The sequence below is a fragment of the Engystomops pustulosus genome, chromosome 8, assembly GCF_040894005.1.
Source record: "Engystomops pustulosus chromosome 8, aEngPut4.maternal, whole genome shotgun sequence".
Classification (NCBI taxonomy): Eukaryota; Metazoa; Chordata; class Amphibia; order Anura; family Leptodactylidae; genus Engystomops; species Engystomops pustulosus.
Window position 1 is genome coordinate 9367160 of NC_092418.1, and position 217455 is coordinate 9584614.

Consider the following 217455-nt stretch of genomic DNA (forward strand, 5'->3'; position numbering starts at 1 on the left):
CTTTACAGGGGCCTGTTTGTATGTAACACTCACTGGACTCAGTGGAACCCTGGCAAAGGCACAACAGGGGCGCCAGCTCGATTTATTGGCTACATCTGCTATACCAGCTTGGGTACACTAGCCCTCACTCGGCCCTCTCATAAATATGTCACGGTCCGGAGCGTGTAGAAAGGAGGGGAAGGAGGGAGGCCCTAACACCCCTGCTAAGCAGCCTAAGGACACCTCTACGGCTCGGTTTCAGGATGTCGCAGCAAGGCTGGAGCGGTTTGCGCGGGAGGGGGCAGGACCCTCTACAGTTAAGTCGGTTAGGGCAACCGGGACTGTGAGACAGGAGGAGGCTAACTCCGATACTGAAATGGAGGATATTGGGGAGGCTTCTTTATCCCAGCACCAAAAGAAGGGCTCTAAGGGTCCATTACCACCGGCCCTGCAGCAGAACTTGAGGCCTCCCTTCAGGTACCTGAAGAACCTACTCTTAAAGATGTATTTCTTGTAGTTGCACACTGCGGTCCAGCACTACTGACCATGAATAATCATAATAACAATTTGCGAGTCATTGGCATTCCCGAAATGCAGAAGGCAAAGATCCAGTGGAATTTATAGAAACCTGGATAAAGGAGAAAATGTGTCCAGAGGTGTTATCCCCTTTATTTGCGGTGGAAAGAGCCCACAGGGTTCCATCCCGACCCTTGCCACCAGGGGCGGCGCTGAGATCGTTTATTTTGCGGGTTTTACACTACAAAGATCCAGATTCGATCTTGAGAGCTGCAAGGGACCATCCAGATTTAACCATTAATGGAAATAAAATATCATTCTACCCGGACTTCTCCGCTGAAGTTCAGAAGAGGCCCCTGTCTTCCACAATTGGGAGAATGTCTTTGGTTGGGGTTTTGTTATCTGGGGAGGGTGGATGGTTGGGAAGGGTTTGGGGGGAGGGAAGAGTCAGCTCCTGGGGGACATTAGCGAGGGGGGCTTTATAAGTACCCTTACTCTTATTGGGGGACATGTGATGTGATGGCTAGGCAATTTAATATTTCATGGAATACAAGAGGATTGGGGGATGCTACCAAACGTATGGCTGCATTTTCCACACTGCAGCAGCATTCTCCAGCAATATTGTGTCTGTGTGAAACACACTAGACAAAAGAAAATACACATTACCTACAGAAAAGGTGGTCATCCCACAGTTCTGTATTCTCAACGCATGCAAGGGGAGTTAGTGTGCTGGTCCCTGCTACAATCCCGTTTGAATGTTTTTCCTCTTTGATAGATGCGGAGGGAAGGTTTGTATGCTTGCACTGTTCTATATTTAAGATCCCCCAAATTCTAATAGCATTATACATCCCCCCACTGTTTACTTGTGAGGTCCTAAGGAAAATATTGACATTTGTGAATGGATTAATACAGCTACCGGTGTTAATGGTGGGAGACTGTAACATGGTCCTTTCACCTTATAAGGATAGGTTTTGTGGGGGGGGGGGGGGGGGGCCTTGTTCAGAATCTTGGATGAGCTTGGTTGGTATGATTACTGGAGGGTGACCCATACTGATGCCCGACAGTACTCCTGCTACTCGAGCTCTCATAATACATTATCAAGAATAGATCTTGCTATTATTTCACCACAAATGCATAACTATATTTTGGATGTAGATTACATGCCACGTAGTGTGTCAGATCATTCACCAGTGCTGGTTAAGATGGTTATACCGGCTGAGGTTCCTCGACAAGTTGGTAGTTGGTCGATAAACCCCTTCTGGATACAGATCGTGAATAAAGGGGATTTGTTCCGACATGAAATAGAGTCATTTTTTCAAAGAAACGAAAACTCCACCACAACCAGTTTAGTATGGGATGCCATGAAAATGTACATTAGGGGAATATATAGGTAACATATCAATAGGCATAAAACTAGGTCCAGGGAGTTGACTGATCACTTACAGCATAGAGTCCTTTCTACAGAACAGGACTTTGTACAGAATCCCTCGGTCGGGACTGAGACCAATTGGAAGGAGGCTCAAACTCTCTTAAAGGAGCACACTTTAAAAGTGGCGGAGGATAAGAAATTTTTTTCTAAAGCAAAAATATTTTGTTCAGGGAGAAGCGGTAGGCCATTTATTAGCTTGCATAATTAATAACCAGAAAGGGCACACACAGATTAGAGAGATATGGTCCGCAGACGGCTCGATGGTCACGGGGGATAAAGAAATATTGGGGACTTTCCACACCTTTTATAAAGAGTTTTATAGCTTAGGTGTGACACAAATGACATATTAGGATACTTGGAGAACATAGAAATGCCCAGACTGACTCGGGAACAAGCAGAGAGTTTGGACTCCCCTTTGACAATAGAGGAGTTGGAGGTAGCATTGACATCCCTCTCTAATGAAAAGGCCCCGGGGTTGGATTGTCTACCAGGGGAATTTTTCAAAAAACATCAGGAAACTCTTCTGCCCAAGCTACTAGAGGTGTTAGAGGAGTCCAAATTACATACTATTCTCCCACCGTTGATGCGGGAGGCGATAGTTGCTATGGTGCCAAAACCAGGAAAAGACCCTCGTAACCTGGACTCATACCGCCCAATTTCAATGCTGCCACTAGATATTAAGATATTGGCTAAAGCCTTAGCCAATCGCTGTCACGAACCCGAGTCGCCGGGTTCTAAACACGGGGTTCACGTACGCCAGGAGACCACGCAAATTAGCCCTAAGCTCCGCCCACTCACACAAAATGGCGTCCTTACGCTAATTCCTACTCTCCTAGCACACGGCAAACCCACTCAGCTTAATTCTCATGTCAGGGAAACCAAACGCATTCGGATCCCAGACACTACACACGCACAGCCCAGGGGGCGCACAACCACACTATGTACCCCCCTACCACTTACGTGCCTATGGAACGCTACTGCACAGGGCCACGCTGCACCCCGAAAGTCACCCGTTCCATACAACGGCTGCCACCACTCGTAATTATGGCTTACGAGAAGCCCACACCAGGTCCGCACACATACACCCAGATACACACTCTTCTAGATGCAGTACAGAGTACCTGGACCCACACGGTCTATAGCTACTACTCGTCTACAGACACGCTCTGCCTTTAGCTACTGCTAGTACAGACATTCACACGGTAACACGGCTTAGCGGTAATTCCCCTCTCCAGAGGTATGGGAACGTATAGAGCACAAGGAAAAACTTATTAAAGGACTATTTAATATGCAAAATAGGCACAATGCTTAATGGTTACAAAAAGGTTAAAATAACAGACATACATAACAGCAAACAGTAAAATAAAAAGGGATAAAATAAAAGAAAAGACAGACCTCTTACTAATTGGATTGGCATAAAGATCCGCGGTGGGGAAAACCGATGAAAATTTTGGAAGCCCTGCCAGCTTGAAGGCATTCCCCATGGACAACAAGGATTCAATGCTGGCATGTTACTTTTAACTACATAATCGATCCGCCCCCTCGGTCATGTGAGAGGGGTGTGGCTACACCTTAATCAAGATGGAAAATCAGGGACATTTTTCCAAAATATGTCATATCTTTTCCCAAGAGTCCCCTGATAAGAAGACATGCCCACCACGTTTACCAGCATGAATTAACAAATCTAACAATACCAAACACCATTATTAAATGTTGGCCCAATTGTCTAATAGGCGTTTTCTTGGCTCCCTTCCTCTCAAATCCTTTGGGCTTGACACCCCAGGACTATAAGGGGATACTGATCCAGATCCGTTGACCAGAAATTAAAATATTTGCTTTATGACTAAGTTTTCTTTGAAGTATAATTTTTCATGTTCTTAAGGTTTCATTTTAAGACACATGAAAAACCATGAGGCCCTTGGAGACACAAAGTCTACCATTTCACAGGAAACCAATTAACACCTCTAATGGACAGAGGAAACCAGTTACCAATTCTTTTGATAAGGGGGGGAAGAGAACAAAGGGGATCACAGAGGGGGGTGGGATCTGTTGCCCTATGGTATATGTCCTTAATTACGTTATCTTATAGGGCAAAGGTGACTCTCCTATCATAAGAAGGGAACTCATAACCCATAATTTATGACACCTCCCCTTTTTAGAGATGGCATGGGAGATCGATCCACAGATCATCTCACAAGCCCATCTCCATGGCTCCCCACTGGTGAGACAATACAAATATACAGCCGTTTCCACGACACCTATTCCCATTTTAAACAAATAGAGGTTCAAAGTTAGTTGGACTTTAGTCTCAGGAATACCCAAAAATCCAGCTAGTGGAATATCCTGTGAGACCTGCAGTAACGGTTTCCGTGGCTCTGCCAAGCTGCTATCCACATGTGAAGCAGCCTCACACCTCTGGTCCTTTGTGGCCCATACACATGTTACAGAGACCGTCTCACTGGACTTTCCTGTAACAATCTCTGGGCTGTAAGATAGCCCCATCCCCTCTGCAGGGGTTACTAAATGTTCAGAACTCAGACTGATGTCTGAATCATGGACACTCGGACTGTTAGTGACCTCAGATACAACAGGTGTCAGCAGGTCAGCAAAGAGTCCTGGCTCACCCTCACTGCACACTACCTCATCCTTGTTAGGACATAACACATTATTGTCATCACACATTGTTTGGTCAATGCAAGGTACAGTACAATCAATATGAGCACATATCACGTTGACATTATAGGACAGTTCAACTGTACTTGGGGAAACATTTGCAGAATCCTTGGACGCAATTGGCCCCAGGTCAGGCATCACCTCAGGCTCATTTGAACCTATCACATTATCACTGTCCATTCCTGAATGGGTGGAAGAAACATTATAATTCAGAGTACATGGGGCAGGGTTTGATATCTCCTCTGCACTTAGGGAAATATCTGCAGAATCCTTGGATGCTAATTGCCCCAGGTCAGGCTTCACCTCAAGCTCGTTTGAACCTATCGCATAATCACTGTCCAGTCCTGTGTTAGAAACAGTATAATCCATAGAACCCAAGACTTGGACGTGATAAAACATTTCTGCTGCACTTGGGGGAATATCTGCAACATCCTTGGATACTATTCGCCCCAGATCCGGTTCCACATCAAGACTCTTTGGACATAGCACAATGTCCTCATCATCACACAGACTAGGCTCCGTACCACCCAGTGTAGTACATGTGACATTCACATTATTAGGCATTTCAACTGTGGTGGGAAAAACATCCACCACAGACTGGGAGACTAACTGCCCTGGATTAGTCCCCAGTAAAACATTAGTAGGAATCATCTCAGACTCCTGGACTTTCTTCAATCGACATCCAGATGCCATATCTCCATCAGGGTTGGCTCTCCCAAAGACAGAAGAAACAGGGAGCTTAGCTGTGGGGGTGTCCCTCAATCCCACAAAACAAGTAGGGCTGTGGTGTCCCATTTGGTTACATACACCACACCTACCAATATTAAACACAGACTGGGTGGGAGTAGAGGGGGCACAGGTGGTAGGCTTACCCTCCGTCCAGTCATCCTTAGTAGGCCTCCTCAGGGCTGCTACTGGCTTGGAAACAAAAGAATCCGCTATCCTTGCGGCCTTGTTGTCATCCTTAGGCTCTCGGGCCATTAAAACTTGCTGCCCATTGCTCTGGGCTGAAGAATTGCGCACCCGGAGACGGGCTAACTCCACTTGGAACTCCCTCTCAGCCTGACGCTCTGCAAACTCTTTCTCCCTCTGGGCTTGAAGCTCTGCAAACTCTCGTTCCATCTGGGCTTGACGCTTTGCAATCTCCTGCTCACTCTGGCCTTGAAGCCTTGCTTGCTCTTGCTCCCTTCGTATTTGAAGCTCAGCCGACTTTTGATCCATCTGGGCTTTCCACTCCTCAAACTTTTGCTCAGCTTGACATTCTTGTAAAATACACCGTAAATGTGTTTGTGGGTCACACTCTCCCAGCAGTTGGAGAAACAGTGCCCAGCTGGCGTCTCTTCCATTCGCCTTCTTATAAGTAGCCGCCATCTTAGCAGTTACTTGCCAAATAAAAGATAGAAAAGAAAAACAAGAGGGGAGGGGACTGTTTTGCAAGTATGTCTTACTACAATAAGCACTGAGTTTTTCCTTGTAGACTGGGGTACTCCTCGCAAGGATGCCACCAGTCCTTAAGTGCAAGGGTTAATTACTTAAACCAAGCACTTAACGCTCTATTACAAAAAAAATGTATCCCACCGCTGCTAACCAATTTGTCACGAACCCGAGTCGCCGGGTTCTAAACACGGGGTTCACGTACGCCAGGAGACCACGCAAATTAGCCCTAAGCTCCGCCCACTCACACAAAATGGCGTCCTTACGCTAATTCCTACTCTCCTAGCACACGGCAAACCCACTCAGCTTAATTCTCATGTCAGGGAAACCAAACGCATTCGGATCCCAGACACTACACACGCACAGCCCAGGGGGCGCACAACCACACTATGTACCCCCCTACCACTTACGTGCCTATGGAACGCTACTGCACAGGGCCACGCTGCACCCCGAAAGTCACCCGTTCCATACAACGGCTGCCACCACTCGTAATTATGGCTTACGAGAAGCCCACACCAGGTCCGCACACATACACCCAGATACACACTCTTCTAGATGCAGTACAGAGTACCTGGACCCACACGGTCTATAGCTACTACTCGTCTACAGACACGCTCTGCCTTTAGCTACTGCTAGTACAGACATTCACACGGTAACACGGCTTAGCGGTAATTCCCCTCTCCAGAGGTATGGGAACGTATAGAGCACAAGGAAAAACTTATTAAAGGACTATTTAATATGCAAAATAGGCACAATGCTTAATGGTTACAAAAAGGTTAAAATAACAGACATACATAACAGCAAACAGTAAAATAAAAAGGGATAAAATAAAAGAAAAGACAGACCTCTTACTAATTGGATTGGCATAAAGATCCGCGGTGGGGAAAACCGATGAAAATTTTGGAAGCCCTGCCAGCTTGAAGGCATTCCCCATGGACAACAAGGATTCAATGCTGGCATGTTACTTTTAACTACATAATCGATCCGCCCCCTCGGTCATGTGAGAGGGGTGTGGCTACACCTTAATCAAGATGGAAAATCAGGGACATTTTTCCAAAATATGTCATATCTTTTCCCAAGAGTCCCCTGATAAGAAGACATGCCCACCACGTTTACCAGCATGAATTAACAAATCTAACAATACCAAACACCATTATTAAATGTTGGCCCAATTGTCTAATAGGCGTTTTCTTGGCTCCCTTCCTCTCAAATCCTTTGGGCTTGACACCCCAGGACTATAAGGGGATACTGATCCAGATCCGTTGACCAGAAATTAAAATATTTGCTTTATGACTAAGTTTTCTTTGAAGTATAATTTTTCATGTTCTTAAGGTTTCATTTTAAGACACATGAAAAACCATGAGGCCCTTGGAGACACAAAGTCTACCATTTCACAGGAAACCAATTAACACCTCTAATGGACAGAGGAAACCAGTTACCAATTCTTTTGATAAGGGGGGGAAGAGAACAAAGGGGATCACAGAGGGGGGTGGGATCTGTTGCCCTATGGTATATGTCCTTAATTACGTTATCTTATAGGGCAAAGGTGACTCTCCTATCATAAGAAGGGAACTCATAACCCATAATTTATGACAATCGCCTTTTAGGGGTTATAACCTCACTCATTCATACGGACCAAAACGGGTTCATGCCGGATAGATCCACGGCAATCAATATCAGACGTTTGTACTTGAATATCCAGGCGGAGGGGGGAGACAGGATTGGCAGGGCGGTTATCTCACTTGACGCTGCCAAAGCCTTCGACAGCGTCGAATGGGAATTTTTATGGGCCGTACTGCAAAAACTGGGGTTTGGGCCACAATATATAGAATGGGTCAAACTGCTTTACACCTCTCCAAGAGCAAGAATAAAGGTGAATGGACTGGTTTCGGATGCATTCCAATTAGAGAGGGGGACACGGCAGGGTTGTCCCCTCTCCCCCTTCTTATTTGCAATAGCAATAGAGCCGCTGGTGGCTTTGCTTAGATCTACTCCAGACTTACAGGGATTCAAGGGGGGAGAAAGGGAGGAGAGGTTCTCTCTTTACGCCGACGACCTTTTAATATATTTGGGCGACACAGACAGTTCTCTAACTGGGGTAATGAGTATTCTTGGGAATTTTGGACAATACTCAGGTTCCACATTAATTGGGACAAGTCAGTGTTACTACCCCTGGATCCTATTCTGGGTGACCCCCAAACCATAGGCCCTATACAGGTAAGTATCTGGGAGTAGTCGTAACAAGCCAACCGAAGGACTACATAAAAGATAATTTAGAGCCCTTACTCTCTCGCTCACTGACCAAAATTAACACATGGTGTAAGCTCCCTCTGTCACCAGTAGGAAGAGGGAACCTGATTAAGATGGTTCTGATGCCACAGCTCTTGTATATCCTGCATAACACTCCAGTATGGATAGCACAGACCTACTTTCAGAGGATACAAGGGATGTTCCGTAAGCTGATATTGAAGAGTCAACAGGCATGTATCAGTTTGGAAACGCTACAAAGAGGTAAAATGGATGGGGGCCTAGCGATCCCTAATCCCTGGTTATACTTTTTGGCTTCTCAGATACAACATTTTGTAGGGTGGGGTAAAAAAGAGGAGGTTAACGCTGCGGGCAGTCTAATTAAAGGATGGACAGGGTTTCCAACCCCGGTACATGCCCTGGAAGCTGAATTTGGAGGGGGACTACTTGCTTATGTGGAAGGTATGGTGTAAGGTGACGGACATGTTGGGTGCAGCCAAATTCACTCCTTATAGTCCTTTATGGAGAAACCCGGCTTTGCCAGAAATTTTTAGACTAGAAGGCTTCTCGCCCTGGGAGGAGAAGGGGATCCTTACTTTGGAGGATTTGTGTACCGAGGGGTTGTGCAAAACATTTGAAGATCTTAGTACCACCTATGAGCTCCCCCGCTCCTGGTTCTTTTTAATATTTGCAACTGAGACATGCCTATGACACTCAACACAGATTGACGCCAATTACGGTTGGACCCTGTGGCGCTCTGAAGAGGGCTTTGTTGTCTACTTCTACTAAAGGGTTAATTTCCTTCTATAACACAGTATTATTAAACAAAAAAAATTGGAAAATATACCAGTGAAATGCCGGGCTAAGTGGGAGAGACATATTGGACCAATTCTAGATGAACAGTGGTCTGACTGCCTGGAGATTGTACCAACTCTGTCTCCAAGTGAGCCCTACAGAACGTCACACTTACTCATGCTGCACAGAGCTTATAGGTCGCCACAACTTATGTAAAATAGGGATCCGTGGGGACTCATCCTGCCCCAGGTGTGGGATAGAAGAGGCGGGTATTCTACACATGATCTGGGAGTGCGGGGAATTAGAAGAACTCTGGAAGGAGGTGCTAGAACTCCTGGGTAAGGCTATATTCACACGAACGTATGGGGGACGTATATACGGCCGACATACGTCCCCCATACACTTCTATGGGTGCACGGCACCCTACGGGAGCGGTACGGGTAGGGTTCCTATGGAGAGGGGCGGGGATGAGCTGCGCTCACCTCCTCCTCTCCCCGTACCGTACCGTAGCGGGCAACGGCAGTGTGAATATAGCCTAAGGTCTATTCAGTAGTCATACCAGCAACCCCCCTCGCTTGTTTATTAGGAATCCTTGATATGTCTTGTCCTCTAATATTATAGGGATCCAACGGGCTTTATACCAGGTCAGGAAGCTAATTGCCGCTCACTGGACAAAACCAAGGCCTCCGGCAATAAGAGAATATATAGATAGGGTCAACAACATTATTAGGCTGGAATATGGAACATATCTGAAGAGAAATTCTATAGCCAAATTTGAAAAAATATGGGGGAAATGGATGGACCAGGACTGCCATCACGGTCCTTGCTCCAACTCAGAGCGAGTCTGCAATACCAACTGTCTTTAGCCACATAAAGGGGAACTTGGAATGAAGTGCTTCTGGGCATATTAGCTCAGTCCTCAGGAGCCGACTCTGGGGTGGGAAGGGGGGGGGGGGTCGGGTTTGGTCAGTGTGACTCCTTGTAAAACATTGATTCAAATACTGTCAGATCTTTTTTGATACTGTCTTTATTGAAAAATGGCTTAAGGTTGTTTGTAAAACAGTGTAATACGGTAACTATTTCTTACATGTAACATACCTTGGCCATAGAGCTGTAATGCACGACCATTTGTTTGTTTGTGTTTATAAAATCAAATAAAAATTTATCTGATTTAAAAAAAAAAAAAAAAAGATTTTGTAGGTAACAAGGGTTTGAGCATTTTTATTATTACTCACATGACTTGTATTATATGTATTTACATAGCGGTAGAATTTTTATGACTAAATTTCAAAAATAGAAAAAAAACTTTACAAGGTAATCAGAATGTGCTTCTGTCAGGACCTCCGCAGCAGCTAATCATTCACGGCATTACAAAAACATCCGCAACAGCCAAAAAGTCACCATATTACAAAAACATCCGCAGCAGCCCAACATTCACGGCATTACAAAAACATCCGCAACAGCCAAAAAGTCACCATATTACAAAAACATCCGCAGCAGCCCAACATTCACGGCATTACAAAAACATCCGCAGCAGCCAAAAAGTCACCATATTACAAAAACATCCGCAGCAGCCCAACATTCACGGCATTACAAAAACATCCGCAACAGCCAAAAAGTCACCATATTACAAAAACATCCGCAGCAGCCCAACATTCACGGCATTACAAAAACATCCGCAGCAGCCCAACATTCACGGCATTACAGAAACATCCGCAGCAGCCCAACATTCACGGCATTACAAAAACATCCGCAGCAGCCCAACATTCACGGCATTACAAAAACATCCGCAGCAGCGGGTGTAAGGCAGGATTGGGGATCTCTGCTGTGTACAAGCCGATGCTTCACATACTGACGGGAATGACGGAGGAGCCGCACCGAGAAATAGGGCCACAACAACTTCAAGAATTCATTTGGATGGATAAAAATGTCAGAACATGGAAGAAAAGATGAGTGAGGAGGGGGCGGGGCACTTATATCCGATGTCACACAGACTTCCGGGGCGCCTTCCTTTTTTTAGCTTCTACTGTGGGTTTTGAGGGGCTTTTCTGGCTGATTAAGGATTTTCTTGTTATTTTTAAGGAGCCTTTCCGCTTCTGTACCCCCGCCTCTTCCTTTTCCTCCAGCTCCGCCTCTTCCTGCTTTTCCTCCGCTCCCGCCTCTTCCTGCTCTTCCTTTTTTCGTTTTGGGTTCCTGCTCGGAGAAGACTCCATCTCTTCTTCACCTTCATTCACCTTGAACCTCTCCGTTTTCAGCGTTACCATACCGTTACTAACCTGAACTGTAGATATCTGTAGGAAAGTTTTATAACATGTTAGTAAATCCATTCAGCAAATCTGGAAAAACTAAAACTGTACATTGTTTGACAAAAGTATTTAAAAGAAAAAAAAAAAACTTTTCTTAAAGAATCAATTATCTACTAGATTGTCCAGGAATTATTGTGCATTCACAATCCGGTTTTAGCATTTTTTACGCCTTTCTGCTGTGATCACATCTACACAGACTATTTGGGTACCACATCTGACTGTGGTGATCAAAGAGTTAAAAATAGGAGGCTCCTCCTTCACTTAACATGAGACCCACCCCTGAGGAGCTTATTCTATAGCATTACAAGGACATCTGTTATAAAGCAAAAAAAAAAAAAAAAAACAGTAGTTTGAGCCACTGGATAGAACTGAGCACTTGCCGTTTTAAAGCCGTTCTTTATACTGCAGGTCACCCGCAAAGAATCCTGCGCCTCTGCCTTCTTGAGAGGAGTGGCAGCAGCCTCCTCCGCCTTCTTGAGAGGAGTGGCAGCAGCCTCCTCCGCCTTCTTGAGAGGAGTGGCAGTATCCTTCTTCTTCTTCTTGAGAGGAGTGGCAGCAGCCTCCGCCTCCTTGAGAGGAGTGGCAGCATCCTTCTTCTTCTTCTTGAGAGGAGTGGCAGCAGCCTCCGCCTCCTTGAGAGGAGTGGCAGGATCCTTCTTCTTCTTCTTGAGAGGAGTGGCAGCAGCCTCCGCCTCCTTGAGAGGAGTAGCAGGATCCTTCTTCTTCTTCTTGAGAGGAGTGGCAGCAGCCTCCGCCTCCTTGAGAGGAGTGGCAGTATCCTCCTTCTTCTTGAGAGGAGTGGCAGCAGCCTCCGCCTCCTTGAGAGGAGTGGCAGGATCCTTCTTCTTCTTCTTGAGAGGAGTGGCAGCAGCCTCCGCCTCCTTGAGAGGAGTGGCAGTATCCTTCTTCTTCTTCTTGAGAGGAGTGGCAGCAGCCTCCGCCTTCTTGAGAGGAGTGGCAGCAGCCTCCGCCTCCTTGAGAGGAGTGGCAGTATCCTTCTTCTTCTTCTTGAGAGGAGTGGCAGTATCCTCCTTCTTCTTGAGAGGAGTGGCAGTATCCTCCTTCTTCTTGAGAGGAGTGGCAGCAGCCTCCGCCTCCTTGAGAGGAGTGGCAATATCCTTCTTCTTCTTGAGAGGAGTGGCAGTATCCTCCTTCTTCTTGAGAGGAGTGGCCGCAGCCTCCGCCTCCTTGAGAGGAGAGGCAGTATCCTTCTTCTTCTTCTTGAGAGGAGTGGCAGTATCCTTCTTCTTCTTGAGAGGAGTGCAGGTTTCCTCTGCCTTCGCGGGAGGAGACGTGGTTTCCTCTGCCTTCTCGGGAGGAGCTGCGGTTTCTTCTGTCTTCTTGGGAGGAGCTGCGGTTTCCTTCTTCTTCTGAGGAGTGGCAGTACCCTTCTTCTTGGGAGGAGCCGAGATTTCTTCTGCTATCTCAGGAGGAGTGGCGGTATCCTCCTCCTTCTTGGAAGGAGTGGCAGTATTCTTCTTCTTCTTGGGAGGAACAGCAGTATCCTTCTTCTTGGGAGCAGCAGTGGTTTCCTCCTCCTTGTTTAGAGGAGCCTCGGTTTCCTCTGCCTTCTTGGCAGCATTCTTCTTCCTCTTCCTGCGACGAACCTTCTTCTTCTTGGGTGGAGCAGCAGTTTCCTTCTTCTTCTTCTTCTTCTTTAGAGGGGGGGCAGTATCCTTCTCACTCATTCGTTGAAGCACATTTTTCTTGTCCGAGGTGATGGACTCGCTCTCGTAGACAGACACCGTCTTCCTCTTCAACGCATGTTCCTGTAATGGAGACATGTTATATTTGGAACACAAAATCTCTTCTAACCTCCATTAACCCTTTAAGGACCAAGATTAATTTAGCCTAAAGAACTATGAGAGCCTTGACTACATTTTTTTTTTCTGTGGAATCTTGTATTTCTCAACGGTACCACAACGGATGAACAGAACATATTAACTAGTATCTCTTTCTTGGTGGAAAGAGCCAAACAGCAATCCTGGCATTTGTGAACATCCCAACCATATAGGTTCCTCTCCGCCGATTCCAGCACGGTCGGAGTCTCTCTAGCCACCCAAGGATCCAGAGCTATTACTTCCTCTCGTCCACTCACTTGTTGAGGCCCATGTGCCTCAGATCTGGTGGTGCTCCCGTGGTCAGTCTCCATCTTCTTCTGATTCTTGTGATTGGTGGTCGTCTCCACCTCACTCACTTGCTGAGGCTCATTTTCGATAGTGACCGATTCTCTCTCTTGGTCCACTTCTGTCTTCATCCCCTGCTTCACCTTGGAAGAAGCCGAAAAATAATACAAGAGAAACTCTTTATAATCTTCTGCACATTATAGAAAATCTACTTTCTGAAGTCCTTCCCGATGGGGATTGCCCCTTAGTGAAGCATCTGGACACTGATTTTATTGTAATCCTTTATTCAGCCTTTCGTGAAATAAGGTATATTTGTTAGAGGCTCCTGGGGGAGTGGAGTTCGCTCCTACATAGACATCAATGTAGAGGGGGGGGGGGGGGGGGGGGGGGGGAGTGAGTCAGTGCAGCTAGGTACATAGACATCAATGTAGAGGGGGGGGAGTGAGTCAGTGCAGCTAGGTACATAGACATCAATGTAGAGGGGGGGGAGTGAGTCAGTGCAGCTAGGTACATAGACATCAATGTAGAGGGGGGGGGGAGTGAGTCAGTGCAGCTAGGTACATAGACATCAATGTAGAGGGGGGGGGAGTGAGTCAGTGCAGCTAGGTACATAGACATCAATGTAGAGGGGGGGGGGAGTGAGTCAGTGCAGCTAGGTACATAGACATCAATGTAGAGGGGGGGGGGAGTGAGTCAGTGCAGCTAGGTACATAGACATCAATGTAGAGGGGGGGGGAGTGAGTCAGTGCAGCTAGGTACATAGACATCAATGTAGAGGGGGGGGAGTGAGTCAGTGCAGCTAGGTACATAGACATCAATGTAGAGGGGGGGGGAGTGAGTCAGTGCAGCTAGGTACATAGACATCAATGTAGAGGGGGGGGAGTGAGTCAGTGCAGCTAGGTACATAGACATCAATGTAGAGGGGGGGAGTGAGTCAGTGCAGCTAGGTACATAGACATCAATGTGGAGGGGGGGGAGTGAGTCAGTGCAGCTAGGTACATAGACATCAATGTAGAGGGGGGGGAGTCAGTGCAGCTAGGTACATAGACATCAATGTAGAGGGGGGGGAGTGAGTCAGTGCAGCTAGGTACATAGACATCAATGTAGAGGGGGGGGAGTGAGTCAGTGCAGCTAGGTACATAGACATCAATGTGGAGGGGGTAGTGAGTCAGTGTAGCTAGGTACATAGACATCAATGTAGAGGGGGGGAGGGGGGGGGGAGTCAGTGCAGCTAGATACATAGACATCAATGTAGAGGGGGGGAGTGAGTCAGTGCAGCTAGGTACATAGACATCAATGTGGAGGGGGGAGTGAGTCAGTGCAGCTAGGTACATAGACATCAATGTGGAGGGGGTAGTGAGTCAGTGCAGCTAGGTACATAGACATCAATGTAGAGGGGGGGGGAGTGAGTCAGTGCAGCTAGGTACATAGACATCAATGTAGAGGGGGGGGGTGAGTCAGTGCAGCTAGGTACATAGACATCAATGTAGAGGGGGGGAGTGAGTCAGTGCAGCTAGGTACATAGACATCAATGTAGAGGGGGGGAGTGAGTCAGTGCAGCTAGGTACATAGACATCAATGTAGAGGGAGGAGTGAGCCAGTGCAGCTAGGTACATAGACATCAATGAAGAGGGGAGGAGGAGAAGAGAGCCCCATCAGCTAGACACTTGGGAGGACATTTATTAGTTCTCTGGTGTACAAGCCCTAAAATATATCCCTTCTGAAAAGGGGAGGTGAGGTAGTGAGTCACAGCAGCTGGGTCTGGGTCCGCTCATTATACAAAGAGGGAAATGGAGAATATAATTTACAAAATGCTAAGAAATGTTATTCCACATGTACACACCTCCTGATTTACACGAAGCTTCTTCCAAGGAGAGTTACGTTTTTTCTTATCGCCTGTCCCCACAGTATAATAAACTTTATAGTAATAATCGGTTGTGTCCCCTCCCCCCCCACTGTGACTGGCACTTTCATCCTTATTGGTCCCTCCGCCCATAACCGATACTGACCGTTAAATATTCCGGATCAGAGACACCGTTGATCCCAGATGTTATTCCGGCTTCTACCACCTTGCGCGGCGTTGCACTTTTTTGGCGGTGCGTGTAGATCGGCAAAACGATGGAACTCAGGGTTTTCAAGCAAAGACAATCGATGGTTTCAAAAATCTAAAAATAAAGGCAAATTCAAGACGAATCAGAAGCCTCCAGGGACGACAGATTATAGGTTCCGGCATGTGCAACTGGAGAGGGGAGCTCTGTCTGAGCACGCAGGACGCACCTACCTCTGGTAACTTCTCTGCGAGGGTCTCAACAGCCTCCAGAATGTTCTCCATAAGCTCCTCCTCCTTCATATCCATGTCCCCCACGTGTACGGAGCTGCCGGAGACCAAAACAATCAATGGAGTCACTCGCCACCATCTCCACCAGTGACTGATCCCGGCCACTTACCTCACGCATCCATCCGTCCCGATCGCTATCTGTCTCTGTGGAATATGGCGGTTCACTTCCTCCACCAGGTCACTGCTCTTCAGATCGACAGCCAGGAGCTCACTGTGGACAGCGGGGGAAGGGTATATCAGGTGCGCTGGAAGAGGTAACAACATAAAGACGCACAAAACAGCGGGGGAAGGGAATTTCAGGTGCGCAGGAAGAGGTAACAACAAAGACACACAAAACAGCAGGGGGAAGGGAATATCAGGTGAGCAGGAAGTGGTAACAAGATAAAGACGCACAAAACAGTGGGGAAGGGAATTTCAGGTGCGCAGGAAGAGGTAACAAGATAAAGACGCACAAAACAGCGGGGGAAGGGAATATCAGGTGCGCAGGAAGCGGTAACAACATAAAGACGCACAAAACATCATCATCGAGGGGAGCCTAAGGCTAAAAACATCTTAGTCTTGGAGTTTGGTCTATTACACAGCGGGGGCTTCCATCTGGATCTGTACCTAACAGAGTAGAAGCCCCGATAGTAGCAGGAACATCCGGAGAAGGGCCGAGTGACCCCACAGATGCCTTGGATTACACGCATACATGACCCCTCCCAGTAACGTGGACCTTCCCTCCATACGCGACTCACCGCCTCCAGTAGCCGCCCAGTTGGGTGAGAAGGTCGGAGTGGATTCTTTTATCCACCAGGAAGGTGCCGTTCTTCTTCAGCCATGGCATGGACGTATGCACCTTACTTAAAGGGATGATCTATCAAAACATACATCAGGGGTCAGATGGGGTAGAGCGGCGACATCTCAGCACAACATTCAATAAACTTTATTGTTCCCTGCGGAGATAGCAGAGCACATCACTCCGGTATAATCCGATACTGACAACGCGGCTGCACCATCCACCGTTCTCTGTCCTAGGGGTCACTGCCGCTCCCAGCATCCTTTGCTGTGACCCCTTCACGTACCCCCTCTGTCCCGTACACAATTCACTTCTATGGGACTTCCCAGCAGTCCCCTTAGGTCGGGCACTTCAGGGGACCCCCATTTTACTGATCACCAGGGGCGCAGGGATCAGATTCCAAACAACTTTATAAAGGGGTTTTATATAGAATATGCTAATTCACACAGCGACCAATCACAGAACAGATTTAATTCCATTTGCTACTTATGAAAATAAACGCTGTGCTGTGATTGACAAAAAAGTTTTACTTTTAGCCTTAGATAATATTGACCACAGACAAGCCCCCATCACTCCCTTGATTCTGAATCTATGGACCCTCAGCCATGGGACCCCCACTAATGTTACTCGCCTGTTCTGAGAGCCACTTTAAAGGATTTGTTTCTTTCATTATCCCATCCCAAGACTCACAATCCTCTGACTACTGGGGTCAGGGGGCTTTCCAGGATTAATTGTAGTTTTCATTCATATTTCATCCATTAATTACCCCAATACTCTACATCCATTTACCTCAATCTTCTGACGGACGTCATTCTGGTGAAGAAAAGTTTCGTAAAAATTTTCCGTCTCTTTGATGGACATGTTCGGTTCATTTTTAGTGAAGAGGTAAATTTTGTGCGTTTTAAAGTCATGAGGAAAAGTCCTGCAGGAGAAGAATATAGCGGAGGAGGTTGGTGGAGATGTGGTGTGGACAGAGATCCTTGCCTACAGACCGTCATGAGGAGCACTAACCTCCAGACCCCCTGATGGACCAGACGGAACAGGTACTTGTGCAGAACGGTATATACAGGGGTCTATACACATTGTCCTGGTCCCCATTCTCTTCTATAGGAGCAGCAGGGCTATTCCCATAGAAGAGACTGGTCCCGGTTCTACAATCTTTACATTCGGGTGGGATGCCAATTTCCCTTTAATATTACAGCTGGAGATCCCTTTAACACTATCTGGATAACTAGGATGGAGCAGCCACAGAAGCTATACTTACACGTCCAGGGTTCGCGCCTCGCCCGTGTTCTTCCGGAGATAAACCATCAGCTGCAGCCATTTTGGATCCTCCGAGGGGATGAAGTTCGGGATCTTCTCGGTTTCATAAAAGGTTTTCAGATAGTGTAAGGCGGCTTTAACCTGGAAGACATGGCGGCTACACATCACTCATCAAGCAGAATATAGTAGTAACAATACCAAGACGGCGCCGCCGCCAGGAACAGAGCAGAAGTGCAGCTACAGGGGTCATAGTTCCAGAGCTGGAGGTCTCATAGACCCTCAACCAATAACCCGGGGTAGGTATCACAACTTTAGGATTTAGGATATTCCAACTGTAGACATATTCCCATCCAGCTGTATCTAATCTGCCACTATGGAGGTATCTACTATACATAGAGCTGACGTGCTGTATCTAAGCAGCCACTATTGAGGTATCTAATATACCGTATATACTCGAGTATAAGCCAAAGCACCTAATTTTAACACAAAAACCTGGGAAAACCTATGGACTCGAGTATAAGCCGAGGGTGGGAATTTCATTGGTCACAGCCTTCCAGTATATAGCCTGCCATCCCCCAGGAGTATATAGCCTGCCATCCCCCAGGAGTATATAGCCTGCCATCCCCCAGGAGTATATAGCCTGCCATCCCCCAGGAGTATATAGCCTGCCATCCCCCAGGAGTATATAGCCTGCCATCCCCCAGGAGTATATAGCCTGCCATCCCCCAGGAGTATATAGCCTGCCATCCCCCAGGAGTATATAGCCTGCCATCCCCCAGGAGTATATAGCCTGCCATCCCCCAGGAGTATATAGCCTGCCATCCCCCAGGAGTATATAGCCTGCCATCCCCCAGGAGTATATAGCCTGCCATCCCCCAGGAGTATATAGCCTGCCATGCAGTATATAGCCTGCCATGCAGTATATAGCCTGCCATGCAGTATATAGCCTGCCATGCAGTATATAGCCAGCCAGCCCCCTTTAGTATATAGCCTTCCAGCCCCTAGTCCAGTGATGGCGAACCTTCTAGATACACTTTTATGTTGCAGAGTGCCAACATGACAATTTGAGCAGTAACCTATTTATCTCTGCTGTGTCACAAGTTTCAAATGTATTCGGGTCCTGAGGACACCAATACAATAGAAAGCAGTAGACATTTGGATTGTAGCTTCCCCCCAGGATCCCCTGAAGAGGAAGAATCAGGGGACCCAAAGCAGGAGCTCCAATGATAACACTGTGCGTGGCTTCTCCTGGGCTGTTGTTTTGGACAGCAGGAGGAAGCCTTGAGTCCTATATGGTAAATTCTGCGCTGGGTGCCCACAGAAAGGGCTCCGAGTGCCACCTCTGTTACCCGTGCCATAGGTTCACCACCACTGCCCTAGTCATATACAGCCAGCAAGCCCCCAGTAGTATATAGCCTGCCCCCCTGTAGTAAAAAAAAAACAAAAAACAACAACACTGTACTCACCTTTCTGACATCCCCCGTAGGGCCTCTTCTGCTTCCGATGCTCCAGTGCCTCTTCGGGTCGGCACACACAATGATCTCAGCCACTTGCCAACTTTATTGTTTGTGAGCCACTGGCATCGCGAGTGGAGCCAAAGAAGAGTGGAACGACCCGAGGAGGCACCGGAGCATCGGAAGCAGAAGACGACCTACGGGAGAAGTCGGAAAGGTGAGTACAGTGTTAATTTTTTTAATAGACTTGAGTATAAGCCGAGTTCGGTATCTAAGCTGCAGTACAGATGTATTGTCCGTACACAGAGCCTCTGTATGTAAGCTGTCACTATAGAGGTATCTAACATACAGAGCTGAGCTGCTGTACCTAAGCTGCAGTATAGATGTATTGTCCGTACACAGAGCCTCTGTATTTAAGCTGTCACTATAGAAGTATCTAACATACACAGAGCTGAGCTGCTGTATCTAAGCTGCCATTAGAGCGATCTCCTCAGGACGCTGCAGGTGCTACACGGCTGTCTGGGGGGGTATAGGTGGGCATGTGGCCGGGCAGGTGATGCGCTGTGTGGGGTCTTCTCTAAGCCCCTGGGACTCATCATGAGATGATATAGAGCAGGCAGCGCCATACTGTGATCTCTTAAAGGGGCAGGAGCTGTAAATGACATAGAGCAGTGGCTGCTGCCCCCCTGTGCACTAGATTTGGGGGGAGCCGCTGTACTGGGAGAGATCTGGTATAATAGTCACTGCTGATGGATAGCGCACACATCCCAGTATAGCGCCGCCATCAGCCTAGCGGTGACCGCATTCCCGATCACTACCTGCTCCGACTACACACACAGAGGCTCAGCTGGGGTACGCAGCACCCATGCGAAGCACAGTCTCACCAGATCTCCGCTCACTGCGTGCTGCACCGCGTTAACCATCTTCCCCTCCACGTGTGGCTTTCAGGAGCTGTACGCATGCGCAGGCGCCCATGCAACACGCGCGGCGGAAAAACCCACTGCGCAAGCGCGCGGCCACGACGGGTTCACGGAGCATGCGCACAACGCACATTGCAATACCTCGCCTATTCAACAAGTCAAAACTTTATTAGCTGCTACCACCAATATTATCCCATAGGGGGCGCAAGTGTGACAGCTCACCCCCCCCCCCTCTGTCAGTGCTCTGCCCCTTTGGAGCAATCTCATTGTGTAATTAAATGGGTGCAGACCCCTCATATCAGACCCCCAGCCCCTGTGACAACTGTAGGGACCGCATAAATGTGTTACTTGGTGCTTCTGGGGTGTCAGTACTTCTGTAGCCATAGCCCCCCCCCCCCCCTCTTCTGTACATGGATCCATAAAAAGCGGGAAAACGCCTGTAGTTTTATTTTAGGGTCAATGGGGAAAAACTGCAGTCTCACCATAATAAGAATGTAAATAATTGTATAAATATCTGAATTATTTTAACTTAAATTTCCCTGTTTGTCACATTAACACAGTAAAACGATAAGTGAACGGCGACGGTGTGAGCCCCCCCCCCTCCCCCAACTACTAATAATAAGGAGAGGTCCGAGCCGTGAGACCCCCGTGACCTGGCTATAATCCCTGATCAGTTCTATAGAGGTTTAATGTCTTTTATGGGAAAACCCCTTTAAGGATTTTCATGATATGAAAGAGAAAACAGCGCCCCGACCCTATAGGGATATATACACACCCTATCTACATCCAGCGCTGTATGTACAGGTCACAGTGCCCTAGGCACTAAGTCTGATCATGACCCTAATCTAGGCTCAATTATTCTCGATAGCATAAAACTAGTGATATTTTCATTTGTGACCCCATAAATAACTCCTCACTGCTAAATAATATAGATAATGACCCCCCCTGTGCCGCATACCAATAACGCCCTATTCTTACAACGTTTGCCCCCACTCATATACATTGACACCCCCTGTGCCACTTTCTCTCCTCAACAATATGAAATCCCTCATCCCCTACTGACAATCCTTCCCAATTACATTCTGTGTTCCCCCCCTATGTACTGTAAACCCCTCGTAGCCCCTCCTATAACTACAGTAGTGTATATAGCGTACAGCGTCTATAACTTACATCATCCCGCCCCCCCCCCCTTCTGTTAAAGTAACATCCGCCCGGGCTGAAATCAGCACAGCAGCCGCCACCAGATAGCCCTGAGGTGCCTCTCAGCGCTCAAGCCCCGCCTCCACCTCCAGAAGCAGCCCGGGAATCCGGCTCACAGGGGGACAAGCAGGCCGCAGCCACAAGAAATGAGGGGCTGCAGGAGCGCAGCACCCTGGAGGTAGGGCCACTCAGCCAGAGCCCCTTATCCCCACATGAGGGAAAACAGGGCAGCAATCTGCCCTTGCTAATAGACCTGGCCATACCAACAGGGGCCTTATGCTTGCAACCGAGCCCTAGCCATCAGGCCACATTATCGGCAGCCCCATCTCCACTTCCGCAGAGGCCACGATCCAGCAATTCACAGGGACACCATAACAGAGGGCTGGAAGATATGGATTATGCTAATACGCCTCCCACTCTGAGGCCTCAGTCAGGCCCGGGAACTTGGTCCCCAGAATCGCATCAATCATCATTATCTGATCAGTTGCGGCCTCCACCAGCGGACTGGTGGTCTCATGTCCATCAGTTACCTACGAAGCAAGATTTTCAGGCGCTGATACTTGAAGTTAAAGACACTTGTCGCTCGGCTATAGCCGAAATGCGCCAGGACTTAACAGCAGTAGCTAATAGAGTGGATCAGCTAGAAGACGATCATGCGTCCTCTAGAAAGGTGGTTAATGCTCTCCACTCCCGTCTTCTGGCGCAGTCTGAAAAAATACAAGATCTGCAGTCACACGTGGAGGACCTCGATAATCGAGGCCGTAGGCACAACATCAGGGTTAGAGGAATCCCGGAGGCGCAGAATGTTGAAAATGTTCCAGAGGTCCTCAACCTGCTGTTTTCTTCCCTGCTGGGAAGGAATCCAGATGATCCAATTAAGATGGATAGAGCCCACCCCGCACTTAGACCGAAGCCAATATCTGGGCGTCCTAGGGACATTATCTGCTCCATTACAGACTTTCTCCTGAAAGAAGAGATTATGGCTAAAGCACGTAATAAACATCATATTGAATTCAAAGGTGCGCAGGTGCAACTCTTTCAGGATCTTTCCTGGGTCACTTTACAACGCCGGAGAACATTGCGCCCTTTGTTGGAGGTCCTACGAAAAGCTGACATACCCTACATATGGGGATTTCCTTTCAGCCTGACTGCCCGCAAGGAGGGCCGAACAGCGACGCTGCGATCTCCAGCAGATTTAAACAACTTCTGCACTTCCTTAGATCTACTGACTCCAGTCATCCCAGAATGGAGTCTACCTACATCAGACCCTCCGCTCTCGCCGACCTGGCAACGCAATGCCCCCAGGAAACAGCGGAGGAGGTCCCCAGAATCAAGCAGATCCTCTCCCCCCTCAGCCCACGCGAGTTCTACATCGAAAGGACTAAGGCGCTGAGAGATGAAGATTCACAGGGTCCTTAGAGGCCCTCAGGCTGCTCACAGTATCCTTTTTATGCAAAATACAAGCCCGAGGCGGATGGCTTGGGACGGCTGGTTCAGTGCGATCCGCAAGTTGGACATCTGACATGTCACCCATAATTGGGTTGGTGTGCCTCCTTTTGTGTTGGTCCTGGCGTCAGGATCGTAACATAACTGGACGTACCGCCCGTACCTTGGACTCAGTGTGGGGTTTCGTGGACTTCACATGGGGTCTTGGGCATGTAACCAAATATGTTTTTGTTCTAATTTTTCTTTTAAATATGTTGTTGATTGTTTATACAGTTGATGTCACTACAAGGATATATAGGAATTGTATGATGCCATCTGAGAGTAGGAAACAACCTGGCACTCTTTGCGGTGTACTTTGCCCATATATGGGGATCTCGCATGATCTAAATTAACACAGTAAGAATGGTAAGGATTGTTACCCTAAATGTTAAGGGGTTGAATTCAAACTCTAAACGTCAGTTGTTGCTGCAGGAGTTGAAACGGCTTAAACCAGACATAGCTTTCCTACAGGAAACTCATTTGACGGCATCTGGATCGTTCAGGTTCGCTAGAAGGAGTTTCCCTCAGAGCTTTCAGGCTACTGCAGCAACAAAGACGGCAGGGGTGGCGATTTTGATTGCTCGCTCTTGCCCTTTTCAAGTATTAGATACTTATTCAGACCCAGAGGGACGATTTATTATTTTGAGGGGGACCCTTGGAGGGCGCCAGCTGGTCTTATGTAATGTGTATTCCCCAAACTCCGGACAATTGGGTTTTTTATCTGGAGTCTTGTCCCGTTTAGCCCAATACCGGTTGGCACCGCTTCTGGTAGGAGGGGATTTTAATATTACATTCTCTGAAATCAGAGACCGAATGTCCATACAGAATACCTCCCCATCGCAACAACAATGTAGGCTGTCACTAGGTTTTAGAAAGTTGGTGCGTAGACACAACCTCTATGACTTATGGCGGGTGGACAATCCTACAGCACGGGGATACTCTTTTTATTCCCCCCCACATAAGACACATACACGCATAGACTTTTTCCTCGGGGATATCTCTATACTTCGTACCCTACACTCTGCGGATATTGGATTAATCACCTGGTCGGATCACGCTCCGGTTACAGTTGAACTATCATTTGTGAATCCTCCGCCACGTCCCCTACACTGGAGACTTAATGAGACACTCCTATCTCACAACATCACAAAAGAGGCGTTACGCACTTCTCTACTCCAATATTTTGCAGATAACTCCCTATCAGCACCCTCCCTACCCATACTATGGGAAGCGCATAAAGTAGTATACTGCGGATATGCCATATCCCAAGCAGCCTACAAAAAGAAAGCAGTAGAGGCGGTGAGACAGCAATGTGTAAGGGAACTTAGAACCTTAGAGAATAGACTAGCTACCCATCCGTCACTTACGATCCTACAAAAAGTTTTAGCCGCTCGAGCACAACTACGGGAAATAGATTTGGTAGGGGCGGAAAAACTACTAAGATATTCTCGCCAACGCTTCTATGAATTTGGTAATAAGACACATACATTATTAGCACGCCAACTTCAAGATAGGGCGATGGCATCTAACCCTTATAGCCTTAGGGATAGTATGGGAACTATCCATTATAACCCTGAGAAAATTGCCCGAATATTTGAAACATATTATCATGATTTATACAATCTCCCTGCTCGCCCTCCGTTGGGTTCTCAAGCCCAAGGACTGACTTTGGAGCAATATCTTAGCGAGTGTAGCCTACCTAAACTGCCTTCCACTGCTATAGAAGCCTTGAACCAGGACATCTCAGAGGAGGAGTTGAGGGAGGTGATAATGGACCTACCCAATGGAAAGTCCCCCGGTCCTGATGGGCCTCCATATATATACTTTAAAATGTATTTAGATATTCTATCCCCCTATATGATTAAGCTGTTTAATTCCTTTATGTCTGGTACCCCAATCCCTGAGGCTATGCTGAGATCCTTTATAACAGTAATTCCAAAACCAGGAAAGGACCCCTTAGACTGTAATAACTATCGCCCTATCTCCCTTTTGAACTCAGATTTGAAGATCTTCACTAAGATTTTGGCAAATAGGCTGGGGGACTGGCTCCCACAGATGGTTCACAAAGACCAGGTAGGCTTTGTACGGTTTAGACAGGCAGGAGACAATACCCGACGGATAGCGGATTTATTGGAGGTAATAAGAAAAAACAGATGGGAGTGCTATTTTGCTCAGTTTGGACGCCGAAAAGGCATTTGATCTCCTAGATTGGGGATTTATGATGGCGACTTTACGACACTTTGGACTAAGTGTATTCTATCCCTAGCGCAGCGATTCGTCTTCCTCATGCTAACTCCCTGTTCTTTGCTATCCGTAATGGAACTAGACAGGGATGCCCCCTCTCCCCCCTACTATATGCGCTTTGTATAGAGCCCTTAGCAGCGCTTATTCGAACATCAGAAGATGTGACAGGAATACGGGTGAGAGATAAACAATTTAAAATCTCGCTATTCGCGGATGACGTGCTTCTTACGCTCTCGAACCCTTTGGTAAGTCTACCAAACCTTCATAAAATACTAGATATATATAGTCACTTCTCTGGGTATAAGATTAATAGACATAAGACCGAGGCCCTCTCCATAAATATCCCCCCAAATGAGCTGGCAGCTCTTCAGGGTTCTTTTAAATATACATGGCAGGAAGAATCGCTGAAGTATCTGGGAGTACAGATTACTCGAACTTATAAGACTCTTTACACTGCTAACTTCCCACCAATGATCAAGGAAATTCAGGATCTCTTAACCAAATGGCAACCTCTACATATATCGTTGCTGGGTCGTATAGCAGCTGTCAAGATGTCTATTCTACCAAAGATACTGTATCTGTTCGAGACTCTACCAGTGGCAGTCCCAATGGGGGTGCTGGTTAAATTGCAGTCTATGTGTTTGAAATTCGTATGGGGGGGCAGGAGCCATAGGATTTCTAAAACAGTGTTAACAGCGGGGGCTGCTAGCGGAGGACTAGCCCTTCCCGACTTTAAACTTTATTATTTAGCGACCCACCTCCGTCACATTGCCTCCTGGTCCACAATGCTTGCCTATAATAGATGGACGGAGCTTGAAAAGCTATGGATGGCCCCACTACACCCAGCCACTTTAATATGGGGTCCCCCACCGGTAGGTTCTACTCTGACATTACTAGGTCCCATGCAATTTACCCGAGACATCTGGTATAGGTGCAGGATACGCTTTCAGTTGGCCTCCATGCAATCGCTCCTTACTCCGATACTATACACATCACATCTCCCAGATAGTCTCACTAGCAGTTACAGGCCCTGGGTGCAAGCCGGTACTTTCCAAATCCGGACCCTGCTGGATCCCCATACCAGGAGGGTGCTCCCACTGAGGGACCTCGTGGATAAACATCCGTGTCTGGTGGGGGCAGAATTCACTTATCACCAGATTACACATTTTATTTCCTCCCTCTTAGGTCCTGAAGTCCCTCCTAGACCTACACCATTTGAATTGATTTGTTCGGAGGGTCCTTCTGCTAGGGGCCTGATTTCCAGCCTATATTCTATACTTAACGAGCGGTCGAATATCTCCCATCCCTACATGACTAGGTGGGAAAAATGGTTAGGCAAATGCTTTACTCCTGAACAATGGCAGATTATTTGGGCAAGAGCTCGCCAATCATCTATTTGTACGCTATATAAAGAAAACCAACTTAAAATTTTGCTAAACTGGTATCGCACTCCTGAGCTTTTACATAAATTCTACCCATTAGTTCCTAATCTCTGTTGGAGGTGTGGAGGGTCGGATGCTACACTGTTTCATATTTTTTGGAGTTGCCCTGCCCTTCTACATTTTTGGCTGGAGGTTAGGTCCCTTGTTGGGGGGGTCCTCAATGTACAAGTCCCACTGGACCCTGAAATTTATGTGCTTAATTTGTATCCTAGATCTCTCAAGGGTCCGAGTGCCAGGTTGTTCCTTCATATAGTAACAGCGGCGAAATGTTTGATCTCTTTGCATTGGAGACGCTCTGCGCCTCCATCATTACTGGAGCTATATGCACGTCTGAGAGATCTCCGATCGATGGAATATATTACTGCTGTACTTCGCCACACTAGTGAAAAATTTGAAAAAACCTGGACTTTATGGGACGAATATAATGCTAGATTGATTTCCTGATTACTAATGTTTGATTATGCTAATAGAGATGTTATCATAACTTTGTTATTGTATTGGAAATACTTGTTATATGTGACGAAAGTTAATGTGGTTCTATTTAGTTTTCTTTTTCTTTGCTCCACTGCCATAGAACCCTATATTGATTGAGGTTCTTATGTTTGCATTACATGAAAAGCACCGATTGTATTTGTATTATAAAAATTATGAAAAAATTAAAATAAAGAGTTGAAGAAAAAAAAAGTAACAGGGACCAATCCCCCCTTACAATCATATTACAAAATAATGCAGGGGTCCCCTTTATTTCAGGGGTACCCCAAGTCAGCTCAGGAATCCCCCTTCATTTCTCTGCCTTTATCCTAAGATTATAAGTGGAGTCGATTTTTACTATCCTGTGCCCCTTTTTTTCAGGGGTGCATGTGTGCACTCCCCCCTATACTCCTCCCCTTATTAAACAAACTAATAAATGTCATAATACACGAGGGTCCATTATATTATTCCTTTCTTTTTCCTTCTTTATATATTCTGTATTCTGACCTCCTGTGGTGACCCCGGACCTGACCCTGACTTTGTACTTTTGCTGCCAGCCCTGACCTCCTGCTCCGGCCCTGACCTCCTGCTCCAGCCCTGACCTCCTGCTCCAGCCCTGACCTCCTGCTCCAGCCCTGACCTCCTGCTCCAGCCCTGACCTCCTGCTCCAGCCCTGACCTCCTGCTCCAGCCCTGACCTCCTGCTCCAGCCCTGATCTCCTGCTCCAGCCCTGACCTCCTGCTCCAGCCCTGACCTCCTGCTCCAGCCCTGACCTCCTGCTCCAGCCCTGACCTCCTGCTCCAGCCCTGACCTCCTGCTCCAGCCCTGACCTCCTGCTCCATCACTGACCTTGAATCATTGCCGCCTGCGTTGACCGTTTTTTAACGCATGTGTTTTTTAATGGACTGCTTAAAAATGGATCAAAAACGGGTTCAAAACACCACGTGTGGCATCACCCTAACTTGTTTTGTGGGAAAACCCCTTTACTCTATAAATTTACTACGTCCTGAAGGGGTTAAAGACAATTGTTACATAAAAGAATGTAAATGGATTTGGATTGAAAGAACATGAAGAAGTTTCTTGTCCCCCGCAGCCAATAGCGACGCTCGGTTAATATTATTATTTCACACATATTGGGGCTCATTTACTAAGGGTCCGAATCGCGCATTTTTGTCGGGTTTCCCGAATATTGCCGAATTGCCCCGGGTTTTTGGAGGACTCAATCGGATTGTAGAGCATCGGCAATGGCTTTCACGCAACAAAAATCGGAAAAAACGCAGAATTTTTTAAAAATTTGTGTCTCAAGAATAGCGCTCACATGCACCGAAACGAAGAAGGTGAACTCCGGTGGACTTCAGCGCAGCAGCGACACCTGGTGGATATTGGGCGCACGACCTTAGTGAGGCAAGTTCCAAATCAACGCCGGAGAACGCGCCGCGGGATCGCGAATGGACCGGGTAAGTAAATGAGCCCCATTGTTCCAATTTTTTGTGAAAGGGACATTTTCTGATGTTATTTCATCTTCGTCAGAGGTAAGAAAAAGCAGGACCAAAATTTGCATATTTTGGTGCATTTGGATTATTGGGCGTCGTAACTTGTTGGGAATGAGACGTCCTTTGTTATTTTGGACCCTGAGGCACTGATACATTTTTTCTATTGTAACATACGAGTTGTTAATATACGATTTCCTCATCACAGGTCACATTGTGCGCGTGGATAGTTTCCTGTGTATATGAATGGGCGGGATTATTCATTTTATTTGTATTTTGTATCTATTCACATATTTCGCAGTGAAGCTGCTATCAATATACATCTATTTTTAGATATTTCCCATTCATTCTCAGTCATTTCGGTACCAGAATTGTCATATTCAATGTTATGTTACAGAACTGCAGTCACTTCCCTTTTACAAGATGAAATCCAGACCCGATCCGGGAGAAATCACATTTATAAAATGATTCTGTTTGGGATGTGTTCAGCATTGAGGCCAAAAAGGGAAGTAAATTCCTCTGCCGGAGAGCAATGAGCTCCTCATCCCCTTCCCGTAGGATTTCTCAGAAATGTTCTGCATTTCCAGAACCAAAGCTACAGCTTTCACTTTCACTTTCCTGCAGTGGTGGATGAAATCTGCAGGAGACACGATGGTTTCTGGAGACCTGAGACGTTGGCAGATACATGAAGGACCCGGCATGGGGCGAGCGAGGACCCTGCTGCTGCTGCTCCTCTTCCTCTGTCACACATGTGAGTGTTATTCTCTCCATATATACAGTATATACCGTCTCTAACACGCTGCCGGCCACCGCCCTATTGTGTATATCCCAATACAGATCAGAACCTAATGTATGTGTATAGATGTAGCAGGACTCACTATAGGGCTGCATATAGGTGTCACTACTATAGGTGACGCTTCAGCTCTGCTACATCTACATATGATATAATCTCCATGTAAGATCCAAAGAATAAGTAGGCTGTGCCCGGCAATCCAATCTGCTAAAATTTGTATTTTTATTCCATATCCATTAAAAAGAGAACATGACATTGTGTAATCCACGGTCTATGGTCCCCAATTCATGTGGGAGTCATTAGATAATGTCATAGAGAATATACTGTAAATCCATCAATAGATGGGCTGATGCTGATATTCGGGGGATTTCCCCAGTGATAAAACTGTTCTTATATTTACAGTCACATCACTGGGGACCACCCAGAGCAAAGGCTCAGCGGAGGCCGGGGATGGATACAATACAGTGGCATCCGTCGCCCTTATGCTTCTATGGCCTCCGCTGAGTATACCCGTTGCTCAGCCGCAGGATATTATAGAGCAGTCTGCTGCTTTTGTGCATTCAGTTTTTCCTGCTGGACTGGACTGGTTTATAAAATAAGATTTTATGGCAACAGGTGACGGATAATATGTAAATAATAATAATGTAGATTGATAGCAGGGCAGAATATTTTGTATAAAGCCCATGTCTTCACTATCCCGGACCCCCCCAGATATACTGAACCAACACAAGTACAAGACATGAAATCCACCCGAGAGTGAGCACGGTGGGAAGAAGCACAGACTATAGACCCGGCTTGTATTAGGCAGCGCTGCAGTCAGGAGAATGGTGCAGGTGATAGAGGGGTTATGGCAGGCGAGGAGGAGATAAGTCACGATGTAGGGGTCTCAGGCCGTGTTCCCACTTTGCTTTTTTGATGCATTTTATAGAAATCCAAGGCTCCAGCCGTGATCACATATTAAAGGGATGTTCCCATTTCAGCAAATTAATGTTATTGTTTGTATTATAAAAAGTTATACAAATTTCCAATCTACTTTCTGTATCAATTCCTCACCATTTTCTAGATCTCTGCTTGCTGTCATTCTATAGGAAGCTTCATTGTTCACTTTGAGTGGACAGAAATCTGACCATGGTCACACAGGTGCACAGCTCGTTATATCACAGAGAGCAATCAGAGCTGTGTGATATATATCGAGCCGTGCACCTGTGTGATATAACCAGTCATGCACCTGTGTGATATAACGAGTCGTGCACCTGTGTGATATAACAAGCTGCGCAACTGTGTGATATAACGAGCTGTGCACCTGTGTGATATAAGGAGCCACGCACCTGTGTGATATAACGAGCTGTGCACCTGTGTGATATAAGGAGCCACGCACCTGTGTGATATAAGGAGTCGCGCACCTGTGTGATATAACGAGTCGTGCACCTGTGTGATATAACGAATCGTGCACCTGTGTGATATAACGAGTCGTGCACCTGTGTGATATAACGAGCTGTGCACCTGTGTGATATAAGGAGCCACGCACCTGTGTGATATAAGGAGCCGCGCACCTGTGTGATATAACGAGTCATGCACCTGTGTGATATAACGAGTCGTGCACCCGTGTGATATATAACAAGCCGTGCACCTGTGTGATATAACGAGCTGCGCACCTGTGTGATATAACAAGCCGCGCACCTGTGTGATATAACGAGGCGTGCACCTGTGTGATATATAACGAGTCGTGCACCTGTGTGATATAACGAGTCATGCACCTGTGTGATATAACGAGCCGTGCACCTGTGTGATATATAACGAGCCGTGCACCTGTTTGATATATAACGAGCTGTGCACCTGTGTGATATAATGAGCCGTGCAACTGTCTTATATAATGAGCCGTGCACCTGTGTGATATAATGAGCCATGCACCTGTGTGATATAATGAATCGTGCACCTGTGTGATATAATGAGTTGTGCACCTGTGTGATATAATGAGTTGTGCACCTGTGTGATATAACGAGCTGTGCACCTGTGTGATATAACGAGCCGTGCACCTGTGTGATATAACGAGTCATGCACTTGTGAGATATTTTGAGCCGTGCACCTGTGCGATATAACTAGCCCTGCACCTGTGTGATATAACTAGCTGCGCACCTGTTTGATATATAATGAGACGCGCACCGGTGTGATATAACGAGTCGTGCACCTGTGTGATATAACCAGTCATGCACCTGTGTGATATAACGAGTCGTGGACCTGTGTTATATAACAAGCTGCGCACCTGTGTGATATAACGAGCTGTGCACCTGTGTGATATAAGGAGCCACGCACCTGTGTGATATAAGGAGCCACGCACCTGTGTGATATAAGGAGCCACGCACCTGTGTGATATAACGAGCTGTGCACCTGTGTGATATAAGGAGCCACGCACCTGTGTGATATAAGGAGTCGCGCACCTGTGTGATATAACGAATCGTGCACCTGTGTGATATAACGAGTCGTGCACCTGTGTGATATATAACAAGCCGTGCACCTGTGTGATATAAGGAGCCACGCACCTGTGTGATATAAGGAGCCGCGCACCTGTGTGATATAACGAGTCATGCACCTGTGTGATATAACGAGTCGTGCACCCGTGTGATATATAACAAGCCGTGCACCTGTGTGATATAACGAGCTGCGCACCTGTGTGATATAACAAGCCGCGCACCTGTGTGATATATAACGAGTCGTGCACCTGTGTGATATAACGAGTCATGCACCTGTGTGATATAACGAGCCGTGCACCTGTGTGATATATAACGAGCCGTGCACCTGTGTGATATATAACGAGCTGTGCACCTGTGTGATATAATGAGCCGTGCAACTGTCTTATATAATGAGCCGTGCACCTGTGTGATATAACGAGCCATGCACCTGTGTGATATAATGAGTTGTGCACCTGTGTGATATAATGAGTTGTGCACCTGTGTGATATAACGAGCTGTGCACCTGTGTGATATAACGAGCCGTGCACCTGTGTGATATAACGAGTCGTGCACTTGTGAGATATTTTGAGCCGTGCACCTGTGCGATATAACTAGCCCTGCACCTGTGTGATATAACTAGCTGCGCACCTGTTTGATATATAATGAGACGCGCACCGGTGTGATATAACGAGTCGTGCACCTGTGTGATATAACGAGCCGTGCACCTGTGTGATATAATGAGCCCTGCACCTGTGTGATATAACGAGCTGTGCACCTGTGTGATATAACGAGCACTGCACCTGTGTGATATAATGAGCCGTGCACCTGTGTGATATAACGAGCCGTGCACCTGTGTGATATAACGAGCCGTGCACCTGTGTGATATAGCGAGCCGTGCACCTGTGTGATATAACGAGCCGTGCACCTGTGTGATATAACGAGCCATGCACCTGTGTGATATAGCGAGCCGTGCACCTGTGTGATATAGCGAGCTGTGCACCTGTGTGATATAACGAGCCATGCACCTGTGTGATATAGCGAGCCGTGCACCTGTGTGATATAACTGTCAGGGTCGTAATCGACAATTAACCGGTCCAGTCAGTCACCTCCAAATTAGATAGAGCAAGTGTGCACGATTTCAAGATAAAATCTGAGATAAGATTATTCAGGTTTTAATCTTAAGCAAGCTCTTCACTCTAGCTTTCATGACAGCAAGATTGCCTTTATTTCCGTGTTTGTAGCTTTTATACAAAAGAGAGAAAGGTGTGGTTATGTGTCATGCAGCATCATAATGGGGAAGGGTTAAGCAAATTTGTCTAGCATCCGATGTGCCCTGGTTGGTCAGTTCCAGTATCTGGACAGATAATGTCCTGGGCGTTGAGTTTCGATATGAGGGATGAAGCCTTCTTGGAATCAGGAATGTTGTTCTTTTCCTGGATATAGGGTGTTGGCTGTGTGGATGCCGGCGCCATCTTAAGTAACATATCTGAGCATATTGCTGAGGAGGAAAAACTTTAGTATTTGCCAGCTATATAAAAGTATAAAAATATAAAACTATAAGCTCATGTACAGATATTCCCCTTCACAATCCCCCCTAAATACTAAATTTTTCCTCTAACGTACCTTCGAGGTTGTCCATGAGTGGGGATAGGTCGGGGTGGGGCTGCTTCACAAACTTCGGGCAAGGCCTGCCCTTTCAGCAAGACCTCACCTCCCGCTTGCACTACGCTAACTTACACTCATGGAGCCCTCCCATCTTTCCCTAAATTAGCTCCATGGATGGGGGATTGGGCAATCGTGGTTTATTTTGGGGCATATTAACCCATAATGTGGTTAATCCTGAACCAATGTGGCACGAGCTAAAGAACATCATGTATACAGAAAGGATATGTTTCCTCATGGTGAGGCCGGGTCTCTTCTGCAGTGGGAGGCGTGCGTCCAGGTGGTTTTCACTTCAAGTTTAACCGCAGTGGGGGTGACAAGAATCACAGTGTATGGACCGTCAAACCTCGGGTCTAGACAGTTCTTCCGGATATGTTTCTTTACGTACACCTTGTCACCCGGTTGGAAGTCGTGGACCGTGTCACCTGTGGATTCAGGAATAGAAGCAGAGACTGCAGAATGTGTGTTAGACAGTTCTTTAGACAGACGGACAACAAACTTAACATCTTTATCCATCCCCTCAGCTAACTGCTGCTCCCTAACTTCTGACAACTTAGGGGGTGACCCAAACAGAATCTCATAGGGAGTGAGACCGTGTTTGGCTTGAGGGGTATGTCTGACATGGTACAGGGCAATGGGCAAGAGTTCTGGCCATTCCTTAGGGTTTTCTTGTGTCATCTTGAGCAGTTTGTTCTTCAAAGTCCCATTCATCCTTTCAACTTTCCTGGAGCTTTGAGGATGATATGGCGTGTGGAGTCCGATGTTAGCTCCTAGCATCTGCCATAGTTCAGTGTAGATTTGTCCGGTGAAGGCTGGTCCTTGGTCACTTTCTATCACCTGAGGTACTCCAAATCTACAGGCAGTAGATTTCAGTTTCTTGGCTGTGAGCTTGGCAATCATGTTGACAACTGGGTAGGCTTCTGGCCATCCTGAGAACATGTCCACAGCTACTAAGGCATAATCATATCTTCCTGACTTGGGAAGCTGAATGTGGTCAACTTGGATCCTTTGGAAAGGGTAGTCTGACTTGGCCAGGTGCTGGTAGGGCACTTTGGTTGTGGGAGCTGGGTTGCAGGTAGCACAAATGGAACAGGCCTTCATGTAGGCATTCACAGCTGTAGATAATCCTGGAGCAAAATACATCTTCTTGGCATAGCCTAGTGCTTGGTTCTTTCCTCTGTGCATTACCCCATGAGCCCAGGCAGCAATGGCGGGGTACAACTTTCTAGGGAGACAGGCAAGTCCTTGCATTGTCCAGAGTCCATTCTTATAAGCAGCACCCCATGTTTTCCATGCTTTATGTTCTTCTTCTGGGGCCATCTTTTGTTCCTCTTGTAACTGAGCAAGGGTAGGAGAAATAATCTTCTTTTCTTCTTCTTTCTTCTTCTGGGCTCTAGTGGCCACCATACAGGGGTAGGTCATCTCTTGTTTTTCCTTCGGAATCCTTTCCAGCCACTCGGATGACACATTCCCCATGGCAGCTTCTTTGGCCGCACAATCAGCTACATAGTTTCCTCTAGCTGCTTTGGAGTTTACTTTTCCGTGAGCTTTTACCTTGATCACTGCCACCTTGGTAGGCAGTTGTAGAGCTTCCATCAGGCTCTTGATGAGGTCTGCATGCTTCACTGGGGTACCTGCGGCTGTGATGAAGCCTCTGTTCTTCCAGATTATTCCAAAATCATGGGCAATGCCATGGGCATACCTTGAGTCAGTCCTGATGTTCACAGTCTTCCCTTTGGCCAAAGTACAGGCTTCCTTGAGGGCTATCAGTTCGGCTTCTTGAGCTGACATGGAGGCTGGTATGGCTTCCGCTTTCACCACCTGTGTTTCAGTGGTTACCGCATAACCTGTATGGTACCTTCCAGACTGGTCTGCAAACCTGGAGCCGTCTGTCCAAAGTTCAAGGTCAGGATGGGGTAATTCCTGGGTAGTTACCCCTGGAGGCGTTGAGGTGTCATCAAGAAGAACTTGTAAGCAGTCATGAGGATCTTCAACTTCTGGAGCAACTTCTGAGTCACCTTCTTCCCCCCTGGAATGTGGAAGGAGAGTGGCTGGATTGATGACTGAACAACGTTTGAAGGTGATATGGGAAGGCAGAAGTAAAGAACACTGAAGTCTGAGGTATCTCTGGTGGGTCAGATGTCTGGGTTGGGTCTGAGAAAGGACTGCCGCCAGATCATGAGAAGCTTGAATGATGAGGTCATGTCCCAGGACGATGTCAGCAGTCTTGTCTAGAAGTGCATGGGCAGCATTAACTGCTTTCAAACAAGTAGGAGATGTTCTGGCCACAGGGTCCAGACGGCAAGAGTAGTATCCAATAGGACGTTGTCTCCCGGCATGTTGTTGCGCCAGGACGCCAGTTGCATGTCCTTCACTTTCAGAAACAAACAGGTTGAAGGGCTGGGTATAGTCTGGAAGTCCCAAAGCAGGCGCTCTGGAAATGGCCATCTTCAGTTGGTGGTGACAGTCTTGTAGATATGGGAGGACCAGAGGTGAAGCACCTTGTGGTCCTCCTGACTTTAAACAGTCATACAAGGGTTGCATAAGCCTGGATGCATCCGGAATCCATTGTCTGCAGTAGGTGATGAGTCCCAAAAAAGACTGGAGTTGGTTAATGGTGGAAGGAAATGGTAACTTGGCAATGGCCGATTTCCTGTCTTCTGTGAGGTGTCTGGCCCCTTGAGAGACACAATGTCCAAGGAAAATGACCTTTGCATGACACCATTGAACTTTATCCTTGGAAACTTTGCAGTTGGCTGTAGAGAGGTACAGTAGGAGAGACAATGACTCTTGTTCCAGCAGTTGTTTGGAGTCAGCACAAAGGAAAAGATCATCCACATACTGTAGGAGAGTAACTTGAGAATGCTCAGCAATCCAGGGAGACAAGACAGTCTTCATAGCCTGAGTAAATTGGTTAGGGCTGTTCTGGGCACCCCGTGGGCACCTTGTCCAAGTGAGTTGGCTTCCACAGGAGGTAAAGGCAAACAGATAGCGGCACTTCAGGTGTAAGGGTACACTGAAGAAGGCATTAGCAAGATCGATGACCGTGAAAACCTTCGCAGAGGGTGGAATGCTGGCCAGCAAAGTGTTGGGGTTGGGTACCACCGGAGTTTCCAATACAGTAGCTGCATTGATTGCTCTGAGGTCCTGGACTAACCTGTACTTGGGTGGTGATCCCTTGGGGGTCTTCTTATGGACAGGAAATAATGGGGTGTTGCAGGAAGAGGTACAGTAGATCAAAACACCTTGCTTGACAAGGGCCTGAATTTGGATGGAGAGGCCTTGTTCTTGAGCCATCTTCAGAGGATACTGAGGTATCCTCGGGGGCTGTGCCCCTTCTTTTAGATATACCATCACTGGAGGGACTGGTAGAAGTCCTACATCATCAGGTCCAGTAGACCAGAGTGAGGAGGGGAGTTGGGCTGAGACCCGGTCCGGGACTCCATAGAAGAGATCAGGTTGATGAATTTGCTGAAGCATCAGAGGGAGAGCTCTAAGTACACATCTGTCCATAGTTCCCTCTTCTGTCTTGGGATTACGTAATTCAAGCTGAAGACCTTGGGGGGTAGAACTGATAGAAGCTCTGAGATGTTGGAGAAGGTCTGCCCACAAGAGGTTGACGGGGCAGGTATCTGACACCAGGAAGCGAGCCATGACATCAGGGAAAGGTCCAACGGGGACAGGAATAGTGAGGGGAGACTCAGCAGTGGTGCCGGTAATGCCAATACAATCCTGTGGTCTTGGTTCTTGATATCTTTGGTCCTGGTACCTGGGTTCATCATGTGATCCTTTATAGTCATCAGGTCTGGGTCTATTCTGGGACCCTCTATAGTCATCAGATCTAGGTCCACTTTGGCGCAGTCTGTAGTCATCTCGGGGGCGTTGACTGGGTCTGGACCTGCAGTCTCTTTTGGCATGGCCTTGTCTTCCACAAATCCAGCAGGTAGGGCGAGGTCTCTGGTTGTTGAATCCAAAGGGTCCTTGCTGTTGTGGTGTCTGCCACGGATGAGATGCATGGGGTACTGGTGGCTGAGGGTAGTAGTTGACAGGCATAGGTGGTCCTGTAGGGGCTTGCTGTACCATGACAGGAGCAGGCACCGGTTCTTCATCTGAATCACTGTCCATTGAAGTGGTGGTCATCAGCATCACTTCCTTTTATCTTCTTGTCTCTCTCCTTATGTTGAGCTTTCTGGAATCCTTTGATTATGGTTACAGCATCCTTGAATCCTGCGGATAGGATTTCTGGACTAGTGGCAAGAACTTTGTCTTTAAGTTCATCTTGGAGGCCCTCCACTAGGGTCTTTACAAGCATGTGGGCTTGGATCTTATTATGGAGGGTGAATCCGAGATCCTCAAATTGTTGAGACAGTCTGGAGGAGTACCTGTCCACAGGTTCATCCTTTTCCTGCTGGACGTCCTGGATAGAACCTGCCTGTTTGGTGAGGGATTCCTGTGCTCAAGTCTTCATCTGGGAACAGAAGTCCAACCCTGACTGGTAACTGTCCTGGTCCGGTACTGCTGAGGCGTCCAGATACTTCAGGATGACCTGCAGATAAGTGTCAGGAGTTTTAACAGTAACCATATTGTAAAGATCCCTCCAGGTGGCACCATAGATCTGGCGGTTCTGCTCCAACTTACGTAGAAACTGCATAGGGTGTTTATCCGGGTCTGGGAGTTTACTGATGATAGTGTCTAGTTGCGTGGGTGTGAAAGCCACGTACCTAGTAGGTTCACTGGTGAGGGTCTTGCTCTTCAGGGGAGCTTCTGCTGTGACAGTAGTCATGTTTAGGTCAGGGAGTGTAGGAACACTGGGTGTGACTGTGGTTTTCTTCATCTGGGACTGCAGGGTCTCCACTGTTCGGTAGTTTGCTGTCCACACTGTTCCTCTTTCCCCCTCTGGGGTGCCTGTGGGGTAAGCAGTGGAGGCTACGGTGGCTTGGTGTGTGAAAGTCTGGTAGAGAGCCGGGCCCCGGACTTGGGAGGGTCAGTTTCCCACTCATCTCCGCTGTCTGCTATAGCGGCACGTCTATCTTGCAAGCGACTGTAGAGTGGGGACCCTTGCAAAATTTCAGGGGTTATTTGGACTTGAGGGGCCGGCTGATCCTGATCACGCTTTTTGTGAGCACGGGTGTCATACTGGATTGGAAACAGGCCTAGCGCCTGTGAGGGGTGAGATGAACTTTCTTCCGAAACGCTTGGGCCTTGGTAGTAGGCCCCGGAAGAAGTGAGGATACAGTGGCTGCACTCGGGTCTCTGCAGGAGTACCAAGATGGCCACTGCCGGAAGAGGGGCATATTCTGGATTGCCAGCTTTCTTTCCTCTGCCAGGTATCTGCCTGTGGCTGAGAAGCAGAGGCCTAGGAAGACCACCTTCTCCTGGCAGTACTGGAGTTTGTCTTTGGAAACTTTGCAACCCTTCTGGAACAGAAAACACATAAGGTCAATAAATGCATCCTGGCAAACAAAAACAGTAGGTCCTCCGCATACTGAAAAGGAGAACATCCAGTAAGGGGCTAGTCTGCCAGTCTACTCCCTGTAGGGCCGTGGGGTACTGGCTGGGTGAGTTTTACCCCCCTTGTGGGAGTCTACCAGTTCAGTATTCCAGTATACCTGATGTAAAGGCAAATAGGTACTGGCAATCTTCATGTAGGGGCCCAGAGAGAACATTTGCCAAATCAATAACAGTGAATAATATGTCACTCTCAGGGACTGCTGCCAGTTTGGGCTAGGGACCACTGGGCTTCAGTACACTCATTGGCAGCTTGGAGATCATGGACCATGCTACATATATCCGGCTGTTCTTTCCGGGCCTTTTCCTTGACCGGGAATGGGTTAAAATCATCATCGGGCTAGCAGGGGAGAGTTTTACAATGAAAAGCACTAACTCTATTTGGAAGAGGGGGACTGTTCTTGCTGACATCCTTGCCCGTAATCACCCCCCTTGTCCTGCCCTGTTGGGGCCGTCTCCGCCACTCACTATAGTAATGTCTCCTCCCCACAGTCGAAACACGCCCACTTGGGTCGGTCGGTTGAGACTTCCGGAAACGTTGTCAATCTGACTTTGCCGTGGTCTGTGAAACTGGTCTCTGTTTCCCTCTGGCTTTCAGTCCCTGTATACATAAGTCTGGTAGAGATGTCTCCAGCCGTTAACACCTTTGGTAACAACCCATTACAAAACAGATGTACACTACACTCTCAGGTCATCAAATCTTCCATTACCGTGTGCGTCTTGCTTTATCTCATCCAGACATATAGGATTCTCCTAACTATCTATAAACTTCTGGCCAGACTCCAACATCTCAACAAAATCCAGGTACACTTAAGTTGGTTTTTAATCAAAAAGGAACAAAAGTCAGTCATAGGCTCTGTAATACAGTCGGGGGGCTTGTTCTTGCTTAGTCTGTTATGCTGTAAGCGTCAAGGTCAGAACAGAACACTGATAACACCGCTCAGGCAGAACCGTAGATTTTTGGAGAACTTCAGCGTCAAGGTCATTTACATGTCTTCAGAAAACAAAACGCAGCTACACAGCCCCCGAGATCTCCCTCTCGTTAACCTCTTAAACGCCAGAAAGCAGGTACCAGACACGTTGCAACACTTTTTTATAGTAATTTTTCTGCAATGTTGGGATCAAATACATTTTTAACTATCAGAGATGACCATACCCAAACAGACAGCGTTGCACATCCAAGAATAATCTGAACAGAGAACTGAAATAAGATGAAATCATCTCAGCCGGCGTTCTGAGCCCTGTTCAGGCCCTCCAATGGTGCTTCACTGCTACCCACAACCAGCGTTTATGGCTGCCAATAGTAGGGTCATAGGTAATTATCTTTCAGGGACTTGAAGGGAATATAACTTAAAATGGCCGCCACTGAAAAATAAACTGTCTTAAAATGGCCGCTACCATGCCCCACTTCCGGTGGATTTGGGGTTGTGTCTATGTGGGCGTGGAGCACCACACTGACGACAAGTCTCCACCCCATCCGGGTTCTGAATTCCACATACGTCACATGTCTACACTTCTGGACTTGAACCGGCGCCATTATAGGGCGGTGGCGCGCCAAGAGGAACAGCGGCCATTTTAGATACATCTTTTTCATTACAATTTTTAACACTTTGTGATTCACATTTTACATATCCGTAAATCATTTCTGCCCCTTCACTGCCACCTTCTCCTTTCACCTCCGACCAACCTTCTTCCTTCAACTTCTTCGCTACCCTAAAGTGGGCTTGTGCGGAGTCTAACAGCCCCTTGTCCTCTAAGAACCCTTTACTACCATGTAAGATGGTCTTCCACAGTGTGGGCTGTAATCTCCCTGACCTTGGCTGTTCTACAAACTTGTACAAATCTTTTGCATATTTCACATATTTCTTTCCTTCTCTCCGCTCCACTATCTGGGTTGCCGTCTGTGCTCCCGGTGGGAGGCTGTGTTCCTTTCTCATGAGACGTAACATTCGGTCTAACTAAATAGAGTACTATGTTGGCGTGGCCACTCGCTCAACACAGTGATCCCCGTTAAATCAAAATCCTTTCCACACGTGCGCCACGGTGTTACTCTGTCCTAACCAATATACAGGCTAACACGGTGGTCTGGTCCCCAACCAGAATAACGGTATCCACTACGGTACTCTATGCAGGTAACTCTCCTAGTGAGAAGTTCCTACTGGGTTATACTCCCCAGCTCGCCTAATTTCAGGCTTAGACACCCGTCATGGCGTATTTCTCTACTCTGACGGCCGATGTCACTAGACATTACTTAGTTACGTCTCTAAATATTCTTTTCCTGATCACAATACAACTTTAAATAACCAGACGGCAACACACAAATTTACTTCCACTGTCCAGGCAGAAATTATCAGAGTGACTGATGGAGCGGGGGTGGTGTTTGAAAACGAAACTAAATCGTCTTCCTTGTTGTGTCACGGTTCTGAGCGTAGCGCTGAGACAAAGAGGAGCCCACCACTCAGACAGTCACCCCGCAGACCCGTAGAGTCCGGAGACTACTACCTCACGCCCTCGGATACACAGATAAGTACTATATATATATTATATACATAGACTTACCGTGTTCCTGTGAGATTGATCAGATCTCCTCCGGGAGCGTCAGGGGTCATCCACCGGGTGTTAGTGCGGGTCCCCGGGGGCTCAGAGGCTCAGGCCACGCCCCACGTTGGGCGCCAAATTGTCAGGGTCGTAATCGACAATTAACCGGTCCAGTCAGTCACCTCCAAATTAGATAGAGCAAGTGTGCACGATTTCAAGATAAAATCTGAGATAAGATTATTCAGGTTTTAATCTTAAGCAAGCTCTTCACTCTAGCTTTCATGACAGCAAGATTGCCTTTATTTCCGTGTTTGTAGCTTTTATACAAAAGAGAGAAAGGTGTGGTTATGTGTCATGCAGCATCATAATGGGGAAGGGTTAAGCAAATTTGTCTAGCATCCGATGTGCCCTGGTTGGTCAGTTCCAGTATCTGGACAGATAATGTCCTGGGCGTTGAGTTTCGATATGAGGGATGAAGCCTTCTTGGAATCAGGAATGTTGTTCTTTTCCTGGATATAGGGTGTTGGCTGTGTGGATGCCGGCGCCATCTTAAGTAACATATCTGAGCATATTGCTGAGGAGGAAAAACTTTAGTATTTGCCAGCTATATAAAAGTATAAAAATATAAAACTATAAGCTCATGTACAGATATTCCCCTTCACATAACGAGCCATGCACCTGTGTGACCATGGTCAGATTTCTGTATATGGAAAGTTGTATAACTTTTTATAAACTTTTTACAGTAACATTAATTTGCTGAAATGGGAACACCTCTTTAAGGTAACGTTGTGTTTCCAAGTTATTACCTCATGTAATATCTGATCTTGGCTGGAGACTTGGATTTCTATAAAATGCATCCAAAAAGAATAGTGGGAATGCTGCCTCAGGATTTTAAAAAAGTCAAGTATTTAAAAGGGGTTTCCAGACAGGGCCGGCGTAAGGGGGATGGCAAACTGGAGATTAGCCTAGGGCCCCCTTTCCTAAAGGGGCCCCCAGGATGTGGACTATTGTGGGCAGAGGATCTATTGCTCCTATAATACCCCTTGGTTGATGCCCGGGTGCAGATGCTGATCATCCATCTCCTGTCTATATATCCATCATCTATCTGTCTAGTTACTATCTATATATCTGTATCTAACCATCTATCTATATATCTGTATCTAACCATCTATCTATATATCTGTATCTAACCATCTATCTATATATCTGTATCTAGTCATCTATCTATATATCTGTATCTAACCATCTATCTATATATCTGTATCTAATCATCTATCTATATATCTGTATCTAACCATCTATATATCTGTATCTAGTCATCTATCTATATATCTGTATCTAGCCATCTATCTATATATCTGTATCTAACCATCTATCTATATATCTGTATCTAACCATCTATCTATATATCTGTATCTAACCATCTATCTATATATCTGTATCTAGCCATCTATCTATATATCTGTATCTAATCATCTATCATTGGACGTATTGCAATATGTCCAGAATTCAGCCGTATATCCAGAAACGACAATACGGTCGTGTGCATGAGGCCTAATGGAGCAGACAGCCGTGCATGACCGTTCTTCTCCATTAATCTCTGTGGAGCTGATGGAGATCGGTGAGCGCTGCATGTAAGTGCATTGTCCGTGTATAATGTGCTGTGCGGGGAGTCACTAAGATCCTGCGCCCGATATCCTGCTTGTGTCGCTTCCCCGCTCAGGTCCCCACAGTTCACCTTCTTCTTCCTGGTGCATGTAAGTGAATTGTCCATGTATAATGTGCTGTGCGGGGAGTCACTAAGATCCTGCGCCCGATATCCTGCATGTGTCGCTTCCCCGCTCAGGTCCCCGGAGTTCACCTTCTTCTTCCTGGTGCATGTACGTGCATTGTCCGTGTATAATGTGCTGTGCGGGGAGTCACTAAGATCGTGCGCCCAATATCCTGCATGTGTCACTTCCCCGCTCAGGTCCCTGGAGTTCACCTTCTTCTTCCTGGTGCATGTAAGTGCATTGTTTGCGTATAATGCGCTGTGCGGGGAGTCACTAAGATCCTGCGCCCGATATCCTGCATGTGTCACTTCCCCACTCAGGTCCCCGGAGTTCACCTTCTTCTTCCTGGTGCATGTAAGTGCATTGTCTGCGTATAATGCGCTGTGCGGGGAGTCACTAAGATCGTGCGTCCGATATCCTGCATGTGTCGCTTCCCCGCTCAGGTCCCCGGAGTTCACCTTCTTCTTCCTCGTGCATGTAAGTGCATTGTCCGTGTATAATGCGCTGTGCGGGGAGTCACTAAGATCCTGCGCCCGATATCCTGCATGTGTCGCTTCCCCGCTCAGGTCCCCGGAGTTCACCTTCTTCTTCCTGGTGCATGTAAGTGCATTGTCCGTGTGTAATGCGCTGTGCGGGGAGTCACTAAGATCCTGCGCCCGATATCCTGCATGTGTCGCTTCCCCGCTCAGGTCCCCGGAGTTCACCTTCTTCTTCCTGGTGCATGTAAGTGCATTGTCTGCGTATAATGCGCTGTGCAGGGAGTCACTAAGATCCTGCGCCCGATATCCTGCATGTGTCGCTTCCCCGCTCAGGTCCCCGGAGTTCACCTTCTTCTTCCTCGTGCATGTAAGTGCATTGTCCGTGTATAATGCGCTGTGCGGGGAGTCACTAAGATCCTGCGCCCGATATCCTGCATGTGTCGCTTACCCGCTCAGGTCCCCGGAGTTCACCTTCTTCTTCCTGGTGCATGTAAGTGCATTGTCCGTGTATAATGCGCTGTGCGGGGAGTCACTAAGATCCTGCCCCGATATCCTGCATGTGTCGCTTCCCCGCTCAGGTCCCTTGAGTTCACCTTCTTCTTCCTGGTGCATGTAAGTGCATTGTCCGTGTATAATGCGCTGTGCGGGGAGTCTCTAAGATCCTGAGCCTGATATCCTGCAAGTGTCACTTCCCCGCTCAGGTCCCAGGAGTTCACCTTCTTCTTCCTGGTGCATGTAAGTGCATTGTCCGTGTATAATGCGCTGTGCGGGGAGTCACTAAGATTGTGCCCCGATATCTTGCATGTGTTGCTTCCCCGCTCAGGTCCCTGGAGTTCACCTTCTTCTTCCTGGTGCATGTAAGTGCTGATCTTGCGAATTATTTTTTAAATTGCACGGTTTTTCAGAATCCGTCAGGTTGTCCGACGGCCGCGCCCCCCGATTTCTGATGCGTGAAAGCCGGCGCGATGCACCAAAATCTGATTGCGTGTGCCAAAATCCCGGGCAATTCGGCGCAAAACGGAAATATTCAGGAAACCCCACGAAAGTGCGGCGTTCAGACCATTAGTAAATGAGCCCCAATGTGAGGAAATGGGTTGAATCTGTGTTGTATCGGCCTTTTCTAATCTCTGATATATAAGATATAAATAGGAAAGACTGGAAATGTAACAAGGTAAATCCCTTTAACCCTGGTTTCGCTCTTGCAGGCCGCGCCCTGGACATCACCGTTCCTCCGTCTCACATTGAGGAGCTTCACACCGATGCTCTTCTGTCTTGCACCTTCAAAGTGGAGAAACCTCCGGTAAATATTCAGTTCTTGGCCGTCTTCTGGTACTTCAGAGGAAAGGAGATTGTAAGATATGACAGTAAAACAACGAGGTCTACGGGATCACGATTTACCATGGATGAGCAGGAGCTCAGGAGGGGAAATGCTTCTCTGACCATTAATGATGTCACCATCTCTGATGAAGGCTCCTACAAGTGCACAGTGGTCTACAGTCCCAATAGTCAGGAGAAGGAGATCCAGCTACGTGTCCTGGGTAAGTAGGTGATAGCTCCACATAACTTACTGTGATATGTGCACAGACCCGTGTAAGGCTCAGCACCTCTGTGTAATGGACATATAGGCCCTCGACGTACCACTGGATGGAGCTTCCTACAAGCACATACATCATGGACCTTCAGGATCATAACACTAGTGTTATCACTAAAGTTTTGACACGTCCTCAAGTGCACTTGGAGTTACATCAAGACATATTTCACAGTCCTGCTGCTACTAACGACATACACAAAGATCTGATTACACATCTCTCCAGGGACAATAGCTAATACTGGCTGCACAGAGCACAGCAGTGTTAAAACATACCTCCAGTTCATGTGGAGAAGCTTCAATCCTGAAATAGAAATCCATATTTCACAGTCCTGTTGCTACTAACGACATACACAAAGATCTGATTGCAAATCTCTCCAGGGATAATAGCTAATACTGGTTACTTGGAGCACAGCAGTGTGAGAACACACATCCAGTTCATGTGGAGAAGCTTCAATCCTGAAATAGAAATCCATATTTCACAGTCCTGCTGCTACTAACAACATACACAAAGGTCTGATTACACTGTGTGATGTAACACTGATCATAATTAAATGCAATGGGAAATACATTTTCGGTATGAATCTTTCATTTCCATGATTTCAGCCGTTCCAGTGGTCACAATACAAAAACACGCCGTCCTGAGAGGTGAGACGAGTCTCCTCCAATGTTCTATCACTAACTTCTACCCAAATGATATGAAGGTGACGTGGCTGAAGAACGGTCAGACCCTGAGTGCATCCGTGATATCAGAAGACAAGATGAACGCAGACCAGACATATACAAGGCTCAGCTCCGCAAACGTCACCTTTCTAGAGGAACAAGGAAATCCAAAACTTACCTGTCAGGTGGAACATGAGTATCTTCAGGAAGCGGTCAAAGATGTCTACATAGTGCAGTTTGGAGGTAAGTACAGCACAGCAGGTATAGTAAGTGATCGGTCTGGAATGTCCATGTCTCAGACCTTATCCAAGACGACACGGTATATAATAATCCAACATAAAATATGTAAAACTGATGGTGGGAATGGCAGGGCATTTTTCCGTGATGACAGGTTCTAAAAGGGCGTGTAATGCTCAACATAAATCATGTTTTTGTTAGTCCTTAAATCGTTTTACTTCTTTACAATCATTTAGTTTATCTTACCTGACTCCCTGCCAGAATCCTGTGCTGAGTCCTGGGGGGAGCATTTCAAATTTACATTGCATCGCTCCTCCCTCCTCTTTAAAAGAGCCCCTCCCACATCCTCTTTCTCCTCCTCCCTCCCCCTATTAACCAATCATTTAGAGTTGAAGATTTTTCCCCCGGGACTCAGCAGAGGATTCTGGCAGGGAGCCAGGTAACATAAACAGAAGGATTGTAAAGAAGTAAAACAATTTAAAGAGGACCTGTCACCCCATTTATCGGCACTAGGAGCTGCTTACTAAAGTAAGCAGCTCCTAGTGCTTGATCAAACACTGCAGTGTTAGAGTGATAGCGTTACCGGAAACCTCTGGTAACGCTATTTAACACTGCGGCAGGGTATAGTGTAATTGTCGGACAGCTCGCGCGCGCGGCAGTCACTGCCGGCCTATGGAGCGAGCGGGGTGGTCCGGGGAAGGGGCAGTGCCTCGGACCGCCCCCTCATGAATACATCGGACAGCTTTGCAAGCTTTCCGATAATTACACTGTACCCCGCCGCAGTGTTTGATAGAGTTACCGGAGGTTTCTGGTAACGCTATCACTGTAACACTGCGGCGTTTGATCAAGCACTAGGAGCTGCGCACTTTAGTAACATCTCCTAGTGCTGATAAATGGGGTGACAGGTCCTCTTTAAAGGTCTAACCAAATCCTGATTCAAATTAAGCATCACATACCTGTCGTCACTGATAAAACCCTGATGAAGGGTTTTGCTTACGGCTGTTGTGACACAATTGTGGTGCTGCGCAGTAATAAATATGGTATAAACTAGTAACACTCACCACTGCGCCACTTTGGGGGCAGAGTTTTCAAAAGTGTCAGACAAAATGCAACCACAACACAATTATGGCGCAATCACTTAATGAACTTTGTGGGCCAATGGGGCTCATTTACTAAGGGTCCGAATCGCGCACTTTCGTCGGGTTTCCTGATCAGATTGTGGCGCATCGGCGCCAGCTTTCACGCAACAGAAATGGGGAGGCGTGGCCGTCGGACAACCCGACGGATTCGGAAAAAACGCGGAATTTAAAAAAGAATTTGTGTCGCAAGATCAGCACTTACATGCACGGGACAAAGAAGGTGAACTCCGGTGGACCTAGGCACAGCAGCGATACCTGCTGGATATCGGGTGCACGATCTTAGTGAATCCCGGCAGAGCCGATTCCTCCTCGGACAATGCGCTGAGGGATCGCGACTGGACCGGGTAAGTAAATGTGCCCCATTATGGTTACTTTGTGTTCCTAGTGGAAGGGTTGACTACTCTACTTTCTATAGGCCTCCTGCAAAATACCAAATTAGGATAAAGCACTTCCTATACAGTAACCAATGCATTGTCTCTCCCCAGCCGCCCCCATCGTCAACATCAAGACTTCCAGGACTATCGATGGTAACGAACAGATTTATACATGTGAAGCAACAGACTATTCCCCAGAAAACGTGACCATGCGCTGGTTGTTGGATGGGAAATTAATCGATTATCCCAGAAAAAGGGAAAATGGAAAATTTCATAGAGAAATTTATTACCGAATTCAGACCGAAGGAGTCAACCAACCATCAAAGATCTCCTGCGAGGTCCTACACGAGACGTCACAACGGCCTATAACCAGGACAGAGGACGTCATAGTGGATCGTAAGTCAGAGAAATGACCATATGGTGTGAATGTATCATTCATTATGAGAAGATTCTCGGCACAGGATGAGGGTGATGGTCACAGATTATGACACGTCGCTCTCCTGCAGTTCATAGTTTACATTGTAGAGGTCGAGGCTTTGAAGATGATATTCATCAGAGATGTGAAGACGCATTGTAGCATGGATAATGGCTGGAGTAAGTCCGGATACTCTGGGACATTTGGGTTGGGAATCTAAAGAGGACCATCCACTGCCTCCACCAACTGGAACTCTACAACCTTTAGTAGTTGTTGCTCCACTCATTCCGATCAAGGTGATTATCGTCAGTCAGATGGGAGAATCCACGTTGTCTGCTCCAGCCAAGGACCCCCCATTGGGCAGTGTAGACCCCGATTATCATAGCTTAGGATATGCTATGCTCTTCAATGTGTTCTCTCTCATGTCAATCTCAGCTCTTGGTACAGTCATGTTGTGTGATTTGTGCTTCCACAAGTTCTCTTTGTCCTTGCAGGTGAATGTAAGAGATCCTGCCATTCCGGCTTCATTGGGGTCTTAGTATTATTACTGGTGGTGTCACTCCCAGCCGTCTGGTATTTCACAAAGAGAGGTGAGACGCGTCATCATCATCATCATCAATGTTCATAGAAAGATGAAGATTCCCAAAGAATTTCTTCTTGTGATGTCCAGGCACCAAATATCAAAATTAGATATTTTTTCACTGAATCCTTTTTGCTTTTTTTTGTATGGGTCTGGGGATCAGGGCATCTACTGGTTCTCACACTTCTGCCTCTGTAGTATGAGGCCTCTTTCACACTTGTGTTTTTCATGTGCGAGTTCCGCTCATGCTTTTGACGTTCCAAATTTGCATTTCACTCTGTCCCATTGTTTTCCACGGGCTTGATTTTTTTTGCTTTTTGTTTTCACGCGCGTGCAGGCAGTTGTAGCGTGTGGGTCACAGTGCATTAGAGTCACCATGTTCTGCTGACTGTGAGACAAGTTTATTAATTTAACTTTTCATTTAATATAATTTACTTTTAATTTTTATACATTACATTTATAATTATAAATGTAATCATAATTTACTTAATTTACTTTGTGAGCAAAGTTACTGCAGACCCTGCTCTCTCGTTTCACTCTTTCTATTAGTTGGATTAGCAAAACCAAAATTTGGCACAATTTTCGAGTTCAAGTTAAGCCCTGCCCCCTTCTGCTGTAGCCCTCCCTAATGGCCACAAACCTTTTTTTTTTTAAATAAAAGTTGAAAACCACTTGATAAATGTGACACACATCCATGTTACCAGAGCCCATCGTGGAGCTGGTACCGGGAGCCGTTGCGGGTAAATTTGTTCTCCTTGCTCCAGACACAATGGTTTAGCAGAATTCCAGGAAACCTCCTTACAGTGGAGAAATTTCTTAGTAATTTGTTTGTAAGTGGTGAAATTTCCAAACAGATTTAATAAAAATAACCTTATTTCTGCAGTTTTCCGGCGGTTTCAGGTGAGTCCCATTCACATGAGAGAGACTGAAGATGGCAACAACGTGACCTTGTACTGTACGGCTTCCAACTGCGCGAAGGAGCCGCTGATGACCTGGACCATCAAGGAGAAAGATAAAGAAGAGATGGAGATCACGGATAATAATCAGGAGAGGGATGAAGAAACTCCTCTCGTAGGAAGCGTAAAAAGCTCTGGCTACACCATGAGAACAGAGCGGTCACACGGGGACAAGCTCCACCATGTCATGTCTTCTCTCAGCTTTGCACCAACTGGTCTGAAACACAGAGAGATAGCGGTGACCTGCAAATTCCAGTGTGATGGGAGAAGTCAGGAGAAGAGCTGGACGTGCAGCTTCCCCATACGTAAGAGAAGGACCTGTTTCTCCTTATCTGTCAGTCACACTGTTTTCTATAGTCAGTAAAGTAGATGTTGATCTTGGAGGTGAAGAATCCTTTTCTAGTCCTCGATCACTAAACAGAAGGTGACCTGGAGCGTAATGAGCCCTTTATGTTGAATCTGTCAAGTTTTGCCCTTGTTCACACAACCTCAGGTTCTCTAATAACTGATAAAACTCACAGAGTTGAGCTCAGAAGAAATCAGACTAAGCCAATGTATGGTATAATATCTCAATCTCTGCAAGGATAGGCAGATGTGTGATGCTTTATTCACATCACAAAGGATTTTACAGAAACCCTCAGTGGGCTTGACCTGGGCTTGGTTAGTTAAAGATAAGAAGTAATGTCCATAGTTCATTGGTTAGTAAATTATAATATGATCATCGTAGGAACAAAGGCTCTGTTTCTTTTCGGAGTGGGTGGGATTGTAAATCAGCCAAGGCCACATTCTTTCACTGCACAGCTCTGTTATCAATCTTCATCCATAGTCTGGCCTCATCTTAGTTTTCAGCATTTAGCAAGTAGATGAAAAATAAGAACATTTTCATTAAACATAAAATAATACTTCACAAATCTAACTTCATTACTCCTATTAGTTGGCCTCGTTTACGTGTAAAAATAACATTGCAAATTCGCTTCAAATTAGGCCTCATTTACTTTACATGTGGAGGTGGAATAGTCGCGATAATAATCACAAGTTTTTGCAATGTGCAAGGATTTGCGATGATTTCAGTGCACTGATAAATGTGTTTTTTAGGTAGGAGTGAGGGGAACTTCTGCTCCTACACAGAGGCTTAGCTGAGCTCGCAGATCTGCAGAGTAAAGTTTGGATAGGGACATAAAAAACCCAGCCCCCTCAACAGGAAGTAGTGGTCTATGTATAGAAATTACAGTATGTGGCAGGGAGGCTGAGTGCAGGAAGTCCCGGGGTTACATACAGGATTAGGTCTAAGGGTTTGTTCTTCAGTTGAATTTGTATGTAGTGTGGAACAGGAATATTCTCTATGGGGTAACTCCAGACAAATTATTTTTTGGTCCCTGAGACAATTGGATCTAAAAAGATTTGGGTTGATGAGGAAATAAGGATTAATAATAAAGCTTCATTGCAGAACCCTTCCATCTGAAGACTGGAGCCCGGGACTGAATTACAGTAGATTTCAGGCGTCCAGAGAGGCACAGTGGGTAGTGGTCTGTTTGTAACTAGGGGTTGTCTTTAAGTCGGGGACCACCTGTATTGTTGAAAAAGGTAAAAATAAGATATATGTCCAGTAATAACGCTGCTTTGTTATCTGCAGGTAAACCCGAAGTCTCCGGCCCGGTGCTCATGTCTCTGGGTGACAATGGGGACGTCCTGTGCTCTCTCTCTCTGCAGAAGGTTTATCCTAAACGTATGAAGATACAATGGAGCCACGGCCTGGGACAATTCCAGGAGGTAGAGACAAATCATGAGACTTTTATAAGAAATGATGACATGACATACAATGTGAGAAGTGAGTGCAGGGTTCCCGGTCATCTCTTCAAAGATGAAGGGTTCAGAGTCCGAGCTGCATGGAGCCACGAAGGAGAATCCGGACAACGGGAAGCGACAATAACAGGTGAGAGCTTCTCCATTACTAACAGGGTATCACAATAGAAAAACTTAACACAATTTACAAAAATAAACTTAATTCTCCGCTCTCCATTCCTTATTCCGGTTGTTGCCTCATTCTGTAATTTAATCAGCAGCCGCTTTTATCTTCTGGGGCGATGAGGCGCTATACACGCATGTGACCACTGCAGCCAATCATTGCTGACTGTGCCGATACGTGACTCTGTGTCACATGACTGCTGAGGCCAGTGATTGGCTGCTGTAGTCATGTGACTGCATAGTGTAGCACTGGGGAGCACTGGTGTGGAGGTGCATGGATAAATTATAAATATTTATAGATCCGTATAATTGTGTTAATTTGCGTTTCAGATACCCAATGGCGTCCAGTGATGGGAGAGATGGCAATCCCTCCATTCATAGATGGTAAAGAGGCCAAGCTGCAATGCCAGGTCTCCGGGTACTTCCCTAATGTTCTGGATGTGAAGTGGTTACGGAGAGACGCAGGAGGTCCGGATCCATGTGTTATATCTGCCAGTGAGAAATACATCATCCCAGAGATGGAGGCCACACAACAAGAGGACAAGACGTTCTCCTACACGGCCTGTCTGGTCGTATCTGTGTCTGCACCTACAGATCACGGGTCAGAATTCATCTGTCGGGTGAGACACCCCAGTCTGAAGACTCCGCAGGAGCAGAGAAGCGGGGAGCTCCGGGTGATCGGTGAGTGCTATATACCTGCTATAACAAGCTTTATACATATATCACTGACCACAGAGATTATACAGAGTGATACAGACCAAAGCCTCAAATAAAGGAAATCCTTGGTGCACATGGCCGAGCTTACAATGATGTTCACCAGTGGCGCCCACAGGGCAGTGATAGGGAACCCCTTCTGCTGAAGTTATTGAGATGCTGTGGCCAGCATGGAGTTAAACATTCTGGCTTGTAGCTTCTTCTGAGCAGATGTCTATTGTTCCCGACAGGGGACACTAGGATAGACTGCTGTACAAAGGACATAAAGGAGGTAGAGATCCCTCTTACATCCTTACTCATCACTGAGCCATCATCTTTCAGGTAGAGTCACAGACAGATAAAGCGTTTAAGGTGCTAAAACGTGAAGGTAGCGATGAGGCATTACAGGATTATAGAGAGAAAAATAAATCCTGTAAAAAGCAGATAAAGGCCACAAAAATAGAGACTGAGAGAAATATTGCCAGGGAGAGCAAAAATAATCCCAAATTATTTTTCAAGTATATAAATGATAAGAAACTAAAAACAGAGAGTGTGGGACCCCTTATAAATAACATGGGGGTCATGGTGGAAGGAGATGAGGAAAGGGCCAATCTACGGAATGTCGCCTTCTCAACTGTCTTTACCCAGGAAAATCCCCTGGTGGAAGACACAATGAGGAATAATGTTAATTCTTTTTATAATGTCAACAGTTTAACCCAGGAAGAGGTACGGCGCCGCCTCGCAACCATTAAGATAGATAAATCACCTGGGCCAGATGGCATACACCCCCGGGTTCTGCATGAATTATATACGGTGATAGACAAACCGTTATTTTTAATATTTGAAGATTCACTGAGGACTGGTTATGTTCCACAGGACTGGCGCATAGCAAATGTGGTACCAATACAGGCAGTCCCCGGGTTACATACAAGATAGGGTCTGGAGGTTTGTTCTTAAGTTGAATTTGTATGTAAGTCGAAACTGTATATTTTATAATTGAAGTTCTAGACAAATTTTCTTCTTTTGCCCCAGTGACAATTGGAGTTTAAAATTTTTTGCTGTAAATGGACCAATAATTATCAATAAAGCTTCATTACAGACACCTTACAGCTGATCATTGCAGTCTGGGGCTATAGTAAAGCATCCAGAGAGCTTCACCAGAGGTCACAGTGGGCAGAGGGGTCTGTCTGTAACTATGGGTTGTCTGTAAGTCGGGTGTCTTTAAGTAGGGGACCGCCTGTATACAAAAAAGGATCAAATAGCGATCCTGGAAACTACAGACCCGTGAGTCTAACTGCTGTGGTGGGGAAAATATTTGAGGGGTTTATTAGAGATGCTATCCTGGAGTATCTCACTGTGCACAACCTTATAACCCAGCGTCAGCATGGGTTTATGAGAGATCGGTCCTGTCAGACTAATCTGATTGGTTTCTACGAGGAGGTAAGTTCAAGACTGGATCTGGGGGACGCTGTGGATGTTGTATATCTGGACTTCTCAAAGGCATTTGACACCGTGCCACATAAAAGGTTGGTATATAAAATGAGACTGCTGGGAATAGGAGAAAATCTGTGTATTTGGGTAAGTAATTGGCTTAATGATAGAAAACAGAGGGTGGTCATTAATGGCACATTCTCAGATTGGGTTGATGTTACCAGTGGAGTGCCACAGGGGTCAGTATTGGGGCCACTTCTTTTTAATATTTTTATTAATGACCTTGTAGTGGGTTTACACAGTCAAGTTTCAATATTTGCAGATGATACTAAGCTGTGTAAAGTAATAAATACTGAGGTCGATAGTTTAGCATTACAGAGGGATTTGTGGAAGCTTGAGGGATGGGCAGAGAAATGGTTGATGAGGTTTAATGTAGATAAATGTAAAGTTATGCACTTGGGCCATGGAAACAAAAAGTATAATTATGTTCTAAAAGGTCAATTACTTAGTAAAACTGAAGCTGAAAAGGACTTGGGGGTATTGGTGGATGGTAAACTTAATTTTAGTGACCAGAGCCAGGAGGCTGCTGCTAAAGCAAATAAAATAATGGGATGTATCAAGAGAGGAATAGATTCTCATGATAAAGACATAGTTCTGCCCTTATACAAATCCCTGGTCAGACCACACATGGAAAATTGTGCACAGTTTTGGGCACCAGTGTATAAAAAGGATATAGTAGAGCTGGAACGGGTGCAGAGGAGAGCAACCAGGATTATTAGGGGAATGGGGGAACTAGAATACACTGACAGATTAAAAAATTTGGGATTATTCAGTTTAGAAAAAAGACGACTGAGGGGAGACCTCATTACAATGTACAAATACCTGAACGGACAGTACAAGGATCTCTCCAAAGATCTTTTTATACCTCGGCCTGTGACCAGGACAAGGGGGCATCCTCTACGCCTAGAGGAGAGGCGATTCTACCATCACCATAGACAGGGGGCATCCTCTACACCTAGAGGAGAGGAGGTTCTACCATCACCATAGACAGGGGACATCCTCTACGCCTAGAGGAGAGGAGGCTCTACCATCACCATAGACAGGGGGCATCCTCTACACCTAGAGGAGAGGAGGTTCTACCATCACCATAGACAGGGGACATCCTCTACGCCTAGAGGAGAGGAGGCTCTACCATCACCATAGACAGGGGGCATCCTCTACACCTAGAGGAGAGGAGGTTCTACCATCACCATAGACAGGGGACATCCTCTACGCCTAGAGGAGAGGAGGCTCTACCATCACCATAGACAGGGGACATCCTCTACACCTAGAGGAGAGGTGGTCCTACCATCACCATAGACAGGGGGCATCCTCTACACCTAGAGGAGAGGAGGTTCTATCATCACCATAGACAGGGGGCATCCTCTACACCTAGAGGAGAGGAGGTCCTACCATCACCATAGACAAGGGGCATCCTTTACACCTAGAGGAGAGGAGGTTCTACCATCACCATAGACAGGGGGCATCCTCTACACCTAGAGGAGAGGAGGTTGTACCATCACCATAGACAGGGGGCATCCTCTACACCTAGAGGAGAGGTGGTTCTACCATCACCATAGACAGGGGCATCCTCTACACCTAGAGGAGAGGAGGTTCTACCATCACCATAGACAGGGGGCATCCTCTACACCTAGAGGAGAGGTGGTTCTACCATCACCATAGACAGGGGCATCCTCTACACCTAGAGGAGAGGAGGTTCTACCATCACCATAGACAGGGGGCATCCTCTACACCTAGAGGAGAGGAGGTTCTACCATCACCATATACAGGGGGCATCCTCTACACCTAGAGGAGAGGAGGTTCTACCATCACCATAGACAGGGGGCATCCTCTACACCTAGAGGAGAGGAGGTTCTACCATCACCATAGACAGGGGACATCCTCTACACCTAGAGGAGAGGAGGTTCTACCATCATCATAGACAGGGGGCATCCTCTACACCTAGAGGAGAGGTGGTTCTACCATCACCATAGACAGGGGCATCCTCTATACCTAGAGGAGAGGAGGTTCTACCATCACCATAGACAGGGGGCATCCTCTACACCTAGAGGAGAGGTGGTTCTACCATCACCATAGACAGGGGACATCCTCTACACCTAGAGGAGAGGTGGTTCTACCATCACCATAGACAGGGGGCATCCTCTACACCTAAAAGAGATGAGGATCTACCATTACCCTAGACAGGGGACATCCTCTACACCTAGAGGAGAGGAGGTTCTACCATCACCATAGACAGGGGGCATCCTCTGCGCCTAGAGGAGAGGAGGTTCTACCATCACCATAGACAGGGGACATCCTCTACACCTAGAGGAGAGGAGGTTCTACCATCACCATAGACAGGGGGCATCCTCTACACCTAGAGGAGAGGTGGTTCTACCATCACCATAGACAGGGGGCATCCTCTACACCTAGAGGAGAGGAGGTTCTACCATCACCATAGACAGGGGGCATCCTCTACACCTAGAGGAGAGGAGGTTCTACCATCACCATAGACAGGGGGCATCCTCTACAACTAGAGGAGAGGTGGTTCTACCATCACCATAGACAGGGGGCATCCTCTACACCTAGAGGAGAGGAGGTTCTACCATCACCATAGACAGGGGGCATCCTCTACACCTAGAGGAGAGGAGGTTCTACCATCACCATAGACAGGGGGCATCCTCTACAACTAGAGGAGAGGAGGTTCTACCATCACCATAGACAGGGGGCATCCTCTACACCTAGAGGAGAGGAGGTTCTACCATCACCATAGACAGGGACATCCTCTACACCTAGAGGAGAGGAGGTTCTACCATCGCCATAGACAGGGGGCATCCTGTACACCTAGAGGAGAGGAGGTTCTACCATCACCATAGACAGGGGAATCCTCTACACCTAGAGGAGAGGAGGTTCTACCATCACCATAGACAGGGGACATCCTCTACACCTAGAGGAGAGGAGGTTCTACCATCACCATAGACAGGGGGCATCCTGTACACCTAGAGGAGAGGAGGTTCTACTATCACCATAGACAGGGGGCATCCTCTACACCTAGAGGAGAGGCGATTCTATCATCACCATAGACAAGGGGCATCCTCTACACCTAGAGGAGAGGAGGTTCTACCATCACCATAGACAGGGGGCATCCTCTACACCTAGAGTAGAGGAGATTCTACCATCACCATAGACAAGGGGCATCCTCTACAACTAGAGGAGAGGGGGTTCTACCATCACCATAGTCAGGGGGCATCCTCTACACCTAGAGGAGCGGAGGTTCTACCATCACCATAGACAGGGGGCATCCTCTACACCTAGAGGAGAGGAGGTTCTACCATCACCATAGACAGGGGACCTCCTCTACACCTAGAGGAGAGGAGGTTCTGCCACCACCATAGACAGGGGGCATCCTCTACACCTAGAGGAGAGGAGGTTCTACCATCACCATAGACAGGGGACATCCTCTACACCTAGAGGAGAGGAGGTTCTACCATCACCATAGACAGGGTGCATCCTCTACACCTAGAGGAGAGGAGGTCCTACCATCACCATAGACAGGGAGCATCCTCTCCACCTAGAGGAGAGGAGGTTCTACCATCACCATAGACAGAGGACATCCTCTACACCTAGAGGAGAGGAGGTTCTACCATCACCATAGACAGGGTGCATCCTCTACACCTAGAGGAGAGGAGGTCCTACCATCACCATAGACAGGGTGCATCCTCTACACCTAGAGGAGAGGAGGTCCTACCATCACCATAGACAGGGAGCATCCTCTCCACCTAGAGGAGAGGAGGTTCTACCATCACCATAGACAGGGTGCATCCTCTACACCTAGAGGAGAGGAGGTCCTACCATCACCATAGACAGGGAGCATCCTCTCCACCTAGAGGAGAGGAGGTTCTACCATCACCATAGACAGGGGACATCCTCTACACCTAGAGGAGAGGAGGTTCTACCATCACCATAGACAGAGGACATCCTCTACACCTAGAGTAGAGGAGATTCTACCATCACCATAGACAAGGGGCATCCTCTACAACTAGAGGAGAGGAGGATCTACCACCACCATAGACAGGGGGCATCCTCTACACCTAGAGGAGCGGAGGTTCTATCATCACCATAGACAGGGAGCATCCTCTCCACCTAGAGGAGAGGAGGTTCTACCATCACCATAGACAGGGGACATCCTCTACACCTAGAGGAGAGGAGGTTCTACCATCACTATAGACAGGGGGCATCCTCTACACCTAGAGGAGAGGAGGTTCTACCATCACCATAGACAGGGGCATCCTCTACACCTAGAGGAGAGGAGATTCTACCATCACCATAGACAAAGGTTCTGTACTGTAAGAGCAGTGAGACTATGGAACTCTCTGCCGCAGGAGGTTGTAATGGCGGACTCTATGTACATGTTCAAGAGAGGCCTGGATGACTTTCTGGAGAGAAAAAATATCACAGGTTATGGGGATAAAACATTTATTTAATTCTTAAAGGTTGGACTTGATGGACTTGCGTCTCCTTCCAGCCTTATATACTATGATACTATGATACTATGACATGTAGGACGGCTGTGATCTAGAACCTAGAATTATGCCCGGAGCTTCATATAGAGAACATGTGTCGTGTATGTATGTAGCTACATAGTTCGTTATGTTGAAAATAGACCTGTCCATTTTTTTGTTAAACCACTACAGTAAGACCATATAGAGTACAGAACTCAAATGACAGCAAACGGGTCATGCAGGACCCTAACGGATGATAAGGTGTGAAAAAGATAAAGGGACAGACATACACTCACCGGCCACTTTATTAGGTCCACCATGCTAGTAACGGGTTGGACCCCCTTTTGCCTTCAGAACTGCCTCAATTCTTCGTGGCATAGATACAACAAGGTGCTGGAAGCTCCTCAGAGATTTTGGTCCATATTGACATGATGGCATCACACAGTTGCCGCAGATTTGTCGGCTGCACATCCATGATGCGAATCTCCCGTTCCACCACATCCCAAAGATGCTCTATTGGATTGAGATGTGGTGACTGTGGAGGCCATTTGTGTCCAGTGACCTCATTGTCATGTTCAAGAAACCAGTCTGAGATGATTCCAGCTTTATGACATGGCGCATTATCCTGCTGAAAGTAGCCATCAGATGTTACAGGGTACATTGTGCTCATAAAGGGATGGACATGGGCAGCAACAATACTCAGGTAGACTGTGGCATTGTACCAAGGGGCCCAAAGAGTGCCAAGAAAATATTCCCCACACCATGACACCACCACCAGCCTGACCCGCTGATACAAGGCAGGATGGATCCATGCTTTCATGTTGTTGACGCCAAATTCTGACCCTACCATCCGAATGTCGCAGCAGAAATCGAGACTCATCAGACCAGGCAACGTTTTTCCAATCTTCTACTGTCCAGTTTCGATGAGCTTGTGCAAATTGTAGCCTCAGTTTCCTGTTCTTAGCTGAAAGGAGTGGCACCAGGTGTGGTCTTCTGCTGCTGTAGCCCATCTGCCTCAAAGTTCGACGTACTGTGCGTTCAGAGATGCTCTTCTGTCTACCTTGGTTGTAACGGGTGGCGATTTGAGTCACTGTTGCCTTTCTATCAGCTCGAACCAGTCTGCCCATTCTCCTCTGACCTGTGGCATCAACAAGGCATTTCCGCCCACAGAACTGCCACTCACTGGATGTTTTTTCTTTTTCGGACCATTCTCTGTAAACCCTAGAGATGGTTGTGCGTGAAAATCCCAGTAGATCATCAGTTTCTGAAATACTCAGACCAGCCCTTCAGGCACCAACAACCATGCCACGTTCAAAGGCCACAAATCACCTTTCTTCCCATACTGATGCTCGGTTTGAACTGCAGGAGATTGTCTTGACCATGTCTACATGCCTAAATGCACTGAGTTGCCGCCATCTGATTGGCTGATTAGAAATTAAGTGTTAACTAGCAGTTGGACAGGTGTACCTAATAAAGTGGCCGGTGAGTGTACATGGGCCACTCTGTAGCTCACCCTGGGCAGCAGAAAAGTTCGGATTGACCCCTGGATGTCTGGAGAGCCCGGGAGTTGACAGAAAATATTGGTAGATTTGGGGATAAGAAGCTGCACCTGGCACAAAGAGTTGAGATGCTGAACGCAGATCTTCTAGACTAAGGAGACACTTAGATGTAGGACGTAGACAATTATTGGTTTCCAGAAACTAACAAAGTCTGATGTAAGGCTCCGGGGCAGAAGGGGTGTAGACAAAAAGGGTGTGACAGATTACGCAACATTTACGCCAAATATCTGTAGTGAAGGCCAAAAGACTCGACGTAGGAATATCCACCGGCTGACCCCATATCATCACCCTGGGAGACTTTACATCCAGAGTCCCCTATCTCTGCTCCGTCCAAGAGACTACATGACGGGAATGTAGACAGCGATATCAGGACTGTCAGTCCCCCCTCGCAGTTGGTGCCGTTAGGACAGTCCAGTCTATATTCCTACAGTCATGTGATTTATTCCTTTCTTTGTATGGTGCAGGGATCCTCGCTGTGAACGTCGTGCGTCTGAATACGGATAAACTGCGAGCAGAAGTGATACATGTAAACCCAGATAATGGGGAATATCTAAAGATCACATGGAGCAGATGTGAGGACAAGAAAGTCTATCAGAAATATGAAGACACCGAAGTAGAAGAGGAAAAGATTAGCAGCAATGCCGGCTCCTCCACGCGTTATAGCCGGATTTATGTAGAGTCTAAAAAGAAAAAAAAATACTATAGAGTGATGGTGGAGCACAGCGCCTCGAGCCGCGTGGTGGAGAAGAACATCCTGCGAGAGAACGGTAAGGAACATACGGTCCGGTATCAGGACCGTGCGGATAGAGACAAGTGGACCCCACGTTTGCATTCAGTTTTGGCCCGTGCCACCCGGATATATCACCGGATTGGCAGCTGGACATCCAATACAGTAGATGCCCCCAGCTACTCGCCATATGATGGGCCAGAGGTGTTATAGCCATAGCTAGTTGCCAGGCTCATGTGTGGCTGCCAATCCGGCAATATATCCGGGTAGTGCAAGCCAAACCCGAACGCAAACATGGGGTCAGCTCATCTCCAACTGGAGATAGTGGAGGGGATTTACCATTGTAAACGCCAGTCTTCATGGCCCCCCACCAGTGTACCACGTGCCGTGCCTACTAACAAGCTCCCGGAGAGGGCGGCCCTCCGTATGATTACCGACATGTTTGACTTATATAGACCAAGCCAAACCCGGTCTTAAAATCTGGATCTGGAGGCTAGTGCCAGTGCCAGACAAGTTTCTCCTGGGGGGGAAGAGGGAGGGCACGAGGGGCTGAGAGCTTTTAAAATCAAAGGATTAAACTTATTTTGTACTTATTTTTTCCCATCCAGATGAATTCTATCTGATTGACAAGGAGGAAAGGAAGACTCTGTTACTACAAGTATCTGAGCAGGTTCCAGGTGATGAAGGTTTTACACTGACTTCTCTGTAATATTATTCACATATAATCATGTCTTTGATAATCTTTAGTCGTTTGCACATCTTCCCCCCAGGGTCGGCTCCAGGTGTCAGTAGCCCCTGGGTGACAGACCCTCAGTTGGCTCCTTTGCAGTGAACTCATGTGGCGGCATTAAAAATTCAGAAACTAAAACAGTCTCCTGTTCCCTAAATTATTCCCTATTTTATAATCCCAACACCCCCCTCATAGGTATTTTATATAAAGCCCCCCATAGCCCCTATGGATTCATTATGTAACGCATTATGTGGGCCCCCCCCCCCCCCAGCAGCTCTGGGCCCCCGGCACTTGCCCAGGTATGCCCAGTGCTAGCGCCGGCCCTGTTCCCCTCTTCTCCTCTATCCCCTCAGCTAATCCTGTATATCGTGGTCTCTTGTCACTTGACTCATTTCTCTGTTTGCTTCCTAGGAAAAAAAAAGATAATAACATTGAGACACCAAAAGTAAGTATCTTGTATCACAGTAGGTTATGTTCAGTAAATAGTCAAGTCCAACCTATTATCCACATGACCAATAAGTTCCTTCCCGAAGAAGTGGCTGCCATATTGACGACCCCTAGTTACCCTTCTGCCCCCTCTGACCTCTGGTGACCTCTCTGGATGTTACTATAGTCCCAGGCTGCAATGATCAGCTGTAAGGAGTCTGTAACGAAGCTTTATAGATAATTCTTGGTCCCATTACAGCAAAAAATTTGAAAATCCAGTTGTCACTGCGACAATTTTGTCTGGAACTACAATGATACAAAATACAGTTTCGACTTACATACAAATTCAATTTAAGAACAAACCTATGGACCCTATCCTGTACGTAACCCGGGGACTTCCTGTACATTACATTTCCATCTATTTGTGTAATTCCTCTCTCTGCCAGGTCCCGATGTCTCTCCAGTCACCTTCATCCGTAAATCTGCTGGGACTTGTATGTGATGGATTATGTCTTCTTACTGCAGAGAAGGAGAAGAAAAATCACCTGATGGGAAAAAAGCTGAGAAAAAAAAATTTAAAAAAAAGGAAAAAAAACCCTAAGAAATCGCCCGCTCTCCATGATGTCTCCCAATGAAGGAAGAGTCTCCCTGCTTTCCATGTATCTGCTGACAGTTCTATAGAAGCCGATACAGAGTATCCATCGTATCCTGTGTATACAGTCCCATTACACGGCATCCGGCTCTCCTGTACGTGTCACTAGATGGATAAATGTCTGGACTTTCTTCCTCACATCTATAATAATACATCTCCTGACATGTAGATGATGTGTTTCATTGTACAGTGTTGTGTCACCGCTCTGTGCCTTCGTCTGCCCCCTGGGATCCGGCTCTGTAAAGAATCAGTCTCCCTCCCCATCTGACACCACCGCTGCCATAGTATATGCCATGTGTATAGAAGTAATGTACTGATGTTAGTAAAGACTGTGAATAATACGTCAGGTATTGTAGAGGTTCTCTCTATATACTGAAGGTGTTCTGTAGTGTGTACCCCCCCCACCGGAGCCATGACCCCTGATGTAGGTTATAAGGGGCATCACTGCTGTGTTATCAGTATATACTGACGTTATGTCAATGTTTTAAAGCTATTATTATTCAGTATTATTACACTACGTACTGTGAACTAAATAAAACTGGTTTAGTGTATTAGTATTTCAACTTTTTTGTTCTTGCTGTTGTACTCATCCCTTTAAATAGGACACTATGTACAATCTGCTCAGCTCCTCCTGCTCTATAACATGCTGCCTGCAGATAGGCCACTATGTACAATCTGCTCATCTCTCTGCTGTATAACATGCTGCCTGCAGATATGACACTATGTACAATCTGCTCAGCTCCTCCTGCTCTATAACATGCTGCCTGCAGATAGGACACTATGTATAATATGCTCAGCTTCTCCTGCTCTATAACATGCTGCCTGCAGATAGGCCACTATGTACAATCTGCTCAGCTCCTCCTGCTCTATAACATGCTGCCTGCAGATATGACACTATGTACAATCTGCTCAGCTCCTCCTGCTCTATAACATGCTGCCTGCAGATAGGACACTATGTACAATCTGCTCAGCTCCTCCTGCTCTATAACATGCTGCCTGCAGATAGGACACTACTATCGAACGTTAGGGTTGCCCTAAAATTCGCAGGCATTGAAGTAGTGACAGCAGATCCTCTAGGAGGTAACAGAAACAAAACCCTAATGCAACACGAAAGTAGATGCATCATTAGGTTTGATGCTATGGGGCCGCTGGGCATGAATGATAGAAACGATTTTAGCGTTTTTTTATGACACGGGTGCCCATCCCCCTTCTATCCCATACTATAAAATATACTATAAAATGTACTGTATCTGTTGCTACGTTACCCCTATGACAACTATGTACTAGCGCTGTCTATTCTCTAGCTGTATAAGAATATACTTTTTGTATTTGTTTTTAACTTCACTATGTTACATTTTAATGTCGATGCACATGTTCCCTTTCCTACCTTGTTTACACTGTCTCCTTGACGACAGCCGCCGGCGCTCTCGCATATATTCTGCGCGTCGCAGGCGGATGACGTCAACGGCTTGAAGATGCGCTAGCAAGCGCGAAACGGCCCGTCGCCGTATGGCTCCAGTGTTCCCCCTGTACCACACCGCTTTGCTGAATAAAAAGAAGTAGTTCCACCAGTCCGGTGAGTGCCGCCTCTTCTTCTCTCTATTTGCATATCTTGTTTAATCCCTGAACTGAGTGGTTTTGCTAAAAAAAACTATTATAAAATTCAGGACCTTTGGAAAGTTGGGTGCCCTGGCTGGCTGCCGTACACAAACACATTACTTCCACATACAGAGGGGCTGCCTGAACTGTCCAGACAGGACTAATCTACCTGAGATGGATGACTCATACACAGCAGCTGGAGATTGATTACTTCTGCCTGTCAGGGATAACACAGTGATGACATCATTCTCTGAGCAGTGTATAATTATGGTAAGAGGAGAAATGCCAGAGCCTCATTATCATAATTTTCAGATTGTTTTTTTTCAGCGCTCGGATGATGGATTAAACAAGATATGTTTCTGCATCAATGTGGTAGATTTCCTTTAAGGACCTTCTGCTAAACTTTTCACAATCCTAGAAAATACTTTGACCTTCTCTAGTGACTGATGTCTATCGGAGCACAAAGAGGAACGAGCTGCTCGGCTCTCGGGATTGTCTGTCAAGCTTCTTATGTTTTTGAGGTCAATCATATCAGCTTTAGGGCACAGATTGGTTTTCTCTTCATGGCTTCAGTGATTTTTCACTGATACCTTACTGATACGTCTTCTGTATACAATGCGGATTGTCATCCACCCCAAAAAATCTGCATCCAACAAGTATGTGAGTTTTTAATGAAGATTTGTGTATTTATTGTTGTGTTTTTTATGGAGATTTTACACGTGTTTTTTTACCTGTTTCGTTTCATCTGATTTCAAGTAAAAATCTGCATCAAATTTGCAACATGGTACAGATTTGATGCAGATTTTTTGCTGATTTGATGCAGATTTTCACTCTCCCATTGACTTCAATGTAAAAAAACCCCCACCCACCTGAGGGTGTGTTCCCACATTCAGTTTTTCAGATGAAGTTTTTGATGTACAGACCAGAATTGAAGTAAAAAATAGAGGTATGGTCACCGTTGGGGTCCACGTCTCGTCCCATCGCATCCGAGTTTCCATTCAAACGCATGCCATTGCTTACTGATCACATGTTTCACTGCAAACGCCAATGTGTTTCGAGCCGAGACACGGCCCCAATGTGTGACTGCACCCTCAATGATATGTTTGTTATATATCAATATAAATAGATATTTCTTGCAATTCTTAATTTGAGTATTAAGAGCCACGATGATGAGCAATGTTCAAAAAATCAGAAGAGCTGATCCCTCGTGGCAGATGAAAAGTAGAAAAACATTTTATGGACTTCAACAAAGATAGAGTAACAATTCGGATTTAAAAATATAAAGAAAAATAAAGTTACAAAAAGTAAAATTGAAATAAAATTAAAGTATCGGTCTGACAACGTGGTGTGGAGCAAAGCTTGAGAGAGTGAAGAGTCATTGGGGCGGATTTATTTACCCGGTCCGTTCGCAATCCAGTGGTGCGTTCTCTGCGGTGGATTCGGGTCCGGCCGGGATTCATCAAGGCAGTTCCTCCGACGTCCACCAGGTGGCACTGCTGCGCTGAAGTTTCCTGAAATGCACTGAAGTTCACGATCCTATCCTGGATGAAGGTGAGTGCAAGCTCCGCGACAATTTCCTTTTTTAAATGTTTTTCTGATTCCGTCACGTTTTCGCTCGGCCACGCCCCCCGATTTCCGTCGCGTGCATACCAGCACAGATGCGCCACAATCCGATCGCGTGCGCCAAAATCCCGGGGCAATTCAGGTACAATCGGCGCAAATCAGAAATATTCGGGTAACATGTTGGGAAAACGCGAATCGGGCCCTTAGTAAATGACCCCCTTTGTGTGGAGACATGGGCACTCATTTATTAAGGGTCCGAATCGCGCATTTTCGTCGTGTTTCCCAAATTTTTCCGATCTGCGCCGATTTGCAGCGATCAGATTGTGGTGCATCAGTGTCGGCTTGCGTGCGACAGAAATCAGGGGGGCGTGGCCGTCGGAAAACCCGATGGTTTAGTAAGAAGCGCAGAATTTAAAAAAGAATTTGTGTCGCAAGAATAGCACTCACATACACCGAGACGGGGGAGGTGAACTCCGGCGGACTTCAGCGCAGCAGCACCACCTAGTGGACATCGGGCGCATGACCTTAGTGAATCCCGGCAGAACCCGAATCAGCGTCGGAGAACGCACCGCTGGATCGTGAATGGACCGGGTAAGTAAATGTGCCCCACGGAGACAAAAGACTGATGTTGATGTCCAATGATGTCTCTCTCCTACTCACCCTCTCTCTCTCACAGCCTCCCCCCTAGTCACTAGTATGGTAAATCTTTATACACAAACTAACATTTCCCAGGTGATTATTCCCAATCTCCTATTGGTTCATGTTAGTCCGTATTCCATCTGTGGACCAAAGATGATCTCATTCTAGTCCATAAATATGTAAACGTACATCTATATGTTAATATTTATGTATATATAAGTTAAAGGGGTCTTCTCGTCTGGGCATTCACATTCAGTTTCATTAATCTGCCATATGTAAACATTTCTTCAATTAGATGTTATTAAAAAAAATGTTCCTGTGTGAAGATAATTTCTCAAAAATGTAGTCATGTTGTCCCTTAGAAACAAGACTGTGTCCCTAGATACGACCACCTCTGCTGGAGGGATTGCACAAAGATAGATACGTTTTTAGTATATGAAATGTCCGGGAGTTACTGCAGGTCCCACAGCCGTCATGTGGTAATGATCGCTGAATCCTGGTGGTCCGGCAGGACTCAATAGTTGCATGTCTGGCCACTGCTGCCAGAGTGTGAGGTGGTCGTATCCGAGGAAGCCATCTCGTTTCTAAGGGAAAACATGGCTACATTTATGAGAAATTATCTTCACACAGGAACATTTATTTTAATAACATCCAATTGAAGAACTCTTTATATATGGCAGATTAATGAAACTGAATGTAAATGCCCAGATGAGAAGACCCCTTGAATTAGTTTGTTATTATAAAGGGTTCACTAGCACAAAAAAAGGACATGTGAGAGGAATAATATGCACAAAAATTTCAAACATTAATAAACAATTTTTATTAGTCAAAAATACATAGTAAAATTACATGTTTTAAAAGGTGGCTTCAGGAAAGTAAAAATTCACATATGCAACAGCCATGATACACAGGGAGAAAAAGGCAAATAAGGTAACCAGCCTTTGTAAACTATGCCCGTCCAGACCTCAAGATATCATCATCATTATCCATATAAATAGTAACAAAAAACCATAAGCGTGCATACATAAGTTAGATGTAGTGGTCTGGGTCCTTATGACCATGAGTACCTGGCTGCAGGAGTCCCCCCTGTTATTATAAAGGGTGACTCGTCTGGCAGATACCAGTATTCCATTGGAACTCTGAAACCATAATGTACCATGACAAGCCAAGATAAATGACAATAGTTCAGTATAATAAAGGAATTTGCATTTTACCAAAGGCAACTGACCCTATACCATCTGCCTTTAAGTACAATGGAATATCCCCAACTATCTCATTCATTGGGGCTTATTTACTAAGGGTCGGATATTCCAACATTTTCCGATATGCGCCGCATTTAAAAGGGGATTGTGCCACACATGGTCCGATTTTGGTGCAATCGCTTGGGCTTTCATGCAACAGAAATGGGGTGGGGGCGGGGCGGCCGCCACTTCCGACTCATTCGGACTGAGCGCGGAATTTAACTTTAAAATTGTGTAGTAAGACAATGCACTTACATGCACCAGGAAGAAGAAGGTGAACTCCGGGGACCTGAGCGGGGAAGCGACACATGCAGGATATCGGACGCAGGATCTTAGTGACTCCCCGCACAGCACATTATACACGGACAATGCACTTACATGCACCAGGAAGAAGAAGGTGAACTCCAGGGACCTGAGCGGGGAAGCGACACATGCAGGATATCAGGTGCACGATCTTAGTGACTCCCCGCACAGCACATTATACACGGACAATGCACTTACATGCACTAGGAAGAAGAAGGTGAACTCCGGGGACCTGAGCGGGGAAGCGACACATGCAGGATATCGGGCACAGGATCTTAGTGACTCCCCGCACAGCGCATTATACACGGACAATGCACTTACATGCACCAGGAAGAAGAAGGTGAACTCCGGGGACCTGGGCGGGGAAGCGACACATGCAGGATATCGGGCGCAGGATCTTAGTGACTCCCCGCACAGCACATTATACACGGACAATGCACTTACATGCACCAGGAAGAAGAAGGTGAACTCCAGGGACCTGAGCGGGGAAGCGACACATGCAGGATATCGGGTGCAGGATCTTAGTGACTCCCTGCACAGTGCATTATACACGGACAATGCACTTACATGCACCAGGAAGAAGAAGGTGAACTCCAGGGACCTGAGCGGGGAAGCGACACATGCAGGATATCGGACGCAGGATCTTAGTGACTCCCCGCACAGCACATTATACACGGACAATGCACTTACATGCACCAGGAAGAAGAAGGTGAACTCCAGGGACCTGAGCGGGGAAGCGACACATGCAGGATATCAGGTGCACGATCTTAGTGACTCCCCGCACAGCACATTATACACGGACAATGCACTTACATGCACTAGGAAGAAGAAGGTGAACTCCGGGGACCTGAGCGGGGAAGCGACACATGCAGGATATCGGGCACAGGATCTTAGTGACTCCCCGCACAGCGCATTATACACGGACAATGCACTTACATGCACCAGGAAGAAGAAGGTGAACTCCGGGGACCTGGGCGGGGAAGCGACACATGCAGGATATCGGGCGCAGGATCTTAGTGACTCCCCGCACAGCACATTATACACGGACAATGCACTTACATGCACCAGGAAGAAGAAGGTGAACTCCAGGGACCTGAGCGGGGAAGCGACACATGCAGGATATCGGGTGCACGATCTTAGTGACTCCCCGCACAGCGCATTATACACGGACAATGCACTTACATGCACCAGGAAGAAGGTGAACTCCAGGGACCTGAGCGGGGAAGCAACACATGCAGGATATCGGGTGCACATTCACACCTTACGTTTTCATTGCAGTTATGAAACACATTCTAAACGCATCAGGCGTATCCTATGAGAGACAATGGGGGTCATTTACTAAGGGCCGATTCCCCTTTTCCCGACGTGTTACCCAAATATTTACGATTTGCGCCGATTTTCCCTGTATTGCCCGGGTTTTTGACGCACGTGATCGGATTGTGGCGCTTCGGCGCCGGCATGCACGCGACGGAAATTGGGGGGCATGGCCGAACGAAAACCCAACGGATTCTGAAAAACCGGCACATTTAAAAAAAAAATAGTCGCTCGCCACGCGCTTAGCTTCACTCGGTCCGGCTCAGTGTACTCCAGTGCGTTCCGATGCTTTTCAGTGCAGCAGCACCTCCTGGTGGACGGCAGAGGGACTGCCTTAGTGAATCCCGGCCGCAGAGAACGCGCCGCTGGATCTGAATGGGCCGGGTAAGTAAATCTGCCCCATTGTGTAATGACCAAAAGATTACGTTCTGCATGATGCATCAGCAAAGTTCATCCAATGGAAGTGCATCCAAAACGCAACCCATGTCCGTGCCCTCAGGGTTCTGCTAACAGCTCATAAATAGCAGGTTTGTAGCGTTCCATAGTTTCTACTTATCTCATTCTCAAACACTTGCACATAGAATTGAAGTTGTTACAGTCAGTTTCCACAAGGTCACAAATCCGGAAAATTGAATTCTGAAAGGTGAAGATGATTGAAGTTCCCGGGTGATTAGATTCCTGAACGGTGAAATTCCACTAATTGCCCAAATTTTACTGATATTTTTTTAATAAATATTTATTAGAAAGTTACTTTGCAGTTTTGCATTTGAGAAGCAAATTAACAATGATAAAAATCTGTTTAAAGCTGTTTTGTTTTTATATAATAATATATACAGATGTATACTGCACATACTGTGTGTGTCTGGTGAAGTGCTGGGGGAGGCAGGTCCTGTGTGTGTCTGGTGAAGTGCTGGGGGAGGCAGGTCCTGTGTGTGTCTGGTGAAGTGCTGGGGGAGGCAGGTCCTGTGTGTGTCTGGTGAAGTGCTGGGGGAGGCAGGTCCTGTGTGTGTCTGGTGAAGTGCTGGGGGAGGCAGGTCCTGTGTGTGTCTGGTGAAGTGCTGGGGGAGGCAGGTCCTGTGTGTGTCTGGTGAAGTGCTGGGGGAGGCAGGTCCTGTGTGTGTCTGGTGAAGTGCTGGGGGAGGCAGGTCCTGTGTGTGTCTGGTGAAGTGCTGGGGGAGGCAGGTCCTGTGTGTGTCTGGTGACGTGCTGGGGGAGGCAGGTCCTGTGTGTGTCTGGTGAAGTGCTGGGGGAGGCAGGTCCTGTGTGTGTCTGGTGACGTGCTGGGGGAGGCAGGTCCTGTGTGTCTGGCAAAGTGCTGGGGGAGGCAGGTCCTGTGTGTGTCTGGTGAAGTGCTGGGGGAGGCAGGTCCTGTGTGTGTCTGGTGACGTGCTGGGGGAGGCAGGTCCTGTGTGTGTCTGGTGAAATGCTAGGGAGGCAGGTCCTGTGTGTGTCTGGTGAAGTGATAGGGGGGAGGTCCTGTGTGTGTCTGGTGAAATGCTAGGGAGGCAGGTCCTGTGTGTGTCTGGTGAAGTGCTGGGGGAGGCAGGTCCTGTGTGTGTCTGGTGACGTGCTGTGGGAGGCAGGTCCTGTGTGTGTGTCTGGTGAAATGCTAGGGAGGCAGGTCCTGTGTGTGTCTGGTGAAGTGATAGGGGGGGAGGTCCTGTGTGTGTCTGGTGACGTGCTGGGGGAGGCAGGTCCTGTGTGTGTCTGGTGAAATGCTAGGGAGGCAGGTCCTGTGTGTGTCTGGTGAAGTGATAGGGGGGGAGGTCCTGTGTGTGTCTGGCGAAGTGCCGGGGGAGGCAGGTCCTGTGTGTGTATGGTGAAGTGCTGGAGGAGGCAGGTCCTGTGTGTGTCTGGTGAAGTGCTAGGGGGCTGGTCCTGTGTGTGTCTGGTGAAATGCTAGGGAGGCAGGTCCTGTGTGTGTCTGGTGAAGTGCTGGGGGAGGCAGGTCCTGTGTGTGTCTGGTGACGTGCTGGAGGAGGCAGGTCCTGTGTGTGTCTGGTGAAATGCTAGGGAGGCAGGTCCTGTGTGTGTCTGGTGAAGTGTTGGGGGAGGCAGGTCCTGTGTGTCTGGTCAAGTGCTGGGGGAGGCAGGTCCTGTGTGTGCCTGGTGAAGTGTTGGGGGAGGCAGGTCCTGTGTGTGTATGGTGAAGTGCTGGAGGAGGCAGGTCCTGTGTGTGTCTGGTGAAGTGCTAGGGGGCTGGTCCTGTGTGTGTCTGGTGAAATGCTAGGGAGGCAGGTCCTGTGTGTGTCTGGTGAAGTGATAGGGGGGGAGGTCCTGTGTGTGTCTGGCGAAGTGCCGGGGGAGGCAGGTCCTGTGTGTGTATGGTGAAGTGCTGGAGGAGGCAGGTCCTGTGTGTGTCTGGTGAAGTGCTAGGGGGCTGGTCCTGTGTGTGTCTGGTGAAATGCTAGGGAGGCAGGTCCTGTGTGTGTCTGGTGAAGTGATAGGGGGGGAGGTCCTGTGTGTGTCTGGCGAAGTGCCGGGGGAGGCAGGTTCTGTGTGTGTATGGTGAAGTGCTGGAGGAGGCAGGTCCTGTGTGTGTCTGGTGAAGTGCTAGGGGGCTGGTCCTGTGTGTGTCTGGTGAAATGCTAGGGAGGCAGGTCCTGTGTGTGTCTGGTGAAGTGCTGGGGGAGGCAGGTCCTGTGTGTGTCTGGTGACGTGCTGGAGGAGGCAGGTCCTGTGTGTGTCTGGTGAAATGCTAGGGAGGCAGGTCCTGTGTGTGTCTGGTGAAGTGATAGGGGGGGGTCCTGTGTGTGTCTGGTGAAGTGCTGGGGGAGGCAGGTCCTGTGTGTGTCTGGTGAAGTGTTGGGGGAGGCAGGTCCTGTGTGTCTGGTCAAGTGCTGGGGGAGGCAGGTCCTGTGTGTGCCTGGTGAAGTGTTGGGGGAGGCAGGTCCTGTGTGTGTATGGTGAAGTGCTGGAGGAGGCAGGTCCTGTGTGTGTCTGGTGAAGTGCTAGGGGGCTGGTCCTGTGTGTGTCTGGTGAAATGCTAGGGAGGCAGGTCCTGTGTGTGTCTGGTGAAGTGATAGGGGGGGAGGTCCTGTGTGTGTCTGGCGAAGTGCCGGGGGAGGCAGGTCCTGTGTGTGTATGGTGAAGTGCTGGAGGAGGCAGGTCCTGTGTGTGTCTGGTGAAGTGCTAGGGGGCTGGTCCTGTGTGTGTCTGGTGAAATGCTAGGGAGGCAGGTCCTGTGTGTGTCTGGTGAAGTGCTGGGGGAGGCAGGTCCTGTGTGTGTCTGGTGACGTGCTGGAGGAGGCAGGTCCTGTGTGTGTCTGGTGAAATGCTAGGGAGGCAGGTCCTGTGTGTGTCTGGTGAAGTGATAGGGGGGGGTCCTGTGTGTGTCTGGTGAAGTGCTGGGGGAGGCAGGTCCTGTGTGTGTCTGGTGAAGTGTTGGGGGAGGCAGGTCCTGTGTGTCTGGTCAAGTGCTGGGGGAGGCAGGTCCTGTGTGTGCCTGGTGAAGTGTTGGGGGAGGCAGGTCCTGTGTGTCTGGTCAAGTGCTGGGTAAGGCAGGTCCTGTGTGTCTGGTGAAGTGCTGGGGTGGCAGATATATTATGTCCTGTATGAATCTCATATATTACATACTAGATAGAACGAGGAGACATTATTACTGCTCCATATCACTGACAACATCCTCAGAGTCTGGAAATAAAAGAAACTTGTGTTAGATCTTTGTACAGTGACTCCACCACAATGTACACTCAGTATTGTCAGTTTATCCAGTAGATGCAGCTGTTATAATCTCATTCCCTCCTTACAAACAACCACTGTCATGTTTATGATGTGTCCTCTAGGCTGCCCCTCTTTTTTGATGTTGTACCAGTACTCCATACGTTTTGCCCAGGGATTTTTTTTAAAAAGGGGTTGTCTGGACGTTAAAAAATATGTAAATGTTCTTCCAAAAACAGCCCCACACATGACTCTGGTTTGTGCTTAGGGTTAAGATAATGAGGAGAGTTCATGAGGCACACACCCCGAGGCCCCCACCAACCAATTTGTGGATGGAATCACCCACCTTATGATTAAAGGTGGAGCACCGGCTCTTCTTAACCAGCTTCTAAAACGGCAGCCAGTGAAGAGAACCTGGCGGTAGCCGGAGCCATGTCCGGATCCCCCCCACATGCTTGTGAGCGCTATCTCCAGCGCTCCTGTACTGTTCTGCTCACACGCTATCTCCAGCGCTCCTGTACTGTTCTGCTCACCCGCTATCTCCAGCACTCCTGTAGTGTTCTGCACACCCGCTATCTCCAGCACTCCTGTACTGTTCTGCTCACCCGGTATCTCCAGCACTCCTGTACTGTTCTGCTCACCCGGTATCTCCAGCGCTCCTCTACTGTTCTGCTCACCAGCTATCTCCAGCGCTCCTGTACTGTTCTACTCACCCGCTATCTTCAGCATTCCTGTACTGTTCTGCTCACCCGCTATCTCCAGCACTCCTGTACTGTTCTGCTTACTCGCTATCTCCAGCATTTCTGTACTGTTCTGCTCACCCGCTATCTCCAGCGCTCCTGTACTGATCTACTCACCCGCTATCTCCAGCGCTCCTGTACTGTTCTGCACATCCACAATCTCCAGCGCTCCTGTACTGTTCTGCTCACCCAGTATTTCCAGCACTCCTGTACTGTTCTACTCACCCGGTATCTCCCGCGTAACTGTACTGTTCTGCTTACTCGCTATCTCCAGCGCTCCTGTATTGTTCTGCTTACTCGCTATCTCCAGCGCTCCTGTACTGTTCTGCTTACTCGCTATCTCCAGCGCTCCTGTACTGTTCTGCTTACTCGCTATCTCCAGCGCTCCTGTACTGTTCTACTCACCCGCTATCTCCAGCGCTCCTGTACTGTTCTACTCACCCGCCTTCTCCAGCGCTCCTGTATTGTTCTGCTTACTCGCTATCTCCAGCGCTCCTGCACTGTTCTGCTTACTCGCTATCTCCAGCGCTCCTGTACTGTTCTGCTTACTCGCTATCTCCAGCGCTCCTGTACTGTTCTACTCACCCGCTATCTCCAGCGCTCCTGTACTGTTCTACTCACCCGCTATCTCCAGCGCTCCTGTACTGTTCTGCTCACCCAGCATCTCCCGCCTAACTGTACTGTTCTGCTTACTCGCTATCTCCAGCACTCCTGTACTGTTCTGCTCACCCACTATCTCCAACGTTCCTGTACTGTTCTGCTTACCCGCTATCTCCAGCGCTCCTGTACTGTTCTGCTCACCCAGCATCTCCCGCGTAACTGTACTGTTCTGCTTACTCGCTATCTCCAGCGCTCCTGTACTGTTCTGCTCACCCGCTATCTCCAACGTTCCTGTACTGTTCTGCTCACCCAGTATCTCCAGCATTCCTGTACTGTTCTGCTCAGCCGCTATCTCCAGCGCTCCTGTACTGTTCAGCTCACCCGCTATATCCAGCGCTCCTGTACTGTTCAGCCCACCCGTTATCTCCAGCGCTCCTGTACTGTTCAGCCCACCCGGTATCTCCCGCGTTCCTGTACTGTTCTGCTCACCCACTATCTCCATCGCTCCTGTACTGTTCTGTACATCCACTATCTCCAGCGCTCCTGTACTGTTCTGCTCACCCACTATCTCCAGCGTTCCTGTACTGTTCTGCTCACCCGCTATCTCCAGCTCTCCTGTACTGTTCTACTCACCCGCTATCTCCAGCACTCCTGTACTGTTCTACTCACCCGCTATCTCCAGGGCTCCTGTACTGTTCTACTCACCCGGTATCTCCAGCTCTCCTGTACTGTTCTGCTCCCCCAGTATCTCCAGCGCTCCTGTACTGTTCTACTCACCCGCTATCTCCAGGGCTCCTGTACTGTTCTACTCACCCGGTATCTCCAGCGCTTCTGTACTGTTCTACTCACCCGCTATCTCCAACGCTCCTGTACTGTTCTGCTCACCCGCTATCTCCAGCGCTCCTGTACTGTTCTACTCACCCGCTATCTCCAGCGCTCCTGTACTGTTCTGCTCACCCGCTATCTCCAGCGCTCCTGTACTGTTCTGCTCACCCGCTATCTCCAGCGCTCCTGTACTGTTCTGCTCACCCGCTATCTCCAACGCTCCTGTACTGTTCTACTCACCCGCTATCTCCAGCGCTTCTGTACTGTTCTGCTCACCCAGTATCTCCAGCACTTCTGTACTGTTCTGCTTACTCGCTATCTCTAGCACTCCTGTACTGTTCTGCTTACCCGCTATCTCCAGCAATCCTGTACTGTTTTGCTCACCCGCTATCTCCAGCGCTCCTGTACTGTTCTGCTTAACCGATATCTCCAGCGCTCCTGTACTGTTCTGCTCACCCGCTATCTCCAGCGCTCCTGTACTGTTCTGCTCACCCGCTATCTCCAGTGCTCCTGTACTGTTCTGCTTACCTGCTATTTTCAGCTCTCCTGTACTGTTCTGCTCACCCGCTATCTCCAGCGCTCCTGTACTGTTATGGTCACCCGCTATCTCCAGCGCTCCGGTACTCTTCCTCATGGGCTGCACAAGGCTGGGATGTTCTACCTGAAAGATGAATTCTGCTCCCTGATCTGAGTCCACAGAGGGAGTGAAGATGAGACATGACTGATAGGAGTATGTGTTATTAGACTGTCTTCCTAATCCTCCGCTGGAGATCCTGTACATCCCATCTTCCACAACGTATTGTGTCTCTCCAGATAACTTTTTCTTCCTCAGCCATGCCCCATTCACTGCATCTGGGAAGTAGTTGGAGACTGTACACACCAGGGCGGCCTCAATGTTATCATACAGAGGCGGCACCTGTATCTTCATGTCAGGACGGTACGGATAATCTGCAGGATAGAGATAAATGCTGTGTGATTCACAATTACATACATAACATAACAAGGCACAGAAACCAACAAAATAACCAGAAAGTGTTCACAAATGAGACTACTTATCGCGGATGGCACACTGCTGCACCCACTCAATGTAAGGTTTGTACAGGGCCGTGTATACAGATTTGGTGTGATTTAAAGATCTAAGAGTTGTGTTGTCTGCTGTAGAGCGTTGTAAGGGTTCTGCAATGTAGAGCGTTGTAAGGGTTCTGCAATGTAGAGCGTTGTAAGGGTTCTGCAATGTAGAGCGTTGTTAGGGTTGTGCAATGTAGAGCGTTGTAATGGTTGTGCAATGTAGTGCGTTATAAGGGTTGTGCAATGTAGAGCGTTGTTAGGGTTGTGCAGTGTAGAGCGTTGTAAGGGTTCTGCAATGTAGAGCGTTGTAAGGGTTCTGCAATGTAGATCGTTGTTAGGGTTGTGCAATGTAGAGCATTGTAAGGGTTGTGCAGTGTAGAGCGTTGTTAGGGTTGTGCAATGTAGAGCGTTGTAAGGGTTGTACAATGTAGAGCGTTGTAAGGGTTGTACAATGTAGAGCGTTGTAAGGGTTGTGCAATGTAGAGCGTTGTAAGGGTTGTGCACTGTAGAGCGTTGTAAGGGTTCTGCAATGTAGAGCGTTGTAAGGGTTCTGCAATGTAGATCGTTGTAAGGGTTGTGCAATGTAGAGCGTTGTAAGGGTTCTGCAATGTAGAGCGTTGTAAGGGTTCTGCAATGTAGAGCGTTGTAAGGGTTCTGCAATGTAGAGCGTTGTAAGGGTTGTGCAATGTAGTGCGTTGTAAGGGTTGTGCAATGTAGAGCGTTGTAAGGGTTCTGCAATGTAGATCATTGTAAGGGTTCTGCAATGTAGAGCGTTGTAAGGGTTGTGCAATGTAGAGCATTGTAAGGGATGTGCAATGTAGAGCGTTGTAAGGGTTGTGCAATGTAGATCGTTGTAAGGGTTCTGCAATGTAGAGCGTTGTAAGGGTTGTGCAATGTAGAGCGTTGTAAGGGTTCTGCAATGTAGAGCGTTGTAAGGGTTCTGCAATGTAGAGCATTGTAAGGGTTCTGCAATGTAGAGCGTTGTTAGGGTTGTGCAATGTAGTGCGTTGTAAGGGTTGTGCAATGTAGAGCGTTGTAAGGGTTCTGCAATGTAGAGCGTTTTTAAGGTTGTGCAATGTAGAGCGTTATAAGGGTTGTGCAATGTAGAGCGTTGTAAGGGTTCTGCAATGTAGAGTGTTGTAAGGGTTGTGCAGTGTAGAGCGTTGTAAGGGATGTGCAATGTAGAGCGTTGTTAGGGTTGTGCAATGTAGAGCGTTGTAAGGGTTGTGCAATGTAGAGCGTTGTAAGGGTTGTGCAGTGTAGAGCATTGTAAGGGTTGTACAATGTAGATCGTTGTAAGGGTTGTGCAATGTAGATCGTTGTAAGGGTTGTGCAATGTAGATCGTTGTAAGGGTTCTGCAATGTAGAGCGTTGTAAGGGTTGTGCAATGTAGAGCGTTGTAAGGGTTGTGCAATGTAGAGCGTTGTAAGGGTTGTGCAATGTAGAGCGTTGTAAGGGTTGTGCAGTGTAGAGCATTGTAAGGGTTGTACAATGTAGATCGTTGTAAGGGTTGTGCAATGTAGATCGTTGTAAGGGTTGTGCAATGTAGATCGTTGTAAGGGTTCTGCAATGTAGAGCGTTGTAAGGGTTGTGCAGTGTAGAGCGTTGTAAGGGATGTGCAATGTAGAGCGTTGTTAGGGTTGTGCAATGTAGAGCGTTGTAAGGGTTGTGCAATGTAGAGCGTTGTAAGGGTTGTGCAGTGTAGAGCATTGTAAGGGTTGTACAATGTAGATCGTTGTAAGGGTTGTGCAGTGTAGAGCATTGTAAGGGTTGTACAATGTAGAGCGTTGTAAGGGTTGTGCAATGTAGAGTGTTGTAAGGGTTGTGCAATGTAGAGCGTTGTAAGGGTTGTGCAATGTAGAGCGTTGTAAGGGTTGTGCAATGTAGAGCATTGTAAGGGTTGTGCAATGTAGAGCGTTGTAAGGGTTGTGCAATGTAGAGCGTTGTAAGGGTTGTGCAATGTAGATCGTTGTAAGGGTTCTGCAATGTAGAGCGTTGTAAGGGTTGTGCAATGTAGTGCGTTGTAAGGGTTGTGCAATGTAGAGTGTTGTAAGGGTTGTGCAGTGTAGAGCGTTGTAAGGGTTGTGCAATGTAGTGCGTTGTAAGGGTTGTGCAATGTAGTGCGTTGTAAGGGTTGTGCAATGTAGAGCGTTGTAAGGGTTGTGCAATGTAGAGCGTTGTAAGGGTTGTGCAATGTAGATCGTTGTAAGGGTTCTGCAATGTAGATCGTTGTAAGGGTTCTGCAATGTAGAGCGTTGTAAGGGTTCTGCAATGTAGAGCGTTGTAAGGGTTGTGCAATGTAGAGTGTTGTAAGGGTTGTGCAGTGTAGAGCGTTGTAAGGGTTGTGCAATGTAGAGCGTTGTAAGGGTTGTGCAATGTAGAGCGTTGTAAGGGTTGTGCAATGTAGAGCGTTGTAAGGGTTGTGCAATGTAGAGCGTTGTAAGGGTTCTGCAATGTAGAGCGTTGTAAGGGTTCTGCAATGTAGAGCGTTGTAAGGGTTGTGCAATGTAGAGTGTTGTAAGGGTTGTGCAGTGTAGAGCGTTGTAAGGGTTGTGCAATGTAGAGCGTTGTAAGGGTTGTGCAATGTAGAGCGTTGTAAGGGTTGTGCAATGTAGAGCGTTGTAAGGGTTGTGCAATGTAGAGCGTTGTAAGGGTTGTGCAGTGTAGAGCGTTGTAAGGGTTGTGCAATGTAGATCGTTGTAAGGGTTCTGCAATGTAGAGCGTTGTAAGGGATGTGCAATGTAGAGCGTTGTTAGGGTTGTGCAATGTAGAGCGTTGTAAGGGTTGTGCAGTGTAGAGCGTTGTAAGGGTTGTGCAATGTAGAGCGTTGTAAGGGTTGTGCAATGTAGTGCGTTGTAAGGGTTGTGCAGTGTAGAGCGTTGTAAGGGTTCTGCAATGTAGAGAATTGCTTCTGTTACACTCAGGACACTTCTCCCTCACCTTTATCTCTTATAGACGCCTCTCTGCTCCCAGCATCATCCATGGACTCGTGCCTCCATGTCACACGCACTGTGAAGTTGGGCTTCTTCAAATCCTTCTCAGGAACCCTACAATCACTGGTAACAGAATGTGTTTTATCTATATTATTAGTATATTTCTCTGATGATGGAAATGTCTGTGTTACGTCTTCTGATAGTCCAAGCCACTCAATGTGGAGATCTTTAGGATAGAAATTCTCTAGAAGCAGAGAATATTTCATCTCCTCTTTGCCCGCAGTTACTTTTATGGGTTTTCGGCTCTTTATTTTACCTAGAAAATAACAAGTCAGAAAGGACTGAAGTTAATCTGAACGTCAAAGGTCAACTTCTGCCTTAAATTTTAGTTGAAAATCTAGTAAAATATGAAAAAATGTACACACATCATTGAATCCTGTCTAAAATTTAGACAATAGAGAATATAAATCTAAATCGGCGTCAGCAAAGCTTGATGTGTCTGTGTGTTATAACTACCGATATATTTCTGGTAATTCTCCTTTCACACTAGGGTTTTTTTCGCATCCGTAATTTGCAATTTTCACAGAGGATCTGTGGTCCGTGGAAACATTTTTTAAACCTGTTCGTTGTTTTTTACTGATGCGGTTCTACTGGTGGTCCGGCACCCGTATTCAGTAAGAGGTCCAAGCCTCTTAGTGAATGTGGGTATAAACTCCACTGGACTACTGGTCCAGTTCAGACAAGTAGTCCAGATCAAAACTGGCGGAGAAAGCATAATGAATCTCTTCCTTTGTGGGCAGTTTTATCAGTAGCATATGGGCCTTGGAAAAACTAGGATGTGCTAGCGATGCTAAAAAAAACCCCCCTATGCAATGCAAATGTTGATATCCACCCCCCTGCCTCAACAAAATCATGGCACTGATGGACATGGCACTGATGGTCAGGGCATTGATGGTCATGGCATTGATGGTTATGGCATTGGTGGTCATGGCATTGGTGGACATGGCACTGATGGTCATGGCATTGGTGGACATGGCACTGATGGTCATGGCATTGGTGGACATGGCACTGATGGTCATGGCATTGGTGGACATGGCACTGATGGTCATGGCATTGGTGGACATGGCACTGATGGTCATGGCATTGGTGGACATGGCACTGATGGTCAAGGCATTGGTGGACATGGCACTGATGGTCAAGGCATTGGTGGACATGGCACTGATGGTCATGGCACTGATGGTCATGGCACTGATGGTCATGGCACTGATGGTCAAGGCATTGGTGGTCAAGGCATTGGTGGTCATGGCACTGATGGTCAAGGCATTGGTGGTCAAGGCATTGGTGGACATGGCACTGATGGTCATGGCATTGGTGGACATGGCACTGATGGTCATGGCATTGGTGGACATGGCACTGATGGTCAAGGCATTGGTGGACATGGCAATGGTGGACATGGCACTGATGGTCATGGCATTGGTGGACATGGCACTGATGGTCAAGGCATTGGTGGACATGGCACTGATGGTCAAGGCATTGGTGGACATGGCACTGATGGTCATGGCACTGATGGTCATGGCACTGATGGTCAAGGCATTGGTGGTCATGGCACTGATGGTCATGGCATTGGTGGTCATGGCATTGATCTGGTTTTTGATGCCTGATAAATGGCTGAGGAATTACAGCTGTGTGTAGATAACATAAGTTGGTCTACTAGACCTCAGTAAATGGGCCCTATTGTGTTTTAGAGAGCAGTGGCAATGTTATCACCAACAATAAAAAATATTGGCATGCACCGGATTTGGAGCTATTTATCGGAATAAAAATATGAAGTTGTGCTAATTTTATTATCCTTATATACGTCAGTTTTTGCTTAAAAAAGAAAAAAACTTCAGGAAACCTTTTTCTTCCCTGCTGCCCGTAATTTGTAGTTTTTATAAATACCAGTTTTTATTCAAGTCGCTTTGCACGGTGCAAGGAAACAAGCCATGTGTTTTGTCATTGTGCCATTTAGAACAGAGGATAAAAAATGTGATATTTTAGTTTGGAGTTTGCAGACTTGTTTATCTGTATTTTTCGTGCAGGCGCTGTTCTTTTCCTTCAATTTCATAGAATGTGAAAATCACAATTCATAAACTGTGGTGTCATAAGACCAGAACAACTGAGGGGGCTGACCCGCTATCTCCAGCGCTCCTGTACTGTTCTGCTCACCCGCTATCTCCAGCGCTCCTGTACTGTTCTGCTTACCTGCTATTTTCAGCGCTCCTGTACTGTTCTGCTCACCCGCTATCTCCAGCGCTCCTGTACTGTTCTGCTCACCCGCTATCTCCAGCGCTCCGGTACTCTTCCTCATGGGCTGCACAAGGCTGGGATGTTCTACCTGAAAGATGAATTCTGCTCCCTGATCTGAGTCCACAGAGGGAGTGAAGATGAGACATGACTGATAGGAGTATGTGTTATTAGACTGTCTTCCTAATCCTCCGCTGGAGATCCTGTACATCCCATCTTCCACAACGTATTGTGTCTCTCCAGATAACTTTTTCTTCCTCAGCCATGCCCCATTCACTGCATCTGGGAAGTAGTTGGAGACTGTACACACCAGGGCGGCCTCATTGTTATCATACAGAGGCGGCACCTGTATCTTCATGTCAGGACGGTACGGATAATCTGCAGGATAGAGATAAATGCTGTGTGATTCACAATTACATACATAACATAACAAGGCACAGAAACCAACAAAATAACCAGAAAGTGTTCACAAATGAGACTACTTATCGCGGATGGCACACTGCTGCACCCACTCAATGTAAGGTTTGTACAGGGCCGTGTATACAGATTTGGTGTGATTTAAAGATCTAAGAGTTGTGTTGTCTGCTGTAGAGCGTTGTAAGGGTTGTGCAATGTAGAGCGTTGTAAGGGTTGTGCAATGTAGAGCGTTGTAAGGGTTCTGCAATGTAGAGCGTTGTAAGGGTTCTGCAATGTAGAGCGTTGTAAGGGTTGTGCAATGTAGAGCGTTATAAGGGTTGTGCAATGTAGAGCGTTGTAAGGGTTCTGCAATGTAGAGCGTTGTAAGGGTTCTGCAATGTAGAGCGTTGTAAGGGTTCTGCAATGTAGAGCGTTGTAAGGGTTGTGCAATGTAGAGCGTTGTTAGGGTTGTGCAATGTAGAGCGTTGTAATGGTTGTGCAATGTAGTGCGTTATAAGGGTTGTGCAATGTAGAGCGTTGTTAGGGTTGTGCAGTGTAGAGCGTTGTAAGGGTTCTGCAATGTAGAGCGTTGTAAGGGTTCTGCAATGTAGATCGTTGTTAGGGTTGTGCAATGTAGAGCGTTGTAAGGGTTGTGCAGTGTAGAGCGTTGTAAGGGTTGTGCAATGTAGATCGTTGTAAGGGTTGTACAATGTAGAGCGTTGTAAGGGTTGTGCAATGTAGAGCGTTGTAAGGGTTGTGCAATGTAGAGCGTTGTAAGGGTTGTGCAATGTAGAGCGTTGTAAGGGTTCTGCAATGTAGATCGTTGTAAGGGTTGTGCAATGTAGAGCGTTGTAAGGGTTGTGCAATGTAGAGCGTTGTAAGGGTTGTGCAATGTAGAGCGTTGTAAGGGTTCTGCAATGTAGAGCGTTGTAAGGGTTCTGCAATGTAGAGCGTTGTAAGGGTTCTGCAATGTAGAGCGTTGTAAGGGTTGTGCAATGTAGAGCGTTGTAAGGGTTGTGCAGTGTAGAGCGTTGTAAGGGTTGTGCAATGTAGAGCGTTGTAAGGGTTGTGCAATGTAGAGCGTTGTAAGGGTTCTGCAATGTAGAGCATTGTAAGGGTTGTGCAATGTAGAGCATTGTAAGGGTTGTGCAATGTAGAGCGTTGTAAGGGTTGTGCAATGTAGAGCGTTGTAAGGGTTCTGCAATGTAGAGCATTGTAAGGGTTGTGCAGTGTAGAGCGTTGTAAGGGTTGTGCAATGTAGAGCGTTGTAAGGGTTGTGCAGTGTAGAGCGTTGTAAGGGTTGTGCAATGTAGAGCGTTGTAAGGGTTGTGCAATGTAGAGCGTTGTAAGGGTTCTGCAATGTAGAGCATTGTAAGGGTTGTGCAATGTAGAGCATTGTAAGGGTTGTGCAATGTAGAGCGTTGTAAGGGTTGTGCAATGTAGAGCATTGTAAGGGTTGTGCAATGTAGAGCATTGTAAGGGTTGTGCAATGTAGAGCGTTGTAAGGGTTGTGCAATGTAGAGCGTTGTAAGGGTTGTGCAATGTAGAGCGTTGTAAGGGTTGTGCAATGTAGAGCGTTGTAAGGGATGTGCAATGTAGAGCGTTGTTAGGGTTGTGCAGTGTAGAGCGTTGTAAGGGTTGTGCAATGTAGATCGTTGTAAGGGTTCTGCAATGTAGAGCGTTGTAAGGGTTGTGCAATGTAGAGCGTTGTAAGGGTTGTGCAATGTAGATCGTTGTAAGGGTTGTGCAATGTAGATCGTTGTAAGGGTTCTGCAATGTAGAGCGTTGTAAGGGTTGTGCAATGTAGTGCGTTGTTAGGGTTGTGCAATGTAGAGCGTTGGAAGGGTTGTGCAATGTAGAGCGTTGTAAGGGTTGTGCAATGTAGAGCGTTGTAAGGGTTCTTCAATGTAGGGCATTGTAGAGCGTTGTGCAATGTAGATCGTTGTAAGGGTTGTGTAATGTAGAGCGTTGTAAGGGTTGTGTAATGTAGAGCGTTGTAAGGGTTGTGTAATGTAGAGCGTTGTAAGGGTTGTGTAATGTAGAGCGTTGTAAGGGTTGTGCAATGTAGAGCGTTGTAAGGGTTCTGCAATGTAGAGCGTTGTAAGGGTTGTGCAGTGTAGAGCGTTGTAAGGGTTGTGCAATGTAGAGCGTTGTAAGGGTTGTGTAATGTAGAGCGTTGTAAGGGTTGTGTAATGTAGAGCGTTGTAGGGGTTGTGCAATGTAGAGCGTTGTAAGGGTTGTGCAATGTAGAGCGTTGTAAGGGTTGTGCAGTGTAGAGCGTTGTAAGGGTTGTGCAATGTAGAGCGTTGTAAGGGTTGTGCAGTGTAGAGCGTTGTAGAGCGTTGTGCAATGTAGATCGTTGTAAGGGTTGTGCAATGTAGAGCGTTGTAAGGGTTGTGCAGTGTAGAGCGTTGTAAGGGTTGTGCAATGTAGAGCGTTGTAAGGGTTCTTCAATGTAGGGCATTGTAGAGCGTTGTGCAATGTAGATCGTTGTAAGGGTTCTGCAATGCAGATCGTTGTAAGGGTTGTGCAATGTAGATCGTTGTTAGGGTTGTGCAGTGTAGAGCATTGTAAGGGTTGTGCAATGTAGAGAATTGCTTCTGTTACACTCAGGACACTTCTCCCTCACCTTTATCTCTTATAGACGCCTCTCTGCTCCCAGCATCATCCATGGACTCGTGCCTCCATGTCACACGCACTGTGAAGTTGGGCTTCTTCAAATCCTTCTCAGGAACCCTACAATCACTGGTAACAGAATGTGTTTTATCTATATTATTAGTATATTTCTCTGATGATGGAAATGTCTGTGTTACGTCTTCTGATAGTCCAAGCCATTCAATGTGGAGATCTTTAGGATAGAAATTCTCTAGAAGCAGAGAATATTTCATCTCCTCTTTGCCCGCAGTTACTTTTATGGGTTTTCGGCTCTTTATTTTACCTAGAAAATAACAAGTCAGAAAGGACTGAAGTTAATCTGAACGTCAAAGGTCAACTTCTGCCTTAAATTTTAGTTGAAAATCTAGTAAAATATGAAAAAATGTACACACATCATTGAATCCTGTCTAAAATTTAGACAATAGAGAATATAAATCTAAATCGGCGTCAGGTTCAGCAAAGCTTGATGTGTCTGTGTGTTATAACTACCGATATATTTCTGGTAATTCTCCTTTCACACTAGGGTTTTTTTCGCATCCGTAATTTGCAATTTTCACAGAGGATCTGTGGTCCGTGGAAACATTTTTTAAACCTGTTCGTTGTTTTTTACTGATGCGGTTCTACTGGTGGTCCGGCACCCGTATTCAGTAAGATGCCCAAGCCTCTTAGTGAATGTGGGTATAAACTCCACTGGACTACTGGTCCAGTTCAGACAAGTAGTCCAGATCAAAACTGGCGGAGAAAGCATAATGAATCTCTTCCTTTGTGGGCAGTTTTATCAGTAGCATATGGGCCTTGGAAAAACTAGGATGTGCTAGCGATGCTAAAAAAAAACCCCCTATGCAATGCAAATGTTGATATCCACCCCCCTGCCTCAACAAAATCATGGCACTGATGGACATGGCACTGATGGTCAGGGCATTGATGGTCATGGCATTGATGGTTATGGCATTGGTGGTCATGGCATTGGTGGACATGGCACTGATGGTCATGGCATTGGTGGACATGGCACTGATGGTCATGGCATTGGTGGACATGGCACTGATGGTCATGGCATTGGTGGACATGGCACTGATGGTCATGGCATTGGTGGACATGGCACTGATGGTCATGGCATTGGTGGACATGGCACTGATGGTCAAGGCATTGGTGGACATGGCAATGGTGGACATGGCACTGATGGTCATGGCATTGGTGGACATGGCACTGATGGTCATGGCATTGGTGGACATGGCACTGATGGTCATGGCACTGATGGTCATGGCACTGATGGTCAAGGCATTGGTGGTCAAGGCATTGGTGGTCATGGCACTGATGGTCAAGGCATTGGTGGACATGGCAATGGTGGACATGGCACTGATGGTCATGGCATTGGTGGACATGGCACTGATGGTCAAGGCATTGGTGGACATGGCACTGATGGTCAAGGCTTTGGTGGACATGGCACTGATGGTCATGGCACTGATGGTCATGGCACTGATGGTCAAGGCATTGGTGGTCAAGGCATTGGTGGTCATGGCACTGATGGTCATGGCATTGGTGGACATGGCAATGGTGGACATGGCACTGATGGTCATGGCATTGGTGGACATGGCACTGATGGTCAAGGCATTGGTGGACATGGCACTGATGGTCATGGCACTGATGGTCATGGCACTGATGGTCAAGGCATTGGTGGTCAAGGCATTGGTGGTCATGGCACTGATGGTCAAGGCATTGGTGGACATGGCAATGGTGGACATGGCACTGATGGTCATGGCATTGGTGGACATGGCACTGATGGTCAAGACATTGGTGGACATGGCACTGATGGTCAAGGCATTGGTGGACATGGCACTGATGGTCATGGCACTGATGGTCATGGCACTGATGGTCAAGGCATTGGTGGTCAAGGCATTGGTGGTCATGGCACTGATGGTCAAGGCATTGGTGGACATGGCAATGGTGGACATGGCACTGATGGTCATGGCATTGGTGGACATGGCACTGATGGTCAAGGCATTGGTGGACATGGCACTGATGGTCAAGGCATTGGTGGACATGGCACTGATGGTCATGGCACTGATGGTCATGGCACTGATGGTCAAGGCATTGGTGGTCAAGGCATTGGTGGTCATGGCATTGGTGGTCATGGCACTGATGGTCATGGCATTGGTGGTCATGGCATTGATCTGGTTTTTGATGCCTGATAAATGGCTGAGGAATTACAGCTGTGTGTAGATAACATAAGTTGGTCTACTAGACCTCAGTAAATGGGCCCTATTGTGTTTTAGAGAGCAGTGGCAATGTTATCACCAACAATAAAAAATAATGGCATGCACCGGATTTGGAGCTATTTATCGGAATAAAAATATGAAGTTGTGCTAATTTTATTATCCTTATATACGTCAGTTTTTGCTTAAAAAAGAAAAAAACTTCAGGAAACCTTTTTCTTCCCTGCTGCCCGTAATTTGTAGTTTTTATAAATACCAGTTTTTATTCAAGTCGCTTTGCACGGTGCAAGGAAACAAGCCATGTGTTTTGTCATTGTGCCATTTAGAACAGAGGATAAAAAATGTGATATTTTAGTTTGGAGTTTGCAGACTTGTTTATCTGTATTTTCCTTGTAGGCGCTGTTCTTTTCCTTCAATTTCATAGAATGTGAAAATCACAATTCATATACTGTGGTGTCATAAGACCAGAACAACTGAGGGGGCTGATGGTCTGTAATCTGAGTTGTCTCCAGCCATGGACCGTGAACCTGTATCTGCTGTGTAAAACAGAAGAGACCTAATGCCAATTGTATCAAGTCCAATGTTGAGAAGGTTTGCTATACAGCGCCCCGTGTACTCACCCTGCACATGTAAGGGTCCAGAGCTCCTCTCTAACGCTCCGTCCAGGCTCGGATGCTCCACTCTGCAGATGATCTCTGTTCCCTGATCCTTTAGTGTTGGGGTGAAGCGCAGTCGGGCTGTACAGGAGTATGTGGAGTCCGGGTGTCCCTGGGACGTGGTGTCTAATATCTCATACTTATCCCTGTTATGTATAAGAGCAGATGCCGGTGCTCCCTTCTCCTTCTTGTACCAGTGCACAGTCACAGCATCCGGGAAATACCCGGAGATGTTATACTGGAGAAGGAGTGATTCTCCCATCAGGACGTGAGGTACCGGAACCTCCTGGATCACAGGACGCCAAGGAAAACCTTTAGAAATAGAGAGAAAGTCATCAGGGATTTCTCTTTACCATTTTAAGAGCCTATAAGTAACATATCCTACAACATGTCTATTAGGACTGCGGACTTGTGGAGTCGGTGACCATTTTGAATCATGATAAACTGGACCGACTCCTCACATATATATTTCCTTAACATGTCTGTTCATGATCTAAGCATTTATACCAGGGTCAAACTACCTTTATGGGTCCAAGGGCCATACTGCCATACTGTTCAACTTTAAGGGGCAGCACCAGCACCCAGCACCCTAGATGCACCAACAGAGTACAGCACAAAATGCCACCCCATAAATGATATACTCCACAGTACAGCAATAAATACCACGCCAGCCACCAAATACTGCATTCAGAGCTGACAATAATAGTGGAGACTCCAGAATAGATAATAATACTGGAGGCACCCAGAGACAACAACTAATACTAGAGACTCCAGAGCAGACAAATCCTCTCCTTTCCTGGCTCCTCTTCTCCTCCCTGCACCACACTGCCTCTCTGCTGTGTCTGTGGCGGCATCAGGACTCGGAGCAGTACAGTACAGGTGACAAGTACTTACCACTCCTGGGACCTCTCCTGCTCCTGAGGCCTCTCTGCTCTGTCTGTGTATGTGGCGGCATCAGGACTCGGAGCAGTACAGTACAGCTGACAAGTACTTACCACTCCTGGGACCTCTCCTGCTCCTGAGGCCTCTCTGCTCTGTCTGTGTATGCGGCGGGATCAGGACTCGGAGCAGTACAGTACAGGTGACAAGTACTTACCACTCCTGGGACCTCTCCTGCTCCTGAGGCCTCTCTGCTGTGTCTGTGTATGCGGCGGGATCAGGACTCGGAGCAGTACAGCACAGCTGACAAGTACTTACCACTCCTGGGACCTCTCCTGCTCCTGAGGTCGCTCTGCTCCGTCTGTGTATGCGGCGGCATCAGGACTCGGAGCAGTACAGTACAGCTGACAAGTACTTCCCACTCCTGGGACCTCTCCTGCTCCTGAGGCCTCTCTGCTCTGTCTGTGTATGCGGCGGCATCAGGACTCGGAGCAGTACAGTACAGGTGACAAGTACTTACCACTCCTGGGACCTCTCCTGCTCCTGAGGCCTCTCTGCTCTGTCTGTGTATGCGGCGGCATCAGGACTCGGAGCAGTACAGTACAGCTGACAAGTACTTCCCACTCCTGGGACCTCTCCTGCTCCTGAGGCCTCTCTGCTCTGTCTGTGTATGCGGCGTCATCAGGACCCGGAGCAGTACAGTACAGGTGACAAGTACTTCCCACTCCTGGGACCCCTCCTGCTCCTGAGGCCTCTCTGCTCTGTCTGTGTATGCAGCGTCATCAGGACCCGGAGCAGTACAGTACAGCTGACAAGTACTTACCACTCTTGGGACCTCTCCTGCTCCTGAGACACTCTACTCTGGTTTCTGACACTGGTTCATATACAAAGTCAGGAAACTGAGGCCGGAGAGGAGCTGCGAGCAGTGAGGACTTCTCAGCTGCACTCACAGCTACCCGGCCTCATGCACCAATGGTCGCTTCCATCAGTTATTGAAGCATTGGACGCTTACTGTCAGCAGGGTGAGGGCGCAGCTCGAGGCTTAAAAGGTCACATGTGGCCCATCGGCTGCAGGTTGTGCATCCTCTTCTAGGCTTTAATTTGAGATGAATATGAAGCTCCTCTGCTACAGATAAGAGGAACAGCCACTCTCATGTTACAAATACTAAAGTGACCAGTACAGGGCTGTGGAGTCAGAGTTATGGAGTTGGTGACCATTTTGGTGGAGCTGGACCTGAAGTTAGGGAGTAGCAGAGTCAGAATTTTTGGCTTACCGACCCTGATGTCTATATCAGTATACTAGGTGTGTTGAGAGCCTAAACTGTGCTCTAGTTATCCTGGCAAAATTCATTTGATGCTGACATGTTTGAAGCTAATAATTTGATATGCAGACATAGGTGGAGAATTATCATTGGTTTAGCTGCCGTAAAAAAGTTGCATAGAGGTTTTTGTTTGTGAATTTTCATTGCTAAAAAGTCGCACGGTACTATTTCTGATACTTCTCTATACTGGGGTAGACATAAAGCTACTGCTAGTGCAACAACACCAGTCACTGCAGTCCCTGCATAGTCACTGCAGTCCCTGCATAGTCACTGCAGTCCCTGCTGGTGTATGTGCTGTGACTTTTGGAAGATTTTTGAAGGGGCCCACTTGAATAATTCTGAGGGCCGGCGGAGATCCAGAGACAGACATAGAACTGTCGCATGGAGCCGCCTAATGATAAATAACCCCATAGTCCTCATTGTAGTGTAAAAAGGCTAAAGCTTGAATTACAGAATGGAATATTTGACTTACTTTGTTGGAAAGTGGAGTTTAGGTTTCTGCAACGTTAGATTATATTTTTGAGCTGGGAAGCAATGTTTTTGAAAGGGATTTAATTTATACGGTTTGTATTAGATACAGATAAGTCTGCATTCACACACATGTGTACTCGCAGTACCGTAGCACGGCGGGCACACGTCAGCACACGGGAGGGGAGGAGGGAGTGTGCGCTGCTTGTTTAAACATGTCCAATCTTCCCTCCGGGTACGGAATGGTGCCACATGTGTGTTACAGCTCTGTCCGGTTCCGTGCACCCATTGCCGGCCTATGGGGGATGTATATACGTCCTCTGTGAATGTAGCCTAACTCTAAGGCTACATTCACACTGCCGTATGGGGGACGTATACGGACGTATACGGCCGATATATGTCCCCCACACGTGAGTCACCGTACCGCTCCGTACCCCGGAAAAAGATAGGACAAGTCCTATCTTTGTCCGTAGTACGGCGCCGTGCGCCATAACTTCCTATGGAGAGGGGCGGGGGTGAGCTGCGCTCACCTCCTCCTCCTCTCCCCGTGCACTGCCGTTGCCCGCCATACCGTACTGTAGCGGGCAACGGCAGTGTGAACGTAGCCTAAGGAGAAGTTTATGAAAAGTAGGAATTTGGGAATGCATGGCTCGGAGTAAGCTGCCCACAATGAAGTTACTTCTGGCGTCATCTACATAACATTCTGCAGAAAACGAGATATTAATTTGATCTCCAAACTTTAGAAGTTGTTTCAATGGTCCAGCAGAGGTAATAAAATCCTCCGCATTTTGCCTCCGATGTCTGCAACAAAAACTGCAACAGATTCATCACCGGTGTGATAAATCTGCTGCAGCAAAAGACCAGTGCTCTCCCATTTCCACTGTCAGAGCCGGGGACACATTAATGAATTCCACCCCAATCTTTTTAGATAAAACAGCAAGTTTAAACATTATAGTGTGAATGAGAAATATGATGCACCCTATGTCAGGTTACTGCTAGTTTAGTGTTGTAGCCCATTAAGAGCAGTACAAGTAATGTAACTATACAATGGGTAAAGCTTGTATCTTACTGTTATCCTGGTCTCTCCAGGACAGGACTCTTACTCTTTCCTTCATAGTTTTGTGCCTCCACCTTACGCTTAGCTTAAAGTCTGGATCTATAAGGAGACGCCCGGGGATGGTGCAGCGGCTGCAGATATTATAGGTGCGATCAGTATTTTCTTGTAGATCTTCTTGTGATGTCAGCGGATTCTGTCCCGTTGTCCATTTGATAGTAATATGTTTAGGATAGAAGTTCTGCAGAGTCAGCGCACACATCACATCTCCGGATTCAGTCAGAACCGCTTTCACAGGATCCACCACTCGCGGCTTAGCTGGAAGATAATATATAATATATCGGTTATATAATATATGAGAAAAGCTGTGGTCCTACTAAATGGGGCGAGCTGCTGTCCCCTCCACAATCACCTCTGTGTAAGGAAACATAGAAAGGGGCGCAGTGCTAAATAAGAGGGAGACTCCCTCAGATCATAAAGTGCTACCACATCCAAGCCCTATATTAGCAGTCAGGGCCGGGGTGAGGGGGAGGAAGAGTAGGTGATCGCTTAAGGTTTCTTACTGCTACAAAACTTCAGGGGCACCATCCCAGAAAAAATCTCTGAAAAGTCATCTTTAAGACAAATGTAGCACTGATTAGTGGATGGTGTAACTCCACTACCTCTGCTTGCATCCGTCAGGCAGTGCTGTGCCAGCTGAGTGATACAGAGGACGCAGACAGTGCAGTCACTCAGAGGAGAGACGAGTTTGTATTTTATTTTTCTCTTTACTGCCCATATTATTGTTCATTTACTTAGGGGGAGGGGTCCTACCTTTCTCAGGGTGCACCGAAGTACAAATATGTGTTAGGCTAAGTATACATAATGCGGGGGGTGCTGGGCAACATGTATACTGGGGGGAGTGTGTGCTGGGCTACATATATACTGGGGGGGAGTGTGTGCTGGGCTACATATATACTGGGGGAGTGTGTGCTGGGCTACATATATACTGGGGGGGAGTGTATGCTGGGCTACATATATACTGGGGGGGGAGTGTGTGCTGGGCTACATATATGCTGGGAGAGTGTATGCTGGGCTACATATATACTGGGGGGGAGTGTGTGCTGGGCTACATATATACTGGGGGAGTGTGTGCTGGGCTACATATATGCTGGGAGAGTGTATGCTGGGCTACATATATACTGGGGGAGTGTGTGCTGGGCTACATATATGCTGGGAGAGTGTATGCTGGGCTACATATATACTGGGGGGAGTGTGTGCTGGGCTACATATATACTGGGGGGGAGTGTGTGCTGGGCTACATATATACTGGGAGAGTGTATGCTGGGCTACATATATACTGGGGGAGTGTGTGCTGGGCTACATATATGCTGGGAGAGTGTATGCTGGGCTACATATATACTGGGGGGGAGTGTGTGCTGGGCTACATATATACTGGGGGGAGTGTGTGCTGGGCTACATATATGCTGGGAGAGTGTATGCTGGGCTACATATATGCTGGGAGAGTGTATGCTGGGCTACATATATGCTGGGAGAGTGTGTGCTGGGCTACATATATACTGGGGGGAGTGTGTGCTGGGGGGAGTCAATCATAGATCTCATTGCAACCTGTGATTCTATAAACCCATCCAACCTTAGATGAAAGCGGGGCTAGGACTCTGTGTCATATATATAGATGTGAATAGTTTTACCATGAACTGATTTGGGCTGGAAGGTCTTGCTGGTGGTGTCCCCTCTGCAGGTCACTGTGCAGGTAATACGACATCCGTAATGTTGGATCACAGTCGGTATAAATGTCATTATACTGGTGACATTATACAGTCCTTCTACATCAGACTCCTCCGTCTCCTGTGTAAGGTGATAACCACACGTCTTCAGAGCTTCTTTCTCCTTGATGGGTTGTGATGCTGCGCCGGGTAATTCCTGGACACCGCCATCACCTTCCGTCACCGCCCACATGACCGTTACATCCTCAGGACAGTAAGACACAGGACACTGAAGAGTCACCTTCTGCTTGTGTGTCCACTCATTGCATCCTCGGATGTCCCCAACAATGAGAGGCCTGTGATCTGGTGGAACGAGAGAGAAATGGCAGAATATGAAGTTATACTCCATGTAGCATGAAATGGATATATACTCATATACAGTAATGATGACACGCCGCTAGTTCTCTTTATGTACATGTATAATTTTTCTACTTGTAATAATCTAAATAAGAAAAACTCTCAATAAGGAAAAAAGATTCTCAATATCCATTAACCCCTTAAGGACGGAGGGTTTTTCGCCTCATTTCTCGCTCTCCAACTTCAAAAATCCATAACTTTTTCATTTTTACGTGTACAGACCTGTGTGAGGGCTTATTTTGTGCGTAACAAATTTTACTTTCCCGTAATGTTATTTATTTTAACATGCCGTGTACTGCGAAGCTGCAAAAAAAATTCCAAATGTGGAAAAATTGAAAAAAAACCGCATGTGCGTCACGTTCTTGTGGGCTCAGTTTTTACGACTTTCACTCTTCGCTCCAAATAACACGCCTACTTTATTTTTTGGTTCGGTGCGATCGCGGTGATACCAAATTTATACAGGTTTTATTGTGTTTTAATACATTTTCATAAATTAAACGAATGTGTACAAAAAAGAAAAAAAAAATTTTGCCATCTTCTGACGCTAATAACTTTTTCATACTTTGGCGCACGGAGATGTGTGAGGGGTCATTTTTTGAGAAATGAGGCGACGTTTTCATTGCTACTGTTTTGAGGTCTGTGCGACATTTTGATCATTTTTTATTTCATTTTTTATGTTATGTAAAAAGGTGTAAAAGTCGCATTTCGGACATTTGGGCGCCATTTCCCGCCTCGGAGGTCACCGCCGGCCGTAACCGTTTTTATATTTTGATAGATCGGGCATTTTGGGACGCGGCGATACCTAATATGTCTGTGATTTTTACTGTTTGTTATGTTTTATATCTGTTCTAGGGAAAGGGGGGTGATTTGAACTTTTAATATTTTATTACTTTTTTTTATTTTTTTAAACTTTTTTTTTTCTTTTTTTTTTCACTATCTTTTAGACCATCTAGGGTACATTAACCCTAGATGGTCAGATCGCTGCTACCATATACTGCAATACTTCTGTATTGCAATATATGGCATTTTTGCAGCACATTCATTACAATGAGCCACTGGCTCATTGTAACGAATATGCAGCTGCCAGATAGCCTCGTGTCAAAAGAAGACACGAGGCTACCATGGCAACTGATCGCCGCCCCCCGATGACGTTCGGGGGCGTGGCGATCGGAAAAAAGATGGGGGCGCCCATGCGCCGCCGTCTTTTAAACGCCGCCGGCGACTTTGCCGGCGGCGTTTAGGGGGTTAATAGCCGCGATCGGTGCAAGCACCGACCGCGGTTATTAGCGGTGGGGGTTTTGTGCAAAATGCAAAAACCCCCACCTCTGTATGAAGAGGACTCAGCCCGTGAGCCCTCTTCATACATCCCTTATACCTCTGCGCCGTAGAGCTACGGCGCAGAGCGTTAAGGGGTTAAAAGCCTTTCTCACGTTACATTGTACATTGTGAAGGCAAAGAAGTAACAGCTGAGCCCCACAGCGAGTGACACAATCACTGACGTCATTCTCCTCTGAATTCTCCTGTTACCTTCACATCCCTGCAGTCACATCCCCCTTCATTATGATTTTTATATTATATCCAGTAGATAAACCAGAAAAGTTTACCATGAAAAATAAATTAAATATATAAGTGATTGGTATCTAAAGCCAAATACGGTAAGTGAAACAAAGCGGGGAACAAGAAGCCCCGAAACCTCCCTGACCCCAACATCTGCTTGTTCTCTGAATCCATCCCAGCTGCACATGTAATTATATAATATACAGGCGGTCCCCTACTTAAGGACACCCGACTTACAGACACCCCATAGTTACAGACAGACCCCTCTGACCTCTGGTGACCTCTCTGGATGTTACTATAGTCCCAGGCTGCAATGATCAGCTGTAAGGTGTCTGTAATGAAGCTTTATTGATAATCTTTGGTCCCATTACAGCAGAAAATGTTTAAACTATAATTGTTACTGGGGCCAAATTTTTTTTTTGTCTGGATCTCCAATTATAAAATATACAGTTTCGACTTACATACAAATTCAACTTAAGAACAAACCTCCGGACCCTATCTTGTACGTAACCCGGGGACTGCCTGTATATATATATACACATATATATGTGTGTGACAGGATTGCTGTTTAACACCTTTTGAATGAGGCCTACTCTGCTATGGGACCTTGCGGGGAGCCCTAGAAGGAGCTGAAGACCGAAGAGGACCAGTGGGAGGTGTGTGTGTGTGGGGTCGGTAAAGGTGAGAACAGAGGTTTTTTTCATAGACTCGAGTATAAGCCTATTTAGGGTTTTTTGGCGCATTTTTTGGCTTATACTCAAGTATATACGGTAGTTTAAAACATCATCCAGATGTCAGAAAAAATACATAGGGGGAGATTCTGTACATGGAGGTCTTAGTCGAATAACCCCCTGGTACCCTGGGAGGGCAGACACAACAGGGACCAGGCTGTGTGCAAGAGCAGCAGCCTAACCATATGTTTACTTATCCTACTGCAGAAAGTCTACCTGTCCCTAGTGGTCATGCTAAGCAGCTCCCCTATCAGAAGAAGAGGCCACAGGCTCATACATAACCACCTATAATATCATTCCACTTCCATTAGCAGAGTTACATTGCTCTGCCCTAGGGACAGAACGGCTGCTACATTATTGGATACACTGTAAACAAAAATACAGACATATATTGTCCCAAAACTCACTTTTTTGTTGTACTTTGCCTCTTAAGTCCCCAATTTTATCCTGAGGAGCACCGAAACCTGTTTCTGGTGTAGGAAGAGCAGAATCTATCTTGTCCTGAGATGAAGCTGAGCTCTTGACATCTGTAAAACAGATCACAAATACATCTAGTAACACTGACCTGATCTCAGACTGTGACATTTGTGTGAGAGTAGTGGACACAATGGGGAGATCTACTAGGGACCGAGCTCTGTGCTGCGCTGCAGAATCTGTTGGCGCCATATAAATAAAGGAATTATTATTATTATTACTACGCAAAAGGCACAAGAATTCTGGTGCAATGTGAGCCCGAATACTTGTACCACTACTAACCATAGTTCAGAGAAACTTTAACAACATTTACAGGACTTCATAGAAGGCTGAGAGCCTGAGATACCCTGAGATTAGACACAGGGGTGGTTTTTTAATAAGGGAAATTTTTTAAGTAATTTTTGCTTTCGTGTGCAAAATAATAATAATGGCAAATGACATGAATTTAGTATGTCAGTAAGTCTGTTCTGAAATGCGTCTTTCCGGATTGGAGTGTGATTGTGACATTTTTGTAAAAGTCCATGCACACGGCTAGGGGCTATCCATGCACACGGTTAGAGGCTATCCATGCACACGGCTAGGGGATATCCATGCACACGGCTAGGGGATATCCATGCACACGGCTAGGGGATATCCATGCACACGGCTAGGGGCTATCCATGCACACGGCTAGGGGCTATCCATGCACACGGTTAGAGGCCATCCATGCACACGGCTAGGGGATATCCATGCACACGGCTAGGGGCCATCCATGCACACGGTTAGAGGCTATCCATGCACACGGCTAGGGGATATCCATGCACACGGCTAGGGGATATCCATGCACACGGCTAGGGGATATCCATGCACACGGCTAGGGGATATCCATGCACACGGCTAGGGGCCATCCATGCACACGGTTAGAGGCCATCCATGCACACGGCTAGGGGATATCCATGCACACGGCTAGGGGCCATCCATGCACACGGCTAGGGGCTTTCCATGCACACGGCTAGGGGATATCCATGCACACGGCTAGGGGATATCCATGCACACGGCTAGGGGATATCCATGCACACGGCTAGGGGATATCCATGCACACGGCTAGGGGATATCCATGCACACGGCTAGGGGCCATCCATGCACACGGTTAGAGGCCATCCATGCACACGGCTAGGGGATATCCATGCACACGGCTAGGGGCCATCCATGCACACGGCTAGGGGCTTTCCATGCACACGGCTAGGGGCTTTCCATGCACACGGCTAGGGGCCATCCATGCACACGGTTAGAGGCCATCCATGCACACGGCTAGGGGATATCCATGCACACGGCTAGGGGCCATCCATGCACACGGCTAGGGGCTTTCCATGCACACGGCTAGGGGCTTTCCATGCACACGGCTAGGGGGTTTCCATGCACACGGTTAGAGGCTTTCCATGCACACGGCTAGGGGCTTTCCATGCACACGGCTAGGGGCTTTCCATGCACACGGCTAGGGGCTTTCCATGCACACGGCTAGGGGCTATCCATGCACACGGCTAGGGGCTTTCCATGCACACGGCTAGGGGCTTTCCATGCACACGGCTAGGGGCTATCCATGCACACGGTTAGAGGCCATCCATGCACACGGCTAGGGGCTTTCCATGCACACGGCTAGGGGCTATCCATGCACAAGGCTAGGGGCCATCCATGCACACGGTTAGAGGCTTTCCATGCACACGGCTAGGGGCTATCCATGCACACGGCTAGGGGATATCCATGCACACGGCTAGGGGATATCCATGCATACGGGTAGGGGCTTTCCATGCACACGGCTAGGGGCTATCCATGCACACGGCTAGGGGCTATCCATGCACACGGCTAGGGGCTTTCCATGCACACGGCTAGGGGCTATCCATGCACACGGTTAGAGGCCATCCATGCACACGGCTAGGGGCTTTCCATGCACACGGCTAGGGGCTTTCCATGCAAACGGCTAGGGGCTTTCCATGCACACGGCTAGGGGATATCCATGCACACGGCTAGGGGATATCCATGCACACGGCTAGGGGATATCCATGCACACGGCTAGGGGCTTTCCATGCACACGGCTAGGGGCTTTCCATGCACACGGCTAGGGGCTTTCCATGCACACGGCTAGGGGATATCCATGCACACGGCTAGGGGATATCCATGCACACGGCTAGGGGCTATCCATGCACACGGCTAGGGGCTATCCATGCACACGGCTAGGGGCTATCCATGCACACGGCTAGGGGCTATCCATGCACACGGCTAGGGGTTTTCCATGCACGCGGCTAGGGGCTTTCCATGCACGCGGCTAGGGGCTTTCCATGCACACGGCTAGGGGCCATCCATGCACACGGTTAGAGGCCATCCATGCACACGGCTAGGGGATATCCATGCACACGGCTAGGGGCTTTCCATGCACACGGTTAGAGGCCATCCATGCACTCGGCTAGGGGCTTTCCATGCACACGGCTAGGGGCTTTCCATGCACACGGCTAGGGGCTTTCCATGCACACGGCTAGGGGCTATCCATGCACACGGCTAGGGGCTTTCCATGCACACGGCTAGGGGCTATCCATGCACACGGCTAGGGGCTTTCCATGCACACGGCTAGGGGCTTTCCATGCATTCGTTTGCATATTTCAAATCAGACCAGGACTGTGTGTAGCAGAAAACTAAAGGCATGAGGGAAGCAAATCCCTCAGGGATAAGTGATTTCAGACAGATTTCAAGGTGGTTTAATATGTTTCAAGATCCTTCCACCTGAATCTGATATTCTGACAGTATCTCCCAGCCTCACCTTGTATAGCGAGGGGTCCGCTGCTCTGCTCCGCAGGGTTTCCTAAGCTGGGATGCTCCACCCTCAATATAACCTCTGCTCCTTGGTCGCCGCTGATTGATGGCGTAAACCTTAAGCATCCCTTATATGTAAAGGTGTTATCCTGCTGCCGCTCAGGTGTAATGTCTGAGATCCTATAGTTATCCCCATGCACCAGGGGGAATAATTCCTGACTGTCCTTCTCCTTCTTCAGCCACCTCACACGCAGCACATCGGGGAAGACGTTGGACACCTCACATCTCAGCGTCGCTGTGATACCAGCAAGAAGATTGGGAATGGGAATCTCTCGTAATTCTGGCTTCCATGGAAAATCTAAAACATAACAATACATTATATAATTATCAAATGAACATAAAAAGAACAATAGCAAAACCTTCCTGATGAAAAATAGTGGTCACAGACATTATTCTGATCTTTCGACTGCTGCATTTACTTTTGGGGATAAAAAAGCACAAATCAGTAAATTTCATGCGAGGGTCCAATCATGAGGATACTAGGTTTATACAGGTTTTAATGTGTTTTAATACATTTTAAAAAATGAAAACCTTCTGAACAAAAATAAAATCTCAATTTTGCCGTCTTTTGTCGCTAATAACTTTTTCATTCTTTGGTGCACGGAGCTGTGGGTGGTGTCTATTTTTGTGAGGTGAGATGACGTTTTCATTTACCATTTTGAGCACTATACAGCATTTTCATCAGTTTCTATTATATTTTTTTACACATAAGGGGTATTCCCACAAAGACAAGATTCTTAAACTCAGGATAACAAAATAACACATTCTCTTATTCGCAAATTAACAAAAATACAGTATCTCACAGATATTATTCCAACCTGTCTCTATCAGTCCTGGTGTATGAGGAGGGGAAGAGAAAAACGAGGGATATTCGAGAGCTAGGCGCCGAAAATGTATGCACAAAAAACGGGAAAGAGGTATTAGGGTGGTGTTGCAGCGTTTCGCCCCGGAACTGGATGTGAATCCAGATGTTGTGTACAGAAATGGAGGAAAAAACGGGGTCGAGTAGTGAGACGCGCTACACCCAAAATGTATTGAGTTTTTAGTTTTTATTAGAACTGTGACTACGCGTTTCGACACCGTATTGGCGTCTTCATCAGGTCAAACACTGTGGGGTTGCATGGTAAAAACAGACAGAAAAAGACATATAGAGTAAACTGATTAGTAATTAGTAATTAGTAAAATATATATAAGTATAAAACACAGAGGTTAAGAACAGGGTTATAAAAATGATGAACGTCAAATTCAACATTAGGCATTTGGTCGACACATAAATAGTGTAGGTATATATATGAAAATATAAAGATAGATATATGTATACAACTATGTGTGTATTGAAAAGAAATAAGATAGTAAAAATACCATTAGATATATAAATAAATAAATAAATAGATAAATAGATGGATGAATAAATGTATGTACAAAGAGTTGGCAGACAGATATGGGAATGATTGGTGACTGCAGGGATAGGTGTAGGTAATAGGGTACCTGCAGAAAGGCCTGCTGTTGCTTGTGGCAGATGCTGTGCTGCCTAGGGGTCCGATCCTGGTGGAGGGAAGATGGGTATAAATGAGTTTAAATGAGAGCGATGGAAGGGTGAAGAACGGGGGTAAAGGAGGTCCGGAGGGGGTGTTGGTGTGAAGAGAAACTTACCGCTGCATTCAGTGTAGCGGGGAAGAGGGCTGCGTGCTGTCACTGGCGCGGGATGGAGTGAAGGCGCGCCAGGAAGACACGCGGTTTTTTATTGATTTGGCAGATGCGTTTGAAGGGTGTGAAGGCAGTGCGCCTGCGCGGGTCTCAGAGCGGAGAGTGGAAACGGAGGATGATGTAATTGTATGGTGGCAGAAAGGGAGTTAAAGTGATTGTATGGTGGCAGAACGGGAGTTTTAATGGTGATAATGTTCTGTAGGGAAGGTCATTGAGTACTTGGGTTATAAAAGGGGATGAAGGGGTAGGAATAGATAATGAATTGTATGGCATAGAGTGGAATGTAGGTCTATAGATAGATGAAGCCGTTTAGTTGTATTGGGAGAATCGGGATGAATCATAATGAATGAATATTAGGTATTGAGGATATTGGATAAGTTATTAGATAAGTGAATAGATGGGTGACGATGGCATCAATGGTAGGAAATATATATGGAATATATATGAAATATGATATGATGGACTTGAGTTGGTGAACTTAAATGACTTAATTATACATATGGATATGGGTGTGAACACAAAGTACAAAAAGTACAAAAACCACAAAGTACAAAAAAATGCAAAGAAATACAAAAAGATACAAAAAATACAAAGAAATGTACACAAGAATATATATAAAAAATGGTAAATATAATAATAATAAAAAAGAAAAATAAATCTAAATGAATACAGAAAGTACAATACAGTACGGGAATCAAAAAACAGATGGTGAAGGAACATGGACGTAATATGGAACATGGTTAACAGAAAGATGTTAACAAAAGGTTATTAGTAAGTGTGTAGTCGGGAATGATCATAATGGAATCCAGGGGAAGGGGTGATATAGATGCGAGATTAGAATGATGTTTCAACCATATCGTTTAGGCCAGCGGGGGAAAGGGTGTCCAATTTGTAGATCCAGTATGATTCTCGTTGGCGAAGTCTCTGAAATCTATTGCTGGTGGTGGAGGGTATCTCTTCGATCGGGGTAATTCTGATGTCGCTGAAATCCTTGCCATGTTTGAGAGCGAAGTGGCTCGAAACGCTGTGCTTCAGGTAGCCATTTGTAATGTTGGACCTGTGGTTATTCATACGGATGTGTAATTCCTGGGTGGTTCTGCCAATGTACTGCAGGTTGCATGGGCATTCCAGACGGTAAATGATGTAAGATGAGTGGCAGTTGAGGAAGGAGACAATTTCGAAGGACTCGCCTGTGGTGGTGGAGATGAAGGTTTTTCTCTTGTGCTGAATGTTAGAGCAACATAGACATCTAGGTGTGCCGCACTTATAGGATCCTTTGAGTGTCAGGAAAGTGGTAGGTTGGGTTTTTGTAGTTGTTTTGAGTTTGCTGGGGGCGAGAATATTACGAAGGGTTCTGGCACGTCTGAAGGTAACTGATGGTCGCTCGGGTAGGGAGAGTTTGAGGTGGGGGTCACTGAGTAGGATGGGCCAGTGTTTGGTCAGGATGCGTTTGATATTGCTATGGCTGGTGTTATATGTTGTAATGAAGTTGAATGGGGGGGTAGTTTTGTTGCTCGGTTGTTGGTGGGGTGTGGGGATTGGGTTGCTGGGTTGAAGGCATTGGTTCTGGGTGAGGGATAGTGTTTTGGTGTATGCATCCTGTACTAGTTGTTTGGGGTAGTGTTTGTCCTTGAACCTTTGTTTGAGGATATTGGCCTGGTTGATGAAGGTGGTAGTGTCTGAGCAATTTTTTCGGATGCGTTTGAATTGTCCGTAGGGGATGTTGCGGAGCCATGGGGTGTGGTGTGCACTGTGGAAGTCCAGATAACTGTTCACATCGACGGATTTAAAATGAGTGCTGGTGGAGAGGATGCCTGTATCACTGAGTTGGATTGTGAGGTCCAGAAAGTCAATCTGTGTGGTAGAAAAGTTGTAGGTGAAGTTGAGGCCCATGTTGTTGTTGTTCAAGTGGTTAATGAATTCGGTGGCTGTATCCATATTGCCTTCCCAGATGAAAAACAGATCGTCTATGTACCGGCGGAAGAAAATGATATGTTTATGGAAGGGGTTGGGGCCAAGGATGTATTTTTGTTCAAAATTGCCCATGTATAAATTTGCGTATGATGGGGCGAATCTTGTGCCCATTGCGCAACCTTTGACCTGGCGGTATATGTTATTTTCGAAAGAGAAGGAGTTATGATGAAGAATGAAGTTAATGCTATCGAGAAGAAAGGTAGTTTGTGCTGGAGGCATCTTGGGGTTTGATAGTAGAAAGTTCTCAATGGATTTGGTCCCTAGGGCATGTGGGATGTTGGAATATAATGCCGATACGTCAGCTGTTAGCAACGACCAGGATTTGCGGTTCTTTTGGGGATCGGTGGGGTTATTGAATGGAAGGAGTTCATTGATGAGTTGGGTTGAATCTTTAAGGTAGGAAGGTAACTGTAGGACGAAAGGTTGGAGGTGGAGGTCTATATAATGGGATAGGTTGCAAGTTAGGGAGTTTATACCAGAGATGATCGGACGGCCGGGTGGGTTGGTAAGGGATTTGTGGATCTTGGGTAAGTGGTAAAAAAAGGGGAGGGGTGGGTTGCTGACGGTGAGGAATTGTTTTTCTTTTTTGCTGAGCAGATTTTGGGAGGAGGCTTCATGGATCAGTTTGGTGTAGGTGGTATAGTCAGTTGGTAAGGGGTTTGTTGGTAGGGGTTCATAAAAGGATGAATCTGATAAGATATTATATGCTTCAGCAATGTAATCCGGACGGTCCTGGATTACGATGCCACCTCCTTTGTCGGCTGGTCTTATAATGATGGTGTCATTGTTCTTGAGGGACTTAATTGCTCTCTTTTCTGTGAAAGAGAGATTTTGGTTGATGCCTTCGGGGTTAGTTTGGGGAAGTTTTTTGAGGTCGTCAAGGGCTAAATTGTAGATGGCTGGTATAGGATGGGAGGGTGGACATGGACTGGTATAGAAGCAAGGGTCATGGGGGAAGGGAGGGGTGATACGGGGGATGGGGTAGCGGACATGCGTGTATTGGATTGGACGGATTGTATGGCGAAATGTCGATTGAGAGTGAGTTTGCGGATGAAACTGTTGAGGTCTAAGAAAAGTTGGAAGTCGTCTGCAGGAGCGGTGGGGCAGAAGGATAAACCTTTGGATAGGAGGTCGGTCTCGTTCGGTTGGAGGTCGTATTTGGAGAGATTGAATATCTTGATGGGTTGGTTGGGTACTGTTTTTGTATTTATTGTGTTCTTGTGTTTTTGGCTGCTGGTTCTTCTTTTAGTAGTTCCGCCGCGGCAGCCTCGTGGTCTAGTTTTCTTTTTGTTGAGGTGGAGGTTTTGTGACTCAGGGAGAAGAATTGGGTTATTTTGATTGGGCTGGTTAGGATGGGAAGTAGGGGTAGGGAGGAGGTGTGGGGGGAGAGGGAGAGGCTCGGGGATCTGGAGAGATGGGTGGGAAGGGCTAAAAAAGACTCGGTGGAGGAGGTACTGGAGGTGGAGGGTATCTCAGGGGGTGTTGGGGGTGTGGGAGGAGATTGGGTGGGCGATTGGGGTTCATCGTGGGTCGAAAGTAATGATAGGTTAAGTTGATCTGTGGGATCCTGGGTGGTGTGGATGGAAATGGTGATGGGGAGTTTGGCTAGGTGGACTTCCAAATCGGCAGCTTTGAAAGTGTTAAGGGGGATGGGGCCTAGGGGTATTGTTTGGAGGGTGGGAGGTGGGGTGATTTTGATTGGATCGGGTATGGGGGTTTGGGTTGGATGAGTGGTGGGGGCGACAATCCTGTTGCCGGGGGATAGTGTGGGTATGGCGGTTTTGAGGAAGGTTCTGTTCTTGGTCGGTTGGGTTTGGAGGAAGGGTGATCTCCGGTTATTGTTCCGGGGGTGATCGAGTTTCTTTGTTGCTGTTGCTGTTGATGTTGGTCGTTGATGATGGGTAGTGTTGTTTCTATTGTTCTTGTTATTAGTGTTTCTGTGTTCTGAGTGGGTTCGATGGACAGGTCGTGTGGGTTCCGAGGTGGGTGATGAGGGAGCAGGATGCTCTGAGTTATTGTTGGGGGTGAAATGGTCGCGTGTGTTGTCCAGCTTCAAACATTTCCGTTTTATCTCACTTATGTCGTGTTGTTGGGAGCGGAAGTGAGTGCTTGCAGCTAGGTTATGAAAATCGGGGTGGTCTTCATAAGGTAATAGTAATGTAGAGATTATATTAATTTTTGTTGTTGCTTCTTTTTGGAGATCGGATCTTTTTTGTATGATGAGGTTGATTAGGTCTCGAGTAAAGGTTTCCAAATGGCCATTCCATGTCTCGTTGAAGGGCTGGTCGTTTGGAAAGGGAGATTTTATGTCTACCAGGAGGCTTTTGGGATAGAGGTTCTCTTTAAGGTAGAGTCGTAGGAAGTGGGCGTGAATACTGTTGGAGGATTCTTTTTTGAGTGATTCTTCCAAGTCCAGGAAAAGGTTGGTCATGGACCTGGTGTCTTCTCTGGAGAAATGGTTCGTAGTTGCTGGTTCAGTGGTGGTTCTTTGGTCCATCCATTGGTCGATGAGATGGTCCCTTTGTGCATCTCGTGCAGCCAGGAACGAGAGCATTGTGTTTTGGTTGGTGGGGTAAGGGTTTAATGTGCAAATGGCAGCCACCGATGGGGGACGGTGCTCAATCCTTCGGCCGACAGGTTCGGTGGAAACCGCCCTATGCCGGTAGGTTTGAGGAGGGGAAGAGAAAAACAAGGGATATTCGAGAGCTAGGCGCCAAAAATGTATGCACAAAAAACGGGAAAGAGGTATTAGGGTGGTGTTGCAGCGTTTCGCCCCGGAACTGGATGTGAATCCAGATGTTGTGTACAGAAATGGAGGAAAAAACGGGGTCGAGTAGTGAGACGCGCTACACCCAAAATGTATTGAGTTTTTAGTTTTTATTAGAACTGTGACTACGCGTTTCGACACCGTATTGGCGTCTTCATCAGGTCAGTCCTGGTGTATACAATTTTGGTTGCCCCTGGATACGACCTTAAATCTTTTGACTATCGCGGATTCTTCTTCTCATGAATAGCTTCTCTTGTCTGCACACTGCAGATGCTCTCTGCCTCCTGCCCCCCCCCCCCACATTACAAGACGAGCTCAGACACAGGCACTTCCTGCCGACAAGCAGCAGTGTGCAGAGGCTTACTCGTTACAGACAGATAAAGTTTTTATCAGAGGGAGGTATATAGCAGAGCTATGTGTGTTATAGGTGAGGTGTGTTATACCCATCTCATGGATCTCTCATCTCTGATCTGTTTCATCTCTCTTTTGTATGTGTCAGATACTAGTGAATGCTCAGAAGCTAAATGAAAGTGTAGATAAACCCTGTACCCTGATAATCTAAGCCCATTGTCAGCACACAGCATCTCATAGCACAGAAGGATCATGAAGTGTCCACTTTTTTTCATGGGAAAACCCCTTTAATAGGTAGATTCCTGATGGTAGGATTCCTTTAAATGTTTCCATTACACCTGAGCCTCTGTGCAGTCAGCACTCCTGGTTTTGGCTCACAATATATGATAAAAACTCTGATGATGCGGACTGACTGTAACTTTGTACCTCTATCCAGGGCGGACATCTGCCTCCACTCCCAGTCGTCCATAGACTCGTGTTTCCAGGAAACCTTCACTGTACACTGCGGGTCTCTGAAGAAGCTTCCGGGAAGTGTATATACACTGTGCACGCTGTAAGTACTATTGATATTTTCACTCTGCTTATTTAAATCCACCTTTTCTTCATTGTTCCATTTTATCTGGATATTTGAAGGATAAAATTCCTCAATGTCTAACACGCACTGAACATCCCCCGAATCAGTCAGTGACAATTTTATAGGGTTCAACACTTGGGGTTTTGCTGTGAAAAAAATAAATCAAAAGTCAAATATCTACATCAGTGATATGTAATAATAATATACAATGAAGGAGGAAGTTACCATAGATACTCGAGTATAAGCTGACTGGAGTATTAGCTGAGGCACCTAATATTACCAGAAAAAAACTGGCAAAATGTCTCCCCTCATCCATAAAATGTCCAGTAGTCTCCCCTCATGAATGAAGTGTCCACAGCACAGTACTAGTGATTTTAGTACCATATATACTTGAGTATAAGCCGAGATTTTCAGCACAATTATGGGGCTGAAAAAGTCCCACTTAGCTTATACTCGGGTATATAAAAATAATAAAATGAATACTCACTCTCTGGCGCTGACCCCCGGCGTCCTCTTCTTCCCGATGACCTCTGCGGATTTCCATCTGAGCCGGCAGAGGCACATCTATGCCATCTGCCATCACACAAACTATAATGTCAGGAGGTGGCGACACATGTCATAGTTTCTGTGCCGGAAGATTGCATACACAAGCATCTGCCGGCCCGGCCGGGAACACGAAGACGCACTGCAGCGAGAAGAGGACGCTGGGGGCCAACGCCGGAGGGTGAGCATTAACTTTATTATTTTTATATACCTGAGTATAAGCTAAGTGGGACTTTTTCAGCAAAATAATTGTGCTGAAAATTTCGGCTTATCCGCAGTGGCAGCCAAGGCAAGGTAGTGGTCGGGGACAGGCTGGAGGTCAAGACAGGTGGCAGAGGTTCAGGGTCAGAGGCAGAGCAGAAGATCAGGGCTGGCAGCAGAAAAGCGTAAAACGGGTCACAACGGGGAATCAAATCACAGACACAAGGCAAAGTACAAAGCTTTCTCGACGGCATAGAGCACGAAGATCCGGCGGGGAATGTCTGGAAAGGCTGGCATTTATCAGAATCCTAGAAATGGGCAGCGCCAATCAGCGGTTCGTTGACCCTCTTATTTTACGAGCGCCAGCACGCGCACACCCTAGGAGACGGGGACGTGCGAGCTGGGAAGACGGGACAGGAGCATGGAGAGGTGAGTGAGGCTGGGGGGAGCGGGCACCACGGAGAGGGACACGGGTGCCCCTGCAAGCTGGGATGTGGGTCGCAGGAGCACCCTTGGCACAAAGATTAACAATAAAGCTTCACTGCCGACACCTTACAGGTGATACTTGCAGCCTAGGGCTACTGTTCAGTAAATTTCCACAGAGCTTCCCCAGAGGTCACAGTGAGCAGAGACGTCCGTCTGTACCTCGGAGTCGTCTGTAAGTCTGGTGTCCTTTTGTCTGGGACCGTCTGTGTTACAACATGTGGTGCAGGTGCAGTAGCTGGAGGGGTAGATTCATCATAATCCTGATTTCTGAGTATTTGGCACAGTCAGGCAGTACGTAACCCTTTGTCCATCACATCCAGTAATCTCTTCTTGGATTTATAACAGATCTTCTCACTAAGTTGTCAAAACATCCAGTCGCTTTCCAGTACATTTACTGTCTCATCATCGGCTGGCAGCAGCTACATCATCTTAATCCTGCAGCTGATCCGATACTAGGCCAATATACATCAATAAATCACTGGAAATTTATTTTACAGAATACAACATCTTCACGCTCCCTCTCCAGCCTCAAGTATTTAGTATTTCTCCCCATAAATAATAGTATAAATAATAGTATTTTTCCCCATAAATAATAGTATTTCTCATGATAAATAATAGTATTTCTCATGATAAATAATAGTATAAATAATAGTATTTTTCCCCATAAATAATAGTATTTCTCACAATAAATAATAGTATTTCCCACGATAAATAATAGTATTTCTCCCCATAAATAATAGTATTTCTCCCCATAAATAATAGTATTTCTCCCCATAAATAATAGTATTTCTCACGATAAATAATAGTATTTCTCCCCATAAATAATAGTATTTCTCCCCATAAATAATAGTATTTCTCCCCATAAATAATAGTATTTCTCACGATAAATAATAGTATTTCTCCCCATAAATAATAGTATTTCTCACCATAAATAATAGTATTTCCCACGATAAATAATAGTATTTCTCCCCATAAATAATAGTATTTCTCCCCATAAATAATAGTATTTCTCCCCATAAATAATAGTATTTCTCCCCATAAATAATAGTATTTCTCCCCATAAATAATAGTATTTCTCACGATAAATAATAGTATTTCTCCCCATAAATAATAGTATTTCTCACCATAAATAATAGTATTTCCCACGATAAATAATAGTATTTCTCCCCATAAATAATAGTATTTCTCCCCATAAATAATAGTATTTCTCCCCATAAATAATAGTATTTCTCACCATAAATAATAGTATTTCTCCCCATAAATAATAGTATAAATAATAGTATTTCTCCCCATAAATAATAGTATTTCTCCCCATAAATAATAGTATTTCTCCCCATAAATAATAGTATTTCTCACGATAAATAATAGTATTTCTCCCCATAAATAATAGTATTTCTCCCCATAAATAATAGTATTTCTCCCCATAAATAATAGTATTTCTCACGATAAATAATAGTATTTCTCCCCATAAATAATAGTATTTCTCACCATAAATAATAGTATTTCCCACGATAAATAATAGTATTTCTCCCCATAAATAATAGTATTTCTCCCCATAAATAATAGTGTTTCTCACCATAAATAATAGTATTTCTCCCCATAAATAATAGTATTTCTCCCCATAAATAATAGTATTTCTCCCCATAAATAATAGTATTTCTCACGATAAATAATAGTATTTCTCCCCATAAATAATAGTATTTCTCACGATAAATAATAGTATTTCTCCCCATAAATAATAGTATTTCCCACGATAAATAATAGTATTTCTCCCCATAAATAATAGTATTTCTCCCCATAAATAATAGTATTTCTCCCCATAAATAATAGTATTTCTCACGATAAATAATAGTATTTCTCCCCATAAATAATAGTATTTCTCCCCATAAATAATAGTATTTCTCCCCATAAATAATAGTATTTCTCACGATAAATAATAGTATTTCTCCCCATAAATAATAGTATTTCTCACCATAAATAATAGTATTTCCCACGATAAATAATAGTATTTCTCCCCATAAATAATAGTATTTCTCCCCATAAATAATAGTATTTCTCCCCATAAATAATAGTATTTCTCCCCATAAATAATAGTATTTCTCCCCATAAATAATAGTATTTCTCACGATAAATAATAGTATTTCTCCCCATAAATAATAGTATTTCTCACCATAAATAATAGTATTTCCCACGATAAATAATAGTATTTCTCCCCATAAATAATAGTATTTCTCCCCATAAATAATAGTATTTCTCCCCATAAATAATAGTATTTCTCACCATAAATAATAGTATTTCTCCCCATAAATAATAGTATAAATAATAGTATTTCTCCCCATAAATAATAGTATTTCTCCCCATAAATAATAGTATTTCTCCCCATAAATAATAGTATTTCTCACGATAAATAATAGTATTTCTCCCCATAAATAATAGTATTTCTCCCCATAAATAATAGTATTTCTCCCCATAAATAATAGTATTTCTCACGATAAATAATAGTATTTCTCCCCATAAATAATAGTATTTCTCACCATAAATAATAGTATTTCTCCCCATAAATAATAGTATTTCTCACGATAAATAATAGTATTTCTCCCCATAAATAATAGTATTTCTCCCCATAAATAATAGTATTTCTCCCCATAAATAATAGTATTTCTCACGATAAATAATAGTATTTCTCCCCATAAATAATAGTATTTCTCACGATAAATAATAGTATTTCTCCCCATAAATAATAGTATTTCCCACGATAAATAATAGTATTTCTCCCCATAAATAATAGTATTTCTCCCCATAAATAATAGTATTTCTCACGATAAATAATAGTATTTCTCCCCATAAATAATAGTATTTCTCCCCATAAATAATAGTATTTCTCCCCATAAATAATAGTATTTCTCACGATAAATAATAGTATTTCTCCCCATAAATAATAGTATTTCTCACGATAAATAATAGTATTTCTCCCCATAAATAATAGTATTTCCCACGATAAATAATAGTATTTCTCACCATAAATAATAGTATTTCCCACGATAAATAATAGTATTTCTCCCCATAAATAATAGTATTTCTCCCCATAAATAATAGTGTTTCTCACCATAAATAATAGTATAAATAATAGTATTTCTCACAATAAATAATAGTATTTCTCACAATAAATAATAGTATTTCTCACGATAAATAATAGTATTTCTCCCCATAAATAATAGTATTTCTCCCCATAAATAATAGTATTTCTCACCATAAATAATAGTATTTCTCCCCATAAATAATAGTATTTCTCCCCATAAATAATAGTATTTCCCACGATAAATAATAGTATTTCTCACCATAAATAATAGTATTTCCCACGATAAATAATAGTATTTCTCCCCATAAATAATAGTATTTCTCCCCATAAATAATAGTGTTTCTCACCATAAATAATAGTATAAATAATAGTATTTCTCACAATAAATAATAGTATTTCTCACAATAAATAATAGTATTTCTCACGATAAATAATAGTATTTCTCCCCATAAATAATAGTATTTCTCCCCATAAATAATAGTATTTCTCACCATACAGCTGTTTGCGCTGGAACGTCTTCTTCTTGCTTCTCTCATTACAGATGAATTTGCAGCTTATTGCGATGTGCTTGTGCTGAGATATAGAAGGTGTGAAGCCGAGACAACTGGTGATATCCTGGAGACCTTGTAGATCGGACGCGTCCGTCCTCTCTCGATGAGCCGTGTATCCGGCACAGTGACCACCATCCTTCCTCAGGTCTGAATCCTCACAGATTTCATGTTCAGTCCCATCTTTCCCTGTTACAATCCATATCACCCGAGTGCCCTGCGTACAATATGCGGCTGCACAGTACAGGGTCACCTTCTCCCCATTATACCACTTCTGGGGTCCCTGGATGTTGTTAACAAAGAAAGACTGGACATCTGAAAAATAATTCGAAAATAATTACAGCGACCAAAAAAATTTACTCCAAAAAAAGTTAGAATTTCAATTGTTTTCCTTAAAACAGTATAAAAGGAAATTTTTTTTTGAGATTTTTTAGATTGATTTGCTGGATAAACATCATTTCTTAATAACAAGACGTTACCAGTGACTTACCGGTGTCTCTGTAGGCCGCTGGCGAGGTCTTGGCCTCGATCGGTTTCTCCAGGCTCGGGTGATCCACTCTACAGATCAGTAACACATCTTTCTCGGTCACTAGTAATGTCTTCAGAGACAGGCGACAAGTTGCCATGAAAGTTTTCTTGTCCGTCTTGTTTTCGATGATTTTTGGAATTGTATATTTCTCCGACTCTGAAACTTCTATTAGGTCAGGACAATCTTTTCTCTTCTGGAACCACCTGACAGTCAGTGCATCCGGGAAATAATCTGACACTGAGCACCTGAGCTGAATCTTATCATCCTGGATATCGCCTTCTATATAGTCTCCGATCTGAGGACGCCATGGAAGATCTGCAAAAAAAAAGTTGTAACTATAAGAAACTCAAAAAAAATTTTTTTAAAACTGAAAATATAAAAGATGGACGACTAGTTTGCAGAGGAATGGAAGAATAAAACTGAGTCTTATTGCAGAATAGCGCCCAACAGACTGGGGCTTATTTACCTACGCGGCCGCTGAATTCACCGAAAGTGCATTGTGCGTGTATAATGCGCTGTGCCGTGATTCACTAAGATCATGCGCCTGAAATCCCCGTGTCTTTTCCCCGCTCAGGTCAGACAGAGTTCACCATCTTTTTCGTGGTGCATATAAGTGCTTAGGCTTGCAACACAATTTGAAAAGTAAATCCTGCGCTTGAATCAGTCGGACTGTCCAATGACACGCCCACCCAATTGGTGTTGCATGAAAGCAGTGCAACTATGCTAAAAATCGATCACATGCGCCAAAATCCCGGCGCAGACACTTGCTAAATACCTGTCAAAGCCGAGCAGTGCGATGAAAGTGCATGCTACCACCCTTAGTAAATAAGCCCCAATATTCGTTTTGTTGCCTCTTCATAGGAAAACCCCCAGTTAATAATAATGCCCCTTTATGCCCCTACAGAGCACACGACTGTAGCTGATTCTCTCCCGCGTCAGGAATCTGCATGTGTGCGCTCCAGTGTTTTGACTGACGCATTCATGTCAATGGGCAAATCAGCGCATAAAAACAAGCACAATAGGCTGGGCTGCAAAACAGCATTATTTTAGGACCTCTACCCCTTATTGACCCCGACCCGAAGACACCAATACAGTTGAAATAATGAGAAATCTAGATTATCATTGGAGCTTCCCACCAAAACAGGAAGAATCGTACAGTCGCTCCAATACGACTGATGATGATCCCTCCCTGTCCACACCTCGTGTCCCGCTGGCAGCCCAGGATCGGTCACTGTAAGTAGGGCAGAGGGACTGCAGAAGGATGCATTAAGTCACGACTGATGAACTCTGTGCTCGGGAAATGGCAGGTATGGCCACAAATAAGCTTGAAGTGCCATAGTTTTGCCGCCAAAGCTCTATACCAGTGGTGGCGAACCTACGGCACGGGTGCCAGAGGCGGCACTCAGAGCCCTCTCTGTGGGCACCCAGGCCATCACCCCAGCATGAAGTTCACCAGACCGGACTCTTCCTACAATATCTCCCTACAATGTGCTGGCACTTTGCAATAAATAAGTGGCTTTTGGTTGAAGTTTGGGCACTCAGGCTCTAAAAGGTTCCCCCTCACTGCTTAATACTGACAGCTGTTATATAAGTGATGGACACTGCATGAACTCTTTGATCACCTTTTGCAGAGAGCTCTATGGATTGAAGAACGTCCATGGATTCATGTTTCCAAGTAATTATGACTTTCCATGTTGGATCCTTGAAGGTTTCTCCCGACACTGTACATTTGCTGGTCAGGTTAAACGTGGCATCAGGATTCTCCGTAACTTCTTCTTGTGAAGGAATCTTCTCGGATGACGTTCCTCTCTTAGACTCCCAGCTGATCTGCAAAGGTTTGGGGTAAAATTTCCCTGAATTGACCACCAGCTGGACGTTTCCTTGGTCGGTAATGGTGAATTGTACCGGCTCGCTGAACTGAGGTCTAGCTGCAGAAAACAAACAAATATTTTTAATTTTGGTCACTATACAAATGACATGACGTGTGATGCATGACCCGTGGCTGATAGGAGGCCGGAGAGAAGGTTCATAACTTCTATATAGAAGAAGAAGTTGACTTATTACTTCTAGTGAGAAGGGAATGAGATGTTTGCTTTCATTAATCTCCTACCATAGATGTTCTGATGATCCATTTCACTTGGGTTTTCTGAGAACAGTTGGAAGCAGTACAATGGAGGGCGGTTTTCATTCCATCAATCATTTTGTTGCCAGTTATTTGATGTACTTGTGCTCCTGTGGGTGAGAACATAAGAACTTTAATGTTACAGGACGTGAAAGACATTGGGGCTCATTTATTACCCAGTCCAGTCGCGATCCAGCAGTGCGTTCTCCGACGTGGATTCAGGTTCTGCCAGCATTCACTAAGGTTGTGCGCCTGATATCCTTCCTGTGTCGCTGCTGCGCTGAGGTCCTCGGAGTTCACCTGCTTCTTCCTGGTGCATGTGAGTGTGTGATCTTGCGACACATTTCGTTTTTTAAATTCCACAGTTTTTCCGAATCCGTCGGGTTGTCCGATGTCCACACCCCCCGATTTCTGTTGTGTGCAAGCTGGTGCCATTGCTCCACAATCCGATCGCGTGCGCCAAAAACCCGGGACAATTCGGTGCAAAACAGAAAAACCCGACTGAATCGCGGTCCGTAGACCCTTACTAAATGAGCCCCATTGACTTATATTGGCCCTGAAGTTTACATCTAATGCATCTGCATAAAATATTAATGCATTATATAATGTGCCTTATTCTCATCTCAATCCAACAAAGGTGGAGCCGTACACATTCTGTTGTACTTCTGTACCTCACGAGCCATAGTAAAAATCTAAGCTTAAAGGGGTTTTCCCATCTGGGCATTTACATTTCATTTCATTAATCTGCCGTATATAAACATTTCTTCAATTGGATGTTATTAAAAAAAATATTCCTGTGTGAAGATAATTTCTCATAAATGTAGCCATGTTTTCCCTTAGAAATGAGATGGCTTCCTCGGATACGACCACCTCACATTTTAGCAGCGGTGGCCAGACATGCGATATTGAGTCCTGACTGAGCCCCTGGCTTCAGCGATCATTACCACAGGATGGCTGTAGGACCTGCAGTAACTCCCGGACATTTCATATACAAAAACTTTTTGTTTATTTGTGAAATCCATCCAGCAGAGGTGGCCGTATCCAAAGACACCGTCTTGTTTCTAAGGGACCATATGATTACATTTATGAGAAATTATCTTCATCCAGGTAAAAACATTTTTAATAACATCTAACTGAAGAAATGTTTATATATGGCAGATTAATACAATTGAATGTAAATGCCCAGATGAGAATAACCCTTTAAGCCATTTAATACAAGTTACTGTTTTGGGCTTCTTAACCTTTAGAAATGCAAGATATGAAAATGACGGATCTATGGACATGGAGCCTAAGAGCATTTGGTTATTTCATTTTAGAGAATCTGCAGGTCATAGACCTTTTAAGACAAAATTCTGTCTTTCAAAAAGTTTGAAAAACCATTGCAGCTCCAATTAATCAAGTCGGGGGGTTTGGCCACTCCCAACTCGTTTAGGCTACAATCACACGGCTGTCTTTTGAATTGTTCTGCGCGGTTTTGGAAGCCTGACATCCTTGACACCAACAACGGCCCTAGGACAGCATTGACTATAATAAGGTCTGTTATTTTTCCAGTGCAAACACTCTGCACGGATGACTTTTCGCCCAAGGTTTTCAATGGAGCTTAAGACAACAGAATGCAGGTCCCCTTTACATTCATTGTGGAGTGGCTGTAACGTACCACGTTTCTTCTTGTATATAAACATAATAACGCCCAATATGACGATTAATATGATGACTCCGGCGATCACCCCCACCAGCAGACCAGCGCTGTCACCATCCTCTGGAAGAGATAAGAGAGAAAGTGTCCTGTTATATTCTCCTGCATTATCATTGTTACTATTTTGCAACCATTCTGTAGCTTAGAAGTCCGTAGTTACGATACGTACAACATATACATGGAATTTATTTAGCCCTGAGAGTCGGAAGTGAGATTTAGTATCAAGTTTCTTATATTCGCTTGCAGAATTGAGATCTTTGATGAAAAGTGACCATTTAAGATGGAACCAAAACATCAGTTACTATAAATGAATGAAAAGACCCCCCTCACCAGAATACAGGAGCTGGGTTTCTTTGTGTACAGGCGCCATTAGAGATTCATGGTGGACTTTACATGATATGGATTTTGGTCTGTCTGTGGACGGTAATATCAGTGAGCTGGTGATGGAGAAAGTGTTGTCCTGATTCTTCTGACGCTCATGTATGAGAGAGCTGCTGACGTCTGAGCCATCCTTTATCATCCGCACCGTGATCTGTGCAGGGTAAAACCCAGTCACCGAGCACAGGATCTTGTTCTGCTTATCACCTTCAATAACTTTCTCTAGGGCTGAGATGGACGGACGAGCTGTAAGGGAAAGATTAAAAAAACAATCAAAGGTTCTGGAGATTGTATATAATGGAGGGCATCAAGGAAAGGCAACAACCCATCCAGTATAGGGTCCTCCTACTCACACAGGTCAGTGGTAATGAGAAGGAATATTACCCTGTGGTAGGGGGGAAGGTAAGACGGACACAATGGGGCTTACTTACTAAGGGTCCGCGGACGCACTTTCATCGGACTTTCCAACGTTTTCGGGTTTTGCAAGGCTGTGACAGATATTGTGTCGCACACGATCGGATTTTGGTGCAGCTGCGCTATTTTCATGCGACAGAAATCGGGGGCGGGCCATCAACTGAATCGGACTGAGCGCAGGATTTAACATTCATATTGTGTCGCAAGGTCAAGCACTTACATGCAACGGGAAGAAGATGCAACGGGAAGAAGGTGAACTCCGGAGACCTGAGTGGGGAAGCGACACATGCAGGATATCGGGAGCACGATCTTAGTGACTCCCCGCACAGCGCATTATACACGGACGATGCACTTACATGCACCAGGAAGAAGAAAGTGAACTCCAGGGACCTGAGCGGGGAAGCGACACATGCAGGATATCGGGAGCACGATCTTAGTGACTCCTCGCACAGCGCATTATACACGGACAATGCACTTACATGCACCAGGAAGAAGAAGGTGAACTCCTGGGACCTGAGCGGGGAAGAGACACATGCAGGAAATCGGGCGCAGGATCTTAGTGACCCCCCACACAGCGCATTATACACGGACAATGAACTTACATGCACCAGGAAGAAGAAGGTGAACTCCGGGGACCTGAGCGGGGAAGCGACACATGCAGGAAATCGGGCGCAGGATCTTAGTGACTCCCTGCACAGTGCATTATACACGGACAATGCACTTACATGCACCAGGAAGAAGAAGGTGAACTCCGGGGACCTGAGCGGGGAAGCGACACATGCAGGATATCGGGAGCACGATCTTAGTGACTCCCCGCACAGCGCATTATACACGGACGATGCACTTACATGCACCAGGAAGAAGAAAGTGAACTCCAGGGACCTGAGCGGGGAAGCGACACATGCAGGATATCGGGAGCACGATCTTAGTGACTCCCCGCACAGCGCATTATACACGGACAATGCACTTACATGCACCAGGAAGAAGAAGGTGAACTCCTGGGACCTTACCGGGGAAGAGACACATGCAGGAAATCGGGCGCAGGATCTTAGTGACTCCCCGCACAGCGCATTATACACGGACGATGCACTTACATGCACCAGGAAGAAGAAAGTGAACTCCAGGGACCTGAGCGGGGAAGCGACACATGCAGGATATCGGGAGCACGATCTTAGTGACTCCCCGCACAGCGCATTATACACGGACAATGCACTTACATGCACCAGGAAGAAGAAGGTGAACTCCGGGGACCTGAGCGGGGAAGAGACACATGCAGGATATCGGACGCAGGATCTTAGTGACTCCCCGCACAGCACATTATACACGGACAATGCACTTACATGCACCAGGAAGAAGAAGGTGAACTCCTGGGACCTGAGCGGGGAAGAGACACATGCAGGAAATCGGGCGCAGGATCTTAGTGACTCCCCGCACAGCGCATTATACACGGACAATGCACCTACATGCACCAGGAAGAAGAAGGTGAACTCCAGGGACCTGAGCGGGGAAGCGACACATGGAGGATATCGGGCGCAGGATATTAGTGACTCTATGCACAGTGCATTATACACGGACAATGCACCTACATGCACCAGGAAGAAGAAGGTGAACTCCAGGGACCTGAGCGGGGAAGCGACACATGCAGGATATCGGGCGCAGGATATTAGTGACTCTATGCACAGGGCATTATACACGGACAATGCACTTACATGCACCAGGAAGAAGAAGGTGAACTCCGGGGACCTGAGCGGGGAAGCGACACATGCAGGATATCGGGTACACGATCTTAGTGACTCCCCACACAGCACATTATACACGGACAATGCACTTACATGCACCAGGAAGAAGAAGGTGAACTCCGGGGACCTGAGCGGGAAGCGACACATGCAGGATATCAGGCGCAGGATCTTAGTGACTCCCCGCACAGCGCATTATACACGGACAATGCACTTACATGCACCAGGAAGAAGAAGGTGAACTCCAGGGACCTGAGCCGGGAAGCGACACATGCAGGATATCGGGGGCACGATCTTAGTGAATCGCGGCACAGGGCATTATACAAGGACAATGCACTTACATGCACCAGGAAGAAGAAGGTGAACTCCAGGGACCTGAGCGGGGAAGCGGCACATGCAGGATATCGGGAGCACGATCTTAGTGACTCCCCGCACAGCGCAATATACACGGACAATGCACTTACATGCACCAGGAAGAAGAAGGTGAACTCCTGGGACCTTACCGGGGAAGAGACACATGCAGGAAATCGGGCGCAGGATCTTAGTGACTCCCCGCACAGCGCATTATACACGGACGATGCACTTACATGCACCAGGAAGAAGAAAGTGAACTCCAGGGACCTGAGCGGGGAAGCGACACATGCAGGATATCGGGAGCACGATCTTAGTGACTCCCCGCACAGCGCATTATACACGGACAATGCACTTACATGCACCAGGAAGAAGGTGAACTCCGGGGACCTGAGCGGGGAAGAGACACATGCAGGATATCGGACGCAGGATCTTAGTGACTCCCCGCACAGCACATTATACACGGACAATGCACTTACATGCACCAGGAAGAAGAAGGTGAACTCCTGGGACCTGAGCGGGGAAGAGACACATGCAGGAAATCGGGCGCAGGATCTTAGTGACTCCCCGCACAGCGCATTATACACGGACAATGCACCTACATGCACCAGGAAGAAGAAGGTGAACTCCAGGGACCTGAGCGGGGAAGCGACACATGGAGGATATCGGGCGCAGGATATTAGTGACTCTATGCACAGTGCATTATACACGGACAATGCACCTACATGCACCAGGAAGAAGAAGGTGAACTCCAGGGACCTGAGCGGGGAAGCGACACATGCAGGATATCGGGCGCAGGATATTAGTGACTCTATGCACAGGGCATTATACACGGACAATGCACTTACATGCACCAGGAAGAAGAAGGTGAACTCCGGGGACCTGAGCGGGGAAGCGACACATGCAGGATATCGGGTACACGATCTTAGTGACTCCCCGCACAGCACATTATACACGGACAATGCACTTACATGCACCAGGAAGAAGAAGGTGAACTCCGGGGACCTGAGCGGGAAGCGACACATGCAGGATATCAGGCGCAGGATCTTAGTGACTCCCCGCACAGCGCATTATACACGGACAATGCACTTACATGCACCAGGAAGAAGAAGGTGAACTCCAGGGACCTGAGCCGGGAAGCGACACATGCAGGATATCGGGGGCACGATCTTAGTGAATCGCGGCACAGGGCATTATACACGGACAATGCACTTACATGCACCAGGAAGAAGGTGAACTCCAGGGACCTGAGCGGGGAAGCGGCACATGCAGGATATCGGGGGCACGATCTTAGTGAATCGCGGCACAGCACATTCTACACGGACAATGCACTTACATGCACCAGGAAGAAGAAGGTGAACTCCAGGGACCTGAGCCGGGAAGCGACACATGCAGGATATCGGGGGCACGATCTTAGTGAATCGCGGCACAGGGCATTATACACGGACAATGCACTTACATGCACCAGGAAGAAGAAGGTGAACTCCTGGGACCTGAGCGGGGAAGAGACACATGCAGGATATCGGGCGCAGGATCTTAGTGACTCCCCGCACAGCGCATTATACACGGACAATGCACTTACATGCACCAGGAAGAAGAAGGTGAACTCCAGGGACCTGAGCGGGGAAGCGGCACATGCAGGATATCGGGGGCACGATCTTAGTGAATCGCGGCACAGCACATTCTACACGGACAATGCACTTACATGCACCAGGAAGAAGAAGGTGAACTCCAGGGACCTGAGCCGGGAAGCGACACATGCAGGATATCGGGGGCACGCACGATCTTAGTGAATCGCGGCACAGGGCATGATCGTCGGCCATGCACTTTCTGTGAACTCCTCCAGATGGGTAGGGAAATGTGCCCAATGTTTAAAGCATGTTTGGGACTTGAATACTGAGGTAAACTTACCATACACTGTAAAATTGATTTCCTTGAATACGATATTAGGAGTGTAGATGACTGTGCACCTGTAGATCCCAGCGTCGCTGATAGATGCATTGTAGAAGTATAAATTCGCGCTCTGCTCTGTAATGTCGCCTTCATCTATATACTTCTTTGTATGAATATCAAGACCCTTGTTGTCAAACTTCACAATGGACTTTCCCTGAAATTCCCACAGAATTGCCAGGTATTGAAGGTTTATAGGCGCCTTGTCCACGTTGAATTTACAAGCTATCACAGCTTTAGTTCCCAGTTCTGCTTTTTGAAAAAGTGGAGCATCAATTTGCAAGGCAGATCCAGAAGAAGTCACCACTGAAAGACAGTAAAACTTAGACTTAAAGGAAGCCTACCATGTGATGTGATGCAGTATGAAGCAAACAGTGGCGTAACTAGGAATGAGTGGGCCCCATAGCAAATTTTTGGCTGGGGCCCCCTCCAACCATAGGTCCTCAGTGTTACATGGGTTTCCACTATCTTTTTCTATAATGGAGGGTAATAACAGACACTGGCAGTAGATGAAGCTCTGCAGAAGGTTTCCTTATACCCCGTCTACTGTATTAATAGCTGTAATAATAATGCCGGTTGCTGCTCATGTTTTTCTGTTATAAGTAATGGTAACAGTTCTGGCGCTGGGGGAGGGGCTTCTATTTACTGCCGGTCCCTGTTATTCTCCATAATGGAAGAAGATATTGGAACCCTTTGATAGTGGTGAGAACCATCAGTATGGCCGCTCCCGCTCAGTACCAGTGTATGGGCCATGTGTCCTCATCGCCGATTAGTCAGGAGGTTTAACCCTTACACTGCTTGTCTGAGTAGCCATTAGCTGCAAGAAAGTAGGGTAAGAATTAAATCTCTGGACTTCTTGCTTCATTTTACTAAAGTCACTAAGAAGCAGGAACAGGAGCAGCAGAACCTTCCAATACATGCGCCACCTGCTGCAGAACCTTCCGATACACGAGCCTGCTGCTGCAGAACCTCCCGATACACAATCCAACTGCCACTTGCGGAACATTATTATACACAACTCAGACAGAATAATGTCACCTAAAGGGGCTGTTACTGCTTAGTCTGAACGTGCGCCACATTTATTACTGACTGTGCCACATTTATTACTGACTGCGCCACATTTATTACTGACTGTATCACATTTATTACTGACTGCACCACATTTATTACTGACTGCTCCACATTTATTACTGACTGCATCACATTTATTACTGACTGCATCACATTTATTACTGACTGTATCACATTTATTACTGACTGCATCATATTTATTACTGACTGCATCACATTTATTACTGACTGCATCACATTTATTACTGACTGCATCACATTTATTACTAACTGCATCACATTTATTACTGACTGCACCACATTTATTACTGACTGTATCACATTTATTACTGACTGCCCACATTTATTACTGACTGCATCACATTTATTACTGACTACATCACATTTATTACTGACTGCATCACATTTATTACTGACTGCACCACATTTATTACTGACTGCTCCACATTTATTACTGACTGCATCACATTTATTACTGACTGCTCCACATTTATTACTGACTGCATCACATTTATTACTGACTGCACCACATTTATTACTGACTGCTCCACATTTATTACTGACTGCATCACATTTATTACTGACTGCATCACATTTATTACTGACTGCTCCACATTTATTACTGACTGCATCACATTTATTACTGACTGCACCACATTTATTACCGACTACATCACATTTATTACTGACTGCACCACATTTATTACTGACTGCATCACATTTATTACTGACTGCGTCACATTTATTACTGACTGCATCACATTTATTACTGACTGCGTCACATTTATTACTGACTGCATCACATTTATTACTGACTGCATCACATTTATTACTGACTACATCACATTTATTACTGACTGTATCACATTTATTACTGACTGTACCACATTTATTACTGACTGCGTCACATTTATTACTGACTGCTCCACATTTATTACTGACTGCGCCACATTGATTACTGACTACATCACATTTATTACTGACTGCACCACATTTATTACCGACTGCGTCACATTTATTACTGACTACATCACATTTATTACCGACTGCATCACATTTATTACTGACTGCATCACATTTATTACTGACTGCACCACATTTATTACCGACTGCGTCACATTTATTACTGACTACATCACATTTATTACCGACTGCATCACATTTATTACTGACTGCATCACATTTATTACTGACTGCACCACATTTATTACCGACTGCATCACATTTATTACTGACTGCATCACATTTATTACTGACTACATCACATTTATTACTGACTGCTCCACATTTATTACTGACTGCATCACATTTATTACTGACTGCTCCACATTTATTACTGACTGCATCACATTTATCACTGACTGCGCCACATTTATTACTGACTACATCACATTTATTACTGACTGCTCCACATTTATTACTGACTGCATCACATTTATTACTGACTGCTCCACATTTATTACTGACTGCATCACATTTATTACTGACTACACCACATTTATTACTGACTGTACCACATTTATTACTGACTGTACCACATTTATTACTGACTGCTCCACATTTATTACTGACTGCGTCACATTTATTACCGACTGCGTCACATTTATTACCGACTACATCACATTTATTACTGACTGCATCACATTTATTACTGACTGCACCACATTTATTACCGACTGCACCACATTTATTACTGACTGCATCACATTTATTACTGACTGCTCCACATTTATTACTGACTGCATCACATTCATTACTGACTGCTCCACATTTATTACTGACTGCATCACATTTATTACTGACTGCACCACATTTATTACCGACTGCGTCACATTTATTACTGACTGCTCCACATTTATTACTGACTGCTCCACATTTATTACTGACTGCGTCACATTTATTACTGACTACATCACATTTATTACTGACTGCACCACATTTATTACTGACTGTATCACATTTATTACTGACTACATCACATTTATTACTGACTGCTCCACATTTATTACTGACTGCTCCACATTTATTACTGACTGCATCACATTTATTACTGACTGCACCACATTTATTACTGACTGCATCACATTTATTACTGACTGCATCACATTTATTACTGACTGCTTCACATTTATTACTGACTGCATCACATTTATTACTGACTGTATCACATTTATTACTGACTGTATCACATTTATTACTGACTACATCACATTTATTACTGACTGCTCCACATTTATTACTGACTGCACCACATTTATTACCGACTGCTCCACATTTATTACTGACTGCTCCACATTTATTACTGACTGCTCCACATTTATTACTGACTACATCACATTTATTACTGACTGCCACCACATTTATTACTGACTGCACCACATTTATTACTGACTGCTCCACATTTATTACTGACTACATCACATTTATTACTGACTGCTCCACATTTATTACTGACTGCACCACATTTATTACTGACTACATCACATTTATAACTGACTGCTCCACATTTATTACTGACTGCGTCACATTTATTACTGACTGCTCCACATTTATTACTGACTGCGTCACATTTATTACGGACTGCTCCACATTTATTACTGACTGCTCCACATTTATTACTGACTACATCACATTTATTACTGACTGCTCCACATTTATTACTGACTACATCACATTTATTACTGACTGCTCCACATTTATTACTGACTGCACCACATTTATTATTGACTACATCACATTTATTACTGACTGCTCCACATTTATTACTGACTGCATCACATTTATTACTGACTACATCACATTTATTACTGACTGCACCACATTTATTACTGACTGCACCACATTTATTACCGACTGCGCCACATTTATTACTGACTGCTCCACATTTATTACTGACTGCGTCACATTTATTACTGTCTACATCACATTTATTACTGACTACATCACATTTATTACTGACTGCATCACATTTATTACTGACTGCATCACATTTATTACTGACTACTCCACATTTATTACTGACTGCATCACATTTATTACTGACTGCACCACATTTATTACCGACTGCTCCACATTTATTACTGACTGCGTCACATTTATTACCGACTGCTCCACATTTATTACTGACTGTATCACATTTATTACTGACTGCACCACATTTATTACTGACTGCATCACATTTATTACTGACTGCTCCACATTTATTACTGACTGCTCCACATTTATTACTGACTGCGTCACATTTATTACTGACTGCTCCACATTTATTACTGACTGCTCCACATTTATTACTGACTACATCACATTTATTACTGACTGCTCCACATTTATTACTGACTACATCACATTTATTACTGACTGCTCCACATTTATTACTGACTGCACCACATTTATTATTGACTACATCACATTTATTACTGACTGCTCCACATTTATTACTGACTGCATCACATTTATTACTGACTACATCACATTTATTACTGACTGCACCACATTTATTACTGACTGCACCACATTTATTACCGACTGCTCCACATTTATTACTGACTGCTCCACATTTATTACTGACTGCGTCACATTTATTACTGTCTACATCACATTTATTACTGACTACATCACATTTATTACTGACTGCATCACATTTATTACTGACTGCATCACATTTATTACTGACTGCTCCACATTTATTACTGACTGCATCACATTTATTACTGACTGCACCACATTTATTACCGACTGCTCCACATTTATTACTGACTGCGTCACATTTATTACCGACTGCTCCACATTTATTACTGACTGTATCACATTTATTACTGACTGCACCACATTTATTACTGACTGCATCACATTTTTTACTGACTGCTCCACATTTATTACTGACTGCATCACATTTATTACTGACTACACCACATTTATTACTGACTGTACCACATTTATTACTGACTGTACCACATTTATTACTGACTGCTCCACATTTATTACTGACTGCGTCACATTTATTACCGACTGCGTCACATTTATTACTGACTGCATCACATTTATTACTGACTGCACCACATTTATTACCGACTGCACCACATTTATTACTGACTGCATCACATTTATTACTGACTGCTCCACATTTATTACTGACTGCATCACATTTATTACTGACTGCTCCACATTTATTACTGACTGCATCACATTTATTACTGACTGCACCACATTTATTACCGACTGCGTCACATTTATTACTGACTGCTCCACATTTATTACTGACTGCACCACATTTATTACTGACTGCTCCACATTTATTACTGACTACATCACATTTATTACTGACTGCTCCACATTTATTACTGACTGCACCACATTTATTACTGACTACATCACATTTATTACTGACTGCTCCACATTTATTACTGACTGCGTCACATTTATTACTGACTGCTCCACATTTATTACTGACTGCGTCACATTTATTACTGACTGCTCCACATTTATTACTGACTGCTCCACATTTATTACTGACTACATCACATTTATTACTGACTGCTCCACATTTATTACTGACTACATCACATTTATTACTGACTGCTCCACATTTATTACTGACTGCATCACATTTATTACTGACTGCACCACATTTATTATTGACTACATCACATTTATTACTGACTGCTCCACATTTATTACTGACTGCATCACATTTATTACTGACTACATCACATTTATTACTGACTGCACCACATTTATTACCGACTGCACCACATTTATTACCGACTGCTCCACATTTATTACTGACTGCTCCACATTTATTACTGACTGCGTCACATTTATTACTGTCTACATCACATTTATTACTGACTACATCACATTTATTACTGACTGCATCACATTTATTACTGACTGCATCACATTTATTACTGACTGCTCCACATTTATTACTGACTGCATCACATTTATTACTGACTGCACCACATTTATTACCGACTGCTCCACATTTATTACTGACTGCGTCACATTTATTACCGACTGCTCCACATTTATTACTGACTGTATCACATTTATTACTGACTGCACCACATTTATTACTGACTGCATCACATTTATTACTGACTGCTCCACATTTATTACTGACTGCATCACATTTATTACTGACTACACCACATTTATTACTGACTGTACCACATTTATTACTGACTGTACCACATTTATTACTGACTGCTCCACATTTATTACTGACTGCGTCACATTTATTACCGACTGCGTCACATTTATTACCGACTACATCACATTTATTACTGACTGCATCACATTTATTACTGACTGCACCACATTTATTACCGACTGCACCACATTTATTACTGACTGCATCACATTTATTACTGACTGCTCCACATTTATTACTGACTGCATCACATTTATTACTGACTGCTCCACATTTATTACTGACTGCATCACATTTATTACTGACTGCACCACATTTATTACCGACTGCGTCACATTTATTACTGACTGCTCCACATTTATTACTGACTGCGTCACATTTATTACTGACTACATCACATTTATTACTGACTGCACCACATTTATTACTGACTGTATCACATTTATTACTGACTACATCACATTTATTACTGACTGCTCCACATTTATTACTGACTGCTCCACATTTATTACTGACTGCATCACATTTATTACTGACTGCTCCATATTTATTACTGACTACATCACATTTATTACTGACTGCACCACATTTATTACTGACTGCTCCACATTTATTACTGACTACATCACATTTATTACTGACTGCTCCACATTTATTACTGACTGCACCACATTTATTACTGACTACATCACATTTATTACTGACTGCTCCACATTTATTACTGACTGCACCACATTTATTACTGACTACATCACATTTATTACTGACTGCTCCACATTTATTACTGACTGCACCACATTTATTACTGACTACATCACATTTATTACTGACTGCTCCACATTTATTACTGACTGCACCACATTTATTACTGACTGCATCACATTTATTACTGACTGCACCACATTTATTACTGACTGTATCACATTTATTACTGACTCCGTCACATTTATTACTGACTACATCACATTTATTACTGACTGCACCACATTTATTACTGACTGCGTCACATTTATTACTGACTACGTCACATTTATTACTGACTCCGTCACATTTATTACTGACTGCACCACATTTATTACTGACTACCACCACATTTATTACTGACTGTATCACATTTATTACTAACTGCGCCACATTTATTACCGACTGCACCACATTTATTACCGACTGCACCACATTTATTACCGACTGCTCCACATTTATTACTGACTGCTCCACATTTATTACTGACTGCTCCACATTTATTGCTGACTGCGTCACATTTATTACTGACTACATCACATTTATTACTGACTGCATCACATTTATTACTGACTGCATCACATTTATTACTGACTGCTCCACATTTATTACTGACTGCATCACATTTATTACTGACTGCACCACATTTATTACTGACTGCTCCACATTTATTACTGACTGCGTCACATTTATTACTGACTACATCACATTTATTACTGACTGCACCACATTTATTACTGACTGTATCACATTTATTACTGACTACATCACATTTATTACTGACTGCTCCACATTTATTACTGACTGCTCCACATTTATTACTGACTGCATCACATTTATTACTGACTGCTCCACATTTATTACTGACTACATCACATTTATTACTGACTGCCACCACATTTATTACTGACTGCACCACATTTATTACTGACTGCTCCACATTTATTACTGACTACATCACATTTATTACTGACTGCTCCACATTTATTACTGACTGCACCACATTTATTACTGACTACATCACATTTATTACTGACTGCTCCACATTTATTACTGACTGCTCCACATTTATTACTGACTGCATCACATTTATTACTGACTGCTCCACATTTATTACTGACTACATCACATTTATTACTGACTGCCACCACATTTATTACTGACTGCACCACATTTATTACTGACTGCTCCACATTTATTACTGACTACATCACATTTATTACTGACTGCTCCACATTTATTACTGACTGCACCACATTTATTACTGACTACATCACATTTATTACTGACTGCTCCACATTTATTACTGACTGCACCACATTTATTACTGACTACATCACATTTATTACTGACTGCTCCACATTTATTACTGACTGCACCACATTTATTACTGACTACATCACATTTATTACTGACTGCTCCACATTTATTACTGACTGCATCACATTTATTACTGACTGCACCACATTTATTACCGACTGCTCCACATTTATTACTGACTGCGTCACATTTATTACCGACTGCTCCACATTTATTACTGACTGTATCACATTTATTACTGACTGCACCACATTTATTACTGACTGCTCCACATTTATTACTGACTGTATCACATTTATTACTGACTGCATCACATTTATTACTGACTGCATCACATTTATTACTACATTTATTACTGAATACCACCACATTTATTACTGACTACATCACATTTATTACTGACTGCACCACATTTATTACCGACTGCATCACATTTATTACTGACTGTATCACATTTATTACTAACTGCGTCACATTTATTACTGACTGTGTCACATTTATTACTGACTGTATCACATTTATTACTGACCGCATCACATTTATTACTGACTGTATCACATTTATTACTGACTGCGTCACATTTATTACTGACTGCACCACATTTATTACTGACTACCACCACATTTATTACTTACTGTATCACATTTATTACTAACTGCGCCACATTTATTACTGACTGCATCACATTTATTACCGACTACCACCACATTTATTACTTACTGTATCACATTTATTACTAACTGCGCCACATTTATTACTGACTGCACCACATTTATTACCGACTGCTCCACATTTATTACTGACTGCTCCACATTTATTACTGACTGCTCCACATTTATTACTGACTGCGTCACATTTATTACTGACTACATCACATTTATTACTGACTGCATCACATTTATTACTGACTGCATCACATTTATTACTGACTGCTCCACATTTATTACTGACTGCTCCACATTTATTACTGACTGCTCCACATTTATTACTGACTACATCACATTTATTACTGACTGCTCCACATTTATTACTGACTACATCACATTTATTACTGACTGCACCACATTTATTACTGACTGTATCACATTTATTACTGACTACATCACATTTATTACTGACTGCTCCACATTTATTACTGACTGCTCCACATTTATTACTGACTGCATCACATTTATTACTGACTGCTCCACATTTATTACTGACTACATCACATTTATTACTGACTGCCACCACATTTATTACTGACTGCACCACATTTATTACTGACTGCTCCACATTTATTACTGACTACATCACATTTATTACTGACTGCTCCACATTTATTACTGACTGCACCACATTTATTACTGACTACATCACATTTATTACTGACTGCTCCACATTTATTACTGACTGCTCCACATTTATTACTGACTGCATCACATTTATTACTGACTGCTCCACATTTATTACTGACTACATCACATTTATTACTGACTGCCACCACATTTATTACTGACTGCACCACATTTATTACTGACTGCTCCACATTTATTACTGACTACATCACATTTATTACTGACTGCTCCACATTTATTACTGACTGCACCACATTTATTACTGACTACATCACATTTATTACTGACTGCTCCACATTTATTACTGACTGCACCACATTTATTACTGACTACATCACATTTATTACTGACTGCTCCACATTTATTACTGACTGCACCACATTTATTACTGACTACATCACATTTATTACTGACTGCTCCACATTTATTACTGACTGCATCACATTTATTACTGACTGCACCACATTTATTACCGACTGCTCCACATTTATTACTGACTGCGTCACATTTATTACCGACTGCTCCACATTTATTACTGACTGTATCACATTTATTACTGACTGCACCACATTTATTACTGACTGCTCCACATTTATTACTGACTGTATCACATTTATTACTGACTGCATCACATTTATTACTGACTGCATCACATTTATTACTACATTTATTACTGACTACATCACATTTATTACTGACTGCACCACATTTATTACCGACTGCATCACATTTATTACTGACTGTATCACATTTATTACTAACTGCGTCACATTTATTACTGACTGTGTCACATTTATTACTGACTGCATCACATTTATTACTGACTGCTCCACATTTATTACTGACTGTATCACATTTATTACTGACCGCATCACATTTATTACTGACTGTATCACATTTATTACTGACTGCGTCACATTTATTACTGACTGCTCCACATTTATTACTGACTGTGTCACATTTATTACTGACTGTATCACATTTATTACTGACCGCATCACATTTATTACTGACTGTATCACATTTATTACTGACTGCGTCACATTTATTACTGACTGTATCACATTTATTACTAACTGCGTCACATTTATTATTGACTGTATCACATTTATTACTGACTGCTCCACATTTATTACTGACTGTATCACATTTATTACTGACCGCATCACATTTATTACTGACTGTATCACATTTATTACTGACTGCGTCACATTTATTACTGACTGCTCCACATTTATTACTGACTGTGTCACATTTATTACTGACTGTATCACATTTATTACTGACCGCATCACATTTATTACTGACTGTATCACATTTATTACTGACTGCGTCACATTTATTACTGACTGTATCACATTTATTACTAACTGCGTCACATTTATTATTGACTGTATCACATTTATTACTGACTGCTCCACATTTATTACTGACTGCTCCACAACAGCTGCTGCAGAACATCATATTACTGTAGAATTTCAGTGGTGGGGGAAGATATGAGGGGATGATGCAGAGGGGGTCTGTAAGGGACACTCAGGAGCTTCTTAGCTGCTCCTGCACACAGGACACTAAGGGGTTAAGGCAGAGTGTGAGGAGATCCTGGGGGAAGGGAGGACTTATCTCTGGATGATTCCTGGCTGCTATGGAGGAGGCTGCTGTGGCTGCTGCTGCTTCTTCAGGTGCTGACATCTCTCAAGTTGAGTCTCCCGCGCTGCTGACATGCAGAGCAGGGATTGGCTGCAGGCAGTCTCCTCCCCTCCCTCTCTCCCTTCTGATAGCAGGATCCTCCGTGCAGGCTACACGGAGCAGAAGGCTGGTGCCCGCCCCTAAATCCAGCCCTGTATCTCAGTACCGGAGCGCTGCCCATTACAGGGGCGTAACTACAGCCAAGAGGAGCCCGGGACACACAGCCGAGTACGGGCCCATGACCCTGCCGGGCCCCGTAGCAACTGCTACGTCTGCTACGGCTGTAGTTACGCCCCTGGAAGCAAACCTACCTTGAGAATGCTGTAGCTACACTCATGCAGGATCATATCTTGGTTAATCCCTGAGCTGAATGGTATTGCTGAAAAAACAATTATAACATTCAGGACCTTGGGAAAGCTGGGTCAGGCTGGCAGTCTACAGAAACACATTACACACAGAGCTTGTCATTACACATGGAGCTTAGTCAAGACATGACTAATCAACATGAGCTGGATCACTCATACACAGCAGCTGGTGGATGGTGCAGCAACTGATTATTCTGCCTTCAGGAACATCCCAGGGATTACATCATCCTCTCCTGCAGTGAATAACTAATGTGCTAGAAGAAGCTGCTGAGGCAGCCATAGAAGCTGCAGAGCTTCATTATCATCATTTTATAATTGTTTTATCAGCAAAACCACTCTGGGACTAACCAAGATATGTTTCTGAATCAGTGTAGCTACAGCATTCTCAAGGTATGTTTGGTTCATCATGCATCAAATCAAATGGTAGATTTCCTTTAATACATCCATATACAAGGAGAAGGGAAGCGTCAGTATGAATCATATGTAAAGACACAGCTCACAGAATAAGTTGCCCTGCATGACTGTCATGAGAAGAAGTTTGGAAAGTGTGGATGCTGTAACTCCATCTATGGGACAGATGAAGGTATAACTACTGTAGAAGAAACACATCAATACATCAAATCTTTTCTTCAAATATCCATCAATACAAAAATAGACAATCCACTCCAAAAGAATCATGTCGACTATAACCAATCCCCCCCACTCCCACCCCCCAAACCCAAAAATCCCACCCCACAAGAGAGGAGGAGAGAGAGAAAAAAAAAACCTCATAACTCTTGGAATTCAGCCTGTCCAACCATCCATAACTTTCTCCATTTTTCCAGATACTTGTTACGTTTGCCCATTATCATTTCTCTTCGATAAGATAGGTCTCCTCCAGTCTCATCATGAATAGCCAGTCGGGGGAATAATATAGCTGGTGCACAAAATTAAATTGCAAAAAAGAGAGAAAGCCACAGCACCCAACACGCCGAAAAAAGGTTAAACCCCCATTCACACAGGCACAGAAAAAACTGCAACGTCTCGATTCACCATGAATCTTTGCCAAGCATGAATGGGGGTTGAACCTTTTTTCGTTGTGTGGTGTGCTGTGGCCTTCTCTCTTTTTTGTCTTGGACTGTGGATGCTGCACACTGGGACCCTGGGCTGCGTGCATCAAGCAAACAGCTTTTGGTGAATGCATTGGTTGCGGTCTTTTTTTGGACAAAATTAAATTGCACCATTCGGTGGTTCCAAGATAGAGAAGACAACTCTACACCCAGTTCCTGCCATTTTTGGTGAATCCCAGAATTATCTGTCTATATAGAAAAGAACCTTGTTACATACTAAATTGCTAATCAAAAATTCTGTACCGGAATCTGTATGAAAAGGGAACCAAGGTGAGTCAAATCCCCTAAAAAGAGTTATAAACTCTTCAAAATCACATAAGTGAAAGTTTCTAAGTATCTGTGAAAAAATCTTGCCCCTTTTTGAGTCCAATACCCACTATCCGGAATGGATCTAAATTCCCTAAAGTGTAAATTATCCCAAATCGGTGTAAACCAAAAAATCCCCCGAATACTCATTATTTTCTTATATGAATCCCGACATCTATCTAACAGCCCTGCCTTGTGAATACTTCTATATTGATTACGGTTAACTCCCCAGTCTCCGAAAGAGAAAACATAGAATCCCTGTTACCCTGGCTAAGGGCAATAAGTTATCAAAGGCACTACAATTCCTTCTGGTGGCTAAAAAGGCCATCTGCGCGGCAAGAAAGTATCCAGAAAGGTATGGGAACCCTAAGCCCCCTGCTTCCGGAAGGCAGCACATGGAGGGCATACTAATCCTTGCACACCTCTTTCCCCAAATCAGATCACCTCCAATATTCTGAACAATTTATGAGGAAGCCAAGTCGGGGACACAGACAATGGATATAAAAGTTGAGGGAGTAATATCATCTTGACGATCCCTACTCTGTCTGATCTAGAGAGGGGTATCTTCAGCCAACCCGCAATGTTCTTTCTGATCCTACCAATAAGAGGAACTATATTTAAATATGGCAAATTGCCCCGGATCTGCTTATATTCCTATCCCTAAGTATTTGTAAGAGTCAACTTTTTTAATAACCAGAATTTCTGAACCCATCCCCTGTCCATCATCATCAAGGGGGAGCAACATAGATGTTTCCCAGTTAATCCTTAACCAGAAGAAAAATCCAAAGCCAAAAAACCAAGCCAAAAAATCCAAAGCCATTTATCAAGCTAATTACATCCGCTATAATTTTACCTGTATCCTGAATTGTCAACAGGATATCATCTGTGTACAGGGATATCTTATCCCTCTATCCCCCGCTCCCCCATGTCTCTTGAATCGTTATCGCCAAAGGCTCCACAAATAAGGCGTCGAGGAGGGGGAGAGGAGTACCCCTCAGCAGAAGAAAAGGTTCTGAGTATAGACCATTTACGCATATCTGCGCTATAGGGGAGCTATACATAGTCCTTACCCATCTAATGAACATATTACCAAGCCCAAATCTCCCCAGAACATCCCAAAGATAGCGCCACTCCACCCTATCAAACGCTTTCACTGCATCTAGAGACAGGATGGAGCGGCCCCTCCCCTTTCCAAGCTGAATATCCGAAAATATCCTGTGGAGAATGAGACTTGTCCTCCTAGCAGGGATAAAACCATTCTGGTCCGGGTGTACAATGGCGGAGGTCATCTTTTCTAGCCTTGCCGAGAGAATTTTAGCTAAGATCTTTATATCGGTATTTAACAAAGAGTTGGGTCTATATGACCCCATCTCTATTTCTTTTTTCCCTTTTTCAGAATACACAGAAATGGGAAAGAATCTAAGTATTGATTTCACTGGGTGTCCGTCCGCCTCTGATTTGTAAAGAGGTTGATAAAAGTCCTAAAACCATCTAGGATTTCCCCCTGTATATTTCGATTTTGGCCTGTATTTTTTTTTGTTGTTGAGCCTTTTCCCTCATATCGGTGTTATAGGCAGTTCTTGTCCTATGAAACTATCCCTATGCGATTCCGTAGGTATGGCTGCCCATTTCTCCTGTCTAAGCTCGAGATCCTTCTTAAGTTTTGTGTCCTTTTTTTCCCCCAATATATTTCTGAGAAAAAAATACCCCGTAGATAGGCTTTTAACGAGTCCCATACCAGCTCCAGATTACAACTTCCGATAATATGTTCCCATTCAACTCCTGAATTAAGCTTGATATCTTTTCCGCATTCTAGAATTGAGAGCCAATGAGGGTTTAATCTGTGGTCTGTGGACTGTGGTCCGAGACTAGTATGGACATCTTTGAAATATATGGTATAAATCATCATTAGCTAAACATAAATGAATCCTAGACAACATATGACAGTATGACTGAATACGCCATACATCACAAAAAGTTCTGCAACCTAGGGTGCCCCTGCTTGTTTGGGCCCGGGAACCTCTCAAGTTTCGTCTATCCAAAAAAAGGGTCCAAAACTGCATTGAAATCACCTAAAATCAATAACGGAGTGTTGACCCTATCAGAAACAAACTGGATCAGTGAATTCAAAACTTTAAAGGGAAAATGGTGGAGGAGCATAAATAAACGCAAGGATACACGGGACTCTGTGTAACAGACAGGACAAAAAGATGAATCGACCCCACCCCCTTTGTCGAACCAATGGGTGAAATTTTTAATATCCACCTAATTATGGATGTGCACCGAGACTCCATTGGAGAATGCGGACCCGCATACATGTGATGCAAAAGATGCCCATTTCCTGTCCAGCCAATAGGTGGTCTCCGGCGTAAGATGTGTCTCAACCAGGCAGATAATACCTGGAAGGTGACGAGCGCTGATGTTGGTCACTATGCATCGTTTCTGAAAGCCTCCTCTTAGTCCACCTCAAGTCATTTTATCTCTAAGAAGTGTCTGTGACTTAGACAGTCCCCCCCAATTCCTTCTTCAAACTCTTGCTATCCCCCTCCAGAACCCTAACCTGGATTGCCACATTAGAGACTTTGTCCCTGGTTTTGGACAAATCTTCCCTTAAGAGGAGAGAGAGAAGAAACCTGTTTATCCTTCCCCTCAACTCTCACCCCAGTCTTCTGTACAGTCGCCAAAATCTCTACCCATATTGGGTTGGGAGGCTCCTCTTCCCTCTCTCCCCCATGAACTGCTATATCAGTAGAATCCGAGGAAACAGCACTGGATATTGGGTACTGTTATCTAATTTACCAGAAGGATTCATTTTACTTCCACCGCGCTCCTTCCCTTCCTTAGGAGACCGTCCCCAAGACTTACGGCATTTCTTGGAGGCATTTTCATACAGAGAAAATGTCACAAGACCCCCAAATGAATAATAGAGAAAGAGAGATACACAGTAATAATGCAATAATTGCCCGATATTAACAAACTTAGTATTAGTTTACTGGGGTAACATAAGAGGAGGCCGCCTCGCATTATACCCCCCAACAGGGCAAAAGTGACTCCACACAGCACTATAGAGATGTCATTTCAGAAGTGTTAGTACATAACAATAGGACTAAAGGCTGGGTGCCAGAAAAAAGAGGGGGAAAGTCCTCCAGTTGAATTACAGAGATGTGTCCGAAAAGTCAGTAGCAGCCAGATGTTAGTGAAATTAGTGAGAGAGAAAAAGAAGAGACCTCCAAGCATTAGGCCCCCCAATGGAGCCAAGAAAATCTGCGACACAGAGGTAACTTAAGTCTTGATCGGGTCAACGCAGTGAAGCCCTTCTTGCAGGAGGATGGGTCCTCAATGCGACCACAGGTAGGTACATCCACGGGCTGGGAACATGCTGACTTGATTTCGTGGAAGCGGCTTACAGCTGAGGTCGTCAATTGTAGCAGCCTGGGCAGCGAACACCACACATGTTCCGACAAAGCACCAAGCGCATGCTCTATCACTGCGTCAGCAGCCCGGTCAGCGGAGCAGCGCTCCCTTCTTTTCTGACATCCAGAAGGCATACCGGGGTCCAATCATCAAGCGCCGGGCACCACAGTCAGGTAGCTGAAGAACGAGGAAGGCCCCTTGACTAGCCAGGCCAGCAGCGGCCTCACATGCTCACGTCATCCCGATCCAACGTCATGTGACAATTTTCATCTCAACATTTTTTAAATCCAATTGTCGTATAGACCAAAAAAAGTTCTGTCAAAACGTGAACGCTTCGTTAACACATGTGTTAACATCGCGTTCACACTGGGGGTCATTTACTAAGGGCCCGATTCGCGTTTTCCCGACGTGTTACCCGAATATTTCCGATTTGCGCCGCTTGTACATGAATTGCCCCGGGTTTTTGGCGCACGCGATCGGATTGTGGCGCATCAGCACCGGCATGCGCGCGACAGAAATGGGGGGGGCGTGGCCGAACGAAAACCCGACGTATTCGGAAAAACCGCCGCATTTAAAAACCGAAAATGTGTCGCTTGGGGAGCGCTCACCTTCACCTTCTATGGGATGGTGCATTCCGGGGCGTTAAGATTATTTTCGGCGCTGCAGCGCCACCTGGTGGACGGCGGAGGAACTACCATCTTAAATCCCAGCCGGACCCGAATCCTGTGCAGAGAACGCGCCGCTGGATCGCGAATGGGCCGGGTAAGTAAATGTGCCCCACTGTGTTTTGTAAATGCAAATGTTAACAGTAATGTAATTAGGCAAATCTCCTCTTCAGCTGTTTAAAAAGCGCATGCGTTAAACGCAAACAAAACACATTGGGGCAAATTTACTTACCCGGTCCATTCGCGTTCCAGCGGCGGCTTCTCCGCTCTGGATTCGGGTCCGGCCGGGATTTAATAAGGTAGTTCTTCCGCCGTCCACCAGGTGGCGCTGCTGCGCTGAAAGTAAACTCATCGCGCCGGAATGCACCGAGCTGGACCAGGTGAAGGTAAGCGGTCCTTATGCGACACATTTTCGGTTTTTAAATGCGGCGGTTTTTCCGAATACGTCGGGTTTTCGTTCGGCCACGCCCCCCGATTTCCGTCGCGCGCATGCCAGCGCCGATGCGCCACAATCCGATCGCGTGCGCCAAAATCCCGGGGCAATTTAAGTACAAGCGGCGCAAAACGGAAATATTCGGGTAACACGTCGGGAAAACGCGAATCGGGCCCTTAATAAATGACCCCCATTGTGTGACAGCAGTCTGAGGGTGATGCCACACTGGGTGTTTTTGGTCCGTTTAAAAGCAAGCCGTTTTTTTGGGGTGTTTGTAAGCAGTCCGTTAAAAAATGCATGCATTAAAGACGGATGCGTTTTTGAAACGTTTTAGTTAAGTTAATTGGTAAAGCTGGTCAAAAACGTATGCGTTTAAAAAAAAATACATGAGTTTTTTAACGGAGTGCTTAAAAACTACCCCAAAACGGGTTCAAAACGCCACGTGTACCTCCGGCCTAAGGGTGGTGTCACATGTTAACTTTTGGAACCTATTTTTAGGCCGTTTTTAAAGGACACCTGTCATCAGGTCTGTGTCACTTGTCCTGTCACCTCTACCTGTTGGAGCAGCTCACAAGGATCCACCCCAGCCTTTATCTAGTTATTTCATACATTATTCATTATAAAATCATCTTTTCTTTATTATGTAAATGAGGCTGGTCACATGGTCAGAGGCAGTGATGTCACCCCTGTTACCCCTCCCCTCTCCTCCCTCTGTTTATGTCTGTGTGTCATGTATAGTAAAGCATGGCTAGTGTGTGTGCTGCATCTGCTGACATGCTGCTTCCTCCTAATACACAGAGACACAGACATCAGCTACACAAGTACCTGACATGTTCTGCTATAACACGGCTGCCTGGAGCTGTTGTATCTCTCCTATACACACACAGGCTGCAGGGGGCGCCAGCACCAGGAAGCACATGGAGGAGCCCTTACACCTCACACCATCATACAGACTGTCAGTCATGTGTATAGGAGTATCTCATACACAGGCTGCAGGGGGCATGCCCGCCAGCACCAGGAAGCACATGGAGGAGCCATTACATTGTTATACCTCAAACCATTATACAAAGTGTCAGTCATGTGTATAGGAGTATCTCATACACACAGGCTGCAGGGGGCGCCAGCACCAGCAAGCACATGGAGGAGCCATTACACCATTATACCTCACATCATTATACAGGCTGTCAGTCAAGCTCTGGGAGTGTGGCTTTGCCTCACAATCATGAATAAGGGTGATGTCACACATGGCGTTTTTAGTTTTCTGCGTTAAAAATCGCATCCATTTTTAAAAAATGCTTTTTTTGTCCGTTTTTCCGAATCGGCGCAATTAAAAAGGGGCAAAAACACATGGATTTTTTACGATCTGAAAACCTGGCCTAAACATGCCATGCGTGATTTCACCCTAAGCTGGACAGCTGAATATGCTAATTACTCATTGGACATCTCGCAGGTCATTTGCATACAGCTTTAGGACCTGATTGCTTAAGTTTACAGGCCTGTAGAGGGATAGGGGCAATGCCTTCTAATGGCAGTTTATGAACATATATTTAGTTTAGGGGGTTAACTTGCCTGACGGGTTCTCTTTAAGCAAGTTTTTTGAAAATGCATCAGTTTTTTACCGATTTTTTTCCAATTATCAATTAAGATAATTGGGGATAACTGTCTATGGGTGATGCCACACTTGGCGTTTTGAAACCGTTTTTAACCCCTACGGGACTCAGCCTCTTTTGGCCTTAAGGACGTGGCCCCATTTTTCAAATCTGCCCTGTGTCACTATAAGTGGTTATAGCTTTGGAACGCTATGAGATATCCAAGGGATTTTGAGATAGTTTTTTCGTGACACATTGTACTTCAAATTAGTTTAAAAATTTGGAAATATTCTTTATTTTCAACGTTCTAAATTCTCTACTTTTGATGCAGATAGTCAAAGCACCCAAATAAATTCATAACTTACGTTTCCCAAATGTCTGCTTTATGTTGGATGGTTTTTTTTAAGATTCCACATATTTTACTAGAATGTTATGAAGCTCAGAATTTGGGGTCATTTTTCACATTTTTTGTAAAATCACCAAAACCCGTATTTAGATGGACCTGCTCAACTTCTAATTGACACTGAGAGGCCTAAATAATAGCGAGACTCATAAATGACCCCATTATGGAAACTACGTATGAAAAACCACTTTTAAGAAGTTTGTTAACCCTTTAGGTGTTTTATAGGGGTTAAAACAAAATGGAGGTACAGTCTGCAAATTGTAATATTTTTTCACAATACACCCATTTTGGGTGGAAAATTAAACATTTACAATGGATTAAATGAATAAAGGCTCCACAAAGCTTGATGCCCAATTTCTCCCGAGTACACGGATACTCTACATGTGGTGGTAACCTGCTGTATGGGCGCACGGCCGGGCATAGAAGGGAAGGAGGCGCCATGCAGATCAGATTTGCTATGTCACATTGTACAGGCTATAATTTTTTTCTTTTTTTTAATGTGGACCTATAGGGGCTTATTTCTTTTGCCACATGAGATGCACTTTTCTGGTACGTAATTTTGGGGCATCTATAGCTAATTGGTGAGATTTTATTAACTCTTTGGTGGTGGAGAAAATGAAAATCATCAATTTTTTAGGAAAATTTTTATTTATTTTTTTTGGCCGTTAACCATACCATAAAATTAGTATATTATTTTTATTCTATGGGTCGCCACAATTACGAAAATACTTCATTATATAGATTTTTTTATTTTTTCCCATTTTTACTAAATAAACAGTATTTTGGCAAAAATGTTGTTAATTATAGCATCACCGTCTTTCATATGCATAACTTTTTTATTTTTTGCCTCACAAATCTGTTTAAGGGTTTATTTTTTGCGAGAAGTGCGTAACTTTTTTAAATCACTTTTTAGAGCATTTTTATAGGGTATTAATTGAAAATTATCTTTTTTTTGGAGCTTTTTTGGGTTTTTTTTTACGGGGTTCACTTTGCGGATCTGATAACGATTCTGTTTTATTATGCAGATTGTTACGGACGCAGGGATACCAAATATGTGGGGGTTTTGTGTATTTTATTCAATTGTACTGAATAAAATCTAATTTGTAGAAAATATTAATCATTTTAGCATCACCATCTTTTCATATGCATAACTTTTTTATTTTTCGGCTGACAAATCTGGTTAAGAGCTTATTTTTTGTGAGAAGAGTTGTTCTTTTTAGTGGGCTTATTTTTGAGTGCATAACGATTTTTAAATCACTTTTAGAGCATTTTTTATAGGGTATTAATAAAAAAATGATCTTTTTTCGGAAAGTTTTTGCGGCTGTTTTCCTCCGGCATTAACCGTGCGGGTCCAGGAACGATTCTGTTTTATTATACAGATTGTTACGGACGCAGCAATACCAAATATGCAGGGTTTTTTTGTGTTTTTTAAACTTTATTAAGTGTTTTTATGGCAAAGTGACAATTTAGGGGCTTATAGTTTAATGTATTTATATTTTATTTATTATAATGTGCAGTGTTCAGTGTTTTTCACTTTTTTTTTTACTTACTTACTTGAACTTGAACCAACTAATTCATTGTAGAGCAGTGTAATCTGTCTTGCATGCTCGCGCATGCTCAGACAGTTTGCAGTCAGACCCGGAAGGGGTCTGACTGCCAGGGAGACCGGGCAGCTCCAGGGCACATGCCACTCCTCCGAGCTGCCCAGAAGTGGATCGACAGCTGACAGCCGCTGCTTCTGGTGCCGGCTCCGTTCGTGAGCCGGTGCCAGAAGCAGGACGTTATAGCACGTCCCCGTGCGCTTAGCATGTAGCCCCGGGGACGTACTATAACGTCCTGGTGCGCCTAGGGGTTAAGCAGTCCGTTAAAAAACGGATGCGGTTTTTGAAAATGCATCCGTTTTTGTCCGTTTTTTATTGCACAAATACGCATGCGTTTTTAAAGGATTGCTTAAAAACGGACCAAAAACGTTTTCAAAACGCCATGTGTGGCATCACCCTAAAACACATGCGTTTTTTTAACGGACTGCTCAAAAACGGACTAAAAACAGGGTTAAAAATGCCACGTGCGACACCACCCTAAAGCGGGTGTGGATCATAAAGGCATGTGATGGCATGTCAGTGAGAGAAGCTGCTCCTCCTCTCTTTTTCACTCCATCTATCTGAAATATTGAACTTTTGAACGCACCCTCAGTATGGCGCCTCGGCCGGGGGAGGGGTGCGACACACACACTGGTCAGTAGACAGTGCGAGCAGAGAGATCAGTACTAGTCTGCCAAATTTCATGCTTGGAGCTTCAGATTTCAGAGAAGCTACAAAGACCGAAATAAGTGGCGAAGCCTTCAAAATCATCAATAACAATATCCAGAGCACATGAATCCTATACTTACCTGTGTGACATACTGCGAGCAGTATCACAGCCCCGAGCCTCGCCATTACTCAGCACACGGGTGGATGGATCTCCTACTAAAAGATGGCTGAATCTTACTTACACTTTCATTTTCCCTCTGCTCAATGGGGGATGGGGAGCTGCAGGAAGGAGCCGGCAGGAGTTTAGGGCTGTATGGGAACATGTTCCTTATCAATATGACAAGATAAGACATACAACCACATACACTAGTGCGGCATGATGATTTTTAACATTTGAAGAGCTGAAATGCAGTCTGTACAGTCTATGATGTTAGAGGATCATGTCAACCCTGAAAAAAAATTTGGCAGGTTTGGGTTTTGGCAGTTATATATATATAACAGTTATCACGGGCGTCTGCAGTGAAGCTTTATTGTTTATCCTGGTTCTTATGACAACCCAACCTTTTTAATATGCAATTGTCACAGAGACCAAAAAAGTTCTGTCTGGGATTACAATGATAAAATATACAGTTTCGACTTACATACAAATTCAACTTAAGAACTGCCTGTATAACATTTATTATTATAAGTGGGATATTATAGGATATATTTACAGATATCTGCTCCAGGCTGTATGCTACACGGGGGCAGGCTGTATGCTACACGGGGGCAGGCTGTATGCTACACAGGGGCAGGCTGTATGCTACACAGGGGCAGTCTGTATGCTTTACGGGGGCAGGCTGTATGCTACACAGGGGCAGGCTATATGCTACACGGGGGCAGGCTGTATATTACATGGGGGCAGGCTATATACTACATGGGGGCAGACTGTATGCTACGTGGGGCAGGCTGTATATTACATGGGAGCAGGCTGTATGCTACGTGGGGCTGGCTGTATACTACATGGGGGCTGGCTGTATATTACTTGGGGCTGGCTGTATACTACATGGGGGCAGACTGTATACTACATGGGAGCAGGCTGTATGCTACGTGGGGCTGGCTGTATGCTACGTGGGGCTGGCTGTATACTACATGGGGGCTGGCTGTATATTACTTGGGGCTGGCTGTATACTACATGGGGGCTGGCTGGCTGTATACTGCACCCTCGGCTTATACTCGAGTCAATAGGTTTTCCCAGTTTTCTGTGGTAAAATTAGGGGTCTCGGCTTATACTCGGGTCGGCTTATGCTCAAGTATATACGGTATTTGTGCAAATTTGTGTCTAATAAAGAGAGTCACACAACAATTTTTGCAGCACAATACACTACACTTATATGAAACAAGGTAAATATTAGCTGTGATTATCAAGTGCAATACAGAAAACTCGGGATTTAGAACGATTCGGGTCAAGTACGGTAATTTTCTGTGACCACTGTAATGTGGATGTATGCAGAGACCCAACGAGAAGGACATCAATGTACACTATTGATGTACAGAGAACGTCATAGTAAACTAACATGTCCGTGACCTCTCAGCACTGACGGTGCAATCATCATTATACATTCAAAGATCTGTCAGGCGATGGATTCTCGAGGGACTGGACTGACATATGATATGGTTTGTCTAGTTTTAGCATTTGCAATGTATGTGTATTCGCTTTTGTTACATGTGATGAGTGCAGCACTAACCCGGGTGATATATAAATAATTATACACATCCCTTTATGAAGTTTGTGGAGCACAAATAGCATAGCACTCCTTGTATAGATAAGAAAATTCGGAATTCCCTTTAGTATCATGCTAACATTATTATCATGGCAAGACCCGCAGGACAAGACCTGAAAAAATCCAGAGAACGTGGGTCCTATTCTCACTAATTGGTGGAAGGAAGGTGGACCAGTGTCCTGACCCTCCATTCAATAGTATGGGGGTGTCTGAGATTGCTGGGCACAGCTAGGGCTCGCTGTCTATGTGAGGGCCGTGCTCAGCAATTTCCACCATTCCCATTATATTGAACTCATTAGTGAGAATGGGATCCCTGTATTCTGAATTGCTAGGGGTTCCCGTTCTCGTGATTGTGGAGGTCCCCGTAGGTTAGAGACCAAGTGCCCAAACTACAACCAAAACCCACTCATTTATCACAAAGTGCCAATATAAGCAGTCATTTATTCATTTGTTCAACTGTTCCCCGACAACTTTCAATCATACCTGCCTCCGGAGGACACAGATACAATTGAAAGCAGGAGGGCAAATCTGGGTTTTAACTGTAGCTTCTCTAAAGGGTGCCGCTGTACAGGAAGAGTTGTGGGGTCAGAAGGAGGACCTTCAAAGATAGTCCTCTCCACACTTTCTCCCTTTTTCTTCAGTTCTAAGCTGCCAAAAGATTCTAGGTGCCAGGGATCCGTTTTCGGGGGGCGACGATCGTTGCTATAGCAACTCTGGGGTCCGATCTGGACCCCAGAGTTACTTGCAAGAATTGCCGGTAAGATGGCGTCTGTGACGTCATCTTACTGGCACAGTGCCAGCCTATGCAAGTGTATAGGCTGACACTGATAATACTCTGCAATACATCAGTATTGCAGAATATTATCATGAAGAAGCAATCAGATGATTGCTTCTTCATGTCCCATGGTTTAAAAGTGAAAAAGTTAAAAAAAAAAAGTTATTCAATAAAAAAATAAAGTCATAAATCACTAAAAACGCCCCAAACCCCCAAAACATATAAAGAGACATATAACTAAAACAAAGTCTAAATCATAACACAAACCCCACATATATAGTATCACTGCGTCCGTAACAACCCGTAGTATAAAAGTAAATCATTATTGAACCCCCACGATAAACGTCGTAAAAAAAAACTGTTATAAACCCTTCAAAAATTATGATTTTTACCTTTTCAATCCCACAAAAAATGCTATAAAATGCGATCAAAAAACCATATGTACTCAGACATGATACTGGTGCAAAGTACAACATGTCCCGCAAAAAACAAGCCATCAACCAGCTCCGTAGCCAAAAATGTAACAATGTTATGCCACTTGGAAGATGGCAATACATAAATGATAGATTTTTCCCCACATTAGGGTTTTGTTTGACAAATTTAGTAAAACGTAAGAAAATATATTCATGTCTAGTATCCCCGTAATCGTATCGACCCATAGAATAAAGATAACATGATTATTAGGCTATACGGTGAACACCAAAAAAAAAAAAGTAAAAAATCCAGTACAGAATTGATGCTTTTCTACTCCTGCCCTCAAAAAAAGTTCCTAAGTTTTCAACAATAGGTGATACCAACCCCAAAATGGTAACAATGGAAAAAGCATCTCGTCCCGCAAAAAAAATGCCGTCACATGGCCCCAATAACGAAAAAGCGAAAATTTTATAGCCTTCAAAAGGGGCCAATGAGGAAACTAAAATCCTGGCAGCTGCAGCGCCCTCCTTCCCTTCTGCACCTCTCTGTGCGCCCATAAAACATGTCACAGCCACATGTGGGGGGTCTTTGTACTCAAGAGAAATTGCAGAACAAATTGTATGGTGGGTTTTCTCTTTTTATATTTTGGAAATGTGTAAATTTTAGTGCTAAATGAACGTATAAGGGAACAATATGACCATTCTAAATTTCACCTCCATTTTGATTCAATTACTATGAAGATCTCAAGGGGTTAACAATCTTCGTAAAAGCTGTTTCTGATAGTTTGAGGGGTGCAGATTTGAAAATGGGTAGATTATATAGGGGGTTTTGATGCTAAATATGTAAAATTTCATTCAAAACTGTATTTATCCCCAAAATAGTCAATTCTGAAAATCCGGAAAAGCGATATTCTATTTGTAAGCCGCGTGACATCAAAATAAATTATCCAGACATTTCAGAAATTATGAAAATGTAAAGTAGACAAATGGGAAATGTTATTCTGCAAGTTATTTAGGTGGTAAATCTATCTGCCTGAAAACGCAATGATTTAGAATTTCAAAAATGTATCATATTTTCTTTTTTTTTGTAAATAAACGCAAAACTTATCAGCCAAAATTTACCACTAAAATGAAGTACAACATGTGGGGAAAAAAACAATCTCAGAATCGTTTTGATAAGTAACAGTGTTCAAAAGTTATAACCATATAAAGCGAAGCAAGTCAGAATCCAAAAAATCGGGCTGAGCCTTAAGCTACAAAATGGCTGCGTCCTTAAGGGGTTAACAAGGAGCAGCACTAGAAGCAGGGAGCTAGGGCTGTGTTAGGGTGATGTCACACATGGCGTTTTTGGTCCGTTTTTAAACATCCGTTTACAGTCAGTTTTTGGCCATTTACCATGCGTTTGGTTGCTTACAACCTGTTTATCTATTAAGATAATTGGGAAAAACTGACTAAAAATTGACCAAAAACGCCATGTGTGGCATCACCCTTATATCTCTTTTCCTCATCCTTCCCCCATAAGGGTGATGCCACACATGGCATTTTGAACCCGGTTTTAAGCCAAACGCACGCTTTTTGTGTAAAAACGGGCCAAAAACGGATTCAAAACAGGTTCAAAACGCCATATGTGGCATCACCCTCAGTTTTCAATTTTAACTGGAAGCTCCCTTTAAGAGGGCACACAATCCTTCGGCATACGCCTTTGTAATAAAGACTTAAGCGATCCCCGGGATACAAGGTTTATGCCTCACCTACAAAGTATATGGCCCAGCACCTGCGTCTACATATAATACAGAGCAGCATTCAATTACCAGCAACACGTTATTTTGGGGGGAAAAAATATTAATTTTCTTCAGTTATTAAATTTTCATGAACTGTGGAAGCAATGTACAGCATTCTCTCAGTCTCCTTCCATAGTTTATTGGCTGCTGTTGTAGCTTCTTCCTCAGTGACCCGGAGCACATATTCCAGTCATTTTTTATTTTACCTCAGTGTATTAATAACGCGCACAGCGCGGGAAGAACATTCTCGTCACATCGCGGGCGCGACTTGTGGAACTAGTGGGCGGGTCACAAGCTTGATGGATAGTACGTGCAGCAAATCAGAAGCCGGCATCTAGAGACGATCACGGCACAGAAGCCCCGCCCCTGCCGTCGCTAGTAGAGTACAATGCAGTGTCACTCTATGGCCTCCTGGCTCCGCCCCCTCTCCACCTCAGCGGCTCCTCACTCGGGTAGTGGCGGGAACACGATCCGTGAGGTAAATCTTCTTCTCTGAGGTGATGTGAGGCTTGTAGTGTCCTGTAACCTGCAGCTGACAGTGGAGACACAAGCACAATCCTCCTGCTGTGTGTGTGGGGTGTGTTACTCCATCACCCCAACCCTCCTGCTGTGTGTGTGGGGTGTGTTACTCCATCTTCCATACATGCTGTCCCTGAGGAGAACAGTAAATCCTATTAACCATTAACTTTACCTCATATTTATGTTCTGATATCAGTAACTCCCTCTGATCAGTCACTGTTGCCCTTCCTTGGCTCACACTTTGCCCTCAAATTGCATTTTGTTCTTTGTAGTTTTGAAGCAGTGATAAAACACTGAAAAACCGTGCAATAAAGTCTCTGAAAGGTATTTTTTAACCCAAAAAGTATAAATGAAAGGCGTATTCATGGAGAGCGGGGGTCATGCACACTGTTATGGTTCTGCTGGAGATTGCTGCCGCATATACGGTAATAAAGTATATATCAGTGTTATATTACTGTCTTGTGTCATTCAGGATTTTCTGAATGTGCTATAGAAGATAAAATATAAAAATATCAAATCACCCCCCTTTCCCTAGAACTTATATAAAATATAATAAACAATAAAAATCACAGACACATTAGGTATCGCTGCGTCTCAAAATGCCTGATCTATCAAAATATAAAAACGGTTATGTCCGGCGGTGCCCTCCGAGACGGGAAATGGCGAGCAAATGTCCGAAATGCGACTTTTACATGACATAAAAAATTTAATGAAAAGTGATCAAAATGTCGCACAGACCTCAACACGGTAGCAATGAAAACGTTGGCTCATTTCGCAAAAAATGACCCCTCCCCCAGCTCCGTGCGCCAAAGTATGAAAAAGTTATTAGCGTCAGAAGATGGCCAAAAGTTTTTATCCTTTTTCGTACACATTTGTTTAATTTTTAAAAATGTATAAAAACACCATAAAACCTATATAAATTTGGTATCACAGCGATCGCACCAAACCAAAGAATAAAGCTGACGTGTTATTTGGAGCGAAGAGTGAAAGTTGTAAAAACTGAGCCCACAAGAATGTGACGGACATGCGGGGTTTTTTTCAATTTTTCCACATTTGGAATTTTTTTCCTGCTTCCCAGTACACGGCAGGGGATAATAAATAACATTACGGGAAAGTAAAATGTGTTACGCACAAAATAAAACCTCACACAGCTCTGTACACGGAAAAATGAAAAAGTTATAGATTTTTTAAGGTGGAGAGCAAGAAATGAGTGGAAAAACCATTTGTACATTGCGAGCAAATATTGCAGGGTTTATGTTTTAGCATTTGTTTATGATGTGTATTGTGGTATATAAAAATCCGCTCACTTTGGGTTATTATTTTTAAATCCCTTTTTGTGCATAAACCTTTGCTTCGATGTGAGTTTTATGTAAAAATATATTTTCAATGCATTTTTTTTTTTTTTTTTATAATTTGTGTTTGTCACAAAGTTGTATGATGTTGGTAAAAGCTGTAAACTGTTACTCAAAGTGATTACACTAAATTTTACAAAGGGCAGTAGTGATAACAAGTGGAAATACAGAGTATAAATACTTATGTGGTGTACAAATATCCTGATGCCTGTACTTGCAGCGTCCCCTGGTGTCCTGGTGTTTGGATAGTGTAATGAGAATTAGATAAAATAAAGCCAGATAAGATAGACGCGCTGTTCATGGGTAATTCAAAGTGAGGTCTTTTATTGTTACTAGGGCACAAAGGTAGACAACACATTTCAGGAACATGACGGGGGACATTAATCATAGTTTATTAGACTGCTTTGGATGTTTTTTGTGCAAAAATCTGGCGCAGTCTGTTCATTTTCTGGCGCACGGCAAAGTTCGGCACTTAGTGCATTTAGTTCTGAGTCCCTGCGTCTTATCTGACATAGTGAGCGGCTGCTATACAGATGTTTGCACGGGATCCATCACAAATTTGCGCCTAAAAAACTGCAAAAAAGGCGCAAAAATACCCCTACTCTGAGCAGCTGCACTTCAAAAAAACTTCACTTTCAAATACTAAAAACAAAGTTTTTCGTTTGCCAAATGAATTCCCTCTATGCAACATGGAAAATATTTCGGAGCAGTTTTAAAATGTAAAATTTCTCCAGTGACGACTTCATCATTGTCTATAGGATCATTTCTGGGATGGGGTTTAGTACAATTCTGTATGCTGTAATTTCTATTTTATTTGCACTCGTCAAAATCGTAAAAATAGTTTGGGCCGTTACGCGTAAAAAAAAACTGCCTGGCAGTGAATGGGTTAAAGTCAGCGCAGGGATTAACCAAGATATGCTCCTGCGTCAGTGTAGCTGCAGCAGTCTCAAGTTATGTTTGGTTCCTTTAAAGAGGACCTGTCACCCATAATTCGGCACTAGGAGCTGCTAACCAAAGTAAGCACCTCCTAGTGCTAAAGCAAAGCAGCGGTGTTACAATGATGGTGTTATAAGAAATCTCCAATAACACTATCTAACACCGCCGCGGAGTACAATAGAAATGCATATTAATGAAGGGGTGGGTTTGTGGGCGTGTTTAGGGGCGGTGACTGCCACATGACGCAGTCATCGCCAAGCTATGGAGAGGGCAGGGCGGGGGAACTGCCCCCTCTGAAATACAGCGGACCAGTCCAGCATTTCTATTGAACTCCGCGGCGGTGTTAGATAGCGTTTCCCATAACGCTATCTTTGTAACACCGCTGGGTTTGCTTTAGCACTTGGAGATGCTTACTTTAGTAAGCAGCTCCTAGTTCCGAATTTATGGGTTACAGGTCCTCTTTAAAGTAAATCTACCCTTTTTTTTAGGCATTATGAAGCAAACATACCTTGAGAATGCTGTAGCTACACTGATGCAGAAACTTATCTTGTTTAATCCCTGAACTGAGCGGTTTTGCTGAATAAACAATTATAAAATGATGATGATGAGGCTCTAGCACTCTAGTGCCAGTCACATGGGGCTCTGGGCGCCCTCCTATTACACTAATTATGCACTCTTTCAGCCTTGTCCCTCCCTGCATAAGCCAAGAACACTGTATTCACTGTGTTGTCCCTGACAGGCAGAAGTCCTTAATCGCTGCACCATCTCCCAGCTGCTGTGTATTAGTCATCCAGCTCATGTTGATTAGTACTACCTGGACAGTGCAGGCAGCTTGGTGTAAGTGAAAGTAATGTGTACGGCAGCCAGGGAATCCAGCTTTCCCAAGTTCCTGAATGACGTTGCAGCATAATGATCTCCAGGATACTGGGAAAGCTGGATGACATCAGAGGCTGGAGGAGTGCATAGTTATGGTAAGAGCCTCATTATCATAATTGTTTTTTGAGCAAAACCACTTGGTTCAAGGATTAAACAAGATATGTTTCTGCATCAGTGTAACTACAGCATTTTAAGGTATGTTTGGTTCACAGTGCATAAAAACAAATGGTAGACTTCCTTTAAAAATGGCGCCATTTGTTTGTACAGTAGTACATGACCCACCACGACTTTCCCTACTCATCTGTATATCCCTTTTACCCACTGCTCCCTGTGTTTGACAAAGACCACTAGGTCGAAACATTCCGCACACATTGCAAAAAAGTGGAATGACCTAAAATAAAAATTCTGTTTGCATTACAGGAGTGGTTGAGCTGTTAGCTAGTGCTTAACCTTTTCTGATATATCAGACTACTGACCGTCCCTTCTTCAAACCTATGGGCATCACTTCCTCTGACCAATGGGCATCACTTCCTCTGACCACTGGGCGTCACTTCCTATGACCACTGGGCATCACTTCCTCTGACCACTGGGCGTTACTTCTTCTGACCACTGGGCATCACTTCCTCTGACCACTGGGCGTCACTTCCTCTGACTACTGCGCATCACTTCCTCTGACCACTGGGCGTCACTTCCTCTGACCAATGGGCATCACTTCCTCTGACTACTGCGCATCACTTCCTCTGACCACTGGGCATCACTTCCTCTGACCACTGGGCGTCACTTCCTCTGACCAATGGGCATCACTTCCTCTGACCAATGGGCATCACTTCCTCTGACCAATAGGCATCACTTCCTCTGACCAATAGGCGTCACTTCCTCTGACCAATAGGCGTCACTTCCTCTGACCACTGGGCGTCACTTCCTCTGACCACTGGGCGTCACTTCCTCTGACCACTGGGCGTCACTTCCACTGACCACTGGGCATCACTTCCTCTGACCACTGGGCGTCACTTCCTCTGACCACTGGGCGTCACTTCTTGAGACCTGTGAGTGTCACTATCTTTGACCACTGAGTGTCACTTCCTCTGACAACTGGGCATCACTTCTTCTGTCAACTGGGTGTCACCTCCTCCGACAACTCGGCATCACTTCTTGAGACCTGTGAGTGTCTCTTCCTTTGACCACTGGACGTTATTTCCTCTGAAAATTGGGCATCCATTTTTCCGGTGGGCCCCACTTACTCCTGTGGTCTGAGAAATCCACTCATAGGATCCATTGGATCTTCCTCCCAGGTATAGGGCTCAAAACTGGAAGTACCGTAGCGACACAGAGCCAGAGCAGAGTTTTTTTCTTTGCTACTCCAGCCCACTAGATGCGATACAGTAACAATAACAAATGAAAGGCTTCACCACTTTCTTGTTTTCTGGTAGTTTCTTCTGCTGACTTTATCTAGTGTGAAGAATGAGGCAATGACATGTGACTCCTGTCACTGTTAGTTTCTTTCTAGGTGAAAGTAGAAGTAACTTTATGTGGATTGAGGGTCACTGGTATGGCTTTCCCGGGGCTACTGCTGATTTTTCTGCTGCACCAGACATGTAAGTGTTAACGTGTTGTATGTAGAAGTGTATTGTGACATATCAAGGTGCGTAGTCTGTATACAGCACAGAGATACGGCTGTACACCACAGCAGGAAATACTCAGATATCCCGATGGATTACTGGGAGGCTCAGCAAAACCCAGAACACTCAGATACATATTAATCCGGGGGGCCTCTGGGGGCGTCCAAACGTTGCAGTTAAAACTGGATCGTTATCAGTGTTGAGGTGGTTTTAGGTGAAATTTTGTTTATTTAACAGGAAACCTGGGAATCCTGTTCAAGAAATGTCTTCGGGTTGTGTAGATTATAATCACTGTGGGAATTTTTTTGACTATTACTGTATATACTTGTGTATAAGCCAAGTTTTTCAGCACAAAAAATGTGCTGAAAATCCTCATTTCAATTTAAAAAAAAAGAAACTTTTTTACTCACCCTCCGGCGGGCCCCATGCGCAGCGTAGCTGTCTTTCGTCTTTCGTCAGTAACATCCATGTCTCCTCCTGGCAGGTGCATACTATGACGCGGCCGCTGCTGACGTCATACTATGTGCCGGCCGGGAAGAAACATGGCCTCTCCCTGCAGGCTGTTACAGAAGAAAGAAGAGGAGCCGCGCTGACATCGGGGCCACCGGAGGGTGAGTATATACGTTTATATTTTTAGTGTTGGTCTGGCTGTATACTACAGGGGGCAGGCTATATACTACTGGGGGCTTGTTGGCTAAATGCTGGAGGGGTCTGTCACCAATGCATTTCCCACCCTCGGCTTATACTCGAGTCAATAGGTTTTCCCAGTTTTTGGTGGTAAAATTAGGGGTCTGGGCTTATACTTGAGTATATACGGTACATGTATTTATCTTCATTGCTGGTATGTTATACTTTGCCCTTTGTACATCTCTCTCTGTAATGTGTGTTGTGAACATTACTATGCTGGTTGTACACTGTATAGGGACATTTGTGCAAGTTTCTGTTTATTTTGAGTTGCCTTAAAAAACCTCACATGCATGGCCAACTCTTCTTTCAGTCCAGATGCAGGAAGGGAATCAGTGGACACTTTTCTTGAGATATAAGTGCACGTTATAGATCAGAACCGCCTCTATCATGTATTTACGACATATAATAATACCGTATATTCCGGCGTATAAGACGACCTGGTGTATAAGACGACCCCCCTACTTTCCTGTTAAAATATAGAGTTTAAGATATATTCGCCGTATAAGACTACCCCTTTTCCAACGCATACAAAACACCGGTAAAATGTAACATGGTCCTTTTTTTGATTTAAATTCTTATGACATGCAGGTATATAGCAGGAAAAGTGTCGCTCATAAACATAAGGCATACAACAACAACATTACCATCGTCCATTTTACTGTAAATGTTACCTTACTGTACCTTAAATTTTTATTTTATTAAATATTCCATGCCATGTACTCAGAAGCGGAAAAAACGCATTTGTGCCGTATTCTTGTGGGCTTGGATATTACGTCTTTCACTGAGCACCCCAAATGACATGTCTACTTTATTCTTTGGGTCGGCACGATTAAGGGGATACCAAATTTGTATAGGTTTTATAATGTTTTCATACATTTACAAAAATTAAAACCTCCTGTACAAAAATTATTTTTCTGATTTTGCCAACTTCTGGCGCTAATAACTTTTTTATACTTTGTTGTACGGAGCTGTGCGTGGTGTCATTTTTTGTGAAATTTGATAATATTTTCAATGATATCATTTTTAGGACTGTGCGACCTTTTGATCACTTTTTATAGATTTTTTTATATTTTTCAAAATGGCAAAAAAGTGCCATTTTCGACTTTGGGCGATATTTTCCGTTACGGGGTTAAACGTATTGAAAAACCGTTACCATATTTTGATAGATCGGGCATTTTCGGACGCGTCGATACCTAATGTGTTTATGATTTTTACTGTTTATTTATATTTATGTCAGTTCTAGGGAAAGGGGGGTCACAGGGAGCGGCGATCCCAGGTAAGATGGCGCCGCTATCTTTTTGAGGCTGCCGGCAGCTTTGCTAGCACCGATCGCGGGTGTTACCGGTAAGCCTTTGCTGCAATATGCAGCAAAGACTTACCGGCTATGGAGAGGGCTCAGCCCGTGAGCCCTCTACATGCAGCGCGACCGGCGTATAAGACGACCCCAGAGAAGACAGAAGACAGACGACAGAAGTCGTCTTATACGCTGGAATATACGGCAATTCCTTTATTTATATAGCGCACACAGATTACGCAGTGCTGCACAGAGTTTGCCAAATCGGTCCCTGTCCCCAGTGGGGCTCACAATCTAATCAACCTACCAGTATGTTTTGGAGTGTGGGAGGAAACCGAAGGACCCGGAGGAAACCCACACAAACACAGAGAGAACATACAAACTGATATCCATTGGATACGTCTTAATTATTAATGGCGAGAATGAGTTTTTAACGAGAACGTGTCATTTTGGTTATGAATCATAAACCTAATAATAGAAACAATAACACGGGGGATCGAATAGAGTTATGTAGAATTGTTAAAAAAGGGAAACATTACGACAGAGGCAGGTTACAGTTTGCCGTAATACAAACGTCTATCTAGCAGATATTCTAGCGTAAAGCTATCCATAGGAAGGGACTGTCTATCCTCCATTAATGTATTGATTCGTGCCAAGAAGAAGGTTCAGTTCACACCGCACTCCTGTGCAGCACCTGTGCAGAATTACTCATCTTGAGGATAGATTCAAATTATTGAAAATAATTTGTGAAAAAAGGCATAATGTACATATAAATATACTGACGGCCTGCACAAATACAGTGGGGAAAACCTGTCCCACATCAAATCCTAAAAGAATCTGTACATCAAGCTGTTTTTTTCTTTAGGTTTCTGCTTGATGCACAGCAAGCAGAGTTTCTGTAAATGGTAATAGGCTGAAACAGAAAGTCAGCTGACTTATGACTTGTTTACGTAAAAAGTGCTCATCACCATCGAAAGGGAAGTCCAGCAAAAAATATGACAGTGACATTGGTGAGATTAGCAGAAGTACAGACCGTTCTTATCTATGTGCCTATAATATTCCCAGAAATCTCTGAGCATACAAGAGGGACTTAATGCCAATATGGAAATCACTACTAGGGGTCTATTCACACTCCCCCCGCCCCCCCACCTCGTGAGCCTTTAGCTATGGCCGACACCAGGTTATAGTACAATACTAAGCTAGGCCGGGCGCTCCATCCACATCCACCAAGTAGAGGACATTCGTGTATAGCCGGCCTCCGACATTACGTACACAACCGTGCGTGCATTACGGGGTGTACCTACTCTATGAAGTCCCAGAATTTAGCCCGTGAGCTCCGCCCAACTTCCAAAAAATGGCATCCTAGCATTAAATTTACTCCATGCAATCTCAGCACCCAGTTAATCCATTGCCACCCAATACAGGTTACTTACGCAAAGAAGGCCTTAGGCAGGGGCGTAACTACAGGGGGTGCAGAGGTTTAGGGGGCCCTTACGGTGTCACTTTCCCATATGAGAAGACTATTACTATGAACGATACATTATAGTCGGGGGCCTAGCACAGACTTTGCACTGGGGCCCAACAGCTTCTAGTTACGCCACTGGCCTTAGGCACCGCAACTACACAGACAATGCACCCTGATGATTACACAGCACATGCACTCACTACTTATACGATATTACAATGATGAATTCACACAGAACATGCAATCGCTTACTACATGGACTATGCTAATAATGACCTCTGGTAACGTAATTCCCTTCAGAGACTCAGATTCTTTAAGGCTACAAGCAGAGACTTATTAAAGGAACAATTTAATATACGTACAAAAAAATGCAGAACACTCAAAGAATAAAATTGTCAGATAAAATGAAAAAAGTTAAAAAGATTACACATACGATACTTACAAACAGTTTGGGAAAAATGGAAACAAAAAAACCTCTTGCTATTGAAATAGGTAGAAGTTCTTTGGCCCGAGGACTGGGCATAGACAGCGATCCAGTCTTCTAGTGTATAGAAGCCTCAAACTGAACCAAAGCCAATAATTCTTTATTTATATAGCGCACAGATTACACAGCGCTGCATGAAGCACGTCACATTGCTCCCTGTCCCCATGGGGCTCACAATCTAAACAAGTCTTATCCTCATATCGAAGTTGACCAATTGCAGAACACCCCTGATATTAGGATAAGACTTGCTGCTAGGCTTCCGATTCTCGCTCCAGGAGCCTATCTAGATCCCATAACTGTCCTGTGTAACTGGGGACCCATAATTATGAATTATGCCCCAGTTATGGACAACTATGATATTTCCCATTGTCTGAGTTTTGGAGGGAAAAACCACATAGTCTGCTGATACTTTCATCCACCTTCCTAAACCACACTCTGCCAAAGGTTTGCATGTGTATGCTCATGGCATGTGTAAATTATACATTTATCTTACTTGTATATTTTTTATCTGTGATTTTGAATGTTTACATGATTCATTACATATATCCACAGATGCAGATCTACAAGTCTCGGCTCCGTCTTCTCAGAAAGCTCTGAATGGATCCACTGTGGTTCTGCCCTGCACCTTCTCTGTCAACAAATCACCTTTTGATCCTAAATACTTGGCTGTATTATGGAATTTTCAGGGCAGGCGCATCCTTCTATATGACAGTAAAGGCGTGACCAAGGACCCCAGGGTGAGATTTGATGTAGAGGGGGTAAAGGATGGAAATGCTTCGCTCTCCGTGACCAATGTGACGCTCTCTGACGGCGGGATCTATTCATGTCTGGTGATTTACACCCCAGAACAGATAGAGAAGAAAATTATGCTAGAAGTTCAAGGTAATGATTCTGTAGTAGACAATTTCAGATATTCAATGTGTTTTTTCTCAGATCTCAGCCACAAAAACTGGTTCATCCCTGGGGAGGTCTCCACTAGATAAGAGAACAGAAGTTCAGATTGTGCATAGAGCTAAGAGAGTTATATTATGCCTCTGGTTTGCTCATGCTTCAATGATATTCCACAACACTGATTACTATAACTAATTGAGGTTGTATTCACACCAACGTATGAGGGAAGTATATCTGTCTGGCCGGATTTACATCTCCTATAGGCAACTATGGCGCTCTGGCTCGGTATGGTGAGTACAACAAGTTCTATGCTCCATCTTCAGCTGTGAGAACGTCCGTGTGGTAGAGAGGGGATGGGTGAGCAGCGCTCATCTCTCCTCCTCCCCAGTCTGCCTGACGTGTACATACGTCCATGTGAATACAGCCTTAGAATGTATCCAAGGAGCCGAGGTCTTGACAGATCTGTTGCTTTGATGGATCCTTTTGGAATGGTGCCAGTTGTGAAGTTGGTGGAAGTGGTGAATGGTGTCAATACAAATACAAGATTACACAATGATTTACAGTGTATAGTAACTTCTCCGGGGTTATTTATCACCACCCTGTGATAGTTCTATGACTGCCCTTGGAGCTCCACTACATTGTGTGGTGTTGGCCCTTTGATGTTTTTTTAAAAAACTAATCAAAGGTGAGTAAAAAATCGCAAGGACATACACCTGGGGGTGGGGGAGTAGAGTGCAACTTCTTTTGGGGTTTTTATTGAAAAAAATCTGTCTTTATACAATGTTGCACTAGCAGTGGTTCTATGTTTAAAGAAAATCTACCAACAGGATGCAGGATTGTAAACCAAGCACACTGACATACTGGTGTGTGCCCACTCTGGGTTCTTATGCCCTTATGTTTACAAAATAAATGGCTTTAACCCCTTAACCCCTTATCACCGACACTAGTTTTCAGCTCAATGACCAGACTCGATTTTTCAAATCTGACATGTCTCACGATAATTGGTTATAACTTCGGAACGCTTTAACATATCCTGGTGATTTTGAGAATGTTTTCTCGTGACACTTTGTACTTCATGTTAGTTATAAAATTTAAGTGATAAGTTTTGCGTTTCGTTCTGAAAAAAAGTGAAAATTTGGCAAAAGTTTGTAAAAATTCTTCATTTTCCAAGTTTGAAATGTTCTGGTTTCCAGACAGGAAGTAAAACTACCCAAAAAGTTTGATAATTAACATTTACAGAATATCTGCTTTATGTTGGGATGTTATTTTATGCTTCCGGTCATTTTTCTAGGATGTTATGAGGTGCAGAACTTTAGGTGCGATTTTTCTTATTTTCATGAAAATTGCCATAACTCACATTTTGAGGGACAACTCAGCTTTCAAGTGACTTTGAGAGGCCTAAATAATAGTAAAACCCCATAAATTACCCCACTATAGAAAGTTCACCCCTCAACATATGTAAAACAACTTCTATTAAGTCTATTAACCCTTTAAGTGTTTCACATGGGTTAAAAAATATGGACCTGCGATTTAGAAACTATGGAATTTTTTTGGAAATACATTCATTTAGGCCAAAACTGACATTTTCAGAATAAATTAAATGATGAAACGCACTGCAACGCTTGATGCCCAATTCCTCCCGAGTGTACTGATACCTCATATGTGGTGGTAAATTTCTGTACGGGCGCACGGCCAAGTATAGAATGAATGGAGGAGCCATTCACAGCAGATTTGTATTGTCACATTGTACGACCTATAAATTTTTATTTTTTTTGGTAATGCGATCATATGAGGGCTTATTTTTTATGGGATGAGATACAATGTATAAATAATTTATTTTGGGAGTCTAAAGCTTATTCATGAGATTTTATTAACTATTTCAAGGGGGACACAAACAAAATCATCAATTTTTATTTTGGATTGTTAGCATTTCCCCCCTCCCCCCCCCCGCAACGTAAAAATAATATTTTATCTTTATTCTCTGGTTCACTACGATTGCGGTGTTACCTCATTTATATAGTTTTTCTTATTTTTGCTCAATTTTCCTGAGCAAAACCAATATTGGAGAAAATCGCATTGTTTTTACTATTGACAACTTTTCAGGGCCATAACTTCTGTATTTTTCTGTTGTCAGATCTGGTTGAGGGCTTATTTTTTGCGAAAACAGTTGTTCTTTTCAGTCGTATCATATTAGGTACCGTAACTTTTTTTGATCACTTTTTAGAACATTTTTTGTGATGGTGTTTGATGAAAAATTGTATATTATGGGAAGTTTTTCGAGTTTTTTTTTTACGTAGTTCACCGAGCGGGTTCAATATTGATTTAGATTTATTGTACAGATTAATACGGACGTGGTGATACCAAATATGTACGTGTTTTTGTGTTTTATTTACTTTATTTGCATTTTATGTGTTACTGGGGAGATTATGGGACTTTTATTTTATTTATTTATTTAATTATATTATAAAAAGATTTAATTTTTTTTTTTTTACTTTTTTACATTTTCTACTTCTTGGCTTGAATAAGCGATCATCCGATCGCTTATTCAAGCCTTTACACTGCAATACACTTGTATTGCAGTGTATAGTGAAAGTAACTGAGCATGCTGAGCATGCTCAGTTACTTACAGCCGGGTCCTGCCAGGAAGGCAGGACCCGGTGAGAAGAGGAGCCGACAGCCTCGGGTCACTCGTCGGGACCCGGGGCAGCGGCAGGAGGAATCGGATCCCCCGGTAAGCACACCGGGGGGGTCCGATCCACGGGGGACACACTTGCACGCCGCGGTCAAGCATGCAAGGGGTTAAACACCCGGGATCGGAGTTTTTCCGATCCCGGGTGTTAGTGCCGGGTCTGGGCTGTGATATCACAGCCCGACACCGGCACCAGCAAGACCCGGTGTCCCGAAAACTTAGAAAGGCGTAGAAAGGCGTCGCATCAGAAGAAGTACCCTTAATGACCGCCGTAAAAACCCGATAGGGCGGTCATTAAGGGGTTAAGGACGGAGGGTTTTTCGGCTAAATTCTCGCTCTCCAACTTCAAAAATCCATAACTTTTTCATTTTTACGTGTACAGACCTGTGTGAGGGCTTATTTTGTGCGTAACAAATTTTACTTTCCCGTAATGTTATTTATTTTAACATGCCGTGTACTGCGAAGCTGAAAAAAAATTCCAAATGTGGAAAAATTGAAAAAAAACCGCACGTGCGTCACGTTCTTGTGGGCTCAGTTTTTACGACTTTCACTCTTCGCTCCAAATAACACGCCTACTTTATTCTTTGGTTCGGTGCGATCGCGGTGATACCAAATTTATATAGGTTTTATTGTGTTTTAATACATTTTCAAAAATTAAACGAATGTGTACAAAAAAGAAAAAAAAAATTTTGCCATCTTCTGACGCTAATAACTTTTTCATACTTTGGCGCACGGAAATGTGTGAGGGATCATTTTTTGCGAAATGAGGCGACATTTTCATTGCTACCATTTTGAGGTCTGTGCGACATTTTGATCATTTTTTATTTCATTTTTTATGTTATGTAAAAAGGTGTAAAAGTCGCATTTCGGACATTTGGGCGCCATTTCCCGCCTCGGAGGTCACCGCCGGCCGTAACCATTTTTATATTTTGATAGATCGGGCATTTTGGGACGCGGCGATACCTAATATGTCTGTGATTTTTACTGTTTGTTATGTTTTATATCCGTTCTAGGGAAAGGGGGGTGATTTGAACTTTTAATATTTTATTAATTTTTTTTATTTTTTAAACTTTTTTTTTTCTTTTTTTTTTCACTATTTTTTAGACCATCTAGGGTACATTAACCCTAGATGATCAGATCGCTCCTACCATATACTGCAATACTACAGTATTGCAATATATGGCGTTTTTGCAGGTCATACATTACAATGAGCCACTGGCTCATTGTAACGAACCTGCATAAACCATGTAGCCTCGTGTCAAAAGAAGACCCGAGGCTACCATGGTAACCGATCGCCGCCCCCCGATGACGTTCGGGGGCGTGGCGATCGAAAAAAAGATGGCGGCGCAAGCACCGACCGCGGTTATTAGCGGTGGGGGTTTTGTGCAAAATGCAAAAACCCCCACCTCTGTATGAAGAGGACTCAGCCCGTGAGCCCTCTTCATACATCCCTTATACCTCTGCGCCGTAGAGCTACGGCGCAGAGCGTTAAGGGGTTAAAATTCTGCAAATGAGCCTTAGGGCCCTTAGGCTCCATAGATAGTCTGGAGGTCCTTAGGCTCATTTACATAATTTTGAAAGCCTTTTTCTGTAAAAGTGAGGACATTAGAAGATTAAATTAAGGCTGGATCCTGCCAGAGGGGGCTCACACCATGGTGTAAGTGTGCTTGGTTTATAACCCTTCATCCTCGTGGTAGATGGCGGGAAAAGGTCTTTGCGATTTTTACCCTAAATAATGGCAGAAATCACCATTGCAATTTTTGCCACTATTTTAGGCCAAAAAGGAAATCCTGTGATAAATGTCCCCCCATGTGTTTATGTTCCTGACAGTCAGACCTACAATCAATCTTCCTAAGCAAACTTTCCATAAAGATAGTGAGAACACCGTGCGCTGTGCGGCTGCCGGCTTCTATCCCCGGGAAATTGAGATTACGTGGATTTTAGATGGAAAGAATCAACATTCTCTAATTACTGAAGACATCCAAAATAAAGACAGCACATACAGTGTGAGCAGCTCTGTGACCTTCACTATGAGGGCGACTCTAGAGAACAAGACCTTATCCTGCATAGTCCATCATTCCTCCCTCCAAGAGCCCATACAGGAGGACCTGCTGCTCTTATATAAGGGTAACGCTGATAGACACCTCGGAGGTTTTGCTTTATGTTGTGCGTAACTTCTACTAAGATCTATCATTTTCACAGAGAAAACATCAGCCGGGATCATCGCCGCCTGTTCTGTCCTTGTGATTATCCTGATAGTTATAATCGCTGGTGTCCTCTGGTGGAAACAGAAACGGAGGAGGAAAGGTAATGAGATTATACATTACAAAGAGTAATCACTGACAATGATTGTAATGTATGGTAATGATGCATCTGAGCATCTGCATAATGTTCCGACAGATAATAGAGGAGTCATACTAAGAGACATTGAGGGTCCTGCTAAGCTGATAGATGGACAGGAGACCACCCTGTACTGCACCATAGACAACTACCCCAAGGACCTGTGTGTGACCTGGCTGCTAAGAAGATCTGGAGAGGAGCAGGAGATCCAGACGTCTCAGATGAGAGGACATTCAGGAGAAGAAGAAGAGAGTTTACTGGATACATCCTATGTGATCAGATCACAGCGCGAGGGACGTCAGCACAGAACATCCCTGAGCTTCATACCCCATATGGAGGGGCATAGAGGCGTCACCTTCATCTGTAGAGGGGTCTATGGTCCCCGTAATGATGAGAAGACGTTTCACTGTAAGACTATTTATGGTAAGATATCCTGACACTACACAGTGAGATAAAGAGTAATACAGATGGCCCATCACAATACAGACAAAACAGCTTCACCAAGTCAGCTGAGTTGCTGTACAATACTTTCATATTGCTTAGGCTACATGCACACTGCCGTGTGCCCGCAGCACCGTAGCACAGGGAGAGGAGGAGAGGAGGTGAGCGCCGCTCACCCCCGCCCCTCTCCATAGGAACATATGGGCCACGGCGCCGTAATACGGGAAAAGATAGGACATGTCCTATCTTTTCCCGGGCTACGGAGCGGTACGGTGCCGCTCCCGTACCGCTCCCGTACCATGCTGTGAGCCCATAGAAGTGTATGGGGGACGTATATCGGCCGCATATACGTCCCCCATACATGTGTGTGAATGCAGCCTAAATTAGTGTCTTGTTGAGCTGTTTTTTTCTTTGTACAATAATTATCTGTTAAAGGAAAATATAAGGCGCCAGGTCCAAGGATCTCTTACCCTACAGGTAGTTCAGTGAGTTGTGAACTGTGTAAAACAAGGCATCTTCTCTGCAGAGGGCTGGTAATTATTTTTTACTGAAAATTAAATAAGTACGGTAATTGTGGCCCTTGGAGAAGTTTTTGGGACTCCAAAAGAAAAGGGACACTTGCTGAGCATTTTCTTATGTTTGTCTCCTTCTATATTTTACTTATCTCAGGAAAGCCCAAGCTGTCACAGCCGGTGGTGAGGAGTCTGTTTGTTTCTGGAGAAATTAAATATCTGCTCAATTTGGAGAAATTTTATCCTAAAAGAATCAAGATAGCATGGAAGCAAGGAGGGGGAGGAGCAGAAGAAGTCGTGTCATCCATTGAATCGCAGTCAGATAATCCTGACGGATCCTGCAACGTCTCCAGTGAGGTCACAATTCCTGAGGATCGGCACAAGGATCCAGGATTCAGAGTGCAAGTGACCTGGAAACATGAATCTATGGAGGAACCAGAATCCAAGGAGATGAGCATCAGAGATCCAGGTGAGAAGAGATGATGTCTCGCAGATGACCATCAATACTGACATGTAGAGGGTACCCTTCAACCCCTACACGACTGCCATACGTCTATATACGTCCTATTTGCACATGCCCCGTACAAATGGCACATATATACATCAAGATAGTGTCCCACCCAGTCCGCCGAGGCCCGCCGGAGTTCATGATCCCATACTTGGTGAAGGTAAGTGCGTGTCCCGTGACACTTTTTTTTTAAATGCGGCGGTTTCTCCGAATCCTTCGGGTTTTCGTTGGGCCACGCCCCCGATTTCCGTTGCGTGCATGCCGGCGCTGATGCGCCACAATCCGATCACGTGCGCCAAAATCTTGGGGCAATTCAGGAAAAATCGTCGCAATTCAGAAATATTTGGGTAACACGTCAGGAAACCGCGAATCGGGCCCTTAGTAAATGACCCCCATTGTCTCTTTTTCCAGATATCTCCAATAGTCAGGTTTGTTATATCATATACCATGTTAATGATGTTTATGACAGAATAAGTTACATCCTGACATCGTACGTGTGCATAAAGCATGCAGCTATGGCTTTTTAAGTTTTTAAAATTAATTGCATATCAATTCTTTATGTGTTTTTGTAGATTATATCTGGACTCCAGTTGTAGAAGAGATTCAGGTTCCCCCTCTACATCTTGGGGTCCCGGCCGTCCTGCAGTGTAATATCTCGGAGTATTTCCCGGATGCGGTGACTGTGAAATGGACGAGACGCGCTGGAGACGAGATCTATGAAGAGACTGACGCTACATATAACCAGAGGATAAGATCCAGGAGAGCGGAGGACAACACCTACAGCTGTAGCCCCAGTCTGACCATCACCCCCGCACTGGAGACACATCAGGGGGCAGAATACATATGTCAGGTGCAGCATCCCGCCCTGGAGACGCCCATAGAGAAGAGAACCGGGAAGCTACTCGTCACAGGTGAGGAAGTATATCATGTAGACAAGTATAAAGCTTCTCCTTTGTTTTCCGTGTAGGTAAAAGTTTGTGACAGCAAGATAAAGCCCCAGTATAAGCCACTTTATACCTGCCACATATAACTCACAGACCCTAAACACTAATAGGAAATCATATTACAGCAGACAGGGTTATGCTATGCAGTAACTGATTTATAGTGAAATATTCAATACTGTACAAAAGTTTCAGGTTACAAAATCAAAGGAAATTAACAAGAGAAAAATCTTAAAGTGATCATAATAACTCTAATTACAGAACTATTGTTTCTAGTTCTGGAGCAGAGATGGTATAATCCATATTTTTTACATTATATTGGATGAATTGCTGACAAAGCCTTTACCTTGATCTCCTTATATACCTGTGCACCTCTGTCTCCCTCTCCCTGCCCATAATGACATGAATAATACCTGCAGGACCTGAGTGATGTCAGGATCATGTGACTGATCACATTCTTCATCCCTGTAAGGTCCTTGAACCATTTGGTGCTGCTGGTCATGATGGAGCCGGGGGATGGGAGTAAACGTTATCTGTGTTTGTATATGTAGCAGTGCTGTGCTTGTGTATGTTGCAGTGCTGTGCTTGTGTGTGTTTGTATATGTAGCAGTGCTGTGCTTGTGTATGTAGCAGTGCTGTGCTTGTGTGTGTTTGTATATGTAGCAGTGCTGTGCTTGTGTGTGTTTGTATATGTAGCAGTGCTGTGCTTGTGTATTGTCACGGGCACCCGTGCCTCCGTTGCGGGCACCCCCGCGATCCATATCGCGGATCGCGGGTGCACCCGTGCCTCTCTCCGCTGCCGCGGTTCCGCTCCTGTGCACTCACCTCTCCTGGCTCCCGCTCCCGTCCGGACTAGGTCTCGCGCGCGGCCCCGCTCCCTAGGGCGCGCGCGCTGCACTGTCTCAAGATTTAAAGGGCCAGCGCACAGGTGATTGGTACTGGTCATTTCCTGTCTTGTATTTAACCCTTTGTTTCCCATCATTCCCTGCCGGATCTTTGTGCCTCTTAGCCTTGCGCTTTGCGGCGGGCTCTGGTGAATACCAGGTGCTGGCTAGTTACATCTCCAGCGGTGGTCCAGAGGATCCACTGATCCTAACATGTATGTAGTAGTGCTGTGCTTGTGTATGTAGCAGTGCTGTGCTTATGTGTGTTTGTATATGTTGCAGTGCTGTGCTTGTGTATGTTGCAGTGCTGTGCTTGTGTATGTTGCAGTGCTGTGCTTGTGTGTGTTTGTGTATGTAGCAGTGCTGTGCTTGTGTATGTTGCAGTGCTGTGCTTGTGTGTGTTTGTATATGTAGCAGTGCTGTGCTTGTGTATGTAGCGGTGCTGTGCTTGTGTGTGTTTGTATATGTTGCAGTGCTGTGCTTGTGTATGTTGCAGTGCTGTGCTTGTGTGTGTTTGTATATGTAGCAGTGCTGTGCTTGTGTATGTAGCAGTGCTGTGCTTGTGTGTGTTTGTATATGTAGCAGTGCTGTGCTTGTGTATGTTGCAGTGCTGTGCTTGTGTGTGTTTGTATATGTAGCAGTGCTGTGCTTGTGTATGTAGCAGTGCTGTGCTTGTGTGTGTTTGTATATGTAGCAGTGCTGTGCTTGTGTGTGTTTGTATATGTAGCAGTGCTGTGCTTGTGTGTGTTGGTATATGTAGCAGTGCTGTGCTTATGTGTGTTTGTATATGTTGCAGTGCTGTGCTTGTGTATGTTGCAGTGCTGTGCTTGTGTGTGTTTGTGTATGTAGCAGTGCTGTGCTTGTGTATGTAGCAGTGCTGTGCTTGTGTGTGTTTGTGTATGTAGTAGTGCTGTGCTTGTGTATGTAGCAGTGCTGTGCTTGTGTATGTAGCAGTGCTGTGCTTGTGTGTGTTTGTGTATGTAGCAGTGCTGTGCTTGTGTATGTAGCAGTGCTGTGTTTGTGTATGTAGCAGTGCTGTGCTTGTGTATGTAGCAGTGCTGTGCTTGTGTGTGTTTGTATATGTAGCAGTGCTGTGCTTGTGTATGTTGCAGTGCTGTGCTTGTGTGTGTTTGTATATGTAGCTGTGCTTGTGTGTGTTTGTATATGTTGCAGTGCTGTGCTTGTGTGTGTTTGTATATGTAGCAGTGCTGTGCTTGTGTATGTTGCAGTGCTGTGCTTGTGTATGTAGCAGTGCTGTGCTTGTGTATGTAGCAGTGCTGTGCTTGTGTGTGTTTGTATATGTAGCAGTGCTGTGCTTGTGTATGTTGCAGTGCTGTGCTTGTGTATGTAGCAGTGCTGTGCTTGTGTATGTAGCAGTGCTGTGCTTGTGTGTTTGTATATGTAGCAGTGCTGTGCTTGTGTATGTTGCAGTGCTGTGCTTGTGTGTGTTTGTGTATGTAGCAGTGCTGTGCTTGTGTATGTTGCAGTGCTGTGCTTGTGTGTGTTTGTGTATGTAGCAGTGCTGTGCTTGTGTATGTTGCAGTGCTGTGCTTGTGTGTGTTTGTGTATGTAGCAGTGCTGTGCTTGTGTATGTAGCAGTGCTGTGCTTGTGTATGTAGCAGTGCTGTGCTTGTGTGTTTGTATATGTAGCAGTGCTGTGCTTGTGTATGTTGCAGTGCTGTGCTTGTGTGTGCTTGTGTATGTAGCAGTGCTGTGCTTGTGTATGTTGCAGTGCTGTGCTTGTGTGTGTTGGTATATGTAGCAGTGCTGTGCTTGTGTGTGTTTGTGTATGTAGCAGTGCTGTGCTTGTGTATGTAGCAGTGCTGTGCTTGTGTGTGTTTGTGTATGTAGCAGTGCTGTGCTTGTGTATGTAGCAGTGCTGTGCTTGTGTATGTAGCAGTGCTGTGCTTGTGTGTGTTTGTGTATGTAGCAGTGCTGTGCTTGTGTATGTAGCAGTGCTGTGTTTGTGTATGTAGCAGTGCTGTGCTTGTGTATGTAGCAGTGCTGTGCTTGTGTGTGTTTGTATATGTAGCAGTGCTGTGCTTGTGTATGTTGCAGTGCTGTGCTTGTGTGTGTTTGTATATGTAGCAGTGCTGTGCTTGTGTGTGTTTGTATATGTTGCAGTGCTGTGCTTGTGTGTGTTTGTATATGTAGCAGTGCTGTGCTTGTGTATGTTGCAGTGCTGTGCTTGTGTGTGTTTGTGTATGTAGCAGTGCTGTGCTTGTGTATGTAGCAGTGCTGTGCTTGTGTGTTTGTATATGTAGCAGTGCTGTGCTTGTGTATGTTGCAGTGCTGTGCTTGTGTGTGTTTGTGTATGTAGCAGTGCTGTGCTTGTGTATGTTGCAGTGCTGTGCTTGTGTGTGTTTGTGTATGTAGCAGTGCTGTGCTTGTGTATGTAGCAGTGCTGTGCTTGTGTATGTAGCAGTGCTGTGCTTGTGTGTTTGTATATGTAGCAGTGCTGTGCTTGTGTATGTTGCAGTGCTGTGCTTGTGTGTGCTTGTGTATGTAGCAGTGCTGTGCTTGTGTATGTTGCAGTGCTGTGCTTGTGTGTGTTTGTGTATGTAGCGGTGCTGTGTTTGTGTATGTAGCAGTGCTGTGCTTGTGTATGTAGCAGTGCTGTGCTTGTGTGTGTTTGTGTATGTAGCAGTGCTGTGTTTGTGTATGTAGCAGTGCTGTGCTTGTGTATGTTGCAGTGCTGTGCTTGTGTGTGTTTGTATGTAGCAGTGCTGTGCTTGTGTATGTTGCAGTGCTGTGCTTGTGTGTGTTTGTATATGTAGCAGTGCTTTGCTTGTGTGTGTGACCAACAGGGAATATTTAATTGGATTTTAATTGACTATGAAATCTGGGGTTCATCTTAGAGCCTGAAAATACGGTACATTGCACCTCTCCCATGTAAGACACTGAAACAAACTTCTGCTTCTTCTCTTCCAGCTAAACCCCAGATGTTATCGCCCATAGAGATCACTATGGCAGATGCATCTCGTGTTCAGTTCTCTCTGACTCTACACAAGTTTTACCCCAAAGATATAAACATTTCCTGGCACTGGGAAGATGGATCCCATAAATATGGATTATCACCAGAGCAGACAACTAGCTCACAGGACGGAGGCCTCTCATATGGTGTCACCAGTGTTGTCACGATTTCTGTTCATTCATTCAATGATCCAAAGATGAAAATTATTGTGGTGTGGAAGCACAAGACCATGGAGAGGCCAGAGACAAGATCACTAAGTATCAGAGGTAAATCATCATCAAGCTACAAGTTCTCAGGCTTCACAGTGTTGAGAGTACAAATTTTCCTTTATTTAGATAAAAAAGGAAATCAAAGTTATCCAGTCTTTCAGCATGAAACACAACATACTAAATGCAGCTGTGTATTACATACAAGCACTGATGTGCACCCTCCATTCTCCTGGTTCTGTCTGGTAGCAGGCAATGGGGGGGGGGGATCACATTGTGGTGCACGATTCTCCACCGTATGATCCAACCCCGGCACCCGCCACATCTAGAGGATAGATATCTGGGTACATGGGTGCAATTGCCAGGCACATGAGGAGGTTATGAATACCAATCAGACGACCCTATTCCTGTATAGATCCTAACACCAAGACCACAATAATAATACCAAAAGAGGCATATAGGACAACAATCTATCCCAAACACAGACAGAGGACTGTTTGTTGGGAATCAAATGACAACAATCTTTATTATAAATATTTACAGCAATCAAGACACATAATATTAAAAACGTATAAAATATTCCACAAGACACAAAAGAGTGTGGTGGTGGTCCAAAAAGTCAATCAATGTAAACGCATCTCCACTATAATGGCCCAAATAAATATGCCAAGTTATCTACAAATTCGTATTACCCACCCGGGCGTGACATAATGAAAAAACAACAGGAGAGAGGCTTGACCACCACCACAGCACCCTGACGCACGTTTCGCCGTCACTTCTTCCTGGGGGTGTGCTGTGGTGTGGTAGGGACCACATATATATACACATAGTGTAGGACAAGCATGTGACCAAATTTAGACCAATGAGCTGATATATTACCTGGAAATTAGCTATATGGCAGGTGTATATTGAGCGCATTGCCGCGGTCGTCATGTCGGCATCTCAGGGCGGAAGCCGGAATTCCGGAAGACGAATGACGCGCACGCATGCGCGTCATCATGAACCGGAAGTGCGGGACCGCCACGGAGACCCGCGCATGCGCCGAAGCAATGCGCAATCCCCTGGCCATGTCAGGTAAGGGCAGCAATGTGGGCAGGTTAAATATTGTATATAGCCATCACGGACTACTTTAGAAATACAAGCACAAGTATATTTATAACCTTAAACATAGGTGGTTAAACATGGATACAATTATGGCCGTGAATAAATATATAAATAATACTAAACACGCATAATTCAGTATTAGCCCATTATCTAATATATCCCTAAAATCTTAATATTGAAACCTAAAGTGACATGTGCATAGTAGAGAGTGCATAGTCTAAAGACTAGTTTCGTTAGTGTTATAAACCGCGGTATCGCGGTTTTAACACTTTTTAAACTTTATAGCAGAAACTGCTTCGGCGCTGCGTGCGCACGATCGTGCGTGTGCCTACATAGGAAATGCCGCAGGCGTTGCGCGCGCACGGTCGCGCGCAGCGCCGAAGCAGCTTCTGCTATAAAGTTTAAAAAGTGTTAAAACCGCGATACCGCGGTTTATAACACTAACGAAACTAAGCACCGGCACCAGCTCACCCTGAGCTGGTGCTCGTTGTTTACAGCTTACACCGACCATTTGAAATGGTAGGTTTCCTTTAAAGACGGAGGATATGGCAGAAGGGAGTCCTATAAATCTTGTTGTACATTAGGTTTTATATGCTGCAGACAAAGTATTCATTTATCTCTACATTGTGCCCATCGCTTACCAAATTCTCATAGTCATAGATAAGAAGCCACTTACTTTTCTGTTACATCACGGAAAGTACAATATGTGATACATGTTACAGATCTGCCGTGGCCTCCACAAGTTGGATCCATCAATGTCCCCGAGCTGGAAGATGATTCACAAGCCTTACTGACCTGTGATATATCCGGATATTTCCCTGATCTTCTATCAGTTACCTGGTTCATAATGGAGGATGAAAACCGGAGAGCTCTGCCCATTGGATCATCACAGGGGGACAGACGTTACAAGATCTCTGAGAAAAGAAAGATACAGGAAGATAGAACCTACTGCTGTCAGACATCACTGACTTTCACCCCAATAATAAGACTAGACCAAGGATCACACATCATCTGCAGAGTGGAGCATCCGAGCCTGGAGCGTGCCATAGAGACCAGCACCGCACCCTTACACATAGGTCAGTGCCTGGAGCGTGCCATAGAGACCAGCACCGCACCCTTACACCTAGGTCAGTGCCTGGAGCGTGCCATAGAGACCAGCACCGCACCCTTACACCTAGGTCAGTGCCTGGAGTGTGCCATAGAGACCAGCACCGCACCCTTACACATAGGTCAGTGCCTGGAGCGTGCCATAGAGACCAGCACCGCACCCTTACACATAGGTCAGTGCCTGGAGCGTGCCATAGAGACCAGCACCGCACCCTTACACATAGGTCAGTGCCTGGAGCGTGCCATAGAGACCAGCACCGCACCCTTACACATAGGTCAGTGCCTGGAGCGTGCCATAGAGACAAGCACCGCACCCTTACACATAGGTCAGTGCCTGGAGCGTGCCATAGAGACCAGCACCACACCCTTACACATAGGTCAGTGCCTGGAGCGTGCCATAGAGACCAGCACCGCACCCTTACACATAGGTCAGTGCCTGGAGCGTGCCATAGAGACCAGCACCGCACCCTTACACATAGGTCAGTGCCTGGAGCGTGCCATAGAGACCAGCACTGCACCCTTACACATAGGTCAGTGCTGGAGCGTGCCATAGAGACCAGCACCGCACCCTTACACATAGGTCAGTGCCTGGAGCGTGCCATAGAGACCAGCACCGCACCCTTACACATAGGTCAGTGCCTGGAGCGTGCCATAGAGACCAGCACCACACCCTTACACATAGGTCAGTGCTGGAGCGTGCCATAGAGACCAGCACCACACCCTTACACATAGGTCAGTGCCTGGAGCGTGCCATAGAGACCAGCACCGCACCCTTACACATAGGTCAGTGCCTGGAGCGTGCCATAGAGACCAGCACTGCACCCTTACACATAGGTCAGTGCCTGGAGCGTGCCATAGAGACTAGCACCGCACCCTTACACATAGGTCAGTGCCTGGAGCGTGCCATAGAGACCAGCACCGCACCCTTACACATAGGTCAGTGCTGGAGCGTGCCATAGAGACCAGCACTGCACCCTTACACATAGGTCAGTGCCTGGAGCGTGCCATAGAGACCAGCACCGCACCCATACACATAGGTCAGTGCCTGGAGCGCGCCATAGAGACCAGCACCACACCCTTACACATAGGTCAGTGCCTGGAGCGTGCCATAGAGACCAGCACCGCACCCTTACACATAGGTCAGTGCCTGGAGCGTGCCATAGAGACCAGCACCGCACCCTTACACATAGGTCAGTGCCTGGAGCGTGCCATAGAGACCAGCACTGCACCCTTACACATAGGTCAGTGCTGGAGCGTGCCATAGAGACCAGCACCGCACCCTTACACATAGGTCAGTGCTGGAGCGTGCCATAGAGACCAGCACTGCACCCTTACACATAGGTCAGTGCCTGGAGCGTGCCATAGAGACCAGCACCGCACCCATACACATAGGTCAGTGCCTGGAGCGTGCCATAGAGACCAGCACCACACCCTTACACATAGGTCAGTGCCTGGAGCGTGCCATAGAGACCAGCACCGCACCCTTACACATAGGTCAGTGCCTGGAGCGTGCCATAGAGACCAGCACCGCACCCTTACACAAAGGTCAGTGCCTGGAGCGTGCCATAGAGACCAGCACTGCACCCTTACACATAGGTCAGTGCTGGAGCGTGCCATAGAGACCAGCACCGCACCCTTACACATAGGTCAGTGCCTGGAGCGTGCCATAGAGACCAGCACCGCACCCTTACACATAGGTCAGTGCCTGGAGCGTGCCATAGAGACCAGCACCACACCCTTACACATAGGTCAGTGCTGGAGCGTGCCATAGAGACCAGCACCACACCCTTACACATAGGTCAGTGCCTGGAGCGTGCCATAGAGACCAGCACCGCACCCTTACACATAGGTCAGTGCCTGGAGCGTGCCATAGAGACCAGCACTGCACCCTTACACATAGGTCAGTGCCTGGAGCGTGCCATAGAGACTAGCACCGCACCCTTACACATAGGTCAGTGCCTGGAGCGTGCCATAGAGACCAGCACCGCACCCTTACACATAGGTCAGTGCTGGAGCGTGCCATAGAGACCAGCACCGCACCCTTACACATAGGTCAGTGCCTGGAGCGTGCCATAGAGACCAGCACCGCACCCATACACATAGGTCAGTGCCTGGAGCGCGCCATAGAGACCAGCACCGCACCCATACACATAGGTCAGTGCCTGGAGCGCGCCATAGAGACCAGCACCGCACCCATACACATAGGTCAGTGCTGGAGCGTGCCATAGAGACCAGCACCGCACCCTTACACATAGGTCAGTGCCTGGAGCGTGCCATAGAGACTAGCACCGCACCCTTACACATAGGTCAGTGCCTGGAGCGTGCCATAGAGACCAGCACCGCACCCTTACACATAGGTCAGTGCTGGAGCGTGCCATAGAGACCAGCACCGCACCCTTACACATAGGCCAGTGCCTGGAGCGTGCCATAGAGACCAGCACCGCACCCTTACACATAGGTCAGTGCCTGGAGCACGCCATAGAGACCAGCACCGCACCCTTACACATAGGTCAGTGCCTGGAGCGTGCCATAGAGACCAGCACCGTACCCTTACACATAGGTCAGTGCCAGGAGCGTGCCATAGAGACCAGCACCGCACCCTTACACATAGGTCAGTGCCTGAAGCGTGCCATAGAGACCAGCACCGCACCCTATAACATAGGTCAGTGCCTGGAGCGTGCCATAGAGACCAGCACCGCACCCTTACACATAGGTCAGTGCTGGAGCGTGCCAGCACCGCACCCATACACATAGGTCAGTGCCTGGAGCGTGCCATAGAGACCAGCACCGCACCCTTACACATAGGTCAGTGCCTGGAGCGTGCCATAGAGACCAGCACCGCACCCTTACACATAGGTCAGTGCCTGGAGCGTGCCATAGAGACCAGCACCGCAACCATACACATAGGTCAGTGCCTGGAGCGTGCCATAGAGACCAGCACCGCACCCTTACACATAGGCCAGTGCCTGGAGCGTGCCATAGAGACCAGCACCGCACCCTTACACATAGGTCAGTGCCTGGAGCGCGCCATAGAGACCAGCACCGCACCCTTACACACAGGTCAGTGCCTGGAGCGTGCCATAGAGACCAGAACCACACCGTTACACATAGGTCAGTGCCTGGAGCGTGCCATAGAGACCAGCACCGCACCCTTACACATAGGTCAGTGCCTGGAGCGTGCCATAGAGACCAGAACCGCACCCTTACACATAGGTCAGTGCCTGGAGCGTGCCATAGAGACAAGCACCGCACCCTTACACATAGGTCAGTGCTGGAGCGTGCCATAGAGACCAGCACCGCAGCCTTACACATAGGTCAGTGCAGGATAGGAGTAGTAGTACTGTGCTGTGCCCATATATACAGGATAGGAGTAGTAGTAATGTGCTGTGCCCATATATACAGGATAGGAGTAATAGTTATGTGCTGTGCCCATATATACAGGATAGGAGTAGTAGTACTGTGCTGTGCCCATATATACAGGATAGGAGTAGTAGTACTGTGCTGTGTCCATATATACAGGATAGGAGTAGTAGTAATGTGCTGTGCCCATATATACAGGATAGGAGTAGTAGTAATGTGCTGTGTCCATATATACAGGATAGGAGTAGTAGTACTGTGCTGTGCCCATATATACAGGATAGGAGTAGTAGTACTGTGCTGTGCTCATATATACAGGATAGGAGTAGTAGTACTGTGCTGTGCTCATATATACAGGATAGGAGTAGTAGTACTGTGCTGTGCTTATATATACAGGATAGGAGTAGTAGTACTGTGCCCATATATACAGGATAGGAGTAGTAGTACTGTGCTGTGCTCATATATACAGGATAGGAGTAGTAGTACTGTGCTGTGCCCATATATACAGGATAGGAGTAGTAGTACTGTGCTGTGCTCATATATACAGGATAGGAGTAGTAGTACTGTGCTGTGCTCATATATACAGGATAGGAGTAGTAGTACTGTGCTGTGCCCATATATACAGGATAGGAGTAGTAGTACTGTGCTGTGCCCATATATACAGGATAGGAGTAGTAGTACTGTGCTGTGCTCATATATACAGGATAGGAGTAGTAGTACTGTGCTGTGCCCATATATACAGGATAGGAGTAGTAGCACTGTGCTGTGCCCGTATATACAGGATAGGAGTAGTAGTACTGTGCCCATATATACAGGATAGGAGTAGTAGTACTGTGCTGTGCTCATATATACAGGATAGGAGTAGTAGTACTGTGCTGTGCCCATATATACAGGATAGGAGTAGTAGCACTGTGCTGTGCCTATATACGCGCTGATCACGGGTGTTAGCAGTGCGTGTTTGCTGCAATTTGCGGCAAATCCCAAGTCTGTATGACTGGACTCACCTCGTGAGACCTCTTCATTCATGCGTAACAGCTCAATGCCTTACTAGTACTGTACTGCGTGGAGCGCTAAAGGGTTAATCGCATAGAATAAAAAATTCTCAGCTTTGCAGTATTCATCAGCTTAACCAGATGTTGGAATAAGTTTTACTTCATATAATGACACTAAATATTCATTTCTACTAAATCCATCTTATTCTGTTCCAGGTGTAAAAAAGCAAAGAACTGCTGGGGGCATCATGGGAATGTGAGTATTACAGCGCTATTAATTGTGAGTTATGGTTTACATGATAGCACACGGGCTGAGGGTTATATGTCATGTGAGGACACAGATCGCTGTCACATCCTCAGGGACTGTGTAAGGCTGCAGTCACACATCTGTTGAGGGACGTATATATACATCCCCCATAGCCGGCAATACATCCCCCTCCGCCTCTCCCAGGTGGCGACCTGTGCCTGCTGTACTATGGTTGTGTGGATGTCGCCTAATTTGAAGATTGAGGCCCACATTTATTAAAGTGTCTGCCCCAGTTTTCTGGTGACTTTGCACTGAACGTCTTTGGATCTCGTACGTATATTAATAAAGTGTCTGCGCCTGTTCTGCGTCGCGGCTACGCTTTATCCACATAATGTGCACCTAAAGGGGCTGTTACTTCTGAGTCCGACTGTGCTCCGCATTTATTACTGACTGCTCCACAATTCTGCAGCATGTACATAGTGCAGCAACACAATGGGGGTCATTTACTAAGGGCCCGATTCGCGTTTTCCCGACGTGTTACCTGAATATTTCCGATTTGCGACGATTGTACCTGAATTGCCCTGGGATTGTGGCGCACGCGATTGGATTGTGGTGCATCGACACCGGCATGCACGCGACGGAAATCGGGGGGCGTGGCCGAACGAAAACCCGATTCGGAAAAACTGCCGCATTTAAAAAAGGAAATTGTGTCGTGGAGCTTGCACTCACCTTCGTCCAGGATAGGATCGTGAACTTCAGTGCATTTCAGGGAACTTCAGCGCAGCAGCGCCACCTAGTGGACGTCGGAGGAACTGCCTTGATGAATCCCGGCCGGACCCGAATCCACCGCAGAGAACGCGTCGCTGGATCGCGAACCGACCAGGTAAGTAAATGTGTCCCAATGGAGCCCAATGTCCAAGCAGCGCAGGGGGCGCCAGTTACATCACAACTGTGCACCATGATAAATGTGGCCTGTGTCTGAGATTTACAGGTCCAAAACAGGAGTTAGTGTGGGCAGATCATCTTCCCTGTAGACTGTAAGCTCTTAGGGTCAGCAGAGAAGAAGAAATAACCTTCACTGTTTTGCCTTTTGTAGAGTTAATAACACTGAGAAAGAAGGGATTGAAGAAGGAGAAGAGGCCACTGAAGAAGCCACCACACAATATGAAGAAAAAACTAATTTTGTTCCTGCGAAAGTATAATATTATTCATCTAATTATTAATATTGTTTTCTTACCATATCCATGGTTACGGTGCCGCGTATTATAACCCTTTACAGGCTTTTGTTATTAGACCTGATGACGTATCAGGAAAGGTGAGATTTTTATGTGGGTCCATTCTGCTGCCTCGCTGGTTATATGTGACTTATGTGACTGTATCATGTCTGGTATCTGCTGCCACCACTAGGAGGCGACCTGTGTACAGCTGTATACACTGGACGTCTCCCTTTATACAATGATGTGATGTAACTATAGGAGACATATAGGTGGCAGCACAGTGATCATGTGTGATACAGGACCATGTACTCTGTGCTTTACTTTGTGGGTTCAGGATACTAGTCTGAGTGCTGGACTGGTCCTGGATGTTACACGTTACATTATAGTTATCAGGTAAAGAGGTTTATTTTTCCAATAGATCACATTGTGTGTAGATTCCTTTCTCTGAATGATAAGTTTTCATGTTCTGATGTTCTTCAGAGCTCCTCACTTCTCTCTGCATGTGACATCCCTGATTATGTAGTCTGTAGGCTCCACTGATACTCGGGATGGAGAAGTTGTTTGGTGATAGACTCCAAGATGTAACATGACAGTAGGAGCCTGAATGTAGGTAACATCCAGGTAAATATCCGGGATCATCTACAGGACATGTGACAATGGAGGAATAACACAGGGTTCTTCCTGATGGTAGTGACCTTGTTGGGACGGGTTTGTGGTGACCCTGGAGTGCGCTCATGACCTGCCCCATCTCTCAGTATTACACAGGCTGCTGGGTATATGGTATTAGTATCTCCATCAGCCTCGTCATCCCGTCACCCTGCTAATAAAGGACTTGTTATAATCTGCTGTGTCTGATCTGTATCCAGATGTACTCAGCTGTTCTATAAATCTCACACAGTCCTGATCACTGGGCGGCCATATTGGGGCACATTTACTTACCTGGTCCACGGAGTTCCCCCGAAAATGCATTGTCCAACCGCAATGCACTGTGCGGCAATTCACCAAGATCGTCCAGTCCGCCGGATTTCACCTTCTTCCTCCTGGTGCATGTAAAAGCTTGATCTTGCGACAGTTAAATCCCGTAATCAGTCCGAATCAGTCGTATTGTCCGACGGCCGCCCCCTTGTTTCTTTTACGTGAAAACCAGCGCAGCTGCGCCAAAATCTCATCGCGTGCAACACAATCCCCAGATAAATACTTGTCACAGCTGTGCAAATCCTGCAAATGTCAGAAAAACTACAAAAGTGCGCGGACCCTTAGTAAATAAGCCCCATAGTGTCCTGTTTGGCCTTGTGCTTTTCTCAGCTAGTAAATATATTTGTACCAAAATAGTTTCTTCCTATTCTTCAGATGTTTCATGAATGCACATAAATATTATAATAAGCTTCTGGCTATTAACTGGTGAAGATCTCGGCAGTAGTCCAGGCGCTGGCGCCTTTGGTATTACCTCCTCCTCTTCCCTGGTGTCCTAGTGTGACCCTTCATGGCGGCACCAGATCCCTCGGTCCGGGGATAAGGCGGCAGCGAGCTCCTTACAGCATTGTACCTGATCAGCACAACATAGAGAGGTGAACAAGTTTCCTATTCTCACTGTCAGGCTTCAGGGGTAATGGACCCCCTGGACCACCGCGGACAATGAAGTAAGCCGACATCTATGACCGGAATCTAAGTTGCACCCAGTTTTCACCAGAAACTGCCGCAAAGGGACGTAGCAACAGGTCAAACCAGGCAGCAGAGGTGCAGACAAAGCCTCCTCTAAGGCACAAAGATCTGGCAGGGTGTGCAAGGAGAGGCAGGGTTATATAAAATTCTGGGAAATGGCTAGCGCCAATTAACGGTGCGCTGGCACTTTAAACTTTCTGAGGAGACGCACACACATGGCTGGAGGACCGGGGACAGGTGAGAAGCATGGTGTGGCACGGGTTAGCCCGCTACCCGATATATGGGTAGAAGGAGTGCCCGTGACACAGTCTCATTCCATATTATTAATGGTTTCTGCACCAGGCAGCGCGCTCCTCTCCTGCTCTTCTCTTCTATTTTGGTTGTTTTTTCTTCTTGCTTTATCACAGAAGGGTTGACACCAGATAGTGTACCTTATGGAAAGGTTAGATGCCATTACTGATGTGCATCCAACAACTTCCAACATCACACAACAACAAACAAGTAGTCAGAGCATCTAGAGGCCACACAGGATATACAATGTGCCACGTCTTCTCTAAATAGTAAGACCATCTAGAGGCCACACAGGATATACAATGTGCCACGTCTTCTCTATATAGCAAGACCATCTAGAGGCCACACAGGATATGCAATGTGCCACGTCTTCTCTATATAGCAAGACCATCTAGAGGCCACACAGGATATGCAATGTGCCACGTCTTCTCTATATAGCAAGACCATCTAGAGGCCACACAGGATATACAATGTGCCACGTCTTCTCTATATAGTAAGACCATCTAGAGGCCACACAGGATATACAATGTGCCACGTCTTCTCTATATAGCAAGACCATCTAGAGGCCACACAGGATATGCAATGTGCCACGTCTTCTCTATATAGCAAGACCATCTAGAGGCCACACAGGATATACAATGTGCCACGTCTTCTCTATATAGCAAGACCATCTAGAGGCCACACAGGATATACAATGTGCCACGTCTTCTCTATATAGTAAGACCATCTAGAGGCCACACAGGATATACAATGTGCCACGTCTTCTCTATATAGCAAGACCATCTAGAGGCCACACAGGATATACAATGTGCCACGTCTTCTCCAGATGGAATAAAACAATAATAAGTAAATTATAAAGATCATCAGATGGAGGTTCTGGAATTTCCTTTCTCTGGCAAAAATCATTATCCTGGACCCAGAAAGATAGAAGGCATCAGACCTTGGGTAATTCTTTTTTGTTCTTTCCTCTTTTTTCCTCTTATTTTTGCAACTTTTTTGACAAATTTGAATATTTGTACAAAAATGTGTGACTTTTTCACCTGCTGTGCAGAGTTAGCTGCATCTGATGTATCTATATACCCAACATATGAAAGACACAAATGTTTGTACAATTGCAGTAAAAATTAGCACATTTTTGAGTAAACTACAGTCCCCAAAACTTGTAGAAGATAGAATTGTAGCTCGAGACTGCTCCCAGTATATAGCCAGTGCCTGCCCCCTTGTATATAGCCAGAAACCCCTAATACATAACCAGTGCCTGCCCCCTTGTATATAGCCAGCAGCCCCTAGTATATAACCAGTGCCTGCCCCCTTGTATATAGCCAGTGCCTGCCCCCTTGTATATAGCCAGTGCCTGCCCCCTTGTATATAGCCACTGCCTGTTCTCTTGTATATAACCAGTGCCTGCCCCCTTGTATATAACCAGTGCCTGCCCCCTTGTATATAGCCAGAAGCCCCTAATACATAACCAGTGCCTGTCCTCTTGTATATAACCAGTGCCTGCCCCCTAGTATATAACCAGTGCCTGCCCCCTTGTGTATAGCCAGCAGCCCCCTAGTATATAACCAGTGCCTGTCCCCTTGTGTATAGCCAGCAGCCTCCTAGTATATAACCAGTGCCTGCCCCTTGTGTATAGCCAGCAGCCCCCGTGTATATAGCCAGTGCCTGCCCCCTAGTATATAGCCAGCCCCCTGCCCCTAGTATATAACCAGTGCCTGCTCCCTTGTGTATAGCCAGCAGCCCCCTAGTATATAACCAGTGCCTGCCCCCTTGTGTATAGCCAGCAGCCCCCGTGTATATAACCAGTGCCTGCCACCTTCTGTATAGCCAGCAGCCCCCGTGTATATAGCCAGTGCCTGCCCTCTAGTATATAGCCAGCCCCCTGCCCCTAGTATATAACCAGTGCCTGCTCCCTTGTGTATAGCCAGCAGCCTCCTAGTATATAACCAGTGCCTGCCCCCTTGTGTATAGCCAGCAGCCCCCGTGTATATAGCCAGTGCCTGCCACCTTGTGTATAGCCAGCAGCCCCTGTGTATATAACCAGCCCCTGCCCCTAGTATATAACAAGTGCCTGCTCCCTTGTGTATAGCCAGCAGCCCCCTAGTATATAACCAGTGCCTGTCCCCTTGTGTATAGCCAGCAGCCCCCGTGTATATAGCCAGTGCCTGCCCCCTTGTGTATAGCCAGCAGCCCCCGTGTATATAGCCAGTGCCTGCCCCCTAGTATATAGCCAGCCCCCTGCCCCTAGTATATAACCAGTGCCTGCTCCCTTGTGTATAGCCAGCAGCCCCCTAGTATATAACCAGTGCCTGCCCCCTTGTGTATAGCCAGCAGCCCCCGTGTATATAACCAGTGCCTGCCACCTTGTGTATAGCCAGCAGCCCCCGTGTATATAGCCAGTGCCTGCCCTCTAGTATATAGCCAGCCCCCTGCCCCTAGTATATAACCAGTGCCTGCTCCCTTGTGTATAGCCAGCAGCCCCCTAGTATATAACCAGTGCCTGCCCCCTTGTGTATAGCCAGCAGCCCCCGTGTATATAGCCAGTGCCTGCCCCCTAGTATATAGCCAGCCCCCTGCCCCTAGTATATAACCAGTGCCTGCTCCCTTGTGTATAGCCAGCAGCCCCCTAGTATATAACCAGTGCCTGCCCCCTTGTGTATAGCCAGCAGCCCCCGTATATATAACCAGTGCCTGCCACCTTGTATATAGCCAGCAGCCCCCTTGCATAAAGCCAGTGCCTGCCCCCTAGTATATAACCAGTGCCTGCCCCCTTGTGTATAGCCAGCAGCCCCCTAGTATATAACCAGTGCCTGTCCCCTTGTGTATAGCCAGCAGCCTCCTAGTATATAACCAGTGCCTGCCCCCTTGTGTATAGCCAGCAGCCCCCGTGTATATAGCCAGTGCCTGCCCCCTAGTATATAGCCAGCCCCCTGCCCCTAGTATATAACCAGTGCCTGCTCCCTTGTGTATAGCCAGCAGCCCCCTAGTATATAACCAGTGCCTGCCCCCTTGTGTATAGCCAGCAGCCCCCGTGTATATAACCAGTGCCTGCCACCTTGTGTATAGCCAGCAGCCCCCGTGTATATAGCCAGTGCCTGCCCTCTAGTATATAGCCAGCCCCCTGCCCCTAGTATATAACCAGTGCCTGCTCCCTTGTGTATAGCCAGCAGCCTCCTAGTATATAACCAGTGCCTGCCCCCTTGTGTATAGCCAGCAGCCCCCGTGTATATAGCCAGTGCCTGCCCCCTTGTGTATAGCCAGCAGCCCCGTGTATATAACCAGTGCCTGCCACCTTGTGTATAGCCAGCAGCCCCCGTGTATATAGCCAGTGCCTGCCCTCTAGTATATAGCCAGCCCCCTGCCACTAGTATATAACCAGTGCCTGCTCCCTTGTGTATAGCCAGCAGTCTCCTAGTATATAACCAGTGCCTGCCCCCTTGTGTACATAGCCAGTGCCTGCCACCTTGTGTATAGCCAGCAGCCCCTGTGTATATAACCAGCCCCTGCCCCTAGTATATAACAAGTGCCTGCTCCCTTGTGTATAGCCAGCAGCCCCCTAGTATATAACCAGTGCCTGTCCCCTTGTGTATAGCCAGCAGCCCCAGTGTATATAGCCAGTGCCTGCCCCCTTGTGTATAGCCAGCAGCCCCTGTGTATATAGCCAGTGCCTGCCCCCTAGTATATAGCCAGCCCCCTGCCCCTAGTATATAACCAGTGCCTGCTCCCTTGTGTATAGCCAGCAGCCCCCTAGTATATAACCAGTGCCTGCCCCCTTGTGTATAGCCAGCAGCCCCCGTGTATATAACCAGTGCCTGCCACCTTCTGTATAGCCAGCAGCCCCCGTGTATATAGCCAGTGCCTGCCCTCTAGTATATAGCCAGCCCCCTGCCCCTAGTATATAACCAGTGCCTGCTCCCTTGTGTATAGCCAGCAGCCCCCTAGTATATAACCAGTGCCTGCCCCCTTGTGTATAGCCAGCAGCCCCCGTGTATATAGCCAGTGCCTGCCACCTTGTGTATAGCCAGCAGCCCCTGTGTATATAACCAGCCCCTGCCCCTAGTATATAACCAGTGCCTGCTCCCTTGTGTATAGCCAGCAGCCCCCTAGTATATAACCAGTGCCTGCTCCCTTGTGTATAGCCAGCAGCCCCGTGTATATAGCCAGTGCCTGCCCCCTTGTGTATAGCCAGCAGGCCCCTAGTATATAACAAGTGCCTGCCCCCTTGTGTATAGCCAGCAGCCCCCGTGTATATAGCCAGTGCCTGCCCCCTTGTGTATAGCCAGCAGCCCCCGTGTATATAGCCAGTGCCTGCCCCCTTGTGTATAGCCAGCAGCCCCCGTGTATATAGCCAGTGCCTGCCCCCTAGTATATAGCCAGCCCCCTGCCCCTAGTATATAACCAGTGCCTGCTCCCTTGTGTATATCCAGCAGCCCCCTAGTATATAACCAGTTCCTGCCCCCTTGTGTATAGCCAGCAGCCCCCGTGTATATAGCCAGTGCCTGCCCCTAGTGTATAGCCAGCAGCCCCCTTGTATATAACCAGTGATTGACCACTTGTATACAGCCAGTACCTGCCCTCCCAATATATAGCTAGTGCTTTCAGCCCAGTATATAGCCAGTGCTGAGCTACCTCACTGATGAGAAACCAGCTATGCTTTTATGTCAATGTTAAACTTTCAGTTATTTTTGTGGATGCTGAGACTAAACGCAACAGAATGTGAAATCACCTAGGCAGGTGTCATGCAGGAGCAATTTAATAACCTGTTTCCCCGAAAATAAGACAGTGGGGCAGATATACTTACCCGGTCCAGTCGCGATCCAGCGGCGCGTTCTCTGACGCTGATTCGGGTTCTGCCGGGATTCACTAAGGTCGTGCACCCGATATCCACTAGGTGTCGCTGCTGCGCTGAAGTCCGCCGAAATTCACCTCCTTCATCCCAGTGTATGTAAGTGCTATTTTTGCAACACATTTTTTTTTAAATTCCGCTGTTTCCGAATCCGCCACGTGAAAGCCGGCGTTGATGCGCCACAATCCGATCGCGTGCGCCAAAATCCCGGGGCAATTCGGCGCACATCGCCAAAATTCGGGAAACCCAGCGGAAAAACGCAATTCGGACCCTTAGTAAATGAGCCCCAGTGTCTTATATTAATTTTTGCTCCTAAAGAGGCACCAGGTCTTATTCTCAGGGGATGTCTTATTTTTCCATGATCAAGAATTTACATTTATCGTTGAACAAAAAATCAACTTCTCTAACCTCCTTATAACTCTCCAAACTCTGAATTTCCTGCTGTATTTCTTGTGACTCCATTTCTATTAGAATCATTGGCCCCAGTCTCTCAGGTTTAGTAAAAGCACATTCCATAGATGACCCTTCTTATCCTGGAAGCTGCTGGGGTCACATTTGTAGCACAACAGTCAGTGATTTACTTCCATGAATTCTTCCCCATGTCACAACCTTCTGCAGCATCTAAAAGATTTCCTAATACTAATGTATGGCACGGGGAGAGCTGCTGCAATGACGGCCGCTAGGTCTTAGTTTCAGGGGAGGCCTTATATTTCTAAGCCGGAGCAAAATTGTACTAGGTGTTATTTTAGGGGAATCAGGGTAGATTCCAATAAAACTTAGAATTTTATTTATTTACTGCAGGAGCGTGCACTCTTATTTTCAGATGATGGACAGAGAAGAGAAGAGACTTGTAAGGGAAAGAGTTAATCCCTACAAAGTGAAAGTGAAAGTGCTCTACCAGGATGTTTGGAATTCAGATTCCATGAAATGTCAGTCTGTTCCCGTAACGGAGAGGATTATACAGACACACTGGTCTGGACGGTATCAGAACCTTCCTCTGGTTCTGTGTCACTCAGGTCAGTATTCTAGTACCGGGGCAGCCTCCACCTAGGGTAATTCTGGGGCGGTGAGAGTTTCTTGCCATTTAGCTATGGGGGAGGAGAATATAGAGGGGAGGCGGCAGTCAGAGGGTGCAACGTTCCCTGTACTAATCTATACATATAGCAGCCACCGCACCCCAGTCCTGTATAGTGTGTGTATACAACTGTATGTGTCAGGAAGTCTGTAGTGTCACACATAAGGTTATTTGTTAGAGTCTACTGTCACCCCCCCCCCCTTCTCATAGTGTTACAGATAGATACACTGCTTATTATACCTGAACTCTACTCTAGCGCTATATATAGGGGTAATAGCTTGTGTATTAGGAGCGCAGTCATTGGGGTTCATTTATTTACCCGTCCTGCGGATTTCTCAGAAAGTGCATTGTCCGTGTATAATGCGCTGTGCGGGGAGTCACTAATATCCTGCGCCCGATATCCTGCATGTGTCGCTTCCCTGCTCAGGTACCCGGAGTTCACCTTCTTCTTCCTGGTGCATGTAAGTGCATTGTCCGTGTATAATGCGCTGTGCGGGGAGTCACTAAGATCGTGCGCCCGATATCCTGCATGTGTCACTTCCCCGCTCAGGTCCCCGGAGTTCACCTTCTTCTTCCTGGTGCATGTAAGTGCATTGTCCGTGTATAATGCGCTGTGCGGGGAGTCACTAAGATCGTGCGCCCGATATCCTGCATGTGTCACTTCCCCGCTCAGGTCCCCGGAGTTCACCTTCTTCTTCCTGGTGCATGTAAGTGCATTGTCCGTGTATAATGCGCTGTGCAGGGAGTCACTAAGATCGTGCGCCCGATATCCTGCATGTGTCACTTCCCCACTCAGGTCCCGGGAGTTCACCTTCTTCTTCCTGGTCCATGTAAGTGCATTGTCCGTGTATAATGCGCTGCGCAGGGAGTCACTAAGATCCTGCACCCAATATCCTGCATGTGTCGCTTCCCCGCTCAGGTCCCTGGAGTTCACCTTCTTCCTGGTGCATGTAAGTGCATTGTCCGTGTATAATGCGCTGTGCGGGGAGTCACTAAGATCGTGCACCCGATATACTGCATGTGTCGCTTCTCCGCTCAGGTCCCCGGAGTTCACCTTCTTCTTCCTGGTGCATGTAAGTGCATTGTCCGTGTATAATGCGCTGTGCGGGGAGTCACTAAGATCCTGCGCCCGATATCCTGCATGTGTCGCTTCCCCCGCTCAGGTCCCTGGAGTTCACCTTCTTCTTCCTGGTGCATGTAAGTGCATTGTCCGTGTATAATGCGCTGTGGGGGAGTCACTAAGATACTGCGCCCCGATATCCTGCATATGTCGCTTCCCCGCTCAGGTCCCCGGAGTTCACCTCCTTCTTCCTGGTGCATGTAAGTGCATTGTCCGTGTATAATGCGCTGTGCGGGGAGTCACTAAGATCCTGCACCCGATATCCTGCATGTGTCGCTTCCCCGCTCAGGTCCCTGGAGTTCACCTTCTTCTTCCTGGTGCATGTAAGTGCATTGTCCGTGTATAATGCGCTGTGCGGGGAGTCACTAAGATCCTGCGCCCGATATCCTGCATGTGTCGCTTCCCCACTCAGGTCCCTGGAGTTCACCTTCTTCTTCCTGGTGCATGTAAGTGCATTGTCCGTGTATAATGTGCTGTGCGGGGAGTCACTAAGATCGTGCGCCCGATATCCTGCATGTGTCACTTCCCCGCTCAGGTCCCCGGAGTTCACCTTCTTCTTCCTGGTGCATGTAAGTGCATTGTCCGTGTATGATGCGCTGTGCGGGGAGTCACTAAGATCCTGCGCCCGATATTCTGCATGTGTCACTTCCCCGCTCAGGTCCCCGGAGTTCACCTTCTTCTTCCCGGTGCATGTAAGTGCATTGTCCGTGTATAATGTGCTGTGCGGGGAGTCACTAAGATCCTGCGCCCGATATCCTGCATGTGTCGCTTCCCCGCTCAGGTCCCCGGAGTTCACCTTCTTCTTCCTGGTGCATGTAAGTGCATTGTCCGTGTATAATGCGATGTGCAGGGAGTCACTAAGATCCTGCGCCCGATATCCTGCATGTGTCACTTCCCCGCTCAGGTCCCCGGAGTTCACCTTCTTCTTCCTGGTGCATGTAAGTGCATTGTCCGTGTATAATGCGCTGTGCGGGGAGTCTCTAAGATCATGCTTCCCAGATCCTGCATGTGTCGCTTCTCCGCTCAGGTCCCTGGAGTTCACCTTCTTCTTCCTGGTGCATGTAAGTGCATTGTCTGTGTATAATGTGCTGTGCGGGGAGTCTCTAAGATCATGCGCCCCAGATCCTGCATGTGTCGCTTCCCCGCTCAGGTCCCAGGAGTTCACCTTCTTCTTCCTGGTGCATGTAAGTGCATTGTCCGTGTATAATGCGCTGTGCGGGGAGTCTCTAAGATCATGCGCCCGATATCCTGCATGTGTCGCTTCCCCGCTCAGGTCCCCGGAGTTCACCTTCTTCTTCCTGGTGCATATAAGTGCATTGTCCATGTATAATGCACTGTACAGGTGTCATGTGGGTCGCGGGCTCACCCGTGCCTCTCGCTCCCCGCAGGCACCGCGCCAGCGTGTCTCACCTCTCCCCGCTCCGAGTCCCGGCCTCGCTCCGTGAGCACGTGGACCTGTGCCTTAGGGCGCGCGCGGCACTTCTAAGAAATTTAAAGGGTCAGCGCGTCATTGATTGACGCTGGTCATTTCCCATGAGGCTATTTATATCTGCCTCTCCCATCTAACCCTGGCAGATCTTTGTGCCTCACAGCCTTAGAGAAAGCGCTGTGCGGGGAGTCACTAAGATCGTGCACCCGATATCCTGCATGTGTCGCTTCCCCGCTCAGGTCCCCAGAGTTCACCTTCTTCTTCCTGGTGCATGTAAGTGCATTGTCCGTGTATAATGCGCTGTGCAGGGAGTCACTAAGATTGTGCGCCCGATATCCTGCATGTGTCACTTTCCCACTCAGGTCCCCGGAGTTCACCTTCTTCTTCCTGGTGCATGTAAGTGCATTGTCCATGTATAATGCGCTGTGCGGGGAGTCACTAAGATCGTGCGTCCGATATCCTGCATGTGTCACTTTCCCACTCAGGTCCCCGGAGTTCACCTTCTTCTTCCTGGTGCATGTAAGTGCATTGTCCGTGTATAATGCGCTGTGCGGGGAGTCACTAAGATCGTGCACCCGATATCCTGCATGTGTCGCTTCCCCGCTCAGGTCCCCGGAGTTCACCTTCTTCTTCCTGGTGCATGTAAGTGCATTGTCCGTGTATAATGCGCTGTGCGGGGAGTCACTAAGACTGTGCGCCCGATATCCTGCATGTGTCGCTTGCCTGCTCTGGTCCCCGGAGTTCACCTTCTTCTTCCTGGTGCATGTAAGTGCATTTTCGGTGTATAATGCACTGTGTGGGGGGTCACTAAGATTGTGCACCCGATATCCTGCATGTGTCGCTTCCCCGCTCAGGTCCCCAGAGTTCACCTTCTTCTTCCTGGTGCATGTAAGTGCATTGTCCGTTTATAATGCGCTGTGCGGGGAGTCACTAAGATCGTGCACCCGATATACTGCATGTGTCGCTTCCCCGCTCAGGTCCCTGGAGTTCACCTTCTTCTTCCTGGTGCATGTAAGTGCATTGTCCGTGTATAATGCGCTGTGCGGGGAGTCACTAAGATTGTGCCCCCGATATCCTGCATGTGTCACTTCCCCGCTCAGGTCCCTGGAGTTCACCTTCTTCTTCCTGGTGCATGTAAGTGCATTGTCCGTTTATATTGCACTGTGTGGGGGGTCACTAAGATCGTGCGCCCGATATCCTGCATGTGTCACTTCCCCGCTCAGGTCCCCGGAGTTCACCTTCTTCTTCCTGGTGCATGTAAGTGCATTGTCCGTTTATAATGCGCTGTGCGGGGAGTCACTAAGATCGTGCACCCGATATACTGCATGTGTCGCTTCCCCGCTCAGGTCCCTGGAGTTCACCTTCTTCTTCCTGGTGCATGTAAGTGCATTGTCCGTGTATAATGCGCTGTGGGGGAGTCACTAAGATACTGCGCCCCGATATCCTGCATATGTCGCTTCCCCGCTCAGGTCCCCGGAGTTCACCTCTTTCTTCCTGGTGCATGTAAGTGCATTGTCCGTGTATAATGCGCTGTGCGGGGAGTCACTAAGATCCTGCACCCGATATCCTGCATGTGTCGCTTCCCCGCTCAGGTCCCTGGAGTTCACCTTCTTCTTCCTGGTGCATGTAAGTGCATTGTCCGTGTATAATGCGCTGTGCGGGGAGTCACTAAGATCCTGCGCCCGATATCCTGCATGTGTCGCTTCCCCACTCAGGTCCCTGGAGTTCACCTTCTTCTTCCTGGTGCATGTAAGTGCATTGTCCGTGTATAATGTGCTGTGCGGGGAGTCACTAAGATCGTGCGCCCGATATCCTGCATGTGTCACTTCCCCGCTCAGGTCCCCGGAGTTCACCTTCTTCTTCCTGGTGCATGTAAGTGCATTGTCCGTGTATGATGCGCTGTGCGGGGAGTCACTAAGATCCTGCGCCCGATATTCTGCATGTGTCACTTCCCCGCTCAGGTCCCCGGAGTTCACCTTCTTCTTCCCGGTGCATGTAAGTGCATTGTCCGTGTATAATGTGCTGTGCGGGGAGTCACTAAGATCCTGCGCCCGATATCCTGCATGTGTCGCTTCCCCGCTCAGGTCCCCGGAGTTCACCTTCTTCTTCCTGGTGCATGTAAGTGCATTGTCCGTGTATAATGCGATGTGCAGGGAGTCACTAAGATCCTGCGCCCGATATCCTGCATGTGTCACTTCCCCGCTCAGGTCCCCGGAGTTCACCTTCTTCTTCCTGGTGCATGTAAATGCATTGTCCGTGTATAATGCGCTGTGCGGGGAGTCTCTAAGATCATGCTTCCCAGATCCTGCATGTGTCGCTTCTCCGCTCAGGTCCCTGGAGTTCACCTTCTTCTTCCTGGTGCATGTAAGTGCATTGTCTGTGTATAATGTGCTGTGCGGGGAGTCTCTAAGATCATGCGCCCCAGATCCTGCATGTGTCGCTTCCCCGCTCAGGTCCCAGGAGTTCACCTTCTTCTTCCTGGTGCATGTAAGTGCATTGTCCGTGTATAATGCGCTGTGCGGGGAGTCTCTAAGATCATGCGCCCGATATCCTGCATGTGTCGCTTCCCCGCTCAGGTCCCCGGAGTTCACCTTCTTCTTCCTGGTGCATATAAGTGCATTGTCCATGTATAATGCACTGTACAGGTGTCATGTGGGTCGCGGGCTCACCCGTGCCTCTCGCTCCCCGCAGGCACCGCGCCAGCGTGTCTCACCTCTCCCCGCTCCGAGTCCCGGGCCTCGCTCCGTGAGCACGTGGACCTGTGCCTTAGGGCGCGCGCGGCACTTCTAAGAAATTTAAAGGGTCAGCGCGTCATTGATTGACGCTGGTCATTTCCCATGAGGCTATTTATATCTGCCTCTCCCATCTAACCCTGGCAGATCTTTGTGCCTCACAGCCTTAGAGAAAGCGCTGTGCGGGGAGTCACTAAGATCGTGCACCCGATATCCTGCATGTGTCGCTTCCCCGCTCAGGTCCCCAGAGTTCACCTTCTTCTTCCTGGTGCATGTAAGTGCATTGTCCGTGTATAATGCGCTGTGCAGGGAGTCACTAAGATTGTGCGCCCGATATCCTGCATGTGTCGCTTCCCCGCTCAGGTCCCCAGAGTTCACCTTCTTCTTCCCGGTGCATGTAAGTGCATTGTCCATGTATAATGTGCTGTGCGGGGAGTCACTAAGATCCTGCACCTGATATCCTGCATGTGTCACTTTCCCACTCAGGTCCCCGGAGTTCACCTTCTTCTTCCTGGTGCATGTAAGTGCATTGTCCGTGTATAATGTGCTGTGCGGGGAGTCACTAAGATCGTGCGTCCGATATCCTGCATGTGTCACTTTCCCACTCAGGTCCCCGGAGTTCACCTTCTTCTTCCTGGTGCATGTAAGTGCATTGTCCGTGTATAATGCGCTGTGCGGGGAGTCACTAAGATCGTGCACCCGATATCCTGCATGTGTCGCTTCCCTGCTCAGGTCCCCGGAGTTCACCTTCTTCTTCCTGGTGCATGTAAGTGCATTGTCCGTGTATAATGCGCTGTGCGGGGAGTCACTAAGATCCTGCGCCCGATATCCTGCATGTGTCGCTTCCCCGCTCAGGTCCCCGGAGTTCACCTTCTTCTTCCTGGTGCATGTAAGTGCATTGTCCGTGTATAATGCGCTGTGCGGGGAGTCACTAAGACTGTGCGCCCGATATCCTGCATGTGTCGCTTGCCTGCTCAGGTCCCCGGAGTTCACCTTCTTCTTCCTGGTGCATGTAAGTGCATTGTCGGTGTATAATGCACTGTGTGGGGGGTCACTAAGATCGTGCACCCGATATCCTGCATGTGTCGCTTCCCCGCTCAGGTCCCCAGAGTTCACCTTCTTCTTCCTGGTGCATGTAAGTGCATTGTCCGTTTATAATGCGCTGTGCGGGGAGTCACTAAGATCGTGCACCCGATATACTGCATGTGTCGCTTTCCCGCTCAGGTCCCTGGAGTTCACCTTCTTCTTCCTGGTGCATGTAAGTGCATTGTCCGTGTATAATGCGCTGTGCAGGGAGTCACTAAGATTGTGCCCCCGATATCCTGCATGTGTCACTTCCCCGCTCAGGTCCCTGGAGTTCACCTTCTTCTTCCTGGTGCATGTAAGTGCATTGTCCGTTTATAATGCACTGTGTGGGGGGTCACTAAGATCGTGCGCCCGATGTGTCGCTTCCCCGCTCAGGTCCGACAGAATTCACCATCTTTTTAGTGGCGCATGTAAGTGCTTGGGCTTGCAACACAATTTGAAAGTTATGTCCCGTGAAAGCCAGCACAGCGACGCCAAATAGGATCACTTGCAACACAATACTAGCCCAGACACCTGTTAAATACCTGTGCAAACCATGTAATCCCCCAAAAAGTCTGACAAAATTGAGCAGTGCAACCCTAAATAAATGAGCCTCACACAGTGACAGATTCCCATAGAGCCATATTCACAAACTTGACCCACTTCTTTTAGCTGAAAATTGCTGAAAATTGTTTCATCCTCATGAATCAACTTTATAACCTTGCTTTACATGCAGCCAAATTTAGCAGGAGTCAGGAGGTGTGGCCTCCTCAGGCTCAATCGAGCAGCTACTTATGTCTTTCAGCATCAGCAAATAATGTCATGTGACCAGGGTGACATCATCTGAGGTCCTTTTGCCTCTTTCCTAACATTTGCAAACTGCACCCCATGCATATATTTGATCACGTCATCACAGCAATCTTCAAGGACATATACTTCTCCCCATCCTCCACAGAGGCTGCTTTCATGTGATCAGATATAGTATTGTATTGTTATTCATGATCTGGAGGGACTAGAAACAATTGTTTGTTGGTGTGGAGGGTCTTAGTTGAATCAGTTTTTCCTCTGTCACTATGTGCACATGTTATTTGTTCAATGAAGCTTATTCACTATTATACCATGCAGCATCATATATGAAGAAGATATGTGCTGTGTGAATAGTTTTTTACACCTAATTGTAAGGAATTTCTTATTTTCTTTACTCATGGTTTTCACACAACCAGAAGAATGGTTCTAGTAGTGATCATGGTCTAGATATTGAGGTCTCCAAATTTAAGGGGTTTTCTAGCAATTCAGAAAAACACATGGGATTTGGGGTAACAGTATGGGAGAAAATGACATACTTACCCCGCACATGCTTCCAATTCCAGCATCGTTGCTTCTTAGGCCTACAGCGTTGCCGAGCACGGGCTCTGGTATTGTCACTTGTTCAGCCCGTAATCTTAGCTGTAATTTGGGCAGGTTTGGAGGAAATCTACACTTGTTTACTGCATTTCATTTTCTAACTTAAAAAAATGCACTAAATTTTATGAAAAAACTGGCACCTTTCCATAATAAAAGCCACAACGTGGAAGCAAGTCAGACATTGGGGCTCCACGGCCGCACTTTCGTTGGGTTTCCCAATTTTTTTCCGCTTTGCGCCGAATTCCGCCGGGATTTTGGCGCACGCGATCGGATTTTGCCGCATTGTCGCCGGCTTTCACGCGGCAGAAATCGGGGGGGCGTGGCCGTCGGAAAACCCGACGGATTCGGAGAAACTGCGGAATTTAAAATACTAATTGTGTCGCAAAATCAATCACTCACATGCACCGGGAATAGGTTGGTGAACTCGGGTGGACGCAGCGACACCTGGTGGACATCGGGCGCATGACCGGAAGACCCGAATCCTCGACAGAGAACGCGTCGCTGGATCGCGACAGGACCGGGTAAGTAAATGACCCCCATTATCTCTTAAGGAATTGCATGGGTTTTTGAAAATTCGAATCGAAAAGAATAGAACAGAAATGTCTGTGACCTCCATCTATAGATATAAAGGGAAGCTGACAACATAGAATAACGTGGATCTGCTCTGCATATTTGTACAATAAGTTTACAGTATCTGCACAGCGCACCCTACGACACTCGCGTCCTGACTTCTGCCCTTCCTCCCGGATGGGCGGGGGGAATGTTATTTTGAAGGGGCCAAGATCAGGAAGGAGAAACCCAATGTAAGTCACTGAGTGCTGAATTATCCTGTTATCTGTGATGTATGTGACAGATTGGTGAATTATTTACTATATGCTGACTCTGCACTTTCCCCGGGAACATCAGAGAAATATAGAAATGTCACCTTAAACTTTATCACTAGTTTCTACAGACGGACAAAGCTCTTAGACTGAAAGGAAGAAAACTCTGAGATATTCTGGGGCCTTCTCAGTAAGAGGGAAGGGTGGACAGCCTGGTCCTAGATCTTTATCTGTCCTAAAGCTCAGAAAGTTTAACCCCTGTTATGCAGGAAGAAATAATAAAACAACTAGTGGCGTCCTCTGTAGTCATAAGGTAAGAAACATTATTCATGCTATCTGCAATGTGGTTCATTATCCCTTCACATCACGTCCATCATCGTGTCTCCTTGTGTTACTGTATCACTATAGAGATTTCCATTGTGTTTTACAATAGGGGTCACTCGTTACATTGTATATCGTGATGCTATGAAGGTAACATCATAAAGGGGCTCATCGTGTGTCAGGAAGAGATGGGGCTGACGGTGAGGGACGCCCTGGTCTACGCTCTAGAGAATCTGGAGAAGACGGGATTCAAGAAGTTCCGAAAGCAGTTACACGAAACTGAGGTGAAGGAGAATTATAGGAGGATCCCAAGGGGCAAACTGGAGGACAAGGACTGGGGAGACGTGGCTGACCTTATAAGGGAACACTACAAGGATGTCTATGGGGTGGAAGTGACCCTGGCAGTGCTGGACAAGATCAATGAGAGGAAAGTGGCGGAGGAGCTTCAGGAAGACTTGCAGAAAGGTAACGGCGTCTTACAAGTACTAACGCGAAATGTCTGGTTACTATGGGAGGACTAGAATCCTTAGTAGATTTACTAAAAGGGGGATCCCCCCAACATTAAACTGATTAAATAAATAATTACATAATTTAAATGCAAAAAAATATCTTTTTTGATAAAACGTAGTAGCGGTAATGGATGTGTTCTTCTATCTGGCTCCGGGATGGATCCATCACCTGGTATCTCCATGCGCTTCTAATCTTCTGGTCAGAGAGGGGAAGGTAACAGGAGGTGACATCATTGTAACCACAGACAAAACATTCCTTTATTCATTATGTTTTAAGAATTATTGACTTATTTTTTGACAATTTAGATCATGTGACCCTTTACCTCTATTTTCAGTGGAAAGATTTATAAGACTAAACCAAGTGGAGGAATCAAGATGTTTGTCTCCTAAAGGTAATGATGAAGGACGTTGTGTCCTCATTCTCTGCTCCATCTCAGGACTAACTTTCCCAATACAGAACTGATAAGATCTTGGGGCACATTTACCAAGGGCTCTGTGCCAGTTTTCTGACGGACTTTGCACATTCTTTGATATTTGCGCCCGTTTTGTGGTGCAGCTGCACTAGTCTCCATGCGACACAAATCAGGAGGCGCTCCGGTGATCAGTTGGACCGTGTGCCAGATTTATCATGCTAAGTCTATGCACGCCCAATGTTAAAGGTGCGCCACAAAAAAGTTGGTGAACTCTGTGGGGCCAGTGCAAGGAATTCATGATTTCCGGTGCATGATCTTAGTGAATGTGTTGCACCGAGCATTATACACGGGCCTTTGTGTGTACAGGGGAGGATAAAGGTCAGGTCTCAATATTTTAGAATGAGGACAGAGGACAGAGATAGAGACATGCGCAAGGCCAGAGACAGTGAGGCGCGGGAGGCCAGAGACAGTGAGGCGCGTGAGTACAGAGATAGAGACATGTGCGAGGACAGAGACATGCCAAGATCGGTGAGCGCGGTGCTCTGCAATTTCCGTGACCTCCATAGAGATTAATGGAACGGTCATGCGCAGCCGTCTGCTCCATTAATCTCCAGGAGTGACTGAGGTACCTGGGACCCTATCGGACCCCTAGTTCTCGTGATTTGTGGGGGTCTCATCACTGAGACCCCCACCCATCAGCAAGTTAGTCCCTATCCTTTGGATATGACCTAACTTATTAGTGGGAAAACCCCTCTAAGGGCAGAAAGCCTTGTAGTCATGAAGGAGCTATAGGGTGGTGCCACTATTAGGTATGTATATGCTTATATGGATCCTGTATATATTTCAGGCAGACCGATGACCCTAAGCCTGAGTGACTCGGGGGAGATGACCTGCTCTGTCACACTAGAGACGTTTTATCCTGGATATCTCCATATTGAATGGGAGTGCAGAAGCCGTAAGTCAGCAGAGGTTTTATTATCCCAAGAACTCTACAAGGAAACTTCTGATCACACATCATTCTCCGTGTGCAGTGAAGTCAGAATTTCCCAGGATTCCCTGCGATGTCCGGAATCCACAATCCATGTCCGATGGGAACATGAATATACAAATACCAAGGGGCAGCAGACGTTCTCCATCAGTGATGAAGGTCAGAAGATGAAACCTTTGACTATGGTCTATTTTTTGTCTGGGATTTTTTTTTTAAAAAGTCCCAAAAATGCATAAAAAGTCTCAGCATATAGACCAGCAGGAGAATGGGGTCTCAAGTCATGACTCTTTGCACGGTGTTACACTAGCAGTAGTTCTATGTTTACGCCAGATTAATGAAGAGGTGGATATAGACCTGTGAGACTTTTTAGCCTCAATGTTACTACTTTGGGACTTTTTTTTAAATAACCCCTATATCTTTATATATATCCTCATGTAATGTCTCTCTGTGGCAGGTTATCTGTGGAGGCCGGTGTTGGGTGATGTACAGACCCCCCCATGTTTATTCCATGATACCCCCGCTGTGATACAGTGTCACATATCGGGATATTACCCGGACACAATCACAGTGAAATGGTTCCGGAAAAATAAGAAGGATCTTGAGACGTGTGAAGAATCCGATGATGTTTCAATTCCAAAAATCAGGTCAAGCAGAAGTCCAGACAACACGTACAGCTGCACCGCAAAACTGCTGACGACACCGACGCTGAGGAGCCACCAGGGGGCGGAATACATTTGTCAAGTGGAACATCCATCACTGGAACGGGCCATGAAGAAGAGTACAGGAGCCATGAGACTGATGGGTGAGGATCTGCGAGACGCTGATATGTAGGGAGGATCAGACAGTCTGGTGTCTGTGATGTGCATACACTGCTGTGATAGGGGCTGTAATCAATCTTTTTGCGCCCATGCCAAGTATTATGTTTTCTGGTGCGTGTGTCTCATGCAGAAATAAGGGCAAATCCATAAGACCTCAGCATTAGGCCTATAATAGCCCATAATTCTATCCCTCCAATAGGATAGATATATAGATAAAAACATATAAAGTATATGCAGTAAGACAGTATAAAATAACACATAATATCAGGGTCATATCTCACAAATGCACCAATGCACCATAGTCATATCTCACAAATGCACTATAGTCGTATCTCACAAATGCACCAATGCACCATAGTCATATCTCACAAATGCACCAATGCACCATAGTCATATCTCACCAATGCACCATAGTCGTATCTCACAAATGCACTATAGTCATATCTCACAAATGCACTATAGTCATATCTCACCAATGCACCATAGTCATATCTCACCAATGCACCATAGTCATATCTCACCAATGCACCAATGTCATATCTCCCCAATGCACCATAGTCATATCTCACCAATGCACCATAGTCATATCTCACCAATGCACCATAGTCATATCTCACCAATGCACCAATGTCATATCTCCCCAATGCACCATAGTCATATCTCACCAATGCACCATAGTCATATCTCACCAATGCACCATAGTCATATCTCACCAATGCACCATAGTCATATCTCACCAATGCACCATAGTCATATCTCACCAATGCACCAATGCATTCCTCATGTGCACAGTCATGGGGAGGAGACCGCGGGGGACGCAGCAGCCAACGCCAGTCCCAAGTGCCATTACATAGGCTCATCTTATCTTGCATACGGCTTTTCAGCAAATTAGAGACTTTTTAGGTGCAAATCAAAGTACAACTGACTTTCAAACCTGTGCCTAAAAAGTTGCAAAAAATTGAAAAAAAAATGCACAAACTCACATCACTAAACAAAAAAACACATGTTCTTATGTGTCTCAGACACAATTTTTCCAATTATCTTAATTAAGATAATTGGAAAACCACAAAAACTGTCAAAAAATTGATGCCTTTTTTATCGGACAGCTTAAAAACGGGTTCAAACGCCACGTGTGCCACCACCCTGAGGCTACATTCACACGGCCGTGTTATCGCTCAGACCAGATCCCGGGTGATCGCAGGGCCGGGTGGAGAAGTGAGCGCTCCCCACCCCTCCCCTCTCCATTGAAAGACTAGCAGCCTCAATCTGCTCAAATATAGAACATGTGCTATAGTATGTGGCGCGGCTGCACGGCACCATGACTGGGTGCCATGGACCTCAATTGGGGTTGTGAACTGGCGCAAACTGTGTAGCCACATCACGACCCCCCATTGTGGTTGTGTGAATGTGTCCTTAGATACATACAAACACACAAGGAGCAGAAATACAATGATACACGGGCCCCACGTATACAGGGAGACCTATAGCGAGAACCTTCCTTACAGAGAGATCAGGAGATACTGAGGTTTATTAAACTGATTTATTTTGCCTTTTTTAACTATTTAATTTTCTTTTCTCATCTCTGCAGCGACCCCTCATCTGGAGGCGATAGAGAAAGCCCTGGCGGGTGACATGTTGGTTCAGTTTTCGTTGCATCTTACAAAGTTTTACCCCAAAGAAATCAAGGTGAAATGGCATCGGGGGGAGGCAGAACACAGGAAAGGAGTGAAGCAGGCGACGAAACACAGCGAGACAGTCACACTACGAGAAGATTTGTTGTATGACGTCACCAGCGACTGCTGCATCCTGGGATACGGCTTCACAGATCCTCAGTATAAACTTTATGTAACCTGGGAGCACGAGTCCATGGACGGACCCGAGACCAGGGCATTGTCTGTGAGAGGTGAGAATAGAAGATTTCTCTCATTGTGTGCACCACACGGAGCATGTGCTGTAGCCTAAAAGTCTGTTACACTAACTCCTCCTCCCCCTGCTCCCCCAGCGCTGCCTCCTCCCTCTACCTGATGTCATTTCACAGTGGGAGGGGCAAAGTGCTCCTGAATGGGAAGCTGCAGCACCAGGGGCTCTGGTAACACCCCCAAAGCCCTCCTGACTCATTAGCATAATTATGAAAGTTGATTTTAGAAGGGATGAGGCCATAGATATTAAATACAAGAAGATTACCACAGTCACAGCACCTGGACCTATGAGTAATGTCCCTGGTTTTTCAAGGTATATTTTCTTTAAGGTTCATGTCTTGGTGATGGGTACCAGTATTATATGGATGATTATATAGGCGGCTTGGTATAGTGACACGATCCTTGTACATGGGGGTTGTGGTCGTGCAGTTGAGCTGTAACATTTACATCTTTCCCTCCTGAAGAAACAAACCGCTTTGTGCTACATTTCTGAGTGTATTCCCCTTAGATCCATCTGCTGGGGCTGTCCGTCTATCCATCCTCTACCTCCACATACAATCTCATTGTGGATTGTGAATACAGAAACCAGAGAGACAATATGAGTCCTGAGATACAGAATATCTATAAAGATGATAAAACCTCTCATACAATACATCACATTCTATATAGAGAGGAATAGATTTTGGGTATCGGGTGTAACCGCTGTTTCTCCTCGCAGATCTGCCCTGGATCCCACGTCTGGATGAAATATTGGTCTTCAGATTGGAAGACAAAGTAAGGACCAGAATATTTTGCTGTATCAGAGGATATTTCCCCCATTCCCTGACAGTTTCTTGGTATAAGAAGCAGGAGGGTCTTGTGTCCGCGCTGCAGGACTTGGAGGACGCGGCTGCAGAGGTTGAACCTCACAACAGAAAAAACAAGACGTTTGGCTGCACAGCAGTATTGTACTTTACTCCTGATGTGAACAAGGACCAAGGGATGGAACTGATCTGTAGGGTGGAGCACCCGAGCCTGGAGCACCCCATAGAGAGAAGCACCGGACCCGTACACATACTACACCCTGGGGAAGAGGAAACACGTTAAGGGTGCAAATACAGGCCGGTGCGCAGGGTGGAGCTGGGACCGTGCTCTATTTTTCAGTGGGATGTGAGTTTATGGCGGAAGGGGTTAATGAATTGGCGCATGGACTGAAAGATTTAGAAATCCCTAGACCTGCTTTTAGCTGCGCCAAAACATGCGCCAAAAACGTGTCCTAAAATTAGAAGCAGCAGAAACGACTGGAGTCACATGTGGTGCCAAAAATTTGCACCAGAAAATAGAACAAGTCGAGAGAGTCGGAAAACACCAATATTGTGGCACTGATACTTCATAAATTCAGGTGCAAGAGAGAAAAACCACCCCCATAATAACTGCCCCCGGGGCGCACTCATCATCTGTGGGAACAACAAGCATCAGCTGCTACACAACATGAGCGGCACGCTACGAGTTTTACAACTTTTTGTGAATATAAGGACAATTGATTGTATATCTTGGGATTTTATTTCCTCTTATAAATCTCCTCATAGAAATGTGATCGATAATCAAAAGTTACCGGTACAGGTAGAACACTTGACTTACATACGACCCCTAGTTACAGACGGACCTCTGGATATTGGTAAGTTACTGTACTTTAGTCCTAGGCTACAATAATCAGCTATAACAGTTATCACAGGTGTCTGTAATTAAGATTTATGGTTAATCCTGATTCTTATGACAATCCAACATTTTTAGAATCCAATTGTCACAGAGACCAAAAAAAATTTGTCTGTGGTTACAAGTATAAAGTATACACTTCCGACTTACATACAAACTCAACTTAAGAACAAACCTCCAAACCTGGGGACTGCCTGTATATCAATTTTCACACTATGTCACAATGATGATATGTTTTCTACATTGTTTTTTCAGTTGTTATTGTGTGAGTGCGAGGCGGCTGCACCGGTTTTATCTTTTTTCACTAGAGAATAAATACAATGTTTTATTGTTCAATATTTGTCATTAATTTGGCACAATAACAAAGTGCAGCGAGAATAGATACAATCACATATTTCTATCTGCAGGAGACACCATGGTCATTTCTGAGCTCCCTAGTGTCTGTGTCTGAAGGGGCCTATGCACTATGACCGGGGGTAATAGACCTCTACGGGGGCCGTGATCTGGCTGTATTTCCAGATCATGGTTGTGTGCATGGATAATAGACTATTGCATATCTGTGACTGTACGTGTGCGCTCCTGGGATGTTTATATATGTGACAGTGTTTAGCTTCTCCATATGGTGACTTCTTCCTGTAGTTACATATTTATGGCTGGACCTTCCCCCGCACACAGATACATGGCGGCGGCGGTGCTATATATAGGTATTGGAATGGCTGCAGCCCCCGTGTCCTCCTGCAGGTCCTAAATATATACGAGCGCCTTGTGTCCTTCCATTCTTGTGCTCCTCTGGTTACAGACCCAGCAATGTGTAGCAGACACTGCACTTTCTCCACATGTATCCGACATCTTACACAGACCTAGAACCCGCAGCTGCGATATTTACTGCACTGCTGGTCTACTACATGTCCTCCGGGTGTTACAGGGGGTTTCCATTCTACTTGTGTTGATGACCCAGCACTGTGGGGGCAGACCCCGGCCGATCAGCTGCTCAGTGCTGACCCCGGACGCAGTCTAAAAACACAACAAGCGGCAGAATAATAAGTGGCAAAGAAGTAAGAAAAAAATTCTGAAAATATAGAGAATCACACAAAATACAAGGGGGGGGGGGGAGGGGTTATAAGCCGCTGCTCTTGGTCATCAGATACAATGGATTTCCAAAGGGCAAATATCACTACAAGCAGTCCCCGGGTTACATACAGGAGAGGTTCTGCAGGTTTGTTCTTAAGTTGAATTTGTATGTAAGTCAGAACTGTATATTTTATAATTGTAACTCCAGACAAATTTTTTTGGTCTCTTTTATAACTGGATTTTAAAAATGTTGGGTTGTCATAAGAACCAGGAGTAACAATGAAGCTTCATTACAGACACCTGTGATACCTGTTACAGCTGATTATTGTAGTCTAAGGCTAAAGTACAATAACTTACCAATATCCAGAGGTCTGTTTGTAACTAGGGGTCGTCTGTAAGTCGGGTGTTCTTAAGTAGGGGACCACCTGTATTGCGATGACCGATTGCCCCAAGAAATGTTAAAAATGAAGCAACAGGGAATAGGGGAGGAGAGAATTGTGTTTTTCCTGTTTTACTTTTAAAGGAATTAAATTATGAGTCCCCTCGGGTATTTTATATTATTTCTAGAATTACTAATTTTATGTTAAATAAACATTTTACGAATAAATTATATCTTGAGACGATGAGCAGAGTCTTTGCATGAAAACAGTTACATTTAGAGGCTGCAGGGGAAGAGTCAGTCAACTCTATGGGGGTCATATACTAAGGGCCCGATTCGCGTTTTCCCGACATGTTACCCGAATATTTCCGATTTGCGCCGATTGTACCTGAATTGCCCCGGGTTTTTGGCGCACGCGATCGAATTGTGGCGCATCGGCGGCGGCATGCGCGCGACGGAAATCGGGGGGCGTGGCCGAACGAAAACCTGACGTATTCGGAAAAACCGCCGCATTTTTAAAAAAAATTGTGTCGCGAAAATTTCACTCACCTTCATCCTGGATAGGCCGGTGTATTTCGAGGCATTCTAGCGGACTTCAGCGCAGCAGCGCCACCTGGTGGACGGCGGAGGAACTGCTTTGATGAATCCCGGCCGGACGCGAATCCAGCGCAGAGAACGCGCCGCTGGATCGCGAACGGACCGGGTAAGTAAATCTGCCCCAATCTCTATAGCACCTAGAAACCTGCTCCTCGTGTCATATTAAAGATTTTTTGCTGTGTTTTTTGGTGTTATTTCCATGCACTATTATCATTTATTTTTTCAGCCACTTTCACTTTATACAACATGTTTGCACTTTCAGTGCGAATTCAAATGGTTTTTGGTGTAAATTTTTTCACACGCCATAGGGTGAGCATTTATTGCGTTACAGGATTTTAGGAATCTAACATGTCATCATGCAAAGGTTTTTACAGCATTATTTATGGCCTCCTCTTGTTTTTTTACATCCCATTTTACACTCATCTCATGACCCTTTTCATCCAAAGTTTGAATTCCCCTGCATTTACAGCATATAAATATATATATAAATCTCTTTCACATGGTTTATGCGTTTTATTCACAATAGTTTTATGCATTCTGATTGGTTCCTCCGTATTTTTATATTTGTTATTGCAGTGTTTTGGTATATATACAGTTTAACTATTTGAATTAAGCAGTCTACAACCAAGGAAGGGAAGGGATTGGACGAGGAAGGGATTTAGGGGAAACAATTCTATATAACAGAACCATCAATGTTATTCAGGTGTAAAAAAGCATCTATACCTTCTTGAAGCTCTCTGCTGTCCCTGCTGTGACCAGCGCCTGAGCTCTCTGCTGTCCCTGCTGTGACCAGCGCCTGAGCTCTCTGCTGTCCCTGCTGTGACCAGCGCCTGAGCTCTCTGCTGTCCCTGCTGTGACCAGCGCCTGAGCTCTCTGCTGTCCCTGCTGTGAACAGCGCCTGAGCTCTCTGCTGTCCCTGCTGTGACCTGCACCTGAGCTCTCTGCTGTCCCTGCTGTGACCAGCGCCTGAGCTCTCTGCTGTCCCTGCTGTGACCAGCGCCTGAGCTCTCTGCTATCCCTGCTGTGACCAGCGCCTGAGCTCTCTGCTGTCCCTGCTGTGACCAGCGCCTGAGCTCTCTGCTGTCCCTGCTGTGACCAGCGCCTGAGCTCTCTGCTGTCCCTGCTGTGACCAGTGCCTGAGCTCTCTGCTGTCCCTGCTGTGACCAGCGCCTGAGCTCTCTGCTGTCCCTGCTGTGACCAGCGCCTGAGCTCTCTGCTGTCCCTGCTGTGAACAGCGCCTGAGCTCTCTGCTGTCCCTGCTGTGACCTGCGCCTGAGCTCTCTGCTGTCCCTGCTGTGACCAGCGCCTGAGCTCTCTGCTGTCCCTGCTGTGACCAGCGCCTGAGCTCTCTGCTGTTCCTGCTGTGACCAGCGCCTGAGCTCTCTGCTGTCCCTGCTGTGACCTGCACCTGAGCTCTCTGCTGTCCCTGCTGTGACCAGCGCCTGAGCTCTCTGCTGTCCCTGCTGTGACCAGCGCCTGAGCTCTCTGCTGTCCCTGCTGTGACCAGCGCCTGAGCTCTCTGCTGTCCCTGCTGTGACCAGCGCCTGAGCTCTCTGCTGTCCCTGCTGTGACCAGCTCCTGAGCTCTCTGCTGTCCCTGCTGTGACCAGCGCCTGAGCTCTCTGCTGTCCCTGCTGTGACCTGCGCCTGAGCTCTCTGCTGTCCCTGCTGTGACCAGCGCCTGAGCTCTCTGCTGTCCCTGCTGTGACCAGCGCCTGAGCTCTCTGCTGTCCCTGCTGTGACCAGCGCCTGAGCTCTCTGCTGTCCCTGCTGTGACCAGCGCCTGAGCTCTCTGCTGTCCCTGCTGTGACCAGCGCCTGAGCTCTCTGCTGTCCCTGCTGTGACCAGCACCTGAGCTCTCTACTGTCCCTGCTGTGACCAGCGCCTGAGCTCTCTGCTGTCCCTGCTGTGACCAGCACCTGAGCTTTCTGCTGTCCCTGCTTTGACCAGCACCTGAGCTCTCTGCTGTCCCTGCTGTGACCAGCGCCTGAGCTTTCTGCTGTCCTGCTGTGACCAGCACCTGAGCTCTCTGCTGTCCCTGCTGTGACCAGCGCCTGAGCTCTCTGCTGTCCCTGCTGTGGCCAGCGCCTGAGCTCTCTGCTGTCCCTGCTGTGACCAGCACCTGAGCTCTCTACTGTCCCTGCTGTGACCAGCGCCTGAGCTCTCTGCTGTCCCTGCTGTGACCAGCACCTGAGCTTTCTGCTGTCCCTGCTTTGACCAGCACCTGAGCTCTCTGCTGTCCCTGCTGTGACCAGCGCCTGAGCTCTCTGCTGTCCCTGCTGTGACCAGCGCCTGAGCTCTCTGCTGTCCCTGCTGTGACCAGCGCCTGAGCTCTCTGCTGTCCCTGCTGTGACCAGCACCTGAGCTCTCTACTGTCCCTGCTGTGACCAGCGCCTGAGCTCTCTGCTGTCCCTGCTGTGACCAGCACCTGAGCTTTCTGCTGTCCCTACTTTGACCAGCACCTGAGCTCTCTGCTGTCCCTGCTGTGACCAGCGCCTGAGCTTTCTGCTGTCCTGCTGTGACCAGCGCCTGAGCTCTCTGCTATCCCTGCTGTGACCAGCGCCTGAGCTCTCTGCTGTCCCTGCTGTGACCAGCGCCTGAGCTCTCTGCTGTCCCTGCTGTGACCAGCGCCTGAGCTCTCTGCTGTCCCTGCTGTGACCAGCGCCTGAGCTCTCTGCTGTTTCTGCTGTGACCAGCGCCTGAGCTCTCTGCTGTCCCTGCTATGACCAGCACCTGAGCTCTCTACTGTCCCTGCTGTGACCAGCGCCTGAGCTCTCTGCTGTCCCTGCTGTGACCAGCACCTGAGCTTTCTGCTGTCCCTGCTTTGACCAGCACCTGAGCTCTCTGCTGTCCCTGCTGTGACCAGCGCCTGAGCTTTCTGCTGTCCTGCTGTGACCAGCACCTGAGCTCTCTGCTGTCCCTGCTGTGACCAGCGCCTGAGCTCTCTGCTGTCCCTGCTGTGACCAGCGCCTGAGCTCTCTGCTGTCCCTGCTGTGACCAGCACCTGAGCTCTCTACTGTCCCTGCTGTGACCAGCGCCTGAGCTCTCTGCTGTCCCTGCTGTGACCAGCACCTGAGCTTTCTGCTGTCCCTGCTTTGACCAGCACCTGAGCTCTCTGCTGTCCCTGCTGTGACCAGCGCCTGAGCTCTCTGCTGTCCCTGCTGTGACCAGCGCCTGAGCTCTCTGCTGTCCCTGCTGTGACCAGCGCCTGAGCTCTCTGCTGTCCCTGCTGTGACCAGCACCTGAGCTCTCTACTGTCCCTGCTGTGACCAGCGCCTGAGCTCTCTGCTGTCCCTGCTGTGACCAGCACCTGAGCTCTCTACTGTCCCTGCTGTGACCAGCGCCTGAGCTCTCTGCTGTCCCTGCTTTGACCAGCACCTGAGCTTTCTGCTGTCCCTGCTTTGACCAGCACCTGAGCTCTCTGCTGTCCCTGCTGTGACCAGCGCCTGAGCTTTCTGCTGTCCTGCTGTGACCAGCACCTGAGCTCTCTGCTGTCCCTGCTGTGACCAGCGCCTGAGCTCTCTGCTATCCCTGCTGTGACCAGCGCCTGAGCTCTCTGCTGTCCCTGCTGTGACCAGCACCTGAGCTCTCTGCTGTCCTGCTGTGACCAGCACCTGAGCTTTCTGCTGTCCCTGCTGTGACCAGCGCCTGAGCTCTCTGCTGTCCCTGCTGTGACCAGCGCCTGAGCTCTCTGCTGTCCCTGCTCTCTCTGCTGTCCCTGCTGTGACCAGCGCCTGAGCTCTCTGCTGTCCCAGCTGTGACCAGCGCCTGAGCTCTCTGCTGTCCCTGCTGTGACCAGCGCCTGAGCTCTCTGCTGTCCCTGCTGTGACCAGCGCCTGAGCTCTCTGCTGTCCCTGCTGTGACCAGCGCCTGAGCTCTCTGCTGTCCCTGCTGTGACCAGCGCCTGAGATCTCTACTGTCCCTGCTGTGACCAGCGCCTGAGCTCTCTGCTGTCCCTGCTGTGACCAGCACCTGAGCTTTCTGCTGTCCCTGCTTTGACCAGCACCTGAGCTCTCTGCTGTCCCTGCTGTGACCAGCGCCTGAGCTTTCTGCTGTCCTGCTGTGACCAGCACCTGAGCTCTCTGCTGTCCCTGCTGTGACCAGAACCTGAGCTCTCTACTGTCCCTGCTGTGACCAGCGCCTGAGCTCTCTGCTGTCCCTGCTGTGACCAGCGCCTGAGCTCTCTGCTGTCCCTGCTGTGACCAGCGCCTGAGCTCTCTGCTGTCCTGCTGTGACCAGCGCCTGAGCTTTCTGCTGTCCCTGCTGTGACCAGCGCCTGAGCTCTCTGCTGGCCCTGCTGTGACCAGCGCCTGAGCCCTCTGTTGTCCCTGCTGTGACCAGCGCCTGAGCTCTCTGCTGTCCCTGCTGTGACCAGCACCTGAGCTCTCTGCTGTCCCTGCTCTCTCTGCTATCCCTGCTGTGACCAGCGCCTGAGCTCTCTGCTGTCCCTGCTGTGACCAGCGCCTGAGCTCTCTGCTGTCCCTGCTGTGACCAGCGCCTGAGCTCTCTGCTGTCCCTGCTGTGACCTGCACCTGAGCTCTCTGCTGTCCCTGCTGTGACCAGCGCCTGAGCTCTCTACTGTCCCTGCTGTGACCAGCGCCTGACCTCTCTGCTGTCCCTGCTGTGACCAGCACCTGAGCTCTCTACTGTCCCTGCTGTGACCAGCGCCTGAGCTCTCTGCTGTCCCTGCTGCGACCAGCACCTGAGCTTTCTGCTGTCCCTGCTTTGACCAGCACCTGAGCTCTCTGCTGTCCCTGCTGTGACCAGCGCCTGAGCTTTCTGCCGTCCTGCTGTGACCAGCACCTGAGCTCTCTGCTGTCCCTGCTGTGACCAGCGCCTGAGCTCTCTGCTGTCCCTGCTGTGACCAGCGCCTGAGCTCTCTGCTGTCCCTGCTGTGACCAGCACCTGAGCTCTCTACTGTCCCTGCTGTGACCAGCGCCTGAGCTCTCTGCTGTCCCTGCTGTGACCAGCACCTGAGCTTTCTGCTGTCCCTGCTTTGACCAGCACCTGAGCTCTCTGCTGTCCCAGCTGTGACCAGCGCCTGAGCTCTCTGCTGTCCCTGCTGTGACCAGCGCCTGAGCTCTCTGCTGTCCCTGCTGTGACCAGCGCCTGAGCTCTCTGCTGTCCCTGCTGTGACCAGCACCTGAGCTCTCTACTGTCCCTGCTGTGACCAGCGCCTGAGCTCTCTGCTGTCCCTGCTGTGACCAGCACCTGAGCTTTCTGCTGTCCCTACTTTGACCAGCACCTGAGCTCTCTGCTGTCCCTGCTGTGACCAGCGCCTGAGCTTTCTGCTGTCCTGCTGTGACCAGCGCCTGAGCTCTCTGCTATCCCTGCTGTGACCAGCGCCTGAGCTCTCTGCTGTCCCTGCTGTGACCAGCGCCTGAGCTCTCTGCTGTCCCTGCTGTGAACAGCGCCTGAGCTCTCTGCTGTCCCTGCTGTGACCAGCGCCTGAGCTCTCTGCTGTCCCTGCTGTGACCAGCGCCTGAGCTCTCTGCTGTCCCTGCTGTGACCAGCACCTGAGCTCTCTACTGTCCCTGCTGTGACCAGCGCCTGAGCTCTCTGCTGTCCCTGCTTTGACCAGCACCTGAGCTCTCTGCTGTCCCTGCTGTGACCAGCGCCTGAGCTTTCTGCTGTCCCTGCTTTGACCAGCACCTGAGCTCTCTGCTGTCCCTGCTGTGACCAGCGCCTGAGCTTTCTGCCGTCCTGCTGTGACCAGCACCTGAGCTCTCTGCTGTCCCTGCTGTGACCAGCGCCTGAGCTCTCTGCTGTCCCTGCTGTGACCAGCGCCTGAGCTCTCTGCTGTCCCTGCTGTGACCAGCACCTGAGCTCTCTACTGTCCCTGCTGTGACCAGCGCCTGAGCTCTCTGCTGTCCCTGCTGTGACCAGCACCTGAGCTTTCTGCTGTCCCTGCTTTGACCAGCACCTGAGCTCTCTGCTGTCCCAGCTGTGACCAGCGCCTGAGCTCTCTGCTGTCCCTGCTGTGACCAGCGCCTGAGCTCTCTGCTGTCCCTGCTGTGACCAGCGCCTGAGCTCTCTGCTGTCCCTGCTGTGACCAGCACCTGAGCTCTCTACTGTCCCTGCTGTGACCAGCGCCTGAGCTCTCTGCTGTCCCTGCTGTGACCAGCACCTGAGCTTTCTGCTGTCCCTACTTTGACCAGCACCTGAGCTCTCTGCTGTCCCTGCTGTGACCAGCGCCTGAGCTTTCTGCTGTCCTGCTGTGACCAGCGCCTGAGCTCTCTGCTGTCCCTGCTGTGACCAGCGCCTGAGCTCTCTGCTGTCCCTGCTGTGACCAGCGCCTGAGCTCTCTGCTGTCCCTGCTGTGACCAGCGCCTGAGATCTCTACTGTCCCTGCTGTGACCAGCGCCTGAGCTCTCTGCTGTCCCTGCTGTGACCAGCGCCTGAGCTCTCTGCTGTCCCTGCTGTGAACAGCGCCTGAGCTCTCTGCTGTCCCTGCTGTGACCAGCGCCTGAGCTCTCTGCTGTCCCTGCTGTGACCAGCGCCTGAGCTCTCTGCTGTCCCTGCTGTGACCAGCACCTGAGCTCTCTACTGTCCCTGCTGTGACCAGCGCCTGAGCTCTCTGCTGTCCCTGCTGTGACCAGCGCCTGAGCTCTCTGCTGTCCCTGCTCTCTCTGCTGTCCCTGCTGTGACCAGCGCCTGAGCTCTCTGCTGTCCCAGCTGTGACCAGCGCCTGAGCTCTCTGCTGTCCCTGCTGTGACCAGCGCCTGAGCTCTCTGCTGTCCCTGCTGTGACCAGCGCCTGAGCTCTCTGCTGTCCCTGCTATGACCAGCACCTGAGCTCTCTACTGTCCCTGCTGTGACCAGCGCCTGAGCTCTCTGCTGTCCCTGCTGTGACCAGCACCTGAGCTTTCTGCTGTCCCTGCTTTGACCAGCACCTGAGCTCTCTGCTGTCCCTGCTGTGACCAGCGCCTGAGCTTTCTGCTGTCCTGCTGTGACCAGCACCTGAGCTCTCTGCTGTCCCTGCTGTGACCAGCGCCTGAGCTCTCTGCTGTCCCTGCTGTGACCAGCGCCTGAGCTCTCTGCTGTCCCTGCTGTGACCAGCACCTGAGCTCTCTACTGTCCCTGCTGTGACCAGCGCCTGAGCTCTCTGCTGTCCCTGCTGTGACCAGCACCTGAGCTTTCTGCTGTCCCTGCTTTGACCAGCACCTGAGCTCTCTGCTGTCCCTGCTGTGACCAGCGCCTGAGCTCTCTGCTGTCCCTGCTGTGACCAGCGCCTGAGCTCTCTGCTGTCCCTGCTGTGACCAGCGCCTGAGCTCTCTGCTGTCCCTGCTGTGACCAGCACCTGAGCTCTCTACTGTCCCTGCTGTGACCAGCGCCTGAGCTCTCTGCTGTCCCTGCTGTGACCAGCACCTGAGCTCTCTACTGTCCCTGCTGTGACCAGCGCCTGAGCTCTCTGCTGTCCCTGCTTTGACCAGCACCTGAGCTTTCTGCTGTCCCTGCTTTGACCAGCACCTGAGCTCTCTGCTGTCCCTGCTGTGACCAGCGCCTGAGCTTTCTGCTGTCCTGCTGTGACCAGCACCTGAGCTCTCTGCTGTCCCTGCTGTGACCAGCGCCTGAGCTCTCTGCTATCCCTGCTGTGACCAGCGCCTGAGCTCTCTGCTGTCCCTGCTGTGACCAGCACCTGAGCTCTCTGCTGTCCTGCTGTGACCAGCACCTGAGCTTTCTGCTGTCCCTGCTGTGACCAGCGCCTGAGCTCTCTGCTGTCCCTGCTGTGACCAGCGCCTGAGCTCTCTGCTGTCCCTGCTCTCTCTGCTGTCCCTGCTGTGACCAGCGCCTGAGCTCTCTGCTGTCCCAGCTGTGACCAGCGCCTGAGCTCTCTGCTGTCCCTGCTGTGACCAGCGCCTGAGCTCTCTGCTGTCCCTGCTGTGACCAGCGCCTGAGCTCTCTGCTGTCCCTGCTGTGACCAGCGCCTGAGCTCTCTGCTGTCCCTGCTGTGACCAGCGCCTGAGATCTCTACTGTCCCTGCTGTGACCAGCGCCTGAGCTCTCTGCTGTCCCTGCTGTGACCAGCACCTGAGCTTTCTGCTGTCCCTGCTTTGACCAGCACCTGAGCTCTCTGCTGTCCCTGCTGTGACCAGCGCCTGAGCTTTCTGCTGTCCTGCTGTGACCAGCACCTGAGCTCTCTGCTGTCCCTGCTGTGACCAGAACCTGAGCTCTCTACTGTCCCTGCTGTGACCAGCGCCTGAGCTCTCTGCTGTCCCTGCTGTGACCAGCGCCTGAGCTCTCTGCTGTCCCTGCTGTGACCAGCGCCTGAGCTCTCTGCTGTCCTGCTGTGACCAGCGCCTGAGCTTTCTGCTGTCCCTGCTGTGACCAGCGCCTGAGCTCTCTGCTGGCCCTGCTGTGACCAGCGCCTGAGCCCTCTGTTGTCCCTGCTGTGACCAGCGCCTGAGCTCTCTGCTGTCCCTGCTGTGACCAGCACCTGAGCTCTCTGCTGTCCCTGCTCTCTCTGCTATCCCTGCTGTGACCAGCGCCTGAGCTCTCTGCTGTCCCTGCTGTGACCAGCGCCTGAGCTCTCTGCTGTCCCTGCTGTGACCAGCGCCTGAGCTCTCTGCTGTCCCTGCTGTGACCTGCACCTGAGCTCTCTGCTGTCCCTGCTGTGACCAGCGCCTGAGCTCTCTACTGTCCCTGCTGTGACCAGCGCCTGACCTCTCTGCTGTCCCTGCTGTGACCAGCACCTGAGCTCTCTACTGTCCCTGCTGTGACCAGCGCCTGAGCTCTCTGCTGTCCCTGCTGCGACCAGCACCTGAGCTTTCTGCTGTCCCTGCTTTGACCAGCACCTGAGCTCTCTGCTGTCCCTGCTGTGACCAGCGCCTGAGCTTTCTGCCGTCCTGCTGTGACCAGCACCTGAGCTCTCTGCTGTCCCTGCTGTGACCAGCGCCTGAGCTCTCTGCTGTCCCTGCTGTGACCAGCGCCTGAGCTCTCTGCTGTCCCTGCTGTGACCAGCACCTGAGCTCTCTACTGTCCCTGCTGTGACCAGCGCCTGAGCTCTCTGCTGTCCCTGCTGTGACCAGCACCTGAGCTTTCTGCTGTCCCTGCTTTGACCAGCACCTGAGCTCTCTGCTGTCCCAGCTGTGACCAGCGCCTGAGCTCTCTGCTGTCCCTGCTGTGACCAGCGCCTGAGCTCTCTGCTGTCCCTGCTGTGACCAGCGCCTGAGCTCTCTGCTGTCCCTGCTGTGACCAGCACCTGAGCTCTCTACTGTCCCTGCTGTGACCAGCGCCTGAGCTCTCTGCTGTCCCTGCTGTGACCAGCACCTGAGCTTTCTGCTGTCCCTACTTTGACCAGCACCTGAGCTCTCTGCTGTCCCTGCTGTGACCAGCGCCTGAGCTTTCTGCTGTCCTGCTGTGACCAGCGCCTGAGCTCTCTGCTATCCCTGCTGTGACCAGCGCCTGAGCTCTCTGCTGTCCCTGCTGTGACCAGCGCCTGAGCTCTCTGCTGTCCCTGCTGTGAACAGCGCCTGAGCTCTCTGCTGTCCCTGCTGTGACCAGCGCCTGAGCTCTCTGCTGTCCCTGCTGTGACCAGCGCCTGAGCTCTCTGCTGTCCCTGCTGTGACCAGCACCTGAGCTCTCTACTGTCCCTGCTGTGACCAGCGCCTGAGCTCTCTGCTGTCCCTGCTTTGACCAGCACCTGAGCTCTCTGCTGTCCCTGCTGTGACCAGCGCCTGAGCTTTCTGCTGTCCCTGCTTTGACCAGCACCTGAGCTCTCTGCTGTCCCTGCTGTGACCAGCGCCTGAGCTTTCTGCCGTCCTGCTGTGACCAGCACCTGAGCTCTCTGCTGTCCCTGCTGTGACCAGCGCCTGAGCTCTCTGCTGTCCCTGCTGTGACCAGCGCCTGAGCTCTCTGCTGTCCCTGCTGTGACCAGCACCTGAGCTCTCTACTGTCCCTGCTGTGACCAGCGCCTGAGCTCTCTGCTGTCCCTGCTGTGACCAGCACCTGAGCTTTCTGCTGTCCCTGCTTTGACCAGCACCTGAGCTCTCTGCTGTCCCAGCTGTGACCAGCGCCTGAGCTCTCTGCTGTCCCTGCTGTGACCAGCGCCTGAGCTCTCTGCTGTCCCTGCTGTGACCAGCGCCTGAGCTCTCTGCTGTCCCTGCTGTGACCAGCACCTGAGCTCTCTACTGTCCCTGCTGTGACCAGCGCCTGAGCTCTCTGCTGTCCCTGCTGTGACCAGCACCTGAGCTTTCTGCTGTCCCTACTTTGACCAGCACCTGAGCTCTCTGCTGTCCCTGCTGTGACCAGCGCCTGAGCTTTCTGCTGTCCTGCTGTGACCAGCGCCTGAGCTCTCTGCTGTCCCTGCTGTGACCAGCGCCTGAGCTCTCTGCTGTCCCTGCTGTGACCAGCGCCTGAGCTCTCTGCTGTCCCTGCTGTGACCAGCGCCTGAGATCTCTACTGTCCCTGCTGTGACCAGCGCCTGAGCTCTCTGCTGTCCCTGCTGTGACCAGCGCCTGAGCTCTCTGCTGTCCCTGCTGTGAACAGCGCCTGAGCTCTCTGCTGTCCCTGCTGTGACCAGCGCCTGAGCTCTCTGCTGTCCCTGCTGTGACCAGCGCCTGAGCTCTCTGCTGTCCCTGCTGTGACCAGCACCTGAGCTCTCTACTGTCCCTGCTGTGACCAGCGCCTGAGCTCTCTGCTGTCCCTGCTGTGACCAGCGCCTGAGCTCTCTGCTGTCCCTGCTCTCTCTGCTGTCCCTGCTGTGACCAGCGCCTGAGCTCTCTGCTGTCCCAGCTGTGACCAGCGCCTGAGCTCTCTGCTGTCCCTGCTGTGACCAGCGCCTGAGCTCTCTGCTGTCCCTGCTGTGACCAGCGCCTGAGCTCTCTGCTGTCCCTGCTATGACCAGCACCTGAGCTCTCTACTGTCCCTGCTGTGACCAGCGCCTGAGCTCTCTGCTGTCCCTGCTGTGACCAGCACCTGAGCTTTCTGCTGTCCCTGCTTTGACCAGCACCTGAGCTCTCTGCTGTCCCTGCTGTGACCAGCGCCTGAGCTTTCTGCTGTCCTGCTGTGACCAGCACCTGAGCTCTCTGCTGTCCCTGCTGTGACCAGCGCCTGAGCTCTCTGCTGTCCCTGCTGTGACCAGCGCCTGAGCTCTCTGCTGTCCCTGCTGTGACCAGCACCTGAGCTCTCTACTGTCCCTGCTGTGACCAGCGCCTGAGCTCTCTGCTGTCCCTGCTGTGACCAGCACCTGAGCTTTCTGCTGTCCCTGCTTTGACCAGCACCTGAGCTCTCTGCTGTCCCTGCTGTGACCAGCGCCTGAGCTCTCTGCTGTCCCTGCTGTGACCAGCGCCTGAGCTCTCTGCTGTCCCTGCTGTGACCAGCGCCTGAGCTCTCTGCTGTCCCTGCTGTGACCAGCACCTGAGCTCTCTACTGTCCCTGCTGTGACCAGCGCCTGAGCTCTCTGCTGTCCCTGCTGTGACCAGCACCTGAGCTCTCTACTGTCCCTGCTGTGACCAGCGCCTGAGCTCTCTGCTGTCCCTGCTTTGACCAGCACCTGAGCTTTCTGCTGTCCCTGCTTTGACCAGCACCTGAGCTCTCTGCTGTCCCTGCTGTGACCAGCGCCTGAGCTTTCTGCTGTCCTGCTGTGACCAGCACCTGAGCTCTCTGCTGTCCCTGCTGTGACCAGCGCCTGAGCTCTCTGCTATCCCTGCTGTGACCAGCGCCTGAGCTCTCTGCTGTCCCTGCTGTGACCAGCACCTGAGCTCTCTGCTGTCCTGCTGTGACCAGCACCTGAGCTTTCTGCTGTCCCTGCTGTGACCAGCGCCTGAGCTCTCTGCTGTCCCTGCTGTGACCAGCGCCTGAGCTCTCTGCTGTCCCTGCTCTCTCTGCTGTCCCTGCTGTGACCAGCGCCTGAGCTCTCTGCTGTCCCAGCTGTGACCAGCGCCTGAGCTCTCTGCTGTCCCTGCTGTGACCAGCGCCTGAGCTCTCTGCTGTCCCTGCTGTGACCAGCGCCTGAGCTCTCTGCTGTCCCTGCTGTGACCAGCGCCTGAGCTCTCTGCTGTCCCTGCTGTGACCAGCGCCTGAGATCTCTACTGTCCCTGCTGTGACCAGCGCCTGAGCTCTCTGCTGTCCCTGCTGTGACCAGCACCTGAGCTTTCTGCTGTCCCTGCTTTGACCAGCACCTGAGCTCTCTGCTGTCCCTGCTGTGACCAGCGCCTGAGCTTTCTGCTGTCCTGCTGTGACCAGCACCTGAGCTCTCTGCTGTCCCTGCTGTGACCAGAACCTGAGCTCTCTACTGTCCCTGCTGTGACCAGCGCCTGAGCTCTCTGCTGTCCCTGCTGTGACCAGCGCCTGAGCTCTCTGCTGTCCCTGCTGTGACCAGCGCCTGAGCTCTCTGCTGTCCTGCTGTGACCAGCGCCTGAGCTTTCTGCTGTCCCTGCTGTGACCAGCGCCTGAGCTCTCTGCTGGCCCTGCTGTGACCAGCGCCTGAGCCCTCTGTTGTCCCTGCTGTGACCAGCGCCTGAGCTCTCTGCTGTCCCTGCTGTGACCAGCACCTGAGCTCTCTGCTGTCCCTGCTCTCTCTGCTATCCCTGCTGTGACCAGCGCCTGAGCTCTCTGCTGTCCCTGCTGTGACCAGCGCCTGAGCTCTCTGCTGTCCCTGCTGTGACCAGCGCCTGAGCTCTCTGCTGTCCCTGCTGTGACCTGCACCTGAGCTCTCTGCTGTCCCTGCTGTGACCAGCGCCTGAGCTCTCTACTGTCCCTGCTGTGACCAGCGCCTGACCTCTCTGCTGTCCCTGCTGTGACCAGCACCTGAGCTCTCTACTGTCCCTGCTGTGACCAGCGCCTGAGCTCTCTGCTGTCCCTGCTGCGACCAGCACCTGAGCTTTCTGCTGTCCCTGCTTTGACCAGCACCTGAGCTCTCTGCTGTCCCTGCTGTGACCAGCGCCTGAGCTTTCTGCCGTCCTGCTGTGACCAGCACCTGAGCTCTCTGCTGTCCCTGCTGTGACCAGCGCCTGAGCTCTCTGCTGTCCCTGCTGTGACCAGCGCCTGAGCTCTCTGCTGTCCCTGCTGTGACCAGCACCTGAGCTCTCTACTGTCCCTGCTGTGACCAGCGCCTGAGCTCTCTGCTGTCCCTGCTGTGACCAGCACCTGAGCTTTCTGCTGTCCCTGCTTTGACCAGCACCTGAGCTCTCTGCTGTCCCAGCTGTGACCAGCGCCTGAGCTCTCTGCTGTCCCTGCTGTGACCAGCGCCTGAGCTCTCTGCTGTCCCTGCTGTGACCAGCGCCTGAGCTCTCTGCTGTCCCTGCTGTGACCAGCACCTGAGCTCTCTACTGTCCCTGCTGTGACCAGCGCCTGAGCTCTCTGCTGTCCCTGCTGTGACCAGCACCTGAGCTTTCTGCTGTCCCTACTTTGACCAGCACCTGAGCTCTCTGCTGTCCCTGCTGTGACCAGCGCCTGAGCTTTCTGCTGTCCTGCTGTGACCAGCGCCTGAGCTCTCTGCTATCCCTGCTGTGACCAGCGCCTGAGCTCTCTGCTGTCCCTGCTGTGACCAGCGCCTGAGCTCTCTGCTGTCCCTGCTGTGAACAGCGCCTGAGCTCTCTGCTGTCCCTGCTGTGACCAGCGCCTGAGCTCTCTGCTGTCCCTGCTGTGACCAGCGCCTGAGCTCTCTGCTGTCCCTGCTGTGACCAGCACCTGAGCTCTCTACTGTCCCTGCTGTGACCAGCGCCTGAGCTCTCTGCTGTCCCTGCTTTGACCAGCACCTGAGCTCTCTGCTGTCCCTGCTGTGACCAGCGCCTGAGCTTTCTGCTGTCCCTGCTTTGACCAGCACCTGAGCTCTCTGCTGTCCCTGCTGTGACCAGCGCCTGAGCTTTCTGCCGTCCTGCTGTGACCAGCACCTGAGCTCTCTGCTGTCCCTGCTGTGACCAGCGCCTGAGCTCTCTGCTGTCCCTGCTGTGACCAGCGCCTGAGCTCTCTGCTGTCCCTGCTGTGACCAGCACCTGAGCTCTCTACTGTCCCTGCTGTGACCAGCGCCTGAGCTCTCTGCTGTCCCTGCTGTGACCAGCACCTGAGCTTTCTGCTGTCCCTGCTTTGACCAGCACCTGAGCTCTCTGCTGTCCCAGCTGTGACCAGCGCCTGAGCTCTCTGCTGTCCCTGCTGTGACCAGCGCCTGAGCTCTCTGCTGTCCCTGCTGTGACCAGCGCCTGAGCTCTCTGCTGTCCCTGCTGTGACCAGCACCTGAGCTCTCTACTGTCCCTGCTGTGACCAGCGCCTGAGCTCTCTGCTGTCCCTGCTGTGACCAGCACCTGAGCTTTCTGCTGTCCCTACTTTGACCAGCACCTGAGCTCTCTGCTGTCCCTGCTGTGACCAGCGCCTGAGCTTTCTGCTGTCCTGCTGTGACCAGCGCCTGAGCTCTCTGCTGTCCCTGCTGTGACCAGCGCCTGAGCTCTCTGCTGTCCCTGCTGTGACCAGCGCCTGAGCTCTCTGCTGTCCCTGCTGTGACCAGCGCCTGAGATCTCTACTGTCCCTGCTGTGACCAGCGCCTGAGCTCTCTGCTGTCCCTGCTGTGACCAGCGCCTGAGCTCTCTGCTGTCCCTGCTGTGAACAGCGCCTGAGCTCTCTGCTGTCCCTGCTGTGACCAGCGCCTGAGCTCTCTGCTGTCCCTGCTGTGACCAGCGCCTGAGCTCTCTGCTGTCCCTGCTGTGACCAGCACCTGAGCTCTCTACTGTCCCTGCTGTGACCAGCGCCTGAGCTCTCTGCTGTCCCTGCTGTGACCAGCGCCTGAGCTCTCTGCTGTCCCTGCTCTCTCTGCTGTCCCTGCTGTGACCAGCGCCTGAGCTCTCTGCTGTCCCAGCTGTGACCAGCGCCTGAGCTCTCTGCTGTCCCTGCTGTGACCAGCGCCTGAGCTCTCTGCTGTCCCTGCTGTGACCAGCGCCTGAGCTCTCTGCTGTCCCTGCTGTGACCAGCGCCTGAGCTCTCTGCTGTCCCTGCTGTGACCAGCGCCTGAGATCTCTACTGTCCCTGCTGTGACCAGCGCCTGAGCTCTCTGCTGTCCCTGCTGTGACCAGCACCTGAGCTTCCTGCTGTCCCTGCTGTGAACAGCGCCTGAGCTCTCTGCTGTCCCTGCTGTGACCAGCGCCTGAGCTCTCTGCTGTCCCTGCTGTGACCAGCGCCTGAGCTCTCTGCTGTCCCTGCTGTGACCAGCACCTGAGCTCTCTACTGTCCCTGCTGTGACCAGCGCCTGAGCTCTCTGCTGTCCCTGCTGTGACCAGCGCCTGAGCTCTCTGCTGTCCCTGCTGTGACCAGCGCCTGAGCTCTCTGCTGTCCTGCTGTGACCAGCGCCTGAGCTTTCTGCTGTCCCTGCTGTGACCAGCGCCTGAGCTCTCTGCTGGCCCTGCTGTGACCAGCGCCTGAGCCCTCTGTTGTCCCTGCTGTGACCAGCGCCTGAGCTCTCTGCTGTCCCTGCTGTGACCAGCACCTGAGCTCTCTGCTGTCCCTGCTGTGACCAGCGCCTGAGCTCTCTGCTGTCCCTGCTGTGACCAGCGCCTGAGCTCTCTGCTGTCCCTGCTCTCTCTGCTATCCCTGCTGTGACCAGCGCCTGAGCTCTCTGCTGTCCCTGCTGTGACCAGCGCCTGAGCTTTCTGCTGTCCTGCTGTGACCAGCGCCTGAGCTCTCTGCTGTCCCTGCTGTGACCAGCGCCTGAGCTCTCTGCTGTCCCTGCTCTCTCTGCTATCCCTGCTGTGACCAGCACCTGAGCTCTCTGCTGTCCCTGCTGTGACCAGCGCCTGACCTTTCTGCTGTCCTGCTGTGACCAGCACCTGAGCTCTCTGCTGTCCCTGCTGTGACCAGCGCCTGAGCTCTCTGCTGTCCCTGCTGTGACCAGCGCCTGAGCTCTCTGCTGTCCCTGCTGTGACCAGCACCTGAGCTCTCTACTGTCCCTGCTGTGACCAGCGCCTGAGCTCTCTGCTGTCCCTGCTGTGACCAGCACCTGAGCTTTCTGCTGTCCCTGCTTTGACCAGCACCTGAGCTCTCTGCTGTCCCTGCTGTGACCAGCGCCTGAGCTCTCTGCTGTCCCTGCTGTGACCAGCGCCTGAGCTCTCTGCTGTCCCTGCTGTGACCAGCGCCTGAGCTCTCT

At 46.9% G+C, this 217455-nt stretch overlaps 4 protein-coding genes and 1 long non-coding RNA gene across 6 annotated transcripts; 2 read left to right on the forward strand and 3 right to left on the reverse strand.

The window, feature by feature from the left end:
• Positions 1–11007: 11007 nt before the first annotated feature.
• Positions 11008–20368, reverse strand: LOC140074602 (uncharacterized). Its single transcript, XM_072119618.1, has 10 exons — positions 20223–20368; positions 17886–18025; positions 17411–17543; positions 16581–16699; positions 15953–16054; positions 15787–15880; positions 15515–15670; positions 13478–13648; positions 11760–13148; positions 11008–11364 (listed from the first exon to the last, which is right to left on the reverse strand). Exons 1-10 carry the CDS (start codon positions 20259–20261, stop codon positions 11059–11061), a joined length of 2649 nt encoding a protein of 882 aa, XP_071975719.1. The 5' UTR covers positions 20262–20368; the 3' UTR covers positions 11008–11058.
• Positions 20369–28980: 8612 nt separating this feature from the next.
• LOC140074612 (uncharacterized) lies at positions 28981–63031 on the forward strand. 2 transcript variants are annotated; one of them, XM_072119633.1, is made up of 12 exons: positions 28981–29341; positions 44998–45330; positions 45987–46286; positions 47905–48189; positions 48703–48798; positions 49672–50049; positions 51378–51677; positions 52040–52390; positions 60398–60700; positions 61269–61337; positions 61802–61835; positions 62342–63031. In XM_072119633.1, exons 1-12 carry the CDS (start codon positions 29161–29163, stop codon positions 62415–62417), a joined length of 2706 nt encoding a protein of 901 aa, XP_071975734.1. In that variant the 5' UTR covers positions 28981–29160; the 3' UTR covers positions 62418–63031. The 2 variants fall into 2 exon arrangements, with proteins under 2 accessions (XP_071975734.1, XP_071975735.1); XM_072119634.1 differs by having other exon boundaries at positions 28983–29341; positions 62263–63031.
• Positions 50300–64027, reverse strand: LOC140074615 (uncharacterized). Its single transcript, XR_011849218.1, has 3 exons — positions 63856–64027; positions 62285–62335; positions 50300–50581 (listed from the first exon to the last, which is right to left on the reverse strand). It is a non-coding gene; the product is annotated as an uncharacterized lncRNA (long non-coding RNA).
• A 4990-nt stretch (positions 64028–69017) lies between these two features.
• Positions 69018–142124, reverse strand: LOC140075741 (uncharacterized). The gene is made up of 19 exons (XM_072122011.1): positions 141998–142124; positions 119979–120323; positions 115519–115812; positions 115150–115251; positions 113489–113602; positions 112993–113457; positions 111332–111685; positions 110785–111156; positions 105837–106130; positions 98559–98909; positions 95701–95820; positions 92574–92951; positions 90898–91200; positions 87124–87471; positions 84265–84573; positions 81198–81617; positions 78961–79269; positions 75481–75900; positions 69018–72760 (listed from the first exon to the last, which is right to left on the reverse strand). The coding sequence occupies exons 1-19, from the start codon at positions 142041–142043 to the stop codon at positions 72726–72728; spliced, it is 5379 nt and encodes a 1792-aa protein (XP_071978112.1). The 5' UTR covers positions 142044–142124; the 3' UTR covers positions 69018–72725.
• A 4778-nt stretch (positions 142125–146902) lies between these two features.
• LOC140075746 (uncharacterized) lies at positions 146903–199675 on the forward strand. The gene is made up of 21 exons (XM_072122023.1): positions 146903–147067; positions 151780–151867; positions 156374–156703; positions 161232–161528; positions 161604–161708; positions 161802–162164; positions 162852–163163; positions 163775–164113; positions 167959–168267; positions 170034–170387; positions 174984–175023; positions 176111–176210; positions 176294–176329; positions 176566–176624; positions 192918–192989; positions 193140–193462; positions 193842–193898; positions 194767–195066; positions 195362–195709; positions 197314–197628; positions 198363–199675. The coding sequence occupies exons 1-21, from the start codon at positions 146978–146980 to the stop codon at positions 198728–198730; spliced, it is 4605 nt and encodes a 1534-aa protein (XP_071978124.1). The 5' UTR covers positions 146903–146977; the 3' UTR covers positions 198731–199675.
• Positions 199676–217455: the final 17780 nt, after the last annotated feature.

What these genes read in the sequence shown, in the direction of transcription:
- LOC140074602 (XM_072119618.1), bottom strand. Translation starts at nt 20,261, where the DNA reads ATGGTTAACGCGGTGCAGCACGCAGTGAGCGGAGATCTG. An exon ending in GGGACGGATGGATGCGTGAG is followed by an intron (nt 15,881 to 15,952) that starts GTAAGTGGCCGG and finishes GGTCTCCGGCAG; the next exon opens with CTCCGTACACGTGGGGGACA. An exon ending in CTGATCCGGAATATTTAACG is followed by an intron (nt 13,649 to 15,514) that starts GTCAGTATCGGT and finishes GCTTCTTCCAAG; the next exon opens with GTGAAGCAGGGGATGAAGAC.
- LOC140075746 (XM_072122023.1), top strand. Translation starts at nt 146,978, where the DNA reads ATGCAGTGTCACTCTATGGCCTCCTGGCTCCGCCCCCTCTCCACCTCA. An exon ending in GCGGGAACACGATCCGTGAG is followed by an intron (nt 147,068 to 151,779) that starts GTAAATCTTCTT and finishes GTTTCTTTCTAG; the next exon opens with GTGAAAGTAGAAGTAACTTT. An exon ending in CGTTACATTATAGTTATCAG is followed by an intron (nt 176,625 to 192,917) that starts GTAAAGAGGTTT and finishes TCTGTCCTAAAG; the next exon opens with CTCAGAAAGTTTAACCCCTG.
- LOC140075741 (XM_072122011.1), bottom strand. Translation starts at nt 142,043, where the DNA reads ATGGCGAGGCTCGGGGCTGTGATACTGCTCGCAGTATGTCACACAG. An exon ending in GATGTCCGCCCTGGATAGAG is followed by an intron (nt 98,910 to 105,836) that starts GTACAAAGTTAC and finishes GTTATGTTTTAG; the next exon opens with ATTTTCCATGGAAGCCAGAA. An exon ending in AGGCAAAGTACAACAAAAAA is followed by an intron (nt 92,952 to 95,700) that starts GTGAGTTTTGGG and finishes TCGTTCCACCAG; the next exon opens with ATCACAGGCCTCTCATTGTT.
- LOC140074612 (XM_072119633.1), top strand. Translation starts at nt 29,161, where the DNA reads ATGTTCTGCATTTCCAGAACCAAAGCTACAGCTTTCACTTTCACTTTC. An exon ending in GATCCAGCTACGTGTCCTGG is followed by an intron (nt 45,331 to 45,986) that starts GTAAGTAGGTGA and finishes CCATGATTTCAG; the next exon opens with CCGTTCCAGTGGTCACAATA. An exon ending in ATAACATTGAGACACCAAAA is followed by an intron (nt 61,836 to 62,341) that starts GTAAGTATCTTG and finishes TTCTTACTGCAG; the next exon opens with AGAAGGAGAAGAAAAATCAC.